The 203,316-nt window shown below is 50.2% G+C and overlaps 1 long non-coding RNA gene across 1 annotated transcript; it reads left to right on the top strand.

Annotated features, from left to right (window-relative positions):
• Nucleotides 1–5,561: 5,561 nt before the first annotated feature.
• On the top strand, nucleotides 5,562–202,610 carry LOC135283627 (uncharacterized). The gene is made up of 9 exons (XR_010349312.1): nucleotides 5,562–5,620; nucleotides 5,994–6,196; nucleotides 7,755–7,921; nucleotides 10,165–10,437; nucleotides 12,941–20,650; nucleotides 23,435–23,525; nucleotides 34,586–35,065; nucleotides 141,576–141,669; nucleotides 202,504–202,610. It is a non-coding gene; the product is annotated as an uncharacterized LOC135283627 (long non-coding RNA).
• Nucleotides 202,611–203,316: the final 706 nt, after the last annotated feature.

The following is a 203,316-nucleotide window of genomic DNA, read 5'->3' as shown; positions in this document are numbered from 1 at the left end:
TCACAGCCTCGCTGCCTGGCATGAGAATTGTCACGTAGATTTTGTTGTTTGTTAAAACAGCCCTGAGAGAATTCCACAACTAAACTCAGCTTTGGTATTGCTTTCCTTTTCTGTCTCCTGATGCTGGCTGAGCTCCTGGCCCGGGTGCAAGGGCAGAAACTCTGGTTTTTGTGGTTTATTTGAGGTGAGGGTCACTGTGCCTGATGCTGGCGGTGTCACAGGCAGGGCACAGACCTGGGGCGTGTGCTGGGGTGGCTGATGGGGATGAGCCTGGCTGGGGGCTCTGCTGGACCTGCAGAGGGGCTGCTGGAGGGTTCTGGAGGGTGATCCCCCCGTGGGGGCAGCCCCAGAGCACAGGGATGGGGGGATGAGCTGGGCTGGGTGCTGGGAGCTCGTCCTGCCCGGGGCAGCACGGCTGGAGTTTGGTTCCCTGCCCTGCACAGCACCTTGCACAGCCCACAGGTGATTATTTATTATTTATTAGTTATTATTTACTATTTCTTATTTCTTATTTATCATCACTGAGGGGTTCCTGCCAGCCAGCCCTGACTGCACTGCAGCATTTTTCCCTTGCCTGAAGAATTTCCTCTCTTGCCTTCCCGGGGGATTCTCCCGAGCAGCAGCAAACCCCTTTTGGGCCTCGGGGAGCTGCTGGGTTTGGAGGGGTTTGCTCTGAAACCACTTCCACACCAGCCCCAACCTCGGGCTGGGGAGCAGGAGTGGGATGGGAGGGGATCTGTGCTGGAACTCCGTAATTCTGGTCGGGCTGGGCTGTGTGGGGTGGGTGAGGGATGGAGCAGAGCCCTGGAACAAACCAGGGCTGAGATGAGGCTGGAAATGCAATCTCTGCCAGGGAACAGCCCTGGGAGCCTCAGCAGGACCTGCTCCTGCTCTGGGAATTTAATGCCCCTGGTGGAATCTAACTGCAGGTCAGCAGGTTTTATTGGCACAGTGCAGACGTGCAGGGTGATGGACTGATCTGGCAAAACATTAACAAAGATAAAAAATAATCCCAGATCAGGTTTTGCAGTGGGTATCATTGAAGCCAGAGCAAATGCTGCTCTTCAGGTGCTTGTGTGCTCATCCCAGGTAATTTCTGCTGCTCTGCTGCTGGTGCAGATAGTCTTTTATATGGAGTTTGCAGATAAATTTTTGTCTGACACATATCTAGAACTTATATAGTCACCTACTAATTTAAACCAATTTGCCCTAGGTGATGGGTGAATACACTTGAAAATTAAATGGGTCTGATTTAAGCATCCCTTCTCTGAAGCCAAAGATTATATAATTAAATTAAAAGAAAATGTGTTTTATAATAAACTGTATTTCCTCTTGGCAAAATCCAATTTTGAAACAAGATTGTAATATCATATCTAAAAATGTTTTCCCATGGGTATTACCAGTCTATTTCATTTAATTGTTTTCACCCATCATATTATGTGCTTTCAAAGTAGTGAAATGAGTGTGGTTTTTATGAAGAACAAGGGAGGAAATGGCAGGGAGAGGGAAGGTTGGCTCCTTTCCCAGGAGGAGCTGCTGGAAAACCAGGGATGGGCACCTGGTGCTGCCCCAGGCTCTCAGCTCCTGACCTGGGTGGCGGGAGGTGATGCCATGGCAGTGCCAGGCCCTTGGCATCTCAGCTTCTCCTCCTCTGCTGAGGGTCTGGCACGGGCAGGAGCTCAGGAGCTGCACTGGGAGGATTTTGCACTCAGGCAGGAAATATTTAACCCTTGGAGCAGCTGGGAGCTCCTTGGCCAGCGTGGCTGTTGGGGTCAGTGCAGAGGGGTTTGGTGATGCCAGAGCTTTCCCAGCAGGGTCAGACCCTGAGGGGGAGAGGGACCTGCTGCAGGACCAGCAGCATTTTGGGGTGGGATCCCTGTGGGTGCCACAGCCACCCTGCTGTCCCACCAAGTGCCCAAACCCGGGGTCAGGGGAACAGAAATACAGGATACATTTCCAATGGAATATGAGCCAATTCACCCCTAATTAATACACTCATTTTATTCCATTCATCTGTTTGTGTATTGTGCCTGTGTGCCACCAGCCCTGCAAAGGGAGATGGGTCACTGCCATCCTCCATGGACATGGCTGATGAGAATTGGAAGCCAATGCTTCTGATTCTGCATTGATTTGGCAAAATTCTTCAGCAAAATACTGAGAAAAGCTGGAGGTGTGTGCCCATCCTCTGCTCCTGGGGATTCCTGGAGAATCCCAGTGGATCTGCTCGTCCCCAGGGCTGGAGGTGCTGAGAGATGGGGCAGAGCAGCACCTCGGTGTCTCTGCTCCTGCTGTCCCCATTTATGTCCTGGCTGGGACTGGGTCTGTGTATCACGACCAGGAATTTGTTAATCGGGGCAGAGGAGTGGAAGAGCAATGAGCAGCACAAATGTCTGTGCAGCAGAGCTCGGCACAAACCCTACTGGGGAGGAAAACACCCTCCCACTCTGAGAAAGGACACCTCTCCCATCCCACACACCTCCTTTTTATTTGGTTTAGAAAGCCCTGATTCTGTTTTTACGGTTATTTTTCTTCCAGGGGTGCCTGACAGCTTTGGGCATCCCCCAGCGCAGGCAGGCACGTGGGTACCACCATCCCTTCCCCGCCAACAAAATGGGCTTTTCTCCCGGAAAAACTTCCTCGAATTGGCTGATTTTTCAATGCCAGCAGGGTTACAGAGCTCCCCCTGACAGCCCGAGTCAGCGCCAGCTTCTCAGCGCCACCCAAAATCCGAGGCACGCTGGGGATGGGGCGGCGAGCAGCGCGGGGCTGCCCCGCAAACCCTCGCAGCCTTCACCTGCAGGGGTGGGCAGAGGTGGTGGAAGCAGCAGCGAGCAGGGGCTGGGCGCTGGTTTTGGGAGTTCCAGCGCTGCCGGGGGGTTTGCCCCGGTGGAAGGGGAGGCGAGGGGAGCGCGGCTGCCCCGGCCCGGCACCGGCGGCTGGAGCGCCCGGGGATGCTCACGGGAAGCGTTTTTTCTGTCAGCCATTTTAGCCTCTGAATCCTATTTCCCTGGTGCTTCCGAGAGGAGCTTTTGGGGGAGTCCCCAGCTAAAACTCAAATTTGCATTTAAATGGAGATTTTTTTTTTTTTTTTTTTTTTTTTAATGAGCAGGATGCATGGGAGACTAAGACTATTAGGTTTCCTTGTGGGAGAGTGCAGAATTCTCTCACCTTTTACATCCCACCCCCTCTCCAGCCCCTTTAATGCACACTTTAAATTAGACATAAAAAAAAAAAAGGAATGGTGCGTCTTTAAGGAGAATATAATCATAAACAAATAAGTCTGGTTGCCCTTGCAGCAGAACTAATCTTCCCTCAGCTGAGCTGTGATATAGATCAGTAACAAGAGCCACGCGCAGGGGGTTCCTTTGAAATGCATAATACCTCCTCGTATAAATTGGAGTTGGTGTGATGGAGCTGTGAGATGACATATTGTGGCATGACCCCTCTCTACTGATTGTGGGTGAACCCTGCAAAGGTAAATCTAACACGGCGCACACATCAGACAATTTCATTTTCATCACCCAGGGACAAAAACATGGCAACAGAATCTTTTCAAATGATAATCTGCATGCTAGGCGGAATATTTTCTCTTCCTCCTTTCCTTTTTTTTCTCCCCTTCTTTTATTTTTTTTTTTTTTTGCATGTTCAATTCATGATGTAAGTGAAAGGAATTATAAATTGCTTCCAAAGTTCATTCATTCCCTTCTTCTCATTCTTCCCGTTCTTTTCCTCCTTCTCCTTTGGCTTTGTTCTCTCTCCCTTTTCCTCCCTTTTTTCCTGCCTTTGTCTCCTTCTCTTTCACTTTTTTCTCTTCTTTATCCCTCTTATTTTTATTTTCCTCTTCTGTTTCTCCTCTTTCCTCTTTTTTTGTCTTCTTTTTTAATCCCCACCTTTAATATTTTATTTTCCTTTTTATGTGCCCCCTTTTTCCCCTCTCTTCTCTCTCGTTTTCTCCTTTTTCACCCTCTCTTCTTTCTCTTTTTTTCTTCCTCCATCTAAAAGTTTGGCATTGTGTGTGTGTAACTGATTCATTCTTCTCATCCCCTCAGGGACATCCAGTAATAATGATTTATAGGAGTGCAAAAATCTCTGCTCTTGCTGTTACCAACTAATATCCCTCCTACCCTCCAAAAAGGGAGTTTTCTGTACAAAACCTTCTCCCTGACTTCTCTCCCCTCTCCCCCTTTGCCTTCCTGCACTTCTCCAGTCAATTTTTAGTGGAATTCAGCTGGTTTGCCTCATGCCAACCTGGAATATTCCATCCTGCATCCCTCACCTGGCACTCAAATGATGCCACGGCTGCTCTTTGTTGTGTGTCCAGCTGCTTTGTGCAGGGTGTGATACTTTGAGGCTGGGGAGATGTAAAAACCCCCTGTAATGTGGTGTTCACCATCCCCTCCCAAACCCAGGTGTGTGTTTGCCCGCTGTGGGAGCTGCCTGGCAGGGTGGGAATTGCCAGTGCCCATCCAAGGGCAGAGCAGAGGCTCTGGAGGCCTGGGGGGTTTGTGGTGCCAGGGCTGAGCTGTGCCAGGGCAGCTCCAGAGCGTTGCAGCAGGCTCAGCCCCCTGTGCCCAAAATCTGGGCTCAGCATCAGACACCCCAAGGACACGGAGGGGCACTCCAGCACCCTGCCCTGAAGGCAGAGAAGAGTTTGGAAGCTGGGCTTGTGATTCACCTGGTAAGAGATGCCAGTCCTGGCTCTGCGTGCTCCTGGCTGGCCATTTTTACTGCTGGAATTTGTGCTAATTAATTGCTCTGCTGATCACCACGCTGGCAGTGCCTTGGGCTGGCTCCTTGGAAGTGGCTGGGTGCTCCGGGCCCTGCTCCCCTCCAGGAGGAGCTGGGACACTTCTGTGGGGTCACTGACACCTCTCCTCTTCCCTCTGGGAGCAGCTCTGGGGGTGGCACAGGGTGGGCATTGCAGGGCAGGGATTGCCCCTGGGTGTCCATCTGTCCATCCCTTGGCTGCAGGACAGCCTTGGAGGGAGCAGGGCACGGCGTTGGGAAATCTCCATTAGCTGTCCGTGCCTCAGTTTCCCCATCACAGATCCCCAGTTTGATTTCCAAGTGGTGCAGAGAGCTGAGAGATCTCGGTTTTACCCGCTCCAGGAGGAGCTCTGCCAGGAGAACCGATCAAGATTTCAGATGGACGTGCTGCCAATGAAATAACCCTGCCCTGGCCAGGAGTGGGGTGCAGTGGGAAGGCTCCAAGCTGCTCCCATCACACCCAGTGCCACACACGGTGTCCCCGTGCCGGGTGACACTGCCACTGCCGCCGTCAGCCCCTGACACCCAGATGAGTTTGTCGGTTCCACGTAGCGTGATTGTCATCTCCTCCTGGCCCAGCACGGCAGCCAAATTGAAGGAGAAAAGGTCAGGAAGCCCTGGTCATCCTCTCCCTTTCTCCCACATCACTCCTGGCCCGGGATGGGAACGAGAAATGACAGGTTCGTGTGGCACCCGGGAGCGGGGGGCAGCCTGGGCGCTGCTGCTGGCACTGTGACACCACAGTGACAGTGACAAGTTCTTTGATTAGAAGAGCTCCCCAGCGCTGCCTCCCCCCGCAGAAAGGTTTGTGGGAAGCACCACCCTCTGCTTAAAATGCTCCGTGCACAGGGAGGTCAGCTGGGGAACGGATTCTTTTCGTGTCTTTTTCCATTTTGGTGCAGCAATGTGCCAGCTCAGGTCCGGGAGGATCTCAGCCTCAAAGTGCTTTTTGTTGGTTTATTTTTTGTGTTCCCCTTATTTCCCCATTCTTCACATGTTTTTTTCTAGAGAAGGAGCAGTATTGATAGCACCCATCCGATTGTTGGCCCCCCTGCAGTTATTCCTTGTGTGAAGAGCACCTCGGTGCATTCCAAGAGACTATAATCACTTCAGGCTGCTTTGCACTGCTAATTGTTTTTCTGTTTTTATGCAAATGTGAAAATCCTCATTTGATCCTTCGAAAAAATACTATTTTTACAACCAAGTGTTTTTTATTTGGGTTTCAGGGAGGAAGTGCTGCTCTGAGAAGGCTGGAGGACATCACAAAAGAAAAAGGGGAGATCCAATATTTGCCACATCACAAAAGAAAAAGGGGAGATCCAATATTTGCCACAGATCTGCAGGACCTTGTGGAAAATGGGATGGGGAAGGAGATGATGACAGGTAGGGAAGGTGAGAAGTGGCTGCAGGATTGCTTCTGTTGAGGCAGGTGAGATAACCCAGCTCTCTAATGCCTCACCCAGCTGCAAATCTGCCCAGAAAATTCATCTTTTCATAATATTTTTATATGTACAGCTCTTCCCCACGTCCCCCTGAGATATCTTTAATGGGGTGCATGGGATTTTTTTTTTCTCTCTTGTTTGTAGAAGAAAAACTTTTTCACAGGAAACATGGAGAAACAGCCCTCCCTTTTTTCTGGTGGGAAAATAAGTGCCAGTTTTGCTCACCTCTATTTCTGTGTAAATGGGGTTGTTAGAAAGAGAGCCTGTGCCTGGGGTATGCAGAGCCTCACCTGTCTCACAGACAAAACCCATCACGCCTGACAGCACCAATTCAATGATTTCCCCACGATTCCAGTCGCAGAGGAAGGCACAGAAATGAGAGAAAGAGAAATGCACACTGTCCAGGTGGAAACTGCTTTCCCAGCACTGTGATTTTTCCTGGGAGCTGAAGCCATGGCAGGGCAGGAACTTTTCCAGCCGCTCGCCCTCCCCTCGCTGGGTGCTGCTGTTTCTGCACACTTATAGATTTTAAGATAAGGTGCTTTTGTTTCCCAGTTGTGTCTGGGTCACCGTTTGGAACTGATATGACAGGCCTAAGGCTAGCAGAGAAATTTGTTACAAGTTCCCATTTCGGGGACGTGTCTCCAGTCCAATAGCCTATTTACTCTCTCGGGGATCTATTTTTAAAAGTTATTAGCAGATTACTGGTTTTCTATCAACCTCAGGCACCAATCTCCCAAAGATACTATTGTACTTTAATAAGGTGCATTTGATAATCCTCAGATAAAGGCATTTGAAGTGAGGGGGAGGAGAGGGAGAAACTCTTGCACCGACTCAAGTAAGGGACACACAGGCCAGAAAAGGGTTAAATACACTCATGTTTCTAAATGGCTGAACTACTGTATGTTGTAGTTTTCAACTGCAAATCATCTTTAATAGCAGACATCACGGGATGGCTCATTACATTAAGCTATTTTTCATGCTATCTCCTGTAATATCCTTTAATCCAATGCGTTTCAAATCACCTCAGGCTAAAATAAGAGACATAGCGATGTAATAGCCTAGTGTATTAGTGGGTTAATTGCCCTGTTGTACTCTCTAGTAGATATCTCTGGAATGAGTTCTATATTAATTGTAAATTGCTTAATACATTTAACTCCTTGAGCAGCTTGGTCCTGCGCTCTGTCTTTAATGAACAAGAAAACTTTGGTGTTGGGAATAGTTGGGATTTTTGGTGGCCGAGCCCGCAGGGTGCCCGGCCCTTCCCCAGCACTCCAAGCACTCACGTCATCCTCTGGCACTTGGGGAGAGTCAGCCTGAAGCACTAAAAGGAAATTATTGCTCTTTTTCCTGGCAGGTGCCAAGTTCTGCAGCCTGCAAAGCCACAACGCCTCGCTCGGAGGGAGCTCAGAGCCAACTCCCTGACCCCACAGGAGCAGGGCTGGCACTGCAGAGCTGCAGGACATTGTCCCTGAACTGGACAATCAGAGGGAGGGGGAGCAAAAAGGGAAGGTTTAAATAATACATAAGATTTTGTCTTGCCAGAAGGGGAAGATGGATGAAGTGCTCTGCAGCTCTGCCAGAGGATGCAGCAGTGGGTCACTGACACACTCAGCTCACAAAGTATGGCCCATAATGTGCAGCAGCTAGTTTTCTAAAATTACTTCTGCAGCACCAGGCAGATTTGCAGTCACTTTTCTGAAGATTGGAACGTAAGTGTCACCAGGCTACCAGAGGGTAATGTCACTAATTTCTTTGGATTGCTCCCAGTGTACGTCAGGGGGGTGCAGAAGGAGCAGGCACGGTGGAGGTTGGAGAGGGTTGTGTAATTTTCAGGTGAGACACTCTTTATTAATTTCTTTTGGGACATTCTGGATTCTAAAACTCCTGGCAAAAAAATGTAAGTGTCAATTTAAAGGCAAGGCATGGAGGAGGAACGCTGAAAAGTTTCTTGCTTTGAAGTTTTAGCGGAAATTCTTCTCTGAAGTCGCCCCTTAAACCCAGCAGGATGGCAGCAGTGCAGGAAGGGGACTGGGGTCAGTGGTTTTACCCTGTGAGACCCAAAGTCCTGCCCACCTGCTCTGGCCTGTGCAGCTCAGCCTGTTCCCAGCACAAGGTGGCCATGGAGCAGCACCTTGGCTGCGTTATGGATCCCTTTCTTTATGCCTGACAGCAGTTATATTTTAGATATTTAATATAATATACTTATATATTATATATAATATCATAAAGATGCCATTCAGGACACCCTTTGTAAAACTTTAATCTCAGATTCCGGTGGTTCTAATGGAGCAGCTCCTTCCAGCTGGAGGGTTTCTCCAGGTTTGTAACGGGGGACACAGACAGGTCCTCCCCACCCCTGACTTCCCCGTGCTTTACATGGATAGTCTGGGCTAAAAGAAATCTCATCCCTTTGTTTTAAAAGCTAAGGTATTTGGGAGACAATGTGCATGAGAATTTCATAACTTGTGAAGGAAAATTGAACTAGGGAGACAGTTGGGCTTGGAAGGGAAGACACAAAGTGCTTAGACTGCTGGAAAAAAAATCCATCAAGTAATTCTCTACCTATAAAATAGGTGGTAATGCAATCTGAGCTTAATTTTGATGGCACACTGTACTTCATAACAGTGACAACACCTTAAAAATGTAATGAAAAGGCCTGATTTATTGCTGAAATAATCCATTTAGCACTCCAATAAATAAAAGGAGAAAATACAACCAATGTTTCGTCAGAAGGGGGAAAAAACAGAGAAAAATTGCCGTGTGTAGCAGTTTTCTGGAAATGCATCCAGAGTTTTGGGGCTGATTATTTTCCTGAAGACAAATATAAATTCCCAGTTAGATTTTAAGATTTAGAGCTGATGTCCACTCTGCATTCTCGAGTACTTTAGAAGCAGCAGCCCTGTGACACAGCAACACTGGGACCGTGTTGGACTGACAAAGGGGAGGAGAAAACACTGAGAACCCACGAACTTACTGCCTTACAAATGTTTGATTTTGAATATGCTCTGGTAGCCATTAGGAAGTGCAGAGCAAACATATTTTCCCCTCATGCCAAATTTGTTTTAATAACACGAGGTTACTCCTGCAAATGTCAGCTCCACCCTCCTTTCCCCGTTTCCCTCGGCCCACAGCGGAGCCTGGCGGGTTTTACACTCCCTCCACATCTCTTCTATTAATCTGTTTAATCTGCTCCAGGGCCTGGCAGTGGCAGTGACAGGAAAAGCAATAAAATGCTCCCGTGGCAGATGTCTGTATTCAGGTGTCCTGAGAGCAGAGCTGCTGCTTCTCCAGAGAAAACTCCCCAGTGCAGAAACTCACCCAGCAGGAGCGGGCTGAGGGTTCTGGGCTCTGTCACCAAAGGCTTTAAGGCCATGGATGCTTCAGGGTGACCTAACTGTGACTTTTCAGCACCTGAAGGAGCTGACAAAAAAGATGGAGAGATGTTTTACAAGAGCCTGGAGTGAGAGGACGGGAGGAATGACTTCACACTGAGAGAGGTTTGCCTGGGCATCAGGGAGAAGCTCTGCTGCCATCTCCCAGCCCAGGGGTCAGCCAGAGCTGCCCACTGCTTCAGCCATCACCAAACTGAGTGGGAAAGAGCAGGGATGAAAAAACAAGGGGAGAAAAATCAGCAAAAACACAGCCATGCTGCCCGTTTTGGGGGATATTTTGCTTTGAGGCCCCGGAGCAGCTTTCCCTGGTGAATCCATCCCTTGTGGCCACTGTCAGGCAGCCGGGCTGCAGGAATGGCCCCAGAGCTGGTGTCCCCCAGAGCCCTGCCCGGCCCTAATTGGCCTGTTTGTTTTGCAATAAGTGATTCCTGCCTGTCTTGGGCTGGATTGTTTTTCACACCATTAAATGAAGTTCTGCTGTATTGATCCCTGTTTTTCCAATTTGAAGCCTGAAAAGTGATGAAGACATTTTCTTGTTTTCTCATGTACTTTTCCCTCAGTTCATTTAGGTGACCTGTCTTTAGTTCCTTGCTCTGCTCGCTGTAATTGCTTCTCCAGAGTAATGTTACACCGGGAGCGTGGCACTGCAGCCGGGGATGGCTCCCTGGGAGTGATAAGGACAGCTCGGCTCTGATAAGGGCAGCAGAACAGCACAGCCCTGCAGGAACAGATAAAGGACGGAAGGCAGGCAAACAGGAGCCATGCAAAACGCAAGCAGGAGCGAGCCCAGCTCTGCAAGGCCGCCGAAGCAGGAGCTGTGCACAATAATGAGGGTATTGTGCTCACTGAAAAGCAGGGGCTGGGGAACAAGGACATCGCACCTCAAAAGGACACGGGCGTGCAAAGCCACCCTGAGGAACCACATCAGGACTTCTGCTGAGGGGTGGGGCTATGTAAAATACATTAATGCATATGCATCGAGGAAGTGGGGGTGGTCATGAATATGTAATCAGGGTGCGTGATTAAAACTCGGTTACCTGGCGCTCAGGCTCTCTGAGCGCTCAGCACGACGAGCTTTCTAATAGCCAGAACTGCCAGAAAGTTCCTACCTGGCTGATTCTGGTATCGGGTTGAATAGCAGAACCAGCAATATCCTGCAATATTTACTGGGAAATTTTCTCTCAAATGACTCCCCAATGTCATTTCTTGCTGAAGCCTTGGTAGGACAGTGCAGAGGGTGACAGCAGGACCACTGGACAGCTCTGTCTCTTCAGGATGCTTAATATTTCGCATAAGAGATGGAACATTATCTTTGGACACGTTGTCATTGATGTGCTCTTCACCTTTGTGAAGAATCTCAGTGCTCCAACGTTTGCATTAGATTTTGCCAGGTTTTTGTTTGGCATTAACAAGAGGGGCGGGTTTTTCTAGAGGAGGTCAATAGAATGCTGAACTCAGGTTTAACTAAGGAGGGAGCACTGGTTGCTCCAGCTCAGCCTCACTTGCAATTATTTAATGTGTGAGCTCTAAACAAAACCCACGCACACAGAGAAGTTCCCCAGTGGCTTTGGTAGGCTCCAGACTTGCAGAATTTACTGCTGAAAAGCAGAAGTGCAGCCAAGCCTGGGAGGCTGGGATTGTTTCCTGTATCCCTGAGCTGTTCCCACCGAGCCTGGCACAGCCTGGGATGCTCCAGGTGCAGGGAGGGAAGGCAGGACCACTTTGCTGGCTCGCCTCAGTGTGTGGGCAGGGACTGAATTTACAGTCTGAGTTGTGCAATGTCTCACAGCAGCATCCTTGGTGCCTCTGCACTCCCCAGGCTGCCTCCCCACGTGCTTGTATCAAGAGGGTAATGCACTCGACACAGTAAACAGCAGAAAATACACAAACAAGGAGGGTTCAATAATTTCCTTTTTTCTCCTCTCTGAACCCTTGGGGAAAAAAAAAACCACCTAAAAAATTAGGTGTAAATTTGCAGAAATGTTCAAATCTGCTCATTGCCTAAGAGACTGGAAGGATTTTGGGTTTTTAATTTTTTTTTTTATTGTAAACTACCTTATGACAATTGGTGATAAAAGAGCTGAGCCTTTCAAAATCCATTTTAATAAAACACCGTATGACCTCATAGATATGCATAGGATTTAGAAATAACATGGATTTTAATGAAGGTACTTGAAAGGTATGGTGCCATATTGCAATTTTATGGAAGATCTTAGATTAATGAAATTAAACGTGAACTGCATTGTTTAGATGATGAACTTAAGGTCATATCTGCAGCATTTGAAAGAGAAACCTTGAGTGGAGGGTGTAGAATCATTGATTTAGACCCTGGTAGACAGCTGAATAGCAAGCACTGAAGCATGAAGGTAAATTCCCATATTTCATTGTTAGAAGGTTAGCTGGTGGCTGCCAGCTTTTCAGTGATAATCACCAACCAATTCCACCCTGTTTCAAAAAAGATTTTGCCTTTGTGTGCTGAGACACTTTTAAAAACCATTACTGTTCAAAGCAGGGGCACACTGTTTAAAGGGAAGCTATTTCTGCAAAATGCAGCATGGCAATGAGTTGATGCTGTCCTTGGATAGTGATGCTATTAAGTTCATTAGGATCATCATCCATTTCAAATGCTTATAAGGAGAACTGCCACTGTTTTGCTGGAGACACCAGAGGTACCTCCTCCTGCAAGCCCCAGTGATGTGTCATCAGTGATTAGCTCTCTTGCTTCCTTTAATTTTTGGTAAGACAAGGCCCTTTCAGGTCTCAGTCCTGTCTGCATCCTCACGTGGGGAATAAATGCACGAACATGCACATGTCTTGGGCTAATAGACGTGAATTTGTACAACAGGAAAATTGCAAGGGACGAAATCCTCGGGCCTTAGGAATAAGTGATAATAGAATGATACTGCCAATTACTGCTAGGGAACAGTGTTGTCACAGGGAGCAGCTCCTGGAGACGGAAGGACGAGGGGCGGAGAGAAGATTCCCTTTCGACAGTTTGCCGTTAAAGGGAATTTGTCACGGATGTTAAAATTAGATCTAACTGGGCCAGATCCTCAGATGACATAAATCAGCCTGTAGACTCCAAACCCTGATCTGGCCACATGCTCCTCTTTGTTCTTTTCCCAATCTTTATTATCTGCGTCCTGACCCTGCCTGGGCGCGGCTCAAGCCCCAGCCCTGCTGATGAGGAGTATTGCAATATTTACAGGGAGCATGTAGCTGCTGGGGTTCAGGGCTCTAGCTGGGGACCAGAGAGAGCAAACCTGAAAAAGATCTCAGGTGGAAACTGAAAGCATCTTCTGTGTCTAATGTACTTCTTTCTACGTTCTCTTCCAGCCTGAATTTTTGGCAAGCAAAGCTAAACTCTGCTGCATCGTGAAATCGTGTGAAAGCTGCCAGTAAGGAGATTGAGTAAGAAATAGTGTTAGATAATGGCTGTAAATGCATTATGATCACTCTTTTCATTAGAAACTTCTTTGTTTTCTCCCTGGTGTATACCACAAACAGCTTGCACATGATTTATCTGTGTGTGCTTGGGAAGGAGAGGCAAAGGGAATAAAGTCTTTGCCATGAGATGTTTTAAAAGGCAGTTGGGACACTTAGAGACACGATACTTATTAAAATAAATGGAAGCTGCATGTCTAAATCCCCTGGTCATCCTTGGAAGCCTTGTCCCTCATGTTTATCTTGCAGTGGTTTCCAAAAGGGGAATTGCACATCTCATTTCCAGGGTGTGTCAGTGCAAGTGGACAGCAAAGCCAGGATCCCACAGGGGCCAGGCCCAGCTCATGCCATGCTATAAAGCTTTGGAAAGGGGCAAAGCACTTTCTGGGAAACTCTGTAAAAAACAAGTCCAGGTTCCACAGAAGTTAAGGGGACGTGGTTTCCCTCTCCCATTTCCAGAGATTTCTGCTCTGTGCAGCTCTCAGGGCTGGACAGACTCACTGCTGTGTCCAGCTCTGCTGAGCTTTCAGTACATCCATAACTCCCCACCCTGTTGTAAATCTTCTGACAAATATTTCTCATTTTTTAAAAGAAAGAACTCTTGGCATTGTCCACTTTGGAAATGCTGGCCCATTAAGTCTAAACAGGGCATGTTAAATATCAATTGATTATAAAACCCATATTAATTGATGTTCAGCAGCCCTGCTAATGGAGAGGAGCTCATTACATAGCAGTTAACCCTCAACGTATATATATTAAATAATCAATTAGTATTTATTTAACATACAATAACCTCCCTATTAGTGCTAAATTAAAAGCCTCTTTATAGAGGCCTTGCAGAAAGCCCTGCACTGTGCTAACCTGGAGCCAGGAATTTGCATTAAGAGCTTCAATCTTCGTTACCTCTGGTGCCCCCAGGATGATTTTTAGGTGTTAAGTGAAGGAATAAAGGGGCTGTGTTTGTGACAGTCACTTGGCCCTGCTGGGGAGGGAGTCAGTGCCAAAAAGCTGGTGAGTTGCTGCCCATGTGGTCACAGGAAGATGCAGAGACCTGGCAGGTGATGGGTGAGAGGAAAACAGAGGGATTTGTACTCCTTGGAAGTAGAAGAAAAGTATTTTCAAATGGAAAAAGAAAGGAGAATGAGCAAAGAGACAGGCAGACAGCAAGACAAGATAAAAGCAAAGAAGTGGCATGGCTGGGTAATAGAAACAGGGCAAACTGGGGAACTCGGAAAAGGAGTAGTTGAACTAAATTGCCCAAAATGAGTCTCTCCTGTGCCACGTCCTGAGCTGCCATTTATATCTGTGTGGTGTATGGAATATTAGCAGGGGGATTCACTCCCATCTCTGCCTGGCCTGAGTGTGACAAGGAGGGGGATAGAAGGGAGCTCTGCTGTTTTCCTTGGAGCCTGGGTGAGTTTTATATTGGGGTCTAATAGGCCCAGACCCTATTTGGAGCTGAATTACATCACATGCCTATGCAATAATCTCTTTTCTGGTGGGGGGAAGCTGGGAAATCAAGCAGCTTCTCCAAAAGTCAATTCTGGTACTCAAAATGGAGCCAGCTCAAGAAATTGTCATTGATCCACTTCTGAACTTGGAGCAAATTTCCATAAAAATAATCAGATCCTCTCAGCTGCAGAAGTTTTAATGCCATGTGTTTCACTGGGTGGGATGGGCAGGCTGGGAGAACAGGAGCTGAGCAGTGATTTGGGTTCATTTTCCTCCTCTTCCCTGTACCACTTCTGAACAGGGTGAGGGGGATGGGAGACGATGCCTTGGCTGCTCTCTTTGCAACTTCTTGGCAAAAGGGAGTGAAAACCAGCAAATTGTTTGGTCTGATCCTCAGTGGATGAAAACTGGAGCAGTCCTTAGTAGGGCTTTAAAAAGCTTGATTAATTTAGGCTCCTAGGAATGTGGCTTGGCTGGAAACCCCTTAGAAAGCTGAAGCTCTGACAGTGGGGCAGCCAGGTCCAGGCTGGAGCAGGTAATGACAGCTCCATCTCAGAGGTGTGAGGAAGAGCAGGGACCCTGTGGAGCAGCCCTGATGGGATGGGGGGTTTCAGGCATGTGTGAAGGGTGCCCCCCTTCCCTCCCTGCCCTCCTCCAGAGGGAGAATCCTGTGGCAAAGGGAGAGAAGGAGATCTGGAACTGACAGAGATGGGCCAGAACAGGTAAATAACCATGGATTTGAAACATCAGCAGGCAGTGTTTAATGAAGGGATAAGCAAAATAAAACTGGAGGTGAGTGCCAATACTGTCTGAAGGGTAATAACGAAGCTGATGGAAAAATCACTTTAACCATTTTGGATCTCAGGGAAGACCCAAATGTAATTTTACTGAGGAAATGTAATCATATTTCAGGCTTTTCAGCCCTGCCAAGGAGCGTGAGGCACGCACACATCAACGCCTGCTCTCCCTGAAGCTCAGGAGGGCTTTGCTGTTGGCTGCTCGCTGTGGTAGAGAGAGACCTTCGAGGTCTTTCCCACCAAGGACAGCGGCAGCTGCTTGAGCAAGTGATGGTCACCTGTATTCACAGGTGTATGATGTATTTGCAGCACTTGCAATAAATTACTTCTTTTTCTCCTTACAGCTTCTGGAAACATTCCCAGTGGCCGGCCTATTCATCAGGGCTGTTACATTTCTGCTGCTGCAAAGAGGGAAGAACCTTTTTCTCTTCCTCTTTATTAGCATGTGCTGTGGTGTGAGCCGGGGAGGGAACCCCTCTGTGGCCAGCACTGGGTAAACACAGCCGAGGTGACAGTGACAGTCCTCATCACCGAGCGTTAGCAATTCAAACAGCCACGTCAGTCAAGGACTTGGAGAGAAGGGAAGGCAGAAGGGAGGATGTGACAGTTTGCAAACACTCCGCTGCATGATTTTGTCGTAGGTGTGTTCATCCTGGGAGTGTCTTGGAGGAAATGCAAATGAATTTTGTGCTGGACAAGTCTGTGTGCAAGTGAGGACTGCTGGGGCTTTGTTGGGTGTGGAGAAATCTCTTCCTCTTGTAGACTGAGATAATCAAAGGGCTTTTGGAAAATTTCAGGAAATTACTCAAGGCCAGGTTTTGCCTACAGGGCACGGCAGTCTTTACTAATCTATTAAAAATAAGCAGGAGAAGGTAGTAAAACAAAAGCAGTGAAGCAAAAACAAACCCCAAAACTCCATCAAGCAAAACCTGATGATTTTCCACAGTAGAATTTTGGGGTGTTTGAAATATACTGACATTTCCTAAAACCACCAATTTAATCCCTCCACACTGCACTCGAAATATCAAACCTAAGAAATTTAGGAAATTAGGCTGAAGGTTTTCTATTACCCTGAAATTTTGCCTTTGAGAATTGATAACACAGATGGAATTTCCTTGGGAAAGAATTGAGTAAAGGATGCTGAAGAATTATTTTAGTTAAACTGACTGCAATGCTAAAAATGAATCCTGGAGTGGGACAGTGAAGAAACTCATACTAGAATATTAATTCTACTTCCAATCATCCAAGGAATTCAGTCACTGAAGTCAGGAGTGAATTCAGTCTGTCTGGTTTCCAGAGGCTTTAGGGAGGCCTTGCCAATACTATTCTTTCCTGCTGGATTTGTCTGCAACTCTTCAAAGTTATTAGTGGAAATAATTTCCTCTCTGAAGAAGCAGCCGCCTCTGTCCTGCTGGTCTGTCTCTGCTGTGGATTACTCCCTCACACATCACATCTCTCAGTCCAGGGAGGCAGCTGTGCCTGCAGGGTGTTGTTCAGCCCTTTACCCAATTATCCATGCCCAGAACACCCATCCCAAGCTAATCAGGAAGGACAATCTTCTCTGGGTGAAAACGCTCTCTGAGGACTCACCTCTGCCGCGGCGCCTTCAGGGAATGAAACCACTAATTATAGGAGAGGAGTGTTTGCATTATCTGCATGATGGCAAGAGCAGAAAGGGAGACCCCAGGGCCGAGAGCCCTCTGCATCATGGGTTTGCTGTTCTCTTGCTGTGTGGGACTCCCTTCTCTGAAAATCCCAATCTAAACATGAGTGTGCAGAACTTTATTGAGTGTAAGAACAAGGAATTTCTATCTGTAAGGAATAATTTTATTTGTAAGGAATAGGTAATTCCTCTCTGTACCCCATTAGAAATCCTCAGCCTGCAGGCACCTGGGCAGAGTAAAATGGTGATTTGAGCTGTATCATCTCTATGATTTCTTGTCCTCCATCACGGCCCCGCTGATTTCAGCTCTCCAGAAGCTCCAGAGCTGCCTACAGCACTTGCCCACAGACTGCAGTCTGAGGAAGATGTCGCCTGTTTCTGAAGGACAGGATGAAATCACCCCACATATGTCCTCTATCTATTGCTTCTCTGAGCAGGGAAAACCGAAATGCCTTTCCCACCATTTTATTTATTGGCTTTCCTCTGTTTTCTGGGAAAATCCCTTTTTTTAGTACTTTGTGCGTGCGCGTGAGCCTGTGTGGGGTAGGCGTGCGTGTGTGTGTTTAGGAGGTTAAAAAAAAATTTCTTGCTGTCAGCAAGTGATGTTACAAACCTGCTCTGACAAGGCTGGTTGTATATTTACAGTTGGTGAGAGCGAAGGCTTCATCAATCTTCACGCTTTGAAAGGGACAGGCCCGCTCCCATGAGCACCTGCTCCGGGAGAACAGCTGAACTGTGACTTTCCAGGGAGCTGGCTGTAAATTTTAGCCATTCCCCCCGCAGCCCACGCATGCTTGAGCTCTTTAACCTTCCCAGGCTGGCAGGAGTCCCAGCAATCAGTTTAGTGCAAAGACTGGGGTTCTTTTTAATTAACCTTTTGTTTCCCACTGCAGGTGTTTCAAAGTTTTAAAAGGAAGAGGGGGGGGGAAATATTGTTTGCAGAGGTGCATCCAGTTTTTCCATGCTTGGTGATCAAAGGGGATCAGCCTTTCTCAAGTTTCCCCTCCACGTTCACCTCTTGGATGTGTGTCTGTGCCAGCATCCGCTGGGAACTGGCAGCAAGGCTTCCCTTTGGGCACCTGCAGAAAGTGTTCCTGGGAGTGCACTGGGCTGGCAGAAAAGGGAAGTACTGCCCTGTTTGATCAATAGAATTATTAGTAGGACAAGGACCTGTTGTATCGCTAAGAAAATTCATGTGTGGGGATTTATCACAAGGAAAAAAAATGCATTCAAGCCCCACTTAAAACAATAAAACATATCTTTGAGGGAAAGTTTCAGACTTTCTTCTATAAAGGAATAATGGTTTCTGTAATTTAATAGGTGGTAAATTTGGTGAGGACTGCCAGCAAATCCATTTCACATAATGATATTTTATCTCCCTGGGTATGGTCATTTTCATGAATGTCTTTTTATTGGTTTCCTTGTCCCACGAAGTGTCCAAGGTGGTGCTGCTCATCCTCAAACGCTGAGCACATACAGAGGCAGGGATGGCTGGAGAAAACTATTAATAATGGTGACACAAAAAATGGGCAGGAACTGTGTGACAGTTAAATGTGCTCCCTATAAATAAAGAACATTTCTATTTGACCCTCAGGGCTGTGGCTTTTCAGCACTTACTTTTGTAGGAGTTAAGGTGGTCACAGCTATTAAAAACTAGAGATAAGCTGCAAGGAAATTCAGCTGAGGATAACAGGGGGGGAAAAGAAAAGAGGGTTTCCAAAGAAGATTTCACTGAAAGTTGCAGCTAGGAAAAAAATCTGAAATAGCCTTTGGTGAGGGATTTTGTTTACATAGGCCAGGGCAATTTGCTTCTTGGGAAAAGGAGTGATTTATTCTCTTGGTATCTAATTGCAAATTCACAGAGGCAAACCTTTTCCTCATGTAGCTCTGCTGAGAGGGACGGGAGCATTAGTTACGGAGGGTCACAGATTTTTAGAACCCTCGCAGTGTACATTGAATATAAACTAAAACTCACAGTTATGGTTTCATTCTGGCTGGTTCTTTATGCTGACTAGAGGTAGCAACCACAGCCTGTGACTGCTATCACACAAACTGAGTTTCAGGAAAGGGAACTGAGAAATTTTTCTTGAGGGAAAAAAAAGCAGCAAGTTGGAAGAAAATCAGAATAAAATGGAAGGAAAGGGAAAATATAGAAGAGTAGGTTTCCAAAAGGCGAGGTATGGTATTATCTATGTGATATATGCACTTGGTGTAAAATGGCCCAGGGCAGCTGTGGCTGCCCCTGGATCCCTGGAAGTGTCCAAGGCCAGGCTGGACAGGGTTTGGAGCACCCGGGGATAGTGGAAGGTGTCCTGCCATGGCAAGGGGTAGGATGATGTGGGCTTTAAGATCCCTTCCAACCCAGACCATTCTGTGATTCTGTGTTTCACAGTCAGCACAAGGTCTTTGCTGCCTTCCCTCTCATGTGCCATGCATGTGTGGAGTCAAACCTGTCTGAATTTTGCCTTTGAATTCTCCCACCTTGCATGGCTGGTTGCCTGCCTGGGAGATCTACAGACCTGCCTGCCAGGAGGAACAAGGATGTGCCAACATGTGGTCCTGGAACTGCAAATTCAGAATGAAGCAAGGAGCAAAAGAAGTGACAAGATGAGCCGTCATGGGAAATGAAGGGAAAACGGCGAAAATTGTTATAATAAATAATAAGAAATGTAGCATGGGCCAAAGGAATAATAGATCAGCAGTGGGAAGACTCTAAAAGCTGCTGAGAGTTATTGATAGACATTGTGTAAGGAAAAGAACATAAAAAAAGAAACCCCTGACAGTTTTGCCTTCATGTTCACAAAGGCGGGTGGCAGGGCAGATGCCAAAGTGAAAGATAAATATCCTTTTGCATAAAGAAGAAATATTGAAGGAAACTGGGCAGAGGTGACGGAGAAATTAAGAGTGTTAAAAGACCCTGAAAGCATGTGGTCCATGTCAAACCCCCTTCAGGATTTTGAGCCAAGTCAGCAAAACATATGAAAAATTTGTTGAGGGAAATGAGAACCTCTTTGAAGACCAGTAATGAAGAAATCCTACAAGTGTTAAGTCCAAGGAAGCTTTCCAGAAAGGAAAGGTGGTGGTTCAGAAGAAGGTGCCTTGCATGGCCAGGAGGCCAAAGTGTGTTTTAATCTGGGGTTGCACTGGAGAAATAGTTAAGAGAAATTATGAGCTTAATTAAGGAAAACCATCAAGGATTTTTAAAAATTGGGATCCATGCCAATAAAGGGAGAAAAAAACTGACAGCAGCTTTCTGAGAAATTAATGCAAATCACAGGCCAGGGAAAAGCCAAAAGATATAACTTCTGCTGTGGCAGGAAAGGTTGGATATAACACAGTGGGGAAGTGTAATCCGAAATAAAAGTGATGGGTGAGGGACATGGAAGTGGCTGATGGGTTCTTGCCAGCGAGTAAGGATGCACTTGTTTGTACTTGGAGAAAGTGTGATGCCAGAGAACTTCAGGATAAAGTGATTATTGAGATGAATTTAACTGAGGGAAGCACAGAGGAAGGGAACAAACCCAACCAGGGTTTGAGAGCACCTGGCTTGGGTGGGGAAGCAGCAAGGAAGGGTTCAACCCAAACACCACTCAGGCAAGTTTCTGTGTTTCTGCAACAAGTTTCCACGAGAGATTTCTGACACACACACACACCCTTAATGAAATAAAACTCCAAGCATTGCTGAAGTAGGTAAGTGCACATTGAGGAGCCACCAGCAGATGTGGTGTGTTGGACTTTGCAGTGTGGGGAGGAGGACGGGAAGATGGCGGGGAAAGCAGGAAAGTGCAGGGTCTGTGGGGAAGGTAAGAAGGTGATGAGTTTGTGGGGAAAGTGGAAACGTGGAAGGTCTGTGGTGAGGGTGGGAAGACGATGGTTCTATGGAGAAGGTGGGAAAATGAGGAAGGCGGGAAATTGAAGAGTCTGTGGGAACGGCGGGAAGGGCACAGGTGTGTGGGGAAGGCAGTGGGCCTGTGGGGAAGGAAGAAAGATGGAGGGTCTGTGGGGAAAGCAGGGACGTGGAGAAGGAGGAAAAGTGGAAAGTCTATGAGAAAGGTAGGAAGGGGACAGGTGTGTGGGGAAGGTGGAGAATCTGTGGGGAAGGTGGAGAATCTCCGGGGAAAATGAAGGGTCTGTGGGGAAGGTGAAGTGTCTGTGGGGAAGGTGAAGGGTCTGTGAGGAAGATGGAAGGTCTGTGGGGAAGGTGAAGGTGGGAAGGTGGAGGGTCTGTGGGGAAGGTGAAGGTGGGAAGGTGGAGAGTCTGTGGGAAAGGTGGAGGGTCTGTGGGGAAGGTGATAAATCTGTGAGGAAGGTGATGGGTCTGTGAGGAAGGTGATGTGTCTGTGGGGGTGGCAGGAAGGCGGGAGAGTGGCGGCTCTGTGGGCAGGAGGCGAAGGTGAAGGTCCCCGAGCAGAGGCCGCCATCCCCTCAGCCGAGCAGCCGCCATGCCGGCTGAGCCGAAGTGGCCGCCGGCCGCCACTAGAGGCTGCTCCACACCTCATTAAACAAACACAAACAGCAATTAACACACCAGATCCCGGACGGCAAGGCTTTGACCTCCCGCTTCCCGCACCCGAGAAAGATGCGGGACCCATCCAGGATCTGATCCCCTGGAGTTTGTGATGTACAGCGGGAGCTCTGCTCTGCAATCCCCGGTGGCCTTGCCAGGCAGAGTCCTGCATAAACGCGTCTCCTCAGGTGCCCCTTGCCCACTCACGGGGAGCTCTGCAGAGGTTTTATTGCTGAGGAGAGTTCCTTTGTCTGGCAGGAACAGCCACGTGTGGTGTTGGTCAGGCAGCACCCCAGAAATTCATTCCCTTTTGGAAAAAAACCCAACAAACAGCCCAGGGGTGACACTCAGGTAGCAGGGGCACAGGTGCCACACTCATCGTGCCAGCCTCAACACCATCAGCCTTGGATGTTCCTGTAGCTTGCACCAAAAACACAGTGGTTGTTATTAATCTCGGTGCTGCTGCTCTCACCAAACAATGCACAACTTCATCCAAGCGTGCTGCTGTCGCTGTCTGCCTGGCACCTCGGGCTGCTGCCGCCAGGAAGGTTTTATAGGCACTGCATCTGCAGTTAGGAAATATCAGCATTTGCCTTCCTCCTCTCCCCAAAGCTCAGGCTCTATTTCCGTTCTCTCCACCACCTTCTTTCGCCACCAACTTCATCTTATTAGTTTGCAAAATTATAGCCTTGCTGTAAACCTGGAATTCTGAACTGAGGAGAGCCCCTAGCAGCAACGCTCATATTTTCGTTTTGTATTTTTCACCGGTGATGTTGGTCCAGGGATGGTTTTATTATTACTATTATTTTTTTTTCTCACCACTGCTCTGGAAGGATAAAGCTGGAAAGCCCTATCTATTTCCTGGAAAAGCCAGTCTCTGTCTGTCAGTATCTGCCATGCCGTGTACACTATGATTTAAAAACAGCCACAGCAATGCACAGACCAGGCTAGAGCAGGGATTTCTCTCACTCTAATTCCCATATTCAGTAGCCCACAGTATTTCGTGTTTAGTCCCTGTGTGTGGGAAGGCTAAACAAGAAATAAACATCAAAGACATGATGGTATCCTCTTTTTGCACCCTGGTTTTTTTTTTTGGAGTGGTCCTCAGCAGGACCAGGAGTTGGATTTGGCAATGCTTGTGGGTTCCTTCCAAGTCAGGATATTGTAGAATATTCCCCTTGTCTTCCTTTTCTCTTGTCTGGAAAACCCTCCTGTAGCATTTACTGGTTTTATAGCTTTTTATGGAATGTGCAACTCAGGCATTTCATTGCTGCTCCATAATCAATGTTAATTCTCCTTTTATGATTTTAAAAATCTAGAAGCTCTACTCTTCCAAAGTCTGTAAAATGCCATTAGTATATCTTGGGATGATCCTGTTTTGTTTACAGACCCCTTGCTATTGTCTCTGTGTTTCACTGGTACAGTTACCAGAAAATGGATTAAAAATTAAATGAACATGTTGCTTTGTTTATTTGTTTTTAATGAAAGCTGTTTTGCAATTAGCTCTTTATTTGATCAAAGATTGCCTCTGAGTTAATTGTGTGTTTTTGCCCAGTCTATGATTCTTTCTCTGAGATAACTGGGTCAAGTTTTGTTTGTGTTGTGCCCCACATAAACTTCATGGGAAACCACACTTGGTTCTCTTTCCTAAGACCAGAGCAGCACATGGACATGTGACTGTAAATTAAATTAAAAGCACAACAGTTGTGTAGAGTTATTTGATGCCAACATGTCTCACTTTTTCGGGAGGATTTTTATCCCCTGCTCTAGCTGCCATTCCTCTTTGGGTTATGTGCTGGGTGAACATTGCAGGCTTTGGTAGAGGCAACATGCTGCCCACAAATCATGTCTGCTGCTTGTTGATATCCCTAACGATGTGTGCGTGCTGGACAATCTCTGCTTTGGGCTGTCTCACTTTGGAAACTCCGACAGCCATTTTTTAAACGCTGTTCCACCTTGTTTTGCAGTGCTGTGCCAGACTTCAGACCCTTCCTCCTCTGGTCTTCTCCATGTTCATTTCCACCGCGGGCTCCTTCCTCCCCACACAGCTCTGAAGAGGTGAGAACAACTCCTGAGGCATGGCTTGATCCCAGCTTTGCCCCAAACACTTATCACTGCCAGAGGTCATCACAAACCTTGCACTTGACGTTCTGTGGCCCTGGTGTGGCCACTGTTACCAGGGTCACTGTCCAGTGCTGTCTTAGGGACCGTCATTTGGAATTAGTGTTCCCCAGCAGCTCTGTAGGTAGGAGTCACAGCCTGGCCACCTCTGTCAGACAAAACGCTGCAGAGGTTTGAAGAGCTGCGCTAGGCAGAGATGAACCTGGCCCAGAGTGTCTCTCTAGGATGTTCCTTTGGCAATTCCTAGCAGGTTTGGTCCCAGTCCTTCGTGCAGTGCCTTTGCCGGGTCCCGCGGTGCCGCAGCGAGGGCGTTTTGCAGAGACAACGTCTGGCTTTGCATCCCTGCCTCTTAGGAGACACTCCTAGGACGCCTCTTTGGCCCGTGTTTCGTCCTGCTCCGTGTGAATCACAGGATGTGATGATGGGATCTGCAATGAATTGTTTGCTTTCTCGGGAAGGCTCCCGCTCGTCCGCTGCCTTCCCCTTTGCACGCGCATGGCCGTGCTGCGCTCACGCAGGCACGCGGGGCTGCGCCGCGCGGCAAATTGCTTATACACATGTAAGCAAATATCTTCTCAAATCATCTCTTATCGCCAAGTGGGGTGTGGTGCTTGTTGTTCAAGGGGTTGAGGTTGCCTTTCAATCTGCCAGGGCCAGCCTGACACCAAAAATAAACAGCATAAGCCTGGAACGGTTGTCACAAGGGGCAGAGAGAACTTGTCAGGCAGGAGTGTGTGAGCCGGCAAGATGATAATGTGGCATGACACTTCTGAAATGAGACACCGGTTGCCATGGTGAGGAGTCAGGAGGGACTATCTCTCCAGAGGCTGAAATAAAACATGCTTTAAATGATGTTTGATTAGAATTTAGATCATGTAACTGAGTGGCTGGACCCTTTTTTTTTTTCCCCCTTCCTTTTTTTTCCCCTCCCTTTACTTGTTGTCGTCGTCTGTGGCTGCTGGCAGAGTTCACTTTGGGAAGAAAGGGCTCCAGGGTTCCGAGCAGCCCCAGCTGTAACCCCCCTCACTCCACCACTTCCAGCGTGCTGAGAGGTTACTTAGTTCCATGCCCAGTCAATTATACTCCTTGCTAACTCTGCTTGCATTTTCCACTTGAGTCCATCATAGTTTAAACCAGTTAAAAATGATTCCCTCTGTTCTGAAAAACAGTTAATCAATAACACCCTGAGAATATTTCTTGCCTTCTTTTTCTTTCCCTGACCAGTCTGCTCAGGGTATCCGTCACCTTGTTAATATATATTAAAAATGCAGCCCAGGAAGGATTGTACACAATATCCTTCTTGGACTTTTCATATTAAAGGTGGATGTGAATGTGTGAATATGTGACAGTCTGAGTGGTAAAAGGAACCTGGAAGCACAAGGGACTGAGAGAATAATGCAAAACAACTGTCCTTGTGGTCTTGTAGATGGAATAGGATGTTTAAAAGTAATTTTGGCTTTGTTTGCAGTTTGAATGCAGCGCAAAACCAAACATATTTTTCATGTCTCTCCCAGCAGAAATGGACAATGAAAGAGCTGGTTCTGGGTACAGAGCTTTCTTGCTCTGTGGTGCCTTTTGGTTTATCACAATCCTGGAGTGGGTATCCAATGTCTGGATAAATCTGCTGGAAAACAATAGACAGCAAATTCCAGTGTCTGGACGAGGACAAAAATGCTCATCAAGGAAGGACAAATGCATGGAGTTCTGCTAATTCTGAGATCACCTGAGGGCAAGTTTAGCTCTTGCTGATGCACACAGAGCACCAGGGCTTTGCCAGGTGTCATCTGCAATTGGTTGTGAGTGGAAGGTGCTAAAATGCAAGGAATATTTTTTGTGTGGGTGCTGGGGTGAGCTGAGTTTGATGAGTCACTGTTGAGTGCACATTGGAAAAGTCAATGCAGAACAGGTGTTATTGGCAATTTTTGACTGAAAGGCAGAAAGTCAATAGTGGAGACTCCACTACAGCCTACACGGCGTGGAGACAATCTGTACAACAGCAGAACTGCTAATGCCAATGAGGACATTGATGCACACATTCCAAATGAGCTTCCCCTTCAGCAGTGTGTTTCAGTTGTGCCCATTTGCTTTGGTATTGAAACAGTTACAGCAGGCCACTGAACATGTGATTACGTTTTTCTCGCCTATTAAAATCCCTATCCGAGCCCATGCTGATTAGAGATCCTATTGTGTGTGTTTAGGGGGAAAAAAGGCTCTGTAGTGGCTATGCATGAGCCAGAGTGTGTTCTAGGAGCCAGAGGATGCCCTGTAATTTATGAGAGACAAAGAGGTACATTAGATATTGTTAGAATACATAATAATCCCCTGGCAATAATTTATTTGGCTCGCAAGGTTAGGATCTCCATAATTCTTGGTTGCACTCTAATGAAGACTGCTGATGCTGATTATATATTTTTGTGTACATTAGAGGTACCTGTGAATATATGGATACTGCTCTTGCCTCCTGCTACCTCACTACTCACAGAGCTGCCAGTGGGACTATATTGTCTGGTCCATTTGTCTAAGTAGTCCAGGCAAGTGCATCAGCTGTATTGGCTTCTTGTCAGTGGTTCTCTGTAACTTTGGGCCATAAAATGATCCTCTGCAGATTTCACCTGCTTTTCTCACACTGTTAGGTCACCCCTGGCTCCAGGGTGACACAAACATCATCAGGAATCAGGGGTTTCAACAGGACACACTGTCCCTCTGCAAGTACAGACAAACCAGGCTGATGTTCTCCTGGAAATTTTAATCTGGGAATTCAAACCTCAACAATTTGATTGTGGGATGCTCTTAACTGTGAGAAAAGAGGGAGGAAATGGAAAAATCAAAACTTTCTTCCCCCCGCTAAGAACTCAGTGACTTTTCATAAAAATTTTGCTCTGAAATCAGTTTATGATTCACCAGTAAGGTCATTTCCAAGTGATTTATTACCATCTGACAGTCCACTCCAGGATTTTTGGTGACACTACATGGGTCTTTTGAGCTTTATGTTCAAATTTAATGGTGGTCACTGCAGCCAGATGGATGAAAAATACCCATTTCTTCACCACGGTTTCTTGTACTGGCCTCAGGGATTAGGAAAGTAGGTCTTTTATTTAGTTACACTGTCAGCAGCAATTTGTATGTGAGTTCAATTGCTTGGTTTGGAGTTCAAATATTCCAGTCTGAATACAGCTGTGTGGGCTCATAAAGCATCCTGAAATCTGCTCTGCCCCGTGCCCCACGTCTGCACAGGGGATTGTGGTGGTCACTGCTGGGTGTAAACACAGAGGATGAGATGGAAGGAAAGCCAGCGAAGAAAATAAATCCATTTTGATGGAACAACAGGGAGAACTGGGTGAGCATCTTGCTGAGGGCAGCACAGACCTTCCATGGCTGGGTGTGTTCTGTTCTCCTTAAGAGTCATGGTGAGGGAGGGGTTAAAACTGCCTAACTATAGGGCTTTTTTGTGCATATTAATTAGGCACTGCTCTATTTTATCACTGTAGTGCACTTTGTACAGCAGTTTTAAAAACGCTCTGAGTAATGTTTGCTATGCTTCCTGCAACCTAATCTGCCAAATAATTTAGGTTATCCATGCCACAGAATTGACTTAACACTGGCATAGAAATTAGCCCTGAAGTGCTGGAAGATCCCAGAGCTGCTGATTAGGGGTGTCTGATAAGAGCACAGGCCTGTAATGATTTTATACAATGTTTTCCTGTAATGGTTCTTCTGGTTTTGAAGGCAGTCAGCATTTTGATCGTGGAGATGCACATTTGATCCTCACCAGACATTGGAAAAGCCACTCTGGGCAGACTGTGCTTTGCAAGGCTCCAGTATTAACAGCAGATCCTTCTGGCAGAGCTGTGTCTGTGGTGTGGAATCAGGCAAGGTCACTCACCATGCTAGTGGCAGTAAAAGACCTAAAAGTTGTTTTTTTCCCTTCCTGATTTCCCACCGTGGCTGCTCTGCAGTTGGGTGAGGTTTGTCTGTTCAATTCCCCTCTAGATTTCCATCTCCTCCTTCAGGACATTTTTAGTGAATCTGCAGCAATCACTGGTAGTGTGTCTCTTTGGGAGTGCCTGATTTTTGCATATGGCTGGCTGGAATTTACCCTTTCTGCTGAAGCTCAGTGCATCCAGTCACCTTCTGTGGCACAGGCTTCCACAGGATAATTAGGAATCAGCAGAGAAGAAGCGATCTGGAAATTATTACACATCTTCTTGAAGGACTTTCTATGGAAGGAGATTTTTTTTTCCCTTGAACAGAGCATTAAAATCTACCGGATTCTTCCACAGGGAATTTTCCAAGTTTTCTTTTTCCACACTCTTGTGTTCCTTTCCTTTGGCCAATGCACCTACCACACCATTTGCATGTGCTGTTGGAGCACACAGCTCTTCTGATCCCACATCAGGTGTCAAATCTTTAATATGATTTCCTACATGTTTGACTAATCAATGCAGAACATCATCATGAAGGATAATTTTACCCTCTGGCACTTCAGGGACAGGATAATGAGGCCTGGTGTTTTCCATTTTTTATTCTTCCACAAGAATCTACATTTTTTAGTCCCAGCTAATTGATTTAAGTTCATGGAGGAAGGCTTTTTTCCCTTTTGCTTCCAGTATCTTGGATATTAATGGATTCTAGTGAGCTAGCAGAGCTGTGTGATCAGTGTGTTTAGAGATTCAATAAACTGCCATTCTGACCTTTCAGAAGCCAAGGGAAAAACATCAGGCCCAGCATGTTGATCCCACATGAACATGGAAATCTCAGGCAGCTTGTTGCTGCTTGAGCTGCCTGGAGAGAGGGGCTTTCTCCAGCAAGGGAGGCTTGCTCTCAAATCGTTTGCCAAACAGAGGGAAGTTTCTCTCACAGTGCAGTGAGAAGTGGGAGATTTCAGGCAGGGCTGGAAGGCAGAGGAGTGGAAACAGAGACTTTCTGGGACACCTGGCATTGCTCTGGAGAGCGTGGGCAGGGAGTGTGGCATGGCAGGGTGAGGGATAACCATGGAGCTTCTGCTCCCCTGGCTCCAGCAGGGTCATTATCCCCTTCCTTTCAGCAGCCTGTGAAGTCTTTTTGACAAAAAGCTGCTCGGGTTCTGCACTGATCATCTGTGGAGCTGAAGGAATGGGACAAAGCCCTCTCCAGCAGGAGCTGGAGTCTGTTCATCTCAGCAAAAATATTTCTTAGTCTAAATATCATTCCCAGAGACAATGGGAGCTGTTTTGTTTACTAATGTGACTGATCAAACATTTCCCAGCCACTGATATTGTCTCTCTTGGCCATGGATCCACTAAATCTACTGGATGAGACCCAAAAAGGAGTATATGCCTGCTGCACCATGTACCTGAGGCTCTAAAAAGTGTGAGCTAGATGTGTTTTTATGAATAATCCATATATTTCTTCAGTATTTTACTACCATTAACTAGAGTTATTCTTGTATTATTATTTTTTTTTTTAGGGATGGCAGCAGCTTATGACAGATTTGTTTAGGGTTAGCCCTATACATAAATTAAGTGGCAGATAAAATTTAATTTTTCTTATAAGAAAAGCCTATAGCTCCTTAAATTGCTCATTTAACATCACTGAAAAGTAATACTCCACTTTAGAATGGACATGGTATTAACTTTAAAAGGCCTATTTAAAGTGACGGTTGTCAGTGAGTGAAAGCCAGATATGGTAATTTCCAGTTACAAATCAGAGTGAGGAAACTGGAGAATGGACAACCTTGTTAACACAAGCGCGACGGAGGAAGCACCGGGGTCAGAGTGCCAGCACGGAGAGGAATAAAGACACAGCACCAAAAATATGTCCTATAATTAGGGCAGCTGTAAGAGTCAAGGTTGAAGATTCTTCACCATGACATGTCTGATATAGAAAAAGTGATAGCCAAGAGTAATCACTTACAGGCACTGAGCCTTAAAGGGGCAGCTCTGTGCTAGCCTGGCTGGGGCAGGCCAGCCTGCAGGACAAAGAACGGGGGGCACGGGGTGATCTGAGAGTGGGAGTGGGGAAGGAGCTGGAAATTTCAAGGGTCAACACTCAAAGGAACCAAAAATAGAAAAAATTGCTCTCTCGGCAGAGAGGTTTGTGATCATGGTGTGGAACAGTGGTGACTCAGAGAGCGGGGTGGGTTGTGTGTGTTGGGGAGGGTATTCTGGGTTCAGATCCGAGTGGATGGGCACAAAATTACTTCTGGGGGGCACGGGGGGAGGAAGGTGACAGGAGGAGCCTGGAACTGTGTGTGTGTAAATGGAGGGACTCAGGTACACTGGGCAGGGAGACAGCAGAGCAGAAGGGACAGTTTGGTGGGCACACAGCCACTCAGGAGGCACAGAGAGGAGCCAGGCTCCGAGCAGGCAGGGCACACCTCCCCTTGGGGGGCAGCAGAACATGGGGTGCAGGGATGCCTCCTCCAGCATCCCTGGAAAGAGGGGCACAGCTCATGGGGGTCTGCTCCAGACTCCCAGGTCAGCCTGCAGAGATCTGCCCCTTCCTTTGGCTAGGCAGAAAGCAGGAGCTGGAGCCAGCGTGCAGCACACTCCACACTCTGGGAATCTTCATGGACACAGAGTGTGGGCACTGGAAAGGAGCAGGGAGCTTCCTCAGCATCCTGGCTGAGGGAAGCTGGTGTGACCTGACCTGTGGGGATTTGGGGAATGATTTCTTGTCCTGGCTGCAATGCTCAGAGGAACATCCCTGACAGCAGGGTCAGAGTGGAGCAGGGGACAAGGGGACATTTCCATTAGCAAAGAATATCTCTGTATTCCAGTTTTCAGGGGATCCCTTGGGATTTGTGGAAACCTTTCAGGCTTTCTGCCTTGTCCATGACCCCCTTTGGCAGTGGTTGTGTAAAAGCCCCAGGAGGCTGTCACAGGAGAAGCCTTCTCCTCTTCTTCTGCCTTCTGCTGTATTCCCTCAGGAAACAATCCAGCCCAGGCAGTTAATGCGGAGTGACATGGGCACATGCTTTTCCTCCTCAGTCCCCACCTCCTCCATGGGATCCACTTGAAAGGATAAAGGAGATTCCAGCTGAACTAAGTCCCTTATCCAAACACTCTCTACATTAAAGGGTGTTCCAGGAGAACAGCTGTAATGTAACATAACCCCTCCAGCTGAGCTCCCTGTCCTTCACTGGGGAGCTGGGGCAGACCCCAGGGTCTCTGGGAGCCAGGCAGGGCTCAGACCCCAGCCCCACATTCCTGAATAACCCACACCACCTCCCAGGACCAGTCCGTTCCTCACCCAGCCTGGATCCTCCTTTCAGTATTTAAAGGCTGGTAAGTAACCATGATGAGCCCTGAAGAGAAGGACTCTTTGACCTTGCTTGAGGCTACTGCCTCCCACTGCTAGCCCCGATCTGGTTACCTGAGCTCCACTTTTCCCTGCCAGCTCCCAGAGCCAAACCTTCCTTCAAGGGCAGGAGGATCAGCCTGTGTCCCTGTGGATGTCTCCAGCATCCATCCTCTGATCTGCAGCGTGCTCAGCACGGCGTGCAGAGGCTGACGGGAAGAAGAGCATTTCCTCCACACAAAAAATCCGGGGAGCAGAGTCACTGTGGCACCAGACACAGTTTCCTGGCAGACCAAAGGCCAGGAGTCCTTCAGCCCCTTTGTCAGCCAGTTTATTTTGCCTTTGTCTTTGTCAACCTGTACTTGGGGATGCTAATTCGATTTTCCATTGAGAGGTGCGGATATCTATATTATTTTCCTAAAACTCCAGAGAATATTATAAATTTCTTTTTATTGCTTCCAGCCATGTTATTTAAAGTAATTAACCTTAATTTATAAATTTTTATATCAAACTGCCTTTTAACTTTTAGAACTGGCAGGAGAAGTCCATTTCCCAGGGCTCCTAATAGTTCTCCATTTAATCAAAATTCATCCATCAGATTCCAGTGTTAAATCATCTTTTAATTGGGAGTTACATTCTGGTTAATAGTTTTATAATTCGCCGCCTCTAATAGTTTTTACCACAGGGATCTACTCCATTTTTTCTCACTCTATTATTCCTGGTGTTCAGCAGGGACATTTTAAAAACGTTCACTTCCCCTGCCTGTTCTTTGTGATCTCATTAATTCTTGATAGCAAGTTCCCTTTCTCCTCATTACTGGAGCATAACTACCTTTATCACTAGGTGAAACCTTGCTTGTTTCTACAAGTGCTGTCCAATTTTTTTTTTTTCTCCTCTTAAATAAAATAACAATCTGCAATTTATTTCAGAAAACAATATTCTGTGTACTTCTTATGGTCATGGTGCTTGACACTGCAGAGATTTCAGAGTGGAGATTTTTGGGGCAAGAACTTGCTCTGACTTTGTGTTTGCAGTGTTTCTCCCAGCAAGGCCCTGACAGTAGCTGGGTTTTCATGGTGATAATTCCAATTAAAAATATAAAGTACTGGTACTAATGAGAAAACCAGGGAATTGATTGACAGGAATGGCAGATCTCCACGTGATCCTCACGCCTTTGCCTGCTCTCATGTTCTCCTGTGAGCGAGGAGCAGGATTGGGCTCAGCACCTCCCCACCAGGGGCTGGTTTTGCTCCAGGTGAGCTCCACAGTGGAATTGTCAGCCAGGGCCTCGCTGCTGCAGCTCTGAGCAGTCAGGGCAGTGCTACATTAGCTCGGGATCCTCCCCAAACCATAAAAACTGCCCAAGGAGAAGTAAATAACCTTGTATATGAGGCACTAAAGCCAAGCTTGTTGGTTTTTTTTAAAAAATGCCTAGAATTAGCGTAAAATTACATTTGAAACCTTAATCCTCCAAGGGCTGATTCTCAATTTGCAGATCCACAAAACCTCTGCAAATTACCCCACCAATCCTACTGACAGTCTTATAGGAATATGTTATATTGACTACCCAAAGTCAGGCTCTGCAGAGGAGAGCACATTGTAAAGTGCCATCGGAGAGAGTGAGGAAAAACAATCTCCAAAGGTTTATATCTTGAACAGTCCCATAGAATCATTTCATATATAACTTTCTACAAGAAAAATAGGATGGACAAGTGTAAACAGAATTATTATACAATTACAGTGGTCCTTGCAATAACTGTAACACTGTCCACTGTAATTTTTATGTCTCCATAAACTAGCAGCACTGCAGGATTCCTGTAGCCCTTCTCTCGCCCCACGTGGCAATGTAATAACTTTTCCTAGTTAACGTATGCATCAGTGCAGTAATTTGATATGACAATGATTACAAAATACTCCAGCAGTTTTAATTGACTAGTGTTGAGATCATATCACCAGCAACAGACAAGATCTTATCTCGTGTATGACTTCCATCCCGCCTGACTGGGACAATATTTATGTTAATAAGGATCGCAGGCATTAGCCAAGTATTAAGTCCTCAGCTGTGCTAACTACATTTAGATGCAAACAATAATTTCACAGACTGCTGGCCACCCTTTCCTGTGTGTGTAGTGGTCGTAAATAAATAAATATTTGGGGTTTTGCATGATACAAAATCTACCCAAGGAGTTTTTCTGCCTGGAACCCAGATTTCAGGATTCCTTGGGAGAAATAGGACTGTAATTCAGCAGTTAAAAAGTCGCCAAAGCTCGATACTGTATCTGAAGAAATTACCATAAAAATCCGAGGCAGTATTGTGCCTCCTGTATGCAGAGCAGGCAGACTATTACCTCCTCCTTTGTTGCTGCTGCAAACATTTACTTGGAGAGACCTTATTGTCAATGAGTTTTTGACAGAGGTCAGAGTATTTCTGAGTGAAACTGAAAGAGGTCTGGGACTTATATCAGACAGCTGACAGCATCAACAATAGTGTGTTTACTCATCCTGCATGCTGGAAAAATTAATTAAAAGTGCTTGTGAGATGTTCTGAGCTGGCAGAAGCCTCGCATGCTTTTGGTAATGAGGATGCTGCTCCTGTCTGTGGGTGGAGGAAGCCTTGTGAAGGGGCTGGAGCACAAGGAGGAGGGCTGAGGGAGCTGGGGCTCTTCAGCCTGGAGAAAAGGAGGTTTTAGGATGCCTTTTTAGCTCTTTGCAGCTTCTTGAAAGGAGCTTGTGGTGAGGGAGCTTGGTCTGTCCTCCCAGTGAGGAGAGAGGATGACAGGAAATGGCTGAACTTGCACCCGAGAGGCTTAGACTGGGTATCAGGAGAAAGATTGTCATGGGAAGGATGGCAGAGCTTTGGAACTGAGTGCCCAGGGAAGTGTTCAAGAAACGTGTGGATGTGTCTGGGGTTTTTGTCAGTGAATGCCAGCTAACTGAAACACCTCACAGACTCGTCCCCTAAATTCAGATAAATCCCAGCAAATGACAGACTGGTTGGACATTAAAACCATTTTGTGAATATATACACACACACACTTTTAATATTTGGCCACTTAAAATATTCATCAAGTATTTTCATTCTTCATAGTGAAGTTGCTCTTCACTAATGCAATTTTAAATGCATTTCTCTTGAATCAGCCCAGTCTCCCCTTTATGATGCCTTCTCTCTGTCCTATGGGCATCTCTATCCCTGGCCTGATGTTCCGCTGTGCAAGAACCAAGCTGCTCATAACCCTAATCACACAAAAACAGATGAGTCAATACTGAAGGGCATGAAAGAAGGCATTAAATACCGGTATAAAGGAGAAAAGACAAACTGGTACCAGAAGATTCATCTCTATTAGCTGAAGTGTTTGGGGACACCACAGAAATACACTCAGGGTTAAAAACTTTGCCCTGGTTTAGAACCTGGAAGGAAATCCATGAGAATGAACTTCTGTGCCCTGTTTTGGACAGGGTCTGCCTGTGTGTGTCCCACTGAGGGGTCAGGACTGATCCCTGCAGGCACATCCTGCGTGCAGCTGTGAAGGATTTGGGCTCAGTGTTACACTGTTGGTGACTGTGAGCATTCACAGCCATGGAATGACTCAGGAATTACTGGGAGCTAAAAGAAACCAACTTGAGGGCTCTTTTGGACTGCAGTGTGGATGTCAGGCATCTTTATCTCTTGGCATTTCCCATCAGGTAGGAAGATTAAGGATTTCTTTTTGTTTTTTAAGGCAAAAGGCAGCTGAATTCAGAGGACTTCAGGAGCCTGGACTTGAGGAGAGGATCAGATCTTGTAAAACTCCTGACTAAACAAGAAAAAGAGGGAAGCAACCTGCAGAGAAGAACTGCACTGCTGTGGAAGGACATCGGTGATTTGGAAGGTGATAAACAGAATCTGTTCACCACACTGGTCCCAGATATGAACAGGACACAACATCAGGCTACTACAACTTGTTCCTTGGTGCACCAGCCCAAACCCTGGGGATGGGCCTTTGAGCAGAGGCCAGGCAAACCTGTCCAGACTCACTGCCATGGGACCCCCAGTTGTGGGTGGCTACCCAGGAAATAAAAGAGGAGCTGGGGGGGCCCAGCCCTTCCTCTCCAGCAGGGTGAGGGGTGCTTGTGCCAGGCTGCTGCAGTGTGACCTGCTTGGTGTGTGCTTTGGAAAGTTGCTGCCTTGGCTCCCACGTGTGGTTCATGTCCCAGGAAAGGTAAGACATTCCTGCTTTCTGCTCTGGGGCTGGGATGTGGAGGAGGTGGGTGAGGATGTGGCTGCAGCAGTGTGCTGTTTCTGCATCCAGAGCAGGCTGTGCTTGGCCTCTCGTGCTTGTGCCTGGTAAAAAGTGAAGGGCTTTAGTGGCTGTGATGGTTTGTTCCTCCTCCTCTGGCCTCTGGGAACGTGCCTGGATGTGTGCCCTCTGCAGCAGAGTGCTCTGTGTCTGCGCCAGCTGTAGGGTAGGAGCCAGAGCCTCCTCTGGAGCAGAGGAACAAGTGGAGTTTCCAGATGGAAAACCTCTGAGTTCAGAATAAATCCGTGGAACGATGTTTGATTCCCTTTTATCACTCAGGTGGTTTCTGTGTGCTTCCCTGGAGCCCGTGTCCCAGAGCCCGTGAAATCACAGTCCCTCAGGCACAAATGAGCTGTCCCTGGAGAGCCGGGGATGCGGGCAGTTGGGAAAGCAGCATCCTCTGAGCATCCTCTCTCCCTGCCGATGGCGTGTTCAGCTACGTGCTGTGATGTAAGGCAGCCCTAAATTACAAGCAAACAAACACAACCCCCTGTCGTTCCTCATCTCTCTGCTGTGTGGGCAGAAACTCATCTGCTAGCCTGGAACAAAGTGCCTGGGTGGATGGGAGCCAGGGAGGCGGCTCGAACCACTCCTCCCGCGGAGATGCTGCAATTTAGTGAGTCATTAAGAAATAATACGGGGTGTATCGCTCTCTCTTGTTCTCTCCACACACAGTCAAACAGAAAATATGCAACATAATCTCGCGCATTTATTTGGGGTGAGGGATAATGGCCCTCAGAATTAAACACCAGCTGTCTTTAAAGGAAGCAAAACGCTCTGGCCGCCCACTGTCCCCCGGCTGACTGCTGTACTTTATTCCAAAGAGCAGCATTGAAGGGGGGAACCCTTACTGAACTAATTTAGTTAAAATTTACACTCCTTGATTTTGTGCCTCTTCTTTTTCCCTCTTCTAGTTTTGTAGCTATGATGCAGTATTGATCCAAAGATCTATAGGATCATACCATGGCTCCAGGTGGGTGGCAGAATTGAGGCTAGGCTTCATTTCCATCTGAATGGTGCAGAAAATAATTCCACTTTCCAGCTTTTATTGCTCAGAACATTGCATTTCTCTCATTGCAGTGTATGGGAATTAGCTCTGGAGGAAAGAAATGATTTTTTTTTCCCTCCCCCCTTGATGTAGAGTGGAGCAGAAGGATTCAGGAAGAAGTAATGTAAGAAAGCAGACAGCAAGCTCATTGCTGTTTGAATTAGGTGCAGCTGGATTGCTCTAACAAAATGGGACTGCTCATCCGGGGTTCAAGTGGTGTTTCTGCACAGGGATGGTCTCCAGACTGCAGATGCCTGGTCTGGCTGGGACGGGCCCCTGCAGCCCCGAGAAATGCAGGAACAGCAGCCCAGCTTTGTTCCAGGTGTGGGGATGCACGAGGAAATCTGGTTCTTGTCTATCCCAGCCTGCTGCCAAGGCTGAGGAGAGCAGCTGAAATGGTGACCCAGCCTGGACTGGCAGTGTTGCCACAGTTCATTGAGTTTGCTGTGTGAATTTAGTAAATCAGAAGGAACTTCCCTGCCAGAGAAGCCGCCTGTTCAGCACTGTGCCACCCTTAACTCATGCCTCTGGTACTGCATCCTGCAGGAAGAGCTTCCCACTGTTATTTCCTACTGGAGGGGGGGGAAGAAGTTCAGTAACGTGCCAAGGAAATACTGCTGTCTGTGCTTCCAGGAAAGGAAAGACTTTCAGCATGCAGTGGCATACTCTAATAAACACAGCTCAGAAAATGTCTGAGCATATATAACTGCTTTTGGAAGCACAGGTCCTGGGAACTCCTTGTCAGTGCTAGTGTCTCAGGCAGGAGTCAGGGGGAAGTAAAAAACAATCTACAAGGGTTTAGGATAATTTATGAAGGTTCCTGTAAGGCTGTAACCAGCAAGATGCTAAATGTTTCTCATACCACAGAGGTGCTCTCAGGAGAATTCCTGTCCTCATGAAGCATTTACCTCTAACACAGACTAGATGCTGCTGCTGCCTGGTGTCACTTCAGTCATGACACTTCCCGTGACAGCAGTGGGATTTTGGTGCCCTGCTCACCCAGCTGGTGCCACCCCTGGGGCTGTGCCTGGGCAGGTCTCTGAGGGTGCTGATCTCCTGAGCACCCTGAGCAGTGCCTGCTTGGCTCAGAGGCTCGGAAATGTGCTCAGGCTCGGGCCACAGGATTTGTGCTTTCTGTCAATGACAAGTGGAGCAAATATTGACAGTGCTCTCTGAGACTCCAGTTACTCTTGCTCTTGTTAATTCAGGGCAAAATTTATCCTCGTGCCACAGGCCTGTGTGAGTCTGTGCTATTGAAACAACTGGACTGCCTGCTCTCATTTTTTGCTGTGTGGATAATTTGGGGAATAAGGGAAAGAAAACTAAGTGTGTATTTGGTCGTCTGTGGAACTTTTAAAACTTTTTTTTAACCCTATGCTCTTCTTTCTTATTTCTAACCTCGTGTTGGACCACTCGTGTGCAAACATAGAGAAATTCTGTTTAAGTTACTTCAGGTTGGGAGAGGGGGGAGATGGAAATACAGAAAGGAAAACAGTAATTTTCCTCCTGAAGCTGGTGAACTTCTGGGTAATGCCCTGGACATCTATCGCTTTTAAAGACTCCTAGATTTAAAAAGGGAAAAAAAACCTGTAAAAAACAGACATGGAAAAAACCTGGATTAAACTGTCACTCATTCACAATCTATCCAGGAAACTCATCCATGCCCCTACAGGTAGCTAGTTATCCCATCAGGAATTTCATATTCTTGTCTGAATCCTGGAACACAAATTGCTCCGGCGCTATGGGTCTGCCTTGATTAGGGTCTGCTGACACAGATGTCCCCAGCATGTGTTCCTAAAAAGCCTGCTCAAATAACTGCTTCTTTCCCCAAAGGGATCAAAGGTTGAGATGGTCTTTCCAGAGCTTTAGCCAGGCTGTGCAAAGCATCTGCAAAGTTTAATCCCTTAACCTTTCCTTCCCTCCCTCCCTTGTCTATTTTTTTCTAAAAGATGGTATAAATGGAGTTTAAGGGTTTATATTTTTTTTTTCTTTATAAAAACAGCTATTACTTGTGAAGAACCCCTGGAAAAGAAAGTGTAGCCTTGCTTTTTAGCCAAGAGACAGGTTTTGGCTATTCTGTCAAGGATAAAGCCCAGAATGCCTCTGTACACTTGTGCAAATATCTAACGTTGACATCTTTTGCCAGCTGCTGTTGTGGCTTCTTTTTCCTTGATGAACCAAATCCTCTCGTGATGTGGCCTCTGAGCGCCATTATAATTAAAAGAATTAAAATTCAATTTGAGCTATTGTCGTTACACAATGCAAAGTTCAACACCACTGAAGGTTGATTTTATTGATTCCGTATTGGGCACTCCATGGAAATCAGTTACCTTGACACAAACATGTTAGTGGCAGTAGAAGGCACAAATGGTCCAGCTCCTGCCCTTGCTCACTCTAATTTTACTGTTAGCAGCACCTTTCACAGTTGAGGCAGCATTTCTATCTTAAAACATGTTATTTCAAGATCACTTTGGTCCTGGAATTATCTTCAGCCTAAATAGCAATATAAGATTTGCAGCCTTGGCCAGAAAATATATGTATGAGAGTTAAATGCTACAGGGCTTGTTAAAATTGCAGCTGTCAGTGGCAGCAAGGAACCCTGTTCTTCCTGAAAGAAGAACACATGGTTGCCTTTTCTCCCCCACTTGCACTCCTACTGTTCTGGCCTGCATCTATTTTCTTTATTTATTTTAAACCCCAGACACAAAGTTTATCTGAATTTTCCCAAATCTCTTTCACTAAGAAACAACCAACTGTCGCCATCAACTGTCTCTCTATTCAACACAATTATTTCCAAGAGACTGGATATTGACTCGAACTCAGCTCTTGTGAGTGTGAGATGCTTTTAGGCTGATGAGAATTGTTCCTGCTCTCTGGAACTGCTCCTCTGAGCAGAGCAGCTGCAGCTCCTGCTCGATGCTGTAACGGCTCCCTCCAGCACCACAGGGGCTGGCCACTGGGAAGGCTCAAGCTGTTGTGTAAGGAACCTTTCTGGAGGACAGGCAGGCACTTGGACAACAAAACCATGGAAAATGTTGGTCTTTGGAGGCATCTTTTCTGGTCTTTATATCGGTGTTTTCAGTTTGGATCAGACGATAAACATTGCTTTTCCCTGGAGTGCCTCTGTGCTCCAGAGCTGTTGTGGTATAGTTAAATGATAATAATGATTGAACGGAGCTGGGAGAGGATTCCTGGACAGCTCCCTTGCCTCCATCCCCCTGTCCATGCACTGCATCAGGAACCAAGGAGCAGCTTGTAAGGCTGAGCCCCAGCATGAGAGGGACCAGAAGCTGTGGTTGTGTGTGCCTGAGCTTTCTCTTCCAGCTGTCACCTGTCGTCTTACACCGGTTTCCTGTTACATTCAGTCTCCTGCATTGTCCAGTGTGTGATGACACCTAAACACCCAGGCTCTGTCCTTCCTTTGGGAGAAAATCTGGGAGTTGCCTTTGTGGAAGAGGCAGGGCTGGATGGCAGAGGCGCTGGTCAGTGCGGTCCAGCCTCTGGGGGTGCTGCCCGGAGCAGCAGAGCTCCCCGGGCTGGGAAGAGCGGAGTGTGGCTGCTGGGATGGGGATGGGGCAGGGATGGGGCAGGGATGGGGCAGGGGTGGGGCAGGGGTGGGGCAGGGATGGGGCAGGGGTGGGGCAGGGGTGGGGCAGGGATGGGGCAGGGATGGGGCAGGGGTGGGGCAGGGGTGGGGCAGGGGTGGGGCAGGGATGGGGCAGGGATGGGGCAGGGGTGGGGCAGGGACACCCAGCCCGGGGCTGGTAGCGCCCCGTTCAGCGCATCCCGAGCCGCGGCGCCTTCGGGGAGGGAAAAGCTCCTTGGGAAGGAAAAGTGTTGCTGGTTGTTTTGACAGAAGTCGCAAACTGCCTGGGAAGACCTTGTCTGCACATTCTGTGACTGCTGCTCAGCTCATTGCTACCTCATTAGCAAGGAGTCACCTAATTAGCGAGGCAAGCTGTTAATTATGTGTGTACTGCGTTAGCTTAAAAAATGCTTTTAGATGTTAAATATTTAAGTGATAAAGAGTTGCCGCTAAATTATTTTCTTTCTGTATAGATTTCTTTCCTCTGTCAGAAGGGAACAAATCATGCACTGCCGTAACCACCACAGACTGGGGGAAACCAACTGGATTTCTTCTGGTGGAGTTGGCACTAATGAACAGAAATAATTTTTAAAAATAAGATAAAATGGCAAAGACTTGGTAAGGTTAATAAGATAGCGGAACCCCCCTGTGTCCAATCAGTCTTGATAAGAGAACAAAAGCTACATGTTTGCTAAAATAACTTTAAAAACAAATAACATTGACTTTCCACACCTAGTGGAGACCAAATTTTCACTTGCCTGCATGCCTGCTCTCCCGGCATGCTCGGACCTGTCACCGTTCCGGCTCTCCCCAGGACAGTGTGACTTTGATTTTTGACTGCTGGGCAATCTTTTTCATCAGATGGAGCTGGATTGCAAGGTGGAAATTAGGTGTCCCTGCATCTTCCCACTCCTCCAGCTCACATGAAAATTTTGTGTTGAGGACATGGATCCACTTCCTACCGGCCCCGCCGCGTGAGGCTTTGATTAGCAATTATTTCTGAGATATTAAAAAACACAATAGATGTTGCAGGGCTCTGGATTTTCAATTAGGATTAAGGGAAAGGAAGGACTGTGGTCACAGCTCGATAGTTGTTTGTCCATGTCAGAATGTGAATTATTGGCACTGCCTTATGATCCTGTGTGCATGTGTGCCCATGTACCAACACTTTGGTGTGTTACCTGTGTCTCTTTGCATTGATTAGTTGCATTCTGACTTTTACTCTTTTGGGGGGGAGGGATGGAATAAACTGAGGCAGACAGCACAGAGTGCTTTGTTCTTGATCTCTCAGCACTGTGTCTTTACCCTTACCCTGCTCCTCCTCTCTGTATGTGAACTGGGATAGTAAAACTTCCAGTTCAGCTTGAGAGAGGTTCAGCCTCGACTGAAAAAACTCAGATGGGACCTCTGACCTGCAGGACTATTGCATCTTTTGGCTGATGCCTTGCAGATGCATTGCAAACGTGCCACGATGGCAGCATCCTGGTGACAGGACTTTAAATAGTGCATTTCCCAAAAGGTGCTGGAATTGGGTTCTTGGAAAACTTCTCAGGAACACATTCTGGAGCTGAGCTAATCCAGAATGCTGAAACACTGCACAGCTGAAGATGTGAACTGCCTTTAGCTGACAAATGAGAATTAGAAACAGAAACCAACACCTGGAAGTAGAGCAGTCAGGAATGAGACAGAAGTGTAGAGGAATCTCAGATGAGGAGCACAACTTTTTGGGGACAGGGCAGGAAACCCATTTGGTGCAGCACCTGGCACTGGGAGGCTCCCAGAGCTCTCCTGGAACAGGCAAGTGTGGCCTGTTCTTCAGACCCAGATAAAGCACAGTGGGGTGATATCTTTAAAGTAAGTGTCCACTCTAATATTTCAAAAGGACTTTTGGGTAAGGAAAAATAAACCTACATGTGCAGTTTGTCTTGGGGTCAAGCTAGAGGCGAAGAAGAAATATTTGGGGCTTCTACCACTGATTGCACTATGGGTTTAAATTCTTATTTGATAGTCAATAAAGACAAATTACACTCAAAAATAGGCTCTGTAGAGGAGTGAGCTGGCAGTTTGCAGAAGGGGGTGTGCGGGATCTTAACGTGCAGTCGCTTGTAAAGGCTGGGGAAAAAAATTTTCAACTGCACATTATCTGAGTGAGCTTCCATATTTTACCATGACACCGACTCCGAGACTCATTTCCCTGGGTTAAGTAGTGTGGGGTGAAGTATCTGCCTCCGTGCCTCTCCCGATCCATCTGCTGCAGGATCCTGGGCATTTAACCTGGAGCGCCTGCTGATGTATGACCAAATCAGAGAAAAGAGGCCGCGTGTTTAACCCTCTCCCTTTGTAGCTGCACTTAATGAATGTCACACAGGCCCACTATAGAAATGATGGAACATCCATTCTGGCAGCAGGAACAGAGCCCACCGTGCAATGATATGGTGAAATATGCTGAAAATATTCACAGGAGCCCGGGAACATAAACCCATGATTATTTTTTTCCCTTAAATCTCAATATTTTAGCCAGTTTCTCCCCCCAAGATAGTAAAAGTGCAGTTCAAAACATCATCTACTTTTTTTGAGGGGAAGAGATCTCTATTTTCTTTTTAATGTGGCTGTACCAAAATTGCTAACTTATGCTAACCAAAATGTAATTATGTTGTCCATGCAGGTCATTTTGTCTTTCTGAAAAATGTCTTATAAGTAAGATTGCAGGTCTTAATGACTGCATCCAGTAATTCCTGGGTTAAATTCAAAGGTGATAAAAGTAGGGCTATGCCTTTTCGAGCAGAATTCTTCATCTGCAGGTGTGCTGTCTGCTGGTCCAGTTATTGTCCCCTCACTTATGGGGAGTCTCAGGTGGATTTTAAGAAAATTCACTCCTTGGTGAGAAGTTTTTGTTCAGCGTCTTGGAGGTAGCACGAGTGAGTGAGCTGTGAGTGAACAGGAGGAGTTTGTAGATGCAAAGCTCCTCTTGCCATGAACTGGAAGACTTTCATCCTCATTCCCTGCATGCATCTTTTACCCCTGAACTATCTTTTTAACCTTTTCTCAATACCATCTGCATTTTACTTCCTCTCACCTCCAAAACTCACACCAGACCTCTTTCTTTTGGGCTTCATTCAGGGAGAGAAAAGAGAGTGAAACCTGTTCATTGTATAACTGTACAAAACCTCTTTCAGTGGCTTCAGCTTCCCTAAACCATCATTCACCAGCCTAACTTAAAAATAAATAAATCCGTTTTGTTGCTTCAGAAGGAGAATATAAATTTGAAAAGCTGGTGGCTAATTACTTCTGTTAGACTCAGCTTCATGCTGGCAGCAAGCACCTGTCAACTGCTCTGTCAGAGACTCGTGTAATTGTCTGCAGCCCCTGTTAGAGGATGCTGTGCTCCAGGGAGGCTTTTCCATGGAATTGCTCCCCAAATAAGAGCAGCAGCACCCTTGGGTGCCTCAGAGTGCTTTGCTAGTTGATGTGCTCTCAATTTACAAAGCTGTGCTCACACTGGAGTGGGGAGAGCAGGAGAAGCTTGGATCTCAACCTTTGCTTTTCCAAGATAATCAGCAAACAGTGCATGTGTGTGTGTGAACACGAGGTAGGTAAATAAATGGAGGCAAAACTATCTCTGGGACCTTCATTTCACCCAAGCGATTGAATCATCTCATCATAACTGCTTGTTATTAACCAAGTGGCATAATTCCAACTTAAACTTTCCCTTTGTTTACTAGAGACTTGCTGAGGAGCTTGTGCTGAATACTTAATTTTCAACCTTCTAACTGCATGTATTCATAGAAGGAGCAAGCAGTGTTTAACTCAAAGATCTAGAGCTGGGTGTGAAACTCAGCTTTATTCTTAAAAGAAAGTTTCAGGTCTGTGTTTTAACAGAGAAAAAACCTTATGAACATGATTGTCAAAGGGAAGGGAGGCGATGCTCGGCATGAACTGTCCCTGTAGGAGGTTTATCCTTCCTCCAGCCAGCCCCAAAACTGAGCACTTCTCATGTGGTGACCAGAGGCTAAAAGTGTGAGTGAGGGCCTTGTCTGCTCAGGGCAACTGTGTGCTGGCCATGAGCCTGATTTCTGGGCAGCAGCTCACCTGAAAGGGAGATTATTCTCTGAATATTTCTTCCCCTTTGCTCCCCTCTCTTGCCTAATGTACACAATAAGGCAGGGTGATTCTGCTACAGGAAAAACCCCAATAATTTAATTTATTGACTGGCACAATGGAGTGGGCTGTGCTGGAGCTCCTGGTGCTCGTGTTGGGTCGTGGTGACTCCAAACACATCCTCTTCCTTGCAGCTTCTGCTAGAGCTCAGAAGATGTGAAAGCAAGCTGTTAATCATACATGCTGCTGTACATCTTAATATTTAAAATTAGGGTGGAAAGGTGGCTGTGCCTTGGAGGCTGTGCTTGGAAAAGCATCAAGAGCTTTGTGGAGCAGACTGAGGGCAGGGAAGCTCCTCATGCAGCAGGGCTGTTGAAAATTCTTTATGGAAATGAGAAAAGGGTAGTAAAGGCACCTCAATAAATTAATTTAGATGTTTAAGTGATGCTGCTAATCCTTTCTGTAAACAGGACTTTAACAACAAGCTCTACCTGCATTTTCCGTTTCCAAAGGCTCCTCCCCGGCCCTGCCTCTCGCCGGTGGAGAACCACCAAGCTGATTAACACTTGGTGTTAATGAAGAAATGAAGCAGAACCCGCTGCTCCCCCTGCACATTGCTGCTTCCTCCTGGAGTGGGAGCAACATCCCCCTTCCCAGCAGAGCCACCTCTCACCCCACGAGCCCCAACATCCCAATTTTCTGTGCCTTGTGCCATGACTGAGAACAACCGCCACCTTCAGATTTTGGCTTCCTGCTCTTCAGAAAAGGATTTTTCTTTGAAAGTCTTTAACTTTCGGGTCCCTCACGCTGCGTGTTCTTATCTCCCAGCAGAGCCACCCCTCACCCCACAAACTCCAACATCCCAATTTTCTGTGCCTCGTGCCGTGCGACTGAGAGCAACCGCGACCTTCAGATTTTGGCTTCCTGCTCTTCAGAAAAGGATTTTTCTTTGGAAGTCTTTAACTTTCGGGTCCCTCACGCTGCGTGTCCTTATCTCCCAGCAGAGCCACCCCTCACCCCACAAACTCCAACATCCCAATTTTCTGTGCCTCGTGCCGTGCGACTGAGAGCAACCGCGACCTTCAGATTTTGGCTTCCTGCTCTTCAGAAAAGGATTTTTCTTTGGAAGTCTTTAACTTTTTGGGTCCCTCACACTGTATGTCCTTATCTCCCTGCAGAGTTTTTGTCCCGTCCTCCCGTGGCACGGCTCGGTGACACACAGAGCCTGCTCGCACGGGCAGCCTTGACAGAACGGGTGCCCCAAGATAAATAGGCACCTTCTGCACAGAGCTGAAAATCGAACGGTCCCCGTGCTCATCTGGAGCTGAATAGATTGTCACAGAGCCTGGGGACAAGGGCAGGGCGCGGGGGGAGCGGGCAGCGCCGGGCGAGGCCAGCGCTGCTGGGAGCAAAGCCCGGCTTAGCTGAGCTGGGCTGGGCTGGGGAGCTGAGCCCAGCCCGGCTGAGCCCGGCTCAGCAACCCGGGCTCTGCTCCCGGCATCTGGGGCCGGGCTGGAGCACAGGGGGGACCCCGGGGGCCGGGGGAGGGAGAGGAGCGCATATAAATCATTATTGGCGAACATCTCAGCTCTTGAGCCAGGCTGTCGCTTGCTGCTGCTCGTGGTGCAGCCCAGACATAAATCATAATTCCCCTACAATAGATCCTTTTGCAGCCGCCATCAGGAAAAGTGTGTTGGTTTTATCGATTTTTTGACACCAGGGCCCTGGCAACGGCCGCTCTGAATCATTATGAAATGAAACTGATTAGGAATTCATGGAATACTAAATAAACTTTACGAGCCCGTTGTAAGTTTTTTGATGCATGGGGAGCGGAAAATGAAAACTAATGATATAAAAATTACACAGCGTGCTGAGTATTATTATACTGCTATTGATTTGTTTCAAACTGTACATCAAAATCGAAGTGTGCTGGGTGTGCTTGGCTGCAAGGCTGATGCTCAAAAGCTTTTGAGGTTGGTTGTTGTTTTGTTGGGTTTTTTTTTTAATGCTGGCCCCAGCATTTTTTGCCAGTTGGAGAAGGCTGTGCCACTGCAGGATTGCTCGAGTGCTCCCTGCACCTGCCTGTCCTCTTGCAACCACCCTCTGCATGGTGATCACGGATTTTATTCTGCCATTTGCATGGGGATTCTCCCGAGACAAAAATATATCGACGAGGATTTTAGCCTAAGTGGATAACTCCCCACACACACTTCTGCTCCAGGGAATTTTACTTCTGTTCCTTAATAGCCAACGTTGTGAGGGAAGCCCAAGACACTTGACAAACATTTATGCAAAACTGCACAAAGGGATCATTTGTTCTGCCACTAACTGCAGCCACCTCGGGAGTGAGGGGGAACAGCTGGTTATAATGCTGCCCATCGCTTTGGGTCAAGAACAGATAACTTGCCATTTTTTAAACTTTTCTTTCTACAAATAGACAATTTGTAACATGATCGTAATAGCCCTGTCCAGACTTAAAATCAATGGAAATAATGAGTGGAATCGGGGTGATCTATTTGCTTCCTATTTACTATTTTTGACAGCAGAATTTAGCAAAATTAAGTAAGAAAAAAAGGTAAAAAGGCTGGGATTGTTTCAAGTGCCACCGTGAGACAAAGTGCTGAATAAGAGCAGGGGTGTGTGGTTAGATGTAGTGCTGGTGATGTCATTGCTTGTTTTTGTTGGAATAAAAAGGATCCTCAGCTGCAGATTGCCCTGCTAGCCTGGGAAATCTCTGTCCTGGCTGGAGCAATGTGGTTCTGCACTGCAAAGTGCCCACCCTGGCTCTCTGCTGCAGGCAGGATGCTGCAGCAGCTCATCTTGCTATGCTTTGCTTTAGGAGAAAAGCTCTGCCCTGGAGTAAAGACCTCTCTTCTTCATGGCATCCATTCTGCTTGAGTTCCATGTGTTGCAGAAGAGCAGTGGGACACATGAAACTGTGTCCAAAGCACTACTGGGGAAAAGCTTTTTGTCATCTGAGTGCAAAAACAAGATCACATTTAGAAATGTCTGCTGGTGTAAATGGATTTGGGAGGTCATGGGAGCAGCAGTAACAAATAAGGCTGCAACAGAGCTAAGCATGTGTAGAACAAAACCTCCTGCAAAACCAACACCAAAATAACCACTGCTGGTGGGGCACCAACCCTGTGGGAGCTTCAGCACCCTCAGCTGGGGGACAAATGCCTGAGCTGGGCAGGATGTTGCTAAGTCTGCAGCTTTGGGATTTTAGGGAGTTTTGTGAGCACAGCTGGAGCAGGGCTGTAGTGATATGATGGGGTTTTGGGGGGAGACAGCAATCCCAGGGCTGAGAATGTTTCTGGAAGTGCCCTGCCAGGGCAGGAGCTGTTTCTGCAAGCAGTGACAATATCATAGCTGAATGTGATGTCCCATGGCCTCAGCTCCAGGAGGGGACAGGAGGGATCTCACAGGGGTATGGCCACTGCTGTAGGATCATCTGGCAGCTGAGCTTAATGCAGGGGACTTCTTAGGGTCAGCTCTATTTCTAGCTGCTCATGCTGGTGATCATCTCTAGCCTAAGCACATTGCCTGTAAATGGAAATGTAATACTGGGGAGTAGGGAGAAAATCCAACGGAATCAGGAACAAGAGAGGAGGAGAAAATTTAAGCAACTGGAAATAAGCTGCTGATCCACAGAGGGCTAAGCTGCCATGTTCCTTGGTAGTCCCCTGAGACTACACTTTTCTGCAAGTAAAACCTCCTGCAGCTCCTTCTGTGTCCTGATAAAGCTGGATGTCACTGCTCCAGGCTGCACATCCAGCACCAGCCTGTAAACTGGGATCTCCAGTTCTTCACCCTCCAAACAGATCCTTCAGCTCCTTCCTATTCCCAAGCACAGAGAGCTGAGCCTGCAGGGTGTTAGTGGTGAATTTTGTTATGCTTTGATGGGGAAGCTGTGCCTGCAGCCATTGTGGTGTTGTCCATGCCACTCTACTGTGCTTCTCAAATGTGGGCTGGAGACAAAGAAGCTGTTAGCTTCAAATTCCCTGGAAACAAATCTGGGGTGTAAGACTGAGCAGCCCTATTTATTTGGAAAACAAACCCCTTATTTCCAACGAGTAATGTCACTTCAAGAGTGAGGTCCTTCTTCTGGTCCATGTCTGAACAGTCTAGAAATTAAAAATATATTACATTGTATATGAACATAGCGTGTATTGAAGGGGAACAGCTTTGGGGTTTCCCAGCAGGGCTGTGTTTAACTCTGTCCCAGACCTTGTGCAGATCCTGGGGTAGCTCAAGGAACTCCTGCTCTCAATTCCCACCCTCCCGAGGATGCCAGCCTGCTCCCAGCTTGCCACAGGCTCCCCTAAATTCTTTGGCAGTCTCATTGCCCTAATCCACGGGCGTGGGGTGTTTTGTGGGGTGCCAGAGGCAATGGGCTGAGCTGAAGGCAGTTGTGCTTTCCCCGGGCCCGCTCTCGGCGCCTCGTCAGCGCGGGCGCTGGGGATTTTTCTAAGATATGTATATTGAATTTAGATTTGTGCTCTTAGTACCTTCACTCATTCATCCAGAGCCATATTGACTACATAAATTGAGTGTTACAAGTAAGAGAGAGTTTAGCCATTATTTTCTCAGTGATTTGATTTAATGGCCTGGCTGTTTTGGCCATTACTTCTGGCTTTTCATTTGCATGGATTCTTGGCTCTGCTGATTAGCATGTTTTTTATATTTGCCATTTAATTTTTTCCCCCCTTTTGGAAAGCTGAGTGTTTCATAATTAACAAAATCCCTGCATCTGTTTTGTATCTTCATACAAACACACATAGAAAGGACTATATACATATTATGTGTATTTTTTTCCCCATCTCTGCTGATTATACAGAGTTAAATGCAGCTGTCTGTGTGAGAGGAATATTGTGTACAGTGTGTGGAGTGATATACAGGTCACTATATTACTGATGAATAAAAGTTTCCTCCTAAGGCAGCTGCTGCAGATTACTTAGTGCTTGACATGGCGTGTCTTTGTGTCACTGTTACCGGGTGAAATTAAATCAGAACAGGAAAATATTAATTTAAAGTAGGGGATAGAGGCCGCTCACTTCCAATTACTCTCTACCCTGTCAGCTTTATATGGGCGCAAACAAGGAAGGAGGCTGGATTAATTGCTTTGGACTCTGCCCCACTACAGGCCCAATTATAGAAACATATTGGCTCCCAGCACTATTATATACACTGCTGTGCAGGAAATTGTGTGAAATTTTAACGGATTTCAGACGTAATAATAGAGAACACGATTCAGGACAGCATTAGCAGGCTGGGTGGAATCTTTACGGATGGGTTAAGGTTAAGCTGTTTGGGGGTCCTTTGTGTATTAAAGGATCATCTGGTTAACCCATGTACTGGGAGCTTTTGATACTGGCCTGGGAGCAAACAGAATAAAAACATTCATCCTCTGACAACAAGGAGCTAAATCCTCAGTTGGAATGAGGGCAGGAACATGCAGTGTGAGGCTGGGGATGCAGGGCTGAGGAAGAGCCTTGCATGGCATTAAACACGCTGGTGTTGGGAGGTGCTCTGCAGAAAGCACCCCTGGCTGGTGGCAGCTTGGTGTGAGAGCCACCTGCAGAGCCTGGCTCAGAACAGGCAGGGTGATCAGCACTGACATCTGAAACGGGCATGGCATGATTGTCTGGGCTGTAGGAGTAGTGCTCCATTCAATGTTTCAGTTAGAATTTGTTCAGACTTTTTGTTCCTCTCACTGTGAATCCCATCTGCTCTTTCACTCCTTTTTCTGTGTTCAAACCCATGTGTTGTAAACTCCTGGTGCCAGATCAAGGGACTTACTCCAAAGCCAGAGCGACTCTCAGGACTCCTGAATGTCCTGTCAAAGTCTCTGTGCCTGTGGGTGCAGTGTTGCACAAGCACCGTGGGCTGGTGCCTTTCTAAGACTTTTGAGGTATTAGCAGTGAGGAACTAAAAAATTCTGTTGACTCTCTGCTTCCTGCCCAGACCTAAGTGCTGAAGTTGTTGAGTAGATGCACCTTTGATCTCCTGCCCACCAAAAGTGTTGTGGATTTGGTTTCACAAGAGCCCTGCTCTGCAGAGTGAGAGCAAACTGTGAGTTTAGCAAGTGTCTACCACGCTTCCTTGTCAGCCCCACAAGAGGCTCTGCAGCCTTTGACTTTGTGATCTCTCAAACCGTGACTCTGACACCTCCCAGCATTTCCTCTTCCTTGCTTGGGATATTTCAGTGACAACTGCTGAGGATTTTGGGGGGATGTTAGAGAAGGGCCAGCTGGTTGGGATCAGTACTGAGGTAAAACTGGGATTAGCTGGATTTGTTTTCATCTGGTTTAACTGGGTAAGGTTGTACTGACTCTAGAAAGCCTCGAGGTTGAAAACATAGAGCCCTAAAGAACATGAAGTGTGACTTCAACCATTCCTGCCTCTTGAAGTACCCAGAGAGGGACCTTTAAGGGATCCCCAAAGCATTAGAAATTGAAATCTATCTTAAGAAATGATATCCAACAGCAAGTGTGATGGGGCTGGGGAGTTCTGTGTCCCTGGGTGGGAGCACTGTGTGGGTGAGGCTCAGGCTGGAGGCAGCCCCATTTCTGGCTCAGGGGCTGCCCCCTTGGCTCCCTCCTCAGCCTGGCTTGCACATCAGTGGCACTCTGTGCCTGGGCATGGGCTACAGTAAAAGTGTCACAATAGAGCTGCTGATTTAGGCTGGCAGGGCAAATGCATAAAGAGCTGTCTGGAGGATCCAGGGTGGTAGAAGGAAAGCAAATTCTGGCCAAAAATGGTTATTGAATGGCAGAATCTTTGCTGTTTGTCTGAGGAAAGTCCATTTCATTCCTGGATGATAATTTGGAGGGAAGCTGCATCTCCAGCTCAAGTCCTTGCCTCCCCTGGTTCTGGTCCCTGCTCAGAGAGCCAGCAGGACCTGCAGAATCCTCAAAGTGTCACTTCTTTATTTGCAGTTTGTGCTGCTTTTAAACCGGAGTGGTGAAGGACTGAATTTATGATGTCTGGTTTGGGAAACCTATTTTTGTTCCCTGTAACTGATTGTCTTGTAACCATGCCTTGTTATGAGTGGGGAGTGTTGTATACAGAGCAATGTATAAATATAAATCTCAGGAGACACGTGTGGAATGTTATCACTACCAGGAGACACTGAGAATTCTTCTGGCACTGAAGGCACTCTGATGTGGTGATCTGGGGAGGAGGGGGATGCAGGGGCCAGCTTGGCCTGAGGGTTCCATCTCTTTGGAAGAGCAGGGGGAATGCTGGAGGCAATGCCAGCAGAGTGTGCCACGGGCAGCTCCTGCTGCTGCCATGGGCTGTCCCAACCTCACAGCTGGTGTTGGCATTAAAACTGTGATACTGACCCAAAATCCTGTGGTATCGACCCAGTCTGAGGGGGCTGGGGAGAGTTTTAGGTGGTATTTCCAGCAGATCAGTGGTTCCATCAGGACATGGGCTCTAAACTGTGGGACAGCTTCCCTCGCTGCTGGGGCAGTGGGGTCTGGGAGCTTTCCATCCCCAGGGCAGGCACCTCTGCCTTCCTGCCTCAAGGGGCTGCAGTGCTACCAATGCAGGGCCCTGCAGCTCTTGAAAGTGCCTCTGGAAATGAAAAACAGGGAGAAAAAGTGCTGGTGGCTGCTGTGAGATGGGACAGGGAATCACAGCAGAGCTGTCCTCTGTTCCCTGGGGTCCCTGGGAGCCTGAGACACACCCTTCCCCTCTGAGTGGAGCCACTTTGCTGCTTACAATAATTATCAGCTCCTTTAATTTTTTTTTCCTAGTAGCTTATCAAAATTGGTTGATTTGGGGGGAAAAAATTTGAAGTGTTGCCTCTAAAGCACATGAGATGGATTTACCACTGATCTTCTGAACAGAAAGGCTTTAAAGGTGCCTGTGGAGCTGGAACAGCACAGAGAGGGTTAATACTCTGCTTTGTTGGTTTTGACTAGGGCCCATGGTTTTACTGCAGCAGTAAAGTCACTTTCCTTTTATGTTTAAAAGCCAGCAAGGAAAAATTGCAATTACAAAGACAACTAAAATCTTCACTGGTACTCAACAAGGTAATCAGTTCAATTGATTTTTTTTTTCCCTAGCCAGAAAAGTATTTAAAGTTAAATTCTATCTGTGATTTTTATATGGAAAAAAAAAATCTGTCCTCTGAAATGCTTCCTGGTTTTAAAAATGCTCTATTTTATTTGCCCTATAAATGCAAACTTATAAAATGCGATAAGGGATCTTTCTCCTCTCCCTGCACAGACAAGGCCTGAGCGAGCTCCCTGCTATCCCTGCTGCCAATTGCACAGACAGATATCACTCCATTAGTCATTAGCATCTAAATCATCCCACTTCTCATTCAGGTTTACTGGGCTGTGATGGCTACTGGATTCATAGGACACCTGAGCCAGGTCTTTTGTACAAGGTCTCCTGGAGCAATTGATTGTAAAAAGACAGCAGGAGAGCAAACCACTGCTTTCTGTGCCCTTTTGAGCAGGGAGGATGGGCTGTGCTGCCATGTGTTTTCTCTATGAATTATTAAAGTTTTTTCATCTTGAAGTATTGTAGGAGGATTGAGTTAGTGTTGTGCATAGGAGTGCACACCCCAGTGCAAAAAAAAAACAACTGTGAGGGTTTTTTTTAAAAACAGAAATAAACAACTCACTTAATTTTCAAGTGTGATACAATAGGAGCATCTCTTCCCTCTCTTCCTGGAGTGGAAGGGGGGTGGGGATAAAGGAGCTCCATGGCAGAGCAGCTCCATTACAGGTCTGTTCTTGAGCCATTATTATTAAATTTGTAGTTAATATTATAGTTAAACTTGTTCTTTGTAGAAGCCAAGTCTTATTTACATGGATCAGGCTTCAAAATCTGATGTGTGAATATGCTTTAAAATTACTGGGGTTTAACAGCCAAGCACTCTGGAGCATGTGGGCTGTACCTGAGCTGCCCTGTGGGTTTTGTGATCCCTGTAGCTTTGTTTGGGTGCCAGAAAGTGCCTTTCATGTTGGGAGCTTACAAAAACCCAACCACCAAACCCAAAACCCCAACCACTGAAGTCCTTGGAGCTTTCTAGAGCAGGGAGAGAAGCAAAGGAAAGAGGAAAGCAGTCTGTGATCCAGCACTTGCTGTCGAGGGGTTGGGGAGAGTCCGTGAGGAGAGAGAGGAATGCCCAGCACATGTTCATTTTCACTGGTGTTTTCAGAGGAAGTGGCTGACTCTGTGTGAATGTGCTGGTTTGGGGTTAACCCTTGCAGCATCCCACAAACATTTCATTACAAGCAAGCTCCCTTAAATTGCTGGCAGTGGTATCCTTCCCAAGCCCTCGGGCTACAGGGATCTTTAGTCACTTTGGATTGGACTGGATTTGAAAATAGGTCCCTAAGGTGAATGGCCAATACATCAAACCAGTAAATCATGTTTTATACCAACTCCTAATAATGAATGAAGTGCCATTTCATACAATACCTAAGTTAGGATTTTATTGATTAACTCTCATCTTGGTGTTCCACCCAAATCTAAGATATATTGCCTGCTGTAATTTTTACATTAGCTGTCAAATTCATCTTGTCTTCCCAGGGTTATGATGTGTACGGAGCAGACAATAAAAACCATCACAGTTTCAGTGTTTATCTAATGAATATACACAGGCCAGAGAGATTAATAATGATTTGATAGGCAGAGCCAAGAGGCAGGAAATGCCCTTGTTGGGGCTGGAGCTCGGGACCGGGATTTCAGATGAAGGTGAGGGCTGGAGGAGGAGGAGGAGGATGATGCTCACTTGTCTCACCCCACGCCTCCCTCCTCCCCCTGCCAGGCTGTAATGGATGAGGGCAGTCTCAAGGAAGCAATGATGATTATTTTTTTTGTGCATAACATGAAGGAGCAATGGGGAAGGGCTGCTGATAAGCACTAAACTAATCCTCTGAACGATTTGCCAAGGCAGAGCTCTGTGCTGGTGCTCAGAATCCCACAAACCCTTGCTTGCTGGCACTTCACCCTGGCATTCCTGTCCAGCGAAAAGAAATATTTTGGGGATATCCTTCCTGACACAGTTTCTGGTTACTAACCACTCCAGATCCCGAGCAGAGCCCTGGCAGTACTTTCCTGGTGTCCCTCCCACAATCCTGCATCCTCCTCCGGGATGCTCCGTGGCCTTTGAGGCTTCCCCCAAAGGCAGAGGCGGCCGCGGTAGTGACGGGAGAGGGAGCCCTCACCCCGGGCATGGCTGCGGCCACCGCTGTCCCCCGGGGCTGCGGCCACAGCCGGGGCTCTGCTCGGGGCACCCGCAGGGGAAGGAATATGATCTCCTTTGCTGGAAGCTCGTGGGATTCCGCCCTAAATCCCTGCGGGCTCTGGCGCTGCGGCATGTGAAGCGAGAAGATTCGTGTCTCTCCAGCACAGGGGCAGGTTGGCTCTGTTGGCTGCAGCAGCGGGCTGAAAGGCTCTGGGGAAGTGAGAAGGGCTGCAGAGCAAAGGGCACGGCCCCGGCCCCGCCCGGGATGCGGAGCGGCCGCGTCGGAGCCCCGGCTGCCGGGAACGGCACGGCTCGGCTGGGTGGATGTGCTGCTCTGCCCCGGGTGTGCTACTGTGCCCCGAGTGTGTGAGCATGGAAAATAGGAGAGATGAGCTCAGGGGGTGTGGGGGGACCAGGGCTCGACTGGGGAGATGCCTGCTTCTCTGCCCCGGGTGTGTGCTGCTCTGCCCCGGGTGTGTGAGCATTAAAACAGGAGCGATGAGCTCAGGAGGTGCAGAAGGAGCAGGGCTCGGCTGGGTGGATGTGCTGCTCTGCCCCGGATATGTGAGCATTAAAACAGGAGCGATGAGCTCAGGAGGTGCGGGGGCAGCAGAGCCCGGCTGACCTCGGGCTCACAGCCAGGTAGCCCCTCGCTGATCCTGCTAGCCCCTAGCCGAGCCCTCCGTCGTCCTCCTGACCTAGCAATGCCTTTGCAGTCCGATACCCGCTGTGGTTTGAGTTGTGGGCTCCTCAGGGCAAGGACGTTTCCCTCTGTGGCTGTTTCCCGGTGGCAGCAGGGTCCTGAATGGGGCTGTGATGTTGAGCAGATTTTCCCAAGCATCCCGTGCCGCTCCGTTCTCCAGCCAGATTTAGTCACATTTTACATCCCAACCCGTCTATTATCTGCACAAGCAGTCAGATCATAACCTGTTGAAAAATCTGTTTATTAAAGAGAGTAACGAAGCCTCAAAACAAATGTCTCCCTGCCTCCTTTCCTCCCTTTCTTCCCCTTCGGTCCGTGATTGCATTTTTTCCTTTCTACATCCCAGCATGAAACAGTAACACATTACAGCACAAAGCAAAACACCACTTATCTAATCTGGGCTCTAATATGGGGTAGGCCCCGAGTAGGATGCAGCCGGGGCCAGGAGGGGGCTGGCTGCCAAAGGACAATGGATGGCTGCAGATGCGGATTGAGTGAGACAATTGAACCAATTATACTATTCCGGGCACTTCAATGAGATCGCAGAGCATTTCCCGAGCTTTGGTAGAAGTAATCAGCATTCCTATTCATCTCTGCCCCGTCCTGCCTGCCCTGCTCTGTGCAGAGTGCAGCTCCTGCACTCGTGGCCCTCGGACAATTCCCCAGCACCCTTTGCTCCCCTATCTCACTCTTTGTCCTGCTCAGAATTTAAAAATCACTAATTCCTTTCCTCCCTCTATCTAAGCTCATATAATAATTTTACTTGAATAAGTAATATTTTTGAGTTTCCCACTGAAATGTTTGGTCCTGTCTGGAAGCAGCTGTTTTTTCACCTCTGAAATTGCTGCATTTTGGCAGCTGCTGGAGGGAGCTGCAAGTCAGACCTGAGGCTGGTGGGCACATTACCAAGTGCTCTGTAACACTTTGGGTGAGAGGAAGCAGAATGACCTGTGCTGTTTCTTTTTAGCACCGTTTAAGCTGTAAAACCAGCCAACCAACTCTCTTCCAAATGTTGGCTGCTGAGATTGACTGCACTCATGAAGATAACGGGGGGAAGTATTTTTCTCTTAAGTCCACAGCTGTCCTAAATCAGCCAGGGATCCTGGAGGGCTGGGAATGCTCAGCATCCCAGGCAGGGACATAAAGACACCAGGCAAAATGTCACTTGAAGTGTTGCCTCTTCTTCAGCAGTAACTCTGCTCCATAAATGCAATTGATCTCCTGAGAGAGGAGGGATTTCTTCAGCAAATGCAAGCTTTGTGAGGAGAAATATATGAGCTGTTGGGCTGGTGTTCCTTGTGTGTGTGCTCCACATCCAAGGCCTTGGAGTGTCACGGCAGCCAGGGGTCTGGGGATTGCTCTCTGGGGGTGACACACTCCACAGGGTGCTGAATTAAAGTTGTGTCCAGATTAAAATCCCTTCAGGCAGTTATTGCAATGTAAGCTGAGCAGTGAGGGTTTAGTTTTGATTTCATTCAAGTTTTTTAGTACAATATCGTTGCTGTTGTCAGATCTGGGCTGGATCACAGCTTTAAACCAAGGTGAATAGGAAGTTTTGGCTCCAGGAGGTTTTAGGTCTTGCCCTGCCTGGCTGAGGAGCAGCTGGAGCATCCTCAGCTCCAAGGACTATCTTGCAGGATGGGCTGGGGGCTGAGCATGGAATGGTGGGAGTTTTACAAGAGTCTAAAAACAGAAGCTTATAATGAAAGTGCTTCCTCAGCCATAACTATAGCGTGCTGGCATAATTGGAATGCTGAGTGGTGTGCTGGGTTTAGGAAGGTAATAAGAACTGCAATCAGTATTAAATAAAATGTATCTTCCTTTAGGGGAAATAAATGTATATTAAATCAAATATTCATGAATCCAAGTTAGTCTTCATACATTACACAAACAGTTTTTCAAAAATGCAGCTATCCCTAAGGCTGGGTGTGACGTGTGTGAAGGAGAGGGATTAGCTTGGAGCTGGGGAGAGGGAAAGGGCCTGGCCTGCCACCACCTGAAGGAACAAAGCCCTCTGGGCTCCACTGAGGTCTTCCCTGAACAGCACCTTGGAGAAAGTGGTTTAAATTGTGCAGAAGTGTTAAAAGAAGCAAAAATGCCTCTTTACAATATTTATCATCTCCAGCAAAACCTGGACATCCACACCAGCCTTCCAATAATCAAAACCTAAATGGGGAGTGGGTTTCAGTTCACAGATATTTCAGTAAATGCTGATTCCCTGCCAAGGGCAGGGCCGAGAGGATTCTCTTGCCTGTGCTCAGGGTGGCTTTTTAGCTCCTGTGAACTTGTGTTTTCCTGCCTGCCCTAACACAGGCAGGGGGGAGGAGAGCATCCTGCAGGAGAGGCACAGCAGAGCCCTCCCTTTCCAGCCAGGCTGAGCACTGTCCTGCTGCCAACACCCGGGGATGAGGGAAAAACGTGAAAAACGTGAAAAACAACTCCAGCTTGGCACCAGCACGGAGTGTGGATAGCACACCCGTGTGAGCTCAGGCTCCGGGGCTGGGGCAGCTTCCTGCCTCTCACCTGGAGGAAGCCTCGGTGCCAGCTCTCAGAAAGGTGCTCCTTGTTTGTCACAAGGGGGCTCAAAGCCTCACAGCCTCGGCCCTGGTTTCAACACAGCGTGGTGCCAATTTGGCCAGAAGTGTGGGGCTTGGGGGGGTTTGATTTCATGCCTCTCAAGTCAGGCTGTGCTGTTAGCTAACACCTCTGTGTTTAGCAGCCAAGGCAGTAAAAGTTCAGGCGGGTAAAAGCAGGGACAGATCTGAAGGTGTTTCCAGGAGAGAGTTTGTTAGTTTAATCAAATTGGACTCGTCTGGAGTTGTGTCAGCAGAATTCTTCTGTGCAGTTTATGAAATGTCAGTGCTTTTATCCAACAGCTACAATCAATTTGCTGTTTGATAAAATAAGCAAACACCTCCAGGCTGCATCCTCATCCCTGCCTGTATAAACAGAGGGGCAGGGAGACACGGGCATGGATTCTGTTACCTTCCTGGGGCGAGGAGGGTTTCGTTCTGAAGGCTTCCAAAAGAGCGGCACACAGCTGTGGAGAGAGGGCTAATTTGTGTCATTTGCTGAAACCACCGGGCTCTTCTTCCCTGCTTGGGGAATTATTGATTTTATCACTCTCCGACCTTACACGTGTCACTGTCTTGTGCGTGCTGGCCTGTAGGAAGTGCTGTCTACTGACTCACAGCTGAGGAATAATTCTGTTTTATTTGTGATTACTCTCTTATTTTTGGCTCATCGGCCATGCGCACTTGTTCTTTCTGGCAGGCTGAAATCCTCAGGAAATTGTTCACAATAACACAAAGTACCCAAAGAAATCCTCCCCCATTCCCCACCACCCTGCCTCTGCGCTGCCACAACCCCAACACTTTTATTAATCTCTGCACATGTTACTCTGTAAAGACTCATCACTGTCCCATTGATTTCATTGTCTGGGTGTCTTCAACAGTTCTCTTGGATCTCTGTAAGTCGGGGAGAGTGGAATATGATTGCAGATATCAATACATGAGCGTGTAACCCTGCTGAAGTGCTGTCAGGCTGGCTGAAGTGCATGGGGGGTTGCTGTGTTATTGTGCTGCTTCCCTGCCAAAAAACCTCAGTCCCTGCTTGCAGAAGTGGAGGGGGGCTGAGCAGAGATGCTGTTAGGGAGGAGGGTTGGTTGTAGGGAGGAAATATATGGAGCATCTACTAGAGCTTGCATGGTACATTAATTGTCTGTAGCTTTTTCCTTTCGTTCTCAAAGCAAAATTAATTATGGGGAGGTGATGTTCCTTTAATGAACATCATTTAATTTAAAAAACGGACAAGTATACTATCATTAGGTCTCTTACTTAATGTAGTGTGTTTTCCTGAGCTGGATGTGGTGGTCGTGGCACCGTGGAGGTGAGGAGAGTCCCCTTGCTGAGGATCCGAGCGCGGCTCTCGGCTGCGAGCGCCGCGCAAACCGAGCCCAATCTCTGCTGCCTGTGGGGGACACTGCTTGACCGCTTATTGCATATTTGATCAGCTCATTTCTGCATCCCACAGCCTCCCCGGGCCCTCAGGGTGACGCTGGGGTTCAGATTAATTGGCAGGGCAAGGGAGGGAAGGCGGGGATGCTCTGGAATGGTTCCCCCTTCCTCTTAAAGCGCACAAAGGGGGGAAAGTCTCTCCTTTAGGGGAGAGGCTGGGGGCTCCAGGAGCTCAGGGACATTTCTCAGCCAGGGTGGGGCTGGGTTTGTCCCACACTGCTGAAAATAAACTCATCTACAAACCACCTCTGCTGCTCTCCCACTGCCAGCTGAGCAGCACAAACACTGTCAGGTCAGGAAATGCAGGCTGCAGGGACACTCAGCACCAGGCTGGCACAGCCACCCCTCAGCTCCCCCTTCAGCAGAGGGCACAGAAGGGAAGGGCTCAGAAAGGAAAAATGGTAACGAGTACAAGAAATCCAGGTTTAATTAAAAATACAAGTGGTGTGTTGGTGAATTGAGGGGAGTGGCAGCTGCCCTGGCTTTGGGTGTTCTGCTGTGCCACACGGAATCATGGCTCTGAGAGGTTAATTCAAAATTAAATAGGTGGTACCTCTTAAGGACGGGGCTCTTGTAAAATCAAATTGTTGCTAAAGACTTCAAACATGCTTATAAATAAAATGGTCAAAATTAGAGATTTTTTTCCTATAAGTAAAGTGGCACATAGAAAAAAAATAACTTGTTTTATTTTCTAATTGCTTCTGCTTTTAAAGATTGAATGTGGTGTTTCTGGTCTGATTTGTGGCTATCAGTACTTTAAATGAAGTATCATTCTTGATATGTGTGTTATCTCCATTTTGAAGCATAGGCTTTTTATGAAAAACTAGAACTTAAATTGCAGCGGATGAAATAGGAGCTATCCCACCTAAGATTTTAGAAAAGAAAAATCAAAATACCCCTGCATGGAGTCACTGCTGGAGGTTTTTGGCAATACTTGAAGGCCAAGGAGGAGGATCTCAAAGCCATTTTTAGTGCTTCTGCCAAGGCTCCAGAGCCTTTGCAAACCCATTCTCACTTGCTGTGGTGGAGTTGTTGCTGTGCTGCCAAACCAAGCATCCTGATTTTCAGCTTTTTGTTTTCTTTTGGCCTCAAGTGGCTGTTTGCAAATGAGCTGCTGGTGACACCTGAGTGACTGTGTTTGAGTTAATTTTTTTTTGCTTTGAAGATTTTTTGGGGGTTAGCCTGCATATGTGGGTACAGAAATACCCTCTCTTTTCACTTTTATTTTATTTTATTGTCTGCAGTCTCCACTTGCTGTGCGTTATTTGCTCCCACCGTTGAGGGGTTATTGCATTTGTCATCTCCTTTGCCATGAGGGGCGAGAGGCAGCCTTTGTTAATATACAGGAGAGCTGGCACTTCCACGGCTGCCAAATGATGTACTTTGGGAAGTCACCTGAGGTGAAAAGTGCCACGGGAGGGTGAAATGTTATGTGCCTGAAACAACGGCCGTGAGCAGTGATCATCTGCAGCGCTCACCTCCGCAGGGCCGAGGTTCTGCCACCCAATCTCCCGTGCTCAGATTAACTCAGGAGCATTAAACAGGCTCCCTGTGCTGCCTGCTTCCCCCTTATCTGCTCTCTGTCTTCCGAGCACAGAAATTCTTGCTTCTCTATACTAAAATGGGATTTTTTTAAACCTAGAGAAAAGTGTATTCCATTGTTATTACCTTCATTCCCAAGCTGTGTTTATACTTGATAACTGCCAGCCTAGTTTCCAGCAATAGCTGCCGATAGAAAAGATTACCTCTGTATTTTGAGCATTTTATTGACTTGTTCAATAGCACTTTTCTGTTATTTGCCATGGCTGGAGGGGCTGGCCATGGGGCACAAGAGGTACCAGCAGCCCTGTGGCTGTCCCCAGCTCGGCACTGCTGTCTGCCTGTGCTCAGACCTCTTGGCTGTCCCAAATTTGGGTTATTGGCAAACAGCTTGTGCGAGCTGGGGCTCTTGATCCACGTCTTTGTGGAGCTTGAACTTGCCCCATCATTCATGTGGTGGGGGAGTTGAGGTTTATGCACAGTTTCGGTTCATGCACAGTGAGCTCTGTGTGATGTGGAGTTTATTGGGTTATTTGGGTTATTTGAGTGGAGCAGGAGCTTCCCTAGGACCCAGCCTGCGTGGCTGGGATTTATTTTTGTTTCTCATGCTGGCTGGAGTTTGGTTTTACCTCTGCCTCGGGGCACACTTTGCTGACCAGGCTGCAGGAGGCTCTGTTGTGCTCTTGGCAGGGTACAGGCAGAGCGAACCCCCAGCTCCGCCGAGCCGCGTCCTTGGCCGGGCTGGGCAGTGGCACAGGGCTGTTGGGGCTGCCAAGGTGTCCCCAAGGAGGGACAGGGCTGCTGGCAGCCTGGGCCAGGCTGTGCCATCCCCAGCGCTGCCCCCTGTCCCCGGTGTGGCAGCATCAGGGGGCGCTGCGCCATCTCCGCTCCCTCTCCCCTCCATCTCCGCTCCCTCTCCCCTCCATCTCCGCTCCCTCTCCCCTCCATCTCCGCTCTCTCTCCACTCCATCTCCTCTCCATCTCCGCTCCATCTCCTCTCCATCTCCTCTCCCTCTCCGCTCCCTCTCCTCTCCATCTCCTCTCCATCTCCTCTCCATCTCCGCTCCCTCTCCGCTCCCTCTCCTCTCCATCTCCTCTCCATCTCCTCTCCATCTCCTCTCCCTCTCCGCTCCATCTCCCTCTCCTCCGCCGGCCGGGTTTGGAGCCGGGATGTGCCGGCACAGGGTGGAAGCTCTCTGGGCAGGCAGAGAAGGGAGGACGGTGCCGGTGCAGCTCTGCCATCCTCACCAGCGCCCCTCCAAGCCCCGTGCGTCCTGGGCACCGCTGTCTCGGTTTCAGGGACAGTGATGTGCAGCTCCAGGCTGGGATTTTCCCGGTCGTTTGGGCGCTGTGTGTTTGCTTTCAGCCGCAGCGGTGCTCGAATTCCCCCGCATCTCCGGGCTGGCGGCGAGAGGAGCCCTCGGTCCTGCTCAGCTGAGAGCAGCGCACTCACCTGGTCCCGGGTGCGGGATGAGCTCCGGGTCACCCCGGTCCCACCGGGGCTCTGCACCGAGCCGCTCCCGAGGGGCAGCGCAGCCCCCCGAGCTCCCTCCGCCGCTTCCTCCCGAGCGCAGCCGCCTCTTGCGGCTCCAGCAGCACTTTTAGCTACTGGAGGAGGTTAAGGAACTCTGCTGATCCATCCTGTTGTTAAGTGAAGGTAGCAGGGTGCCAACAATTAAAGAAGTAATTGTTCAATTGGTTCTGCAATAATACTCATTGATTCTTTGTTTGAAGTGATTCGCTTTTCAATCCTCCTGCATTTAGAGATCTTGTTTCACCTATGTCAAGGCGAGTTCAGGAAACCTAATTAACTGGGTTTTGTTTTTTATAATTAGGTCCCTAAAATAATTCATAGGTGGTGTTAATAACCCCATTTAAAAATCTATTAAGCTTTTGGAAAAGTTGGACAGAATCCTCCGTGCTGGTTTTTTTTTCCTTCCCTCCCCTCTTCCCTCCTCCTTTTCCCCTTGGAGATGTGGTGCTTCTTCCTTTTACAGCGCACTAATTAAAAACAGTAGGATTATGGTGGGAAATAATATGCATGCGAGGTTATCATCCACAGGGCGAGAAGAGGCTGCTGCCTGCCTTCCCCTGCCTCGCTGCGAGTGCACTGCGCATCTTTAGCGGGAGCTGGCAGAGCCCAGGAAGGACAGATTGCCTTTGCAGGACCCTTGGCGAGTGCGAGCCCGCGGGCCGGGGCCAGAAGGGAAGCGACAGGAAGGGAAAATGCGCGGAAAACGCCGGGCTCGCACCACCCCGAAAGACAGCTCTCCTTTCGGGGGAGCCCTCCCCGAAAGCTCCGCACGGAGGGGTTTGGAGACATTTAAGACATTTGTCCCGTTCCGCCGCCCTCCCCGGCTGGCCGTGCTGGCACGGTGCCCTCGCCGTGGGCAGCCCTGGCACGGCCAGCCCCGGCCGCACCTGGGAACACGTTTAGAGTGCTTTTAGCGGGAGCACGGAACCAGCTGCCCCATTTTACACGAGCTGCCTTCTGCGGGGCGGTTCTGCGCCCTCGGCCGGAGCCATCCCTCGCTGCCATCTGCCAGCGGCCCGGCTCCCTCGGGCTGCTGGAGGAGGCAGGAATCATGTGCCCGTCGGGATGCCAAGGCTGTCTGACATGGATCCTGGGAGGAATTTCAAGGAAGTGCTGCCTTGTGGCTAATGCACGGACATATGCCAGCTTTGAGCCTCAGAGCTGGGAATGCTTTGTTCTGCTCCCGCTTACGGGGGTGTTTTACCACGTGTATAAAGATAAATGCTCGTCTCAGTGAGGTTATGGGATGCCAGGGAATGGTTATGGGATTCCAGGGAATGGTTATGGGATGCCAGGGAATGGTTATGGGGTTCCAGGGAATGGTTCACCTGCAGGGTGGTTCACAGGCTTTGCCTTGGAGGGCGAGCCCTGCTGTTCTCCCCGTGCAGGGGCTGTATAAATTCCAAAAGGAGACACAGCAGGAAGATCTAGTTAAACCTGGCATAACTGCAAGGGGGGCTCTCTGCATCCTCAGGGAAGGTTGCAAACCCTTTCTTGCCTGGCAGAGCTGAGGTGCTGCCTGGGAGGTGCAGTGTGACCTTCTCCGTGGGCCCTGAGGCATGGCGAGCGTCCTGAGCAAGCTCCAACAGCTGCATTTTTCCACCACATTTTCCTCCTGAAAGTCAAAATGTAAATTTTTTTATTACCCCTCCTGAATGTGACAAAGTCCTCCTTAAAAATGTAAAGATTTCCATCTTCACATGCACCATAAAGGCCTTTGCATTGCACGTGGAGCCTCCAGACCGTTGATTTATTATCGAGCTACAGCGGCTGGAGCAGAAGAGCAAAGTGAAAATCTACGAAAGTGGCTGATGTGACAAAATTAACAGTTGTCAGCAGAGGAGAGGGGAAGGCAAATGCTGATACTCAGCAAACTGGGGCCTGGGGAAGCAAAGTTGTCTTCACATTTTGGATGAAAAAATCTTCCTGCAACACCAGGGAAGGGGCAAGGGAGGTGCTGAGGGGCAGGGGCAGGGCAGGAGGGGTGCTGAGAAATGGGACAGGAGGGATGCTCAGGGATGGGACAGGAGGAATTCTGAGGGACAAGAAGGATGCTGAGGAACAGGACCAGAGGAATTCTGAAGGACAAGAAGGATGCTGAGGGACAGGACAGGAAGAATTCTGAGGGACAGGGCAGGAGGGATGCTGAGGGGTGGGACAGGAGGAATTCTGAGGGACAAGAAGGATGCTGAGGGACAGGACAGGAGGAATTCTGAGGGTCTGAAGCTGTTGGCAGCAGTGCTGGAGACAGGCTGCAAGGCCAGCACCGCTTTCCTGGGGGAAGAGATTGCAAAGGAAGGGGACAAACCCTGTGGTGCTTTGTCCTCTCTCGCTCCCGTGGTGTGGGGTTATATTTTAGGGAGCAATGTTTGCTCTACAGGGGAACTTGGGCAGTTCCCATTGATATCTGTGGTCGTTTTGGACATGGAGAATTTTAGGCTCAGACAAGGAGACAGCTCAGGAAGGAAATTAAAAGCCCCTCCTATTTTGGGTTATTTTTTCAGTTTGAGCCCATCTCTGGCTCTTGATGTTCCATTTGAAGCTGTTGGTGGTGTTTTTCTGAACCAACAGGAGGGGCAGATGTCACATCCTGCAAGTGGAGCTGAGATTCGGGGGGATGAGGTTAATGATGGGGTTATTTGTTATGAACTTGTGAATTGAGATGTTTTGCTGAGTGGGCTGAGTGTCTGATGTGCAGCAGGGAAAAGTGGAGCCCTTGTCTAACAAAAGGGTGAATCGTGTGTTTGGTGGAATTGTTTACGGCAGCCTGGGGTTGAAGTGGTTTGAGATTTTTGCTGTCACCTTCCAGGCTTCTTTTCACCTCCACTTGCAATTTTTTAGGGCTTTTTTATGTACAAATAGCTGTGCCAGTCCAGCAGGGCCCCTCTTGGGTTATTTGTGGTGGTGCTGGCAGGAATTGACCCTTCTGGTACCTGGGAATTTTTCATGTGTTTCACTTGAACAGCTCTGATAAAACAAATTACTTCCTAGATGGATAATTTTGGGGGAAAAAACACCTTTATTCCCCAAACATCTTGAGTTTATGAAACAAAATGTGTGAGAACTTGGCTGACCAATCTTTTATTGGGAGGTGTGGGTCATGGTTTGGATGAAAGGCTCCCTGCAAGACTCCAAAGCTAGAAACTTCCCTGTAAACCTGTCTGGAACAAGGTTAACACGAGATGAATTGAATTATATTAGTGAAAATTGCATCATTAGGAGAAGCCTCTTCCTGCAAAATGCACAAATATAGCTGAATTCACAGACGCATTTTGGTCTTCTGCACCAGGAGTATTTGTCATCCCAGAAAAAAGTGGAAGAGGCTTGTTCTTCAATGCCTGGCATGTCACTACATGCTGTGAAGTGCAAATAGAGGAAGAAAAATTAACACATAAAAGAAATGTACTGTTTCTGCAGGAAAATTAGCTAGTTAAAGCTGAGGGAAGTGGCTTTTTAATAAAATAAAATAGAAAAAAAAAAAAAAAAGAAAGAAAGAAAACCACAGCAGAAAATAGCAGCATTTTCTTTTTGCTTGGCTGGGGAAAAAATAAGCATATTTTATATTGCAACTCTGAGTGCTTTGAGCTGCAGTAGATAAGTCTTTGCATGAGAGGAAAAAATAGTTCCTACAAATCCACAGAGCTGGAACAATCCTGGAATCCCTTTGGTGTCTGCAGAGCTGCAGTTCCTCACCAGGCACAGCTGCAAGAGGCTGCTCCTGGGAGGGAGGAGGAGCCGAGTGCTGTTGCATTGCATGCACGGATTTCTCCCTGCAAAACCACCCCTGCAGCTGCACTCCCTCCTCCCCTCCCCTGCCACCGATGAAAAGAGGGTCTCAAAGTGTGGCTCAGTTGTGCAAACACACTGGGTGCAAACGAAAATAATCTAATTATTCTGTGATGAGGCACTAGCAAGTGCTGCAGGTCCAGTGCGGGTCTATTTCTCACCTTTCTTTTGGTTTTGGAAAGGATTTTGAAGGCTAATTGACTTTTTGACTCGTCCCTTGACACTGTCAGCCCTTCTGGATTTGGTTGGCTCCAGGGTGGGTTGGTGAGGTTGAGCAGGATTGGACTCCAAAGAGGAGAAGCTTGTCAGTGCCTTGTGTTCCCAAAAATCTGTGAGGGAGAGGAGCAGGGCTGGCTTTGGGTTTGGGCAGCCAGGGTGAGGAGCCAGGCAGTGCAGTGTGCACCTTGAAAAACAAACACTGGGAAGGCAGCACTGAAGGCACTAAAAACACCAAAAAATCCACTCACCTTTTCCTTCTTACCACAAAAAATGGATCAGTGTCCTCTGATTTCATTTTCTTTTTGTTTGGCTGGGGAAAAAATCAGCATATTTTATATTGCAACTCTGAGTGCTTTGAGCTGGAGTAGCTAAGTCTTTGCATGAGAGGGAAAAATAGTTCCTACAAATCCACAGAGCTGGAGCAATCCTGGAATCCCTTTGGTTTTGGGTCCTGGGTTTGTGCCCTGACTGGGCCCTTGGGCAAAGGATGCAGAGGATGCAGGAGCTGCAAAGGATGCAGAACTCTCCACCCTGTCCATCCTGATGCTGGCAAAGGAGATGAGCAGAGCCTGGTGCTCCCCCTCCTCTCCTGCCCCAGCACTTGTGTGCTGCTTCCCAGGAGCTGTTTGAAGTCCTGACAGAGGTGTCTCAGAACAAGGAAAGCTTCTGTCTTTATTTTCAGCATTATGTTGTATATTTACATCAGAGAGATTTTTTTCTGAGTGAAGTAGGAGAGGACGTGGCTGTGAAATGAACAGAACGCTCAGCCCTGGGCTGAGAAAACAAACCCAGGCTCTCCTGAGTGAATCCCATCTGCTGTATCCTGGTTGTAGGAGTGTGTTCTCACAGGGGAGAGCCTTTGTTCTGGCCTGTGGACCTTCCTCCCAGGCTGAAAGGGGGACTCCAAGCTGCAGGCTGGTGAGGTGTCTCCATTTCCCTGCTCCCCACACCCTGACACGGCAGCAGCACCCCTCATCCCGGCCCTGGTGTGATATCATGCCTCAAGTCTGGTCTTTGCAAGGAAAGGGCACAAAGGGGCCAGGGAAGACTTGCTCAGACCTCCTCAGGCAGTCGCTTTTAATTGCAAATGGTGTGATTTTGAAAGGGGGGCTGGGAGAGCCCTTGCTCGAGGCTAGAGAGCAAGAGATTGAAAGCTTGCTGCGGTGGTCATCGGAGGTGAAGAATAAGTCATAAATGATCCAAGGGCAAAGGCCAAATATAGACTGATGGCTGCTTTGTTCCTGCAGCCTTGGGAAGGACCTTGGTGCTGCTCTGTGCTGCAGGTGCCCTGGGCTTAACCCTTCCCTGCTCAGAGCATTCCAGCAGTGGATGCTCTGGGTGCTGGCCTTCAGCCAGGCTGCTGCTCCTGAAGCTCCAGATGAAAACCAAAACCTGCTCGGAATTTCTAGGTGGGACAAGGAAAATGGGAAGCTCTCTCTTCTACTGCTTGAGGAAGTGTGTAGGGTTGTGGTTCTGAAAATCCTGTGAATATTTGCTTCAAAATGTCCTGTGGGAAATAATTTTATCATTTTCCCAGGCAAGTTCATGTATTTACCTCGGTTATCCACTTAAAATGAACACTGTAAAGTTAGGACCAAGCCTCCTGGTAAATTCCTCAGAAGCTGCAATTCCTGCACTAAAGGCATTGCTGTGGTCTGTGTTGGATGGTCACAAGTCCTAGGATGACATTTTCTTGCCAGGATTTCCTTGTCAGCTGGTGGGTCACATTCATTCTCTTATTTAGCTTCTCTTTTTCCCCCTTCCAAAGAGCAGCTTGGTGGCTTTGAGCCCCTCCTCCTGCCCGTGCCACACAAAGTGTCTTTCACCCTTCAAAGAAACAGAAAAGAACGCGATTCCCCACGAAATCAGAGTGGTTCTGTGGGCTGGCTGCAGGATTTGGCTCGCCTTAAAAGCAGAGATTCTCTCGCTGGAATGGGATCCTCTGACACTCCTGGTCCTTTCCCCAGGGACAGTGCAGTGCCACCTGGGCTGGGGCACTGCTGCGTGCCTTGGTGTCACCTGAGCCATGGTGTGACATCCCCCAGTGCCTCCGTTTATCCTCCTCCTCCACTTTACAGTCAGTAAAAGTTCTCCAGCACCTGGATTTGTACATTCCTGTGTAGGGCTGAGAAGGAGCAGATTTTACAGCCTGAGAGAGAAAGGATCCAATTCCTTGCAGGTGCTAACATTCATTTTACTGTACGTGCAAGTGAGACTCCTCTCTGCTGGGAATTAAGTTAATTCTTATCTGCATGGGGTTTTTGCTGTGGGTTATTTCGTACAAATTTCAACTATTTTTTTTTTTCCTGGACCAAAATAATCTCGGCATCAGCTTCACCCAAGTTTAATGGGGATACACTAGGGACAGGGAATACTTTAGCCCATTATCCTCCAGGAGAGACAGCGGCTGCATTTTCTCAGTTCCTTGCCAGGCAGAGCAGGGGCTGGCTTCTTGCATGTTTGAAACAACACCGATAAACAGCCCTTCCTGCCGGGGTCAGCGAGGGGGACAGCAGTGTGAGCACACATCTCTTTCCTCCCGTGCCTCGTGTGCTGCCGGGATGCTCCCGGAGCAGGAAAGCTCTGCAGGGAAAAACAAACGCCCAGCCCAGGCTGTGAGGCAGTGGCGGCAGTCCTTGCCCGGCACGCATTATTGCTGAAATCAAAGCAGGATCGGCGGCAGCAATGTTTAACCGAGCTGTGATCCTCAGGTGTGACACCGGCCCCGCCGCAATGAGATGCACAGTCATGCTCTCTCCCAGACGCAGGGTTAAAGATTTGCTTGGGGCCAGTCAATAGCACGCACTGAGTATCTTCCTCAAGAATGTGTCTGCTCTTTTCCTGCCTCCAAGTAGCAGCACTTGAGTCTCAGTCCCCTACTTGAATCACTGCACTATCTCCACTTCATCAGAAACCAGAGTTGAGTCTTTGATGATTGTTGTGACTCACGGTGTCACAGAACTACTTACCCTGTGATTTCAACTTTAATCACTGATCCACTATCTATAGAGCTGCCTGTGGAACAGTTCAAATTGTAATTATAGGAAGCTCATCTGCTGCAAGCCACAAAGCAGGCTTTACCATATGCCTTTAAAGGTGAACTGATGTCATGATGAAATAACTGTGTTTTGCTGCAGATTGATACCACTGGCTGGGAAGTTAACATACAGCATGAAAGCTGTGACATTTTGCAAGCCCCGCTATCGCTCCCTAAGTCATGTTAACCTCACATTCCCTGTTGTTTTACAAGGGATCTGCAGGTAACTGGGAAGTGTCCTCAGCTGCCTGAGGATGGGGAGGGGAGGGAGCTGAGGTGGGTGTGGAGCTGTGCAGTGCTACCTGTGTAACACAGCCTAAAGAATATGCACGTGTGTTTGTCCTTTGCCCCTCACCTGACCTTAACATTTATTTTGATCTTTTTCCCCTGCTTTGAGAGGTATTTCCTGATTTTCTTCTCTGGGGTTGCTGCTGTGTCTATCTCATCTATCTTTCCTAGGGGTTCTTTTCTGTCCCCCCCTTGCCTCAGTGCTAAAAGCCCTGGCAAAGCTCTGCCCTGTGCTCATTGTTTCCCAATTTATTCATGAGAATATTCATGGCCTGTGAAGCTCAGTTGTCACACTGGGAGGACATACAGGGCAGAACACAGGTGCAGGGAAGTGATTTGCCCAAAATCTTAAAGTCACACAAGGGTTTCTGCAGCACCTTACTCCTCAGAAACCCAGGAGAGAATTCCAGAAGGCTGAGCACAATCACCTTGCCCTGAACACTTGCCACAGGAAGCATTGTTTGCTTTCTCAGCAGTGAGGTGGGAGCTGCAAGGCACAAGGCAGCAGAGATCCTCTTTTCCAAGGCTCTGTGAGGGAGCTGGAATGGTCTCCCAGGCTTTTCCCAGCTGTGCAAAGCAGAGTTCAGGCTGAGACCTCTCCTTGTTCCTTGTACCTGCAGCCCCCAGTGTGAAGAGGAGCAAAGAGTTTGCTGTGGAAGGTCTTTCAAAACTCCTCAAGAGGAGTGTTGAGCTGTCAGGGATGTGGTAGAGGTGGCTGCACCTCTCATTCTTTGTTCACCTCCTCCTTCTTCCCAGATGTGGCTGCATTTTAGTAGTGACACATTTAAAGAGACTTTTGGGAGCTGGAAGAATCTCTTCAGCCCAGCCCAGCCAGATCTCAGTAGATTCTCTGTTCTCTAATTAAACTTTTGCCATGAAGTAGGGAAATGGGGTCTACAAGTCCAAAGTTGGCAACTCCTCCAACTCTCTGCCTGTGCTACTCTGCTGCTCTTTTCTCCTGCAACTGGCCACATAAAGATAAGTAAGGGAGATGGTTTTATTGCAAGCAGCTGGGGAAAATCACGTTGCTTCAGTTTCCATAAAATAGCCGAGCCTCAGCTTTTTTATCCTGCCCATTCGCACATCCACTATAAAAGGGACATCAGTTATAAACATTTCCTGTTTGTGCATACACTCTTCCAGTGCTTATGATGTATAGACTGACAAAAGGCTTAATGCTTTGAATATATAAAACACAAGGCCTGTGCAATGGAGGGTGACAGTTGCCCTTTAATGTTCTGCTTTTTAAAGATCAGGGTAGAGTTCAGAAAGCATAGTCATGAGGTTTAATGATTTAATGGGGACGACTGGGGAGCAAAAATAGTTACTACACCCTGGGGAAAAGTGGTTCCTCATACATATTACTTTAGCCTAATGGCCTATGAATGCTTCCTCTGTGGCATAGGAGGGTGTCACGGTACATAGACTCTATAATACTGAATGGGTTGATTAAATGCATATTAAACAATACTAAATTGGAAAAAAAAAAGGCGCCACCAACTGTATTTATTCTGTTCTTAGAAAATGTTGTTACTCATTCAATTTCATTTGTGATATTATAATCTTCCCCCCATTTCCTGCTCGTGGCAGAGTGAGGGAGCCGAGTGTAAACACCGCTGATGGATCGGCCGTGGCTGGGTGGGGATGGGGACAGGGGCTGGCCAGCCCTGAGTGGTGGTGGTGGCTGCAGGTGGCACCTCCTCAAGGTGCCAGACAAAGCATATCTCTGGAAAATGCCTTTTCCTTTGCCTCCAGCCCAGGGCAGTTCCCTGCCCTGTGCTTTGTGTGCTGCTCTCGGGCTGAGAGCTCAGTGTGCTCGCGTGGCTCAGCAGTGTCACCTCCCTGGCACCCCACGAACGCTGCTTTGGTCACCAAGCCAAGTCCCAGCTGACTCGAGGAGTGGAATGGTTCATTCTCGTGGCACAGACGGGCGAGGGCAGCCCTGGCACTCCCAGGCTTTGTTTGCACTGCCCGCCCTGAGCTCGGCTCTGCTGTCCCCTGTCCCCACAGCCACCTGGTGACAGAGCACACCCTGCTCCACGGGAGCTGCCTGGGACAGAGGCAGCAAGGGCAAACAAGCCCTTCGTAGGCAGTTTTTGAGCCAATGGAAACGCTCCCTGCACCAGCACTTCCCACTGTGCTTTTAGGACAAAAAGAGGAAAAAAGGACACGAGCATTTGCTGTTGTTGATGCCTCCCTGTCCTGAATATCTGTGCCAATTCACCATTTCTGGACAGACTGTTTTTCTTGTCACAACCTGGTGATACTCTATGAACTGCTAGAGATTATAACAAATCTTATTAAGTCTGATATTTTTGGAAGTCACTGGACAGTTCTGCCCAGGTATTTCTACACCAGAGCATTGTCTCATGTAGGATGTGTGTTAATTATCACCTGTATTTCATCTCTGACATGTATATTCCCTCCCAAATCTTGTTACCTTGATGAATGAAGAATCTTCTTTTGTACAGCCCTTCCACCAACATGCACTTGCTCTTTTCTTTTTCCTTTTTACTGCTTCAATCAGTTGCTTTATTCTGCACTTTGTAGTTTCAAACACAATTTACAGTTTGCCACACTGCAGAAGTAGCTGGAGCACCGAGCAACCCCAAATTAAAGGGAGAGGAAAAATTGCCTTTGTAATAAGAATGGCAGTAGGGTTGCAACCAGCAGAAATAATAATTTGTCTGGAGGAAAAACAGCAGTTTTTCCTTTCCTTCCAGGAAGGCGTGAGTGGAGGTTGTGTGTGTCATCTGGGGCTGAAGGGTTTGTGGGACTCTTAGAGGCACCTTTTCCTCCTCTGTCCTTGGAGTCCTGCTGGTGTGGCGAGAGCAGCGTTCAAATATTTGCTCACATCCCCTCTGTGGGCTGCCCAGTGTGTTCTGGGAGTACAGAATACGAGAGCCAGGGGGTTTGGGGGAATTTAATGGGTTTGAAATGGCAGTGTCATAGGTTGTGGCTGCAGCGATGGCTCTCAGGTGTCCACACCTCTTGCAGGCCTGCTCCTAGAAGCTTCTCTTGTATCTCTTTATTTTGAGGTGGTTTTAAGCATAGAATCCCAGACTGGATTGCCTTGGAAGGGACCAAAGATTATCTACTTCCAAGGCAGAGACACCTCCCCAAAAAATGTAAAATTTAAAAATGTAAAATTTTCCTTTCCTTTCCGTGGCTGGGATCTTCTGCTCTCCAGACTCCTGAGCTCTCTCTGGTGATGCTCCCGTGTCTTGGGCACCTGGTGATGCTCAGGGAGGATCCTGAGCTCCACAGGATGAGCTTCCTTTACTGCCCATGAAATTCCCTCCAACACAAACACTGATCCCAGCAGCCAAGGAAAGGACCTTCTCTCCCCCTCCCAACAACTTCTTATTGATGGAAACATTTTATAAATAAACATCTCTAGGTAACATATTCCATAAAATATCTAATTATAGATTATTGGATTGAACATTTCTTGCTTCAATTAAGTGATAGTTTTTTCCCCTCAGGAAGCCAGCTCAATGCTCTTTCTGGGGAAATTATGTGTATTTATTCTATGTTCTATAGGCAGTGTCTTTTTATGTTGTTAATAAATAAACTACAGTGCAGGGCTTTACCTAAGTAAAACTAATGGAGGTCAGGCTCTTTTTATTCCCTTTTTCCTTTTTCTTTTTTGTCCTTTTTCTTTCTTTTTTTTTTTTTCTCCTGATCAGATCTCTCCTGTCTAGAGGTCAGCAGTCTTGGTACAGTGAACTTTGTAAGAAAGAAAATGAAGGGAAAAGAGAATGAAGAAAAATGCAAAATGGCTTGGAGAGCTGCATTCTTGTACCTCCCCCAGAGCAGATGCCTTTAGATATTAAAAAATTATTGAGAAAAAAAAAGCTGGAAGCCCAGCACTGGTGTTGAATTTCAGCTCCATTCATCCTCTGGGCAGCTGTTGGGGACTGCAGATCTGAGAGTTTGATTTGCACCACTGCCAAGCTGGCAACATTTTCTCAAAAATGTGCCTTTGGCTCTGGGTCTGAGCCCCACCCGAAGTGTCTGGGCTTGGCTGGGTTTAAATCCAGGGCTTTGACCCCAGCTCCAGAGAAGCCCCGAGGAGCTGGTGTGTGCCTTTGGTGTTTCCTGAGGGAATTGCTGCAGATCAGATATTCAGCAGCTCAGGGACTATCCTGGGCTGGGAGGGTCCCATGGGGATCATCCATGTCCAAATCCAGAGCAGGTCTGGCAGAGCATGGACAATCAGGGGATGTGACTGAGCACGTGGTACCTACGAGCCACTCACTGCCCTGGAATCATCTAGGGTGGAAAAGATCTTTAATATCAAATTCAACTATTCCAGCACGAGCCACTCACTGCCCTGGAATCATCTAGGGTGGAAAAGATCTTTAATATCAAATTCCACTACCCCAGCACTGCCAAGGCCACCACTGAACCATGTTCTGGGTGTTTTAACCCTCTCCAGGGATGGGGACCCACCACCCCAAGGGCAGCCTGGCCAGCGCTTGATAACCCCTCCGGGGAGGTGTTTTCCATCCTTTCCCTGGGGAAGCTGCAGCTCAAGCTGAGCTCTGCAGGGACGTGGAACAGGCAGGCTGAGCTTGCAGGCTCCTCCTGGACTTGCATGGAGCCCTGGAGATGGGCCAGCCTTGGATTTACCCCTTGGCCTCCTTCAGAGCAGAGCAGTGGAGGTGGAAGGAAGCTGTGAGAATGTCTCTGAGCTCTTCTGCACCCTCATGCCAAGCAGAAGGAGAGAGAACCCCAATCAGGGAGCTGCTCCCTCCTCCTGCTCCCTTACCTGCCATTTTAAACAAATGCAAATTAAAACCCTCCATCGGGTTGGTTCATTCCCTTCCTTCATGTAACTGATGTTATTGGATTTTTATGCAGCACATTACACCCTGAGCCATGTCTTCTACTATTTTGCTTTCAAATTGTATCTCCTGCCATTTGTGTCACATTTAAAATGCTAACAGTATAGAATGTCATTTACAGAATCGGGGCGTTTGCTGCGGAAAATTAATTTGACTTATTCCTTCTGCCTGTTCCTATCTCCAGGCCAATATTATGCTACTCATTCTACAAGAGTAATACTTAATGAATAGGACTATTAATAATGTCAAGGTCCATGGGGGTCTTATGGGTAACGGATAGGCGTAGACTGTGAGGGGGCAGTCACCTGACTTGGGTTAATGTTCCATGAAAATATCAGGCAGTGCAATGTAATTATGGAGCAGAGGATAGTAAAAAAGGCAGGGAACTTGGAGTTTCTTAAATATTTTTTCAAATTAGTCAGTGGTTTTTCGGTAATTTACCTGGAACCTTCGTCAGACCAGGTGTGAAATCTGTTTAAAATTCCAAAGGGGAAAAAAATCAACAACTGGGTGTCTAATTCATAAAGAGGGAATAAGGCAGAGGAGTTTGCAGTGCTGGGCAGGAATTGTGTGTGTTTGGTGGGATGTGTCTGTGTGTGTGATTCCTGTTTGCAGGAAACAGGAATGAGAGCAAAGGGGTTTTGCCTGTGGTTGGAGATGTATTTTTTTTCACCTGTACATGTCTGGCATTTAAAAATAATTCCAAACTATTGGACAAAACACAAAATTAACATTTATAATGGAAAAGAATTATGAGCAGAAGAAACAAAGCTCCTCTTCCTGCTATTTGTGGTGCTGCTGGCTGTGCAAATCCCAGGCAGGATGGGATGACTGGAAGCACAGCCTGCCGTGGATGGACATGGCAGGGCAGGGCTCCTTCTTCTCCCTGCTGTAAAATTCAGCCCTGATCTCCAAAGAGAAGGTGAAGGGCTGTGAAAAGTGTTGGTGTTGTGCAGCAAAATCACCTTGAGTCTGCTGCCATCCTTTCCCAAGGAGTTAAATGTTTCCAGAGGCTGCCTGGGGGCTGCAGTGGTGTTGGAGAAGCAGAGGTGGAGAGAAAGCCCCGGGAGATGAGGCTGGCAGAGATTTGGGGGTGTTTTCCTGTGCTTGGTGTGCCAGGAGCTGCTGGTGCCTCACACCTGGCCCAGGAAACCTCTCTCCCCTCTCTCCAGGAGTGATTCTCAGGAGATGCTGTGGCACCTGCAGCACACCACACCTGTGGCACGGAGAGGGCATCCCGGGGTTTTTGACCCCAGGACGTTTTCGTGTCCCCTGGCTGACAGGGCTGCTGCCAGCACACACATGGCACAGGAATATTTCCCCATAGCTGAGCCCCGGCCAGGCTGAGCACAGCACACTGGGCTCCCCCTCGCTTCCTCCCGCTCCTCTTCATCCCCTTGCTGTTATTTTTTCCCCTCGAAGAAGCTTTATTCATTCCTGAGCGTGCCTTAATCCCGGCAGCATTAGGCAGCCCCAGTGTGGCTCTGTGCCTCACTAATTCCCACTATTAGGCCACCTGCTGGCACCTCCCGAACGGAGCCGGATCCTGTCACAGCTCCCATGAATAAACATGAAAGAGACAAATGAGGCAGGGCTGTGGCAGCTCCACAGCCGGGATTCCAGAGCCAGGGCTCCCAGAGGCACTGCTCCCCAGCCCTGCCATGGCCCTGCCCTTTCCAGGAGGGCTGGCACCTCCTGCATCCAGGGATTTAGGTCTGGGGCAGCTCTGGGGCTCTTTGTCCAGGGGCAGAGCCTGGACTGCTCTTCCAGCACCCAGGAACCCCAAACTGGAGCCACCTTGGCACAGCCACGCTTGGGTTGGCAGATAAACGTGTTCTCCTGGAGCTTTTTGGAGGTCCTGCCATGTATTCTCCTGGAGCTTTTTGGAGGCCCTGCCTTGTGTTCTCCTGGAGCTTTTTGGAGGTCCTGCCTTGTGTTCTCCTGGAGCTTTTTGGAGGTCCTGTCACGTGTTCTCCTGGAGCTTTTTGGAGAATCTGCCATGTGTTCTCCTGGAGCTTTTTGGAGAATCTGCCATGTGTTCTCCTGGAGCTTTTTGGAGGTCCTGCCATGTGTTCTCCTGGAGCTTTTTGGAGGCCCTGCCATGTGTTCTCCTGGAGCTTTTTGGAGGCCCTGCCAGGCAAGGGCAGTTCAGCATTCCCAGAACCTGCCAGCTCCACGTCCAAAGGGATCCAGGTTTCCTCTCTTCCACTCTGGTCAACATTTAGGTCATGAGGGACCAGCTCAGTTGAAGGAAGGACCTGGAGAGGGATGTGGCAAAAAATTTTAACTGCTTCTTCCTTTCTTTTTTTCTCTTAAACTTCCTTCAATCAGAAAACTTAATGTGGGACCAAATACTGAAGTCTTTTTAATGGTTCTTTGCAGGACCTTGGTGGTTTTTAGTGTTGATTTATTAAAACAAACAAACAAAAAAACCCACGAGAAAAAACCTAACCTACAAAACAAACAAATGAAGCCCAAATGAAACTCGCCAAATATTGACTGAAAATTGAAATGGAGTTTACTTTGACACTTTCCTGTGGCTGAAAAGGCTCCTTTTGTGATACACCTCTGTGAGGAAGGAAACTGTCTCTGAGTGAAGATTGGGTATCCAGGCATTTCCTTAAAGCTGCTCTGCTTTATTAGACAAACCTGCTGATTTCTCTAAGGTCTCCCCTCCACTCTGGATGGCTGATGAGTGGGAGAAGCCTTGTGTGTACATTTTTAAGGGGCATCCCTGCTGTTTTACCCATTCCACTCCACAATGAGTGCCCAGGTGTGGACTCAAGGCTGCTGTGAGCTGCTGGCAGAGCAGCCAGGGGTGTGTGGGTGAGTGCTCTAAATCCCTGGATCACAGGAGCTCAGGGGCCATATCCACAAACCAGCACAGCTCCTTTCCCTTCGACCCCCATCTCCTCCTGCCACTCTTTGATTTCTCCTCTTGCCTCAGATTTACAGCTACCTTGTCCAAATATATTATGGGAAATAAAGGATAAAATGCTTTAAAATCCTACCTTCCCAAGCCAGAGAACAGGCTTGGGTGAAAATAAACGAGCTGGTTTGTTATATTGCTCAGCCTCTGTCACGTGAAGGTGAGGCCTCCTTTTTTATTATTATTATTTTTTATTGCCACCCATTTGCCTTCATTATAATTTATTTGTTAATCCATGCTCCAGCTCATGAATTTTGCATTTGGGGAGGGAAAGGGGAGGGGGATTCAAAGCACCAAAAAAGATGCTGGCCCACTTAAAGTTGAAGGACACAGTTGGAGGGCAGGGCTGCCTCCCTGGCCTTCCATCATCCTTTTAAAAAGGCAAATATGCAGTCAGCAAAAAAGAGAAAAAGAGGGGGGGAAAAAAAGCCTAAAGACTTCCCAATTAATAATTACTCTGATGGCCTCAGTGGGATTCAGAACCTCACAGGTCAGAGAGGACAAATTCCAACCCCCTTTTCCTGAGCTCTTCTCCTCAGGTGAGCTGAAGGCTTCGCTGCTGTGCTTCCATGTCCCCATGCCAAGTTTCTTTCCTTCCTTTTCAGGTTTTTTTTTTTTTTATGAGGCATCCTGAGTGTAAAAAATATGGCCTGCCTTTATGGTGCTCCAGCACGAATGAAGCTATAAAATTATGAACAGTTTTTATGATGGCTATTCAGGGGATGCTTTTATATTGATGGTGCACATGCTGTATCTATCTTTTTTTCCCCCTTCCTTTTTTGTGTCCCTCCTTTTCTCTGGAAAAGATGGCAGGATATGTGTGGAGGGGGAAAGCTCAGGTGGGGGGGGGGGGCTCTGTGTAACTATTTTTCATGCATTTAATATATTAATTATCCGGTAAATGCTCCCTGGGCTGTGCTTGGGATGCCGAGGAATGACAGCTTTTCAGCGAAGCTCCAAAGGCAGCCCATCAGCCCTCAGTGTATTATGTCGGAGAGGTCAGGGTGGGGTTAATGTAACTTTTTATTTGCTGATTTTTCATAGATGGGAGCAAAGCTGGTAAGGGGAAAAAGAGAGAGAGAGGCTGAAAAGAAGGTGCAAAAAGAGCAGAGATGATGGCCAGTCTGTTACAGCCCCCTCCTGCCTCCCTGCCCGCTCCTGAGGCTGATTATGCAAAGCAGGGAGAAGGGATGCTCCTTCTCCAGGGGCTTCTCTGCAGGAAAGGGGACAAAATTCTGCCCGGGGAAAGGCTGTCCAAGAGACAACAACAACGAGAAATCCCACGTGCAGTGTCTGAACTCAAAATAGATCATCTGTCCTCACTGAAATGAGGCAAAAAAACCCCAAACAAACAAAAAAACCAAACCAAAACAAAACAAAAAAACCCAAAAAAACCCAAAAAACCCACAACAACAACAACAAAAAAGCCAAACAAAAACAAAAACAAAAACAAAAAAATAACCAAAAACAACCCAAAAAAGTAAGGGGAGATTTTGGTTGCTCAGGGGCTCTTAAAGCCAAAGGTGAATTGAAGTGGCTGTCAGGGGATCCTGCTCTGCTGGATTTTTCCTCTGAGAGGGTGATGCTCTTGGCTTCAGTGGTACCTGCAGGGAGCTGGAGCCCTCTGAGGACAATTGCTCCTCGTGCCCTTCCCTCCCCCGAGGTCTGGGGCTGCCCTGCTCTAACTGCTGCCTGCATCCAGTATTGATCTCAGAGGTAATTGGGGTTTAATTCTCATTTAAGAGGCCTGTAAATGATCTCAGCAAAGACACTTTCAAAAAAATAATAATCCTATCTCAACCAAGCTGCACAAGCTAAAGAAATTTGAAGCCGTTTAAATATTTTAGAAATTTTCTGACAAAGTTTGCTGTGCCTGAGCAGGAGGGTCTGTGTAACCTCAGCACCTGCCCTGTCAGGCAGAGGTAGCTGCACACCCAGTGTGCTGTTGCTTTATTTCAGCTCATAAAAATAATCCTAGTGTTGCATATATTTGGGTTAAAAGTATATTTTGTGCCTTCAATATTCATTTGAATGAGGGAGGTGTGGAGGAAGGGAGTGTTCTTATGTGTGCATTTACCCAGCACTGCTCCCATTACGTTTGAATTGAGTACAATACTTCCCACTGAGTGTAATTACCACAGCTTTGTCCTTCTGATTTTTCCATATTTTAACGCTCCAAACAATCCTAAATAAGTAGGATTGGGTTGTGTTGTGTTCTTTGGGAAGCTGAGCTGGTCTTGGTCACCCTCCTCTCCTCGTAGGCACAGGGAAGAGGTTGTTGTCAGTCACAGCAACTTTGGTCCGTGTCACCAAGACAGGGATTTATTTTTCATACATGGCTTTAACTGGGAGCCTTTCCTGGTGGGCTGCAGCCTCCCAGACAAGGTTTGTGGCTCAAGAGTGGATGGTTGTAACCTTTCTCCAATGAGCTGCTGATGTGAAATGGGCCTGATCCAAAAGTCTCATATCAAAGCTTTTCCCCAGGTTATGGAAGAAGGGGTGGAATTCTCAGGCAAAATGTCTCATGAATGGCTTTGGCTGTGAAGTTTAAGGTTGGGTGTTAAAGGATGGAGAGCAGAAATGGTGTGGAATTAAAGGGTGTGAAAAATCAGTGACTGCAGCCCCTGACCCAAAGGGCTCTGAACCTGTGGAAATTCCTCTTGGGCTGGACACCAGTGTCAGTACCTTGCAGAGGGCACAAGGAGCTGCCAGCTTCTCCTGGGATATCTTCCCTGCACTCAGAGCTTGGACTCAGTACTCAGCTCCCCTGGGTGTCCCAGCTGCATCCCAGGGCCCTTCTTGCCTGGAATTTGGCTGGATCCAGCCCAGGGAGAGGTGCTGCTCCAACAGCCACAGCTCAGGACGCTCCCAGCTCCCTTCCTCCCACATTCTGCAGGAGAAATTACATTCTGTGTTATATTTTTTTGTGTTAATATTTCACATTTCAGAAATGTAAAATAAATAGAGCAGCAGTTGGCAGGTAATACAGGGCACACATAGAAACTTCAATAGGAGCCTACAAAAATTACAGTAACAGTGTGAACTTCTCTTGCCTGGCAGAAATTGTTTCTGTCAATATTTTTAATTTCAGCTCCTGGAAGTGCAGCCTGACTGGGATGGAGAGCTGATGGTTATTAGCAAACTGATAAGCTTACTCTGCAGCCAGATATTTGAACACAGAAGTCCTGGTGGAGCTTTCTGCCTGTTTTTCTGGCAAAACTTTTGCACATTTTAGAGTCGCCTTGCTGTCCAATTTATTTACCAGCTAAGAAACATGTTTAGAAAATTGTGCTTTGTTGCAAAATAATGATATCTACAAAAGAAAGGAAAAGATAAAATGCTGCATCTTTCAAATGCCAGAGGTTTCTCCCTTTATTTTCTTGAGGTGTCTGTGCATTCTGAGCCCTCCAAAAGCTTGCTGTGGGAAGCCTTAACATGTTTTACTGAGTCGAGTATAAACAGAACAGTTTAAAAATCTATTTCACAAAATGATGCCTTTACTATTTATGGGCTGATGTCAGTGCTAAAACCCTGAAATGGACTGGAACCATAACTGAGGCCGAGTGACCTTTCCCCGTTCTGCTTCAGTAACTGCATCCACAGGGAAGAGCAAGTGAAACTCAGAGCTCAGCTTTGTTCCTCAAAGCTTTGGCCATTTCAGGCAGGTGCAGAAATGGGAAGACAGGACATGCCCCTGATTTTGGTTCTTTTCTTTGCCTCCGGCTATTGTTTCCTTCCAGCAATTCCATGTGGCAGGAAATCTGTTTGTTCTCTGTCCATCCGTGCCAAAAGCATCCTGAGCTGGGATCCAAATCCTCCTTGCTTCTCCAAACAAAGATCTATGCCACTGCCAAGCCTCAGCAAGGTCGGCAGTGCAGCAGCACCAGGGGCTGAGCGAGGATTTATGTTCCCAGCACAGAGAAGGAAAATGGGGGCAGGCTGGGAGCAGCTCCACAGGAGGCTGCAGGTCTTGTGCTACCTGTGGTATGGATGAGAGGGCTGGGAGTTGACCAGCCTTGACTCCAATTCAGGTGCTGTTCAGGTACCAGTAGAGCTCCTGGTGACGTTGGAGCTCTGGGTGTAAAATGCTTTTCCATGGAGGTGATGGTGAGGAGCTGCCTGAGGGGTCAGCTGCAGGCTCTGGCCATGGCCCCGTGGCTGTCCCAGGTGTCTGTGCCACATTTCCCCATCTCCACCAGCATGAATCCAGGGATGGGGTGCACTGACTGCTTTGGATTTAATCAGGGGCTTTGCCTGAGGACACAATGGGGTCACTGTGGCAGCTGCACTGTCACCCCTCTGTGTCTGTCTGGAGATCACACAGCAGCCAGAACAGATCAGCCAAACCAGCAGGGACACAGAGCAGGTCCCCTCTGCTTTCTCTTGGCATTGAGACATTCTGGGATCACTCTGGGGGGAACTGAAAGCCCCTGGAAAGGGGAACCCTCTTGGGGGAGCCCCTGGGGGGCTGGTTCCCTATTTGGGGTGTGAGGGGCAGCTCTGGGTGTCAGAGCCTGGCTGCCCTGGAGCAGCTGACAGCCAGCACCACCTCAGGCATAGGAGGAGTGCTGGACTGAGAGCTCTGACCTCATAAAACCGGATTGGAAATGCAGGCATGATTAACTTGCCATAGATTTATGTGGAATTAGTATGTGTTTCAACACTGGGGTTATAAATACAGGTTGCCCTCATCTAACCAGCCGGGCTTTACATAATTTCAGAAGAGTCCTCACCATGGCAGCTTTAAAATGACAAAGGAGGGAAGGAAGAGCTGAATGTGGCAGTGCTGTATTAACTGCACCCCAAATCCTGCAGGAGACTGAGGGGAGGGTGAGAGGATGTCAGTGCTGAGCACACCCTGCTCCACACGGTGCAGCTCAACTGTGGGGGCTGAAACCAGGCTGGCACCACTGGAGAAGCTCTGGAAGTGTCCAAGGCCAGGCTGGATGGGGCTTGGAGCAAGCTGGGATAGTGGAAAGTGTTGGACTCAGTGACCTGTGCAGGTGCCTTCCAACCCAAACCACTCCATGACCCTGCAAAGCACTGCTGAGGCTGGGGGCTGCAGAGGAGGCTGCTTCAGAGGGGAGCCTCGGGTCTCTTCACAGTCTGGCTCACAGGCCAGCTCTGTTTTCCTTTTCCAAATATTCTTCAGCCTTAGAAGAATCATCCTTGGCATCCCCACACGACAGGTTGCCTCTCTGCAGAGGCTTTGTCTTGTGCTGTGCTCGGGGCTGGCCCAAAGGCTGCCTCAGCTCTGGCTTGTGCTGCCACTGCAGCCACGTGCCAGGACAGACCCACTCAGGGCAGGACACAGGCTCAGACTGCAGGGGCAACGCTGCTGCTGTCACAGGGACATGGGCACCCAGGGGGTTTGCCCTCTTTTCCTCTCGGGCAGTGATTTTTAGAGCTTCTGAACCTCCCAGTAACTCCTGTTTTGGGGCGAGTGCCAAGCACCCAGACGAGCTGCGGATGAAGGATCTATTTTTGCTTTAGCATATTTTTAACCTCTTCTCTTTGTTGTTCCAAATGTATTCACGCCAGATTTAAAAACAAACAAACCCCACAAGGTGCCTGGTGAGACTTTTCCATTTGTTAATACCCGACAGAAGCCTGCTGTGATACAGGGACCCTCCTGTTCCCTTGGGGTAAGTCCCCGGGGAGCTGGGCAGGGACAGGGCTGTCACCTGCCACCCCGTGTGCTGCCCTGCCAGGAGCACCCCTCATCCCCCTGGCCAGGCTGCTCTCTGCCCCTCCTGGGAGGGAGCCCAGCCACATCCCCCCAGCTAAAGGACCTGCAAGAACAGCACTTAAAATTCGAATTGCTACAATACAGAGCTTTCTAACCTGTTCACAGTTTGTGCCAGAGCAGACTCGGCTGTGGAGTGTTGGTTTTGCTCCTTCACAGCATCCTGAGCTGCAAGAAACCTGGACATTGGTCTGGAGATGTCTTTCTAAACTGTTATTTTTTCTTGAGCGCTCAAAATGTATCTTTCTGGTACAATATCTATGTATTCATCATAGTGCATGTAGAGCTTCTCTCAGTGTGTATGTTGGTGTATGAAGAGCTGTGTAACTGTAAATATACAGAATATCCTAGGCCTTGCTTGTCTCCTGTGTGTCACAGCACGAGCAGTGCAATTTGACTCTGTTAGGCTATCTGTTGGTAAAATTAACATTGAGGATGAGTGTGGGTTTAATTTCTCTCATTATTTACGTCCCCTACACCGTGACTGTTATGTAACCACAGAAGTCACCGGGATTTCTGTGTGCTCCTTGTTTAAATCCAAACAAACACCAGCAGCACTGCCCTGAGCCTGCAGCCCCTGAGAGCTGCGGGGGCAGGCAGGTGAGGGGAGCAGAGGAGTGGTCAGTAAAATCCAGACTATTACTGAAAATAATCAGGAGCAGTTGGCAACCCTGCTCCTGCATATTCGCCAAGTGCTCGGTGATTCAGCCCCTCTCCATTTTCAGGCCAGCGCGGCCGTCACTCTGAATTATTTTCAGTGAGCACTTCTATATCTCATGTCAGTTCCCAGTTCGAACCCATCACCGAGTGTCGAGGCTGCGACGTGCCGCCCATGCCGATGAGCAGCCCCCCTCCTCTGCTTTGCTATTAACCTTTCCTTTTACCAGAGTTACCCCTTTGTCCTGCTGCAGTTTGCAGTGCCTGATAGAAGCAGCTGCCTGTGGCCAAACGAACATCACATTTACATTTTCTTTCTTGAACCGAGGAGTGAGACGAGGAATTGCAGTAAATGATCTCCTCTTTCCCTTTTTTTTTTTTTTTTTACCTCCCCCCCCCCCCAATCGTCTTTAATGCATTGCCTAGAAATCTATTTCTTATCTAATTTTACTGGATGGATCAACAGGGCTGAGAATGTAACCCTTTGTCATCTATGGAAATCTTTTTATCCCATAAAAATGATTAGATTTGATGCAATTAGGATTATGAGGAGGTGGGGGGAGCCTGAGACACTGCCTTGTCTGCTGCTGGCTGCTGACACATTAACAGCCTGTTTATTAACTGCTTTACATTTGGGCTACGAGCAGCGCATTCTTCTGCCTGCTAAGCCCAGCACGTGCCCGATAGGAAACGGGAGCCTCACTTTTTCGGCTGGCCCCCTCCCACCTTTCTGCATATGAATCCGGGAGGAGGGATTTCACTGGAAACAAAACCTCTGCAGCGGCAGAAATGCACATTTCCATTCGCCGCTTCTCCCAGTGTGGACGGGGGATGCTGGAGCAGGGGACGCGTGGAGCTGCTCCTCTCCCTCCCTGCCCACTTTGTGCCACAGAATTGTGGGATGGCCAAAAAGATCTTTCAAACATCCTTTTGTGGTTTCCAATCTCCTGCCATGGGCAGGGACACTTCCATGACACCGGGATGCTCATTCCTTTGGATGGGCTTGAGAGGCAAAGATTTTTGTGTTCTGTTCCTCCTCACCAGAGCTGGGGCCGAGTTCCTCATCCTCCTCCACCAGTGTGACCCTGCTGTGCCTTCAGCTCCCACCTGTCCTGGGGGCAATTCATTTTGTGACATCATCTGCAACACTTTTTTCTCTCTGATGCTGCCAGAGGGAGAAGATGTGTGGGTTACATCCCAAAACACTCCCAAGCCCCCCTTCCACACCCCCTTGGCTGCGTGGGTTCCTCCCTGGGCTGACAGGGTGTGCAAGGCTCTGACCTGGCACGGACACCAGTGGGTGCCTCAGCACCCAGAGCAGCATGGCATGGGGACAGAGAAGGGCAAATCCCTCCTGGTTCCATGGCAAAACCCAGGGAGGCTCTGGCTGAGCTCAGGGAGATGTTTTTGTACCCCTTAGTGTCCCTGTGTGCTGATCTCTGTCCCTGCTGCCCTGCCTGGCCCTGCAGCTGCACAGGGGCACCCCTGGACACCCTCCTGTTTCACTCCTTTACATGCAGCTTTTCAAAGGTTGCTGCTCTGTCTTCACAGGAGGAAAATTTATTCCTCAGCTTCCCCGTTTGTGAATAACAGCTTCTGGCTGGGAGAGAACAGGGTCTGACTGTGAGTGATACCGGGCTCAAAGAAAAATTTTACATAAAAACAAAGGAATAAATTTACTGCAGGTCCCAGAAATTGATAAAACAATGTTAAATAAATCTGATACTGCAGAAACTTTGTGTGTAGCTTTCCCCTGTGAGCAGCATCTCCCTGTGAGAGGCACAAAGCTGTGTGTGGATGCCACAGATCTTCTCTGACACAAGTCAAAGGCCAAAATCCAGCCTTTGTTTCTCTTGATTGCCAGCACAGTGAGAATATTTAATTTCCAAACATTCCTGTGCTACTTAATAGCAATTTTGCCTGGTTTTGTTTGCAGATCACAAACACTCACGAGGGCATCACTGTTCACCCCACTCCTCTCTGCCTGTGCCAGTCATCTGCCTTTAATTGCAACCTGTTCCATGGCCTGAAGTGGCTAAAAATAACTTCAGCAGTAAGTTTAAGGCCAGCAGCTGCAGACAGCCGTGTGACAATGGGATCCCAGCAGTTGGCAGGGCCCTGCTGTGGGGATGCCAGCGTGGGGACAGCTGCTGAGCCAGGCTGGCAGCGCCCTGACAGGGCTGGGGCATTCCTGCTGCAGCCTGCCAGGGAAACACGGGGCCACAGCTCAGCCCCTGCAAGGATTTGCTTCAAAACTGTTCTTGTTTAACAATTTCCCTTTAAAAATCGGCTTCAGGGAGATCTGCCAGCCCAAAGCTCTCTCTGTGCCACGGCCTGAGAGTGTCTGTGTGTCTTGTGCTGAGGTTTTGCAGTGTTTTGGTGGCAGAAGAGGACACAGATGATTTTATTCTAGCAAAGGAGGTGGAATGTTGGCTCTTGCCTTTTTGTCAATGACTAGAGGCAAGTGAGGCTGGCTCAGCTCCTTCCTGCTGTGGGAGCACAACCATCCCCAGGATTTTATGGTAACTGGGATAACCCTTGGGCAGTACTGGGTTAATCCAGTCCATGACCAATTCTCCTTTTTCTCCTCCTCTCTCTTCTTCCTTTCTTGTGTTTTTTCACTGTGAACTGGAGAGGCTGGGCAGTGTTAAACCTCCCCCTTGCCCTGCACTGAAGGCAGGGAGCCCAGCAGCCCTCGTGAGCACCTCAGCACCCAGGCAGTGACCTTGCAGCTCGGCTCCAGCTCATCTCTGCACCCAGCAGAGCCAAAAGTGGGCTGGGGGCTGAGCGTGTGGGGGAGCTGAAGCTGATTTACCTTCCTCCTGGAGAGAGAAGCAGCCCCTGGTGAGCAGGAGCAGAGCAGTGTCCCCTGGCAGGCAGTGACCCAGACCTCAGCAGCACCTTCAGCTGCAGCAGGGGCTGATTTGGTGATTTACAGCTCCCAGGCAGCTTCCACAGGCACTCCTTGTGCTCCAGACAGATAAGCCCAAATCCCTCATTTGAAATGCCAGCAGCAAGACCCTTGAAGAGTTTATGCAAGGTCTTCCCATCTCTCCTGCCCTGCTGCAGCTCCCTTCCCTCCAGGGAAGGTGAAGGCCCAGCCTAAAGACACCTCAGGTTCTAAATGTGCCAATGTTGTGCCTCCCCCCTTGACTTCCAATTGAAAAAGATTACAAATAATGTTAAATAATATAGTTTATAACCTCAGGGCTGTTTTCAAACGCGTATAGACCAGTTGTCAACAGGCAGAGAGGAAGGGAAGGGAAATTATAGGCTGCACAAAAGAGGAAAGTAAAAGTGAAAGCTCCATAAAAGAAAGTGGAACTATTATGGAGCAAAATGCCAACTCATTACAAAACAGCCAAATAAGAGAGAAATACAGCTTTACCCGTAATAGCAGTTTACAAGGGAACATTGTATTGCAACATAACGGTGGTGCTATAATTTGCTCTAACAACTCCAATTATGCCTTTTATTGATTTGGCAACACATTTAATAGGAGTAGCCACACCTCTTGTGTTACAAATCATTAAAGGTGTTGAACAGTGTAATTTTAAAATTGTCCTTCTCCTACAGATGTCAGTGTGACAGCATAATTTCCCCTGATTTCTGCTATGTAAACAGTGCGTTACAGTAATTTCCCCCTTACAAAGCAGAAATGTTGTCAGCCTGGGTTTTTTTGTGCAGAAACATCCATTTAATATTTTCCCCCAGTCTACTCTCCTAATTGCTGGGTTTTTTTCCCTTTTCTGTCTTTTTTTTTAAACTTATCTTTGGAAGATAAACATGCTGATTTGCCATCTTCTACAGCAACCTTAATTGCTACTTAAATCTTCAATATGCACTTAATATCGGGGAGGTAAAACCCTTTTAGTTCAATCCTGTTCCACTTCACTCAAGTAGTGTTTCAGAGCTGGTTAAGAGTTGTGTATCTCCTGGCAGCAATTTTGACAGGTGATCCCAATTCCAGCAGCAGCTTCCTTGCAAAACTCAGCAAGTGTCAAGGAAAAGAATCAGAACTTTTTAATTTTCATGTTCTTTGTCACAAAGGGTCTAAATTTTGTGTAGGAATTGAAGAGAATCCCCTCTTAGTCTCAGGTGGGAAGGGATGGAACGAGATGGTCTTTAGGATCTTTTCCAACCCAAGCCATGATTCTGTGACTCACAATAAGCATTTGGAGAGACACAAGGCTGGGCTCAGTCACGAGCTCTGCCTTCCCCTGACCTGGAACAAGCTGGAAAAGCAGGACAAGGGACACAACAAGCCGGGTTTTGGCACTGATACTGCTGAAAAGCCAAAGTGGTGTCCATTGTGCTGGCAGAGCAGGGTGGTTTGAGGGTCTGGCTGTGCCTTGCAGGGACCTTTTCCAGTGCCCTGTGCTCCTGGAGCGTGGGGTGACCCCGGAGGTGCCTCCAGCTCCCTCAGCCCCCATCCCCAAGGCAGGGCTCCAGGCACCCGGCAGACAAAGAATGTGTTTCCCCTCTCTCTCCAAGCACTGACGTGTGTAAATGAACCTGACAAGCTCTTTGAAAAACAAATAGAGGCCACCAACCAAGCTTTTGGCACTCCAACACGCCACATGCTTACACCAAAAGTGCCACGCTGCCCTGCGTGCCCGCTCCCAGCGCCTGGCCCCGGGCAGCCCGTCTGCATTTGTCTGCCTCCAGCAAACTGTCTCATTAACAGCTGTGTGGGGAAGCAGGAGGGGGCCAGGAGGGATGGAGGGATGGAAATCCCCCAAGCCTGAGGAGGGTGACATTTTTCACGCCGAAGTGAGTAAAGCAGCTCCGTGTCCCGCTGCCAGCGCTGACCCCCGGCCCTGCCCATCTGGCAGCCCAGAACAAAGCGTGGTGAGCCGGCACCAGGGATGGGCAGCGGGGCTGCCAGAGGCTCCCCGGGGCTTTTCACACCCACGTGTGCCCCTGGGTGCCAGACAGAGCTGCCAGGCTCTGCCCTTCCCCTCCTTTGGACGTTGATTTGGGTTCAGGCAGGCGTGTGTGAACATCCCGGCTGTGGCTGTGGGAGAGATGTCCCAGCAGCTGGACAAGGGACCTGCAGTGTGAGGAGACCAACCCTCACCCACGGGACTGTGCTGTCCCCAGGTGTGGCCGTGCAGGGCCGGCTGGGTGCCCCAGCTGGGCACGGAGCAGGTTTTGGTCCTGGGCCATGGCAGCCGTGCGGGGCTCGGGGCTGGGACACCGGCCGTGGAAACTCTTCCACATCTGGAAGGCTTTGCAGCCAAGAGGGCTGGATTGCAGCAGGCAGTGCCAAGCAATCTGCAGGTGCATGGAGGAAAACAACGCTGGCGTTTGCCAAACAAGCTCCCTGGAATTGCCAGCCGTGCCTCGTGCTTGTGTGTTACAGCGGAAGCCAGGGCTTCGACTCCAGTGAGATCTGGGCAAATAATTAACTACCCGTGACTTCATTGGATTAATCTAAGCTTGTTTGTGGAAATTTGGTGAGCAAAGCCACTCTTGGTTTTCTCAGATGTGTAAACACATTTCTAAACAGCTCCTGGGAGAGGGCTGGGGCAGCAGTGGAGCGGCACGTGTGGGTCACGGTGACCCTGCCAGGGGACAGGAGCAGGGTCAGGCTCCTGGCACCAGCACCACGTTTCTGCCAGTTCAAAACAGCTTTTGTCCAAAAGATTTTTGTGCAAAAACCCTGCTCATGCAAATGCCCATGGGGGAAAAGGGTTAGTGAGGACTGGAGGAAACTGTTTGCAGATGAGGAGGTCCAAGGTGTGAGTGCAGCAGGAGGGGAGGATGGGGACAGCCACAGGGACACCACTGCTGCCATCTCCTCCCTGTGCTTCCAGAGAGCCCTGGCTCACCCCAGGATCCCCAAAGAGTGGAAAACCAGCTGAGCCTCTGGCTGCTGAGCCTGCTTCAGGTGAAGGAGCTGGAGGAGGGAGCAGTGAGTTTTGAAGAGCTCAAAGCACAGGAGCTGCCTGGTGGATCTGGGGTGGGGTCTGGGGACCAGGGCACTGAGCAGATGGATCCTTTTCCTGGGAAGACACAGCAAAATGAAAACACAACTCTCCGAAGGCATTAAACTATTGCTTCTTCCACGAAGTTTGGCTGTGCTAAAAAAGCCGAATACAATGAGCTTTCACCCCTTTTAGTGAACAACACGTGCGGGCCCTGGGGCCCCGCGGTGCCTTTGTGAGGCAGAGCCCGCCGGGTCCCGCAGGGACAGACGTGGGAAAGCCGGGACAGACAGCCTGGCTGTGCTGGGGCTGGGCTGGCCAGGGGCTCTGAGCTGGATTGAGCTCCCAGCTTTTCTGGGAAGGAAATTTGTTTTGCTAGAACTAATCATTGGCATGCATTTTTCATTAGTGTTATTATCCCAAAGAAAGGCTGCGGTAAAGCACTCAGATATTTGTTACCTCTGGGGGAATTTTACAAATTTACTGAATGGCAGCTCCTGTTGGTATTCTGCTGTGCTGCCTCCAAACTGATCTTCCCAATCAGCTCAGACTTAATGCCAAAGCCTGCTCAAATACACAAATCATATGAAACATTTCAGAGGCTTTGTAGAGCTTGGTTTGCCTAAGTCTCCTCTGGATGGAAATTGGGAATAATTTTGCTCTTCCCGGTTTATACAGCTGTTAATAGTGAGAATTATTCCCTGTGCCAGGCCCCTGGGTGTTCACCAGGTGGGTGTGGGATGTGCCAGGTGTGGGACGTGCCAGGTGTGGGACGTGCCAGGTGTGGGACGTGCCAGGTGTGGGATGTGCCGGGTGTGGGACGTGCCAGGTGTGGGATGTGCCAGGTGTGGGATGTGCCGGGTGTGGGACGTGCCGGGTGTGGGATGTGCCAGGTGTGGGATGTGCCAGGTGTGGGACGTGCCAGGTGTGGGATGTGCCAGGTGTGGGATGTGCCAGGTGTGGGACGTGCCGGGTGTAGGACGTGCCAGGTGTAGGATGTGCCAGGTGTGGGATGTGCCAGGTGTGGGACGTGCCAGGTGTAGGATGTGCCAGGTGTGGGATGTGCCAGGTGTGGGACGTGCCGGGTGTGGGACGTGCCGGGTGTGGGACGTGCCAGGTGTGGGATGTGCCAGGTGTGGGACGTGCCAGGTGTGGGATGTGCCAGGTGTGGGATGTGCCGGGTGTGGGATGTGCCGGGTGTGGGATGTGCCAGGTGTGGGATGTGCCAGGTGTGGGACGTGCCGGGTGTGGGACGTGCCAGGTGTGGGATGTGCCAGGTGTGGGACGTGCCGGGTGTGGGACGTGCCAGGTGTGGGATGTGCCAGGTGTGGGACGTGCCAGGTGTGGGATGTGCCAGGTGTGGGATGTGCCAGGTGTGGGACGTGCCAGGTGTGGGATGTGCCAGGTGTAGGATGTGCCAGGTGTGGGATGTGCCAGGTGTGGGACGTGCCGGGTGTGGGATGTGCCAGGTGTGGGATGTGCCGGGTGTGGGATGTGCCGGGTGTGGGACGTGCCAGGTGTGGGACGTGCCGGGTGTGGGACGTGCCAGGTGTGGGACGTGCCAGGTGTGTGCAGCCCAAAGGGAGGCTGGGGGTCTCTGCTGGGGCTGCTTCAAGGTCCCTTCCATGCTGTGATTCTGAGCCTCTCTGATCCCAGGATGTGCATGGGGTGATAAATAGTGAGAATGCAATCTGCTGGGTCGGGATATGGAATTCCCAGGGCTCGGGCACCGCTGGGCTCCTGCAGCACCTTCTGCAGGGGCTGTGCAAACCTGAGCAGTGAAGGCTGCAGGGAGGTCCCCAGGAGGGGAGAGGAGGCGATGGATGCACAGCAGTTTCTCTGTAAATGTATAGCACAGCAGAGATAATTTAAAAATAAGGAAAAAAAAAGTCTCTTGGCTTAGTGAGGAATCTTTACCTCAGCTTGGATATAAAACAAATTAACTGTGATGTAAACAGGAGGTTGAAGAGGCTGCAGCAGCGATTGCTGGTGGAAGGATATCGAAAGTAGGGTGATTCCTCTTTCAAAAAGATTTTGGTTCCATTTAAGTTGGAGATCAGATACTCCCAAGTAAAGATATAAATTATAAAGGCACTAAACTTCAGTACCAATAAGCTCCCCAAATTTATTTGCATTTGTTATCTGGCAGTTTCATTTACAGCGAAGAAACTTTCACTGTGGATCAGATCTTTTTAATATTTCCTCATAACTTCCCAGTGACAATCAGTTTTTCCATTAGGAGAGATCAGACACATAAGTAATACTGAGAGAGCTACATGAATACCAAGTCATTCATTAGGAGCAATGCCACTGCCATGAATGCTGAGTGAATAGACTGTGAGGGGACACTGCAAATTAAAGGTTATTCTGGGTTCATTAACTTCTGCACTCCTTTCTAAAACAAAACCTTGGGTGAGAGCAGCCTTTGACTCCTAAACGGAATCTCCTTGTTCCCTAATTTAAAAAATATTAACATCATTTAACTGTTTCCCCTTTCTGCTTAGAATGTGCAAGAAAAGAAGAGCTTGAATTAATGCTGGTGGAAGTGAGGGGCAGACAGAGCCGTGTGTGGTCAGGGCTCTGCTTTGCTTTCACTTTCACAGTGTTTGCCCTAATCTTGGCTCTCTAACAAGGATCCTGGGCACCGTGTCTAGTCCCTCACTCGACCTGCTGGAAGTGTTTAAAACCAACCCACAGCCCTCTGCAGGGACAGCAGTCAGACTGATGCAGCCTTTAGTATCCCATAATAGCTGGCTAACACGGCCTGGGTATGGAAATACAATATTTTTACCTGAAACACACTTGGCCTGCTCTCTGCTCTCCCACTTAACCAGCCAGGCAGAATCCCTCTCCTCGGAGCAGTGGATAAGGCTCTTTCAAACAGTGTCTCTAAAGCCCTTGGTAATTCCTGGATGGAGATATGAGAGAGCAGCTCTCAGCAGCTCACTCCAAAGCCAGCAATAATATTTCTTCCTTACAGAGTCTTATGTTCCTACTATTTTATTCTGATTTTCTGTTTGTGTACACGGGCTGCCTTTAGTCAAACAAAAAAAAAAAAGAAAAAGAAAAAAGCAGTGTGGTGGCAGCAGCAGTTTGTCTCTGCTGCAGACTCAGATGCCACAGGCTGCTCTGTGGCTGGGGTGGTGTCAAACTGTTTCTGTCCAAGCACCACAACTCAGCTTTGCTTTCCTGGGTGGGTTTTTTAAGGTTGGGTTGGAAGGGACCTTAAAGCTCATCTCCTTCCAACCCTCCCACCACGGTCTGGGACACCTTCTGCTGCTCAGGGCCATACCCAGCCTGGCCATTTGTCCTGTAGCTGTCACTCATTTGTGAGTGATGCCCTGGTGGGTGATGTGTGATTGGTTAGGGACCAACAGGCAAAACCTGAGCTTTGTGTTGGATGTTACGTGGGAGGAGCGGCTGCGCAGCCCAGCCTGTGATTGTTTCACTCATTTATTAATCCCAGGCAATTATTCCCTCAAGTTCTTGGGGTAATAGCTGCAGGTGATTCCATCCCGTTGGTGATGGAGAAGAGTGACTGAGTCACCAGCGAGGAGCTTTAGTTTGGAGCTGAGGAGAAGAGGTGCTCTGTTTTTCTGGATTTTTTTGGTTTAGTCGTGCTCGTTGCTGTGGCTGCAGAGCAGGAGTCACTGAACTCGCTGGGCTGGTTTGCCCTTCTCACTCAGCCTCCACAGCTTAAACCTTGATTTAGGAAAGCTCAGAGCTGCCAGCCTCCCCTCCTTCCAGCAGAGCGTTAAGCACCCCCTAATTCCAAGTGCCCACCCAGCCTCCAGCTGGGAAAACCAGCGAGCAGCCAAGGTCAGAGCTCCCCCCGAGCTGCTCCCACCTCTCCCAAGGCTCTGGGAGTCGCTACCACCTTCCTGCCATGGGCTGGAGGATGCCCTGGCAGCCCCTGGCACACGGAATTCCCGGCTTGCCAAGGCACGCCTTGCCGGGCAGCGAGGCGCAGCCGGCTCGGACCGTGTTCCTGCAGGGAGCGGGGAGAAGCTCTCGTCTGGTTTGGTTTTTCCTCCCTTTCCCTACATGAGTGAATCTGTTCAGCTCTTTAACCTGCGAGCCGGAGGAATTCTCAGCCAGCGACAATGGGAGGCTCTGGAGCTGGGGATGAGGGAGGTGGAGAGGAGAGAGGCTGGGAAAACGCCTGCGAGGTGGGGCTGCCTGCCGAGAGAAAACACCCTCCCGAATTTCGGCAAACCCTGCTGCTGCTGGGAGGCGAGAGGTTAAAGTGAGGCACAAAAGTTTGTGTCAGCCCTTTTTGTGATTTCCCCTTCTCCAGCCGCCTCCTCTCCTCCGCTTTCTCCCCCGCCCCGGCGCTCCGTACCCCCTCCCCGGCTGGGAAGAAGGAGGTTTGCTGTCTTTGTATTTTAACTGTAGCAAAAAGATTAAATTGTTTACGAGCTGCGAGCCCCGGCTGCCTGGATGAGCTGGGAGAGACAAAGATAGACAGTCTAATTCTCCGGTGTACTTTGTGCTTCCGTCCCCCTGCGCTGCCACTAATTCTTTTATCTGGCCCCAACACTCCAGGCATTATGTGCATTCATAAAAAAAAAAAAAAAGGAAAAAAAAAAGAAAAAAAAACTAAAAAAAAAAATTCCTAACTGAAGCAGGCAAAATTACTGTTCTCTTCGCTTTACCTCTGATAACAATCTCTTGAATACTGATTACTTTTTTTTTCCCCCAACACAAAGCGACCAACACAAGTTGGTCTTTAACCCTTTATCTTTAGCAAGCAGAAAGACACGAGGAACATCTTACTCAGTTGGAAAAAAAAATAGCATACAGAAGAATTACTGTTATCTCCTAGCCAGAAGAGGAACAGCAGAGATAAGAAAAGCCTGAAGAATTAAAAGGAACGTTGCATTTGGGCTGTAAATTCGTGCTGAAGCTGGTTCTATTTGTCTGTCACTAGGGTTCATAATTTTTCGAGGTTGTTTTGATAGACTTATTGTGAAGACTGCATAGAAAACTCATCAGCATTTGTTGCCTCTGAGCATTATTGTCAGTGGTAACCGCATGGTTATAGACTGGAGGAAGATAATGGTTGAAGTATAAAGGAGATAAAGGCAAAACCTCTTCTCATTAAGGGCTATCTCCACCTCTGCAGACTCTACAGTATTGAGTGACTGGCGCTGGTGCATTGGGCATAAATTATAGCAAAAAAACCTAAAGGCAGCATCATTATTTGGAAAAAGTTATAATGACATGCCACGGGCTTAAGACCTATTTACACCAAAGAGGGACAATAAATCCAGAGGGGGCTCGGTGTGGAGTGCCCAGCACTGCCTCCCCATCGATTGGAGCTGCTGCAGGGAGCTGCTCTGCCCGGGCCACGTCCCCCTGCAGGGCTCCTGCACGCCCCAGGGCACGCCGATGGAGCCAGGCAAGGGATCCAGGGCAAAAATGTCCTTTTGGGCTGTTTGAACTTCTAATTTGGAGAAACACACCCTGGGCAGGTCTTGCCCTGGAGGTCAGTGCAGCTGAAGTCACCTAAAAGGGCTGTGGCAGTCTCTCCAGTTCTTCCCTGGTGCCATTGCATTGCTGCCCTGCCCTTCCCATTTATTTTTTCCAGATTGCTGTCCTGCAAAGGGATAAAGTCTCCTTCCCATTGCTCTTTCTGGTGCTGCTCTTTTCCCTTTTCCATCCTCAGTTGCCTTATGGTTTGATCTCTTTATCTTCAGCGTGGTGAGGGAAGAATTATGTTCAAACTCCAGCCAGGTCCACAGCAGATAAAGCACACTCCTAAAGTTGCTTTTATTGGGCAGGATTGTAAAGAACACTCTGTACACCTGCAACACTGGTTATCTGGAGCTTGCACAGGTACTTTCTAAACTGGAATGAGTTTCTGAGGAGGAGGAGGAATTTTTGTACTTGAGGAACAGAGGCTGGGTGGAGCTGGGGGGGTTTGCTGGCAGAACTTGCCTTGCCTGGACCCAGAGCCCTGCTGGAATCACCACCCCAAGTGCCTTTGTGGTGGCTGTGCTGGATTAGCGACCCAGAGGCTCCTGATCTGCTCTCCATATGGCACATGGAGGGTGAGGGTGCACCCGCTGCTCTCTATTGTGTCTCAAGGCTGATCAGATGGGCAAGTCCCCAGGATCCAGCCCGGGCTGGGCTCCCCAGCCCATCCAGTTCAGATTTGCTGCCCTTGCTGCTTCCCTCTGCCTCCATGCCGTGGAGCAGGCAGGGCTGTCACCTGTGGGTCACAGCCCACTGACTTTGTCACATTGTGACATTCACACAAATCTTCCCTTGCCATGGAATCCCAGAGTCCCAGAATGGTTTGGGTTGAAGAGGCCTTAAAGCTCATCTTGTTTCATCCCCTGCCATGGGCAGGGACACTTTCCATTATCCCAGGTGGCTCCAAGCCTTGTCCAGCCTGTTCTTGGACACTTCCAGGGGTGGGGCAGCCACAGCTGCTCTGGGCACCCTGTGCCAGGGCCTCACCTCCCTCACAGGGAGGAATTTTTCCCTGTTATCCATCTGACCCTGCCCTCTGGCAGTGTGATGCCATTCCCCTCCTGCTGTCACCCATGTTCCTGTAAAAGGTCCCTCTCCATCTTTCTTCTGGGCTCCCTTCAGGTGCTGCAAGGCCGCACCTGGGTCACCCAAAGCCTTCTCTTCTCCAGGCTGAGCATTCCCAGCCCTCCCAGCCCTTCCCCATTGGGTGAGGGGGTAGAGCTGGTCTGTCCCACCCTGGCAGAGCCTGTCCCACTGCAGGAGGGAGGGATGTCCCTGCCACCCTCCTGCTGGGCCTGGAAGGACAGGGACACACACTCCTGGCACTTGTTTAATCGGGCGTGATCCAGCGGATGCCTGGCAGAGAATTGGCTCCATCCATAACTCTGGGAGAAGATTGTGAGGAAATGTGAGTTCTGGTTCCATTTCTGAGCTGCCTATGACATAGTGGCCGGTCTGCAGGGAGATAAGGGCAGCAATGAGGCTGTTGCACTTGATTTGGAGGTTGTTCTGCTGTTGCCACCAACTTATTGATAATTTTGAGCTTCACTACAAATCAAGGCAGGCCCAGAGTTGGTTGTTGGTATCCAGTCTGTGTCCCTGGCCTCAGCTTTGCCACTGGCGCTGAGATGGGAGCCAGCTCCAAAGCCAGGTTGTGTCAGCTCTTCTGGCACACCTGGGGTGCAGCAAAGGGGGGTGGAAGGTTTGGGGACAGTGACAGGGTGGGGCACTGCAAGTGCTGAGGGTGAAGCTGCTGGGATTGGGGCCTTGGGAGGCCAGTGGGACACGTTCCCACCTCTGGGGGAGGCGGATGTGCAGTTCCACGGGGATGGAGGCGTTTGGGGGAGCTCAGGAATTTCCTGGCAGCGCCTTTCCCGGGTGATTGGCAGCTGGCAGGCAGGAGGTGGCTCTGCAGATGCAATGTTTGTGGCTCTGTCCTGAGTGGGCTTTCCAGATCAGTGATAACCCCAGGGCTGGCTGAAGAAATGTCACTCTAAATACAGGTATCGACCTCAATAGAAATATTTTCATTTTACAGTGTGAAATGCCAGCAACGTTATCTACCTGATGGCTCACAGATTATAATGTCTGTTCCTTCCCAACACAGGTACAAGCCTTCCATTCAGGCTTACAATAAATACAGACATGGGTTGCAGTAATATTTCATTTTTGATGGCATAGCTGTGGGTTTTGATTATATAAATCAGGCTTTAGAAAAGGAATACAGCTTTGTGACTGACTGAATAAATAAGTAAATGCAAATGTAAAAGTCCTTACAAATAATAATAATAATAATAATCATGATAATAAACCCCACAGCTTTCGAATGGACATTCAGGATCAGCTAGAAAACATTGCACTCTTGGTGTGAATAGGAGAAATCAGTTGGGTGCAGCATGCAGGCGGGTTCCTGATAAACTAATGCTCCTTCACACAATTTACAATCCAACTGAATTCATTTGCATGACAAAATTGGCTCGGGTATTCATGTGTTGCAGCAAGACAAGTGTAACATTACAAAGAACAAGTAACCATGGGGAAGGTTAATGCAGACAATAAGGAAATACAATGACATGAATCGGGTTCTTCTTTTGCCAACCTTTTATCTGAAATAGAAAAATAACAAGCTCCCACCCCCCATTCCTCCTTGGGAATAAAAGAGTTGTTTTATGGAAATGGGGGGAGGGAGAAAATGTGCAAAGTTGGCAAATAAAGATCTGTAATTTCTCTTTTCCTACCTCACGGATTTGCAACGTGTGTGCAGGGAAGGTGGGAGAGAGGAAGGCCGGGATATTGTTATTTTGGAGGAGGATGTTCAGCCAGATGGAGTCCATCCATCAGTGAGGGACACGTGCCTGGGAGCTGTACTTAAACATCCCGGGCAGCTCTCTGCCCTCGGGCTGGATCCCATCCTCCTGAGCCGAAACTCCAGCTCTGTCAGCTTAGGCTGAGCCCAGCTGGGGTGAGCACAGGGTCTGCTTTGTGAGGACACTGATGGTGCTGAGCAGTCCTTGCAGTCATTTCTGTGCCTGCGTGGGCGTGGGGATCTTCTGAAGATGAAATTCCCCTCTGGCCTCTCAATACTCAAAATTCCAGATCACTGCACAGGTTTCTGTGAATGCAGAAGGTTTTTTTTCCCCCATGTGAGGATAGGTCCACGTGGGATGGCTCTGCCATTAGACACAGATGATGATCCAGGCAGGGTTTGTGTGGAATGACATGGGCAGAGTTTCCATTGCAACCTGAAAAGCACATTATTGGTTGTTTAGTGAAATTCATTTTTTTAAAAAGAATTCCAAAGGATGCAGAATGTGTTGATTTTTCTGGACTCGTGTCTGTGGGATGAGTCCGTGCCCTTGCAGGTGTGGGTTTGCTGCAGAGGCTGAAGGGCTGTGAAGCTGCTCCAGTGCAGTGGTTTGGAGGCCTGTGCGTGTGTCCCCTTCGCAGGGGTGTGGTTTGGTGCGCACCAAAACGGGTTTGATGGCTCCTGGCTGGAAGAGTTGGGCTGGGGGAGCACCAAGGGCCAGCCCTGAGGGTTCCCCTGTGCTCAGAGACCTCTCTGGGCTGGTGCTGCCTTTCCCTCCCCACTCCACTGCGAGCACTGGGCAAACCTCTTGCAGCAGGAGAGGCTCCTCTAAGTGCAAATTCTAATTATTCCAGCCCAGAATTGCTGGGAGAGGAGAGCTGTGCTGGCTAATTGGCTAAATGCTCGGAGCTGGCTGGGAACAAGGAGCATGGCACTCAGAGCAGAGCTCCTTCTCCTCATTGTTGTGCAGCTGGAGTGCTGAGCTCCCTTTCCAGCCGGGATTAGAGCTGCCCGGGCTCTCACCCAGCACCAGGGCCCCTCTTTAGATCAGCTCTGCTCGCCTCCACAGCAGCCTTGGCCCTCAATTGCCTCCTGCAACAAACCCCTAACAAGTTGACAAACGACTAATTTTAATTTAATCTTTCCGTTTCCAACTTAATGATGGAAAGAAAAAAAAAAAGCAGGGAAGGAAGTGCTCCCCCACATCTTCCCTTCACACCGCTGGTTTGATGGGGAGTTGCACTGCTAAACTGGAGAGGAGAGCAATAAGAGCCTTAGGTTTTTGAATTAAATTTAACCCTGGGGTGCCACTGCTTCAGAGCCTTTGGAGGCAGAGTTGTAAATCATGGCAGCAGATTCTGCTTCTGATGAGCACTTCCCATCATGATGACATTTAAACTATTAATTAATTAGGAGAGAGCAAGATGAGAAGATTTGGAATTCTCCCCTTTGGATAATTACTGTCGAACACATTTGTTACTGTAATGAACGAACAGGATGTGACTTCAGCCCTGCATGTGGGTCTTCTCACATTATTATTATTTTAGTCCACCTTAAAAGGAGAAGGAGAGGGTTTTTTCCTTGCAGCCCTGGGTGGAAGTAATCTGTGTTGTAGCATTTTAGCAAAGCTGGGTTTGGGAAGGAGGAAATGGGCAATGGCCTGAGCTGAGTCAGATATTCTGAGAGCTGGAGTCTGGCTGGGCTCTCCCGGGGCAGGTCCAGCCTGGCACTGCCCCGTGGGCAGCTTGAGGCCACCCAGCTCCTTCCCAAATCCATCAGGGCTGAGCACAGCCTTCTTTGGAAACTTATTTTGGGCAGAGCCCCTGAGCCAGGAGTGTGCAGGGGGCTGCAGTGGCTCGGGCTGTGCTGGGGGAGCCTGCTGGAATGGTGGAGATAACCATTCCAAAATAACCATTCCAGAATAACCATTCCTGAATAACCATTCCAGTATAACCATTCCAGAATAACCATTCCAGAATAACCATTCCAAAAACCATTCCAGAATAACCATTCCAGCATAACCATTCCAGAATAACCATTCCAATAACCATTCCAAAATAACCATTCCAATAACCATTCCAGTATAACCATTCCAGAATAACCATTCCAAAATAACCATTCCAAAAACCATTCCAGAATAACCATTCCAGAATAACCATTCCAATAACCATTCCAATAATTCCAAACCCTGCACACTGGCAGGCTGAACCACTGCCCTGCTTCCCATCCCTCCTTCCCACCTCCCCTTCAGGAAGATCATTTGGGAGCTGTCCTGGTTCTCCCCGTTTCCCCAGGATTTTGTCCCCTCTCAGAGCAGCCCCTGCTCTCTCTCCCTGCTGCTCCCTGCCAGCAGAGCTCCTTGTTTACCTCTGCAGTGCTCATATGCCCTTTGCAGATAATCAATCTTGCCTGGCAGTATCAATTAAAACGAAGTGGGGATGTTCCACGTACCTTGGTGTGGAAATTTAACTCCAGTTGTACTCCCACCTGGAAAGGCACATTTCAGAGCTGCTGGGCAGGATGCTCCCAGTGTCCAGTGGCACTTGAACCACGGGGACACGTCTGGGGTGGCTCCCTGGTGCTCCCAGTGTCCAGTGGCACTTGAACCACAGGGACACGTCTGGGGTGGCTCCTCGAGGGGAGTTCCTCACGACAGACATCAGTAATGCAAGGTTTAGGCAGAACCTCTCTGCTGAGGACACTGGGATTTTGTGCCATGCTAAACCCTTTCTTTTTGGGGGTTATCTGGGGTGTCCAAGCAGATAAATAAATCAATATCCTGCAGGCCTGGGGGCTGGGGCTCCCTGCAGCACCCCCTGGAGCCCCAGGGTGGAGGGGATTTCTGGTGTTTTGTCACCTGGACTGCCAGACACTGCATGGGCCTGATTTTCCAGAGGAGAGAGCTCTCTCCCTGGTTTTTCAGCAGCTGGCCCTAGAGAATTATCCTCAGCTGATCCAATGATTTTTTTTTTACACAGAAACATTTACATTTGTTATTTTAAGCAGAACTGTCTCTAGGTACTCCTTTGTCATCTTACTCATTTTAACTTTCCAAAGAGTTTCTTTTCCTCCTGGATGTTTCCATGACCTATTGATATTTTTCTGTTTAAATGTCTCTGTTCAAAGTTGTGGTGGTTTTTTGGTGTCCTAAATGAAGTGAGTTTGGGCTCCCTCTCAGTTCCTGGTGTACGAAATCCCCCTGGAAGGAGCTGCCATGCTTTAACCTGGATTTTCTCCTCAGAACTTTTGCCACCTGGGACACTGATCTTTCCATAGACAAGCTGTAGACTTGGTACTGTTAAAAATAGAAATCCTAATTCCTTTTGTGGAAAATCAGATAGTCTTCCCAGTGGAAAAAGAAGTATTTTTAATGTGCTCTTGCAGGAGAGCGACAGCAAAATTCTCTGGGTTTTAATCTTTGCTTCTTTTTGTCACCATGATTCAGAGTGAAGGGTTCTGTCTTTGCTCTTATTTCTGGAAAACCCAAACAAAAGCATTTCCAGGACCTTAAATGACATTGCTCTTTTTTTCCTTCTCCCTCCAAGTACAACCAGTAAATGATTTTGCAGCTCTGATTCCCCCCAGCTCCGTCCCTCCAGGTGGGTTTGGGCAGCGGGCTGGGGATGCCCTTGGTCAGCCCTGGAGCAGAACCAGCCCTTTGTCCCTTTGTTCCCCAGTTCTGGGCCTTGGGGTCAGCAGGGCCCTGGGGGCTGAGGGCCCCAGTGCTGCTCCCCAAAGGGGTTTGCAATTAATGCCTTCAATTGTGGAGCTCTGCCAGTGCCCACGGGAGACAGGGACCCAAAATGACACACACTGCACCCTCGAGGGAATTCATGCCAGAGGGAAGGTCAGCACAAGCTGGGATTTATTTTGTGTCATGATCAGTGGTTTTTTTATTTAAAATTCCCGTGATTTAAAAAATATATAGTGAAATGGACCAGAAATACCATGTGTTTGTGGAAAGGGCTAAAATGAAATCTAACTGGAAGAATATTTGAGGGGGGTGATGGAATTAATTTGTTTGTGTTCTGGTATAAGCCAAGATGATGCCAAAACCCTTTGGAGACAGATAAATGCTTCATATGGGAGGCAGAAAACATACAATCAGTCAGCAACAATCATCTTTCTGGAGATTCCAGATAATCCAGGCTTCAAAGCAAAACCTGTGTTTTGGAATATTCATTCTCTGATATTCAAACATCCAACTTTGTTCTTCTAATTATTATTATTCTTTTGATGTTATATCAGACAAGTGCTATAAGGGTCTTAAAAAGGGCAAAATAATTATTTCCTTTATATCTTAATACCCATGTGATGCAGAGGCTTTGGTGGAGAAAGGAATATTTTTTTTGACAAATCCAAAGGGGGAAGCTTGGCAACATGGTACAGTTGAGTGTAACCATAAATAAAACCCTGTGTGAATTCCCCCTTGGAGACACTACAGATCTATTGAACAGGGCACCCTCTCTATAAAAATTGTTCTTGAGAGGTAATAGCAAGCTATACATTATGAAAAAATATAGCACAGGGATTTGCTGTACTTGGAGCAAAACTATGAGAAAAATGGTGGGAGGTAATAAGGGATTGTCGTTCCATCCCATTAGAAATGTGTTTTATTCCAGACACCCAGATTTTATCTTCCCCCTGCACCTGAATTAGAAATGAAACTGCCAACTTTCTAGGATGTGCAAGGATCCACACAGTAATGTGTTTGGGGGTTTATTCCTTTTTTTCTTTTCCTTTTTTTCCCTTCCCTTTTATTTTTGGGAAACTAATTAGGGCCAGCATAGATAAAGCACACTGTGTGTTATGAGCCTGTAAATAACAGAAAAGGGTTTTCTTAGGAAATTAGCACTAGGACACACAGGAAGCTATGAAATCAAATGCCACAAATATATACTGTATTCTCTCCATAGATTAAAATAATAATAAAAAACCTCTAAACCCAGCCATATACAGGAGGGAATCCTCGAGGATTGGACTGGCACAATCCTGTAAAAGAAGAAGTTCAGTAAAAAAAAATCCACTCATTTCTAAAGAAATTTCCCAGATTAGATTTGTAAATCAAAAACCAATATATAACATGCAAGAATTGATCTGTTTTATATTCCTCAGTTACATTTTTGTGAAGCACATTTAGAAGATTTAGAACGTATTTGCGCCTGCTGGTTGAGCCATTATATGCTTGAGTTCATACATCTATTTGTGAGGCTATAAAACAGGCATCGACTACCCATGTAAATTGTGTTCTCCACAATAAATTATATGCATACTTGCAAAAATACATAACTGCTGTTGGTTGGCTTACGTAGGCTGAATACTAATGATGTTTAAAGTTGTATTGTCCCTCTTCTCGGGCCTAATTTAGCCTCTACATCAAAAATTATGTAGGAAAAAACACTTTATCCTCTCACTGAGAAATAAAATGGCACTTACGGGCATCCACATATCTTTCTTTTATGAAACACCACCATTTTCATACTAATTTTAGCTGCAGAGGGTTCATGGCAAAGTCTGTCTCGTGCAAACCTCTGAGGAGCTTCAGTGTGTGCACACACACAGCTCTGTAAAATGGGATTTTGGGGGCTGATAGGGATGGGCTGGGGCTTGTGCACGTGAGACAGGCTCACAGACAGAGGAATCCTTCCTGGCACTCCGGGTATGTTTAATTCCTGAAGTTCAGGGAGTGTTTTAGCCACACCCCAGGGCTCAGGGCAGGGATCCTGGCACACCCTGGCATGCTCCTTGCTGTGCCTCTTGCTCTCCCCTCCCTGCTGCCCATCACAGCAGCACTGCCTTAATTAATTGATTTTTCCCTTATTTCATTTGTCCTGAGAGCTGGGGACGGGCCTGGCCCATGCCCCCAGTTTGGGACATTTGCTGTGGCGGGCTGGCACAGCCCCTGGCACTCTCCATTGTTGGTGGCAGGGAGCAGGGATGGCTGAGGGTGCTGGGGAACCTTCCCAGTGCTCCCCTCCCATGAGCCCTGGCCCTGCCCTCCCCTCCTCGCTCTGCACTCCCCTGATAACATTTCCTACCTCTTCCCAGCCTCTTCCATTAACCTGCTTTATTTATTACTTTCACCAGTTATTCTTTCCTTGCTGTTTCTGCACAGATCTCGTTCCTCTCCAGGTTTTACCTCCCTCAGTGTATTTTCCCCTTTATTCCTGTGTGTCTCCATCCCCTTCCTGCTGTTCCAGTGCTTCCTCCAGCACAAATTCCATGTCTGTGCTGCTGTATCTCTCCCTGAGCAATGGATCACTGCGAGGCTCCCGGGTACCCCAAGTGGGAGAGGAGAATTTCCCCGTCCTCCTTCCCCGTGTGGGGAATATGGAAGCTGTCACACACTTCCTCTCCTGCCCAATGATGTGTAGGAGCACAATATATCCCTTTTATTGGGCTCACAGCCTGGCAGAGGAATGAGAGAACGAAGTAACAGCCTCCTTCTTCCTCACCCAGAATATTCAGATTTCCTTTTGTCACCCCCATCCCGGCTGGGATTGCCAGGAGCCCTCTGGAGAAGCTTGGTCTGTGTCTCTGGGGACAGACACAGGGACAGCACTGTCCAGTGCCACAGGGATGTGCTGAGGCTGCAGGAGCTGCCTCCAGGCACAGCTTGGGCTGGAAACTCAGCTCTGCTTTCCAGCCCAGCCTGTGCCACTCTCATGCTGAAATGAGGCTGAATCCCAGGCTGTATCCCAGGTTTTATCCCAGGCTGTATCCCAGGCTCTATCCCAGGCTGTATCCCAGGTTTTATCCCAGGCTGTATCCCAGGCTCTATCCCAGGTTTTATCCCAGGTTTTATCCCAGGCTCTATCCCAGATTCTATCCCAGGCTGTATCCCAGATTTTATCCCAGGTTCTATCCCAGGCTCTATCCCAGATTTTATCCAAGGTTTTATCCCAGGCTCTATCCCAGGTTTTATCCCAATTTTATCCCAGGTTGTACCCAGGACCAGCACAGCCAAACCCTCCCAAAAGCAGGTCACAGGGTTTGCTTTGCCAGGGCCCTGAGCCGGGAGGGGAGGAAGGGGCAGGTGAAAACGCACTCAGAATGAGGGCCAGAAGGGATGTGATGTGCACAGGGGTTTGTACGTGGTTTACACACATCCATACAATTTTCTTTTTTGTTTTTCTTTGTGTGTGATTAAACTTTTAACTTCTGGAGAAAAAGTCACTCCTGGAAGGGCTCTGAGAGGTGCAAAGAGCACGGGAGTTGTTGGGGTTTGTGGGCCGGGGCAGATTTGGTACCCAGGCTGTGGAAGAACAGGGTACACACGTGATGACAAAGACAATTCCACCCCATTCACACCCTGCACTGATTTATTTGTGGTCACCTCTCTGGGAGTCTGTGTGGCACAGCCTCAGCACCGAGGCACTGCTTGGGAAGGGGTGGCACACCTTGGCAGAGGAGCAGCTGCTTTTGGGGGCAGCACGGGGTGTCTGTGTCCTAACAGAGCACAGCTCTGCGAGTGCCTGAAGTGCAGGAAACCCTCCCAGGCCAGGGAGGGGCTCACGGCCCCTGTCCCTGAAATCCACCCTCACTGGGCAGAGCAGAGCCCCCCAGGGTGGGTCACAGCCCCCTAGGCAAGAGTTTGCTTTGACACCACAGAGTCTCGGAGTTGCAGTGGCTGACAAAGTAACCCAGATATAATTTTCCTTTGTGTCAGTTCTAGCCACTAAAATTAGTATTAAGAGACACAGAAAGCTCAGTGGAGTTTTCCCAGTTTATCCTGCGGCTAATCTTTTTATATCTCTTTTTTTCCCCCTTCTTTAAAATCAGGGGGAGGGGAAGCCCTTTCATTCCCTGCAGCTGGCATGTCTAAACTCCTAACATATGTGCTTCTTATCCAACATACAGTAGCTTAGGACTTTTCAAAAACACAGAACCCCTGAATCCAATAAAATTGCAAATTTCACTGTATTTCACAATATCCTAAATAAACATGAACAGCGTGCATTTCTCTTTCTGGCATCAAATATTAATCTGTCCGTGGTCGGAAATGTGCTTTCCATCTTGTGTGCGCTCACATTGGGTAAACACTTGGGAGATTGCTATTCCAGACCTTTCATTCTCTCCTAGAGTCAAGAGCATGACAAATTTTTCTCCTAATTACACCTGCCACTGTTTGCCTTCTAATACTGTAAATCCTCCATCACATAGTTTTTCAGATTCAGGATTAGGTTCCTTCTCTGTCATACAAATGATTGGAGGTGCAGTGAGCAATGCACATTAGCAATGTTTAGGGTGGGTTGTCTCTTTTCCCTAAGTGAGGGATCTGCGTGCACAGAACTCCATCCACATTTGGTGTGTGGTGTTGAAAGGACTCTGGGCTGGTTTTTCTGCATGTTTGGAGCAGCAGAGCCCCTTCCCTCTGTCTGAGAGCACAGCCCTGTGCTTGGCTCTGCTTCCTGCTTTATCTGGCTCTGGCTGATCCTGGAAATCACATTATTCCCCTGGTCTCCAAGAGTGCCTGGTCCCTCTCTGGCTGCAGGGAGGAGGTTTAGCAGAAGGATGCCAGCAAATAGAAATGAAGTAGCAGAGGGTCCTGCCAGCTGTGGCAGTGTCCCAGGGCAGGCTGGACAGGCCTTGGAGCAGCCTGGGACAGTGGAAGGTGACCCTGCCATGGCAGGGGTGGCACAGGATGGGCTTTAAGGTCCCTTCCAAGGCCAGCCATGCTGGGATCCTGTGATCCAGGGATGTGTTTCTGCAGGCTGTGCTGTGTTTGCTGGATTTTGCTCAGGCTGTGGAAGTGAAAGCAGGCGGTGGGAATGTGGGGAGACACAGAACAGCAAGGGACAGGAACCCCAGCTGCCCCTCCCTGGGTCCCTGCTCCGCCTTGCAGGTGGCAGAGGATGGGGGCAGCAGTGCCTGCAGCATCTCTCCTGCTCTGCCTGTTTAAGTGAGAGCCTCTTGGGCAAAGAGGCCGTTTGGCTTTGCTGCTGCAAACCCTCCATTAACGCCTTGCAGCAGGGGGGCCCAGAAATTGGGCCAGCTCCGAGCTAAACGAGAGTTAATACACAAATGATGAGCTGGGAGAGAGCAGAGCTGGTGAAGGACACGCAGCGAGGAAGAACAGCAGCAGAGATGGCCACGGTGCCTGTGTGCCTGTGCTCCAGCTGGGCGTGAGGAGTTTGCACATGGCTTTGGGAGGTGTGGGTGTCCCAAAGCAGTGTGTGTGTGGCACAGAGTGACCCAGGGACAGGGTGACAGGATTGCTCCTGCCCCGAGGGTAAATGATGTTTCAGTGCAGCTCCAAAGGTCAGGCTGGTGCTGTGGCAAAAATCAGTATTTTTGCAGTATTTTTGGGGTGTGGGAGCCTTGCTCAGGGTTCCAGTGCGGGGAATAAATTGAGGGCTTGAGCCTGGACAGAGGGAGTGAGACAATTCCTTGATTCCCAGGTAAATCAGCTGAGCTCCCTGTGGGTGGATGGAGCAGCATCTCCCTTCCTGCCTCTCAGCACTTGTTTAGCCGACTGCCAAGGAGGCAATAACTCCTTCACTCCTAGCAGGCTTCCAAAACTTACGTATTTTTATTGGCAACCTGGGCAGAAGGGAGGAATTAGGTTCATTATAAATCAGTCTCAATTTTTAAAATGTAAGTGACAAAATCGCCCTCTGCCTGATCTGTTTCACAAGACTGTTTGGCTATTTTAGATTCTCTTTTTCTTTGAGAAGCGGGGAGATTGAGTAAATTAACTTTACTTTGTTTGAAAAATTCTTGCTGGCAGGAAAAGCTTTTTATTTATTCATTATATAAAATCCAGTCTTTCTTCTGGCTGTATCCCTTCAGGACAGCCCCTTGAAGGCTGTGGCATGAGCACCTCCACTTTGGATGGGGCACTCAACACACAGCATTTAGGGCACAAATATTGGATTATTCCTGCACCCCAGCACAGCTGTGAGAATATTACTTTCATAGCGCAATTAAACCTGAATTTAAGCTCAAAATTCCAGGGTGATGCTGGGGTGGATCAGTCCTTTGTGAAGCTTCCGTAACCTCAGCCGTGGTCCCACTGATGGAGAGGTGCCCGTGCCACTGCAGAACCCGCCCTGCTCGGCTCGGTGCCCTTTGTGCCCGGCTGCCATCCCAGCACCATTCCAGGGCTGGAAGGGGCTGGATGGCCGGGCACAGCCCGTGATTTACAGCGGCCGGGAGGGGCTGTGCCTGTGACCTGCTTGTGACCCCAGCAGAGAGCGAGGCAGCGTTTGGGTGCAACACAAACAAAAGGTTAAATGCTCCGCATCCCTGCTTGGACAGAGCCAATCGCTCTGAAGAGTCCGTGTCCCCCCTTTAATTGGTTCTTTATTTCATGTAATATTTCTTTCTCCTGCCCGTGCTCACTCTCCCCTGCACTTGTCCACGCAAACTCGCCCACTCGCCCTCCTTAAAACATTTTAATATCACCGAGCCCCGGATAACATCTCCATCACACGCGGCACCTTTAACGAGTTCCATCTCTCGAGGCTTCCAGCGCTCTCTTCCAGGGCTGCTGCCCCGTTTTTCCGTGGGTGGAGAACGCGGCTCCTGGCACGGGGCTGTGCCTTGGCAGCTCGGGCACAGCCGGGGAGGGGTCCCTGCCTCCTCCCGGGGTGGTCGCCGAGCTCCCGGAGCCCGGGGACTCACGGACAATGCGCTGCACATCAGCAGCGCAGGGAGCAGAGTGGCAGAGCATCCCTGGCTTTTGTCTCCTGCCCGCAGCGAGGAGAGGAGAAGCGGAGCTGCCCCTCTCCTCCTGCCCTTCCCCGGCAGGAGGAATCCAAACCCATCAAATGTGTCTGCTGGAAAGCTCCCAGAAAAAGTTACCTTCTCACTGTGCCTGCTCTCGCATCATCACCCCGCTGTGGGGTTTTTAGAGAGCGCGTAGGGTAAAGGTAAAATGGAAGTGTTCGAGGTTTGTCCTGGCAAAGAAGGATGCCAAAAATCCCAAGGCAGATGGCTCAGCTCCCAGGCCTGTGGCTAGCCCTAGGAAAGGGTTAAAACAAGCAGCATTTTACTCGGCAGACACAGCTCTGCGTGTCACACATCCCTCCTTCCAGCTGATAACTGGCTCTCAGGCAGGTTGGTGACATGCCCGAGATCAGACAGGGAATTTGAGGGGTTTATGCTAAACAGGGCCAGCTGTGCTGATCCAAACTGGCTCCGGGTGACCAAACTTCCCCCGTTCTGCAGAGCTGGGAAAGCAAAGCAGCAGGAAAAGCCAGGTGTCCTCCCTTGGAGTGGTGTTGGCTGCTCCCGCTGATGAATGAGCGCGGGACAGAAACGTTGAACTTTGATTAATTCCCGGTGTCCAAATCCTGCTAGAACTTGGCCATTTGGCCTCATTGAAAGCGGCACTCAGATGTCACCGTGATAGGAAAAGCAGAAAGCCACCTCCAGTGGCTGTAAAACATCGGGAGGAGGCAGTGACAGCTCGGGGTCCCCTCGCTGCCCATCCCGGGGGCCGTGCCCCCAAACCCGCGCGGCGTGAACGGCTCCGCAGCACAGCCCTGATGGATGGAGCCACGGCAGCCCAGGCACGCCGTAAAAAAGTGTTTGCCTTCATCTGAGCCACGGAACTGGAGTTTATGAAGTCGTTGTTGAAGATAAATAGGAGCTGCTGCAATGGGTTCGGAGTGGTTTAGGAAGCTGTAGGTCCCTATCCCACAAAGGGGGGGTTTCTCACCTCGGAGCACTTCTGTTTTCCTTGGGGTTGTTTATGGTTTTGGGCTCAGGCTTGACCTGAAGCATTGGCAATGCTAATGACATTTCAAAGGAGCATCGTGGAATTATGATCCTGTCATCTCATTCGGAGGTTTCCAAATGCCAGATCAGACATTAATTTCTGTTATTTGCTGGTGAGCAGGTCAGCAGGATCCTCAGAACGTGCTGAGAGCCAGGGGAGGGATGGCCAGGCTCCTGTGCTGCCTTGGCCCATCCTGCCAGGATGCTCAGATACTGAGTGTGGTACACACTTCACTCCCTGTCCTACACCAAACTCCAAAAACCAACCCTAAATCAAACACAAGAGAGGAAAACTTCAGTCTCCTCCCAGTTTTCCCCCTTCAGACCATCTGACAGTGCTCTGGTAGAAGTGAGGAGTTGGATTTGCCTGCTCAGAGCTGAGGGTTCCCACCTTCCCCAGCACAGAGCCATTGCAATTCCCCAGGTGAATATTCCAGATAGATGCACATATGTACAGAGCTTTTCAGAATGTTGTAATTATATTTATCTTCCTGCTCCTGCTTGTAATTTTTTGTTGTTGTTGTTGTGGTGGTGGAAGATTAAAGCCAGTGTTTTATGATCCAGGCTGCTCCTCTCCATCCCCTTGCAGCAAACTGGCAAGGTGTTGTCACTCGTGTCACTCACATTTGTCAGTTTAAAGGTGTTGCCCTGCTTACAGCAGCAGTAGCCTTTCCCTGCAGTAAATTAACACCGAGGCATCTCTGAGCTCCCTCCCGGGGACCCCCGGCCCTGCCTGGGCTCCAGCTGCTGCTGCAGAACTTCTCCTGGAGCCTCAGCACCCTGGGCAGCCTCACAGCACCACACAAGTGCTTACTGGGTGCCAGGCTCCTTCTGGAGGAGAGGACAGGAAATAATTGCGCTTCTAAAATAAGCACTCGCTCGCTCGTTGGTGTTAATGAGTGAATGGGATTTAATTAATTTGGTCCAGCAAGTGGGTCACTGGTTTCCTCAGCCAGGAAAGGTGTTGTGGATGGGGAGCACAGCAGAGGGTGCTGCCCCTTAAAGAACATTTCTGATTTCCTGCAGAGTTTGCTGGGCTTTTGGGGGACTTTAGAACCTCCTGAAGGCACTTGGCTGCTGCACCTTCCAAGACACCAGAGCAGAAACTCAGGCCAATGTGGGGTGTGTGTCTGCCAGCTAAATTCTGCACCCCAAAACATGGATGGTTTTACCTTGTGGGAAAACAAAATCCCCCTCTTTAGAACCCCATTGCAAGGTAATAAAGCACTGACTCCTGCCAGCCCTGTGAACAGAGCTCGTGCAGCACAACTGCAGCTTCCCAGGATCCCAGTGGAGCCCGGGATGCAGCTCCTGCCTCAGCCCGGCTTTCTCACTCCTGCCCCGTGATTCTGACTCGAGCTGGTTTGTACCCACCACCTTTTATTTAAACATAGCAGGTTTTTTTAAATTTAAATTAGATCTCGGAAAATAGATACTGTGCACCTTTGTGTTGGTAAGAAAAAGAAGTGGTGTCATTCATGTCAGATAATTGGTGGTTTTAGCTCTCTGCAGAATAAATTACAGCAGTCATATAATGGCCTTTCATCCAATCACTTCTCTACTCCAGATCTAGACTTGAAATGAGGTTTGTTGAAAACATCATTTCAGGGATTATTGACCACAGCAAAACCTTGTTGTACATGTTCTTTGTATGTATTGAAAATGCACCAGTTAAAAAGGTAATAGTTGGTGCTTTGCCAGTGAATTGGAAGCTGCTCCCCGGGATCACAGCGGGGACCTGGCTCTGCTGGGGGGGCACCTTTGGGCTCTCCTCCTCCTCCAGGGTGAGGGTGGGAGCTGGGGGCACTGGGAGGCACTGGGAGTCACTGGGAAGGCACTGGGAGGCACTGGGAGGCACTGGGAGGCACTGGGAGTCACTGGAAAGGCACTGGGGGTCACTGGGAGACACTGGGAGTCACTGGGAAGGCACTGGGAGGCACTGGGAGTCACTGGGAAGGCACTGGAAGGCACTGGGAGGCACAGGGAGGCACTGGGAGTCACTGGGAAGGCACTGGGAGTCACTGGGAAGGCACTGGGAGGCACTGGGAGGCACTGTGAGGCACTGGGAGGCACTGGGAGGCACTGGGAAGGCACTGGGAGGCACTGGGAGGCACTGGGAGGCACTGGAAGGAGGCTGTGCCACCCTTGGCACGGTTTGTGGGCTCAGATGCGGGCAGTGCTTCCCTGAGCCCACAGGTCTGAGCAGCAGCCAGGCTGCTGGGGGTGTTTGGATGTCTTGGCCCTCTGAACTCATCCTCGGCGTGTTTGAACACCCGTGGTTCAGGCAGTGTGCAGAAAGGCAGCGTGGACATGGTCAGGGAGCTGCACAGGTCACTTTGCAGGGCTTGATTGCCTTTTTTATATCGTGGCTGCAGTGCCTGTCCCTCCCTGCAGCCCCTCGCAGTGCAGGAGTGCATTAGGATAATCTTGCATCAGCTGCCAGGGAGTTCAAACCAATCTTTACGTGGGAAAAGGTTAAAAGACAATGTGGTCATAATCTACAAATACCAGCTCAGGGAAGGATAAGAGACAGTAAAAGACTCTAAAGCTGAACAGGAGAAAAAAAAATAAAATATACAGCAAGGTTCTGTGCTTGGGAACTGATGGCAGAGAAATTCAAATGAGAATTGAAGTGTGTGTTTTGACAGTCACAGTAATTAACCATTGGAGAAAATTGCCAGGGGATAGGGTAGATGCTCCATCACTCACAAGTCTTACAAATACAGGCTGAATGTCTTTATAAACCAAATGCCATTTATTGGGGGAAAAGAACAAAGTTGTGGATGAGCCACTGGAACTGAGTCTGGGAAATTGCTGGGTGTGAGGCCAGGCAGGGTCAGCTCAGTGGATCTTGCTGGCAGTTAAATCCAGGGATCTGCTGGTCCAGAGCTCTGCGTTTGGGGCAGTACAGCCCCCAGTGGTGCCTTGCACTCTTCCAGTTTTGTTTTTTTTTGCAGGAATTCAGGGACTTGGTGGTTCTGATGTGAACAAAGCCCTGGCTGAGGAATGTGGTAGTCCCCACCAAAGCTGAGCTGGTGCTGCAGCACTTGTAGAATCAGATCATTGATCATTTTCTTGTCTGAGGTTCAAAGCACCTGAAATTTGCTCACCTCTGTTGGCTGTAGCATGCCCTAAAAGGATAAATTATTGAAAAATAGTCTTTTCCTTTTATATTATTTGCGCCATTTTCCCACTTATTCCAACCTCACCCATAACCTGGCAGCCCAGGTGATGGTTCTGGAGCAGCAGCTGTCCTCCAAAGCAAGCCAGGGGGTTTGGGTTCCAGCTTTGCTCCATCAGGGCTGAGGGAGCCCAGGCTGGGCAGACCCCTGAGCAGCTCAGGAAGCTGCAGCCCCTCCTGCTTCTCCCACTGTTCAACATCCTGGACTCGGGAAAGTTCCCTGAGCTCCCCCCGAGCCCAGGAGGGAAGAGCCTGCCCGGATGCTCTCCATCCCTTATTTCCATTTCCCCCTCTGACCATTTTGTGTGGAAGGGAGGGGACCCCGGTGCCTGTCTCTGTGCTGGGGCAGGGCTTTTCTCTCCTCCTTGTTCTCCTTCCCTCCAAGGCAGCCGGGTCCTGTGAGGAGCTGGGTGCTGAATCCCCTCTCGTTTCACATCCCTGCGAGTGCCGCGGTCGCTCTTTGATGCGGCTGCTGCTGCTCCTGCAGCTAACGGCTCCTCTGCCTCTCGTCTGCCAAGCCACCGTGCCTGCCTCCCATTGCCCTCCTGCTGCAGCCTTCAGCTGCTTGGAATTTGCTTCCAAAATGCACCCAGTGTGGTTGGTTTTTTGGTTTTTGGTTTTTTTTATAAATCTCCAGATGGATACTCGCTGTTCCCAGCGTTTTTTAAAGCTGTGTCGTTTGGGGAGGGCAGCTTGTGGCTCTGAAGGAAATAATAGAGATGGGGTGGAAAAAAATAAGATAATCCCCTGTCTTTCTGGGTGGAGTTCACACCCAGCAGATCAGGAATAAAATCCCAGCACTTGGAATTGCAAAAATGCTCCAGAAATAGAAAATATTCTTATTTTTCCTCCCTAGTTTGTAGTGTGTGGCTCTATGGCAGAATGTCTGAAACAATTATTCCCCATATTCCCATTGTGAATCAAAGGGACTTCTGAGACATCTAAAGGCAAAAAAGCAGTGAAACAGTAAAAGTCTGAGAATTACCAAAATCCCAGCGATGCAGGTTAACCCTTGTGACTGTGGCATGGTCCAAACCTTTGGCTGAACGGAAAATTCTGCATTTATTGAGCAAGGAAAGGAGTGGGTGCTTTGTTGGGAGGGAGCCCCAGTGACAGGCCCCAGGTGCTGATGTGGGTGTGGACATGGGATGGAAAAACAGCCCTTCAGGAGCATCAAATATGGTCCTTTTTGCAATATCAGGTTTGATTCCGAGGTATAAAAAGGCCTAAAGTCAGTTCTGGAAGGTGTGAAGAGTTCTGGGGTGGGGCTGGGACCCAGCGGGGAGCACTCCAAGCCTGAGCAAAGTTACAAACCCTGCAAAGGGGAACGGGGTTTGGAGGAAACCTTGACCCTTTCTGAGGCTTCCAGGTGCTGCTCTGGCAGCAGGCTGGTCTTGCTGTGGACTTGATTAACCAAAGGGAAACGTCTTCATCCTGCCCAGCCCTCCCGGGGGAGGCGGGTTAATGGGAACCCGAGCGGCGCTGGGACCGTGGCAGGTCCGAGAAACAAACCGCGATTTGATTGTTCCCTCCACCACGAGATCAGGCCCAGATAGCGTCCAGCTGTCCAGCCATCTAGGAGGCTAATTAGTCCAATTAATTAAGAAGTTGCTCCGTGTTTCCCCAGTGTCACACGGGGCTCTGAGAGAGAGAATGACAAGGGTGTGGAGAGCGAGAGGTCATAGGGAAAGCTCCGTGTCTGTTGGGGTAGATACACAGTAATTAAGTGACAATAGACAGGAACTTTGCTGCTAGAAGAGTGCTAATTAAAACCTGTAGGGTCCTGTTCTCCCTCCCGAGATGCAGCATGTGCCCCTACATCCCACTGGCCTAAAGGGAACCTGGTTTTAGGAGCAATTTACTCCATTTGGGCAACAACAACAGCAACTCTTTGCTCTGTGGTATTTAATACATGGTGGACATGCCCAGGATCTCAGGAGGCTTCTTAGACCTGGGGAACATCTGTGGGGAAGTGAGGTTAGGTCTGTTTTAGGGGTGGGAAGGTGGGGCCTGGACAGGGCTCCTCCCCAGGCAGGGATCCAGGAGGGAAGCTCGGTACCATCCTTTATCCAGGAGTGTCAGATTCACTGGGGACCTGCTCAGTGAGGCTTTCCATGGAGAGCTATCCTGTGCTCTTGGTTTATGTCCATTGCTCTGTGTCCTTCTTATGGCCCAGGAAGATCCTTTCTTCCCTAAGGTGTTGGGTTGGAGGCACCCCAAGGCCATGGGCAGGCTGGCAGCCAAGAGGAGCCGGGTGGCACCAAGCAGGATATTCACTTTTCCCCTGCCTGTGCTCTCCATTCTTCACACCCACAGCGGGGAGATCCATCCTCGGCTGAAACCTAAGCAACAAATGTTAACATTTCATTTTAAAACCTAAGCCAATCCACTTTATAATCCAGACACGGTGTCCTGAGTGAGCATTGCTGTTGGATAATCACACAGTGGTGTGGCCTTTTGCCCCCGTGCCTCGCACAACACACCCGAGGCATGAGATTAGGCTCCAATAATAACACACCCCGTTGTGCCTTTTTGCTCAATTGATAAACCTGCTGTATTAGGAGATATTGTCATAAAACTGAATGGCACCCTGTAAACCTGAATCACTCTCTCTTCCGTGTAGCCAGGGAATTAGATATTCCAGCTCCTGTCTTGGCTTTATTTCATGTCCCCAATATGCAAGAGACTATATAAGCTGCTGCTTTATTGTTTTTAAAACACTATGAGCAACGCTGGTGCTGTATAAATATCTATTTTATATACTTTGATTCCTGTCTCACTCACTGCTGTGGAACCATGCAGGTCTTTTTTGGTTTAAATCTTGCCTGGGAAAGGAGAATTTCCCCCTCTTTTTCTGCAGAGAGCAGGTGAGGGGAGACACCACTGCTGTATGTGGAGCTGAGGGTTTCCTGATGAGATTCCAGGTTATAAATGCACACGAGGCACATTGCCAGAGGCACTGTCCGTGCAAGGTGCAGCCTTTGGCCCTCTCCCATTGCTGCTGCTTGCGCTGCAATTCCATAAACGGAGCAGAGAGCCCCGGGATGGAGAATGCTGCGGCTGGGGGTGATGCTTCGGGAGAGTGACAAACTGGATATTGGCTGGTTCTTCACTATAAATGTATTTTCCATCCATCCATCCATCATCCATCCATCCATCATCCATCCATCCATCCATCATCCATCCATCCATCCATCCATCCATCCATCCATCCATTCATCATCCATCCATCCATCCACCATCCATCCATCCATCATCCATCCATCCATCCATCATCCATCCATCCATCCATCCATCCATCCATCCATCCATCATCCATCCATCCATCCATCCATCCATCCATCCATCCATCCAACCAACATCCATCCATCCATCATCCATTCATCCATCCATCCATCCATCATCCATCCATCCATCATCCATCCATCCATCATCCATCATCATCCATCCATCATCCATCCATCCATCATCCATCCATCCATCCATCCATCATCCATCCATCCATCATCCATCCATCCATCATCCATCCATCCATCCATCCATTCATCATCCATCCATCCATCCATCCATCATCCATCCATCCATCCATCCATCCATCCATCCATCCATCATCCATCCATCCATCATCCATCCATCCATCCATCCCTCCATCTTCCATCTATCCATCCTTCCATACATCTGTCCATCCATCCATCCATCCATCCATCCATCCATCCATCCACCCACCATCCATCCCTCCATCCGCACCTCGTGAGTTCCCCTCCAGGCCAGGACTGACGTGCGCTGGGGAGCGGTGGGATCGCGGCAATCCTGCGGCTTTCCGTGGCACGGGCGCCGCTCGGGAGCGCGGGATTAACAAAGCGGCGGCCGCGGGGCCGCCCGGGGCTCCCGGCGGGAGGACGCGGCTCCGCCGGCCCCGCCGAGCCGCGGCCACTTCTCCCCTGCTCCGGCCCTCCCCGGGCTGCGGATTAACCAGGAAGTGATACAAAAGGCACATATGCTCCTGTGTCCAGTCCTGTCTATTCATATGTGTGTTACTTAGCCTAATAAGGATTAGACTTAATGAATTGGAAGGAGTTAACAATATAAAGAGGCAATAGAAAAAGGCCTAAGTAGTCGTAATTCCATTTCATGTAGCTTTGGTGTTGCTTTGCTTTCAGCGAATAGGTGTAATCCTCTTTGAAATCAAAGGTGGTACAAAGTATGAATTTAAATTTGACATTTACAGCTCCTGTAAGATTTAGTATTCCAGAAAGGTTTGCTCTTCAAGAGGGAAAAAAACCCCCATGCCATCTGCTCTGCAGGACCTTCCCTCCACACGGCTCCTGCACACAAGTTTCATGGCAGTGGGGCTGTTCCAGCAGCAGAAGTGCTGAGGGAGGGGATGGACAGCAACTGGAGACACCTCCACCCTTTGCTCTGAGAATTGATTTGGGTTGATTTGTTTTAACTCCATGGGTTTGCAAAATGCTGAATGCCATGGATTGCTGTGTGGGAGCTGCAAGCCTGACCCATGATCCCCACCTTCCATCCATCCCCACCTTCTATCCATCCCTTCTATCCATCCCTACTTCCCATCCATCTGTCCGTCCATCCATCCATCCATCCATCCATCCATCCATCCATCCACCATCCATCCATCCATCCATCCATCCATCCATCCATCCATCCATCCATCCATTCCATCTCTCTGCAGGCAGCCGTGGCCTCCCAGTCTGTTCCCAGTGCTGGGTGCCAGTGGCACAGGGATGCTCCACTGCCCAAGCACAGCCACGAGGAGAGTGGCACCAGCTGGCACCAGAGTCACCTCAGCCGCCCTTGGCCCGTGAGTGGCACTTTGGCCACTCACACAGGTGATTTTTCTTGATCTCTGAGAACTTTTTAAAGCCCATCTCCCATTTGGACCTTGCAGTGCTTTTGCTGTGTGCTCATCTTCCAACACCTAAGGTTTCCCACACCTTTGGGAGCATCACCCCTGGGGAAAGCCCAGCATGGCACTCTGGTGGTTGGGATTGGAAATGGAAGTGGGGGAAGTTGGGGCATTGGAAGTGGCAGAAATCAATGGGCTGGGGGTGCAGCCTGGCTCCTCCTGCTCCCCCTGTACAGTGTGTGCATCAAAGCTGTCTTCCAAGATATTTTTTCCTGCTTCTGAAAGCAGACAGGCTCTGTGTGGAGGTGTCATTTGCTGCCTGTCCCTTATGTCATTGATTTTTAAGTCGTTAATTAACGCTAGGTGTCAGCCTGGAAGATGAATTCTGGCCCTACTCTCCCTTCTCTTTTGTTTTTTGGATTGTAAATGTTATAGATCGACCATGATGGAGGGATGAGGGGTCAAAGGACATGAGAGCATCTCTGCATATGTGCACACAGTCCTCGCGAACTGCCCATCTGTATCACTCAATAGACGGGGACGGGTGGCGGGGGGGGACATCCCTTTTGTGCCTGTGTCACTCCAGATAGAGACACAGCAGCTCGGGATGGATGGTGTGCCCTGCCTCTGCACATGCGCTGCAGGGGAATGTCCTCGCTGCCCAGCTGGGCCACATTTGGGCCTGGGCTTGGGCTTGGGTTTGGGCTTGGGTTGGGTTTGGCTTCTCCTCCCTCGGTGGAAGGAGCAGAGAGGAGGCAATGCCATTTGAAAGGCAAAGTTAAACTCCTGGAGCCTGCACAGCCCCTGGCCAGGAGGACAAGAACAGCAAAGCCACCAGTTTGTGTGGCAGGAGATGTGTGTTGGGCATTCCAAAGGGTTAAAGCAGCAGGTACTGCAGGATTTGGGGATTTGTGAAACCTGATCCATTCCCAAAGCCCCAAAACAGGGTGTTCTTCAAAAGCCTCTTTAGAGACCCCTAGGGTAAATGTTATCTTTACTGGGGGTTGCCAGTGGTGTTCCCTGGTGTCATGGTTTTTACTTTCTGCTGTGTTTTGCTCACTGACCATGGAGGAAATCTGCATTTTCTCACTTTTCCTCCTTCCCACCTCCCTCAGCTCAAATTCACCCCCTGCTCCCTTCTTCCTCCAGCCTCTCTGGAAACATCTCCCCTTGGAAGTGACACAAACCAGAGGGCTGAGTGGGAGGAGAAGCCCTGCTGCTCTGTGGAAGTTTGGGACGTTTGACTTTCTGGCCACTGTTGATTGACTGATTGATGAAGCTGTAAAAAACCCCACGACCCCGGGAGCAAAAATTGCAGATGAGCTTTGGAGGAGGCAGCACTGAATTTTCCCACACACGGATCCAACCCGGGCTGAGCTTGTTTTCCACCTTGGAAGCTGATGCAGCCACACACACTCTGCTAATCCACTGTCCCCTCACTGTACTGTAAATCAATGGCAGGTCACTCGTGCAGAGTCCCCGTGCTCTGGGGTTAAGAGCGGGCTCAGCCCCGGTGGCTCCAGGTCACCGCGGCCTCACAGCCTCCAGGGGCACCTCTCCGGGCTGGGATTTGGGGCTAAGCTTTTATGAAGTGGGAGAATAATATCTGCCGTGGTCAGAAGGGGTTTTGTGGGAGAGCTTTGGCTTGTGCAATTAATCATTAACTGTGTTTTGCTCTGTTTTCCTCTTTCCAGAGGACACACGGAGCAGAGCTGAGGTCATGGAAAGTCCTGTGCCCAACAGCCAGCTTTCAATGTCCCTCCTCTGCTGTTTTGCAAACCTTAGAGTATTTCTATAGTTTTGATAATTTTTTCTCATCCTGCCTCACTCTTTCTCATGAGGATTTCTTATATACTGCGTATCTCCTTTTATTCCATCTGTGTATCCATGTGAAACAACGCAGATGCACAGAAGAAATAGAGAAAGTTCTTAAACTTGAGCTGTGGCTCCTGTCAGTCCATAAAGATCACTCAAGTCTTGCAGGAGGCTCCTGGGGTAATGTCTGAAATTTGGGAGCAGAGGGTTCAGACAAGATTGGCAGTTCTGGACATGACAGAAATCCACACCAAAGGAAATGTCTGACTTTGGTTCATTCAGGGAAAACACAAACCTTTCTGAACTCCTCAGTCCTGTGGACTCCTGTGTGAGCTCGTGGCTTTGGCTGAGAGCAGAAGGATGCCCCTCTGTGACTAAGGCTCAACCCCGTGCCTAAATCTCTGCCAAATCAGGTCTCTGCTCTCTGCCAGCCTTTGGGGACACTGATCTGAGCTGCGGGTGACCCTGGGGACGAGGTGTCCTGTCCTGGGTCAGCACCCCATGGCAAAGTGCTGCATGGAGAGAGGATTCCTGCAAAGCCAAGGAACAGAGAGCAGCAAGGGGCACCTTACCTTAAATCAAACGTGAGCACACAGCCAGGCCCTGCTTCCAATAGGACACTGGCTCTGGAAAATTTACAGTATGCTTGGTTAAGGCGAGTCATTTTATTCCATAAGCAGCACTGCACCGTGGGGTTATTGCAGTGCTGCCAGCAGAGGCTGTAAATATCCCTGGACAACAAAACTATTCATTAAAGAAATGTACCCTCAGCCATCCAGCCTTAAGTTTGCTGACACTTAAATCCCCCTCTCTAATGGTGCTCGTTATTGAGGCTGGCTGCAGCCACAGCCCTGCAGCTCCTGCTGCCCAGGGAGCTGGGGATGGTCTGTGGCAATGTGTCACCTGTCCCTGAGCCTGCCAGCTGTCCATAGCATGGTGTCCGTGTCCTCCTCCTGCACCCCAGCCCATGGCTGATCCCTCAGCCAAGACCTTTCATCCAAATCTTTGCTGTTTTGCCCATTCAGAACACGCTATTGTTGAAGTGACATCTTAATGCCACTTATCTGATGGATCTGTTACCTGTCTGCCTGCACAGGGATGAGGGGAAGGACTGAGGGAATCCTTTAATCATTGCAATTGGAGGAATACAGCTTAGGCAAGCCTCTAACAATGAACAGCAGGGACAGCACCCAGGGAAGGGCTGGAGCTGGGTCAGGGAGGGTCAAACTGGAGACCTGGGAAAGGCTCTTGACCCTGTGGGTGCTGGCACTGCCCAGGCTCCCAGGGATGGGCAAGACCCCACAGCTCCAGGAGCCTTTGGACAGCATTCCCAGGGATGCACAGGGGGGATTGGTGCTTTTAAGGTCCCTTCCAACCCAAACCACTCTAGGATTCTATGACTGTATGATCTGATATCTGATATCCCCTTTTTAATGTGTAAAGAAATCCTCCCCACATCATTCAGCGCTTTGTGCCAGTTCCAGAGCAAACAAAGTTGTATAAATAATAATTAACAGTAACAAATGTGGAGATTTAAGGGAGACATGCACGAACAACACTTAAGGGACAGACAGGGCATCTTTCATGGGATGTGTTAACGAGGCAAAAATTGATTGTGCAGCGTGTTCGGGGTGGACTCGCCTTCCCCCGGCAATCGCCTTTTCCAATTTTTATCCTGCTTTGGAAACAACTTCCTGCCCTTCCATATTGTGGCTCTTCTAAACAAGTGTTGTGTTTAAAAAGCCCGTGTTAAACTGTGTTAAGTAATGTAAGCAAACACCACATGTGCATCCTGGCGGGGCGTGGGGTGCTTTGCATACTGATTTGTGGCTCTGCCTCCGCTGCTCCTGGCACCTGATCTTTCTTGCAAACGAGGCTATTTTGCCTCAAGGGTTCTCTACCGATTAAGTAATAAATAAATAAGGATAAAATGGGCCCAGCCTTGCCTAAAATAATTTTGGAGGTTTAAAAAGAGAAAGATGGAGGGGGTTGCTATTGATCGGAGCTTTTAAAACATTGCGGCTACTTTTCTGCATTAAATGATGATAGTTTTGGGAGGTGAATATGGAGGGAAAAGAGTGAAAAATTACAACAGTGCATGAGATGGAGGGGTTTATCAGCTAGCAGAGATTGGTTTGTTTGTTTAGTTATTTCTTGGCTATTCCTTACTATCCACCATGTGCTTGCAGCAATGTAGCAGATTTCCCTGAACTTGGTTCCCTCTAACGAATGTTGCTTTTTAAATCGGGATTGCAGAAGTTTATTTTTGGAAGCCCAGAAAGGAATCCAGCCCTAAATCCCTTTCTTCTTAAACTCTCAGGTTGCAGGGTCTGGCAGGCCAAGTGCACAGGTTTGTGTGATGTATTAAACCTGACACCCTCTTATCTCAGAGCCCTCCGATGGTCCCTGTGATAGCCCTCCCTGATAAGCTGCTGGGGCTGCTGCTGCTGTTCCTGCAGTCCCTGTGCCCTGGCATCTCTCACCCACGGCCCCGAGAGGTAAGTGAGCTGCCACCAGCCCTTGCAGCTCTCCCAGAAGTACCTGATCCCTGCAGGGCTGCTCAGGGATGAGAAGGCTTTGGGGCCATGCTTTTTGTCGTGTCTCACCTGAGATGAGGGAGCTGATGCTTTATCTGCCAGAGGACATGGCTAGATCAGAGACTGGGAAGAAATCCTTCCCTGTGAGGGTGGTGAGGCCCTGGCACAGAGAAGCTGTGTCTGCCCCATCCCTCAAAGTGTCCAAGGTCAGGTTGGGCAGGACTTGGAGCAGCCTGGGACAGTGGGAGGTGTCCCTGCCCATGGCAGGGGGTTGGAACAAGATGAGATTTAAAATCTCCCCAACCCAACCCATTCTGTGATTCTGTGAATGGTCTCACACGAAAAGATGCTCAGGCACAGATGTTTTGTCCAAGGTTCTGCTGTGGGCTCATCTCCACCCCTGTCCTCTCTGCCCCCCCCAGCTGTGAGAGCAGCTCAGCTTGAGCAACAAACAACTGCAAAGCTCCGGCAGCATTGGCTGTGATCTGTGTTTGGAAAATAAAAGGAAAACAAACTCTATAATATTTTATAGCTTCTGCCATGGCAGTGTCACACCCCACTGTAGCAACCGCAGTGCTTGGCTTGACGTGAAGGGTAAGCCAAGGGCAGGCAAAAAAAATCCTTGTTTTCTAATATTATTAAACTTCAAATATTCCAAGTTGCTACAAATAATAAAGAGTAAATTTAAAAGGGACTGTGAAAAATGGGGCAATGAACATCTGTGCTATGTTGATTTATCTGGCAAAAATAAGCAGAGGAGTGAAAGCAGGAGCAGGAGCAATTTCTCAGGCGCGTTGGGCTGGTGCAGGGACGTGTTTGCTGCATGGCAAAGAGCAGCCAGGGCTGGGGTGAGAGGCCAGAGCCCAGCCTCTGCTGCTGGAGCCTTGGATGTTAATCTTGGTGATGGGGAGGGAAATATTGACAGCAGGATGGTGCTCTCTGCCTTGAATGACAGGCCATATGTTTGTAAAATAGTCTGAAGTACCAAATAGAAAAGGCCTGGGCGAGTGGAGAGAGACGTATTTTCTCTTTACATGTAAAACTTCCAACTCTTGGCAGGAGCCCAGCAACAATTAATCAGCAGGAGCCTTTTAGAAAGGCTCTTCCTAGGAAATAAGGGTACAGAAAAATCCTTTAAATTAAACATAATTTAAAACAAAGTAGTGTGTCAATAGGGGGGGAAAAAAAAGAGAATGGACTTGCAATAAATACAGATTACTTGGTATAAATCCATCAGGCCTGATCTGTCTGTGCCGCCGTGGCTTTCTTGGCATTGGATTTTTGGCAGGGATGAGCAGGATGGGGGATCCAGGGGTGCCCCAGAGGGTTACAGGCAGTGAGGGATGGGAGAAGAGTGGGGTGGGAGCCCCAGGAGCTCCCCAAACCCAGGAGCCCCCGGAAAGGAGCGGGGTTCTCACCATGCAGCAGTGAGCAGGAGAAATGCTGCTGGGGGCAGGGAGAGGAGGAGGAGGAGATCGGATTTCTAAGCACCCTTGAAACCAAAGCTGCACTGTTTATAAACTTCCATAAATATTAATTGATATTTAATAAGGTAGGCAAACACAAGGGAAAGTATTGTTTTGGCCAACTCCTACACAGCGATCCCAGCCAAGCGTGAAAGAGTTTGTGTAACTTTCCTCAGGGGTTAAGAGCAGGTCACGGAAGGTCCTTTTTCCTGGCCGCTCTCCCAGCTTTTTGAGCTATAAGGGAAGCCAGGAGGCTCCTGGGAACTGAACCCAAATACCTGCTGGCTGCAGGCTGGAGCTCCTGGGCTGCAGCGGGCATCGCTGCCCCGCAGCCGGCCCTGCCGCGCCTCTCCGGGGGGATTAGGCTGGAAAGGGGGTGACTGTTTTGTCAGATGGACAGGCTGATGAGCTAATCACGGCTGTTAATTGATATGCTTTCCCACATAACTTGACAGATCAAACAGGTGGTGAATGGCCCTCACACTAATTCACGTCGGGCTGGCGGCCCGGAGCTGGGCTGCGACTGGTGCAGATAAAATGACAGAGAAATTGGTCAGTGTGCAAAAAGGACAGGCTTGGCGCTCAGCAGAGCTCCTCGATTCCCACCAACCCTCCTCTGGAATACAAGTCCCTCACACGGCTTCTTTATGTAATGCTCACTACCAAAGGGTGGAGCAAAATTCAAGGGAATGCGTTTCCTCCGATGATTTTCGGTGACTTACTGAGGTTTTGCTGCCAGCTCCAGAGAAAAGAATCATGAAAGTATTTAAGTTTTATTTCTCATTCTCCTATCGTGCATGGGCTGATTCATGGATTTGCACTGAGACTTAGCGGAAAAATCAATGTCAAAGAGAATGGAGGCTGATATTATAAAATTAAGATCTAAGATTTTCTGGCTGTAGAGCTACACTCGGAGTCAATCTGTTACAGGGACTTGCAGTGAGTTCATGGGGAAGTGGGGGCAGAAATGAGTCTCTTCTTGCCAGCTCCTCTTCCAGAAATGTGGCAATTCTTCCAACCTCACGCCACACCTGGACCAGCACTCCTTGCTGCTGGCGAGGTCGAGCTTCCGAATAAACCACCCGTGGGATATTTCATTAGTCGTGTGCATGGGGAATAGCCAGTTCTGTAGAGAAATATCTCCTCTGACCCCACAGCTGGAGCGCCAGGGCTCTATTCCGTGACAAATCTCATTTTGGAGTCAATGGATCCAACATCTATTCTGGTTGTTCATGATTTTGGCTCATTCCTGTGATTTTTCTTCCTGGGGAAGGAGGGAGGGAAGAAGCAGAGTGTATTTGTTGGCCAGGTGCTGAAATGGCCTTTCAGAGTTATTCCTCAAGCACTGAAAGCAGCCAGGACTCTTCTCCCTGCAAACTGCAGGATTGTTGGAGTGGAGGGAAAAATAGATCTGTTGGAAGAACATCACAGCTCCTGGGCACGAACAGAAAGTTGGAGGTTTTACAGAGTTTGGGGTGGAGTGACTTTTTGCCAGTCCTTTTTCTTTTCTATTTCCATTTTTTTTGGTGGGGGGAGAAGGAGTGATCTTGTCATTTACCCAGATGCACTTCCTGACTGGTGAGCACCTCTCCAAGCTGTTCCTTGTTTGGAAAGCACATCCAAAACCCAGCCCTGATTGCAGAGCGAAACACCACTGCCAGCACTTGAATTACAGACAAAGGCAGGTCTACAGCAACCTGTATCGAGTTCACCACTTTTAATTACAACACCCCACAGTGGAACTTTCACAAAACATTTTATCCGTGCGTAAAATCGAACGAAATGAGCAGACCCCTAAAGAAAGCCCCGCGTTTGTCCCAGCGGAGTCTGCGGCGGAGCGCGGTGTTCCCCGCTCCTCCATGTGGGCTGTGTCCCCAGATTGACAGGGGTTACCTTTGATGGGAGGCAGATGGAAAAGGGAAATGTAGGGATTAATCCCTGTGTCCCAGCCGATGCAGCAGCCTGAGCAGGTGGCGGGGAGGCCGGGCCCTTTCCATCTCTCATTGTGTCGCGGCGCCGGCCCAGCCTGCGGCAGGGCTATTATGTGATATAATGGTGAGATGGGAACAGCCAGGGAACTTCTTCCTTTGTGTTCCAAAGGCCACGATGGCATCTTTATTTGATAAAGGAATTGGATTATGTCTAATCCCCGCTCTTGGAGGCGTTTTATTACTTAGAGAACACTTCCTTCAAAGCGCCTTGGCTGTCGCGAGCGGGGTGTAAAATACCGCTAGCAGGAGAGGCCATGCCAAGTTTTCCAGGGATGAGCAGAAATCCTCAGATCCTTTCTTGGGGGCTGCATTCAGATTTAAGGTATTTTTTGATTAAATTCTAGAATTGAAGCCAGGCTGTGTGTTTTAATGAGCATCTGATGAAGAGCCCAGAGCTGGAGCCACCCAGCCTGCTCACCACGTGCTTAAATCAGTTTATGCTCCCATCCAGGATATTGTGCAGGAATTTAGATTCTTTCGTAATGAATAATACATCCATGAAATGTGAGCCCTGTAAATTTAGGGAAACGAGCTGTCAAGTGACCCAAGGAGTAAAATTGAGGAGGTGAGTGCCATAAGCACAACACAGAGCACATTGTCTCGGGAACTTCCTTTGGCACCGGTGATGGGACACACTTGGCAGATCAAAATAAAAGCTCAAAGTGGGGAAGAGGAATTATGTGGTCAGAGAGCATTCAGTGGTTTGAATCATTTCTAATGCCATGACAGGCCTGTAAACCAGGAGATGAACTCTCCTGGACCTTGGGGGGCTCCTGTGGGCATTTTGGAGGAGCACAGGTTATGCAGCTCCCAGTTCCACCAGAACAGGCTCAGCAAACTTCCTCAGAGCTGCAGGTCAGGTCCCTTTTTAGTTCCTGAACTTTCCTTTCTCCATGTCCTCACAGCAGAAGTGCTTCCAAGGGTTGTCTCATTTCAGTGGTCAAAGTTCCCAGACCAAAATATCTGCTGAGTTTTGTTACAGGTGCAGATCAGCCGTGCTGGGAGGAGAGTTCTCCCTCCCCTCGGGGATCTCCAGCCCTTCAAACCAAGGCAATCCCTCTCTGGAGCCCCCAACACCAAGCCCTGTGACCTCAGCAGACATTTATCACCACCTGAGGGCTGGGCAAGGTTCATTGAACCTCAGGCAGGTCTAGGACAGGGTGGGAGCTGGGAGAAACTCTCTGGTTTCATCTAGGGCTGGCAGTTAGTTTGAAAGCTGCAAGCTGCAAGTTCTCCCAGGCTCCAGGAGAAACTAAATGCTGCTTTTTCCTGAGGAGGCACAAAACTGGGACCACGGTAGAGGTTTGAGGGGATTAATTTCATCAAATCTCTCTTAAATCAGTGTTTGCTTAGGGGCTGCTGTATGCCAGCTTCTCCTTCCTCGTGGTGGGTTTAGGGAGGAAGGGGTGGGAGGTGTCCCTGCCCATGGCAGGGGCTGGGAATGAGATGATCTTTAAGGTCTTTCCAACCCAAACCATTCCATGATCCTGTGAAGAAGGAAGGAGCTTCTCTCATCCCAAGGTGACACAGTGCTGGGGCCCAAGCCCACCTTTCCAACCCTTGGACACAAAAGCTTTTCCTTGCCCTCCCAAGCCCTCCCTGCCCACATGGGAGACGTGGAGCCTTCTCCTCACTGACCAGTGACCGAAAGCAGAGCTGCCTTTTATTCCAGAGTATTTCACTACACAAGTGCTTTTGAAATAAGGAAAAACGGGGGGAAATTGCAGTGGGCTTAGCAGACAAAATTGAGCAGTTGACTGTGGCAAGGCATACAGTACTTAAATGCAAGAGCTGATCTAATCGTTGTTCTCGAGGAAGCTTTTTGCTGCATTTTAGCACACAAAGCTTTTCGTTTTCTCTTTTGTGGCTTGAGCTGCTATTTAAGAAAGCAAAAATCAATAAACCTTTCCAGCTTTCAATCTTTTGCCCCAAAAGGTGTTTTTTTGGGTAGTGTTTTGTCATTCATAAGCTGTGGCGACAAATCCTTGACATCATTCGTGGATAATATCGATCAGCTCTTCCGTTGCACCAAAGGACAAATAGAAATCATTTATCTGTCTGGACTCCAAAACAGCAAAAGACAAAGGGCTCTGCCAGCCACCCATGACAATCAGCAGCTGAAGGTATTAGCAGGGGGTCAAGTTCAGAGGTCAGCGGTCAAACAGGTTGTCATCAGTTTCTCACAGGCAGCAGACTGGAAAAAGCCAGCTGGGTTTTATTTGCCAAACCCTGGAGCCTGGTGGTGGTGGGTGCTGGTGGCCCAGGGGTGCTGCCCAGGGGATGTTGTAAGTTTGGGTTAATTTCCTGTAAATCTGGGGTCTTGACTCCACTTTCCCTCCAGGACTGAGGGCCAGGCCCAGGCAAAGCACGAGAAGCTGCTGTTGCTGCCATTGCTCTGAGCATTCCCAGGATCCCTTTGTTTTGAGGTTGTTACACGATTTTGTCCAATTTTCTGCACATCTTTAGGGATCAGCCTCTTCTTGAGCACAGGGTCATAAACTTGCTGCTTCAAATGTGTCCTCCATGAAGGCAAAAACCAGGAGATTACTGAGCAAGCTGCTGCATCCCCACAGTATTTCCTTGGATGTAGGGATAGAATTGAAGGGAAGCACCATGTTCTTCTTCTCCACCAGCAGTGCCACCAAATTAGAATTAATAAACATTTCAGTCAAGATGAAATAGGATGCTGTATGGACTCAGTCCCAGAGGGAAAGCCTCCCTGGTCAAATGTCCCTAAATCTGCCAGTGCTGTGCCTCACACGTCCAAAATCTCCTCCCGTTGTACTGAGCAGTCTGCAGCGTCTGTATCAGCAGGAAAAGCACCTAAAGCAAACTTGCTGCCTCCTTGGGTTTATCTGCAATGCAAATAGACACCTAAAATGCTCCTTTCTCCAGCCTCATAAAAAACACGGGCTGCTCTGGGCTTTATGGGAAACCTCTGATCCATCATTCAGGCAGGGCAGCACGACTGCTACAGAAATCCCTCGGGAAGCCAGAGGGGAAGGGTCCAAGCAGAGCTGCTTGTCTGATCCTTGGCTGTCCATAAACCCGGGCACTCAGGGCATCCATCAGTCACTGGGGCACTTCCAGAATTACTGCAGGGAGGGGAAGAGGCCATGGCAGTAAATAAGGGTGGATAAAATACCAGCATGATCCCCATTTTCCCACATTGTGGAGGCTTTCACGGGCTCTCTCCCCTTCTGCCATGTCCTTCAGCACAGTTATTCGCAGTGTTTTGATTTTCAGGGGGTTGGCAAACAGAGATCTGTGTTGTGTTTAACCAGGAGTGCCTCGGTGGAGTTTCTCTCCAAGACTGTGCTCACGCAGTGTTGACACCTGGAGAGGATCTCGCTGCACACACACTCCCAGGAACAATTTATTCAGACTGGGACAGGTTTCCTCCTACTCACCAACAACTGGCTGAGGCAACAGAGCCTTTCTTGCAAGAAGCAGCACTGTAGGTAGCTCTGAGCAGGCTCTGTCTCTGCATTTCACACAGAGAGCTGGGGAAGTACTTGTGCAAACACGAATTCCCTCTGGATAAATAAGCCGGGCACGCCATGCCAGCAGCCACAGAGTCCATGTGGTAAATGTGGTGCTTTGCTTAAATTTCTTCTGGCAGACGGAAATTCTGCCTTTTATTTTATTTTAGTCTCCCAAGGACACTGTCAAGGTCACCACGAATCCTGATGCTCCAAAGAGTGTATCAGGGATACAAACCCATTTCACCAGGCTATTGTTGTATGTATCCTCCTGTGCATCCAACTTCATTTCCACTTCAATTTTATCAACCTTCCGCTGGAGACTCAAGGAGATAGGAAACAAGTACTGACACGAATTAGCCCGGAGATTGACTGATATAGCTCAGCCCAGGGAACCCTGGGTAAAACCTTCTCTGGGCTCTTTCTCTCTTGCTTTCTCTCTGCCTTTTTTTCTTTTTTCTTTTCCTTTCCCACCCCCCCTCTTTTTTTTTCCCACTACAACTGTCTCTGTCAGTCACCCGTCAGAGATGTCACCAGTCCTGCCTGGGATGACAGACAGGGCAGGAAAGATTTTGATGGGGTAATTTGCCAAAAATACCCAATGTGGCATATTAAAGATGGCAGCTGGTGGCAAGGCTCTGGGGAGGACATTCCCTGTGGGTAAACCCAGATTTCTCTTCTCAAAACTTCTGTGAACCCCAAAGGTGCTCTCCCCTTTGCTTTGGGGAATCCGTGGAAGAATTGGAATGGAATTCATGGAGTGTTGGTCCATGCCTTGACCTCTTGGTGTGGGAGGGCACTTGGGCTCCCCTTCTTCACCTCTGCACCCCAGCCCAGGGCGGGGGATCTGAAAGCTCCAGGATGAGGGGTCCTGGCAGAGGCAGGGATTGTTCCACAGGGTCCAATCCGTGCTCCAAGCAGGGAGCACCAGGCTCAAGCACGCTGTGGAGAGAGGACCTGGCTCCACTGCCTGCCCTCTCCACAAACTTCAGCCCCTCTTCTTCCTCTGTGTAGGAAATTTATGCCCTTTGGGTTCAAAAAAGGCTCCTAGAGGGAAAGAGAAAAGGGAGAGAGAGAAAGAGAATGAAAATGATTTTAATTTTTTTTTTGGCGTAGAAATGAAGCTGATATTGAAAGTGAGTAAATTTTAATGAAACGGTGCAAAAATGACATCATTTACTCAGAAATCATTAATTTGTCAGCATTAATATTTCAGCTACAACATTGCCTGTCATTCTGTGCCAGCAATGACTGATAAATCTATAAAAGTGTGCTGCTAATTTACTGAATATTTATGTGCAGTGTCATTTGCAGAGTAGGATTTGAATTTATTTCACTCAGTATTCAGCTGGAGAACATTTCTAACAAACCTAAAATGAGCAGCACCAGGCTGTGCAAAGTAAAGCTGGCAAAACTTGCCAAATACCACGTGAAAGGGAGAGGAGCTCTGGCGGGCGCCGCGGCGCTTCCCTGGCACGAGGATCCCCCAGAGCCGCGGGGGCAGCGCGGGTGGCTCGGGACAGGGCACGGCAGCTGCCAGCCCCGGGGCTCTGCTGACACGTATTTGTCACAGCTCTGCCATTTTTCATCCCAGACCTCCCCAGAGGTGGCAGCTCATCCGTTCCACCTCCCAGGAGGCCGCGCACGTGTCGGGAAGGAGCGAGCGTTCCCGGAGCCGTGCCTCGCTGGGAATTCCTGTGCCAGGCTGGGGCACGGGGGAGAGTTTGCAGGGCTGGGGTGGGAAGTTGAAGGGGGGAAGGAGAGGAGAGATTTGGCAGAGTTGTGCAGCTGAGGTGGAATGGGGCTGGTGTGGCATGGGGCCATCTGTGTTGGGTCCATGGCACTGGTGGAGTGTCCATGGGAGTGGTTGGAGTGTCCATGGCACTGGTGGAGTGTCCATAGGAGTGGTGGAGTGTCCATGGCATTGGTGGAGTGTCCATGGCACTGGTGGAGTGTCCATGGCATTGGTGGAGTGTCCATGGCACTGGTGGAGTGTCCATGGGAGTGGTTGGAGTGTCCATGGGAGTGGTTGGAGTGTCCATAGGAGTGGTTGGAGTGTCCACGGCACTGGTGAAGTGTCCATGGCATTGGTGAAGTGTTCATGGCATTAGTGGAGTGTCCATGGCACTGGTGGAGTGCCCATGGGAGTGGTTGGAGTGTCCATAGGAGTGGTTGGAGTGCCCATGGCACTGGTGGAGTGCCCATGGGAGTGGTTGGAGTGCCCATGGGAGTGGTTGGAGTGCCCATGGGAGTGGTTGGAGTGTCCATGGCATTGGTGAAATGTCCATGGCACTGGTGGAGTGTCCATGGGAGTGGTTGGAGTGTCCATGGCACTGGTGGAGTGTCCATAGGAGTGGTTGGAGTGTCCATGGCACTGGTGGAGTGTCCATGGGAGTGGTTGGAGTGTCCATGGCACTGGTGGAGTGTCCATGGCACTGGTTGGAGTGTCCATGGCACTGGTGGAGTGTCCATGGCACTGGTTGGAGTGTCCATGGCACTGGTGAAGTGTCCATGGCACTGGTGGAGTTTCCATGGCACTGGTAGAGTATCCATTACACTGATTGCAGCATCCACAGCTGGTTCTTCTCATGAGGATTATTTTTATCACACCAGAACCTTCCCAGTGTCCATCTCTGATGCCTGCAAGCCTCCCAGGAATGCTCTGCTGCAGTGGCTCCAGAGAACTCTGGTGCTTTCTGCGGTGGTGTCAGGATGCAGCACAGCCATCAGCTGTGTTTTGGCAGAGGGAGTTCTTTGGACACACAGCTTGGTCACCAAAATGTGATTTTGAGATGATAGAACCCCTTTGGAAGTTCAGACTTAGTTTGGATAGCTCTGCTATCCAAAGAAAATGCAGGAAAAAAATATGCAAAATACTGCTGGCTTCAGCCCTGACACCACACTGCTGGGGAGGAACCGCCCAGGGCCAGTGGCCAGAGCCCTGTGTGCATCCCCTGGCCCCACTCCCACTGCAGGTTCCCAGGATTCCAGGTGCTGGTGGCTGCTCCTGGTCCTTGCAGCAGCTCCCAGAGGGTTCATCCACCCCAGAGTGACTTTGGGCTCTCCCTGAGCTCCTGAGGGCGAGCCCTGCTGGGTGCAGACCACAGGAGCTGCTGCTAATTAACGGGGTATTAATCCGAGTGGAGCACCAGAGCCTTATTATAGTCACATTTTTCACTTCCATCAGAATAATATCGTATTATATTAATATTTATTTCTGGCTAATGGGCTGTGAAATGAGCTGGGGGATGCTCCTGGTGGGGCTGGGGTCCCTCCCGAGAGCCAGCAGGGCCTGTGTCCCTTCCATCCTCTCCCTTCCCCGGGTGCTGGGAATGTCGTGGTGGGTGGGAATGGAGGTGCCAGCGGTGCCAGGGGTCCTGTTTGCACTGTGCCACTGCCCCTGCTGGCCTTCAGGGCACACGGGGAGGGGAACAGCTCAGAGCCTCCAGGTCTGACAGGTTTGGCATGGCTGTCAACAAGATGGAGATTTACTTCAAAGGAGGGGAAAAAACCTTGCTTACACTTCACCACTCACATCTGTTGGTTGGGAAAATAAGGATGGCGTGAGAGCAAGGAATAAATCCCTTTTAAAATATATTGGGTGAATGCATTAATTTTCCTGTGCACGTGGAAGAGGGTAGGAGAATGAATTTTAAGCTCGATTCATTCTCCAGAATGAATCTTAAGCCTTTTAATTGTTGAGTGTTGGCATAAAAACATATTATTTATGAAGCTGTGCCTTGGTTCTACATGGCCTCTGTGCCTTTTTCCTTCTTTTAAAGCAAATCTCATTTATTTCTTCCTAAAAGGTGCTCTAGAATCTAATATGAGCATTATGAATATTTAATTTTCCAAGCAGGGTTTGCACAATCCCCGAGTGCCTGGCGGCTGGGCCGGTCCCTGGTTTGGGGCTGCAGCAGATCCTTCCCTTCCTGCTCTGCTTGCTCCATGCTGCCAATTCCCCAGCAGGAAAGAGGGAATAGCTTTAATTTGGAAGAGAGCAGGCTAAGATGGAATGTTAGGAAGAAATTCTTCTGCCCCATCCCAGGCCAGGTTGGACGGGTTTGGAGCAGCCTGGGACAGGGGAAGGTGCTGGGGGTGGAACTGGATGGGCTTTAAGGGCCCTTCCCACCCAAAGCATCCTGGAATTCTGTGGCTTCCTGCCCATCCCAGGCTGCTCCATGCCCTGTCCCTGGACAATCCGTGTGTGTCACAAGGGGAGCAGGGAGGGCTGGGGACACTCCGTGGTCACAGAACTTCAGTGGTTCTGAGAGGGAGGATGGTACCGCCGTGAAACCTCTCCACAGGAGAGGGAAGCTCCTGGTCTGCAGCTTAATCATTAGTAAAAAATTATTTCCTACAGTGTTAAAGATCTAATTGGTCCAATCAAAAGGCAAATTAATGACAGCTCATTTGGAGAAATCTGCATGTGTTCCAGCAGAGGCTGCAGGGAGGAGCCACGGCGTTCCCAAAGAGCTGCAGTGGGAACTCTGTCCTCTGCAGCACAGGGTGTTTTCCCTCACCAGGAACTTGGTGCTGCCTGGGATGTGGGGGAAAGACAAAAATTTTAATAGTTTTATTTTTATTATCCTTACAACATGCCGATTTTCCCTGTCACTGCTTGGAATTTCCCTCTGAAAGCAGAGGAATGGGCTTGTGCTCTCAGACCAGAAGCCCAACTCCTGCATCCACACCAGACCAAACCCCTGGGAAAATGTTTTATTTTCCAGTTTGTAAGTGCAATGTTTTCTTAATGGGGTGAGAAGCTTTTCCTATCTTGCAGCCTGACTTTTTGCAAACCACTGAGAATATGTCTCTTTTCTGTTCTGTAAAAATCAGAGTTCAAGTCAGGATGCTCTGGGATTTGAGGATGGACTCCTCTGGACCTGTGCCATGGTTTCTGTAGGTTTATCTCCTGCCCATACCCTGCAGGGTAAAACAGCCTCAGACAGGGTCTCTGTCAGCTCACAACCCTCAAAACTTCATTTTATTAAAAATACCTTGAACACTTCATACCAACAGGTTCCCACAAAACACCTACCTGTATCCGTGCCTCAAAAATCCAAATTCTCTGAAACAGCATCGACAGCAAATGCTGTGACCCCCAAACACAGAGCAAAAACACCTCCCAGGCTGCATTGTGGGCAGCCTGGACACCTCCCTGTCCCTGCCTCCATCACCCCTGGCCCCCAGAGCAGGACTGGCAGCTGGCTGTGTGCTCCTGAGCATTCCCCACGCTGTGCCAGCTGTGCACCCGTGCCTGGGTGCTGCTGGGGCAGGGAGGGTCAAAGCTGCCACCCCCAGCCCAGCTGAGCATCCCCCCCTGCCCAGGCTCTCCTCCCCTCCCTCCTTTGTGCTCCCTCCCTCTCTCCCTGCCGGCCAGCCCAGCCCCAGCTCAGATGTTTTTCCTTGGCAGCCATTCCCTGCATGAAGCTGGGGCAGCCCAAACGGTCTCACCTTTCCCCCTGCTCTGATAAATGCTCCCCGTGCAGCTCCTGCACCCTCCCCGAGCGTCCTTCATCTGTCAGAGATCGCAGCCTTTTACGGCGGGTCATTATTTCACCAGCAATTCCAACAGAAATATTTCCAGTCCACACCAAGCGATCTATTTCGCTTCCCCACCCACCACATTAGCCTCTGAATACTCTCATTATACCATTACTAATTAGAAATTCTCTCAAATTGGCGGCTGCATTAAAAAAAAAAGACAGTGTGCTGAGCATATGGCATAATATCCTATTAATGAACACTCTAAATTCAAACTCAGGTCAGCTGTTCATTTCTTGCTCATGACACCCAGGCAAGGGGGAGAAAAGCAAAGCTTCTTTTTTTTTTTTTTCCCCCTCCCCTTCAAAAATGCATAATACAGAATGCTGGGATGCAGTGGTGCCTTAGGCCAATGCTTTATTTGATTTGTCTATTTTTTTTTTGAGTAGTAAAAAAAATTAAAAATTTTATTTATATATATATATATATATGCATTCATAAAGCAGAGTGGAAGGCACTTGCTGGCCAGTGCTCCCCTGTGTGGTGCCTGTTTTAAACCAGCAGAACAGGCCAGACCCCCTGAGCATCACCACTGAATGTCCTGTGAGGCTGTTTGGTCCTGCCAGCTCCAGAGCAGGGATGGGTGAGGACAGCAGCTGCAGCACACACACTTTTCCCCCTTTTTAGTTAAATCCCAGCAGCCACCTGCCCCTGTGAGCTGTGCTGGGCTGAGCTCACCTTGTCCCGAGTTTGCCTGAGCTGGGGTTCACTGCAGGGCTGCTCAGGCTCAGCACGCTCCAGCATCACTGCTGGGGCTGGGGTCACCGGGCAGAGCTCCTCTCGGGGGGCTCTGGGGTCTCGGGGGGGTCAGCAGCACGGACAGGACCCCCAGGTGCTGCACCCAAGCCTGGCTGCTCGCTGTGACTCGCTCCACTTGCAGTTTTTAGGCTGGGTGGAAAGGTGCCAGCGAGTGGGAGGGCTGGGTGTGAGCATCCGTGTGCTTCAGGGGACAGGCAAAGGTCACCCACCTTCCCAAGGATTATTTTATTGTGGGTTTTAGTGCCATGAAATTCACAGCACAGTAAAAGAGCAGATTCCTGTACCTTCCTCTTCTCTGGGCAGTTGAGCTGTCAGGGCTTCAGGCCCCATCAGTCTTGTTGTCACTGAGGTTTATAAAACCACTAAATGATATTATGTCAGCTGATTCTTTAATGGGATAATCATTAGCCAAGACCTGAGTAAGGTGTTTTTGTGCCATCACTAATTTCACCCCAAGGTGAACGAGCAGCAGAGCCCGGGGCGCGGGGTTCGCGCCGAGCCGAGCACGCGCTGCTGCTGCAGCCCCTGCTCTGGCACAGCCACAGCCCCCGGGCTTGTCACCGTGGGACAGGTCACAGCATGAAGGTTGTGACTTCCACAGGGTCACAGAGCTCCTGGCTGCAGCCCTGAGAGCCCGGGATGGGTTCTCACCCCCTTGGCTGCCTGCACACCTTCCCTTCACCCGGACAAAGGATGCACTGAGCTGTGACCTTCCAGTTAAAACTGGAAAAGTTTAGGCTTCTCAACAAAATGAAACTTTTCCTTTGAAAACAAACATTTTGCCTCATCAAGAATCCAATTTTCTGTCAAAATAGTTTTCATTAAATATTTCCAAGCAGCCTCAGGTTAGTATTGATTTAAACTGGTGCAAGGGAGAGAAGAATGAGGCTTTGTCTCTACAAAGATCATGTTTGCCCACCAATTAAAATTACAGTAGAAGTGAGGAACTGCTGCTGCCTCCAAAGGGGAGTTGGTTAATGAAACACTCAGTAATTATCCTCGTTAGACATCCCAGGGAGTGGTCAGGACCCCGGGAGCAGGGGGAGCAGCGGGCAGAGGAGCTGAGGGGTTTGGGAAGGGCTGCCAGGGAAGGGAGGACTTCTCCTGGGAGGGCACCTGAGGGAAGGCCTGCCCTTCACCCTCGGGCTGCCCACTTGGTTCTGCAGGTGGTCAGGACTTGGTTCTGCAGGTGGTCAGGACTTGCTGCAGCTCGTGGTGGACAGAGAGACAAATCGTGGCTCATGGCAGTGCACGGGAATCAGGTCATCCCTGGACATCATGGAGCTGGGCCATCACTCACTGGGTTGTTATGCTGCTCTTTCAGTTTTTTCCCAGAAAATTCAATATAAAAGTTGAAGTGAGGTGCAGGACTGGCCATGCAAGGGTGCTGTGATGGGGAGCGGGGAGCAGGGTGGGTGTTGGGGTCACTCAGCCTGGGAAGGCAGAGGGACTGAGAGTCCCTTCCCCTGCCCCTGGAAGAGCACCTGGAGCAAATCTGTCCCTTCCAGCCAAGTTTTGTGTGCTGAGGGTTAAAGCTGAGCTCAGTGCACTGAAGCCCAGGAAGAACTGAGGTTTTATTTCATTGGCATCAGGGTCATTCCTGATTTAATTATGTAAAAATTAATGTGAACGTCTTCCCTGGTAGGGATAGGCCAGCCATGGAAATTGAATTGGGTGAAATGCTGGTTAAGCTAATCACTCACAAGTCATTATGATGGCTGAGCACAGGGATGCTGTAATCTGTTGGGACTTCCCAGAGCCCTGATTGAAGACCAAGTTTAAGACCCACAGGTTTAATCAGAGGGGATCAGAGATGTTGCTCTGAGGTGATTTCCTGGTAGCTTTGAACCATTTCTTTGTGCTGTGAGAATCCATGCTCTCAGTCTTCCCGTGCCCTTCCCAAACCATTCCCACCCTGGCAGCGTGGGCAGGTTCCCATCTCAGGCTAACCCTGAGCCCCTGGAACAGCTGTATTGTGATTTAAAAGCAGGAATTCAGGAAAGCCCAGCCCTGGAGCTGCAGCAGCCTTTCCCGGCCCTCAGAGCAGGGAAGGGCTCCTGCTGGAGGAGCTGCTGCCAGCGGTGCTGCTCGGTGTCCTCTGGCTGAAAGGAGCTTTCCAAAGTAACAGAAATAAGTGGATTTAAATGCTGGTGTTGCACATGTGCTCTGTGTGTCAATGCACAGCTGCAGCTCTGTGCTCATACTCCTGGTGGAGTTTTGGGGCAGGAGGGCTCAGGTGAGCTCCAGCTCTGCTATTTCTGCTCTGCCAGGGTTTGGGGGCTCTGCCAGGGCCTCCTGAGGGCTCCCCTTGCCCCCAGAGCCATCAACCCTCTTTCATCTGAGTGTGGTTTTTATAACAACTTATATACATTTTAAAGGGAGAAAAACTCCCAGTCAATATTTAGAAGAGCAGGAACAGCTTGCAGAGAGCACTTTACCCATCTGCTCCCAAAAATGCCCACCTTTGTAGGTGCCTGGAGGGTGCTGGGCCCGAGCTGCTTCCCAGGCTCAGTCAGGAGCCAGCTGATGTCCATAGCAAATCAAGATGCTCGTTGTAATGTTCACAAAAATGTAATTTGATTTGCCTTTGTCAACAAAATCTGCGGAAACATCCCCTGCCTGAATAAATATCCCTGCAGGGTAGCACATGCTTTGTAAATAATTTTCATTGTAATCCCCTCTTCCTAGCAGGGTGGAGAGTTGAGAACATTCATCAAGTCTCACATTAAGAAAATAATTTTCTTGTACCTAATTTGTGCAATAAATAAAGTCCACAATTTCTTGCTTCTGCAGCAAGGAAGTGTAAAGAGCTGAGGCTGGGGTTTTTTGACACTGGCTGATTTTTTTGATGGCTATTCCTACCTCAGGCCTGGTGCCAACAGCTCCCCAAGAGTTTGGGATTTGGGGCTCAGCATCCTCTGGGCACTCCAGCACGGAATGACCCAGAGCTTTGTCTGCCTGGGGTGGGGTGAGAGGCTCAAGGTCAGCAGTCTCCCATCCCTGACCTGACCTAGAACAACGCCTCGGGTGATGCCAAGCCTGGGTTAAGCTTTACCCAGCTGCAGGGGTCTTTGGCCAGGCCTACCCAGCTCTCAGCTGGCACAAAACTCAGGTCATTTTTCAAGGAACTTGGAGAGATTTCTTGTTTGCAGCCAGTGCTCAGGACTGACTGCAGAACAAGGGGCAGGGTGTTGCTGTAGTGTTATTTTTTATCCTAAATCCTCTCTAGAGATGGAGCTTTAGCTGTGTGCTCTTTTCTCCTGCTGTCAGGGAAGGCTCAGAAGGAGCCATGGCAAAAGCACAGCCTTGCCCCAGGCACTGACTCAGAGCCAAGGCCAGGCAGCACTGCCCTCTCCAGTGGCCTCAGCTGCCTCTGGCCAGGCTTTGGAGCCTGCACCAGGGGCTCTGCACCTTCAGGGGTCACCTTCAGTGCTGCTGCCCCTCAGGCTCTGCTCTGAGCAGGCCCAGGACAAAGCTGCAGGGCTCTGGGGCTCCCTGGCTGGGCAGGAAACCAGGAGGACACGGGAGAGTTTTGGCCTTTCAGGAGCTGCACTTGGGTGATCAGCCTCTTAAACTCCTCCTTGCTGACCCCATGTCTCACTGAGGAACCAGAGCTCATCTCTTTCAAGATGGGAGAGCACCAAGACGGGAGAACAGCTTTGTTTTTCTCCTTGTAGAAATGTAAATCTGTTATTTATATATATTTTATGGATGGCATGTTCCTATCCCCGGGCATTTCGCATTGGAATTCAACTCATTGCAAGCCTATTACATGTTCACTAACTATAAACCATCTGATTTATATTCATTAACCAGTCATAGACAGCACTAGTGGCATAACTTCAGCACTGGACATGCCTCAGTCGACGGCTGAACTAAATTTCAGTTAATTAAGGGGCCGTAATTGTTGTCCAGTACAAGTGTCTTCAGGGCATTCACTTTGTAAATAATTTTTCACCCCAACCTCTCCTGCGTACTTGGTTGCTGCTCTGCAACTTTGTTGGAGCCATAAATTGTTGGGAAATCAGCTCTCCTGCCTCTCTGCCTGGCAGGTCCCTTTGCTGGGCCTTGCCAAGGACAGCGTGGCATTAATGATTAGCAAAGTGCAACGGGGCTGTGGAGAAAGCAGAAAGATTGCAAACCCCTAAAATATAGGGGGGTTTACAATCTCAACCCCTCCAGGAGGGGTTTTAGCCCAGGGGGGCTCTGATCCCTCCCAGACCACAGTCTTCCTCACTCTCCTTCCCTTGGAAACTCCCCTGGAGGAGCTCACAGGACTGACCAAACCCAGCCTGGCTCAGAGTGGGCCCTGGGGTGGGATAAATCTGCTTAAAAGAGAGATTAAAAGTTGAAACCCTCTTACTTATTTGCTTTATTTTCTCAAAAGTTCAGGCCTGGGGAGACCCAACCTTGTGGAAAGGGACATTTCCTCCTGTCCTTTTACTCCCAGCAGGTGGAAAGCAAGATGGGAAGGAGCTTCTGGAGCCTGATGTGGGAATAATGGTGGGGCAGCTTTGAAATGGTCACTGTGGAGGCCACAGAGGAGAGTGGTGCTGGGGGGAGGACAGTGGTCAGCACATTTTCCTTTTCTTTTTGGAAACAGGGCAAAAATTATCATTTCTGTAGCACTTGCTATAGGTTTGGGCTTCTGAGTTTGCTTTCTGTTAAAGGTGTTTCCCTGAGCTCTCAGGGACTGGTGTTTGTGGTGGGACTGGGATTTCTGGATGTGCATTATCAGCACGTGTCCCTTGTGTCACCACCATGATTTTATTCCAAACAAGGAGCTGTGGTTTTCACCAGGAGTGCTAAAATCCAAGATTCCCTGTCTGCTTTCACCCAGGATTCAGCCCCAGGCTGCTCTGAGCCTTTGTGCACCAGTAAATTCTCTCTGAGACACCTCTGAGCACGTGAGGGGGGCACTGGAGCTTCTCCATTTGTCTGCTGGAGCTTCCCCTTGATGTGACATCTCCCTCCCAGCCCTGCCTGGCAGCAGACATATGCCAGTCTCTCTGATAGTTCATGTTCACTTATTAATATAAAGATTCAACTTCCCACTCGCCGGAGTGAACCTTGCATGATGCCTCTGACAGTAATTCAGTTGTAGCCTCAATCAGCTGCTGCATCTCCAGGCCATGGCTATCCCGCTAGCCTTTTCCAATTTTTCACTACACCAGTCATGAATAAATCTCCAAAACACATCAGATTGCTGAAAATGGAAATACCAGAGACAGGCACCAGTTCAGTAGTCAAAGAGCATCACCTTCCTGCAGCCAGCGTGCACGCTGCGTGCTCCCCTGTGTGCTCAGCCCAGCCCAGCCCTGCTGCAGAGCCAGCAGAGTGCACCCTGAGCCTCCTGCTGCTGCCAGGACAGGACATTTCCACGCCCTGGTGCCCTGCCAGAGGAGCCAGCAGCAGCTGCCAGGTGCTGCAGGCAGGAGCTGTGTGTTTGCAGCACAGAACCAGCAGCAGGGTTGGGATTTCCAGCTCCTGCCCTGCCCTGGGTGAAATGCAGTTTGCACTGCAGCCCCCAGCCCTGCCAGGGGCTTGGCCTGGCCCAGCTCCTCCCTGGGTGGGTGCTGTCCTAAGCCCTCAGCTGCCAGGGTGGCCCCAGGACCTGTCCCTGGGGTGCCACTGTCCCCTGGCACCACGCTGACAGCTCCCACGGGAGGCAGGAGGATGCTCAGTTGTGACTGGAATCCTCAGGTTCACCAGTTTTAATTCCTGTAACGTTGGCACTTTTCTCTGCCCTCCTTGGGATGGGGGTCCCAGGCAGCCCAGGCAGGGCCCTGGTGCAGGGGGCACCTCCCACGGGGGTTTCCAAATCCCAAACATCACTTACCTGCCCAATGCTCCCTCACTCCTGTGCTTCACCTCTGACCCTCCCCTGGCCCCAGCCTGGGGGTCTCCATGGTGCCTTTTGAAAGTTGACCCGAAGGGTGAAGTCCTGGTTGTATCCCAGTTGAGGGGGCCTTGCTCCCAACGAGGGTCTGCTCACCCTTAATCTACCCATTACAAACACAGGCATGGTGCTGCCTCTCCCAGCATTGTTCTGGGAGAACTCCACAGAGAAGTAACTGCAAACCAGGATTATTTAAATCACTTTAGGTCAGAAAATCGGCTAGAACTTAAAAAAAAACCAAAAAAAGCCAAATCACCACTCATAAAATAAATCAATTTCTTTAAAATTAGCCTCCTTAAGTTTGACATCAATTCTATTTCTGTAAGGTTTGTCTGTTTTGTAATTTTGTTTTTTATCTGTGTTGTTATATTAAGGCCCCTGCTAATAAAATGTCAAATTAAAAAAAAAATTAGTATCCCTAGTATTGCAGAAAACCAATAAAATAAAACCTTACAAGAGAAGCAAAAGAAAATTTCCATCATTCTCTCCTTAACCGAAATCAAAATTAAAGTGTTATTAGAAATTTCATTAGGATGGAGCAGATTGGTAATGAAATTACATTCCAGGTTTCCACAAACCCAATGTATTAAGTAGGTTTGATCAATGATGTTCACACAATTAATTCTGTCTGATTGCTGAGGATTACTTTATCGACAGTCACATTTCACACTTGTGGGGTTTTTTTGTTTCCCCAGTAAATTCTCCACGATGTCACATCACATGATGGCCAGGCAGCTTTGAAGCCCCGGCTCTCCAAGTGACTTCCAGCGGACCATGACGGGAATCAAGGTAGGGATGTCACTGCTCTTAATTGTGTTCCTTCTGCTGGGCCTTGGGGACAGCCAGCCTGGGGGCCGAGGGGGGCTCGGGGCCCTGGGGAGGCTCCAGCAGGGAGGTGATGGAGGGAGCCCTCGTTCATCCCTGCTCATCCCTCCTTCCTGCTCATCCCTCGTTCATCCCTGCTCATCCCTCCTTCCTGCTCATCCCTCATTCATTCCTCTTCATCCCTGTTCCTGCTCTTCCCTCCTTCCTGCTCATCCCTCGTTTGTTCCTGCTCATCCCTCATTTCTGTTCATCCCTCGTTCATTCCTGCTCATCCCTCCTTCCTGCTCATCCCTCGTTTGTTCCTGTTCATCCCTCGTTCATTCCTGTTCATCCCTGTTCCTGCTCATCCCTCCTTCCTGCTCATCCCTCATTCATTCCTGTTCATCCGTGTTCCTGCTCATCCCTCCTTCCTGCTCATCCCTCGTTTGTTCCTGCTCATCCCTCATTTCTGTTCATCCCTCGTTCATTCCTGCTCATCCCTCGTTCATTCCTGCTCATCCCTGGTTCCTGCTCATCCCTCGTTCCTGTTCATCCCTCGTTTATTCCTGCTCATCCCTCGTTCATTCCTGCTCATCCCTCGTTCCTGCTCATCCCTCGTTCATTCCTGCTCATCCCTCATTCCTGCTCATCCCTCATTCCTGCTCATCCCTGGTTCCTGCTCATCCCTGTTCCTGCTCATCCCTGTTCCTGCTCATCCCTGTTCCTGCTCATCCCTGTTCCTGCTCATCCCTGTTCCTGCTCATCCCTGTTCCTGCTCATCCCTGGTTCCTGCTCATCCCTGTTCCTGCTCATCCCTGGTTCCTGCTCATCCCTGTTCCTGCTCATCCCTGTTCCTGCTCATCCCTGGTTCCTGCTCTCCTTGGGCTGCCTGGAGGCCCCGTGGCTCTGCTGGGCTGCTGGGGGGTCTCAGTGCCCGTCTCAGGGTGGGTTCTGTGTCTCTGAGCTGTGCTGATGAACTGGCACCGCCCTGGGAAGGGCTGGAGATGGTGCCAGGCTGGAGATGGTGCCAGGCTGGCACAGCCCGGCCATGCAGGCAGATGTTTTGGTTCAGTGCTGATGCTGGCACAGCTGGCAGCACATCTGGAGGCAGACTGAGGCAGGAAGGAGAAGGGGGGGAGGGCAGCAGCTCCATAAGCCAGGGGTTGCTTTCAGTGAGCTCTGGTTCCAGCTGGGGTTGTTCTGGTTCTGGCAGCACCAAGGATTCTCTGAGGTGTCACCATCCTCGTCCGTGGCTGTTCCCTTTGTGTGGGCAGGGAATGCTCCTGGAGCTCTCTGTGGTGCTGTTTGGTGCTTCACAACGTCACTAGGTGACTTTTACGTGCAAAAATGAAGTCTGTGATATTGTGGGGGCAGAGTGAGGTTCACTTTTGGGTTGCAGGAAGGACCTGGTTCTGTGGTTTGGGTCTCAGTGTCTTAGAAATGACCCTGGAATTCAGCTGCTCCAGTGAGATTTTACCCGCAGGACTCCGAGCAAAGCTTCATAGCTCAGAACCTGGGAAGGGAAAGCCCTTTCCCTTTTCCTGGGGATAACCTTTGCTGTGTTTTGGGCACTTTCTGCTGAGTCCCCAGCTGTACATTTTCAGTGCCAGGGAAGGGGAGATGCCCCACGGTGGGGTCGGCTGCCTGCCCAGGGAAGGGGTGAGGCAGGGGCACACCGAGCTGTCCCAGCCCCTGGCAGCTGTTTCCCTCTCTACACACAGCAAAAATACCAGGATCTAATTTTTAGAGATGAGACATCTCATCTGTCAGGAGCTGAGTGAATTAGAATAAGAGTGTGCTTTTTTTTTTTTTCTTAAAACAGCCCAAAGTTTTTATCAAGATGCCATTTATCAGCAGCACTACCAGCTGCTAGCAGTAGGCATCCTGCCAATCATTTTATGGAAATAGGGAAGGACTTTAATGTTTGGATGCCCATCTGAATCGACTCTTGTTCATGTCAGCAGATCTGATGTGAAAGCAAAGGTGCCCCTATGCAGTCTAGTTACCATCAAACCTGTAAGTGTCAGCAATTTAAAGGCAAGGAACACAATGCTGATGGTGGGCAATGTCACTGGTGTAACCTATTTCAAAGACATCAGCTCCTGCAGCCTTTGCCTGCTCCTTGTCTCTCAAGGATTAGTTATGCCCGAAGTGCACCCGCTCCGTTAATCTCTGCAAATAATCATGGAGATACCTGCTTATCACCAGCTTCCCCTCCTAACAAACTCATCCACTCATCCCTGCTGGTTACCTGCAGGAGTAGCCAGCAGCTACCACACTTGGTCTTTAAGCTCTGGGATCTCACGTGATCCTTTAAAGCCGGGTTTGGATGGAGCTGCTGAAAGTCACCGTCCTCTGCAGGGTCAGCAGGCAGCTCCCCACCTGGGGATGGCACAGCAGCCCCATGGGCAAGGTCCAAACTCACCCTCAACCTGAGAAACCCCTCTGGGGACGAGGCAGAGCCTTCAGCCAGGTCAAGGGGCACTGCTCAGACCCGAGTCCCCCTGTGCCCAAACTACTGGGAGCTGGTTGAGGATCCAGGATGGCACTGGCTGGACTGGGCCGTGTCACACTCCTTGGCCACCATCTCCTGTCCCTCTGCCTCCTTCCCTGCTTGTCCTCTCCATTCCCCTGGTCTCTGAGCTGGGTGTGATTTAGAAAAGGGATTTCTGGTTGTGCCTAACCTCACTGTGCCTCTCCATCAGCATTTCCTCCCCGTGCTGTGTTCCACAACCATCTCAGGGTCACAGGAGGCTGAGCTGGGCACTGCTGCTGTCGGGGATGGGGCTGTGTGCCCCCAGCACCCCTCTGCTCCCTCCCTGCCCTCTGTCTGCATGGCATTTCCATCACTTTGGAGGTCAGGGGTTTTTTGGAGGTGGCTCCAAGGGATCCTGCTGTGGGTGAGCAGCACAGGCAGCCCAGCAGCGTGGCCCCTGTCATGGGCACTGCTGCTGCTGCTGTTGACACTCGGAGTGATTAACATGGGTAGGACAGTGAGAGGGAAATAAATAACATCCTAATCTCTGGCACCATCATTCCTTTGATGAGAACAAAAAATATGAAGACTGAAAGATCAAAATAACTGTATTAGAGCATGAAAAGGGAAATGCTCTTTTAACCACCGCTGTTCAGATATATCTCCTCAGATCTGACATGCTGTAATATATTTGTAACACAGATATATATTAGGGGGTAAAGCTGGTGATTAATTTGCTTTACCTTTTCAGAGCATATACATAAAAACCTACATTAGCAGAATTAGCATTTTACCTGTCTTTGAAGATCTTTGCTTTGAAATGTATAAAGTCTTGTCGATTTTATGTCTCTCAGAAGAACAAGAGTTGTTTTTTCATGAAGCTTCCCCCTGGCCCACCTCCTCCCTGGTCTGGCAGCTCGGTGCAGGCAAAGATGCTGGGGGTTTGTCTCTAATTACTGCATCAGCACCCTCCGGGGCATTGCTTTAGCTGCTGCCCATATTCACCCCTCTTGACTCATAATTGCTGTTGAAGCTTCTGAGACTAGAGATCAAAGTATTCATGTCATTCATGTTTCTGTCAAAGGTCTTATCGTCAAAGCACCAACTATATTTCCAGAGACGTCTGCTTTTCTCAAGAGCAACGCACAAACTTGGCTTTGCCTTTTTTTTTTTTTTTTTTCCCTCCTCCTCGTTGCAATGTTGCTGCAAGGAAGTGCAGGTGAGGGGAGGAGGAAGCAGCAAGGGGCTGTGGAGGCTGCACCCTGGAAATTTAGTTATTGCTTGTTAAGGAGCATCATTCCAACCAAAACTGCTGTTCCAAATTTCTGCCCTGCACGTGGGGGGTGTTGGAGCTGGAGTTGTCTCTGTTGGTTGCTGGTGTTTTGGTGGCACCTCGGGACAGCAGGGTGGCTGGTGAGATTTTACCTGCAACTAAAACAGCACAGATAAAAACTTGCCGTTTGTGGTTTTTAATGCAATCGAAATTTGGATTCAGACAACTTAGCAGAAAGGCTCAGCTTGGTCTGAGCTGTTTTCCTTTGGGAACGAGGCCGTGGGGCTGTCAGGGCTCACGGGGATGCCCAGTGGGCACGGGGAACCTGAGTGGGTGCAGGGTCTGCCCCATGCCCACCAGCCCAGCCACACGTGGGGAGCAGCAGAGCCTCAGCACTCCCTGCCCACCACAGCAACTTCTGATGAGTTTCTCTCCGAGTCCTCAGAATTGGGAGCAGGAAAAGAACTTTATAAAATTCTCCACAACCAGTCGAGCGGAACCTATTTTCTCTCACAATGCAATTAACGGCACCAACATTTACAAAATATGATTACAAGCACTTTGGTTAAGTAGAGGAAAGTATATTAGATAGCAGCGAGGGGTTGATCTTAATGTGCATTTTTTCGAGAGACTTGCATTTTCTTTGTGCAAATAAAGAGGCCCTAAATTCTCCATAGGCACTAAAATCAATGCAGTGGAACCATGATAACAAACACAGGCTCCACTTTTTGCTACATCCCCCAATTAATTAAGCCTTTCACGGGCATGTAATTAGGAACATTAGCAAGTCATAAAATTGCCGTGAGTCTCTAAATTATGTGCTGGCCCTCAGCAATTTGTTTTTAATTCCTTTTGAAGACAATGGCACTGCGGGGTCCCATAGATCTTCATAGCAGCCTACTGTTTACTTCTTTATGGCTCTATGAAGATCTAACTGTTTTCTACTGCTCCCAGATGCACCCGCACTATTTTCTTGCGCTTTTTCATTACCTGAGTTAGATTTAAAGGGAAACGGCCTCGGCTGCCCCGCGCCCGCCCCGCCGGCGCCGGCAGCGGGGAGCGAGCGGAGCGGAGCGGGGATGCTCGCCCGCAGCCCGGGCTGCTCCGCCGGCTCCGCAATTCTCCCGCTTTGATGTAGACCGGCGCGAAGAGGCAGGGAAAATAAATAAATAAGCGGCAATCATTTCGGGGGAAGGTTTATTTCCCTGTTATTGTGATTTACTCCTCCTTGATGAGAGCGTCTCTTTGGCAGCGGAGGCGCGGGGAAGCGTTTGTGCGCTCGCGGGGTCAAGAGCGGCAGAAAGGAGTAAATAGTGGAAGCAAATTGTTTTTTCTTCCAAAATATCTTGGCTCGTTCACAGCTGAGGGGTCAGCAGGACGATAATACCTGGACACGTGTAGTCATAGCGGGACCGTGCCGGGCTGGATGCAGGGGCACAGCCGGGTGTTTAACCCCGCTCATGGCTCCAGGCTGTGGCAGCGGGAGAGGGGGCAGAGCTGCCCAGCTGTGGGCCTGTCCCGGTGCTGGGCATCCCAGAACTGCACAGGAGAGGGGGCAGAGCTGCCCAGCAGTGAGCCTGTCCCGGTGTGAAGCCCGGAATTGCACAGGAGAGGGGGCAGAGCTGCCCAGCCGTGAGCCTGTCCCGGTGCTGGGCATCCCGGAATTGCACAGGAGAGGGGGCAGCGCTGCCCTGCAGTGTCCAGCTCCAGTCCTGCCCAGCTGTGGATCCTGGAATTGCACAGGAGAGGGGGCAGAGGTGCCCTGCAGTGTGCAGTTCAGTCCTGCCCAGCTGTGGATCTCAGAACTGCACAGGAGAGGGGGCAGAGGTGCCCTGCAGTGTGCAGCTCCAGTCCTGCCCAGCCGCGGGCCAGTCCCGGTGTGCATCCCGCAATTCCGGCAGGCTCCGGGCGGGTGTTGCTTTCCGAGCGTGGCTTCCCCCCGGGCGCTGGGGATCTGAGCCAATTAATGCTGTTGAATTACTAAACAGGTTTAGTGGTAATAATAATAAGCAGAGATTGTAGTAAAGGAGGTGGATTCTGGCTCGTCTCCATCCAGCTGCCGTGACACCGGAGCTTGTGGCCAGCCAGGACTCCTGGCTGCCTCCTGCGCTGTCTTTTGTCCCTTCGGGCATCCTGGCGCTGCCCTTCCCTTGGGGTGGCAGCAAAACCTCTGTGCTAATGCCCTTCTTAATGCAGAGTGGAGAACGTGTTACTGCTGGACCAGGGGATGTGTCAAAAAGCAGCAACCCAGAAGGGAAACCACCCCCAGAATCGTTCATCTTCACCACTGCTTTCACTGCCTGATTAAGCTTTGTTTTGGGGCTGGAAGAAATATCAAGCCGAGCATATTATAACGCTGTGCCTTGTGGTATAAAGCAGCAGCTGGACAGAGGGCTCTGTCAGCTGTCAGTGAGAGGGAAAAGTGGGAAATGTTTGCGGCATGGAGCGCCAGGATAGTCAGGAGCAAGGTGATGCTTAAAGGATGCCCGAAGTGCAGGAAGGGGGAGCTCAACAGCTCCCCTTCTAAAATCAGATTGCATTTCAGTGAAATCCTGACTCTGGGGGCATTGCAGCCTCCCGCTGGGGTAGGGAGGAACAAATTCTTCCCTCAGCTGCTCGCAGCACCTCGTGCCCAGCCTGGAGGAGGTCGAGCAGCGCGCTCCGTGGGTGGGTTTGCTCCTTCTGCTGCCCCGGGAGCGGCGCCGCGTCGTGCGCGGAAATTTCAGCTCCCGACATCAAACATTTCCCGTGTGCCTGTGAATTTACTGTTTGAAGAGGGGAGACTGTGCCTGTGAAGGACCAGCGGGGGAAAAAACCCCAAAAACCAGACTAGGGCGCAGTCCCACGGCTGTGGCTCTGACTTTCGGCCGAGACCCGCTCCCGGCTTTATGCCCTGTGGATTTGCGCGGCGCAAATCCCGGGATAGCGGCACGGATGGGAGCGGTGCTCCCACCCCGGACCCAGCCACGGTGCTCCCTGCTCCTGCCAGCTCCCCATTCCCGGGAGGAGGAGGAGGAGGAGGAGGAAGGAGCTGCGCTCCTCCCGCCCGGCGCTCCGTTATCTCTGCCGCTCCACCGGGAGCTGCTATCGGCGGGCAGGCAGCGCCGTCCCCACGGGCAGATGGCATCAGCAGCCGGGCAGGAGCTGGCACATCCAGCGGCAGGGACAGCCCCGTGCCCGCTGGCATCAGCCTGGCTGCCCACGAGGCACACCCAGCCCTTCAAACCCAAACATTTGTGTCTCACTGTGGGCAGCGCTCTCCTTTCCATGGGTAGGAGCAGCGCAGCCGCTGGTTTTTCTGGACTATTCCAAGCCTGGCGGTGCTGTCAGTGAGCCCCGGGGCAGAGCCCGGCCGCAGCTCCGTGCTGCTCCCAGGAAAGCCCCCAGGATGGGCAGCTCGTGTTCATTGGCATGCACAGCCAGGCAGAAACAAAGGCGCTCAGAAGGATCCGCCGTGCCGCCGCAAGTCCCGGCGCTGGAGCCGAGTTTGCCTTATTCCAGGGAAGCAATCCCCCAGGATAGAGGGAATGGTTATTAAAAAGCCCAGAGAGCAGTGTCTAACCTTGAGTAAGTGTTTTCTTGTTGTCATCCCAAGATCTAAAGAAAATCCTGAAGAGAATACATGGTGAAGACATATATTATACTTGGAGCTTTTTATCTCACACATGTGACTTTGCCTATCATGAACTGTACGTTTTTATTCTCACTAGTGGGACAAAACTATATCCCACTGCAGCATATATCAAGAGGAAGAACATTGTACCTTCTTTGCATTAATATAAATAGCTGTTTAGGACCGATTCCTTGGCCAGATACTACCATCTCACCTGTCCTTTATCTAAGATATTTGGCATGTAGCTCAAGTTTGGTTTATTTAGAGTCGGGATACAGCAGCTTTTACATATTAAAGGTGCATTTTAAAAGAGCATTTTCTATTCTAATTTGAGGGGAATGGAGCTCTTTAGGGCATTCAGGGAACGATGTCCATCTGATTTACATTTCCCTTGTTGGAGCAGAGCTGCGTACGCATATTAGGATGTAAATAATAGTGATGGATACATGTATCTTTAAAAGATCCATTTTCTCTTTTGACTAAGGCATCCAGGAGAGGAAGGAGAATGTAGATCACTTTTACAGGTGGAAAATCAATCTTTAAGACAATGTGCACGACACAGGAGCCAGCCCCTCCTGTCCAAGGTGCCAGGGTGAGAGGTGCAAAGTTCCCCAAGAAGTCGTGTCTGGCATGCAAGGGGAGGCATTTGCTGCCCATTTCCTTGGCCTCTGCTCTCCCAGATGCCCACCCACCAGAGTTAGGCTTGCCCAGCACAGATTTGCCAAAACCACCAACATGCTGAGGTCTGATTTGGGCCTCCAAAGGCTCCCAATGCCCATTGTCTGGGCTGCAGAGCCAGTGAAATGACAAATTGTAATTGGGGTCCTGCTAAAGAAAGTTATTTTTGATATTTTGCTTCTCTGTGGGGGCTTGGCAAGTGCAAGTTTGTGTGTTCTCCATTTTATTTTATTGTGGCTTGAGGAATTTCCTGGGCTTCTCCCAGATCTCCCAGCCAGCATCACTGGAATGCCAGGATCCATCACATCCCTAAGGCAGCAACACGAGCAAACACAGGAATGAAAAGTTAGAGAAAAGGTTACCCCAAGAGGGGCTGGAATGGAGCACGGGTTGAGCTCTGCCCTGGCTCCCCATTTTTCTGTGAGTTCAGCAGCAAATTGCTCAAGGAAATGAGAATCAGGAGGATTTCTCCTCTGTGCTGGCATTCAGAGATGGCAACGGGAGCCCTGTAGCAAAGCCCCTGCTGGATCTCTGCTCTTCTGGGAGTGCTTGTGTTGTGCTGAAGGCTTTGCTAACATTTACTGACCCAAAACGAGGAGCACGAGTTCACTTTTCAAGTTGGCTGCTCGTAAAACTCCTGGGAAATGTGGGTGCCCTGGGAACGTGGGGCTGGTTGGGGTCTGGTGAGCACAGGGTGGCAGGTAATCATTGACTGCAGCAGGGAATGTGCCTCTCGGGCTGGTAGCACTTCTGCTCCCGTGTTGGATTAACCCAGAAACTCCTGCAATAAAACCTTCCCTGGCCACGGTGATTTGTGGGGAAATCCAGAGCCTCCAGTGAACTTTCTCATTTGTCTTTGGCTCTGGCTATTTTCCCTCCGACTTCAGAGGTACCAAAAGGAAAAAAAAATAAAAATTGAAGTCCCTTGATCATCACAAGGGGAAATTAAACCTTTGGGCTTAGCCCTCATTTCCCTCAGCCTTCCAGATTGTCCAGTGATGGGAGCAAAGCTCATTTCCTGCGGGATCCCCTTGGAGCTGGTCACTCCAAGTGCTGGAGAGGGAGGAGCTGGATGTGTGAGTGATTGCTGCAGGAAGGGCGTGAGGAGATGGGCTGAGATACCGCCCTTGTGGCAGAGAGGCATGAAATGAAGCAATCAGGGCTTGGGGGAAATTAGGGTTGTTTGCAGACCCAAATAAACAAACTCTCAGCTCTGGAGGACAAGGCAGGAGCAGGGCCCAGAGGTTCTTTTATCTTCTTCACACCTGAGAGCACACCCAGCCCCGTGTGGGGGCTCTCAGAGACCCCACTTGTGGAGAAAGTCCATGAAGGTTTTGCTGATGCTGTTTCTTTGAGAGAATTTGTTTTTATAACATCTCCAGTCAGTGTTTCCTGCCTGTCTCTGCCCCAGCTCCAACCACAGCATTGTGGCTGGCTGTGCCTGTCCTTGAGCAGGACCCCAGAGTGGACAATGACCTCTGGGTGACCAGGTGGTGGTTGGTCATGGGCTGGGCTCCATCATCTTCGAGGTCTTTTCCAGCCTAAATGATTCTGTGGCTGGAGAGAGCCGGGCTCAAATCTGATCCTTGCTAATTATGTGTGCACTAATAAGTGTCAGCTATGCCAGGTAAGGGAGCCCTGCTGCCTCATTAACCCCTGCAGGGCTGGTTCTGTGCCTCCAGCACACCCTGCAAGGTGCTGCTCGTCGGGGTGGGATGGGTGAGTGAATGCTGGGGCCAAGAATGCTCATTCAGCTCCGTTTGAATGTCATTATTTTGATTATATATTTACCTTGATAGTGCCCCAGTGAACACTTAAAAGCCAAACAGGCAGCTATGAGATGTGATTTCTGAAATCCAGCCTGGGCAGCGTTGCTGTTCTCAGATCCTTCCTCTGGAACCAAAAGAGCCGTGAGAAGGAGGGACTGGGATTTCAGAGCCACCTCCCAAGCATTTCCCTCCTTTCCAGCCCCTGGGCTTTGGGGAATGGGAAGTTAAGGAATCTCAGACTGCAGGGAAGAAGGGAAAACGTGTCTCCCCAAAGAGCAGAGCCACTGCCAGAGCCTGCTGGGCTGAGCTGGGCTGGGGCAGGGTGGGCCAGCCCGGGGTGGGCAGCAGGTGACACTAACACGAGGGGACATTGCCCAGGGGCTGAGTGACAGCACCAGTGAAGCAGATCGACGTCAGGCGTGAAGGCAGTGCCTTCCTCTGCTCAGATCACAGTCACACAAGCTCTGAATCACCAGCTTTGCAACCAGCAAGCATAAATTTATACTATACAGATGAGAACTGTGCCTGGGAGACAGAACATCTATCTCCTTTGCACTTATCTGCCACCGTGACACAAACAATCAGAGATGATTCTCTGGCACAACAAACAGCAAAGTGTCTTCTTTGTCTTTGCCTCAAAGGAAAACACTATAACACATCTTTTTGGCCCGTGCTTTTATCACTTACTTTTGTTCAATAATCTCCCTGCCCAATATAGCGGATTTGGCCGTGTGTGCGTGTGTGTAATAGGAAATCTGCCCTGGCTGAGCCATGGCGTGGGGAGGAAATAAATACACTGTCACTGGGGCTTACACAGCCTGCACAGCCCGTGGCTTAACCCCAAATCTCTGTGCTGATGCTGGATTTTCTGTAGTGCCACAGAGCCTTGGCTTTCTGGGGATGTGGAAGGAGCTGTAAATGACTTGAGGAGCTGCGAGTCGGGAGCTGGGCTGTGCTACCCATGGATGTGGAAAGAGGAATTCCAGTGTACAGCCCTGTCACCATGCCACAGCAAAGGGGAAAACACCCCCAGGTGTGCCTTACCCCTGTTCAGGGCAGGATGTTCATTCTGGGACTCAGGACAGACAGTAACACAGCTCACAGGAACCACTGCTCACTCAGAGGCAGTGATGGGGCTTTTTGGGGTGGTGGCTGTGCTGGGACTGACAGGACTCTTGCTTCACGTGTTGTTTGCTTCAGTGGGAGGGGGAATAAGCAGAATGGGAGTAGGTAAGCAGAAATGGAGTAAAATATTTGGGGTCTCTCTCAGTTCTGCTCAGAAATGTTTCCTGAGGCTCCAGCAATGGATGGTCTGACCAGCAAAGCACTGTCCTGTGCAGGAGGAAGGGCCAGGCCCTCTGTGAGGGCTCAGAACCAAACCCTGACCTCATCCCCAAGGTCACAGCTGGGAATTGGAGCAGCACCGGGCACTGCTGGGCACAGATCCACGGGGAGCCTCCCAGCCCTGCAGTGCAGCCGTGGCTATCCACACACAAAAATTCCCTTTCCACTTTACACAGTGCTGGTTTGAACAGGGAAAAGAGCTCCCTGGCCTCGGGCAGTGCTGCAGCAGAAGGCTTTGGGATGTGGTGGTGAGGGTGAATTCCTGAGCCAGGTAAATGGGGACGGCTGGGAATGATTCCAGCTGGGCACTCCCCCGCCCTGGCACAGCCCCCTCGGCCAGGGGAGCCGTGGGCTGTGCTGTGATTTTTTTCAGGCATCAGCAACAGATTTGCTGTTCTGTATTTCAAAAGGAAAAATGGAATCCGACTGCACCTCGGATGCAGACAGTCCCTCACACAATATTTCCTGCACCTCCTCTCCAGATAAGCCACCTTTTAAGATGATGTATGGTAGCACTTACCTGTTATAGTGTTCCAGCGAGCGAGGGCTGGGGAGATCCACTCTGGGTTCAGTCACGAGCAAACTGATCCATTTCAAACATAAAGTTGGATGAATGGGGCAGGGAAAATGGGAGCCAAGCTCCTAATGGGAAGATTTCACCCCCTAAAGTGTTGTGATGGAGCATTTTGGAGGGGAAAATCAGGGGAAGAACAGCCGGAGGTGGGCGGTGGGAGCAGGGGGCGGTTTGCTCTTTTTTTATTTCCCCAAAGGCAAGAAGGGGGGGAAACGGTTCTGGTGTTTGTTGCATCCCTTTTAGATTGAATTCCAATTTGCTATTAGCATTTTATATTTTCCCTTCAGCTGATGGTGTGTGCAGATTAGCAGTGCCTTATCTGCGCGGCGCCCCAGCCCGCGCTGCGCGGGCCCATCCGGAGGGACGCTATCGTTTACACGGGGTGCTGATAACACAGAAATCTCCTCCACTGGGGCTTCACATTGTCTGCTTATTTATTGGGAGGAGCTGGGTTCAGCGCTGCTCATCATCTGCAGCTCTGTAATCTGCATTGCACCGTGCAATTAGAGGGGTTCTCTGTCTCTCCACGCCACCCCAATATCGCGCATCCATCACGGGCTCCTCTTGCAGCAGAGAGCACCGATGCAAATCACGGCCCTGCAGCCCTTATTGATCCAGATGTTTGTTGATTTACAGGAGTTGTAACCCTCAGAAAGTGTGCAAGAGGGACACAAGGTGTTTTCACTGCTCACCCTGCAAACTGCTGACCCAACTCAGCCCTCCCACCCCAGGGCCACCCCAGGAGCAGCAATGGGAACCCCAAATCCCAGCTAAAACCCCCAAATGAAGGCTCATTTCCTGACTTCCCCGAATCAATACCTACGTGATGGTGACTTAAAAACACCAGACAGCTTTCCTAGACCGAAGCCCTTGGATAAATGAAGTTGTCATTGACTTCTGGTGTATCTGGTCGGTGTGAGATCCTAATTAGGACAGGATCACAGGAGCGGGGGGAGATAATAAACCCACTGGGTCAGTCTGCCTGCAATGGCAGCACATCATCCCCTGCTATCAACAGGACCCCGTGCTCACGAGTGAAGTGCTCAACTCATGGGTGGATTTGGCTTGTGATTTAAAAAATGCACAAAACTACTGGAAGTATTGCCTGGGGATTTATCAGGAGGGCTTTCAGTTTCCTTTGTAGTGTTCTTTGCCTGGTCTAGTAGAGACTTTCTGCTGAGAAATCCAAGTTGCTGAGGAAAACTGTGTTTTTCCACTGCAGAACAGTGCTGATATGATGAGTTTATCAGAATCACAGAATGTTCACAGCACTGGTGCCATCAAACCTTGCAGCCGGGCTGCTTGGAGCTCAGAACTCACAGGAAAAATCCCTGCAGCAGCTTTAGTTCAAGTTTGGGGAGACCTGAGCTGCTCTAAGCCCAGTCCTACCCTCTCTGTTACCCCTGGCGCTGTGTTTTGTCCCTGCATCCAGGCCAGAAAGCTGCAGGGATCTCTGGAGCTGTGCATGCTCAGCTCAGCTGCTTTGTGCTGCCCAGGGATGTCATTTCAAAACCAAAACGTGCTGGCCCCAGCTGTGGGAGCTGGGAGTGCCCTGCCCTTGTCCCCTGTCCCTCTGCAGCCCTTTGCTGCTCTGAGCCCCGTGCAGAGCTCGGGGACAGGGAGGGCTGGGACAGCCGGGGCACAGCAGAGATGCTGATTTGCTCTGCGGGTGCACGAGGCCCTGGACACATGGAAAAGGCTCTTTGATTAACGTCGGCTTCCTCTTGGCACTGTTTGACGGAACAAGGCTGAGACACTCCATTTCAGTGAGCCTGTGTCGAGCAATGTGTATTAGAGAGTCCTCAATTTCACACGTGCTTACTCCTGAGTGAGTTTCGCATAAAAGGATTAAGGAGAGAGGAAGTGCAGAGGAAATGGGATGTTAGACACCTTGTTAAACGGGCTGTCAGGGTTTCTGGAGCGTTCATTCTAACTCTATTCCACTCTACATAGAGGGCAGGCCATTACCCGGGGATCACAGGGGCCTCTCTGGCGCTGCGAGTCACGAATTACTTTTAAAAAGAAGAAAGCAAAAGCAGAGCTGAAAATAGTAACGTGTGATTGTTGTCCTTGTTGCTGTGTTATTCTGGCGGATGTTTCTGCCCGGGGGGAATCTGGGATGCGATTTGCAGGAGCTGCAGGTAGCAAACCTTTAGCTGCCCTTCCCCAATTTAGTTCAGTGCCGGCAAGATTGGCCAGGAGAAAAGTGGGAGAGGAAACCCTGGGGCAGGTCAGGAGGGGGAGATGCCCCCAGGAGAGCAGGGGGCACTGGGCACCTCCTGCCCCAGGCACAGCAGCTCCCATCTGGGCCCAGAGGGATGCTCAGAGCTCCCAAAGTGCTGCTGGCCCAGAGCAGGTTCCACACTGGGGTTTCTGTGCTGGGATGGGCTCTGGCAGGTGCTGTAGTTGTCCCTCTGTTTTCCAGACCTCAGCCCAACCTGTGTGGTTCACACAAGGTTTTCAGGAGGACAGGGAGTGTGGTTCCCAGAGCAGGAGGCCTTTTTTGGGGCAGAGCCCCCCTGCCCAGCCTGGGATCTCCCAGGGGAGGCGGGTGCTGTGGTCAAGGTTTATCAGTGATGCAGCCTCACGTCAGCTTGTTTCCTGTAAGTCAGATCTGCTTTAAGAGCTGCGATGAAACAGAGCTTCAGAATCCACTCTATGAGCATCCAAATTAAAAGCTAAATAGGATGTAGCTTTCAGTTTGGCTGTGTCTTCATATGTCAACACCCATTATCCTCATATGTCAGCGCTGGGCAGCCTTCCCTCCACAGCTCTGCTCTCTGCTGGGAGCAGGAACAGCTCCCCCAGCTCCCATCCCACCAGGACAGGGCTGGGTCCTGGCAGGAAATCCATCTTTTTGTTCCATCCTTTGGGGCTTCTTTACAGAAACCCCCAGGGCTGCAGTCAGGAATAATTTTCCAGAATGGCCCGAGGGGCAGCAGCCTTTGGAGGGAGCAGCCAGGTCCTGGTTCTCCATCCTCCTTCTCCCCAAACCATCCTCCTTCCCCCACAAACCATCCTCCTCCCCCCCAAACCATCCTCCTTCCCCCCCAAACCATCCTCCTTCCCTCCCAAACCATCCTCCTCCCCCCCAAACCATCCTCCTTCCCCCAAACCATCGTCCTTCCCTCCAAACCATCCTCTTTCCCCCCAAACCTCCTTCCCTCTCCTCACAGCTCTCTGCAGCTCCACGTCGGGGCTGATCTGGGAGGAGGAAGGAGAACATCTGGGATTTGGGGCAGCAAGGAGGAGCTCTGGCTCCAGCTGAGCTGCCGGCAGTTTTGGGAAGAGGCAGGGATGTCACTCGTCCCAGGTGGCTTCAGGAATGAGATGTATTGATAAAAGGTGGTGCCATGCACAGCCTGTCTGAGGAGTAGGAATGGTAAAAACCCCTCAAGCACCCCCAAACTGCCCTTGCAGAGGGGACAGGGGACAACTCGGCCATGGGACATCCTTGGGATCCTCCAGCATCCCAGGGCTGCTCCCCATTCCCTATGCTGTGCTCCCCAGCAAAGAAACCTGTCAGCTCCAGGCTGGGTGGGGAGACAGAAAGTCCAGATCAAATTATCATTCCTGACTTCATGCTGGTGGTGGGGAAGAAGCAAGTTTGGCCATAAATAATCCCGCACCTGGCCTTTTAATTCAGTTATCTCCTGGTCGGGAAAGTCAGATCTGCCGTGTGCTGTGGTGGTGCCAAGTTAATTACTTGAAAATGAGTGCCTGGGGTTGGACCAAGAATTCCTCATCAGCATTCAGCTCTGGTGCCATGGCAAGGGAGAGCCTGGCGCATGCTCGGCAGGAGGAGCAGAGGAAGGGGAGAGGGACCCGGGGGCTTGGCTTTCCTTCGGAGAGCCTGGAGCTTGGGGGACTTGCAGAAGCCCTGAGCTGGCAGATGCTGGGTTTGGGATGCAGGGTTTGGGGTGTTGGGTTTGGGGTGCTGGGTGTGGGATGCAGGGTTTGGGGTGTTGGGTTTGGGGTGCTGGGTGTGGGATGCAGGGTTTGGGGTGCTGGGTTTGCGGTGCTGGGTTTGGGGGTGCTGGGTTTGGGGTGCTGGGTTTGGGAATGCTGGATTTGGGGATGCTGGGTTTGGGGTGCTGGGTTTGTTGCCCAGGCTGAGTGTGGCACTGGTGTTACTGGGGCAAGGCCCATATTTAGGGTGGAACTGGAGGGTTTGGGGTCAGCAGAACCAGACGGGGTGAGGTGGGTGACAGCACCCTGAAAAGCAAGAAAGGGCAGCAGGTCCAAACCACAGCACTGAGATGCTGCTCCTTCCTCTGGGTCAGGAAATCCCACTCCTGGTGCCTTTTAGAGAGGGTTCTGCTGTGGGTTTGGGGTTTGTGGGCCAGGCTGCTGCTCGAGCCCCTGGCAGTGCCCAGCCCTGTCCTTGCCCACCCAGTCCCAGCGTGGCCCTGCAGCTGAGGCAGCCGGGCCAGCAGGGCCAGGCGGGTGGGCTGTGGAAGGCAGAGCCTCTCCTCCCCCTCCCCAGCCCCGGCGCTGCCGCCTGAATACAAATGTGGATATTACAGGGCAGGCAGGGAGGCGAGAAGGTGCAGCTCCAATACTAAATAGCTGGGCCCTTTAAGCCGTTTGGCCAGACCTTATCGTTAAAAAGGAGGAAAAAAAAAACCTCGTCTCTATAGGATTCTTTGAGTCATTGCTTCTTATGTGTAAACAGAGGGCGGCAGCTTACACAGCAAACTCAGCCCGGAATAGCTTGAGGTGATTAACAGTTGTTTGATTCCTCGAAGATTTCCACATGCTTATGCCAATCCAACTGGGAAAGGCAGAATAAATATTTTGAAATATGCCCCTTCTTTTGTAAATTAGGCATGATGAGTGCTGCTTAACTGTTTAGCTGGGAGTTCCAGCGTGGGTTTTGTTCAGCAATCAGCAGCAGAAGGGCAGCGCTCGCTGCCGGGGGCTGAGCTGGTGCCCAGGAGCCCTCAGCCAGGGCTGCTCCCTCTGCCAGGGCTGCTCCCTGGTGCCCACACCCCAGTTTGCAGCCGCTGCAGTGGTCTGGCAGCCTGCTGCTTCCCAGCTCGGCTGTGCCACCTGAACCCCCCCAAATCCCCATCTCCAGCCTCGGGAGAAGGCGTCAGTCTGTAAGTGGCAGCAGAGGAAGGTGCCCAGGGGGGCTGGGACAGCCTGGGCTGAAGGAGATGGTGGGTCCTGGAAAAGGCTGCTGGGTTGTTTGGGGTCACAGGCACACCAGAAAAGGGAAATGGAGAATTAGGATGGGTGAGTGTCTGGCAGCAGGCACCTGCCTGAGCTGCTCCCCTAACCCTTCCCCAAGAGCCTCTCAGCTGGTGCCTACCCAGGGCAAAAATTCACATTTTATATTTGTGGTAAAAGAAAACTTTTTATCTGAAATGAGTTCTGGTGTCCATAGTTGCTTTTCCCTTTGCTTGTCCCCAGGTGCTGGGGTAGTAAACCACAAAGAAATACGGAATCACTTGAACCATAGAGGGTCTGCTGGGCTCTGTTCATTCCCATTACAGACAAGGAGAAAAACATCTCAGATTTAGTCCCAGTTTTATAACAACACTTCCCAACCCACCTGGGGCACCACAAAAGTGCTTTACATGCATTAACGAAACCACCAGTGCCACCTCTGATGGGACGGTCAGGTTTTATCTCCCCTTTGCACGTGGCCAGATTGGGAATCACCTCCCTCAGTGGCACAGTTGGGATTTTAACCAGTGACCAGCGGGTGTTGGGGTCTCAAATTCCCACCCTGATGTGCCTGAAAGAAACCTACTGCCACCCTTCACATTGATTTTAAAAGTTTTGTTTCACCTCAGTCTTCCTTCTCCCAACCAACTCTCTCCCAGCCTCCCTGAAATTGCACTTTCTTTGTGAAATCTACTCTCAAAAAAACCTCAGAACTTCTGGACCATACAGCAGCAGAAATATTAAGGCTGAAGGGAAGCACTTTATTTGCCAGATAAATAGGCTTGGTGACACTTTGGATATGTAGAAGGTGGTGAATAATTTCTTCTGCTTGGGCTATATATCCTTAGAGGACTCGATGAATTTTTCATTCTGGAAGATGTGTTCAGGTCATTAATTGCAGTTTGCCACAGGTCTGTTCCACTTTTGTCTGGGTAAAGCCTATCTCCTTCAACATACAACTCATTTACCCTTTGTAAGCTATGTAACATTTGCATTGTAAATTGGTTAGCTTAACTTAATACACGAGTAACCCCAGGAAACCTGTGCAAAGGAAACCTGTGCAAAGGAAACCTGTGCAAAGGAAACCTCTGCAAGGGATCCTACGTGTGCTGGTAGAGGAGAGAGCCTTTTCCTGAGCTGGGGCTGGGGGCTCGGGGTGCTCCCTCCCCACAAACCCGGGGCTCCTGCAGCATCTCAGCCCCCCCAGGAGCTGGGGCAGGCAAAGCCCCCGTGCTGAGGGTTCCTCTCCCTGGAGCTGCACTGAATTCTCTCCCAATCCAGCCCAGCTCCCACTGGAGCTGTGCTGGGACCCCGTGCCTGGCGCTTTTCCCCCAGCCCCAGCCTGGCTGGTGCCTCAGGCAGTGCCCGGGGCTGTCTGGCACCGTGGCCTCTGCCCAGCCTGAGTTTGGCTGGAGCTCTGCCCCAGGGCACAGGTGCCAAGAAATGATGGCTGGCAAGATGCAGGATGCTCCATCCGCTGGCCCAGCTCCTCAGGAAGGGCTCACAGAATGGTTTGGGTTAAAAAAGTCATCTCATCCCACCCCCTGCCATGGGCAGGGACACCTTCCACTAGCCCAGGGTGCCCCAAGCCCCATCCAGCCTGGTCTGGGGCACTTCCAGGGATGGGGCAGCTTCCCTGTGCCAGAGCCTCACCATCCTCACAGATAAGAGTGTATTCCTAATATCCAACCTAAAACTTTCTGTCCGTTTTGAGCCATTCTCCCTTGTCTTGTCACTCCATGCCCTTGTCCAAAATCCCTCTCCAGGTCTGTTAGACCCCTTTGGGCACTCCCCAGGCATCAATCTGCCACCACGGGCAGGGCTGCAGGCAGGATCCCTTGCACTGCCCCATCCTGCTGCCTGCACTTCCAGGAGCCTCTGTTTGCATAAAACAAACCCAAAGAATTTAAGCTGCTGCAGTGCCGAGTGTCACGGATTCCTCAGAGTGAGTAACATCTCTGGGCTTCCCACAAGCAGTGCAGAGAGGAGCAAGACACAATAAGTATAAATTGAGTGAACTCCAGAGATTGGAATAAGAGCTGTGAAATATTGCTCAGGGCCTGAGAAGCTCCTTCAACCCATTTTCGGAGCTACCTGGGGGACAGGGGCCGAGACTGGCAGCCGACAGCACACAGGAGCTGGGAGCAGCTGAGTCAAACCTGCTGTCCCAGTACTTGTGGCCTCGTTGGAGGCAGGAAATTTCCGAAAGTTTCTTCATGTGAGGTTTGCTGGCCCACTTTTTAAAGTGAAGCAGTCTGCAGGGCCTCAGGCAGGCAGCAAAGCTTTGGGAATCTCTCCCTTGCAAGAGGAGACTCGGCAGCGTGGGGTCTTTGTCCCTCACAGCAGGACCAGGTCCCTGCAGCCTGGGGGTCCCTCCTGGCCCTGTGGCAGCCTGGGGGTCCCTCCTGGCCCTGTGGCAGCCTGGCTGCATTCTCAGAGCCAGCTCTCCCTCCTTGCATGGTCCCTGCCACAGGAGAGGAAGGAGAACCAGCCACATCTCCTGGATCCCCAAAGGGATCCCTCTGCCCGGCAGAGGAGCTGTCCATGGCACATCTCCGTGGGGGCTTGGTACTGCCCGGCTGGCACTGGGGATGTCCTGCCTGTTTACTCGTTACAAAGTGACCCATTTGTGTATATTTTACAGAAAAAAGTCGTGTGAGAATTAGCACAGCCTTCCCTCCCGTGGCAATCGGCACCTCTGCCTTCCGGGAGCTTCCCCGGGCTTGGCACTGCTTTAATCTCCTCACGGAGAGAAGATAAAAGAATGGAGCAGCTGATCCGATAGGCCCGGGGATAATGGCTGGCATTCTCTGCCTTCAGATAACAGCTTGGGCTGGGAAGGAATCGGCTCTGCGGGAGGAGCTGCGGTGCCCCGGGGCTGCAGCCACCCCCGGGCACCGCTGCCCTGGCTCTGTGCCCTGCGGGCACCCGGGCCAGTGCCAGCCGGGCTGCAGGGCAGCCGGCCTCGTGGTGCCCCTGCAGCTCTGTTTGCTGGGGCTTTGCTGGGCATTGCTGCGATGTTTGGGCTGCTCCCTGCCCCGTTCCCTGCCCCTGCAGTGACTGGCAGCGCTCCTTCTGCACCCCCGAAGGGTCACTCCTCACCGGGAGCTGCAGGCACTCCCTGCTGTCCCTGCAGGAGAACAGCCAGGGCTCTGGGGCTGCAAAACCCCCTCCCTGTGCAAGGAGAGGTTTTCCACTCCCTGCTGTCCCTGCAGGAGAACATCCAGGGCTCTGGGGCTGCAAAACCCCCTTCCTGTGCAAGGAGAGGTTTTCCACTCCCTGCTGTCCCTGCAGGGAGAACAGCCCGTGTTCTGGGGCTGCAAAACCCCCTTCCTGTGCAAGGAGAGGTTTTCCATCCGGTGCCAACCACAGGTGTGGGGTGGGAAGTGCCAGCTCCCACTGTCCACTGCCAGTCCTCAGAACCAGCCAGGCTTTTCTAGGAGCCATCCTCTCCCTGCAGGTAGAGCTGGGCTCACCTGAAGCTGGGCTAAAAGGTGTTTCCATCCCATCCCTGCTCAAACCAGGGCTGCTTTGTTTCCACCCTCACCATCCCAGGGACACAACCACATCCCAGCTTTGTGCTCATGAATAGAATCTTCATGGAATCAGCAAGGCTGGAAAAGAGCTTTGAGATCACCAAGAAGCAGCAGAGGAAGAGATGGGGCTGTCACTGTGGCCCCTGTCCCTCCTCTCCCTCCCTTTCCTCCCCTCCAGTCCCAAGCAGTGACAGCACAGACATTTGCACAGTCACTGAAATGACTGTCACAGCTCCCACCCCTAAAATCTCTGAAATATGCAGCAAACTTAATGAGTATCAGGGAGAATCCATGGGGAGCTGTAATAGTCTCAGTGTGTACAAATCACAGTTTAGGACATCTCAGCCTGAGTGTCCTTTGGCACCTGGATCACTGCCCGGTGCAGGAGGCTTGGCCACCGTGTGCTCAGCTGGGGCTGGGCTTGGTTCCTGCCATAAAAACAGGGGGAAAGGAGGATTTATAGCACCACAAGTCTCCTCAATAGCTGGTTTAAGTTCCTTTTCTTAGCACAAACCCTATGAGAATGCAAAGGCTGGGGGTGGCTGGGCAGCTGCCTTTCTTGCTTTAAATCTTTTATTGCCCTGCAAACCTGGGGTGAAACAGGAATCATATCTCTGAATATGAGATATTCTGAATTCAAACCCAGTAAAGACATACTGTGATTTCCAAAGATTGGTATGGAACCAGAGATGACCTGCTTTGGCATCTAAGCCAGCACCATCCCTTGCAGAGATGTTCAAATCACATCCCAGCAAAAATCTGGGGACTCATTTTTTGTCTCTTCAGTAATAGATAACTACTAAAGTGCTCTGATCAGTAATTTCACTCAGGGATCCCAAAGCTCTTTGGAAATACAGATCAGGATTCCTGGGACCTCTGTGGCAACCACAGTTCCCTGCAAACCAAGGGTCCAAATTCAAAGAGCACATTCCTGGAGCAAGCAGCAAGTCCCAGTCCTCATGGCTGACCTGATACCATCAAATCTGTGTTTGCCATGAAGAATAAGACCTCCAAGAGTCCCCCTGGCCCGTGGCTCAGAGCTGGGTGTCTGCCTCCCCCCTTGCTGCCCATCCTTGGATCTGTTGTGGGATTGGGATGGGGAGCAGTGGCTGGAAGGTGGCGAGCAGGGGAGGGTATGTTAAGTAGTACCTTTAGCTGAATAAATCAGGGAGGTTGCCAGCAGCCTGCCACAGTAAATATGCATGTTAAATCAAATCAGGTCTGCTGCAATAGGAAAGATTTAATGGTAGGGGTTTGTTTGCTCCCCACCATAAACACGGAGATGTGAGCACTTCATGGTGAGAACATCTGTGGACTGGGCAGGAGGTGTCAGAGCTGGATCTAACATGCAAGGCTTCTCTTCTGTGGCCAATTAAACAAATTGCAGCAAAACAGCATTTTATTAGTATTTGCCCATAGCAGTCGCCTGCTGCAATAAATTTCCTTCAGGCACTCTGGAGAAAGGGGAGGGGAGGATTGGCAGGGAATGGTGGGAGAACTCACGGCGGCGCAGCCTCCGGGGCCGCGCCGCTCCAAAGTGCCTGTCTCCAAAAACAACTGCTCTGCTTTATCATAAACATGGTGACTTATGAGCTGCTCTGCACAGAGCCCTGCACAAATAATAATAATGAGCAGGAGGTGGGAGGCAGGGCTGCCTTCCCAAAGCAGTGGGACCTACAGGTCTGGGAACAAAACTTAGCCCAGCGCCTCTCCGCTCCCCCTCGGTTTAATTACAGATTAAATTCTCCTAGAATTCATCCTTGCCCATTTGGCCTATCCCACCACCTTATTCCCATGTCCTTCTGCCTTTAAGCACACTTTTTGCCTATTTTGCAGTTTCTTTCCTTTCATTATTATTGCTTTTAAGGGGGAGCTTGTCTTTGCTGTTTTCCCACGCAAATGGGGGCTGCAAAGTCGGCCAAATCCATCCCCAGCACCGCTTTGCTGGCAGTCCTTGGGATTTCTCAGGTCTGAATATGCCAACACATTTCTTGGCTGAGGGCCTGGCACAGTTACAGGCAGGAGCTGATGTTTCTCAGTGTGGTACAGCCAAGGCACCTTCTGTGTCTTACAGGTTTTGGATGATGGAGAGCTCAAATGAGCGATAGATTTGATTTTTTCTTTCCCCCTTTCCCTTTTCTCTCTTTCCCTTTTCTATTCTCTTTCTTGGGCCAAAGCACCACCATCCAGTTGATGGATGCCCCATCCCCACTGATAACCAGCCCTCTCATCTCTCTCACACTCCGAGGCAGGAAGCACTTCAGAGCAAGCCATCCTCTCCAGAGAGGTCCTGGGACAATGGCAAGCACCAATAAATACCCCAAATCGCCGAGGTTACAGCAAACAGATGGTGTTCTGCTGCACAGACACTCTCTGCCGGGGAAGTGCTGCAAGAAATGACCTATTTGTTGCTTGGTTATCTCCATATTTTACGTTGGAAGCACCATTCATATCTAAGCAGTGTCACCGTTATCCCGGGAATTCCTCATTTCCCAGCACAGTTATCGACCGCCCGCCTCCCCTGCAGCCTCCTCCTGTTGCTGTTTGCTCTTCCCCTCCCAGCTCTGCAGTGTGATCAGGTAAAGAGATAAATAACTCCACCTGCACTGCTGATTGATAGCAAATTAATGTTCCACAATCACCTCCTTCAAAATACGCCACTTAAAACCGCCTCAAAATGTGCAGTTTTTCTCCTTTTCCTTTCTCAAGAACAACAAAATCAAGACAGCGGGTTATTAGTGGACATTAATTATCTATTTTTAATGAATTAGCTGACCAGGCTGGCTGCTGATGGATTACACCTATGAAATTATACTGCTGTTGAAACACAGGATATGTTTAGATGGCATCAGCCTCTTGACTTAAGGATGGATTTGATTTATACTTCATTAACATAATTCCTAACACACCACTTCTTTGGGAAAGAAAATTAGTGTCTAACCAGGAGCTAACAAGTTTAATGGCTTGCTTGAAGGAAAACATAACCATTGACTGTGAATAAGCAACTAGAGGCATTAATATGTTGTTGTTGTTGCTCTGGGGTTTATGAATCTATATTTGTAGGGGAACATTCCTGCAGTGCTGCCGTGGCATTTCCATGTGTGTGTCTAACTTTGTATCAGGCAGATCAAAATGACCTTCCCAGTGCTTCCCAGTGCTCCCCAGTAACCTGTGGGGATGTCTGGGGTGGGAGGCCCATCCAGCCTTCCCCTGGGTTTGGATGACAATGTCTGGGCACTGCACGTGGAGAGGAAGCTTTGGGCTTCCAAACACACTTCTCATTTATTTCCATTTTGCAAATGCTGGCTCTACTGCTGACTGCTGACAAGTTTTCTATCACAGAAGGTGCAGTTAAATAGCTGGTGAGCCTCTATTCTTCCCTCCTCTCAAAAAATGAACCTTTTTTTTGTTCTTTAAATTATACCGTTAGCAGCCAAACAGCACGAGACATCAAAGCAGACCAAGACATCCAGGCTGGGTGCAGGAGTGAAATGAGCTCAGCCAGTGGAACACAGCCTCAGAGGAATGAGCACTTAAACAGTGGGATGGAGAGGGACAGAGGGAGGAGGAGGATGGCTGCACTGAAACCAGAAAGCACAAACCCTCCAGAACTTCGTGCTTTAAACTGTTTGTGGCTTTTAGTTCGTTGTGGTATTTTAGGGGGTTTTAATTGTGTTTTGTACCTGCCTGATCCGGAGGGCTCTGGCTCTGGAGGACCCTTCCACTCCCTGCCAGGGCCTGGCAGGTTCTCCTGTGTTTGGCATCGTGACACCTTGGGCTGTGATTAATGAGGAGCTCTTCCCTCGCCGTACGGATCCCTGTTAGGTTTGGTACTTATTAATTACAGCACAGCACCGTCAGCACATTTAGAATTGGGGTCCCTGCTTTTCTAATTCCCTTCTTATTTCACGTTCCTTTTTTCCCTGGTTCTCTCTCACCTGTGTCTCCTCCTGCCTGATGGATGAGGTTTCAGCAGCAGTGGATTCCACGCTGGCTGAGCCGAAGGTCAGCGCTGGGAATGGCTCCAGGAAAAGCAGCTGTTCAGCAATTCCCTCCTCACATCCAGTGTCCAGCTCCCTCCACAGCCCCTCATCCCGAGCCAGCTCCTCACGCCCAAAGCCAGGGCTTCTCCACCACTGCACCCTGCAGCCCTCCTTGATTTCATAAATCCTTTCATGGTTCAGACTTGATTTTTCCTCCAAGATAAAAAATCCATGCTCAGTGTGAGCCCTGGGGTATCCTCAGGGAGAGGTCAGATTTTATCTGTGGTTGCTCTGCTGTTGTCAACACTCCCATTCCTCTCCTTGCTGTTAGTTGGGCTGGAGGCAGGACAGTGCCCAGTTTGTATTTCTTCCTAATCCACCTTTATCTGAAAAAACCTGATCCCTGTGATGGGAAAAAGTGAGGACCCGAGGACAGAAACCAAACACTGATGGTTTTAACTAGCATTTGGGCTGGGGCAGGTGTGGGTCGTGTGCTGGGCATGGGACAGCCTGTAAAGGACTCAATTTGGCCAGTGAAGGGCACGGTTTGGCCACTGAGGTGTTGTAGAGGCTCCGTGCACGCTCTGGTTGTGCCAATTCCAGCTCAGACTCAGCCACTGACTGGAATTCAGGGGGGGCTGCACCCAAGGGAGAGGGACCAGGCTGTGTCACCATCCCTGGGGCGCTGGGGGCTGTGGGAGGATGGCAATGGGCACACGGGGCACTTTTGTTTACCTGTGGCTTCACCTCTCTCGAAGGCAGACGTGCTAAGAGATGAGCACACACACCCCTGCCTGGAGTCACTGCCCTGATAAACCCCTGGCAGGAAGGGGCAGGCACGATAACAAAGCAAACACAGCCCCCTTCCCGTGGCTTTAAAACTTTTCCCTGCTGACAGGATTGCTGCTTTATTCCCAGACACTGCTTAGCTCCTTTACATGACCGAGGTAAACAGCACAGTAATTTATACTGTCCTCCCCGATCAGCGTCGCCCTCTTTTACATCTTGCCTTGCAAATAATAAGGCAGCCCACAAAGCCATTTGTTTCCTAATGACAGGGGTTTCCATAGTGAGCAGATTAAGGAGGAGGAGATTAGAAGATTATACACCAGGCAGGACTCACAGGTTTATGGGGCTTTGGAGATCCAACGATTAATGCATTTCATAAATGAAACTTTCTCTCGTGACAGGTAGAACAGAGGGACCCGGGTGTTTTAATTGGCAAAATTTATTTAGCAATTTTCCTTGAGGATGCTTCAAGCGCCCAGACAAGGCTTGTACATTGTACAATTATCAGGTCCCGCTGCTCTGATGTTGATAAGGGTTGGTAGATTTTCTCCACCAAATTTGCTGTGGATGAACCCTGGGTGAGCTCTGTGAGCTGCCTCTGAGCCTGTGCCCTTTCTGGTAAGGGTGCCAGGGTGCTGGCATGGCATTAATTGCTCTCTGTCTTCAGTGATGGAAAGAGAAGAACTCCTTTCCCACCAGAGGAAGGAGCAGGGCTGCTTTTCCATGGGGGCTGTAGGTGCCAGACATGTGTTGTTATTTATCATGGCACTGTGATCACAGCCCAGCGTCTCTGTGCTGGGCAAGGGGTGCCAGGGGATGTTCATGAGCTAAAATACAGGAAAATGGAGGTAATGTCTGGGAGGTATTGAGGGAAATATCTTCAGTGGAAGGACCAGGAGGTTCAGGACACCCCAAATGCACATAAATCCTGTGCAAAGCAGCACGCTGCTAAGGGTGAGCACAGCAGTGTGTTGGTGTCCTGGAGCAGAGGGGTGCAGGTAACCAAGGAGTGCTTTTAATTCCCCACAGAGAATCCCAGGAAGCTGAAAATGAAAAACCTGAAAAAGTGTGGGAGGGACCCAAAACACATTTTATAGCCTTTGGCCAAAAGAAACTGAAAAGGAAAAAAAAAAATGGGGAAAGAAACTGTGACAGTGTTCTCTTTAATTTTCTGATGAAAAATCAAAACAGCAGGAAAAGAAAAAGCACTTGCTTTAATTTTGTTGAAAACCCAATTTTCCACGAAAAGTAGGTTTCAATGGAAAATTTCTACCTCTCTCTGGTGAATTGTTCCAGCACTGGCTGCCCTCTCCCCATCACAGCCCTTGGGAGCCACTGGCTCCAAGGGCCACCTCAGGGCTGGAGGAGAAGGATGCAAAGAGCCATTTCCAGGGGGCCACGAGGACAGGGCCTGGGGACACTTTGGGTTCTGGCCAGCAGGACAGGGCCTGGGGACACTTTGGGTTCTGGCCAGCAGGACAGGGCCTGGGGACACTTTGGGTTCTGGCCAGCAGGACAGGGCCTGGGGACACTTTGGGTTCTGGCCAGCAGGACAGGGCCTGGGGACACATCCAGGTTCCTCTGTGGGTCTGTGCTGTGGCACCAGCACCTCCCTGGCCCCGTGCTCACCTGCAGGGCCTGGGCAGTGTCCTGGCCTTGCTGTGGCTGAGGAAAACCTGGGGCTCAGGAAATCAGGGACTGTCTTGGCATCAGCCCAGCTCCTCCTTGTGGAGCAGCACCCACCCAAGCTGCTCCTCCTCCAGTGCCAGAGGTGCCACACACAGGGCAGGGCTCAGGGCAGCTCTGACAGGATTTGGTGCCTGGGACTGACTTGTTCTTCACCTGGTCACAGAGAGGCCACAGATTCCTCAGCTTCTTTTGGAACCCTTTCCCCTCTCCCTGGAGCTGGTTCCTGCGGTGGCTGCCTGTGTGTGCCAGGAAACCTTCTCCATGACCATCCTTCTGCCTTTCCATTGCTAAAGTTGTTTTCAGTGGAGTGTTTAAAATGAACAAAAGGGCTTAAACAAAGCCCCTCTGGGCGGTTTCAGGCAGGGGTGAGTTGCCATCCAGAGCAGGGGCTGCAGTTTGTCCTTCCAAGACGACTCAATCAGCTCTGGCTCCTCCACAATCCCCCAGCCCTGCCAAAAGGGACAATGGGGACAGGGCTCCTGAAGCACGGGGCTGGGGCAGCCCTGTCAGCCCGGATTACAGGAGTGCTTAAGAGTTAATTCAATTACAATTTGCTACGCTGCCAGTTCACACCAAGCTGCCACATGTGTGGAGGGACGGAGGGCTGGGGGAGCTGGCCAGGAGCTGCTGTCCTGCCCCTGGGCTGGGCTCTCCCCCTGCTCCCTGGCAGAGCTGCACAGGGAAGCACCACGTGGATGAAAAGAGTTTGATTTCTGGTACAGTCATATCTGTGGCTGTTGGCTTTAGTTTAAAAACCTTCAAATGGAACAGGAGCTGATTGGGGGCAGCTGTTTGCCCCAGGTCCCAGGAACTAACTGGCACAGCAGGTAAAGTTCAGCAGTGCCAATTTGTAAAATAATTTTTAAAACATACGCTAGAAAAATATTTTCAGGGACTTTCTGCATTTCCTTTAAGCTCTCGAGACTCAGTTTTTTAAGACTTTCCTCTGTGACCCCTGGTTTTATACATCTATTGAATTTTCTTATTTTCCCTTGAACCCAGGAGCCCGAGCTTTAGGAAACTGTAAGACTCTCCCAAGGGGACAAAGCTTTGGGAGCCCTTAGGCAGCGTTGCTGTGTCTCTGTGCCCCTGGACTTCGCTGCTTTCCAGGCAGAAGGCTCTGGATCTGTCAGTCTTTTGAATCTGTGGGTCAGTCTCTCTGATTTTTCTTTCTGTTTTCCTGCTTGCAGCCAAATTATCAAAGGCTGAGAGCAGGAGCTCCGCTCCAGACAAGTGCAGGCACATGCTCACAACCTGAGGAGTAGCAGGCGAGCACTTCTGCAGTAATAAGCTCCATGCTGTGCTCAAAAAGGGCACTTAATTTTTCATTCTTAAATGCTGTGATGTTCTTGTCTTCCGGCTTCACCAAAACTCCTCCATGGAGATGGATGGGCCATGCAGAACACAGTTATCAGAAAGATTAAGCCAGGACTTGTCATTTTTTATATCAGCCAGCAGTCAGGTTGACGAGTGATGTCCTCTTAGCTCCTGGGATGTGTCCGGCACCTTTAGTGCCAGTAGTAAAAAGGACTATAAAAAATACCATAGAAGAAAGGGTAATGATGAAATTTAACTGCTCCCTAGCACACACCTGGGGTCTAGTAATCTGGAAATGGGGGGTTCAGGTGCTTCATCTTTTACTGCCTTGTCCTTGTCTGTAAGTTTAAGGTCCTTCCACTGAACCATAACATATTGTGGTCACTGCCAAGAGCCAGTCCTTGGCCCCTGGGCAGGCAGGGCAGCTCGGTGCAGGCAGGGGATGCTGAGCACTTCTGCCTTCAGCCAGCTGCAGGAGGAGGTGCTCAGCTTGGAGGGCTTCACCCCGAGGTGGGACATCTGAGCTGGGGACATCCTCATGGCAGCCTCGTCCCTCTCACTCGCTTCTTGTACGGGCAAAGAGACCTGGTGGGGCTGCCAGGGGACCCAGGGTGGCACAGACAGCTGGGCACTGTCCCTCTCACTGCCTGGGCATCCCTCAGAGGCCGTGGAGGCAGCTCCATGTGCTCTACACACCCACCAGCATTACTCCATCCTCTCTCAGGACTGGGGCCCGTCCCGCTGTTATTAATCTAAGAAACAACTGATACTAAATGATCATGCTACATTAAATTTATAGACCCTTGCATATAGCTGCTATTGATCTTTTCTCAAGCATCATAAATATGTGATGGAGTGTGCATGGCAATGCTTTCCCCCCTCTCCATTAAAGGTGGTTAAACTTTTCATCTCTGGGGCGGAAATGGGCGATGGGTCTCTGCGGGCAGGGGCAGCCCGGCCAGATCATTTGTGTTTTAATTACTGGGAGCTGCAGAAAGCTTCAGCAGAACAGGAGGGAAGAGCTATTGCCTTCCTGCTTTCCCTAACTTGCCCCTTTTCCTCTCCTTGCCCAGGATCTGTCACTTTTCCTTGTCCATCTCCTGTCTCCAAAGGGATGCAGTGATTGTTTTTGATCCCTCATTCCCAACCCTGCCCCGCTGCTTACAGCCCCAACAGCACATCAGAGCAGGGGGATCGTTTACAGGAACCCAGCCAGGGCTTGTCCTGGATTTGGGAGAGCAGCTTTCCCCCTCACAGCGCTGTCCCAGGCTCTCTGTGGTGCCCAGGGTGGGTGACACACCAAGGGACACCACACCCTGGCACGGCTGTGCAGGGACCTGGGACACCTGGGGCAAACACCCGGACCCCCAGGTGCTGCCGTGATACAAGCAGGGAAGGGAGATTTGCAAATCATCCTTCGGCATAGCCTGGAACAACTTATATCCTAGAGCCATCTAGGGGCGGAATCCCGGCTCCAGGAGCCCGGGGCAGCCGTGCCGCCGGCTCCAGAGGGGTCAGCGCTGGGCAAGCAGCCGGGGGGCACCTCACACGGCCTGGGGGTCCCCAAACTCCATTGCTACCGGCAATTTCTGTCTCTTGGTGCTTCTGCTCTGGCTCCGGGGAGCAGCAGTGCTCGGAGCAGGGGCTCTGCCAAGGCTGTGCTGAACAAAGGCCCTGGAAAACCAGCGGCAAATCTTTTGGGTTTCTTGCTTCTGCTGATAATTTGTGGTGGTTTTCAAGCGCACATCAAGAAGGTGGTGCTTGAAAGAGCCTTGGCAGCGTGAAAGGTACACAGCCCAGGATCTGTAGAGAGAAAGATGTGTAAAGAATGTCTGTAAGTTGAGAAACAAAAGCGATCCTTGCCTGAGCCCTGTGCAAGGCCAGGAACCACCTCTGGCTGTGCCTGGCAGGGCAGGGCAGCAGGGGCTGTCCTGCCCCGTGCCCAGGTGTCCCTGTCAGTAACTGAGATGCCCAGCTGCTCTCTTTCCTGCCCCTTTGGCTCTTCTCCCTGCTGATTCCCCAGGAGCCCGAGCTCGGATTCAGAGACATCCCCCAGCTCTATTGCACTGCTCGTGCCTCAGTTCCCCGTCTGAAAAATGGGGTCAGAGATGTCTCTGCAGAGGAGCTGAGGACACGGGTGAGGGGCCTGGGGACCCCGGGCCAGGAGTGCCACCGCTGTGCCCAGGGTCCTCCTGACAATTAGTTCCACTTGTGATGGCAGAGAGGGGATAACTGGTGAGCAGCACAATACCCTCAGTCTAAATTATTCCTCCTCCTCCTCCACAAATGTCATAGCAGAGATTAGCCATCATGTGTCCTTAAGTATCCCATTTATCCCAGATGACTCTGAGCATGTTAACTGCATTTAGATTAAAATGAGCCTTTATACCCAGAGCATCTTCCCCGGCTGGCCCAGCCCCTGCCTGGCCCCTCATTCCTCATCACAGAGCTGAGGATCTGGAGATACCTGGGAGCACAGCACTGTCACAGCAACTCCATCTGCCCACATAAACATTGTTCCAGGACAACTTTAATCCCTACAAAATTCTCTTCATTTTGATTTGCCAGTCATGGATTCCTTTTCAATTAACCTCCAAAAGTACAAATTAAAGAGAATAGTGCCACGATCACATAAGAATAGGTTATGCCAAACCCTCCAGAAGTGTTCTAGCACCAAAAAATTAATGATGAGGGTCAAAAGCAGATGGCAAAGTAGACCCAGCTTTGAATGGGAAACCCCTGAATTAATGTAAGCAAGAGCCCAGAAAGTCTGCAGAAAATTTGAGGTAGATTTAATTAAGCTCCTAATTATTGCAGCCAAGTTTGTCTCTGTTAAGAGTTTCAGGTGTGTTGGAGTCTCAGTTTGGAAATCTGGACACTGAAGCCCAACACCTCCCTTGGCTTTGTGAAATCTCAGTTTGAAGGCAAAATCTGGACACCGAAGCCCAACACCTCCTTGGCTCTGTGACTCCCTGCAGGGGTTTGCTGCTTCCCACAGCGCCCAGCCCAGGGTCCCAACAGCAGGCAGGGGGCAGAGCAAATCCCCGTCCATCCCCAGCTCCCAGACTGAGCCCGGGGACCACCAGGCTGGGGAGCACCAGCAGGGCTCGGGGTGGCTCCCAAGGGCCACCAGGCTCAGGGAAGTGCCAGCCCTGCTCCCTGTCCCTTCCCTGCCACCCCCCCAAAGCGGTGCCAGCTCAGCCTGGCCAGCAGTGCCCTGCTGCTGTGGCTGTCCCCAGCAGGGCAGCAGCAGGCAGGAGGAGCAGGTTAGAGAGCAGAGCGTGGCAGAACTTGGGGAGCTCGCACTGCTTCTCTCCTCTCGTTAGCGTCCCCCGGGGCCCGCGGTCTCTTTAGTGCTAACACAGTAACGAAGGCCACAGCCTATTAATTGCAGTGACAATGATAAAGGAAGAGTCAGAAGCAGCTATTTGTCTTTCATGTAACCTCGTGCATCATCACAAGATAAATGAAAACTCATTTTCTGCTTTGATTCAGTCTAATTTTTCAGGGCCCCCGAGGCAGGTTACAGGAACGGTGTCGCTTCATCCCCATAAAAGTGCTGGCCCCGGGGTTCAGGGGTCAGGGAAAGTGCAGTGCCAGGAGCTCCTGGCTCTCCCCAGCTCCCAGGGGTGACGTCAAAGCACCAAGGGGCTGCTGCTCATCATCATTAAATGCCCATTGCAAGGTGTTGTCCGGGCCCTGATGGATGAGGCACGTGGCAAAGGGGCTCCCCGTCCCCAGCACCCCTGGTCACCCTCCCTGGTCACTGCCTGGTCACACCTGGGCTGTGCACCCGTGACCAGGAGATCTGGGAAAGGATTTCAGAGAACACCTCATGCCAGGCATCTCCCCAAAGTTCCTGTTCCCAGGGATGTGGGGTTTGGGACAGAGAGCAGGGTGGTGCTTTGAGAGTCAAACACACTCAGGGTGCTCCGTCTGTGCCGTGACCTGCTTGGCAAGGACTTGTCATTCCAGAAACTTCACTCTTGGTGTGAAGGGAGAAAAATGCCCCAAAATCACACCAGCAGCTGTCCCCATCTCTCAGCCAGCACCTTCCCTGCCATTTCGTGTCCCCTGCTCTGCCAGGACATTTCCCAGGGGAGCACAGAGCCTTGAAGCTGCATCTCGTTGGCCTCGGGGGTTTGGTCCAGGCTCGGGGCACCCTGCTCCTCCTGGGGTTTGTGGGTCAGACCCTCACTTTCTACAGGGGCTGGGCCAGGCTGGGAAGGAGTCTGAGCATTGGGCAGGAAGGTTTGCCAGAAATGCAGAGAAATACCTCATTGAGGCAGAGAAATTAAAAAAGAAAAAGGAAAAAAAGCAAGTTTGGTAAGGAATTATCTCGTTCTAATCCAGAGGAACCAACCCCCATCATACACACTTGTGGGAAATGGATTTGTAAAGAGTTTTTAGGGTTTGATAGAAGGTCTGCACAGTATGTATCTGTGTGTAAACTTTGAGGCAAGAAATGTTGACTTAGACATGTTCTGGAATAGGACAGATATTGCTGAGAGAGAAATGGAGCTAGAAAAAAGTTTTAGAAGATGGTCTTGTAAATAAGTCTAGATACTTTAGAGAACTAGAACTGTGAAAGAACCAACACATAGTGGTCATGCCTCTTCTGAAAATGTTAGTGTTAACAGTACCTTAACTGGATTAATCAGAAGATAATCTCACCTGCATGCTGCACTGGTGTCTTCTCCAGCAGTCCCCAAAACAGGTTTTCCCTTTTACACCGCATAACACACCCTTCCCTCCTGGTACCCAGAGAGCTGCTAGATAAAGATATAAATATATAAAAATAAAAATAAAAATAAAAAATATAAATATAAATATATACATATATAAATGTATATATATAAATATATACATATATAAATATATAAATATGAATATAAATAGCCTCAGCCTGGCTGAGGCTGGCACGGGGGCTCCCATATGGCCGGCTCTGCCCGGCTGCAGCGGGGCCAGGCGGGGTGCTGGCCCCGTGCCCCACTTTCTGGCCAGCCCTCAGCCCACTCGGGCTCCAGCCGGGTCTGGCCGCGGGTCCAGGGCAGCTCTGGGGCCTGGCAGGGACAAATCCCTGGCTGGAAAGGGGGAACAGCACAGGGAAGGGGATGGGGGCTGTGCCCACCCAGCCCAGCACAGGCCAGGCTGGTGCTCCTCCCCAGCTGCAGCCTGGCAGGAAAACCTGGATTTTAGCTCATAATATCATTTACTTCCTAAATGCTGGATAAGAAAATATCACCAGGGCATTTCCCCAGTGCTGATTTAATGGTGCCTGCTCCAGCTGAGGCCAGGGGGAGCCTAATCTGGGGGAGATTTGAATGTTGTTGGCATTCATGAATTTTTGCTTTGTTATTGTTTTATTGTACTTTTTTTTTTTAAGGCAAAACAAAACTTTGAAGAATTTTGAACTGAGCTGGGAGTATTTCATAGCCTGGGATTTGGGGAGAGCAGCTGAGCAGTGGGGCTGGAGCTTCTCCCTGTGGTGTGGGCACATCCCTGGCCTGGCCTGGGGCACTTGCAGCAGTTCCCCTGCAGTTCCTGCCCCAGGGCTCCATCAGGGTTTGAAAAACGGAGTTATTTAACAGTTGTGTCCTGCCTGAGAGGGGCTGTAAGGACTCCTGGCTCAGCTGAGGTGCTGAAATGCTGACTGGCAGGTGACAATCCGGCACAGGAGCTCACCCCCAGCTTTGTCCAGGTGCAGATCCATCCCTGCTGAAGGCAGGGCTTTGCTCTGGGGCTGGGATGTCGCTCATCCATCCCCTGGGCAGAACAGCTCTGGCCTGCTCCTGGAGCCTCAATGCAGCCCCACAAAGCGGGGATTTACAGGAGGCTGAAGGCCTGGGGAGGAGGAGGAGGAGGAGCAGACTTCCCTGGCTTCCTCCTTCCCCATCAGGGCAGCAGCGAGGGGGCTGTTCCTGAGGTTTGTTTCTAGCAAAGCCCGCAAACAGTTTGAAGAAGAAAGCCTAATTCCCCACACTGGCATTTCCTGAGGGGATTGTGTTTCATTTGGAGGACTTTTGGCTTTGCTTTTCACCCTTTTGAAGTTAGTTATTATCAGGGTTCTGCGGTTCCCTAATTATTCTTCTCAGAAGCACGGAGAAAGAGGCATTTTTCATCTGAAAATAAGGCAAGAGCCGTTGTTACTTGGCTTTTCTCCTTTGTAACTTTTATTTAAAGAAACAGAGAGAGAAGTGGGGCAGCAAAAAGGGTCTTAGGGAGCAAAATGAGACATTAAGACCAAATAAACACCAATTCTTCAGCAGCAGGATAGGAAATGTGTATTTCTCTTCCATTTTCTCCTGTTCAGGAGGGAGGGGGAAGGCTTTGCTAACACATTCAAATGAATTTGATATTCAATCAATGAAGATTAACTTGCCCAAGGTAAGATGGTTTTTACATTCATAAGGAAGTCAAATACGATTATGCATATGAGGAAATTATACAGAGATGAGTAGAGTATAATGTATGATAATTATTTGAAAGGATATACTTACACACTGATTAGCATATCTTGAAGACCAGACAGAGATGGAAGAATAGAAGGTAAAGAGATTCCTCAAGATGAACAAACTGTATAAAACTCACTCCCCAAAAATCATAGAAGTTGGTTAGAAATAGCATTTTCTTATGGATGGCAACCTTAAAAAAAAAATCCCTCACAAGTTCACCTCTTGATTAGAAATATTTTTAAAAAATTATTCAAATCGAGCATGTGGAACTTGGCTGAGAATATCCCTCTGCAGAGGAAGGATGGACACAAAGAGATGAAAGGGAAGGCCAGCAGGATCTCCACGTGCCTTTGCCACTGATGAGAGCCCCTCTCACCAGAAGGAAACAGCAGGAATGCTTTTCCCCAGGGCAGGCAGGTCCAGCTGGGCCAACACCCAGCACCATTGGCTCCTGCTCTTTGCCATGGTTTGGTTTGTCCTTCCTGGTTGCTGCGGTGGGAAAATTCAGCATTCCCATCTATACAGAGCCAAAATATTTCTCTGTTCTCAGAAAAAAAAAAAAAAAAAAAAAAAAAAAAAAAAAAAAAAAAAAAAAAAAAAAAAAAAAAAGGAGAAGAAAATCTGTCTGAATTTGTCAGTGCAGAGAGCAGCTGAGGTGGGGTTTGTGTTAAACACAGGGCAAATGTTGGAGCTGCTTCAGGGAGGGCACAACAATGAGCACAGCCCTGCCAGGCTGGAGGATCCCATGGCAGGCAGGATCCTCCAGGCAGGAGACCAGGGGACCTTTGAGCCCTTCCTCCTCTCTAGGGCAGGAAAGCACAGCCTGGAATGAGAATATTCCGTGTCTGGGGACGGTGTGTGGTGGTGGCAGGGCAGGATCCACACCTGTGGGGCAGTGGAGATGCTCTGTCTGTCTGGGCTCAGGTGGGTGTTTGCTCGCAGAGCCCAGGCAGCGTGTCAGGAATTGTGGGGGCTGAGGAATGAATTCCAACGAGGAATTGCTCCAGTGCCGTGGTGCTTCAGCCTCCCTGGGCAGGGTTCTTGGACATGGAGGGGTTCTCCCAGCAGGCCAGACAGGACAGGCAGGACAGGCAGGACAGACAGTCCTCCCTGGTGCTGGGGACAGACTGGCGGCACAATCACAGGGGTGCCGCTCCTCACAGAGCTGTGGGTCCCCCAGTGGCTGGTTCACGAGGGGTTTGTGCCACAGCAGGTCCTGAGCACCCCTGCCCAGCCCTGTGGGGCTGCTGTGGCTGTCCCTTTGTGCCACACCGGCCGTGTGGTGACAGCTGGAGCCTGAAGGACCATCCCTGGCTGCCGCTCTCCGGCACCAAACTTGCTTGGGGAGCTCTGAGAAGCTGCACTTTGTCAGTCTGGCGGGATGGCGCTGGGTGTCTCGGGGCACAGGTGCTCTGGGAGCTGTCCCAGGGTTGCAGGGGCTGTGGCACCCCCAAAGAAAGGCAGCACATGGGCACAGGCAGCTGGCACCCGTCCCAGCCCGGCATCTGCCCCGGCGGCGGCGCAGCCACCACAAAGGCCAGCAGGGATTGCAGCCAAGGCAGGGGGCGGGGAGGGAGGGAAAGGTGATTTTATAGAACTTGAATACATTTGTCTGGCAGACATTTCCTGGATCCTGCTTCGGCTTTTAAGAGCAGCACTGTAAATTCATCAACACCACATGATTTTGTCAATTCTGACAGCTAACTTCAATGTTACGACAAATCTGGCCCCAGAGGATATTAAGCAAAGACGCATGAGCCTATAATTTTCTGCTTCCACGTGTGAGATGCTATAATGATCAAAAGAAAATGACTTTCTAACTACCACATCTCTTTGTGCTGTTTTCTCCATGCCTGCTGCACTAATTGAATCACCCCAGAGCCACTGTATCAATTCTAACTTCTGTATTAGGATTTAATCAGGCATGGGGACAGACCAGCTTGGAGAGGTGAGGGGCCTTTGTGAGGTGCCCATCTGCCTCTGACATTAAAGCCGCTTCCATTCAACGCTGAGCAACTTCAGGGGAATCAGGGATGGCCAGGGGAGATTAGCTGGGACGTGGCTGGGATGCTCACCTCGGAGCTGGCAGGGGCTGGGGAGGCTTTATCTCAGCACCCAGGGGCCAAGGTGCCCGGGAAGAAGTGGGAAATTGGTTTGGGGGTGTGCTGAGCCGTGCTCGGGTCCCTTGCCGGGCGGGCGGGGGGCTCAGCAGGCTGTCATTAAATCAGAGCGCCGGGAAGGGCAGAGAAAGGGGTGGAGAGCGCCGGGCTGCGAGACAATGTCCCCGGAGCCGCCGACAGACGGTGTCTCCAAAGGTTTGTTCCCCCAACTGCCGCGGCAGCTGCGGGGATGCTGCGTGCTGGGCTCTGCCGTGCCGAGCCGGGCCGAGCCGTGCCAGGGCTCCGGTGGTGGCACGGCACGGTGCCGCGGGCATTCCCGCTGGGAAGGGAAGGGCAGGGCAGCAGCTGCAGCGCTGGGATGCTCCGCTGAACCCCAGCCCCGGCAGATCCCCCTTGGTGGGCAGGCAGCGCCTGGCAGAGGAGGGAAGCATGAAAATACCCGTTTTTTCACCTAAATAAAGAGAGAGGAGCCTGCTCCCTGCAGATTTGCCCTGCGTGGGGCTGTTCTGGCCAGAGCAGGAAGGGGTTTGCTCTTCAGGGCACCGTGGGTGGGGTGGTGGGAGCCATGCAGGGGGTGGGTACCTGCTGGAATGAGGCAGCCTCCCTAAACCACACTGGGGAGCAGGGCATGCACCCCTCTGTCACAGCCAGCTGGGCACTGGGCACTGGGCACTGGGAACTGGAAAATGGGAAATGGGAACTGGGAAATGGGCACTGGGAAATGGGCAATGGGAACTGGGCAATGGGAAATGGCAATGGGAGCTGGGCACTGGGAAATGGGAAATGGGAGTTGGGCACTGGGAACTGGGAAATGGGCACTGGGGACTGGGAACTGGGAACTGGGAAATGGGAGCTGGGCACTGGGAAATGGGCAATGGGAATTGGGAACTGAGAACTAGGAACTGGGAACTGGGAACTGGGAAATGGGCAATGGGAATTGGGAACTGAGAACTAGGAACTGGGAACTGAGAAATGGGAAATGGGCAATGGGAGCTGGGCAATGGGAACTGGGAAATGGGAGCTGGGAAATGGGAACTGTGGGGTGGGAAATGTGCAATGGGAACTGGGAAATAGGAGCTGGGCAATGGGAAATGGGCAATGGGAGTTGGGCAATGGGAAATGGGCAATGGGAGCTGGGCACTGGGAATTGGGCACTGGGAACTGGGCAATGGGAACTGGGCAATGGGAGTTGGGCAATGGGAGCTGGAAAATGGGAGCTGGAAAATGGGAAATATGGGGTGAGAACTGTGCAGTGGGAGCTGTTGGGTGGGAAATGTGCAATGGGAATTGTGGTGTGAGAACTGTGCAATGGGAACTGTGCAATGGGAATTGTAGGGTGGGAATCAGGCCCGTGCAGTTCCCTACCCATCTTCTGGCTCTGACCCTTCTCCTGTGCTGGTGTGACACGGGGCAGGGCTGGATGGGGACTGGGATGGGACGGGATTGTCTGGCACTGGGGAGGTGGCACTGGACACCTCACAGGTCACATCCCTTCACCGGGACACGGGGCTCCTCCCAACCATGGGATCTCGGGTGGAGATAAGGAGTGCCAGAGCTTGGGGTGCTGGGGTCTGCAGGGGGACATGGCCAGAGCTTCCCCCTCCTCCCACCCTGCCCTGATCAGCTTCCAAACCCCGCTGGAAGCCTCTCCTAAACGGGGGCTTAACTGCCTGATTAAATCTCCCCAGCCAAAGCGGGGCAGGCACTAATTTGAGGCTGGTTCCCGAACTGGGGATTGTGTTGTTACTTTATTTAAAATGCACCGATGAATAGAGGCAGGCAAGGAGGAGGGTGATTATATCTGCCTGCTCGGGACTAGGAGAAAAGAGCCGAGAGTCCCAGACCCCAGAAACATCAAAGCCACAACAAAACCCCTCTTTCTTTGAGAGCTGAAAACCTTCTGCTCCTGAAAGGGCCTTTAAGTGGTGGCTCTTGGAAGTTCTTTTAGGCCAACAGCTTTTCTGCTTGTAAAAGGGCAGCTTTGAGGACAGGGACAAGCCCTGGCTGAAGGCTGGGCTGGAGGGAGAGGAGGGATGTCCAAGGGCTTCGGGAGCCCAGGAGAAGGGAGCGGGAAGAGCAGCCAGGTTTTGTTGGAATTAACCAGCATGAAATTGAGCCCAAACGCATCCCTGGGACGACACGAGCAGCTCGAGGGAGCACCGGGGGAGGGCAGCGGGATAAAGAAAGAGCTGCACGCTCGGCTGCCTCGGGGTGCAGATGGAGCAGAGCCCCGGCGGCCCCGCTCCTCCTCCCGAGCCCCGCACAGCCCGGCTGGAGCAGAGAGGCCATAAAGGGAGCTGAGAGAGCCATCACTCGCCGCTGCCCTCAATGACAGGCCCTTGAGTGAGGCACCATATGCCGGCTCATGCCTCCCCATCCCGAGTTTTGTCAGCGGGCGCTGGCTGCACAAATTGGCACAATTCAGCTCTCGAGCTCCTCAGCTGGTCTCCACACCCCACTTGACATGGCAGCGACCTCTCCTTTGTGGGCCCCGGGGAGAGGGGAGGGGGGACCCCGGCGTGGGCACGGATGAATCGCAGGCTGCTCCCCCTCGCATTCAGGCAGCCCTCGGAGCAGGGAGGGGGGAACGGGAGCAAAGGTGCCCAATTAAATGCACATTTAGAGCCAGTGCCGAGTAAACAGCTGATTGCATGTGGGGGAGGCAAAGCACCGGCACCAGCTCCGTCCTCTGCGCCGGGCACGCCAAAAAATGCCACCTTTGCCATGGAAAACATCATCACTGCTGTAATGCTTTTCTTTCATCATCCCAGTCCGAGGGGTTGGTGGGGAAGGAGCTAATTTTTCATTTAAAAACCCCAGTGTTTTGAGATAGAAAAACTTTCAGCAGAAAAAGAATTGACTTCTCTTTTTGGTCCAACTTTGCCCAGCACAGCGCTGAGCCAAATTCCCTCCTGGTGCCTGTCAGCTTGCACTGACGAGTGTGTAGCTGCTGTAGCATGAACTGGTGTTTAAAGCCTCCCCAGACTGAGAACCCAAGAGGTTTTTTGGTTTGTTTGGTTGGTGGCTGAAGAGTGAAGCATTTTGACCCATTGACACCTCTCCCTTCCCTGCTGCCCTCCTGCTCAGCCCAGGCAGAGCTCTGGGCACGCTGATCTGGTGACAGCCAGGTGATGCTGCAGGGCTGGCAGGGAAGGATTTTCCATTCCAGCTGCTCCTGCCATCTGGGGAAATCAAATGGGGGGGGATTGGATCAGCTGGTCACATTAAAGAACGTGAAACTTGTTTCAGCTGAGTTGTCTAATAAATTCAGCGCAAGGTAGATCAGCCACTGTTTTTCCTTTGGAAAGGAAACAGTTTTTAATCTGTTGTACAATGGGAATGCCCCACAGGGGCTGATAAGTCTTGTCATTTAATTATCCTTTAGGCTCCTGTGTGTTGGTTAAAAACTCTCTTCATTTGGTTCTTTGCCGTGCTGTCTGTACCTATCCAGTGTGGGATAACTCTGAGGAAATATGAGTGTGGAGAGGAGGAAGGGGCTTGGCAGGGCTGGCTGGGTGCAAGGGGCTGCTCCTGCCTTGGCTTCTCCATCTGGGCAGTGGCAGAGCAGGAGGATCCCCCTCCTGCAGCTGGAAGGGGCAGTGGGTGCCAGGCTGGCTCAGCGTTTTGGGTACTGCCTCTGGATTTCTGCCCTCCTCTTGGAATCACGTGCAGAGCAGGCACTCCAGGCAGGACAGCCTTTCACCTTTGCACGAAACACCCAAAAACGTGCCCAGCACTGGCAGAGGGGTGAGCCAGCATGTACCAGTGGCAGGACTGGGGGCACTGGGGGGAACTGGAGCAGGGAAGAACCAGCACAGCTGGGACTCCCACACGTTCCTGCCTGCACAGGGCAGCAGCTCCAGGGGGAGCAGGCAGGGACAGAGGGAAGAGGGGGCTGCAGTGTTGGTTCAGCACAGTGCTGGGGCAGGAGAGTGGGATGCTCGGGCTGGGGAACCCGGGGGATGAGCAGGTTTTACTGGGCAGCAGTAAAACCAGCCCTGGAGCTGTCCCTGGAGCAGTAAAACCAGCCCTGGAGCTGTCCCTGGAGCAGTAAAACCTGCCCTGGGCAGTCCAGGAGCTGTGTCCCAGGGGCTCTGTCCAGGGGATGTCCCAGGAGCTGTCCCAGGGGCTGTGTCCCTTGAGCTCTGTCCCAGGGCTGTGTCCCAGGGCTGTGTCCCAGGAGCTGTCCCAGGAGCTGTCCCAGGGGCTGTGTCCCTGGAGCTCTGTCCCAGGAGCTGTCCCAGGAGCTGTCCCAGGGGCTGTGTCCCTGGAGCTGTCCCTGGAGCTCTGTCCCAGGAGCTGTCCCAGGGGCTGTCCCAGGGGCTGTGTCCCAGGAGCTGTCCCTGGAGCTCTGTCCCAGGAGCTGTCCCAGGAGCTGTCCCAGGGGCTGTGTCCCTGGAGCTGTCCCAGGGGCTGTGTCCCTGGGGATGTCCCAGGAGCTGTCCCAGGGCTGTGTCCCAGGAGCTGTCCCAGGGGATGTCCCAGGGGCTGTGTCCCAGGAGCTCTGTCCCAGGAGCTGTCCCAGGAGCTGTCCCAGGAGCTGTGTCCCAGGAGCTGTCCCAGGAGCTGTCCCAGGGGCTGTGTCCCTGGAGCTCTGTCCCAGGAGCTGTCCCAGGAGCTGTGTCCCTGGAGCTGTCCCAGGGGCTGTGTCCCTGGGGATGTCCCAGGAGCTGTCCCAGGGGCTGTCCCAGGAGCTGTGTCCCTTCTGGCACGGGAGGGAGCAGGAGTGAGGCTGCAGCTCCAGCTCAGCCCCATCCAGGAGGGAAAGGCCTTGGCCCCGCTGCCTTTGCAGCACTCGTGCTTGGCTCAGACAAAGGCTGTTGCTACATTCGTGGCATCTGTTAACAGCCTAGTGCTGTCATTAGCTGCAAGCAGGCATCTGCTGCTCCAGCCAGCACGGAACAGATGCCAGTTTGGAGCAGTGGGGGCAGGGAAACCCCCGAGCTCCAATATTTCACTTTTGTACCGACGGCCCTTCCCAGTTGGCAGTGGTTGCACCTCGACAGGCACAATGCCCAGACAGCTCTGCCCCTCCTGCAGCCCCCTCCCCACTCCCTGCCCCGAGCACTCCTGCTGGAGCCCATTCCCCCTGACATGGATCCTTCAGATGCAGGGCCCTGAGAGCTTTGGGCATGTGGTGCTCAGTGCTGGCACAATCTGAAAACCACCGAGTTGGCATCACTCTGTGCCAGGCTGGGAGAAGGAACAGATCTGGAGAGTGAGGGCTGCTCCAGGGAGCAGTGTCCAGCCCCTCAGCTTTTAGGTGACACTTAAATCTGAATGATAATAATAATGGTAATGATAATAATATTGATAATGATGATGAAAAAAGAATGGTACCAGGGCTTTTTCGCATTCAGGTTTTCCAAGTGTGTTCTGGGACAAATGAGGAGAAAAGGGGACAAGTGCTTGTCCTGTGGGGTTTTCCCCCTAATGCCATACAAATGGGAAGATGAGGACCCTGTGCTGATGGGTAATGAGACAATATCAATGTGATGTGTTGTTAGCACCGTACCAAATAGGCTTTTAATTTTCTGGGGAGGTGTGGTGCCTCTCTGCAGTGCCAGCATCAATCATCGTCAGCAGGGCCAGGTCCCTGCTCTCCCGGGGGCCTTTCATTGTAAAGGATTCCCTGTCCCTCTGGCTGGGGGCTGTTCTCCCTCCCTGGCCATGCCTCTCGCAGACTAATTGCTGATTTGTTCTTCTTATGATGATAGAACTCGTGTCACCACAAAACAGAACATTAGGATAAAGTCTTTAGAGTGGCTGTGCAGCTGGAAAACTCATTTACAGTCCCTTCTGGTAAAAAAAAATAAAATAAAAAAATAGCAGCATAGGTAGCAAGGACATAGCTGGTGCCTTTGGGGTTGGGGGTGAAGGTGGGTTTGGTCAGAAGCTGCTCAATACCCACTCAGAGTGGCCACTGCCTCCCAATTCTCTGCTCCTGATCTCCCAAATCTCTCTAACTGACTTTACCTTGGTTTGCTCTGGCTCCTTGGAGCGTTTCTTTGCTGGGAGCAGAGGCTGTGCTCACACAGATGGCAAAATCCTTTCCTGACCCTTGGCTGCTCAGCCCTGGCCCAGCTCTCCTTCCCCACTGCAGGTCACAGGCCCCAGGACATTTGTTCTGCTCCCCAGGGGACATTCAGGTGACTCGATGTCCTGCTGTTCCAAAGGGAATGGCCCTGTCCTGCATGGCACCATTGGAAATCAGGTCCTGATGCCTCGGAGCCCAAATCCCAAAGCACCTCAGTGCATGAGAGCCAGGCCCATGGGAAAGGAGGGATTTGGGCACACTCAGGGAGCTTGGGAAGTGCCCACGGGGCAGTGATGGGCACACTGGTGTTTAAAGCATCACCCGTGGGAGCTGCCAGCTCACACTGATGTCACCTCAGCTGCTGCTCCCCCAAAGCAGGGAACATTTGGGGATGATTTCTGAGCACGAGGTCGCTCAGGAGGGTTAAATCCCTTTGTCTGCTGGGTGGTGTGAGGTGCAGGGGAGCCCCCTCCCACACCCCCATGCCCATCACCTCCCTGCTCATGGCTGGCACTGGGGACGGGGCAGTGCAGGGGGAGAAGGCAGAAAAAGGCAAAAAATATTTGTGTGAGAAGCCACTTGGGGGGAAAAGTATCGTTCAAAAAGGAAGGTGGCCAAGCAGAGGCTGCGGCCCTTCCCCAGATGCAATCCCACTGCTGTAATTTCTGGGGGAATTGGTTCATCTTGGGTGCAGATATATTTGTGTCAAGGTGCAGCTGCACAGATAGCCTGACTCTATGCATAGTAAGAGGCTTTCAGAGAGAGAGGTTATGCCCAGAGCAAGGCCTTATCAGAGCAAGCTGCCTGCCATTTATCTGCTTCCCTATCAAATATGAAAACAGGCCTCAATCTGCTGCTTCTATTTTCCTTGTGAAGGCTATGGGTGGAATAATAATTTCGGCCAGTTTTTTTGTTTCCAGCACCAACCTTCTGCCAAACTCCTGTGTTCCCAAGTTCCCCAGGCTGGCACTGGCACATTCATGGGAAACCAGCCAAGCCCAAACCTTCAGGGAACGGGGTCTTTGCTCTTTTGGGGGTTTCTGTGTTGTTATGTGCAGGGCTGCTGCAGTAGCTGCTGTTCAGCAGTTTAATAACACAATAATTATTGATTATTTGTATTACAGTAGCCCCTAAAGGCCTCACCAGGGCTGGGGCACCCTGTGGGGTGGCACGGGGTGGGTGCAGCCCTCACCCCATGGCACATGGCCCCATCCTGACCCCGCACAGCTCCCCCAGCCCAGGAGGGCTTGTCCTGCTCCACTCCAGGTGCAGGATGTGGGGTGACCTTGAGGGTGGCACCCCCTGAGCCAGGGCAGGTCCTCACCCGGGGGTGGCAGGGGCAGAGGAAGGGCTGAGCACAAAGCCCAGGCTCCTGCTCCTCCATCCCTCCCTCCTGCCCGTCCTGCAGGGCCTCCCCGCCGCCCTAATGAGGCCTGAAAAGCCTCTGCTTACATTTTTAATTCCATATCTGTGTCTAACTGCTGATGCTAAACTCCGATCCCACAGCTTCTGAGGGCAATGCGATCCACATGTTAATATTTTAAGCCAGCCACTAATATTTTTATGTGGGAAATCGAGATTTTCTACGGTTGCTGGATGAGCAGGCCATTTCTCCACGCTGGAGTAGGAAAACTGTAGCTGGGGAAAACATTATTATCCATATTTGTGTTTCCTGTGGCTGGGAGGGATGGCCATGGCCTGGCCTGTCACTCGTCCAGCTGCCCCAGTGTCACTGGGATGGCATCAAAGTGGGGCTTTATTTATTTACGAGTGAGAAAGTGGCCATTTCTCCTCAGAGCCTTCTTTGAATGCTTTGTATTTTTAAATACCCAAGAGCAGAAAGCTGTTTATAAAACTCAGGTTTCCTTTGACAGGCACAAACAGAGAGGATGCTTTGGCCAGGGCTGCTACAAACCTAGGCAAAAATCAAAGTGGAAACAAGGGGAACTCCAAAGATATTTAGCCAAAATACACAGAGATATTTTTTCTCAATCACAATTTTTCAGCTTTTAAAGAAACAAAAGCTTTGGGTGTTCAGTAAAATGGAACTTCCAGTGCTGGAGGAGCCAGGAGATGGAGCTGGCTCCCTTGGGGCTCCCATGGTGCCATGACAAAACATTTTAGGTTAAGAACTTATGGAAATTCTCCCTGGCCTCATTGTGCTGCCAAACACTGGAAGCGTTGTTGGCCTTTGGGGACGTCAGGATGAAGGTGGACAGGAACCAAGGCAGTGCCTGGGCAGCAGTTCAGCGTGGGGCTTGTGTGAGGAGCTCTGGGATGCTGCCCTGCTATGGATTACTGTGAGAGAACCTGCCAGGCCCACATCATTGCTCCAGACAAGTCCATGATGCAAATTGGCAGCCAAAGCCCTGAGCAGTCAATACAGATTAGAATTAAGCCTCTCCTCGTGTCCACGAGCAGGCCCTGCATTGATCCAGGAGCCTGCGCCGTGCCCAGGGTGGGGAGGGAGCCGAGCCCAGCTGGGCCAGGGCCACGGCTGCACTCCTGCTGGAGCTCAGCCCCAGACCCCAGGAGCCCCTCCAGCCAGGCAGGCACCATTGGTGCCACATTTTAGAAAAAGGCACCATAAAAACTCCAGCACAGAGGGCCCAGCGCTGCGCTCTAGCTCAGGTTGAAGATTAAACTCACATCTAAACCTGCCCTGGGGTCTCTCCCAGAGCTGGCAGAAACACCCACCAGGATTTTCCTTTCCTCTCTCAGTGTTTTCACTCACACCCTGCTCTGTCTTTCCCCCCAGTGGTCACATCCATGGGATTTTTGCCTTCACAGAAGGGGGGACAGGGTTTGCTGCTGCAGAACCCCAGGCAGACGTGCTCGGAGGGTGTCCATGCACTGCTGCCAGCACAGGAAGGGTTTGCAGGAGGGGAATTCACCTCCCTGAGGGACCAGCCCCTATGTGAGCAATGCCCCTTCCAGGGGGTTCCATTCCCAGCCAGCCCATCATGAAACTTGGGCTCACCAAAAGCTGCTGGAATGCTCAAGAATAATGAGCACAGTGATAAAAATCAAAGTTTGTGCCTCAAAATTTGTCTCAGGGAATGAAAGGTGCTTTTTGTGGGGTCCCCCACTCCCTGTGGGTGCTTTGCCTGGCTCTGGTTTCAGCTGCAGTTCAGCATTTACCTCTTCCCACTCTGCCAGCAAAGGCACCCAGCACTGCCCAGCCTGCATTAGGTCCCTCAGAAAATAAAATCAGCCGGTGTTTGGTGTTTGTGGGAGCCCAGCTGGGATGTGAATCCAGCCCTGTTTGTTGAGCAGGGAGGTAAAAGGATTGGGTTTAATGGTTTCTGTGGGGGATGTGGGGTGTCCTGGCAGGCCGTGATAGCAGATTTCCTCCTGCTGCAGAATTACCCCAGAAATGCAAATATCTCTATCAGTCAGGATCCAGAGCAGCAAACCCACAGCCCCGAATGACCCGCAGCCCTCCTGCTCACAATCTCGACCTCTGGGGCATTTTCTTCTCCAAATAATTTATTAGATAGAGGCTGCACAAAATAATCTGTCTTTGTTTTTTCCCATTTGCGTTCTCATGCAAATGAATTCCCACGAACTTTTAGTTTCTTTATTTCCCAATTGTCATGCAAAACTCATCTCTCTGAACGGTATCTCCTCTTCTCCATTTTTTTCCTTCTCCCCAAGGAAATTCCCTCTGTTCTGGCCAAGGGTAGAGCTGTTCCTGCACAAGGCCACAAGCCGTCCTCTCTGCAGAGGGGTCTGTGGGGTGGGGAGCTGTCAGCCCCTGCTCACTGAGAAAACAGAGTTTAAAAACTTCCACAAATGTCTACAAGGGCAGGGGGCCCACAGAAGCCTGGTCAGGTCCAGCCTAAAAGCCAGATTAAGCTCCAGAGCTGAGCTTGGTGAAACATCTGGGTTTAAACCAGTGGGGACAGGGTACGTGGAGCTCTGGCAGAGCTGGGTTTAATTTACAGACTGAGGTCCTGGACAGCCTGTGGTGTCCTTGCTCTTCCCCACTCACCATCAGCCTTGCAACTAACCTGAAACTTGATTTTCTCAGCCCAAAATTGCAGCCAGGGAGCCTCATCCCCTTTGTGGGGGTCCATGTGTGCTATAACTTGTGGGCATCACTGAAAGTTTGGGGGAATACCAAATTCCCGTTTCTTTCTTGGTTCATTAAAGCAATCCTTATTATGGTTTTTAGCTGGGCTTTTTTCCCACAAGGTATTCCTGTTGCTTGGGGCTGGAAGCTCCTAGTTTGCACAGACGCACAGAATGGTTTGGGTTGGAAGGGACCCCAAAGATCCTCTTCTCCCAGCCCCCCTGCTTGTCTCTGCCCAGGATTATTCCATGCTGGAGCAGCAGCCAGGCTGCCCTCCCTGCCCTTCTGCTGGTCATGTTTTCCCCATTCACCCCCTCTGGGAATCACCTACCTAGATAGGGCAGGAAAAGGTGGGAAAGGCCCCCAAGCAGCAAAATTGTGCATGTAGAGCTAAACCTTGGGAGAGCCCCTGGCAGCAGGGTGGCCTTTGTTCCTCTGCTCGCCCCGCAGAGCCTCCCCTCTCCCCGCCAGCCTTTGAATTTTTATGCCGGTGCCTTTCTTTGCATTGACCAGAGTTTATCACATATCTCTGGTTGGGATCCTGCCTAGCTTAGCATAAGACAAAAATGGGGAGGGGAGGGGGGAAATCGGCTGAATAATAGGACGGATTTGTAGCAGCTGAGGATTTGCATTCAAATGTTCGCCAGCCTCCTCTGAGCTCGAGTTTTATCATGTCTTTACAGCCAACAGCTTGTTTATGAATAAAAAATGTGGCATGAAACCAGAGGAGTGAGTTGTCTTTGTTTTGTCAAGTGTGCTGAGACAAAATGCTCGCTCCTCACAAGTCTTCACTTCACACAAGTCTGGTGGGACGGGGGCAGCTGGCCACGGGCTGCTACCTGCGCGTTGCCATGGCCGGGGGCACCCGGGCACCCTCCATATGCATGAGCCCCGTGTGGGACCCGCCGAGGCACACAGCCCCTGCTTTGACAGGCAGCCACTTTATTAACTCATTAAGCTCATCTTGTTCCTTTAAACGCGGTATAATTACAAATAAAGCTGTCACACTTTGTTTGCAGTTATATAATTTAGCTAAGTGCCGCTGCGACCTGGGCTGCGGGAGGGAGGGAGGGAGGGAGAGCCGGGGCTGCCGCGGGGAAGAGCCAGGAAAGTTTGGGGATGGCCTTGGGGTGGCTTTGGCAGGTCTGGCTCAGGGCTGGGTGCCGAGGAAGGGTGAAGTGGCACCCATCCCTTCATCCATCCCTCCATCCTTGCATCCATCCCTGCATCCATCCATCCATCCATCCATCCATCCATCCATCCATCCATCCCTCCATCCATCCATCCATCCCTGCATCCATCCATCCATCCATCCATCCATCCATCCATCCATCCATCCATCCATCATCCATCCATCCATCCATCCATCCATCCATCCATCCATCCCCTGAGTCCATCCATCCATCCATCCATCCATCCATCCATCCACCATCCATCCATCCCTGCATCCATCCCTGCATCCATCCCTCCATCCATCCATCCATCCATCCATCCATCCATCCATCCATCCATCCATCCATCCATCCATCCCTGCATCCATCCCTGCATCCATCCCTCCATCCATCCATCCATCCATCCATCCATCCATCCATCCCTCCATCCATCCATCCATCCATCCATCATCCATCCATCCATCCATCCATCCATCCATCCATCCATCCATCCATCCATCCATCCATCCATCCCTGCATCCATCCCTGCATCCATCCATCCATCCATCCCTCCATCCATCCATCCATCCATCCATCCATCCATCCATCCATCCATCCATCCATCCATCCATCCATCCATCCCTCCATCCATCCACAAACCCTCAGGTGAGGTTGATAACCCTGCCTTCACGTGACAGCATCCCTGACCTCTCTGCTCTGCACAGACCTTCCCAGGCCCTGAGGAAGGAGCAGAAATCCTCCTGGAGATGGCAGGGAAGGTCAGGTCCAGCTCTGTGGTGTCCCCAGGAGCTTGGCTCTGCCTGCCCTGGAGCTGCAGGATGAGGCTCTGCACCCTCAGAAACTCAGGGACAGAAAGGGGCACAGAGGGACAGAAATGCCACAGAGGGACAGGGAGTCCTGGCATGTCCCACTCACCCCCTCATGGCACAGCTGCCCTTCCTTGGGTGTGGCTGGGACAAAACCTGCCCTCATCCCAGTGGCACCAGCGAGGTCCTGCTCTGGCTGGGACACCTCCTGGGGACAGGGATGGAGTTTGTCACCCAGCACACGAGGTCCTGCTGTGACTGGGACACCTCCTGGGGACAGGGATGGCGTTTGTCACCCAGCACAGGAGGTCCTGCTCTGGCTGGGACACCTCCTGGAGACAGGGATGGCATTTGTCACCCAGCACACGAGGTCCTGCTCTGGCTGGGACACCTCCTGGGGACAGGGATGGCATTTGTCACCCAGCACACCCTGCAGTAAGAGCAGCTCCTTTCAGAGCCCTCCCAGGGACACAATGGGCTGCGAGTCATTTTCCTGCTTGCTGCAGAAACTCCTCCAAGGCCGTGTCCTAGATTTAGCTGGGGCTCTGATAAGGCTGGGAGAGATAAGTCCCAGATTGTACTGCTGTGCCCAACAGACTGGTGACATCGTGCTTGATGACACTTCAGCCCCGTTGTCATGACCCCACATAATCCGGCACCCTGGACCATCTGACACACATTTACACTTAACATTTTGTTAGAGACTCCATAAATGAGATCTCTTTGACCTTCAATCCTTGGCTAATTGCTAGTTTCATGTACAAGACCGGCCTAATTTTACGTGATAATTACCTGGAAGTGGCAATACATATGGCATTGCATGTTTGAAATGTCAGAACTGGAAAAATATCAAGTGGCTGGAGTCGTAGGCAAATGGAGGGAGTGGAAGGGTCAGAACAATATACTTTACTGCTCAGCTGAGGGAGGAACACCACATATCACTGCAAGCCCCGTAAACAGGAGCCATCCGGAACAAATCCCGTGCATAATGTTTGCCAAAGGGGCTGTATGGGCAGAGGGATGCTGAGGCTGTCATAAAACAAAACAAAAAAAAAAAAAACAAAAAAAAAAAAAAAAAAAAAACCAAAACAAAACAAAAAAAAAGAGAGATATGTTGAATTTGCAAGTATTTAAGTAATTCCCTCAGCTTGTTTCTTTTCACCGAGGAATCCCCGCTCGGGATTGTTGTTAAATATTCCTGAATTTCTCACTCCCTGTTGGTACAAACCTGATCACCTCCCACCTGGTGAGGGGTCAGAAGCCACAGTGAGTCAGAGCTGAGTCACGTCTGGGGGATGTTTGAGGGGAGTTGTTGACAATTTGGGCAGTCCCAAGGAAAAAAAGACCTTTTTTTTTGCAGGCAAAGGGGTGCCAGGGGGGTTACCTGGTGAGGAGGGATGGGGAGCAGCAAGTGGCAGCACCCCAAAACCACCCAGGACACACCTGGAGCAGCAGCAGGGTCCCAGGTCCTCCCTGGCTGCAAATGTGATTATTCCTCTTGTTTGCTTACTGGGGTGTAACCACCAAACAATGTCGTGTCCCTTATTTGGGTTTAATTAATTGCTTGATAAGATTAGCATGAATGAAAATAAATTTAAATCACTTCAGTAATTGTTTCACTGTAAACATTATTGACAGCACTTCCTAAATACTGTAAATTCTGATTTAAAGCCCTGGTCAGGAGTCCTGGGTTGTGGGGTCACTGTGATTAGAGGGGGAGCTGGGGCTGGGTTACTGAGCACATCCTCATGGAGGGGCAGTTAGATATAAATATATATAGATATAAATATATATAATTATATATAAAAGTGTGTGTGTGTGTGTTTTATTGACATTTTTAGCCAGTGAGCTTTCTGATTCCTCTTTAAATGTCTCAGTGATGCTCCTCTTTTATTAAAATCATGAAAAAAACACTTCCAGGTTCTCAGATGTCCCCCCATTGCCGTTGTCTGAGATTTCACAGCCCATTTTTAGACACTCAGTCCTGGTTTTTCCTCACAGGGGTCTGCACTGGTCCTGCTCCATGTCCAGCCTGGGGACAGGGATTTTAACATTCCTGAATTCCAGAAAAGGTGAGGGGATGCAGCTCCATCAGAGCTTCCCCTCTGTGCCTGCCTCGGGAAATTTACAGCTCTTGGAGTCCTGGTTTGAAAAGCAGAGCCACAAATCCTTCTGCTGCTGCCACGGCGTGCTGCTGGGGTGGCCTTTGGGGACAAAGGGAGGGCTTTGGGTGCTGAGCCTGGCCCCAAAGCTCTGGAGGGTGTTGGACTCTCCTGGGGCATCCCAAAAGAACGGGATTTGGGCTGCAGCATCCTTCCCCATCCTTTTTCCATCCTCTACCCTCTCCTGGGCAGCCTGCGGTATAAATACTGAAAATACTGGAAAGGGGCCTCAAACCCTGTGTTGTAATTGTAAATTTAAATTGTGTTTTAAATTAAGGGGGGGGTTTGCAGTTAGGGGCAGAGCTGATTGTGTGTCCCAGGCTGAGCAGGGAATGTTTGCAGGAGCAGGGAATGGGCAGCACAAGGACACGGCCCCACTCAATCCCTTCCACCAGCACCTCGTGCTTCCCCTCTGCCAGCAAATCCTGTTTGGGACAGACAGCAAAACCCGGGGAATTCACAGCACATCTTCCCCTGTGGTGCCTCGAGCACGGCCTCTGTTTTCCCCAGTTTGGAAGTTAATCCTTTTAAAACTTGTAAATTGGGAAACAGAGGCAGTGCCAGCCCAGAGCACGGCTCCTCCCAGGTGCTGGCTGGGATTAAGCACTGCCCCGCTCCATCCTTCCACACAAACTGATAAGTGCTGTTTATCAGATGATAACATGGTAAACAGCAGATGAAACAGCTCGCTGACAATCCCCGTGCAAAAGGTTTAGGAGAACAAGAGGGGTTTGAGCTCCAGCCTGCTGTGATCGCCATGCCCAGGTCGCTCCTCTCTGCCCAATCCCACATTTCCATCCTTCCTGGGGTGAGGGGCTGTCCTGGCAGCCCAGTGGTGACCCTGGCTGGCAAAGGCTCTCTGGGAAACACCATCAGCAGGGACCGGCCCGGTTTGTTTGCTTGTAAACTGGCAGAGAGTGCGGGAAGGGCCCTGTTCTCCTTCCCCAGCAGCCCTTCCTGGGGCCTGGCAGTGCCAGCGGTGCCAGGGGGTCTGCAGGGCAGGCTGGGGGTCTGCAGGGCAGGCTGGGGGTCTGCAGGGCAGGCTGGGCACCTGCTGGCTCTGCCACGGGGGCTGCACGCTGCTGACCCTTGGAGCTTCATGCTGCCTCCAGGCTGCCAGCTCATTTTGGGTTCACAGAGCCACAGAACCCTTGGGGCTGGAGAAGACCCCCAAGAGCACCAAGTCCAGCCTTTGACAGCCCCTCGTGCCCACTGAACCACTCACAAAAAGTGAATTTTGGGCAGCCCCAGGCTGCCTTTGCTGTGCTGGCTGCCCAGTGCTGGGGTGGGCTGGCAGTGGGGTGGGGGCCCAGTGTGCCCAGTATGCCCAGTGTGCCCAGTGTGCCCAGTGTGCCCAGCATGCCCAGCATGCCCAGTGTGCCCAGTGTGCCCAGCGTGCCCAGTATGCCCAGCATGCCCAGTGTGCCCAGCGTGCCCAGCGTGCCCAGTGTGCCCAGTGTACCCAGTGTGCCCAGTGTGCCCAGCGTGCCCAGTGTGCCCAGCATGCCCAGCATGCCCAGCGTGCCCAGTGTGCCCAGTGTGCCCAGCATGCCCAGTGTGCCCAGCGTGCCCAGTGTGCCCATCATGCCCAGCATGCCCAGTGTGCCCAGCATGCCCAGTATGCCCAGTGTGCCCAGTGTACCCAGTGTGCCCAGCAGGGCTGCCAGGGGAGCTGCCAGGTGCTGGGCTCTCCCTAAAACCTGCATCACTATTTTGTGCTGACTTAGTACAACGTGGATAGTTGTACTTTCCAAGTAGCTGGCAACCCTTAATCAATGTTAATTGGCTCTAATTAGCATATGTTAATTAATGATATTTACTACAAATTAAAGGTATGAGTGCTCCCAGAGGGTTTCCTGTTCATCCAATTAGTGCCAATTAGTTGCAATTAACACGTGTAAATGAGATGCCATTGAACCCAAAACAAACAGCGGAGTCTGCTGTACTGGCTGGCAGCTGAACTTGAGCAGGGGAGGGGAGGGGGCTGCAGAGGGCTCTCAGATACCTGCAGGGTCTCTAACATCTATTTAAGCTCTCTCCTTAGGGCTCCTTTTGGCTCCCACTCCGGGGGCAGAGACTTGGAGGGAAGCAGATCTGGAGAAAAGCTCTTGGCAGAGTGAGGGGCTGGGGGTTTGTGTCCTGGGGGCTGGGACAAGGACCTGGGGCTGCTCTGGGACAGTCCCCAAGGCTGTGCATGCACCTTGTACGGGCAGGGGGGTGTGCACCCCAAAGCTGGGGGTGCAGGGGGGCGTGCACCCCAAAGCTGAGGGTGCAGGGGGGCGTGCACCCCAAAGCTGAGCGTGCAGAGGGGTGTGCACCCCAAAGCTGGGGGTGCAGCAGGGTGTGCACCCCAAAGCTGAGCGTGCAGAGGGGTGTGCACCCCAAAACTGAGGGTGCAGGGGGCGTGCACCCCAAAGCTGGGGGTGCAGAGGGGCGTGCACCCCAAAGCTGGGGGTGTAGAGGGGTGTGCACCCCAAAACTGAGGGTGCAGGGGGTGTGCACCCCAAAACTGAGGGTGCAGGGGGTGTGCACCCCAAAGCTGGGGGTGCAGGGGCTCCCCAGATGCCCCAGTGCAGCTGAGGCACAGGAGGAGCCCCCAGCTTCCCAAACTGCCCTTGTTGCTGTTTCCTGGACAATCTTCAGCTCCCCCACCCAGAGGGGCATTTCCAGGGGTGCTCTGCTGGGTTTGTGGCCTGGATGGAAACACTTCCACCAAAGTTTCCTGCCCTGGGCCTTGAGTGCACAGGCAGCCTGGCAGGAGGCAGAACAAATTGTCATAATTGTGTTTAATTAAAAAGCGTAAATGGATTATCTTCAGGTAAGGATGATTTATTTAACTCATCAGTCTGATCACGGGCAATGTGCACTCTGGAGCTGCAAATCATGGGGGGGAAATGGGGAATTCCTTTTCCCATCAGTCCCAAAGCGTGGCAGGGCTGTAGCACAAAATCCATCCACAGAGAGGGGCCGGGCTGGGAGCTGCCTGTGCTGGGTGTGCTCTCACAGGGCCCTTGCACTGCACCGTTCTTTCCCCTGATTTTGTGTTTTCAGATGGAAACAGCTGCCCGGGCCCCTTTTTGCACAATTTGTGCCACATCCCATGGGCTTGGAGGGGTTCTGTGGTCACGCAGAGCCCAGCTGGGGAGGGCAGCCCTGGCTGGCACAGAGCTGGCAGTGCCACCCCAGCCGTCCCCGCGGCGTGGGGGACACAGTTGGGACAGCGAGCCCAGGGCCAGGCACCATAAACACCAAACGAGCATAATTAATTGGCCATCTGCTTGCAAAGCCAGGAATAAGGCAGCGCTGGGGAGTGAGTGCCACGTCAGGAGCCTCCAGGACAGCCCTGGCAGCTGAGAGCTTTGGGCACGGGTGGCTCAGCCAGGCACCCCGAGCTGCCCTTGGGCTTCTCCCGCTGCCCTCGGGCTCTGGGAGCTGGGGATGCTCCGTGGGAGGAGGCAGAGCCTGGAGCTGGGCTTGGCAGGGCTGGAAAGCCCAGGGAAGGTGCCAAGGAGGGTCTCTGCAGCCCCCAGCCCCAGCTAAGCACAGAACAGCTCCTTCCTTGTGCTTGTGTGTTTGGGGAATGATTTGAAACCGTCACAACGTGAAATAAGGCACCTGTGGTGTTTTCTGTTATTCCTAAGAAAATTCTCCTTGTGTTTAATAGGTGATGTTTAATAAAAATGAAAATGAGCTTATCCTGAGCAGGCATGCACGCCAAAAGCTGGCATTTAAATTAGAAATTATGATTTAATAACTTGTCAAGGAACTCGCCAATGTAACAGCGTGATAATTATTGAAAAGAGGCTTCATAAATACTGGAATGCCACGATCCAGGGTGAGACCTGAGCTGGGAAAAGCTGGGTGGGCTCTGCTGGGACTGGCACTGGGCTGCAGCCCCCTGGCCCTCAGGACAAGGCTCTTGGTGAAGTCCTGACAATAAAAATGATAAAAAATGAAATTTGCAGATAGCCTTGGGAGGTCAGGATTGCTCCCTTGCACCCCTGGAGTCTTCTCTGCAGCCTGGACTGATTTGCTGGGGAAATTCTCTTTGGTGAGGCCTTATTGTCTGAACCACGGCCCATCTCCTAATTTAAGCAAAATGTTCACTTAAGGACTTTTTAATATATATTTTAAATGACAGTCCTGGCTTCCTGTTGGTCGATTGTGGCTCTCAGTGGGAAGGCCATTATTTCTGCCATGGTTTACAAAGCAGTCCAGGACAAACCTGTGGCATAAATATTGAAGTGTTGCAATGGATAATTCCGTGGATTTGGATGTGACAGAGCCCTTGGCACAGGGCTGGCTTGGCAGAAGGAGTGAAAAACCCAAACAAAAGCAAGAGGCAGGCTCAGCTTTGGGGTTCTGGCTCAGCCCCACTTCCCAGTGGCTCCCAATTCCCTGCTCATTGTTCCCTTACAATTCCCGTCCTGGAGGAAACTCTTGGGGATGAGGAAAAAGAGGGAAGGGAAAATAACAAGCTATGAAAGTGATGGGGAAAGATTGCTCTCCTGTTTCCTCTAAACCAGTAAAATGCCAAGGAAAAACTTTCACACAGATTTCCCCAGTATTTTTCAGTGGCACATACATTTCCTTGGAGAAATTTCAGGTCATTCTGTGACTAAATAGTGAGTCTGCTTATTATTCTGTCTGCTGCTCCAGGACTTCTGTTTTTTATTATTTTTTTAAGTGAAAACAACTTGAGAAAGAGAGAAAATCTCTTTGACACTAAAATCAAATAGCTGCATTTGGCAGAAATTGGAACAGTTTGGGGGGGACCAAAAATCACCTTCTTAGTTGGAAGATTTGAATTGTAAAATGACAGATACGGGGTTCCAGTGTTCACAAGAGGTGCTGTGGGGCCGGGCTGGTGGCACGTCCCCCCAGCCGTGTCCCCTGCAGCCTGTGGCATCTCTCACCTCCCGCGGCACACGCGGGGCTGCCGGGGTTAAATCCGGGCCAGCCCCAGCACCCCTGGGGAGCCCCCGGCCCAGGGGAGAGGGGTGGGCATGGGGCTGGTGCTGGGGATGTGCCCGGAGCCCCCCGAGGGAGCGGGGGGGATGGAGGAATGGGTGGGTGGAAAGTATGGATGGAGGGATGTGGGGATGGATGTGGGGATGGATGGATGGATGGATGGATGGATGGATGGATGGATGGATGGATGGATGGAGGGATGGATGGATGGATGGATGGATGGAGGGATGGGTGGGTGGAAAGGATGGATGGATGGATGGATGGATGGATGGATGGATGGATGGATGGATGGATGGATGGACGGACACAGGGATGGATGGAGGGATGCATGATGGGTGGAGGGAGGGAGGGGTGGATGGATGGACGGATGGATGGATGGGAAGTAGGGATGGATAGAAGGTGGGGATGGATGGATGGATAGATGGATGGATGTAGGGATGGATGGGGAACAACTGTGCCTTTGAAGGGTGACAGTGGCATCGATCACGGGGCACCGGGACCCCTCCCAGGCAGGACAGGGGTGGGTTGGGGGCTGGTCCCTTCTGCGGGGCACCTCCTGTGCTGAGGGGCACCTCCGGCCAGTGGTCACTGCGTGTGGCACCCACGGAGCTCCCCCAACCCTCCTGGCTCCTGGAGCCCCAGTGAGGGCACAGCTGTGGGCAGCTTTCCCTGGAATTCAGGAAATCTGGGTTGTAGCCCATCCCAGGGGTTATCCCAGGATAGGGGGGGTTTCTCCTCCTGGCTTTGCCCCTCTCTGCTGGGCCTTGTGGTCCTTCCCCAGCCCCAAGCTGGGGTGGGTTCCAGCTCACAGAACCGCCCGAGCTGGGAGGGATCCCTGGGAATTGTGGAATCCAGCTCCCGGTGTTTGCTGCAGGATGCTGGGCTCGGCTGGATTTACCCTGTCAATTCCCAGCCCAGGCTGAGCTGGTTTCAGCTGGGATGGGCACAGCCCTTTTTCACTAAACCCCCCAAATGGGGCTGCCCTCCCTCCCCTGGCTGTGGGATTCCCAGCTTTTCCCAGGACAGGAGGATGGAGCAGGACACGAGGAGGACAGGCACAGGTTTGAGGGGGACTCCCCAGCCCCTGGGCACGGAGTTCAGCGGGTGCTGGAAGGTCCTGGGCCACAGAAATTGGATTATTTCCCACTGGTTTCAAAAATAGGGATCTGGCCACTGATTCCTGGGGGTTTAGGGCCAGAGGGCTCCGTGCCTTGCTTGGTATTTCCCATAACAAAGGAGAAAGGAAAGGGAGAAAAAATGTGGGGGAAAAAATGAGGGATGGTGAAATGAAGTTGTGCTCATTGAGCTCTCTCCGATGCCCAGATCTCTGTCATTAATATTAAGCAGTGCCTGACAATACCACTCTGCATTTTCCAAAAGAATAACTATCAGCCTGGTAAACAAACCTGGGACGCACGAAATTCCGCAGGATGTCTCATCTATAGAGGCTTTATGATAAATGTAACAAGGCAACAGCCAGGGAGAAAAAAAATTATTAAAAAAAAATTAAAATGTAGAGAATTGACATTTGGAATTGAGCTGGGATGTGCCAGAGCCTTATCTGCAAGGGGGGGCACCTGCAGCCCTTCCCTAAACCCCAACCCCGGGCTCATTTATATGCAGTTATTCACGTGTGCAGTAAATTCCAATTATGTTTACAGATGTCTGCTTAACATTTATGGAAAAGGAACCTCAGCATGGCTGAAATATCCTTATAAGGGTTTGGACCAGGCTTTTTTTTTTTTTTGCTTTTTTTTTTTTTTTGTGCCATCACCAATTTAATTATATTTTGCAGATTTATGAAAAAAAAAATAAATTCCAGCTGAGCTCTCAGATAGAAGGTTTAACATCTAATGCATATATTTGGTTGTATGACCATTTCAGAGTTGTTTTAACTGTAATTTTTTTTGTTTTCATATTAACTCAGGAGTTTCATTGATTTTTTTAAATGCACAAAAAAGCAGCAATGTATCAGGGCAGTGAAAGATGAGCAGGTTTTCATGTGGCTTCCTGCTGTAGGTAATTTTTTTTTCTTTATCTTGGAATTTCTTCCCTGCCCAGGGATTCCTTCACCTGGGCAGACCCCACACTGAGCTCTCCCCTCCAAAGGTGCGTTTCCCAGTTCTGGTGGTAATGTGGATTTCCTGATTCTCACAGGAAGAAGAAAAATGTGAATTTTCAAGTGCCAAGTGGTTTCCCCCTCTCCTGCCCTGCCCTGCTCTGGGAAGAGCTGCCTGGCCCAGCCTCACCCCCTTCCCTGCCATGAGCTGGACCGGACAGGGGGAAGGAAAAGGGAATTTTCTGTTCATTCTAGAATTACAAAACTACTTTTTTCAAACCCTTTTCCTCCTCTTTTCCCCTAAATTCTGAACCCTCGTGGGTTATTTCACCTTGTGAGCAGCAGCCTGGTTCCATAGAGCTGGGGACAACGTGAGTGGAGATGGGCACCAAGCACTGGCACAGCCCTGGCGTGCCAGGGCAGGGATTTCCACAAAATCCTGAAGGGTCTGGGGGTTTCGTTGGTGCCCACCTCCTCCTGCTGTTCCCCTGGGCAGGAAGGGTTTGTTTTAGGGCACCTTGTTGGTGGTGTGGGAAGAGCAGGGATTGTGTGCGGAGCCTGGAGCTGCTCCCCTGCACCTCACCCTGGGCACGGAGCTGCTGGGGGAGCCACAGGGGGCAGGAAACACCTCCAGCCGCAGAGGGAGGGAAAATCCTCCCTTTCTGAGCCCTGCAGCGGCTGCTCTGCCCTACAGGAGAGCTGGGACAGGGAACAGCCTTTGGGGTGAGCTTGCAGGTGATCCGTGGATGGGGATCCAGGACTCCCACAAACCCAGGCTGGCCTGGGGACAAACGGCCACCACTGAGCTCTGGGGACCCTCTGGGGTGTCCCAGGGATGTCAGGGCAGCAGGGTTCAGAATCAGGGCTGTGTCCCTCCCAGCACAGCAGGAGTTAATGAGGGATTGCACAGAGGGGGAGCAGGGAGGGGATGCTGTGGGGACAGAAACTTGTTTGATCTGAGGGCGTATGTGGAATAAATACAGCAGATTCTAAAAAGCAGCTTTGTTTATTAGCACACCCTTAAGGAAATAAATTGTGCATCATTAGGAGCAGCCTCCTCAGCAGCCACTGCTGCTGTTATTAATGCATTTATCTCATAACCACGCCGGTTTCTCTCAGCCATTCCTTCTGCGATCTTACAGATTTACAAATATTGACTAATTACAGCCGTGTAGATTTTGTTTCAGTGACTGAAAAAGCCCCATTGGAAGGGGATTCTGCAGACTCTCACTTTCTGAGCCTGAAGTTCCTGTTCTCGTGTGTAGGTGACATCACCAGCACAGACATCCCAGCTCCTGCAGCCGCTTGCTCTCGTGGAAATGGGGACATTGCACAGGCAGGAGGAAGGCGCTTGGTGAATCTGTTCACCAGGGTTTGGGGAAACAAGGTTTACTCATTTGCAAGGGAAAATCTCCAGTGCCTTCTTGGTGCTGCTGGTTTGGGGGTGGATGTTCTGGAGAGAGGAGAGAGCGCCCTGGGGCTGGGCTGGCACGGAGCTCCTGGGCCCCAGCATTCAAGAAGAGCCACAAAAAAATGCCAAGGATGGATTTTTAGAATTATATTTGTTTTTTAAAGTGCTTCTGAGTGTGGAGGGTTGGCCCTTGGTAGTGCCAGCGTGTGACTCTGTCCTGTGTGGGGACTTGCCCTGGGACACAGCAGGATCCCCATGGGGATGGAGCTGAACCCCTGGAAAAATCAGCTGGAACTAGGGAAATTTCACATTCTAGACTAGAATGATTTGTTTTTTTCATCCTGAGCACAGCATGCTGGTGCACCTCGGGGATGTGGGGCTGTGGCTGTGCCTGCCACGTCCCCGCCGTGGCGGTGAGAGGAGCTGTGTGCACGTCAGCCACGCTTGGAGCATCACTCAGGGACCAGGGGGAGGAAACTGCGGCTCTGGATGTGCCTGTGGAGGCACCCAGGAGCCAGGGACCTGCTGGGCTCCAGCTGCCCCGGCTGGGGTGTGGGGAGAAGGAAGGGCAGGCTGGCCAGAGCCTCCGCGGCCTCTCAGATCCTTTAAAATAGAAAATCATATAAATAGGATATGATCTAGCACCGTAACAAGCGACAGAATCTATAGATAGAAGATTAGTCAGGACCAGGCTGGCAGACACAGACACAGCCAGGGGCTCTGCTTGCCCCCGTGAGGGGAGGCTGGGCTGGGGCACCTGGCCCAGGTGATGCTGAGCCAGCTCTGCCCCTGCATCTGCATTTCCCAGTGCTGTTTGCTGGGATTTCAGTTCTTTTTCCCAAACCTTCTGCATGTTGATGTCAGCACCAAAACCTGACTTTGTGCCGATGACAGAAACCCTTCTGTGTTGAGAATCCTCTTCTGCAGCTCTTGAGAAGGACGTGTGGTGCAGAGCCCTTCTTCCTTGGGGGCACGCAGGGCAGCGCCAGCGCTGGGCAGCGCCAGGGCTCCTTCCTCAGCAGGAGGAGAGGGGGGCACTGCCCACCCGCAGAAAGAGCAGAAACGAGGGATTTGGCCAGGGTCACGCGGCAGGAGCAGAGGGAGAGCTCTGGGCTCCCAGCTCCCTCCGACCGTGCCGCGGAGCCGCCGCCTCCGCGCAGGATCCGCCCGCGTGTCAGCGAGGGAGACTGGCTCCCACGCCCAGGGAAGTTCAGCCACTGTGAAATTAGTAAATTACACAGGCCCACAGAACTTAGAAAAACAATATAATCCTGGGGGTACTGAAATAATTAATTTCCTAATCAAGTACACCTCGCTTTTTTTTTAATATGCAAACAGCACTGCGGTGTGATTCCCCATTTCAGCCACGCCAAGGATGGAACCTTTGGGGCAGCAGAGCCGGAGGGGACCGAGGCAGGGTGAGTCCCCCCTGTCAGCCCGGGGGCTGCGGGCACGGCAGGAGCCCAGCGAGGGCTGGGCGATGATTTTGGGGGATTTGCCGTGCTCTGCATCCAGCCCGGGAGGGAAGAGCGGGCCGCGGGGCTCCCGCCGGGGTTTGTGCCGGGCTCTCTCCCGCTCTCGCTGCGCCCTTGTTTGCTTTAAATCACTTCGAATGCGGAGGCTGTCAGACAAGACAATTAACATGGGGAAGGGGGAAAGTATTACCATCCATTATTTGCCATAACATGAATTTAAGCCAGGAAGTCAAATGATAAAATATGTGGTGAAAAGTGTTGGTGGTGGGAGTGCCTAAATGAGTAATAGCCCTGGGCTTCTGAGCCCTGAACTTAACGCGCTAAGTAAATCCCCGAGGTCAAAAAGTATGAAAATTGTTGCAGCTTGGGGAGATATATTTTAACTTTGGAAAAGGTCCGCGTGGATCCGCTGCCGGGCTCGGGCCGGCAGAGGCCGAGCAGCCGCAGCTCCGGGAGCTGGACCGACGGTCGGGGGATGGGTGCGCGTTTTGGGGGAAAAAAATAGAATGAAATATTGAAATAGAATCAGGCGAGGAGGCTGTGGGGCGGGATGAGCGGGAGCGCTTTGTGCCGCCGGCAGCGGCTCGGGCCGGTCCCGGCCATGGGAGAGCGGCTGCGCCCCCGGGATCCGATCCGGGCCGGGCCGGGCCGTGCCGGGCCGGGCTCCCGCTCCGCT

This window comes from Passer domesticus, chromosome 19 (genome assembly GCF_036417665.1).
Source record: "Passer domesticus isolate bPasDom1 chromosome 19, bPasDom1.hap1, whole genome shotgun sequence".
Classification (NCBI taxonomy): domain Eukaryota; kingdom Metazoa; phylum Chordata; class Aves; order Passeriformes; family Passeridae; genus Passer; species Passer domesticus.
This window is presented reverse-complemented; position numbering and strand designations above follow the sequence as displayed.